Source organism: Mya arenaria, chromosome 8, assembly GCF_026914265.1.
Source record: "Mya arenaria isolate MELC-2E11 chromosome 8, ASM2691426v1".
Classification (NCBI taxonomy): Eukaryota; Metazoa; Mollusca; class Bivalvia; order Myida; family Myidae; genus Mya; species Mya arenaria.
Window position 1 is genome coordinate 37,617,118 of NC_069129.1, and position 288,358 is coordinate 37,905,475.

At 35.4% G+C, this 288,358-nt stretch overlaps 3 protein-coding genes and 1 long non-coding RNA gene across 10 annotated transcripts; 3 read left to right on the forward strand and 1 right to left on the reverse strand.

Moving 5' to 3' along the window:
• Positions 1-38,289: 38,289 nt before the first annotated feature.
• On the forward strand, positions 38,290-143,141 carry LOC128242268 (nucleolar protein 9-like). 3 transcript variants are annotated; one of them, XR_008262568.1, is made up of 12 exons: positions 38,290-38,476; positions 49,913-50,377; positions 52,471-52,578; positions 53,446-53,587; positions 97,147-97,336; positions 97,599-97,727; positions 98,937-99,047; positions 99,244-99,477; positions 125,348-125,627; positions 125,834-125,854; positions 134,537-134,615; positions 142,116-143,141. XR_008262568.1 is itself a non-coding variant. In XM_052959360.1 (11 exons), exons 1-10 carry the CDS (start codon positions 38,332-38,334, stop codon positions 125,848-125,850), a joined length of 1,821 nt encoding a protein of 606 aa, XP_052815320.1. In that variant the 5' UTR covers positions 38,290-38,331; the 3' UTR covers positions 125,851-125,854; positions 142,116-143,141. The 3 variants fall into 3 exon arrangements, 2 of the variants coding, with proteins under 2 accessions (XP_052815320.1, XP_052815319.1); XM_052959360.1 differs by lacking the exon at positions 134,537-134,615; XM_052959359.1 differs by lacking the exons at positions 125,834-125,854; positions 134,537-134,615.
• Positions 143,142-145,667: 2,526 nt separating this feature from the next.
• On the forward strand, positions 145,668-148,876 carry LOC128244168 (uncharacterized). The gene is made up of 4 exons (XM_052962185.1): positions 145,668-145,703; positions 146,762-146,834; positions 147,505-147,629; positions 147,756-148,876. Exons 1-4 carry the CDS (start codon positions 145,668-145,670, stop codon positions 147,873-147,875), a joined length of 354 nt encoding a protein of 117 aa, XP_052818145.1. The 3' UTR covers positions 147,876-148,876.
• A 49,095-nt stretch (positions 148,877-197,971) lies between these two features.
• LOC128243005 (uncharacterized) lies at positions 197,972-204,837 on the reverse strand. Its single transcript, XR_008262750.1, has 2 exons — positions 204,772-204,837; positions 197,972-200,407 (listed from the first exon to the last, which is right to left on the reverse strand). It is a non-coding gene; the product is annotated as an uncharacterized LOC128243005 (long non-coding RNA).
• LOC128242999 (probable leucine--tRNA ligase, mitochondrial) lies at positions 204,819-284,087 on the forward strand. 5 transcript variants are annotated; one of them, XM_052960470.1, is made up of 24 exons: positions 204,819-204,922; positions 211,935-212,043; positions 220,298-220,396; positions 220,585-220,713; positions 221,020-221,111; positions 221,447-221,597; positions 222,885-223,028; positions 226,321-226,434; positions 229,620-229,739; positions 231,156-231,177; positions 231,415-231,516; positions 235,795-235,895; positions 236,082-236,135; positions 238,155-238,265; positions 238,569-238,678; positions 239,102-239,268; positions 246,666-246,839; positions 252,928-253,019; positions 254,209-254,299; positions 254,763-254,911; positions 256,347-256,424; positions 256,770-256,910; positions 262,937-263,005; positions 283,999-284,087. In XM_052960470.1, exons 2-24 carry the CDS (start codon positions 211,939-211,941, stop codon positions 284,023-284,025), a joined length of 2,442 nt encoding a protein of 813 aa, XP_052816430.1. In that variant the 5' UTR covers positions 204,819-204,922; positions 211,935-211,938; the 3' UTR covers positions 284,026-284,087. The 5 variants fall into 5 exon arrangements, with proteins under 5 accessions (XP_052816430.1, XP_052816427.1, XP_052816431.1 ...); XM_052960467.1 differs by lacking the exon at positions 283,999-284,087 and adding an exon at positions 269,416-277,132; XM_052960471.1 differs by lacking the exon at positions 283,999-284,087 and adding an exon at positions 269,504-269,657.
• Positions 284,088-288,358: the final 4,271 nt, after the last annotated feature.

A 288,358-nucleotide genomic window follows, 5' to 3' on the forward strand; every position in this document is an offset into this window, starting at 1 on the left:
CTGCTGCTGCTGCTGCTGCTGCTGCTGCTGCTGCTGCTGCTGCTGCGGCCCCGCTAAGAAATAAGCGTACATCTGAAAATGAAATTTAAAATGGGTTTCATTTGAATTATCATTATTGTACTAAAAGAGAAGTACTACAATAATAGAAGATATACATAAGTCATTTTAAGGTTACTATAGAAATAGATAGAATCGATACCACCGATAATCGGAACTAGCAATAAAAAATTTCTTTGCTTCAATTTTCAGCGATTATGCTTTATTAAAATAAGATGATGCAAGGAAGCTGTATTTTTTATTTGCTGTAACAATTATACTAAGAAAAACATATTTTAATGTTAAAAAGAATTTTTAAAGTTCTCGAAAAATCGAAGCTTATCTGATAATTGTCGTACAGTTGACAGTGTCATTAATAGGTACACCCAAAGTCCCAGACATGACCCTGTAAGCGTCGTTACCCGATGGTTTACAATATCTTGTAAGGATTGCTATTAAAATCACAAAATTTTATAAATCCCGCAAGGTCACTGCTTCATTGGCTTCCGACCAGGACCCGTATCCATAATCATACCCAAGTAAAACAAAAATCCTACGTAAGGCTTTAATTACAAATAATTCTTATTCCTATTTCTTACTTATTCTTTCTTATCTATTCACTTAAAATAAACGTACTAAGTCTAAAAATTGAGTTATTGAAAACATAGAGATTATTGGTAAAATTTTAGCTTTATATAACAAATTTTATTTCCGTCCTTCGACAAGCACGTGTTTATGGTTTTGAAGAAACTTTGATGTAAAAAAAATATGTAATGGGCGGGGTTTGAACCCGCGACCTGTGGATCCGAAGTCCGCCTCCCGTCCTGTCCTCTTAGACTCGACCATGAAGCTGTACCGGATGGTCATTTTAGACGTTATTCTGAATCAAAAGATCAAGTTTTCACAACATTATACAGACATTTCATTAATATTGATGGTCCATAAACTCAATGGATTATATTGGAACGTACAAATATTTGGTGTGTTGAAAGATCAAGAGAATCCCAGATTATAACAGGGGTGAGAAAACAGATACTATAGTAAATAGGGTAAGTTTTGGCAAAAATAAAGTTATTTTCGCAATAACATTTTTGACAAAAATATAATTAGTTTTAGGCGAAAGAAGTTATTTTCGAGTAAATAAGATTTTGATAAAAATCTGAAAATAGGGTTAATTTTGGCGAAAATAAAGTCTATGAAATTGATATACTATCTATGTCGATAATGAATTACTCAAACACACATACACAATGTTAACACGAATATATCCAAGAACATAATACACATACATACACTAATCACAAGTTTTTTTTAGGGAAATAATACTATAATCAAAGATAATAAACTAAACATTATAACATACGTTATCTATCAACTTAAAAAATACTTTTGGACAGTTGGGGGGGGGGGGGGAGCTTATTTACCCTCGCCATCGGGTTATACCCATTCGGCTAGCACGCTTCGTTTTACAGTATTTCTACAGATTTAATAACATTTATAACATCTCTTCTTTAATCGTAGCGTGGGTGCTTTGGACTGTATATATATATATATTTACTTAAAAAAGGATTCTCACCCCGGAGGAACGGTAAATTGATAATATACAACGGCTGGTGAATTATTAAAACAACATTTAAACAAACTCCCCGAATATTTTTTTATAGATGCAAAACTTTTTATTTTACCTTATTAAGTTACTATTTTTGATAATGGATTGTATCCAGACGCCTGACATATAAAATTGTTGTATGTACTGTTTAAATCTTTGTATTTTGTGTGAGTCTCAGTAAATATGTTTTATATTACTTGTTTATGGCCAAAGGTGTTGCCGATATATATATATATATATATATATATATATATATATATATATATATATATATATATATATATATATATATATATATAATCCTACACAGTATGTACAAATCTCTGGTTAAAATTCAATATTTAAATAATGTCTTAAGAATCTATCACATACGCATTAAAATCGAACAATTCAAATACATAATAGAAATTATACTATATTTTTTTTATACAAGCCTACATTTTAAAAAGATGTCTTAATTTTAAAATTCTTTACAATAGTAAGTGTTTATATACAACGTATCCTTAGCATTATAACAACAGCGATATTCAATAAAAATAAATTATTAAAGAAAAGTATGTTATACATGTATATATAAGTGTCCAACTTGTTTTTTGGACTAGTATCGCTGTGTAACCAGGCAAACCAGGATGGAGAATATAACCATTCCCAGTTTAAGACTCCATCCTATGGTGTTACAATATGTGAAAGCGTTGCCAAGGATTGATTAAATTATGAAATAAAATAGAGATTGGTTGATCCTCCAGGGTGTATTTAAAATATCGCTATTAATATTAAAACCGTTTCCAGATGATAGTTTAATACTGGCTTTACTAACTATAAGAAAGAAAACGATCCTTTTCAGGGCCACTGTTAAAATGTTATATAATAATTTAAAATGTTATATTACATTATTTACTTAAAAAAGGATTCTCACCCCGGAGGAACAGTAAACTGATAATATACAACGGCTGGTGAATTATTAAAACAACATTTAAACAAACTCCCCGAATATTTTTTTATAGATGCAAAACTTTTTATTTTACCTTATTAAGTTACTATTTTTGATAATGGATTGTATCCAGACGCCTGACATATAAAATTGTTGTATGTACTGTTTAAATCTTTGTATTTTGTGTGAGTCTCAGTAAATATGTTTTATATTACTTGTTTATGGCCAAAGGTGTTGCCGATATTGCCAATAAAACTTGAAAACTTGAAACTGTTAAATTTACTCAAACTTACAAAAGCATTATTGTTTCGAAACATTAATACACCTGTCATATGTTTTATGTAGACCATTTGGATCAAGAATATTTTAATATTTTGGATTAAAAATTGTCATTTACGACGACAAAAGTAAGTATATTTTCCTATTTTTATCAATATCTTATTTGCGCGAAAACAACTTTATTTTCGCCAAAAACTAACTATATTTTCGCCAAAACTAACCCTATTTTCAGTTTTTTATCAAAATCTTATTTTCGCTAAATTAACTTTATTTTATCCAAAAACGAACTATATTTTTGGCAAAAAAGTTATTTTCGCCAAAATTTACCAGATTTTCAGATTTTTATCAAAATCTTATTTTCGCCAAAATAACTTTATTTTCGCCAAAACTAACTCTATTTTCAGATTTTTTTCAAAACCTTATTTTCGCGAAAATAACTTTATTTCATCCAAAAACGAACTACAAATAGGGCACTCGTATGTCTTTAGGCTACCATCACCCGTATGAAATTTGGGAGCCGCTATTTCCGTATGCCATTTTATTTCCCTGTTCCTGGGCTGCCGTCACCCATATCCTTTCGAATACCGCCATTGTACATCGACGTGCTACCGTAACCGCCTAATGCAGACCAAATTTTCAAGGGTGCTAGTTACTGCTACTGTTTTACTGTAGGAATACTGTAGACGACTGAAACGTACCGAAATAGTAGGTATGTCCAGTTCCACAGAAATTACAGAAATGAGCAAAACTGCGCAGTGGTATTATTGTGAGATTTGTTTTACGGACTGTGTGTTACTTCGATAAGGTAGACATTTCATAATTGAATTAAACTAAAATCAGTCACTTAAGTGCACTTTGGTAGCGTTCTTGAATCTAGTTTGCAAAACTACGTAGCGGTATTTCCGGTATAAACATTATACATAATCAAATATTTACACCTCAACTTCCATTCCTTAAATGAACGTCATTTCGGCAATTGCGTTCATCAATCGATGAACGCAACATCTTCGGATATGTTCGGATCGCAATTCATTGCATAACAATATACATGAAAAATATTTATCTTGTTATTGTTTGTATTGTGTCAGAAGGTCCCGTAAAACATAAATGAACATTTTAGAAAGTGTTAGTTTTTTAAATTTTAAATGTGTAGTTGCCATAACTGTTTGAATTTTACGTTTAAAAGTGATTTCAAGTGGTTGATCTTTTCCCGCGACATTGTGACGTCATTTAAAAAATGCTTCCGGTTAGAGTCGGGTCGTTCTATTTACAGAATGGGTAGAAATAGGTTACTGAAAGGTTTTTTAAAAATGAAATTAAGTTTTTTTTTAACAATTCTTGAATGAAATAATGAACTATTGGTGTAAATATAAGTAATGAATTGCGGGCTTGATGTCATTATCGGGGTATGAACGCAATTGGGCTGGTCAAAGTGTGTGGAGTCCGAAGCCCGCAATTAATTCCTTAACACATCACAATCCATTTCAAAGGCGACGTTGCCTTTGAAGGTCATTTAACGCAAGTAACTCTCCCTTTAATTGTTGAAATATTAGCTATAACATTCTTATTAACCCCACCAGTACATCTATTAACCGATCGCTATAAAGTTATCATGGAAACCATAGTAACTGCAAATATATCAACAGAACATCCATTACCAAATAGCTGTCACAGTTGCCATGAAAAAAAAACTGCAATAGAAAAATAAACCAACCGGATAAATATCACAAGGTCGCTATCAAGGTTACATTGGAACCACAGTGACCCCTGTTATGGAAGTTGTATGGGTAAGCAACATGACTTAATACAACATTCATCAATACATATCTGTCGATGAAGCAATGATCAAATGTCACGGTCCCCATTCAAGAATCGTTGGTGCTCCTAACAAGCCCACAAGAAGGATTTAATTTTTTTTGTGTATCATGGGGTATCACAGAAATTACCAGGTGTACTTAAGTCGAAAGATAGAAGTAGGGTTGACTCAAACAGTTGTAGAGAACTGAAGAGAAAACATCACAGGAAGAAATCATGTTGTATTTGCCGACAAGTTTAAAACATCAGCTCCCCTGGCGCTTGGAAAAATCTACACATTCGTGTCACGCATTTAACCGGAAGGAAATATTCGTCAATCGCAAAATCAGTCCACGAAAAGAGATGGCAAAGTTAGGATGTTCAGCAGAGGGAAACACATGGCATGAAATATTACGGAAGGGAAGGGGATGCAAGAGGGCGGGAAAACATATGACAGGTTGTGTAAAAAGGGGCAACGGGGCGGGGTAAAATTAGGGCAGAGCGGGCCGCCTGTCCATTCCGCATTAACTAAAAAACTAAGTTAGATCCACTGCATGAGAAAAATATAAACATATGTGCAACCTGATTGCATGTTTGAATCCTATAACCTAAATAGCCGACAGGACAAGATTTTGAGCGAAGAAGTAAATACAAAAGGAAAGTGGGAAAAGGCATGCATCGAATTCCGCAAGTTATTTTTTAATTAAAAAAGAATATAGGTGTTGTAAACAGTCATGACCATCTCAACATTTACAGTGTACAAAGCGCTCGTGTGTGGACCTAATTTGTGTGGTTTGCCGTGGACATCTCTCTTATAATTCATCATGTATAAAGCGTCAACCCTCTGGCTACTTATAAACTGTTGAGAGAATGGTAATACCTTTTTTACAGTATATTACAAACATGATGTAGAATCTTAAATCGTAACCATAATAACGTTAAAATAACATATTGATCGTTGCATGTACTACCTAAATGAAATATGAACACCATCTTTTAAAATCAATTAGCTGTTTCATGTTTTATGTTTCTGTTTTTTAGGTTGCAGAACAACTTATCGGCGGGAATAGCACACGTATAAGAAAATCCAAACAAACAATCGCCATTTCTGAACTTGACCTCTTTGGCAATGTGCAGTGCAGAGTCTGCTTGCACAAGTATTGTTCTAATGTTTATAAAATAAATCTCAAATGAAATAGTTATTTTATTTAAGGGAATGTTTTATTTCGTATCATGACATTACCTATAGAAAAGGCCGAATGGAGGTCAAGTCCAACAAGACTATGGCTCCAGAAACACAGAGGAACGTAAAAAACAAGTATGTTAAACATTTTCAATAATGTATGTTTTTTATATTATTGCATTTTACGACCCTTAAATCGAAGCAATGAACGGCATTTTAAGTTCATGAAAATGCATACATTAAATTATTCCTCCTGTTTAATGACACATCTTGAATTTCAGAGTCTAGTACAAGAAAGCGCCGTTTAGATTAATCAGGTATTAAAATAAATTTTCAATAAAGTATTGATGAAATCATTAAAATGTTGTTCAGGTGTCTTGTTCCTTAAGGGACGGATAATGTTTGCTTCAATGTTTTTATAGTTTCCCGTGACATATCTTGCGATATTATTTGCCATATAATAGGTACAGTCAAATACTTTGATTTATGTTTTGGTCTATGTTTTTCTTTTATATAATTATGTACATGTGCTCTTTGTAAATATAGAGAATATTATTAACATTATTGGTTATCGTCATGTTTGATTCTATACCTGTATCCCCCAAGTTCCTATGATGTAAATAAATTAATGAAATTCAATCCATGATCTATACATTTTATAACCTTGATGTATGAATGAATTGTGAATCCGTATTTGGATTTTAGTCCTTTAAGTATACATTTATATGGGAAATGAATGAGCATGTGTGTAAAATATCATGATAGAGGATTGTTATCTTAAATTTCTGTCTGATTTATTTGATAAAAAACATATTGTTTTGTAATCGCTCTATGCATGTGTTAATAATAAAAGAAACAAAAATATGTATAATATAATGAAAACTACAGGGACAAGCCAATTAGTTGAACATTAAAAAATAAGCCCTGTCAACGACCCAAACAACAATGAACTAGAGACACAAACATATTTACACCAATTCTTCAATCATAAGTTTCACTTTTTGTTTTGTTACTGAATTTTACATGGCATGACACGTGCCTGAAAAACTGTGATTATGAGATGTATGCATTAAAATTAAGCACGGCTAAAATAGCGTATTTATACATACATGGTTTAGCCACACATGACATTCCAGAGCGTGGTTATGTGGATTTCTTCAATTTACTCAGATTCAAGCACACACATGTATAAATTGATTGAAAAAAAAAAACATTTCCCAACGTTGCCTTACAAACATCTTCTGAAGCATTGTACTTTTGAAATATTTTGGGAAACCTTTTTCTACTACAAAATTCCTGTTTTAGAAATATCAAATACTAGCCGTAGCGTATTTATGAGGAAAACAACAGACATTAATATCGAGTTACTACAAAAGTTAAAACTGCCATAGTGTATCTATGAACGCACACCTGGTATAATTTCAAGATTGAAAATAACATTAAACGTCTCTGGCAATTCTGAAATACATATACATAAAATGTTTGTACTAGAACTACCAGAGTGTATAAATACATAATATTATCCTTTATGTACTTAACTATGGAAACGTCCAGGTGCCAAAGTGAAAAATATTTTCCAGTATACTATCTCCTAATTAGGAGATACTAACTCATAATTATGACTTACAAAGTCCTAATTATGAGATACTATCTCATAATTAGGAGATACTAACTCATAACTATGACTTACAAACTGCTAATTAGGAGATACTTAGGACTTACTATCTCCTAATTAGGAGATACTAACTCATAATTAGGACTTGCTAAGTGCTAATTACGAGATATTAACTCGCGATTATTACAGTTTTGGAAGAAAACGCATGTATACATACTTTGAAATAGGAAACCATTTTAGGCTGCTAGGCCGCCAGGCCGCTAACTTCACGCCGCTAGATAGTATCTCGTAATTAGGACTTAGTAAGTCATAATTATGAGTTAGTTTCTCCTAATTATGACTAAGTAAGTCGTAATTAGGAGATAGTATCTCCTAATTATGAGAAATTATCTCGTAATTAGGACTTAATAAGTCATAATTATGAGTTAGTATCTCCTAATTAGGAGATAGTATACTGGAAAATATTTTTCACTTTGGCACCTGGACGCTTCCATACTTAACAAATTGTTAAAAGAAGCAATTTCTATCTACAAAACTCGCCTATAGTGGTTTTATAAACATTAAAAAGTAGCCAATACCGAAGATGAAAATTATCACAGGATTACCATTGCGCTGTTTTGCATGTGCGTTTACCTACTGATGATGATCTTTAATTACTTCAACACACGTCTACGGTTATTGCTACATTTGTTCAATATTCATCATACCCGTAGTGTATTAATGAGAGTTTTGTATTTTTCCGAAGTCAACCAGAGCGTAGTTATGCCGATATGTCATATTTATTTATAAGTGAATATTTAATTGCCTTTTCATAATAAAACCAATAAAATGCATTTTAATTTATTAATATGTCTATAAATGTAAATAAACATTACCTAATTAGGGATAATGCATATGTCACTAATTCGTGAAATGCAAACTTGATTAATAAGGGTGTTATATTATTTAATTTTATGCACTATATAATGTTTGTAATTAATTTCTTTAATTGTGTTAGAAATTTGTACTGTTTCTAAATTGATAAACATTTTACCTAATTGCTAACATATTTTAATTAGGAGATTTAAGTCTCTGCTTTTAGCAAAACATGTACAGGATTATAAAAATAAGCGGTATTCCCACGCTGTACGATGGCGGTAATCAGAAGCCGATAATTTGAGTACGGCTTTCACTGCTGCGGTTCAAACCAACCATTCGACGCCTATACATGTAAGCCACCTTAAAAGGGGCTGTACTCCGTATGATGAAATAGCGAAAAAAAAATTTTGTCGAAAACTGACATAAACTTGGTATACATGTGTACAATGCATAGAAACTTACTAACTGAAGTACCACATAGTTTACCATTAATTTATTTTTCGCAGTTTTTTCGTATTTTTTTCATTAAAAAAGAATACTAGGTATGTCTACCTAGTAGAACTCATTCCTTATGCGTGGTTGGCTAGTCGTTGTAATCACGTGATATTACCAAGTTAGGTATATAGCTTAAATATTCCAACCGCCTTAGGTAAACCTACATAGCACAGTGGATACGACGCTTGTTTGTAATTATGGCGACACCGGTTTGAACCCGGTTTCCGACTCATTTTTTTTTTACATTTTGGTATTTTTTTACAATTATGATTTCAAAGAGTAAACCATTTTATAAAAAAAAAATGTCCTGAGATTCGTTACAGAAAAATAACTTTTTTGGTGCTAATATGGTGTACAGTCCCTTTGATACAAAGAAAATAATTTTAGTGCAAATATAAACAACACATTTACAGTCAGAAGACAAATTATAAGAATGGAACAAATTAGACTTAATAGCAGGATGCAAGTACTCTTATCACCCAAACACCACATGATGATCCATTAGATTAATTGTCATGTGACACGGTCTGCCTACTAGTTGTGACCCTAGTAAACACTTAATAGGGACATACTAGGACAGAACTGAACACATAGTGACCTCCGGCTACTGCATGCGTGTCGCCATAATAGACACACAAAACTAAACACTAAATAGGGACTACGTTCTTGGTCAGAACTAAATACAAAGTGACCTCCGGTTACTGCTTGTCGCCCTAGCAGTCACATAATTGGGACATAAAGAATATATAGTGACCTCCGCATACTAGGGTTGTTGCCCTAGTTGACACACAAAAAGGACTTAATAGGCTAGAGCTGAATATATAGAAACATCCGCCTACTGGTTGTCGCCCGAGTTTACACATAATAGGGACATATACTAGGCCTGAACTGAAAAAAGTGGACACATAATAGGGACACATATATACTAGGTCAGAGCTGGATACATAGTGACCTCCGCCTACTGGTCGTCGCCCTAGTAGACACATCATAGCGACATGATGTCGCAACCGTCTACTTGTTGTAATAGCGACATACTGGGCGTCTTTGGGCGCTTCGTTCTTCTTGTTCTTCTGTGTCCGATCCTAGATACAATCGCCCTAACGACACGAACAAGGTCCAAGAACATTGTTCTCGGGTCAAAATTCCACAATACCGGGAGGACCGAGAACTACACGAGAACAAAATGGCGGAAAGTAAAGTTAAGAACGATGCGTGTATGATTTACAGCGAACAACTCTACTACCGGTTCCCGGTGTTAGGGCGTTTTACTCGAGTTTCACGTTCCGAATCGACTCGATTCTATCCTGGAAACAAGCGCCCAAAGACGCCCACTAAGTCAGAACTGAACACAAAGTGACCTCCGGCTACTTGTTGTCGCCCGATTAGACACATTTATTATTTATAGGGACATGAAAGGTCAGAGCTGACTTTATATTGGACTCTGCTGCGTACTGGTTTTGGGTTTATGGGGAGGCTAATAGGGACGTACTATACCTGAGCTGAACATGACCACCGCCTACTGTTTGTTGTCATGGGGCGCACTTTTACTCGACCTAGGTTAAGAATATTGCTTTACGAAGAAACTATACTAATGTTTACAAAACAGCGAAAAACTAATTAGTTTTTTTTTTCTAACGCCCATCGCGCATTTATAATTATATATATGCATCTTCATACGTTCCGGACCCTCTTCCCCGGAGTTTCCGGAGAATAAACATGTTCAATGTGCATTCGGAACTCCTTCTTGGCCAAAAGTGGCCGACATTTTTATACTTTATGAATAGTACAAATAAATCAACATTGTTAAGATTATCTTTGTTCTGTAAAAAAATAATGTTTTTGTTAAGATAGTATTTTATGCCGGTGTTCAATTCAATTCAATTCAATTCATTTTATTCAAGTATCAAAATACACAAAATGTACAAAAACAAACAAACATAGTATAGAAGTTGCAACATACGATTTACACATTTATCATGTCTAACAGATGGTATAAATAGGCTGTTAACTTCAATATTGTATTATCAGTTTCAGTAGACATTAAAGAGTAGAAATCATTTAAACTATTACCAGATGAGTACCAATTAAAAAGATATTGTCTACGAATAATATCGAATTTAGGACATTGAAAGAATGCATGATATTCACAATCAATAACTGTCAAATGTTGATTCAGACAATATATACAAAGTCTCTCATCTTGTGGAGAATTTATATATCTTCCAAGTTCAATATTCAGTTTATGGTTGGAGCAGCGAAACCTAGCAATCTTATATTTTAATGGAATTTCCAGATGTAGGTACCTTTCTGTATTTAATAATGTTTTGTAATGTTTATAATGATGACACCTTGAGGACTCACTAATGTCGTTATGCCAGTTTTGGACGAAACAGTCAATCAACCGTTGTCTAAAAGTATATATGAAAAGATAAATAGATCTATATTTCCTACATCTTGAGAAATCCAAACATATCCTAAACCGTACGTGAATAACAAAGATTTAATATTGGATGCCCAACAATTTCGCCCGGCGTCATCTAACGATTTTAACATTTTGTAGCAGTGTTTAGGATATCTATGATTAGACATAGTTAATAACTTACACCAGTATTTAATGCAGTTAACAAAATAAGTAACACATAGAGGTAGACGTCCACATTCGCCCAGAGTTATACATGTATTTGTAGTTCTTTTAACATACAAATGTCTCTTGCAGAATTTATTTTGAACTGTCTCTATGGTATCAATATATTTATATCATAGCACAAAATAGGCTTAACCATGCTATCAAAAAGTATAAATAATTCCTTTGTTGGGAAAGCTCCGAAGTGTTTCTCATAGCTATATATTGCCTTTTGTGCTCGTGCAGATAATTTATCATGTGCTGCACTCCACGATAATTGGGGAGTAAGTAGTGACCCCATGTATTTGTAGAAGATAAAGTATTTATTTGGGTACCATTAAAAATCCTTCATCGTAGTTTCTTAGGGGTCCACCATTTCTGAAAACGATTATTTCAGTTTTGTCTAAATTGACTTCCATGCCAGTATTTGCACAAAATTGCTCAATAACATTTAACTGTTGTTGTAATTTGTTCGCTGTTTCTGCACAGCTAGCTACATCATCGGCGAACATCAGACATATAATATCATTGTAATAAATATTTCGGAACCACATCTCTCTCGTAACATCGTCGATAGATCGTCAATAAACAATGCAAAAATGGTCGGGCTTGACTTATCCCCTTGTCTCGTCCCTATATTACATTTAAAGAATTCGGCAATAGTTGTTCGGGCGTTATTATTAGATTGCGCGTCAGAGACCTCATTTGGTACTTTAACGCAAGAGTACAATGTGTTATACAGTTGCTTTAAAACATATAAAAACTTCCCGTTGGTACCCTTTTTTGTAACGACTGGAACAAAATCTGGTGATTTATTTTATGAAACGCCTTACGAAAGTCGACATATAAACAATAAAACCTACCCCCCTTTTTATATATATTTTTGAACCATTGCTTGGAGACACAATACATTATCGATGGCTGAATAACCAGATTGGAATCCGTATTGTGATTCATCTATTTTGTTATTATTTTCAGCCCATTCGTATAAACGTTTATTTATGATACCTGAAAAAATCTTATACATAGTATTGGTAAGTGAAATACCACGATAATTTCCAGGAACGTGTGTGGGTCCCGCTTTATGTATAGGACATATTATACTTTGACCCCATGAAATTGGGAAATCCCTTGATTGAAATATTCTATTGAACAAAGTCAATAAGTAAGGCGCAATACTATCGATAGTACCTTTATAAAATTCGGATGGAATTCCGTCTATTCCGCAGCTTTTGTCATTAACTAACTTGCGGATCGCGTTTTCAATTTCAGAGTGTGTAATAGGCTCATTTATAGAAGCATCCTATTTCGCGTCTCATAGTAAAAGGCGGTTATTTTATCAATCGCCGCGTTAATATCGTGATTTATAAGATATGTTATTAAACGCCTATTTTCATTAAACAGCGTGTTAATACTGTTGCGGAAAGAGTCACTATGCCTATCGTTCCATTTATATTTCTTCACGTTAGATAAAACTATATTTGAATTAATACAGTCACCATTAGTATTTGCTGCTAAATATTCAATATTAAATTTACATTTAATCGGGAAATGATCAGACTCGTGTCGATCAAGTACTTTAAAGACAACTGATTTCTCAAATAGCTCCGACGACGCGATCATGTAATCTACAACACTAGCACCATCATTAGATACACAAGTAAAGTGGCCTTCATTGTCACCTGCCAAGCTGCCATTTAAATATGCGCGTATTCCTTGTTTACATGATATAATTTTATAATCATAATAATATGTCTCATTATCCATCTTTGAACTTTAAAAAAAATAATCTTGTATATTCCAATTAACCCATTATCGTTATCATTATTATTTTGTTTTAAACATGTTTAAATGTTAATATCGTTTATTGTATTGCATTGTTTTGTCGAATGCTCGAAATGAGCCTTGATCAATAAAATTTCAACTTTTAACTCAACTTTCCTGGGTTACATGCCCTTACCATTTTATTACTCTTGTTGTGCAGAGTACCAGTGTGTGTATACCACGTGATAAATTGCTTCATAAATGCTACGTCGGAAGGCAATATTTTGCTTCGAAAGAATACTTTAAACAAAGATAACTTCAGTATTTCTTCATCATTTTAAATTAAACTTGGCACAGTCTACGCTGCTTACAGAGCCCCGCATACGGTCTTTTTACAGAGTTTGATTGAGAGTTTAGTTTCTTAAAACACTTCGACAAACCTTTTCACAATTCGGCCGTCTGACGGAGCACAGTCAAAACATTATTTTGGAAACAGATTTTGTCGTAGTGTTTGATGAAACTAACCACCCTATCAAATTTCGGTACGAAGGCTGTGCTCTTTTAGCGGCATAGACTGTCCTTTGTTTTAGACTAGTCCCCTAGTTGGAATAATTCTAAAGTAATATCATCATCAATTGCAGAACAATGCTTTCAATATTTTCTACGTTGCATGTATAAAACTTTACACTTTAATTGAAAATGAAACCTTAAATTATAATAGCCCTGCTCATCATTTTGAAAATTTTGATTTTAAATACCAACTCAATCGTATCTCCGGCAAGCTTCAAGATAGATACAGGCCGATGTGTTCCGATTGATACCAGCTCCCATCCCCATAGATGGTTATACGGTACTATTACAAAATCTTTTATGTTTCTAAACCTCCTACGCAGTAAGCTCCCTTGGCGACAGCAAAAAGGCGAGTTTTGACAAATTAACATTGAGCTTAATTGTTTGTTTTGAAAATAGCATTCGATAGAATGAACTCCAGATAATTCCCTCTTAATGTATAGTATTTTTATCCCCGTTCTATTTACTCATAAGAGTAAAATGTGATACATATATACAATATAAAAAGCAAGGAATTCACATAACATGCCGGTACAAATAAAAGGTGAATTCCATGCTTTTGAAATCAATGTATTAGACCATTGACTCTATTTTTTCCGAAGAAACGTGTGTATATTTTTGGTATAAATTAGTTTGTACCGGAGGATTAGCTTGGAAAAAAAAGAATATCTTGAGTGCAGTAGATTCTATATCAATGATTGTTGCCTTTTTATGTTAAAATAGGATAATTATTAAAGCAATAGCGTTGGTACAGTTAATTCATTTTAATTAGACTCAATGTTTTTTTACTTCAATTAAATGGTATTTTTAAATATCTTTAAAACACGAATAAAATGATGTTATAAACAATCAAGTTTCAAGTTTCAAGTTTTATTCATCAAGGTATATAATATACATGTGACATAACAAAACAATGAAACACATTAATTAACATCAAATAAAACAGTGAACAAACATGTCAAACACAAAACAAGAAACTTTATTAAACAACATCAGTGAAAATATGAAGTAATAAGACACAATGTAGTGGTATTGTAATTATCAATAGATCTTTGGTTAATCGGTGTATGGAGAGTGAGTCATCTGGATTTCAGTAAGATGATTTTATAGAACATAGGTCTATTGTTAAAGTTCATAAATTCATCTAATTTAAAAGAGTTTGGGTGACGAATGTAATAAGGAACAAAAAGTTGTTTACGTATGATTGAAAAATGGTTACATTCAAGTAAGTAGTGAAATTCATCACCAATAACATTCTTAGTACATAACTGACATAATCTTTGGTTTTTCTCAATGTTCAAATGCCTGCCTTTTTCAAATGGCAAAGAATGGTTTGTGGTCCTAAACTTACAAAGTATTTTACAAAGGTTACAAGGTAACAAGTCAAGATAATCTTCAAAACAATGATTACTTTTAAACATTCTATATACAAGACATTTGGAAGAGCTATCAACATTACTAGTCCAGTTTTGTAAGATTTGTCATACAGTCTACTTTTAACAATTGACTTAAAATTAACAGGGCTAATGACTGTTTGACTTCTAAAATAATCAGACAAACCAAGTTCGTCTAAGGTATCGTTAACGAAAGATAACCATGGAGAAAAAATAACATTACTAGTATGTAGTTTTAGCACCGTATTATATAATAACTTATATATTTTACAATCTTTTTCGTTCACTATCTTGCTCCAATAACATAAAACTCTCGATTTAATTTGTAAAGCTATGGGTTTTACACCAAGTTCACCATACATCATGCAGTTAGGGGTGGAAGCCTTGAGATTGAATATTAATTTGCAATATTTCAGCTGAAACTGTTGAATTATTTTGATATTTTCAAAACTCCATACTTCGCAAGAGTATAACAAAATTGGAGCAATCATAGAATCAAACAAATGTAACTGAACTGAAATGGGAAGATTGAGTTTTCGGGACTTTTGAATAAGTAAGAACATAGCTCTTCTAGCTTGTTCAACTAATCTTTTCTTAGCTTTACAAAAACTACCATTATAATTAAAAAGTATTCCCAGATAAGAGAATTCCTCAACACACTGTAGTATTTTAATGTTATAGAAGAATACTACATTATTTTTAACTTTTGATTTACTAAACAGAACAACTTTTGTTTTATCCTCATTGAATCCCATAACGTACAGTAATCAAACATAGCATTTAAAGCATTTTGTAAGTCATGATTGCTTTCAGCAAATAATACCGTGTCATCTGCATATAACAATATAAAAATTCTAAGATAAACTTCAACATCATCATCACTAAGGCATTCAAAAGTGACCTTAGACATAGTGGCCAATCCTTCAAACTTTGTAGACATAAATTAGGATAAATCATTCAAAAATATAGAGAACAAAATTGGAGACAAATTCTCACCCTGACGTACTCCAGTATGACTACTAAAAAAGTTAGACAATGTATTATTCACCTGAACACATGATTTTGCCTTGGCATACATATTACGAATGATTCTAATACATTTCCCATCACTATTATGTGCAAGGAGTTTTTGCCACAAATGAATGCGATTCACAGAATCGAAGGCCTTTCTATAGTCAACAAAAGCACAGTATAATTGTTTTCCCTGTACCTAGGTAAAGGTCAATAAGTAATTTTAATGAGAAGATATGATCTACTGTGCTATACTTTTTACGAAACCCAGCTTGTTCTTCACAAAGTAAATTATGACTTTCTAAATAACAATTTAATCTTTCATTTATAATATTTGTACATAACTTGCAAAAACAACTTAAAATAGTAATACCTCTATAGTTATTTGGATCTTTAACATCTCCCTTATTCTTATATATAGGTTATAGAACTCCGCGGCTCCAGACATCGGGAAAAATACCAGAATCGAAAATAACATTAAAAAGTTGACAAATAAATGATAATAGATAAAATGTCATCTCTGTCTGCATGTTTTATAAACTCATTCAGAACATCAAACAAAGAATGGCATTTGTTATTTTTCAATAGTCTAACAACTTTTTTAATTCAATGCTTATTACAGCATTTAAAAACTCATTGCTATATTCAACTGAAGTATCATCAATGTCTTGGGATGCAACATCATTACCATCAACAACAGTCTGGTTCAATTTGATAAAATGTTCATAAAATACCTGGCTAGAAATCTTTGAAACGGTATCTTTCCTATCACCAGAATACTTGTTTAGCAAATTCGAGAATGCTTTAGGATCATAAGAGCGTCGCAGAATTTTGTTTTATTCCCTTCAATATATAGAAACCACTTCAGGGAAAATGGGTAGGTATATAGGACTTTATTATATGCCTATCAAATTCCTTTTCCATATCCAACAGTGAAAATACAGCACGCCGTATTGTAAAATCCGTATCATGATACTGTCGTTTTCTGATTCCGTATAATGCGAGTACCGTGTGTAATCTCGGAACAACTTTCGCAAAAAAAGCGTGACCAAAAAAACTGGTAAAACCTGTCAACTTTTAAATACATTAAATTATCTAGCTTTACTCACGCTCCAGAAGCATTTAAATATTCAGGGACATGGTTCTCATGTTAATCAAAGAACCATGTTGATAAGCACGAAGCAAAGAACACTTCCAATTTATCTAGACAGCTACTTCAGTGAACTACAGTTGTTAGCCATTTCGAAGTTCGTATATTGTTGCATTATCCATGCATAAATTATCATACATATGAGGAGCTCGCCAATACAAAGAAGAATGCGAATTCGCGTCATCGATAAAAATAGCGATTGACTCGCGAACTTGCCTCAATTCTGCATATTATGACCGTCAAAAAATCCCACGAATATTACTTTGTTAAAAATGGCCCCGTTACGTCTACAGGAAATGACGATTAGTGTATACTCGTAAAATAATTCCGTTTTTGTTGTTGTTGTTTTTTGTGTGCTGTGACATTTAATAATTGTTTTCGTGTTAGCAATTTGTTAATTTTGCTAAAACACAAGCTATTTTATACTTATTTTGTTCAATAAGGCCACACCAAATTAATGTTTCGTTCCTCGGATTTTTGCCCAAAAAATGGAGCGAGCGAGCGAAAAACAAATAAAAATACAATTTTGTCAGTTTTCATAAACCTGGAGCGAGCCAAAAAAATGATAATCAATATAAATATGTAAGATTTATCAATAAAATGCCCTTAAACCCATTTGAATGTAATCTTGAACTGAACCTCTAATGGGCATTGGGAAAATGTCCAAATACATACTATTAATTCATCCGTTTTTAGTACACACATTATATGAATAAACCCAATTTCTAATATAAATAAAACATATTTTAAGTATGACGATCAATCATTATAAAAAATAACGCTGCTTCTAGGAAAAAGTTTAAAACTACTTCTAAAAATCTTACGGAATCTCTTTAACATCTAAGGCATGTGAAATGAAAAGTACAAGGGTGTGTTTAGAGTACTTTTATGGCAAGTGAGATGTTTTTATAACCGCGGATAGTGCGTTAAAGAAAAAAGAAATGAAGATGATAAACTTAGGTTAGGCTAACCTAATTTTTGGTCTATCCGGACCAGTGTTAGTATCGCTGTTTTTGAGTACTATTTGTTCAAAGGTGTTGTTTTGTCAGAATGTGGTCAAAAATGACTTTGATACATCAATTTGGACCTAAAAAATAACCAAGGTTCTTTTGAGTTAAGCTTCCTTCTACAGCATCGACGACATAAGATTAAATTCTGATCACTTGTACTATGACTTGAATCAAATAATACTTTATTAAGTCATTGTTCATCATTCCGATTTCCATCCAAAAAGAATCACTAAAAACGCAATATTATAGCTACCAGTATCAGATACACTTGTTTGATTGCATTATTATTGATTCAATTAATGATCCTTTTGTGCATGAGACGATGAATAATAATTTTCAGCATTGTACACAATACACATTTACTGTAAAAAAAAAAAAGGATTAAATTTCCAAAATTCGAGCCACGGTGTTATACCAATCGTAACAACTCGGCCATCTTCGGCAAGCTTCGAGATAGACCTCGTAAGGATAGTAGTAAGGATATACGAAAGTGCGATGCGGCTGCCGGCGATTAACACCGTTTTCAATCCGCGTAAAGAAGGCCCATTGTAACAACAAGGAAATGGATTGTGTTAAATTAAATGTGCTTGTTTAAGAGATAATATTTGTTGTAACCTCAAAAAATGTTCGTTTTATGAATATTTAGATGTTTTCTTATAGTTGAAGCACTCTATTTCTTCTAGAAAAATCGTGAGCACACAGAAAATGTACTTGACAGTCATTGAAATGATCATACGGTTCATGGCATGCATGAATCATTACATCGGATTAAATGCATGCATGGACTAAATGTCAACATTTTCTCAACAGTTATAGGAATACTCTATGAAATGTAAGTTTTAAGTCATACTTTGCCGTGTTATTTTTCACACCATACCTTGCCATTAAAACAACATTACTATTCTGTAAAATCATTGATTGCATTGTGCAGACTTTTGTGGATTGTGGTAGGATGGGTGTGAGCTTGGCACCCAGTCAGCTTTACCAGCTGAAATCTATGCATGCTTTTACTTCAGCATTATTGGGTTTGGACTGCAGATTTTTTTGTGTAAACAGTTCTGTGGGGTTGAGGTGGGGCGGTGACTATCCACGCAGTAAGCTCAATTGTTAGAGTACCAATACAACGTTCATGTGGATATGCACCAGACAATTGTAGCCACGGCCTCCCTAGGTCTGGGGAATAGTGGGGACTTTGACTTTCAGTACAGCCAACCCCGGCTAAAATCCCCACCCTGCGCGGACGATCCAATGGCAAAATCCCTGCCAAAGGCCCCCACACCACAGGGACTCTAGGTAAACAGTGTTCGAATTTAACTTTGAGGAGCACTCGCAAAATTTTGCGAGTGCTTTTTGAGGCAACTCGCAAAATGAAAAATCAACTTGCACTTTTATTATTTGCTTTATTCCCTTATGATATTGTGTAATTTAATTAGAAATTTACACCTAAGACATATTATGAATATTAAAACGTATAAATCTTGAGTCACTCAACTACTAGAACTTGTTGATGGCTTATTCATCTTGGGGGGGGGGGGGGGTACGGAAAGACTCATCAGATGATGGCCGCTTTTTGATAACAAAGCTGTCCAATAATTTGACATTGTTCACTTTGTATATTCACCCTCGCCATCGGGTAATACCCATTCGGCAAGCACGCTACAGATGTCATTAAGTATTATAAGTATTAAAAACAATAACATTTTAAATTCAAAATAAATAAAAGCAACAGTAAATGTTGCAAGGATGCTTTAGACCATGAAATATATCGATCGACGAAGTCTATTCACTTTGACAGTTGGGCGGAAATATATTCAAAGGTTGATGGGGTTTACATAAAGTGCGCGAAAGCGCTAAATTTAGCCAATGATTGAGCTAGGTGATTACATCATTTGTATTCGCTTTGAATTATGCACGCCTCGGAGCATCCCGGAAAGATTCGAGATGAAACTCTGCCTTTTCGGGATTTGTTCTATTTTTGAAAACCAACTAGAGCTTGACTCCGTACTGTCTTCTTTATACTGGTAGTGTAGACATGACACGCAGAATTTTGTGCGCTTGAATAAAAGTCACTCGCAATTTGCAAATGTCGCTCGCATTTTGCGAGTATGCGAGTTTAAATTCGAACCCTGGGGTAAGGTCCATTCCCCTCTATATTTTAAGAGAAGATAAAACCACCGCATTCAACCAGCACTGCAGGGCCACCTGATAGGTAATCAAAGCGCTGCAAAACTGTCGGTGATGTAACTGACGCAAGCAAACACTACCGCAAAGTTCTTTCAAATGAAACGTGATCAAATGATTTTATACAAATGATGAACACTCTTTTTAAGGTAGATGAAGAAGGATAAATGTAATTATAATAAGCACAAATATATTGGCCCTACTAAATCATGTATCCAATGGCCTACAAGGTTCTTAATTCAAGTTTCCTTAGTCTTAACCGCTTTAAATTAGTTAAATGCATATTCATTATGTTAAAATTGCTTCAATTTATGACGTCGCTTTTAACAGTTTCAGTAAGCAATTACATTCCTTCATTTCATTAGGGTCTGTTGAAGCCAATGTCTCTAAAATGCAAATACAATACAAACTATACCCAAGATTCAAGGGACAAAATAAAAATATAACTTTAAAATGATGCTCTTTCAAGCCTAAAAATGCCTCCCAGAACTTCTATCAACAGAGTCCACATATCTACAAAATTTGTGCTCGAGTTACTTTCTTTGATATAAAAGTGAAAACAAATCTGCATGGTGCTGTGGCATCATACCATGAAAAATACAATATCTTTAAAATTTGTTTCTAGTTTGTTTTTATTATAAAAGTGTTAATAAATCTGCATGGTGCTGAAGAAAAAAAACTAATGTCTTAAATTTCAAACTTGCAGCATTAATTAGCGCCATGTTGTCAAGAATGTCTGGACAATTGAATGAAATATGCATGGACCGAAATGACAGCTGGTTTTTCAGTGACAAAAGATGCCTTAGAGGCAGTTTTAAGATTATGCTATTCAATATATGAGGGTAGTTGGTGAAGTTTTCAATCATATTCAGATGATGGCTGATATTTGCTGATAAACATGTATCCTCTTAGCAGCAGGGAATAAGTAAATGACATAGTTTTAATGACCAATATTGGAGTTGTGACCTTGACCTCCAAATCCAAAGGGGTCATCTGCTGGTCACCCCAAACATAAATTTCAAGTTTGAAGGCCATGGGTGCAGACTTTGTCGAGTTGTCACACAGGCAAGCTTTTTGCGTTCAATGTCTCTGTGACAAATAAATAGGGCTCACCTACTGGTCAGGCCAAACCCCAAAGTCAAGTTGTTGAAGGACCATGGGTGCAGGCTTTGTCCAGTCATTATTAGTACAACCTTTAAGCATTCAAGGTCACTGTGACCTTGTCTTTTGACCCAATGATCCCTTAAATCGATAGGATCATCTAATAGTCAGGCTTAGCCTTCATGTTGAGTTTCAGGGCCATAGGTGCAGGCATTGTCAACTTATCAGTCAGACATGCTTTGACACCTTCCTGTTCAAGGTCACTGTGACCTTTGACCATATTACCCCTAAAATCAAAAGGCGTCATCTACTGGTCAAACCAAACTTTCATGTCAAGTTTGACAATAGGTCTAGGAATTGTAGAGTTATCACCCGGAAAAGCTTTGGTCTACTGTCAGACAGATGGACGTAGCAGCCAACATGTGCAAAGCAATATACTCTTCTTCTTTGAAGGGGGCATAATAAATTGAAATTTATTAAATATTTTTGTTTTTTATGTTAATTAACTTACACTACATACAACAAGTTCCATTTTGATATTTTCGAATGCTCATTTATACATGTACATGGGTTTTGATATGACTATGAACATGAAACTACATAGTGATGTTCCCTCCTATCAATTCTAAATTTAAATAACCATGAGGAAAAAAACATGTTTTCACTGCACCATGAATAAATATGTCAAACAAAATAAATGTCAAGTTATTCAAGATTAATTTAACACTGTTCTTTTGATGATTTCTGTGCATTCCTGACTGCAGGTTTTTCCCATTTTTCCACACAGTTATTTCATATTGGCCTTACAAGGTCAGATCTTGAGTTGGGTCTTCATTGCCGGACACTGTCTCTTTATTTCCACAGAAAACACACTGGTGCAAGTTTCACTGCACAACAACTGCAAAAAAAGTTATATTATATTCTCACTGAACTCTGCATCAATATTCAATTATATTTTATTGGATTTAGGAAATGTCTTTGTTTTAAAGGGTTCATATAAATTAATGGACTTTTTTCAATTTAATCCATAATCATGCTGGATTCTTTGACATTGATGGTTAAAACAAAGAAGGCATATGATTTGTGTACAGATTAAACATTATTAATTATAAATATGTTCTTTAATAAATAGGCAAGTGGCAACAATTTCCCCAGTTTTTTTAATTAATCAATTGCATTTCTTTTGCTTTGATCATTTAAGTCAAATGAGTTAGACATGATAACGCATTAAAATAAGAAATATATTTTTGGGCATCAAATTATAGTGTGTGACATATTCCATTTAATAACATAAAAGTTCCTTCAAATTTTGAAAAGTGGGACTAGATCTAACTATGACAACAAGTGAATGTAAATGTTATTTATACAATTAATGTGCCTTCAATCTAGAAATAAATTTCTTCTCAACATATGCTAAATTATAAAAAATATATAAACCAAGATTTTGATTATGACATACCTGCATAGTAAGTGGTCTCCATAACTGCTCAGAAATGCTCCCTATGACAAACTAAGTGCTGGTGTATGGCTGCGGAATAGTGCTGCTCCAACCAATAGCGCAATTCTTCCTACAGGTGGACCAGCTCCTCAATATGGTTTCTGTCATGGCAATGATAACAGTATGTAACATGCCCTTTTCTACTTTCCAGAGAATGAATCTTCCAATCTCAATTACAAATCTAAGAACAAATTTATACATATGCAAGTGTAATGTTGTTAAAAACAAACCATTTAGGTGCCACAAAACTATAAGATTTTAGGTGAGAATTGAGCCAAATCAAAACATTTAGTCATTTAAAGCTGCACTCTCACAGATTTACTGTTTTTACAACCTTTGTATTTTTATGCCCCCACAAAGTGGCGGCATATAGGGTTGCCCTTGTCCGTACGTACGTCTGTCCGTACGTACGTACGTACGTACGTCCCGAAGATTGTTTCCGATCTAATTCTTGAAAACCGTTTGTCCAATCCTCACCAAACTTTAAACACATGTTTGTGACCATAATATCTTGATCAAGTTCGATAGTCATGGAAATCGCTTTAGTCATTTAGGAGTTACGGCCCTTTTTTGCCAAAAATACTTCAAAAATATATGTTTCCAATCTAATTCTTGTCTGTCTTAGAATGACCTATTTTATGCGTAAATATCTGCAAACCAGTGATATAAGACTACTGACAAAATATTAGATTGCAGACTTCCATATTTCAGGTCGTAAACTAAGGTTTTATGGCTTAAAGCGTTACTAACGATTTAAGAAAAATGCATAAAACATTTTGAACTTAAATATAAACATTTTTTGACTAATTTATTGTCAGCAATCTTATATGAATGGTTAACATGCATTTTCACATAAATTGGCCCATTCCAAGACAAAAAAGAAATAAAGTAGTCAAAACGTTCAATCTGTGAGAGTGCTGCACTCTCAGTCACAGATTGAATATTTTGACAACTTCTTTTACTTTTTGGCTTGAAATAAGCTAATGAAAAGCAGTATGAAAACTGATGATATAAGACTGCTGACAAAAGATATGATCATGTTTTTTATATTTACATTTGTAACTTATTGTTTTATGGTTAAAAGCATTACTAACGCTTTACTAATAATGAGATTTTTGGCATATAACATCATCTTTTGACCGTATTAAAATAAGAAATCAGCGTTCCAATATCTTCAGTTGTCTTTTTTGACTGAATTAATATAAGAAAGCAGCGATCTACTTTTTCAGAAATTCGCATAAAATAATTCATTACAAGATCAAGAAATAAAAAAAGAGTAAGTAAAACAGACAATCTGTGAGAGTGCAGCTTAAACATTTAATGTGATATGCAGTATCAGCCAAGTGCAGACCTATTCACATCCTGGCTACACAACCAGTACATTCATCAGCTTTACTGATTCGAGCCAGGCACATTTATATTGGTAGACTAGCATTTTACCAATCTGTACTGGCCAGTAAAGTTCTCATTTAAAAATTAGGATTCAAAATGTATATACCTTAGTTCATTTTTTTTTGCCAACTCTGTTTCAACTGAACTTCCTTAATGAATGAGAAGTTTAAAAAAATAATTACAATATCTCAGCAAATACCTGCATTTATGTGTTTCTTGTGCAATCTGTCAGCTTTGGTAGGCTCAGGTTACATTTTGTCCATCTCAATACTAATAATCTTCTAGTCTGATGTATTGCCATCTGATTTTTAAGTCAGGTCAGGCAGCCATTTCAGCTTTGTTCCAGTTGATTGTATCAGATGATGTTAACAATACTAGCCTTGTATCCAGGCACTTCTCAATCTGAAAGTTTGCAAAAGAACATGGCCTGTAATATTTAATAAAAAAATCATAATCGTCAACCCCTGGATGATGGGTTCTAAAGTAAACCTGTGAGAAAAGATGCTACTGGTATGGTGCTTGAACCCACGACCATGTGAACACTTCCATGGAGATCTGTCAAACTGAGCTAACCGGGTTACTGATTTTTAGGCAGTTCCCAGCTTGGCTCTACAATTGACAGGTGCATTATACATTATAAAGAAAATAAATCAAACACTTGAAGCACTAGTCCAAATAATAGTAACTTGACTGATCATTTTACAAATTTTGAAATGGCATATCCTTCACATACATTTTTTTGTACCAAAAGTGAGTAGCTATTCCGATTGGGATTCTGGTCAGATAATTATCTAAAATATGAGTTATGTACACAAAAAATAAAATGCGACGAATTATTATGAGTTTGATGAGTGTTTTCCTTCATTTCATACTGTCAAAACATAATGATATAAACTGTTATACATGAAGATCACCTGCAAGGCTGCGGTGCATAGATTTACAACAATCGGAGCCTTTTGGCCATGGCCAAGTTGTTAAAATTATATATACAAAAGGTGACTGGTCTATCTCGAAGTTTACCTGAGATAGTCCAGTTGTTATGCTAGGTAAAATGGTTGTGTTTAAATGCATTAAATGCTTTGCAAAGGGTTATAACTAAAATACGAATATAAACTTTTAATATCTATATCAAACATATAATACTTATCTAACTACGATTTCAATATATTTCAACCCCCCCCCCCCATCTGTTTTGCCCAAACCCGATTAGACGTAAGGGATTGTAAGAATCCCATATAACACGTCTATTTTTTTAGACTATTGAAGCACATATGTTCTTTTTTGATGGTTGAGACGTTTCAGGTTAAACAACAATTAGAAATGCGAAATAATTTTAGTGAATAATCAACTCTGAATTGAAAGTAACATGAAGATGTTGTAGTGAAGGATTTGCCATATTTATATAATGTATAAATATGTATATTTAATTTTTTTGGAATCGTAAAAAGAGTCTGTCAATGTACAAATATTTAGACTAAGAGATGTAGATCAGCTAGATGTACCTTCCAGTCCAAATAATTGTATGTTGACAGATTTTTTTAACGATTTTTGATACAACAAATCCTTCGCATACAAATTGTTTTGTACGACAAGTGGGTAGTTATTCCGATCGGGATTCTGGGGTTAAAGCATATTGCGGGGTCCTACTAAACACTGCAAAGCCTAGCAAAGCCTAGCAAAGTCAAACAAAGCCTAGCAAAGTCAGTTGTATTTGTATTTATTTGTATTTATTTTTATGAGTTTTATTTAGTTGGAAAAATGTATAATTTATTGCAAATATTGTGTTAAATATGTAAAATTACATTACTTCAAGATTGTAAAGTCCAGCAAAACCTAGCAAAGCCTAGCAAAGCCTATGAAAACCTAGCAAAGTCTGTTTTATTGTTATTTATTTGTATTTATTTTTATGAGTTTTATATATCTAGTTGGAAAAATGTATAATTTATTGCAAATATTGTGTTAAATTTGTAAAATTACATTACTTCAAGATTGAAAAATCCAGCGAAACCTAGCAAAGCCTATGAAAACCTAGCAAAGTCAAGCAAAGTCTGTTTTATTGTTATTTATTTGTATGAGTTTTATATATTTAGTTGGAAAAATGTATAATTTATTGCAAATATTGTGTTAAATTTGTAAAATTACATTACTGCAAGATTGAAAAATCCAGCGAAACCTACCAAAGCCTAGCAAAGCCTATGAAAACCTAGCAAAGTCAAGCAAAGTCTGTTTTATTGTTATTTATTTGTATGAGTTTTATATATTTAGTTGGAAAAATGTATAATTTATTGCAAATATTGTGTTAAATTTGTAAAATTACATTACTGCAAGATTGAAAAATCCAGCGAAACCTACCAAAGCCTAGCAAAGCCTATGAAAACCTAGCAAAGTCAAGCAAAGTCTGTTTTATTGTTATTTATTTGTATGAGTTTTATATATTTAGTTGGAAAAATGTATAATTTATTGCAAATATTGTGTTAAATTTGTAAAATTACATTACTGCAAGATTGAAAAATCCAGCGAAACCTACCAAAGCCTATGAAAACCTAGCAAAGTCAAGCAGAGTCTGTTTTATTGTTATTTATTTGTATTTATTTTATATATTCAGTTGGAAAAATGTATAATTTATTGCAAATATTGTGTTAAATTTGTAAAATTACATTACTTCAAGATTGAAAAATCCAGCGAAACCTAGCAAAGCCTATGAAAACCTAGCAAAGTCAAGCAAAGGCTCATATATCCTGATTTTGTCATATGTTTTATAACAGTAAACATTTCTTACTATCTAGTATCTGTTTATAATAACGACTAATATTCTTCATTTGTATCATCTCACATACATCCCGATTTTGTAATAGTTATGTTAAATTGAATCCTTCTGCGTATTAATGTACCCATTAGCAAGCGTATGAATCAAGAAATGATGTGTTGTATTATTTTTCTCATTCTTTCAGTATTATCGAGTATCTGTTTACAATAACGACTAATTTTCTTGTTTTTAATTCTAACATTGAACATTTCTTTCTATAAGTGTCCATTTGTATCATCTCACATACATCCCGATTTTGTAATAGTTATGTTAAATTGAATTCTTACTATATTTGTATTATTTTTCTCATTCTTACATTGCTGTATCTTGAGTATCTGTTTATAATAACGAATAATATTTTTATTATTATAACAATGCACATTTATCTACTTTATCTACAAGTATTTCCTAATTGTTTTTGTTTTTTTGTAAATGCACACGTATGAAAAAAACTAAATAAATTTTATGTATCATTTTTTGGCTTTCTCATTACTACCAAGTATCGGTTTGCTGGTCTGCAAATTTATTGCACTGTCATAAATGAAAATATCTGAATACACAGAAGTTGTTTACTATCAACGGTTGGAGATTAAAACACCTGGCAATTATCATTAATCATACATCACTTGAAAGAGGTTGTCACTAGGATTAATTTTATTACCCCATGTCGGTTCCATCCAGTGGTGAATTTCCTAATTCCCCCCCCCCCCAAACGCCCTTGAAAAGGCCGTTACATTTACCTTGTTTGTAATACTTAGTTATAATAGAGCGTCTACACTCCTCTATAAAATAATCCTTTTTTTTGTTTTTTAATCATTTAAAGAACTTCAGCGTCGACAATTCCTAATTACCAAACAGTGCGAAATTCTTACATTTACATTGTTTATAGCTATTAAATGTGAGAAATTCCTCAGTAATTGCAATACATATGTTCCATAACAATGTTTATAAAGACAATATATGCGGCAATTAAATATCTACACTCCTCTATAAAAAAATACATTTCTGTTTTACGGGTGATGTTCATATATATTCTGGGGTGCGGGGTGATACAGGAATCCAGTGGATTTCACGTGAAATCCACTCAAAACGTTAAATCCACTCAGAACTCAGTTATTTTAATTAATTATTTATTTTTTCGTATACATATTAGAAAGTGCCTCATGAAGGGTTTATATTTCAAATTTTATTGAAATTGGTCAAAAAATAAAGAAGTTAGAGCAATTTTTCAATTTTTTCCAAAAATAGATCGGAAATCGAGGCGAAATCACCCCGCACCGTATATTCTGCACAAGTATGTCATGTAAACAGTCGTGTGGAGGAACTAAACAATCTATCTATCTATCTACCTTAATATATGCAATATCGGGCTTCTTATTTCTTAGGTTAAACATCTAGATAAAGATTAACTCCAAAGTGTACATTAAGGAAGTGTACTTTAAGGTAGTTAGAATTGCAGTATTATTGTTGTTAACAATCCATAATTGTTTAAATACATCAATCACTATATTTCTTAAAGCACAATTTGAAATGTTTGGGTTCAGCCCAATTATTACGCTTATCGAGAATGCCTGACATATATAACATATAACATAATTAAATACATGTGGGCGTACAAAAATTTATTAAATTTCAATTTAAATTTCACGCTTTGCGCGCTGTAATTGTTACCATATCCCCAACGTTCACAACCATATAGTAGGTGACATATATGGAACTCGGTACCTTACGGAAACACAAATAATACGATTTTTTTCAGGTGTCAAATGGCTTCAGGTGACTTCAATATGGTTAATTATTCAACAAAGACATCCTTTTGTATTTGAATATTACTTCTGAGTGTTAATATATTGACTTTGTTCAGAATAAATCTGAATTTGCTAGGCTTTGCTAGACCTTGCTCGACGTAACTTGAATTTGATATTGTAGCATGCAAGTATGCCAATTTTCGTTCCAATAAGGTCAATTATTCATTAAAGACATCCTTTTGTATTTGAATATTATTTCTGAGTGTTAATATATTGACTTTGTTCAGAATAAATCTGAATTTGCTAGGCTTTGCTAGACCTTGCTCGACGTAACTTGAATTTGATATTGTAGCATGCAAGTATGCCAATTTTCGTTCCAATAAGGTCAATTATTCAACAAAGACATCCTTTTGTATTTGAATATTACTTCTGAGTGTTAATATATTGACTTTGTTCAGAATAAATCTAAATTTGCTAGGCTTTGCTAGACCTTGCTCGACGTAACTTGAATTTGATATTGTATCATGCAAGTATGCCAATTTTCGTTCCAATAAGGTCAATTATTCATTAAAGACATCCTTTTGTATTTGAATATTATTTCTGAGTGTTAATATATTGACTTTGTTCAGAATAAATCTGAATTTGCTAGGCTTTGCTAGACCTTGCTCGACGTAACTTGAATTTGATATTGTAGCATGCAAGTATGCCAATTTTCGTTCCAATAAGGTCAATTATTCAACAAAGACATCCTTTTGTATTTGAATATTACTTCTGAGTGTTAATATATTGACTTTGTTCAGAATAAATCTAAATTTGCTAGGCTTTGCTAGACCTTGCTCGACGTAACTTGAATTTGATATTGTATCATGCAAGTATGCCAATTTTCGTTCCAATAAGGTCAATTATTCATTAAAGACATCCTTTTGTATTTGAATATTATTTCTGAGTGTTAATATATTGACTTTGTTCAGAATAAATCTGAATTTGCTAGGCTTTGCTAGACCTTGCTCGACGTAACTTAAATTTGATATTGTAGCATGCAAGTATGCCAATTTTCGTTCCAATAAGGTCAATTATTCAACAAAGACATCCTTTTGTATTTGAATATTACTTCTGAGTGTTAATATATTGACTTTGTTCAGAATAAATCTGAATTTGCTAGGCTTTGCTAGACCTTGCTCGACGTAACTTGAATTTGATATTGTAGCATGCAAGTATGCCAAATTTTCGTTCCAATAAGGTCAATTATTCAACAAAGACATCCTTCTGTATTTTGTATTAGAATATTACTTCTGAGTGTTAATATATTGACTTTGTTCATAATAAATCGGACTTTGTTCAGAATATATCTGACTTTGCTAGACTTTGCTTCGGCTCGACCGTGCTCGACGTAGCTTGAGTTAGATATTGTAGCATGCATGTATGCATATTTTTTGTTCCCATAAGAACAATTATCCAACAAAGACATCTAACATTTAAATCTTACTTATGAGTGTTAATTCATTGACTAGGTTCAAAATATCTCTGACTTTGCTAGGCTTTGCTTGACTTTGCTTGACTTTGCTAGACGTATCTTTGATTAGAAATTGTATCGTGAAAGTATACGGCATTTTATTTCTCATAAAGTCATTTATTCAACAAAGACATCTTTTTGTATTTTAATATTACTTATGCGTGTTAAGTCATTGACTTCGTACAAAATAAAACTGACTTTGCTTCAATTTACTCGACTTTGCTTGACTCAGATATTGTATCATGCAGATATCATGCAAATATGCCTTATTCTCGTTCACAATAAGTCATTAATTCGACAAAGTCATCTTTTCGGGATTAAATAACGATTATAAGTCCTACTAAACTTACTTTGTTAAAAAAAACATGACTTTGCTTGACTTTGCTAGGCTTTGCTTGACTTTGCTAGGCTTTGCAGTGTTTAGTAGGACCGCATATTGCGTCTATAACATTTCATAAAAACAAGAAATATTACCAGATAATGTTATTTTATATAAATTCCGTAACCAAAAATTAATATCCAGCAAATAATTATGAGTTTGATGTTTTTTTCTTCATTTCATTCTGTCAAAACATAACAATATACATTCGGAACTCCTCGGCCATTTTTTCAAAAACAACCTCGGATGTATGCCGGTACATCTGTTGAAGTAGTCCGTATTTTTTTTAATAAAAGCATTAATTAAATGTAGTGTTTAAGAGTTGTATTCATTGCTCTCAGTTTAAATTGATTGCCAGTGAAGTGTATTATTGCAAACATAATTACGACTCCCAAGAGTTAAGTCATAAATTTTAACTACTAAATAAGATTACTACGCGATCTATTTGCAGCGGACTTAAACGTACCACTTTTTAAGTATGTAAACCGTCCATATACATCCGAGGTTGTTTTTGAAAAAATGGCCGAGGAGTTGTTTTTGAAAAAATGGCCGAGGAGTTCCGAATGAACAATATATACATGAAGGGCACCTGCAAGGCTGCAGTTCACAATTTTACAACAATCGGAACATTTCGGCCATCAATTGTAACAACTCGCCATCTTCTGTAAGCTTCGAGATAGTCAATTCCTGTTGGATACTGGCCAAGGTGTTCCCATTGTTCGGCCATGGCCGAGTTGTTATGATTGTATTATCTCGAAGCTTGTCGAAGGTGGCCGAGTTATTACGATTGGGTCAAGTTGTTCTGCTTGGCATAATTGTTGTCTGTGTCAGTCAACTTTACTTTCAATGGAAAAGAAAAAACTGTGTTTTAATGCATTGAATGCTTTTTTTTGCAAAATAGCTTTGCACTTCCATGGTAAAATACGAGTATAAATCTTTATTATCTATTTCAACCATAAAAAGTTCGATCCGGGAAGTTGGCAGTTACTTGCGGAGAACAGGTAAGTACGGGTACAGAATCCAGGAATATCGTTTAGGTTAACTGCCCATCGTTACATGACTGAAATACTGTTGAAAACGGTGTTATATAAGTTCCACATTTCTGTATTTGATTTATATGTTGTGATTTCTAAAAGTGACGAGTCTTCATTAGCAGGATATGTAGCCTGCGATTTTGTTTATGCATCATGAATGATTATTTATATGTGAAGTTTATACAAGCATTATAAAGGAGGAAATGGATATTGAATAACAAATCTTGTTCCGTTCCGTTCCGCTAAATATCATTATCCTAGGGGATATTTATACTTTGCGGAACGAAACGGAATCACAATTTATAGAGTTGAAGACATGGTTTGTACACAGTGCTGACTGTAATAGTGATACATGTATTTCAGCTTTATTAGTGCATGCACATTCAAATTATATGTTTTTAAATTGAATTTGTTTACGATAATTATAGAAGTTTCCAACCCGCCCGCTTAGATCAATAAGTAGGAGCGTCGGTGTCTAAGTTCAATCTTGGGCGGGCAATGTTCTCCGTGCCGATTTGATAAGACATTTAGTCTGACATCATTTGTCCTCCACCTCTGATTCATGTAGGGAAGTTGGCAGCTACAAATCTTGTTCCGTTCCGTTCCGCTAAATATCATTATCTTAGGGGATATTTATACTTTGCGGAACGAAACGGAATCACAATTTATAAAGTTGAAGACATGGTTTGTACACAATGCCGACTGTAATAGTGATATTTCAACTTTATTAGTGCATGTAATATCAATTTATATATGGCAAGCATGTTTTCAAATTTAATTTGTTTACGATGATTATTAATATTTTTTAGAATTTTATATAATACAAAATGAGTGTACTGGATATGACGGCCATTCGATACATATTAAAGAGGTCCTGATATCGCCAAAAAATATTTAGATTGTCTACTCATTTTTTTTCATTCGTCAGTTTATATGAATAATAAATATTAAATTACTGCAACAAGTGCAAAACATTTAAATATATAAATTTTATGGCGATAGGATTTCCTATATTGACTAAGTCAAGAACATAGTTTTTTAAAACAGCTAGGTTGCATGTAATAAATTCGTGTACCTGTAATATACCAGGATGAAAAAATTCCATTGACAAGAAAAAATAAATCTTGTTCCGTTCCGTTCCATAGAATATCATTATTTTATGGGATATTTATACTTTGCGGAACGAAACGGAACAACTGTTTGCAGTCCCGAAGATTTTAATATCCATTTAGAAGTGGGTTTTCAGATGGTTCAGTTCGAAAAAGCCCTTGATCGACTGTTCGCTAGGCAGTTTCAATATATCATTATTATTATTTAATATATTTACATATTAGTAAAAAAATGCTGTGCCCCGTGTGGTGCCTCAATGTTTGTTCCGTTCCGTTTCGTTCCGTTCCGCAAAGTATAAATAGCAAGTACTTGACGCCCCGCATTCACGTAAGTAGTGCTGTTGCTACGCAGGTGGTGTGAATTAATATATTCATGTTCAATATGTCGTGTCAGGCGACTAGTCGCGTTTCTGAAATGCCGCTCTCTTGCAGCCGACAGTCTAAAAACACGGCCCATTTCCCCTGGTTAACCCCAGTATTCCCCCGGACCTGGGGGGGGGGGGATTACAATTGACTGGTGCACTAAGTTGACAGATCTTGTCTTAAAATTGTATTTGTTCAAGGCAGATCATGCTTCACTTTACCTCCTAGGCTGTGGATAAAACCCACTCATTAGAAGTTTCCTTACACATTATACTTGTCTAAATCTATAATTATTAGTCTCAATATCTTTGAGTAAATTGTCATTTTTATTAAAAACAACAACACCAAAAGAATAACTGATAAGATACTCAACTGATTTATTTTTTGTAAATAAAAGCCTTAAACAAATATTTAGCCAGGTTACTAAGCCTTTCAGCAATGTATACCAGACTTTTTTCAATAATACTGAATCTATTTTGAATAATTAGCCTTTAGATCACTCTTCACCAAATGACTCTTTTATGTCCAACTCCATAAAATGCAAACAAGAATAATTACAGTTTGGATCAACATGTCTCTTAATTTTATTTTTAATATTAGTCAAGTAATAACAGAGCCATGTGTATGCAATCCAATGTAAAACTAATGATAAATTAGGTTTTGCTCCCATTTTTACTTTCATTTCTGTGCCAAGCCCTTTTATGTGCATTGAGTCTTTTGGGAGACTTCACAATATTTCTGGCGCTTAATCCCCATATATGGCTTTAAGTTGCCATACAAATTTAAGTCTTCATTACAAAATATACTGTATGTCTCCACTTTAACCATAAACACACAATGAGAGGACTATTTAAAGCATTACCATGTGTCAGAATTATAGATCTTTCTTTACATTTTATTTGTCTAATTGTATTACCGGTCTCTTTAGCAATATCCTTGTGCCTCTTTGAGTACTTGGCTTGACAGTTTGGTTTTTAATACATTGTTTTGAATGTTTTATTTGTACACAACAATGATGATGATGATGATGATGATGATGACACTATGCTATGCCAAAACCTCAACACATTTTCTTCAAACAAAAAAGGACAGTCATTCAGAATAACTTTTATTACATCATTTGTGAAAATAAACTCATACAATCAACGAAATAAACATGCATCTGTAAAATCACAAGTCATGTTATGTGTTCGTTAAATTCAACTTAATAAAGAAAATAAATATTGGTTGCAGTAAGCAATGCGCATCACTTCTAATAAACATTCCAACAGACTGAAAAATAAATCAACACAAATGGAAAAACTGTTTACAAGTCAGCTAGTATCTTATTTTATGCCTTATCAGATTGCTATGCAAGCTGGAAGCTTACAAAATCACTCTTAAGTCTGTTGCCTAAAAAGAAACAAGTATGGACATCCTTTTCCTGAGGTCAAGAGAAAGTATCTTGGAGGTCTTGAACTCACAACCTTGCATTTGGGGCTTATCCTCTAGACCACTTTCACATTTTCACATTTTAAAGAGCCCAGTTTACAATATGGCATTTGCAAGGATGTGCTCTATTAACAGATTTTCTGAAGTCTTAAAAATTGAACTGAACAAAACAGTTCTCCTTTATTTGGTCTGCCGATGCCATCTGTTTCTGTTTTTGTAGTTATCTTCCCTCCATAATATAGGAAAACCACTTAAAGCGTATATAAATCCTTTACCATTTTACCCTTTTAGAATATATGTTCGGATTTACTTAATAATCACGGACCAACAGATGACTTTTATCTTCAGCTTCACATCAGTATGTAAGTCATCAAATATTTGAGATGACAAGATGTTCCACTGAACGCTTTGTTTCCATCTTGCACTCATTTTTCCAAGGAAGACGTTGCAGTTGTGTTAAGTTGATTGCCATGCATTGCAGGTCAATCCTCATACAATGGCATTTTTGATTACATTCGGATTCCAGTGCCTGAAATAGAAAACAGAAAATACAACAATAATAGGAATTATATTTTCAGATCAATTATTTTAAAAGCTTGTACAACAACAGAAAAGTATTCACAAAACATTAAGTGCAACACCAATTTAAAGCTGCATCCTCACAGTTTTACTGTTCTAACACCTTTTTTATTTTTATCTTTAAACGAGCCAGTTGGCAATTATTGTGCAAATGTATGGAAACCAGTGATATTAGACTGCTGACATAATATCAGATCACAGTCTTTCATATACAAGTTTGAAAAGTTAGTAAAATTCCTCCCAACTAGTCATATAAGGTCACACATAATAGAACAGATTTCAATTGTTTGGAATATATTTTTTTGCTATTGCTTTAAGCCATATAATTAAGTATATGTGTACATTTAATTTAATTTAATTACTCCTTTGGGCTTTTGAAGAATGACCAAGAAGAACTGTCAATCTGTGAGAGAGCAGCTTTTAGCTCTGGACTGCTGGTTAATTAAAAAATATGAAATGAAATTGTTATCATGTTTAAATTCATCTACAATGTTGATATTTTAATACTGTCAATCCTTGTTGGTTGATTGTACAAACATGCAGGTACTTTTGGGCTAAAACCAATAGGATACTTGACTGTTAAATTATTGTCCGAATTTCGAAAATAGCACATCCATTACCTCATCTGCCTTTTTCATTAGAACAAGCCGGGAATCAGAGTCAGCTGCACCCCTGGTACCATACTCTTCTCTGACAATAAGATTAAAATTTAAATGTCTGCATTTCATTGGCACAGTAAAAATGTCAGCATTTTTCAACGTTTCTGCATCACCACCACTGGTGGATATCAAAGAATTTAGTCTTGAAAGAAATGTGTGCTGGTTTATGCGTTCAAACTCATTTTGTTAAACCAATAGAATGAAGATCTAATTTATTTAGAGAACTATATTAGTGAACAGGGCTGAGGTATTCAATTGTGCCATTACATTAAGTTGTTTGCTACCAACACTCACGGACATATAAACCATACATCCTTGGTTAAAAGAATGTAAATTTTAATTATAAAAAAATAAAGTTAATGATATGAAATGTATGAGATAAATACACTGAGAAAGAAAGTCTAATTATTGTATTTTAATAAAATATAAAAATAGTTTTAAAAGAGCCCTAATGAGAAACTAATTGGAAATGTCATTAATTCTTAGTGGGTGGGGTAAAGTCTTCTTTCATTTGACAGATTCTAATTTAGCAAATAACAATTTTGAAGTTCCAGTGATCAGTGGCAAAAATTAAGAAAACAAATACTCTATTTTTTTTTTTAATAACAAATAAGTCTGAATCTGACTTTACTTAGATCGATAATAGGTTAGAGTCAAATAAGTGGTAAAAGTTCGCTCCTCATTCTGTCTTTGGACTAACATATCTCTTGGTTGTTTGAACATCTTCTTGGTCGGCCATGATGGACTATTTTCTTACGACCCGTATTATATTCCATTCGGAACTCCTCGGCCATTTTTTTCAAAAACAACCTAGGTTGTTTTTGAAAAAATGGCCGAGGAGTTCCGAATGATTATATCCGAGATCTTGATACTAGCCGAGGAGTTCCGATTGGGAGAAGGATTGTTATTGGTCCCAGATAGTTAGTCTGGTTCCCTGCGTACTGATATTTCATACAGTAACGATAGTGTAAGGGGAAGGAACTCCAGACTACCAGATAGTACGTACACAGGGACATCATTAAGGAAATGAACAAAAAAAAACCCGTCATACTACATAGTTTTTTTTGTTCACTTTTTCGAATAATATTAAAATAAGTATTACAATGTTTTAGAATAAAAATAAGAGCATTGCTATATGTTTTATTTATTTATTGGCCAAAGATAGGTTTGAACCAAAAATCAGTCTAAGGCTAACTAATATGGATGAAGGAAAAAAAGCAAACACGTAGATTGAATGAAAAGGGGCATTATTCGAAATGCCATAAAAGAGTTATAAACTACATGTATTATATACGTGTTATGTAGTTTTTACCAAGAGATCATATCTGGGTGGATACAACCGCCCAATCCTAAATTATATAATGCGTCAGAATAAGGGCGAACATTAACCAAATAGTTTTGGTCTGGGTATGTGTTTTTGTGAATTTCGTGATTAAACATATAATTGATCTTCACTCTCATCAACTGAGATAATTTGACAAATAGAGATCAAATTCAGAGCGACATATCATTTTCAGTATTACCAAAATCTCTGAAAACTAAGACATATATATGGTGTATTAGTCTAAAATAAAAGACGTGTTATACGGGATTCTTTGAAGGATTTGCCATATCAAAAATCGTAACAAAATCCGTCAACGTACAATTATTTGGACTAATGGTGTATATGCCACACAATTGAATATATTGATAATACGGTTTGAAAGTGACAATGTGTCGCATGAATATACACAAACAAAGTGAAAGCCATTTGTTTTCACAAACGCGTTTAGGTTTCTTACTATACATAAATCACATATAAATGTACATGTATTTAATACTAACTTAATTATGTCTATTACAATTATATTCATATATTTTAATGTGTTTTTTCATCATTTGCCTTTCGTTATATTTCAAAGATACATAAAATATGAAACATTTTAAGTTGGCTGTTTATATTACTTTGCAAAATAGTTTTAACGATATCACTTGACAGGTATAACAAAAAAAATCATAAAATTTGCCTATTAAACCAGCGATCGCTTTCCGATATTCATACCTCCAAAAGGCAATAAATACCGGCCTGTGATACCTGGCTTTATCATCTGACAATAACCCTAGTAGCCCGGTACCAACATATAAGGCATCGGAAAGTGATACCGGGTACCGGGCGATACTGCGTACCGGATTCCGGGTTTTAGCACCATCCCACAAATCATTTCCGGTAAAAACACATGCGAATTACTGTTATTTTAATTTTCTCAATTATGAGTTCCAGTCATAAACGTAAAGGTTATAATCCTATAAGATATGACACATTGAATTACTACAAAAGAATCAAAGATATTCTAGATGATGACAGTTCCAAAGAAGTTGACCGTGAGTTGTTTAACTTTATCAAACTCGAAGCACAAGAAGCACAGTGGTTAGATTTTTTAAAATAAGATGTTATTATAGCAAATATAGGCACTAAATGTGTTATTTGTTCATAATTCCATCCACAAAATTATTATTATTTATACAATAGAAAAAATACGTACCCAGGCCTTTTATAATGGTACCCACGAGTCAGACCATCGGACCTATTTCCCTAGCAAAATATTAACATATCCTGGATGTACCGATTACCGGTATATTAAGAAAATATCCAATAAAATTTTGGCCAGGTTTATACGCAAGCTTCTCTAAATTTCACTCATATTTAAAAAAAATCATGTTGCCATCAGTAACAGTAAGCTTTGCATACAGTTTAATTAGCTACAATAATGAGCGATCAGGGATACTTTTTTTATTATTTTGACATTTCATGTGTATCCCTGTAACGCTACAACTCTCTACCATTTAACACTGGGCGAAAGAATATATAGTAATATTGTGCATCGATGTTGAATAATAATGATATAATTGTTGGAAATGTACCTGAAAGTGATCTTAACTGGTTTGGATTTGTCGTTAGAGTTGTTATTTTCACATAAATGTACTCTGGGTCACGAAATGAGCGTAGCAGTCCACCATTTTTTATACATGTTGATTTTTATCGAATAAATTTGTACCCATCCGTCAATGATTGTTAACCCTGTGCGCAGTCACAGTTATCCTCGCTTTTCTATGTATTGTGCAGAGCAACGCAACAGTGTTCAAAAATGGTGATACCTAATCATCATCATCATCATCATCATCATCATCATCACGAACATCATCATCATCAACTTCTCCCAACTTGACCCATCAAACAAGTTAGCGTTCAGCGCATTGAAATGGTTGCATTTTAATAGTGTTATTTAACCGAGCCTATTAACGACCAAAATATTCGAAATCCTCTACCCCGTTTCATACATTTACAGATTAATGGATACAATCGATGCATGTAAGTGCATTATGGTATCTGAACATGTTTTTTCGGCATAATGACATAAATAAATGTGTGTTTGATAGTAGGCAATGATATTTTCGTAGAAATTTGAATTTATAACAAAGATAATTTAAAAATTGTGGCCGCGAGGATCCTCTGCGCAAGGCCCGTTTGCTACTTTTTGCTGGGATGGTGGACGTCACCAGTCTGCCATAGTCTAAAAATCGTCAAAAGACTGGTTGACGGCCATTTAGGTGGACTAACAGTATAACCCTTTAGCACATAGACAAGTGGCCAGATTACACCTCCCAGTCAATAGCCATCTTACTGATAAGCAGTCCTTATCTGCATAGGTACTTTTCTGGATATTTGAAAATGAGAAAATGAATACAGCAGTATGACCTTAAAATCAATGTTACTCCAAATAATTGTGTCCAAATCTTTTTTATGTGAATTCTTTTTTTATAGATAATTAAATCATCTAATAAATGGTGTCAATGATGAAATATTAAATTATTTTATTTCAGCTGTGAATGTATTTTCAAGATGGATTTGTAACATTTCTTTGAAATGTCATAATTGCATTAAATCAAAGGTAATAAAATGCTGGGATCGATCTAATTTTTATTACCCCTATCATAAAAAAGACCCATCTGGATTAAAAAGCGGACAATTTATGTTCTTGTGTATTAGTACACAGAAATATGTCAGGAATATCCGGTGTCATCCAGCTGAGAGATCCAGTCCAAGGTGTCTGTTTAACTTTATTACCCCCTCATAAAATTGTTTACAAAAAAAGAAAGCCGATAAATGATTTTCCGGTATGAATAAAAAGATCTAGATCAAACAAAACGCTTGCACATGACCTATTTTACAGCCAAAACTATGATGGACATTATATAAGCTTCACAGAAAATTTACCCATCATTTTCTCATTTACTAATTGTTTCTTTTGTTTGTAAACAAAATATTACCTTTAAGTGAATATAATCTCAATTGATTTTAATGGTAAACTGAACTGACGTAATATATTTAATGATTTACGCATCAATGAATTTGGGGGAAATTCCATACAGTACTTAGCTCGTGGTCTAATTACGTCACAATGGGATATCACACCTGCGATTGGGAGTATAAACACCTTCTCAATTTAGCAGACGATATTTTCAAGGGAAAATCAATACACAAAAGGTTAAACTTTAATTTTATAAACATCCGGGATATTGTTTACAAAAAGAAAGATGCAAAATTGAAATATTGAAATGACCCTATTGAAATATGCGGGCCATGCGTTTACATCCAGTAATGGATACGGTCGGCCAAATGCGTATACATCTGGTAATGAGCTATGTCGGCCTATCTCGTATACATGCGCTAAAGGGTTAATAAGGGATTCCGAATCAGGGGTAGTTCCAAATCAGTTGTTTAAATTTACCTGAAAATATCTGAGAATAACCTGCATATGAAGATTTTTCTTACATATATATTGTGTTTGACGCTTTGTTATTGCTTACAACAATTTTAGAACGTGTACACATCAAAACTACCTTTGTGTACATGTTTACAAATATCGCACATGGAACAATTTTACTGACGCACCGGTAATGGAAATGCGCTGGATGAAACAACATCAAATAAATAGGTAAATAAGTGGTAAATACTTGTTATTTTGGGTTTTAACATAAGATGGATATTTACTTTAACAGATGCTAGCACCCCACAAAAATATATTGAGAATAAATATTGATTTTACATTGAAATTGAAAGTGGGTTATTGCGGGAATTCCGGGTCACATGTTGGGGGCTGTCTCAAAGTCTAGTGCATTGTATATTGTACAGTAAATAACGTTCTGGTAAACAATTCTGCATTCTTGTGTAAATATATTTGTTGAAAACTCAACTTTCTACATAAAATCACTTTTTAGTTGCAAGTAAAATTCATAGTGAGTGGTTTAAAGCTGCACTCTCACATGTATACCATTTTTACAACTTTTTTTTTTTATCTCAGAGAGAGCAAATTTTTGCATAAATATCTGCAAACCAATGATAAGATTGCTGACAAAAAGTCAGATTGTAGACTATTATATTTCCGTTCGAAAATTTATGTTTTATGGCTTAAACCCTTACTTAATAAGGTTAACGGTTTAAGAAAAATGCATAAAACATCATTTTTTAACTTAAATATAAAAATCTGTGATCTGATTTTTTGTCAGCAGTCTTATATCACTAATTTCCAGGGTTTTTCGGAAAAATTGGCTCGTTCCAAGACAAAAAATAAGAAATAAGAAAAGTTGTCAAAACGTTCAATCTGTGAGAGTGCAGCATTAAGAAGTTTGAACCAAAAATACTTGTCTGAAAATTAAATGATAGAAATCATGGCCTGAAGTTTACAGAACATTACTAAGCCATTGGTTCAGTATATAAATTTATGTTATAGTAAACTTGTTCATTAAATTTTAAATGTTGCTAGATCTTATACTTAATAGTAGAAGCAACTGATGGCCATGAGGTTGTGGGTTTGCAGGGGCAAACCTCGAAATTCGAAGTTAAGAGGGGTAGAACTTGTGGTTGCAAATTTGTAGCTCATGTTAGTTAGAAATCATCAGTGAGTATCTTCTAAGTTATTTAGTGTTTTCTTTTTACTTAATTTCTTAAAAACTTAGATGAGTTTAATCACCACATACAAGTACATTTACATACAATTCATTGACACAGTATGAAGTGTTTTACTAAAAGGGTGTTTTATTTCCAATTTTATGGTGAGAGGAACTGTGAATGCTGAAACATGTGGTGATCCAGTACCAAGTACATGTCAATGGCCAGAGCAAAATGAAGTTACATGGTGATGGTGTGGTGCTTCAATGTCAATACACTATCCAGCCAATGGCATCATGCTTTGATGAAACTGTTAAGAATTTGGAAGATACTGTTGCTGAAATGACATCTGGGAGTGCAATGAACCTCGTGATCAGAAATATAAACAGTTAGATTTACTTTGTATTGAAAATGTATCATATAATGGGACAATTATACTTTTAGCTTTTCTTTTTTGAATTTTAAGAAAACAGTCGAGGAATTGTGATACCCTTGGCATTTCAGATAAGATAACGTTTAAGATATTCAATTAAGGATTAAAATTCGACATGTTGCATTTAACGGGGTATGGTATGCAATGGGGCTGCTCAAAATGGGTGGAGTCCGAAGGACTCCACCAACATTTTGAACTGCGCCATTGCTTACCATACCCCGATAAAATGCAACATGTCGAATTTTAATACTTATATTTACATTCATTTAAATCTACATTTCTGCTAAAATAAATTGATTATTCAAGAGCATTTTCTCTTTTCTTTCTCTCGTTGTTCTCAACGGTGGGTAAATTAGAACAGCTATCGTAACCTAATTGTATACGACAATAAATGCACAGATAAAATAGTTCCTTATTTATATGTTTATTTTCTATCTTTTCAAGGTCAAGAATATTATGAATACGTATTTTTGCATACAATGTGTGTTTTCGGTCCGTTATCGTGGTGTATTAAAACGCAAAAACCCTGGCGTTTTCGGTAGAAAACGGTCATTATTCAGTAAATTCACGTGCCGTTAATGCCCGGTTTTTTGTTTTACATATGCGCTTTCAGGGCCCGCATCATAACAATGAAGGCTGAGCGACCTGGTTTCTGACCGAAAGTTGGTCAACGATGCAAACTTTTGCACAAAAACATATTTTAGAATATATAATGTAGCTGCATACAAATACCAAAACAAGAAATAAACCACAAAAGTCATATAACTTACATATTTTCTGCTGAGTTGTCTTTTCCTGGCAAGCTGATGTGTTTACCAAATAGTTTTTTCTGCAGTTGTTTTGACTATTAAAAGCACTAAATTATGTCTAAAACGACTAACTCCTCCGAACTTTTAGTTATTTCTGTCGATTTTATTCAGAACATACGACTTATATGGACATGATTCCACTATGTCTTATGCAATGAACAAAGAAATTTCAAATATTTTTTTATCTGATGCTGAAGATGCTGTACATTTTATCAAGAACATGTTTACAAAATTTTCAGGCTTAAATTAGTTATCAAAACAAATAATGGTTAAAGTAGGACTGCATAGGTAATTAATTGATTACCCAATAGGTATTGTGTGTAAATAATCCCAGTAATCCAGTCACTTTTCGAAAAACAACACTTTCAAAACGAATGAACACTGCAAAAAATGGCGTCGAAACAAAATGCAGCTGCCGAGTTATGTTGCGGCCCGAATCGAGCTTAATGGTCATAATCTTAAAACAGCAACAAATCGGCTGTCATTTCGGTCCATGCATATTTCATTCAATTGTCCATATAATCCTGACAACATGGCGCTCAGGGGGGGGGGGCATAATGTTTGACAAACATCTCTTGTTTAATATTCCAATAAATGTCGAAAACAATAGTTCTTATGAAGGAGTTTAATTTGAAAGAAATGAGCATAAAACACAGTAAATCTGTTAGAATTCACCAATCATTATTTTTGCGCTTTCTGTTATTAAATACACGGTTACAATCTTGCTATCAGTTTCAAATGTGTGGAAAACACCTCAGTGCTGTCTTTCATTTCAAAAACATCAATAGAACAAACTATTACAATGGTATGGTTGTTTGTTCGCACTTGACCACGTGTTTTTAATACTTAGCTAAGGGTGTTGACATTTTGAGAACATTCACGCATACCATAACATTTATATCATTGCTGTTTACGATACATCATCAGACGACGACGAAGGCGAATTTGAGGACTTAGAGAAAAGCGTCACCAGGATGACAGAATAAAACAGTTGTTTATTACCTGTGCTATTATTTGTGCTACAATTACTTTTCGTGCGCAGTGTCTAATGTATAAATTTACATGAAATAAACAAAAAACAAACATAAATTAGTGTTTTTTTTACCTGTTTCCTCACCATTTTTTGTCTGCGTCCTATTTATGCTAGCATCCTATACATAGTTTAATACGGTAATTCTTTTGAGCATGATTAATGTGCAGACAAAAAACTATAACAGGGTTCACATAGACTTGAAAACCACTTGAATTTTAGGCTGCTGGATGAAAAGTCCTTAAATTTGAAAAAATAACTCCTTAAATCTACTTGAATTTTATCTTGCCTTGCAAACTGCTTGGAAAGTGCTGTATTTTCAGAAGTAGTCCTGAATTTCCTTGTTTCTTTAAAAACCTTATTAAAAGGACAGCTAAATGTTTGACACTGATTGTTAATATGTCACAAATATGTGTTATTTAGGTAGCTTGCTTTTTATGATAGTCTCCGAAAATGGGTGTTAATATTTGTTATTTTAGATAACCCTTGAAAATCAAATAAAGGCCCTTGAAATCTCCTTGAAAACTCATTGATTTTTTTGGCAAGTGTGGCTGTATGAACCCTGTATAAGCACATATTTGTGTTTTAGGGCCTCTTGTGTGTCATCATCATATTCATTTGAATGGGAGCTGGAAGCTCTCAGTATTTTTGACATGACCATCCACTCTAATTTTTGTCACGACTGTTTGACATTTTCTATACTGCCTACCAAGATTTATGTCCCTGGTCCCTCACATTGAACTGTGTGCATGGGCTGTTTTATGATTTTTTGGTAGGAGAAAATACAGTGGTTTTGAATTGACCATGAGCTGAAATTCCATTTTATATCAATTGCTGAAGAAAGCTTGGGCCCAAGGTCCTCAAACTAGGAAGGCTGGTTGGTCATGACCAGTAAATGAACAATATTGATTTTGAGGTCAGTGGGTCAAAGGTCAAAGTCATGGTGACCTTGACACGAAAATCTGTTTATTATTATTAACTGATGAACGCTGGTGACTACAGACCTCAAACTTGGTAAGCAGGTTGGCAGGTATAAGAATTTTCTATGGATCAGTGGATTTAGGTTTGCAAGGGCCATTTTTTAGATTTATGCAAATCCGAGGATTTTGGGGTGTAAGTGGCTTATGTAAAGAGCTAGCTTTGGATTACTGTTGAAGGGGATGGGATCAAAGTCAAGGTCAATATTACTTAAGAAAAAGAAAAATGGTTTCCACCCATGTAAGAGCTTAAGTAAGAATTGAATTGGATAGTGATGAAAGTTGGTGTGTAATTAGCTTATGTGAAGAGCAAGCTTTTGATTGTGTTTGAAGGGGTCGGGGTCAAGATCTATATAACTGTTACTAAAGATAGAAAAATGGTTTCTGCCTAATTACCTAGGTAAGAATTGATGGATAGGGATGAAATTTGGTGTTTGAAGCTTAGGCCAAATAAAAAAATAGGTCTGTTTCAGGTTACCTGACTGACCCTATTTTTTCCCGCCGACCCTAACCTATTTTTTCCTTGATAAAAATGTGATTTGGGTACGAAAAGCATTTGTTACGAAATGTATGTACGTAAAGTTGACAATATTAGAGTTGGATTTCAAAATGTATTTACCGTACTTCACCTTAGAGTTCGGACACCTTAAAATAATTAATTTTTCGCTCTCCGAATTCATAGAAAATAACCATTTTTACATTTTATCTACATGTATGGTAAACCTGCCTTTTTTCTTCATGTCTGCATTTTACCACTTATTAATTTATCCGTAGTTATCAATGGTTATTATGCATATAAGTCTAACTCCTTTATCAAGTTAATTAAAATCCAATTCAACACCATTTTATACATGCATTGAAATGAATAAACACCTTTATCGGCTTCAGATCAAACAGTCACATTGTGTGACGTCACATAACTCTCAGTTATACCCACAAGGATCTCATGGAGAACATGGATATTGTTATGCAGGATTAATGTGTCTGGGTGGTGTTTTCGATTGTAACTTAAGTATTGAATTTCTAACTTTAATTCATCACATTAAATAGTTACCTGTATTACTGTACGATTATTGCTTCATAAAGTTTTACAAACATGTCATGTCTGTGTTTTCTTAATCTCTTGATTGCCCTTGTTGTTTCTTTAATCTTCCATTAAATATATCACACATCCTTTTCAACAGGCAATAAATCGTTTAGGATGGGTAGTAACTAATGTAGTGATGTATATGGTTAGGTAATCTAGCCAGGCATTGTAACGATAAAGATCAATAATTTTTGTTTGTGAGATTTAGTAACTGTAAAAGTTACAATCGATGTCCTTTGGGTGTACGAAAATTAGGTACCTAAAATAAATTATTTTTATGCCCCCACAAAGTGGCGGCATATAGGGTTGCCCTTGTCCGTACGTACGTCTGTCTGTCTGTCTGTCTGTACGTACGTACGTCCCGAAGATTGTTTCCGATCTAATTCTTGAAAACCGTTTGTCCAATCCTCACCAAACTTTAAACACATGTTTGTGACCATAATATCTTGATCAAGTTCGATAGTCATGGAAATCGCTTTAGTCATTTAGGAGTTACGGCCCTTTTTTGCCAAAAATACTTCAAAAATATATGTTTCCAATCTAATTCTTGAAAAGTATGTGTCCAATCCTCACCAAACTTTACATACATGATTGTGACCATAATATCTTGATCAAGTTCGATAGCCATGGAAATCGCTTTTGTCATTTAGGAGTTACGGCCCTTTATTTGCAAAAAAAGACTTGAAAAATACGTCCCGAAGATTGTTTCCGATCTAATTCTTGAAAACTGTTTGTCCAATCCTCACCAAACTTTTAACACATGTTTGTGACCATAATACCTTGATCAATTTCGATAGCCATGGAAATCGCTTTAATCATTTAGGAGTTAGGGCCCTTTATTGAAAATAATAATGGATGTCCAAATTTTTAGATTGTCCGAACTCTAAGAGGAATTACGGGTAGTTTGTGCTTGTGTGGCAGGTATATTTCAATTTTTGAACTATATTTTCTTGTCAGATACAAATGTGTCAGATACTGACTTTCGGATTGATAATGTCAGACTTAAGTGTGCAATTTCGGCAATAAAACCTGCATGTAACCTTGTTCTTCAAACCTGAACCCCCAGGTCCTCTTGACAGCATTGAGGTTTCCTTGGCTGATGGCTTATATGGTAAATTTGCCGTCCCACTCTTCATGTAATTATGTTACAGGGAGGTTTGCATTCTAAAGAGGGTGATTGAAAGCAAAAGGGTGCATAAAGAAAAGTAAAACCGTTCCTGGAAAGTCTTAAATAATAGCAGAGTGGTGTACCATAACTTGGTTGAAATCCAACCATCATTGTCAAAGTATTTAACCAGAAAAATAAGAATGTTTCCTTTGAAGCATGGAACATGTTTAAAAACTACTGATAAACCTGAAAATTGATGACTTTTTTTTGTTACTTTCTGAGTCAACAGTTACTGAAATCAATATATATAAAAAAAATATAAAAAAAATATTCCGACCTACATACCCTATTTTTTTGGCAGTGTTACCTGAAACACACCTATTTTTTAGCTCTACTGGCCAAAGGCCAGAAGAGCTTATGCGATGGTAATGTGTACGTAGTATGTGCATCCGTGCGTCAGTGCGGTCGTGCGTCCGTGCGTCTGTAACAATTGCTTGTGAACACGATACAGTCTTCAGTTTTGATTGTATCTCGATGAAACTTGTACAGTATATAGATATCCATTAGAGCTCGGTTCCTTTCGAAAACCAGCCAGATCCGTCCATAAATGCCTAGATTATAGGCCATGAAAGTTCATGCGTCCATGCAGTCGTGTGTCTGTAAACAATTGGTTGTGAACACGATACAGTCTTCAGTTTTGATTGTATCTCAATGAAACTTGTACAGTATATAGATATCCATTAGAGCTCGGTTCCTTTCGAAAACCAGCCAGATCCGTCCATAAATGCCTAGATTATAGGCCATGAAAGTTTTAAAGAAATGCTTTCTATTTTTAGCCAGGTCTGCATGAGCGAATTCTATTTTTAGCCAAGTTTACATGTACATGTAAATTCAGGTCTAGAGTTAAGGGAGACAATTTGCAAGTCTAGGATTTTAAGAGACAATTTGCTTTTTGCTTCTGCAGCTGATTTTGTGAATTACTCTGCCTTGTTCTTGTTGAAAGCCCAAAGGCCATTTTTTAGCTTTAAGTTCTGTAGTTTGCACATTCATCTTAACAAAATTGGTTGTGAATGTATAAGTTATGCACCTGGTGTCATTACTGGCCACACCCAGGGTTCACAGGTTTGGTAAACATAAATCTGGAAAGGTTTGAAAATCTTTTTGTGTGTTGGTGCATCCATCTCAGCACAATTGATTGTGAATGTTTGTTCAAATTGATCAATGTTGTCCTAGGATGCCCTTGACTTTGACCTTTTGACCAACTTTTTTTAACTTCTAAAACTACAGAAATTTTTACTATGAGTACAGTTTTGAAAGCATTTTTTTTTTGTCAGATGACTTTTACTTGGCACATATTAAAATAGTTCATGCAACTAATCTGCTTACAATACTTTCTGGGCTCAGATGTTGAACGTGCTACGTTTTCTGGTAACCCAAACACAAAACATAAAGTATATGTCTGTTGCCTTTTGCCCATACATACATGCTCTGGATTGATATGACCACAAAAGCCATGCCAGTAGAGCATAGGCCCTTTTGGGCCTCTTGTTTATTTGGTCTTATTTAAAGAGAAAGCTTTTGATTGTTTTTAAAGGGGGGGAGGTCAAGGTCACTGTTACTAGAAATAGAAAAATTGTTTCAGCCCAATAATTTCAGTAAAAATTGATAGATAGTAATGAAAGTTGGTGTGTAGGTAGCTTTTGTAAAGAGCTAGCTCGGGATTCCTTTATAGGGCGGTAGGGTCAAGGTAAAGGTCACAGGGTTTCTAAAAATAGATAATGGTTTTCGCCCAAAGACTTAAATTAGAATTGATGGAAACTAAACACATAAGATACTAAACTAGAGTATTTTGCTGTTACATCTAGTAAAGATAAAGGCTGGTACTAACTCGTACCATTAATTGGATATAATTTCTGATAGCCCATATAGGTTTTGACCTTTTTTTGTTTCATTGAGGCGTTTCTAGTTTTTACTTCTCTCTATAACTTTGTTTTTGAGGTATTGATTTCAACTGTTAAAAGAAAAATTATTTTGTGTTTGGTATTTTTTGAATTATTGCCTTATTTTGTTTGTGGTATTTTTTAAACTATAACCCTTTTATTATTTTTATACTGATTATTTTACTTTTCTTCATATAATGTTTTCTACCCTGCCACTTGGTGGTTATGGGGGCTATATGGTCAGGTAACCATACATAATTTTTATTTTGGCCAGATTTATTTTATTTTTGCTCTACATACTTAATCTTTCAAAATTTACAAGGTGTTTTCGATAAAAATAACTATATACATAAATAACTTGCATTTCCAGAATTCTGACACAAATGTTTAGAGCTGACAGAGAAGCTTAGACAAGGTTCAGGCATGATATATTTTTGAAACTTACCAGTAGTTTTATGTTTATCCATATCTAATTTTGTTTCAGGTCATGTGATTGACAATGTGTTCAGCCAGTTGACAGGAGAAGCACTGGACGTGTGCAGAAACCCTGAAACAAGTGCAATCATTGAAAGTCTTCTTGTTTTTGCTTCATGCTCCAACATAAGGTCTCTTGTTGATGTATTTTCAACAGACTGGATGAGTATTTGCAAAGACAGATGTGCTAGTCATGTTGTTCAAAAAATTCTGTTAGTAACTCCTAAATTGGTTAGTGACAAAATTAAAAAATTGGATGATGAGAAATGTGAAGATGGTTCTGATGAACTGCAGTTGATTAATAAGTTATTACATCTGTGTGGGGAAGTTCTGAGTAATGTAGAGGACAGTTTGAGAGATGTCCATGTTTCCCATGTGTTAAGAGCATTGCTACAGTTTCTCGGGGGAACATATGTAGGAGAGAAAGTTTTGAAAAGCAGACAGTCCAGAGATTATGGAAAGAAATATAACAAAGGTGATAACAGATGTCTGAAATCATTTGATAAGAAAAACATTAAAATTTTGTCTACCATCCTTTTTAGCTTGACTATTCGCAGAATAAGGAGGCTTTAATACTCACTCCAGCTTCGATGTTCGTGTCCGGTTCAAGTTTAAGGGCAAGTTGGCCTTTTCACTTAAAGCTCCAATACCCTTCATTCAATCGACTTAATACTTGACACATTTGTTGAGGACCATCACACAATGAGGTTACATAACTACATGTTATCCTCAATACAAATGATGGCCCCTGAATGACTTTGGAACTTAGTTTAAAGTTTTAGGGCAAGTTTGGAATTTTACTAATAACTTCTATACCCTTCATTCAATTTACTTAATACTTTACACAATTATTGACGACCATTTTCAAATTAGGTAACATAACTCGATATTAACCCTAAATACAGATTATATGGCTCTTGATTGATTTTTGTGTCGCCTGACTAGGCAACATATAGGGGTTACTTTTGTCGGTGGCGTCCTCGTCCCGTTTTTCACTTGTCCCGGGCATATCTCGTAAACTATTAGTGGTATCAACTTATAAATTCATATGTAGATAGATCTAATTGAGGACAAGTGCAGTGCACAAGAACTGTTACTCTTGCTTCCATATTTTTAGAGTTATTGACCTTTGCTTATTTTCATGCTTAAAGTTTTGTTTGGGCATATCTTGTAGAATATAAGAGTTATCAACTTGAAACTTTATATGTAGATAGATCTCATGGAGGGTAAGTGCAGTGCACAATAGCAGTAACTCTTGCTTAATTAGCTTTAGAGTGATTGCACTTGTTAATATTCATGGTTAAAGTTTTGTCCGGGGCATATCTTGAAGAATGTAAGAGGTATCAACTTGAAACTTCATAACTAGATAGATCTCATTAAGGGCAAGTGCAGTGCACAAAAACTGTAACTCTTGCATCTATATGTTTTGAGTTATTGCCCTTTGTTAATTTTCAAGCCATGTCAATAATGTCATTGATTTCAGTATTTATTGTGCTCATTTTTGCTTATTTAACCAATTGCTTGCTCCTGGCTTAACGTTGTTACCTTCAGTTCAAATGCCACCTTCACTTGAAAGTTAAATGGCATCATCATTGTCTATAAATAAATAAAATGCCAATCTAACAGCTATAATGTCGACAGTAAATAATTCGTCAGGCAACACATCTGGCTCGCGGAGTTCTAGTTTCTTACTTGTTTTTATTGCTTTTGACAGGCACATTTTTATATTTTAACAGGTTTTTACAAAGGGAAACCTGGTTATTAGAGTAATGTGCATTCTCGTTCCAGGGGTCTGACGCCAAACTAACTTATATGGTATCAAATATTTTAAGTTAGGTTTGATATAAAGTGACCAAACTTGGTATGTAGGAAGATTTTACGGAAACCTTTCATGGGATTGCATTTATTGCCCCTAGTATCATGGTCAAGGTCAAGGTCACTCTTGCTTAAAATAGAAAAATGGTTAGTAGTGAATAATTAAAGTTAGGTTTGACATATTGTGACCAAACTTGGTGTATAGGAAGAGTTTATGGAGCCCTTGTATGGGATTGCGCTTTGGGCCCAATATGGTCATGGTCACTGCTACTAAAAATTGATAACTGTTTGGTACTGAATAACTTAAGTTAGGGTTGACATATAATGTGACCAAACTTGGTATGTACGAAGAGTTTATGGAGGACTTCCATGGGATTGTGTTTGGGGCCCATAGGGTCATGGTCACTGTTACTACAATAGAAAAAGAATTGAAACTTGATTTCACAACAAAGGCTGAAGTTCTTCTGTCAATCATTAAAATCTTGTTTTTTTTGCATTGAGGGGTTTCTTGTTTGCATTTATTTTTAGACACATATTACATTCATATTACCTTTATTTCTAAGACAAAGCAGCCTATAGTCGAGCACGCTGTCCTACGCTAGCTCTTGTTTTGAAAAGTAATTAAACTGATGATGTTCCTTTCATTAAAAGCATTTGAAAAAGGTATGCCATGCATGAATTTAATGGGTAACCAAAAATGAATGGTCTCTCTAGTTCAAAGTTTAATTTTTATCCTTTTTGTCTTTTTTCCAGATGCACAAAAGGTAGATATCGCCTTTCTTGATTTTGATGTGCCTGTTGTATTTAAGAAGCAGCTGAAGTCCATGTACAAAACTTTGTTTAAATTGGAAAATTTTGGTGGTAAATATTGTTTTTTTTATCTTAATCACATGATTTAAGATTGAAGTTATGTGAGGCTATTGCAAATATATTTACATATTCACCTTAGCTCGTGTTGCAATCAAACCAAAAGCTTGTAAACATGTAAATAAGTTTTTTTGAAGCTACAGCAATAAAATTTGGACCATGTGTATAGTTTTAAAAACAAATATCAACGTTGTCCTTGGATGACCTACGTTCTTATTTTGAAAGCTACAGCAGTAAAGTTAGGACCATGTGTACAGTTTTGAAAACAAATATATCTAAATTGTCCTTGGATGACCTACACTGTGACCTTTTGACCTACTTTATCATTTTTGAAGCTCCAGCAATGAACTTTGGACCATGTGTACAGTTTTGAAATCAATTATCAATAATGTGCTTGGATGACCTTAACCACTACAACATTATGACAATACTCCATTGGAGCAATGTAGGGCTAAAGCACATAAATTTGCATATTCGCTTAGCTCTTGTTGCAGTCATACCAACAGGTTGTGAACATGTAAATTAGTTATTACAATCTTGAATTATTTTATTTTTTAATTGTTTAGCACTCAAAATACTTAAGTTATGCATATATATTTAGCTGTCAGTGTGAAAAAGTAGTAGAATATTATCATTATAACAGTTAGTTCTGTTTAAATGTATTTATATGAGTGCTTTTATGATAATTGGATTGTGCAATGTCAATTTTAGAGTTAATATACATTTTTGAGGTCACTTCCATCTGCAGAGGCCTGCAAAGTAGTTTACAGCCTGAATCAGTCAATAATTCAGAGAAAGTTTGCACAAGCAATTTGGATAAATGTTTTAAAAGCACTTTCACACAATATTTGTACATTTCAGTTTACATAACAGACAGCAAAGCTAGTCCAGTTCTTCAAACCCTACTGCTAGTTTTACACAAGTCTGACACTGAACTATGTCAGAAGGCCATCCAGAAGGTCATCAAGAGGTCAAGGATTAAAGATGACTCAGACAATGTCAAGTTAGTATATTTCAAATGTGCTTGCCTTTTCAAAGCATCCCCCAGAGCCTGTTATTATGCAATGGTAATGTGTACGTCGTATGTGCTTCAGTGCGTGCGTCAGTGCGTCTGTAAACAATTGCTTGTAAACACGATACAGTCTTCAGTTTTGATTGTATCTGATGAAACTTGTACAGTATTTAGATATCCATCAGAGCTTGGTTCCTTTCCAAAACCAGATCCACCTATATATGCCTAGATTATGGGCCTTGAAAGTATTAAAAAAATGCTATTTTTAGCTAAGTCTTATTTTAGCCTACATGAGGGAAGTTTATTTTTAGCCAAGTTTACATGTAGTGTTAAGTCTAGGATTAAACGGAGACAACTTGCTTTTTGGTTCCGAGGTTGATTTTGTTCTTGTTGAAAGGCCAAAGGCCATTTTAAGCTCTATTGGCCCAAGTGTCTGTCGTTCATACATTCATCTAAACACAATTGGTTGTGAATGTTTGTTTCAATTATGCCCCTGGGGTCATTACTGGCCACGCCCCTGGGGTTCACAGGTTTGGTATACTTAAATTGGGAATGTTTGAAAATATTTTCGTCTGAACCAGCTATGCAGACACTTGCTATTTTGAATAAGGCATAATTTAGTGGTCCGCTACCATGGTTGTTCAAATTATGCCCCTGGGGTCAAAACAGGCACTGCCCAGGGGGTCACAAGTTTCCTAGAGACTTATATAAGAAATATTTTCAAAATCTTCTTGTTTCAAACCACAAGGCTCATACTTTTGATATTTGTTGTGGAGCATCATATGAATACCGTCTAGCAAAACAGTTGAAATTATGCCCTTGGGCCAAAGCTGGCCCCACCTCTTTTGACGTACTTTTTTAGCTTGACTATTCGAAGAATAAGGAGAGCTATACTCACCCAAGCGTCCGCGTCATCGTCACACCTTGGTTAAGGTTTTGCATGTAAGCACCTTTAAGTCATTATTCAGTAAATACATCATGTATTGTATAGAAACTTTAGACATGTATTTCCAACTATCTTATCTACTAAATTAATGAAGTAAGATAACACTTATTTGAATTTAATGCAAATAATTGGCCTTTATTATATGACTTAGAAATTCTGGTTGAGGTTTTGCATGTAAGCACACATAGGTTGATATTTCAGCAACTACTTGATGTATTGCATTAAGACTTTATACAATGTTATTCAACCATCCAACCTACTTAATTAATCAAGTAATATAACTCTAGTTTGCATTTAATGCAAATAATGACCTTTTATTATTTGACGTAGAAATTCTGGTTAAGGCTTTGCATGTATGCACACATAGGTTAATATCTCAGCAACTACTTGATGTATTGCATTGAGACTTTATGCAATGGTACTCAACCATCAAACTTACTAAATTAACCAAGTTACCGTATTATACTATACATAGTATGCACTTTTTTACCCCAGATTATTGTTTTCTAAAAATTGCCTGCGTCCTTTCTATGCTATTAGGATTTTATCAGTTTTTCACAAGTCCATTTTAGGCCGAAAATGTCGGACCGGAGACGAACACGGTAATGGTAAGTACCGATACTGTGTCCACCGAAGAGAACAACTGACCAAGGTAAAATCACGCAAGTTAGCACACCGAGAAATATATTGAATGTTTACTTTAAAATGAATTATTGAGAAATAAATTGAAAACAAACACGAGTGTTTACTTTTTTACGAAAGTTACGCTACTCACAAAAACTCGATGTGAGTCAGCACTTTAACTGGATTGAGTTATAACGGCAACGGAAAATCGGGAAAGGAGGTAAATATCAATTAATCGTTGTTCATGATTTTAATGTTTCAATATTTTACAAAACATTTTGTTGCATGTTACTGTTTTAAAATATTAATAAAAGAATGTGCATAACGCAAAGTAGCATTATTGTCACTATCAAATATGCGAAGGTGTGAAAAGCACCCGCTGTCTGTCATTAGAAAAACATCAATAGAAAGAACCGTATGGTTGTTTGTTCGCACTTTACCATGTGTTTTAATACTTATCTGAGGGCAGGGTTTCCGCCAGGCCTTTATAGCCTGCGTGCCTTCCGCTGGCAAGGCTAATTACAGACAAGCGTTAATTATGCCGACATGCTTTAATCCGTGCAGCGACAAGCCTTATCAAAACAATCATCATTTTCGACAATACACAGTTTGCTGCGATTGCAACGGTTGACTGTCAGTCAGAAGGCGTGTCGGGACTATGACGTCATTTGTATCAATCTTATTACACGGCGGGGAATCCACGTGACCAAATGGTAGGTTTCAGTGCAAGATGGCGTCACCAAAACGCTCAACTCAAGCCGAAATTTTTTAGGAAAATCGCATAAAACACTTAAAGTTTTGTTTAAACAAAACAGGCACATGCATTTGGGAACGAATATTTTAATGATTTTAAAAGATATGAGCACGAAAAGAAAATGATAGGTTGCAGCTCCGATTTTTGAAGAGATTTACCCGTGCCAAATAAAAACGAAGCTTCATAAAAAGCGCAGTGCTGTGCTTTACTCAAAAGCTTTGCAAAAGCTGCGTTTTTTTCATGAAAGGTTCGTTTTTAGTAAAAAAGCTTCGCTAAACCTTCGTCTTTTGAAAAAATAGCTTCGTCTTTTGTTTAAGCCATATTTTCCTTAAACAAAAGCTTCATCTTTAACATATAAGCTTCGTCTTATGCATAAAAAGCTTCGTCTTTGGAGATGGCCATTTATTGGAAAAGACGAAGCTTTTCAACCAAAGACGAAGCTTTAAAAGAGAAGACGAAGCTAATTTTTTTGGATCTTTTGCTTTGTAGGTGCACTTTTTTTGCGTTTTAAGTGTATTATATAAATAATAAGTGCTTTTTCTTAGCTGAAGAATTTTTTCTTTTAAAAAATTCTGCATTTCATCTCAATTATAATAATTCATGTTCAAGTTAAGAATTTCTTTTATCAGCAGTAATTTAATTGTTTTAGTTTATCCATGTGTAAATCTACAATAACATAAAAAAAAAAAAAATTCAGTCATTCATCAAATTCATACATTCTATTCCTGATTGAATGAAGTATTCAATCACTTGATGAATGAATGAAATATGGAAAAAAAAGGGTTGAATCCAAAAATAAAATAATACATAGATGAATGAATGATTGATTGATTGATTGCACAAATTAATGAATGATGAATGAATGATAATGAATGTGAATGTTTGATTGATTTACTGATGTATTGATTGATTAACTGGTGGGTTGATTGATTGGTTGGTTGATTGATTACTGATTGAATGAATGAACGAATGAACGAACTAACGAACGAAAGAACGTACGAATGAATGAATGAAAATTTGAATAACTAATTAAATGAAGGAATGAATAAATAAATTAGTAAATGAATTATCAATTAATGATTCTAAATAAAATAAAAATATATAAAGGATATTTTTAATAAATCAGTGCAATAAATCATAATTTTATAATATTATGCAAAATAATACACTTACAAAATAAACAGTTATTAATTGCATTCAACTGAATATTCACAGAATTCATATTAATTCAATTTCTATACATGTTATCATCATAGATCTTAATGCTCTGTTCATAAGCCATTCCCATGATAAGCCATATTTGTACAACAACCAATCAGAATCTCAGAACCAAATTTGAAATAGGGGCGGCCATTTTGTTGGGATTTCAGCAAGAAGGGTTGGATGTTTTTAAAGGAATTAATGAATTTACACAAATAACAACCAAAGATGATTAAAGGGATAAATTAATGATATTAAATTTATGATATAACTATCATAAGATCAGATGAACATGGACTATGATTTGGAATGACAATCCAATCATTTGATGTTTTGTAAAAGATGACATGCAATACTGGTGAGTTCTTATAATATTCTGATCTTATACTTATTTTAGTTGTTTATTAATTACTTAATAACCTCAGTGACTATTTTCTTAAACATGTTGGACTTATATTTCAAAATGATATCCAGCTCATAAAAATATAATGAAATCTATAAGTCTAAGATATAGTTTTAAAACTCATTGATTTCTTGTTTTTACTCTTGGATTAACAGAATATCTATCAAAATTTGCAGAATGTTTTTCCATTTAATGTACATCTGATAAGAATCAGTGTTGTTTTACAAGGGGTAATAAAACTGCCATCTGCCAGATGGCCTACCAGATATTGAAAATTGGATTGATCAATTATGTCAAGTATTAATTAACAATCTGGTAGTTCACACTGTGTAATAAACAGAGCTGTTAGGAACCTAACATTTTACTATGTAGTTGACAGTTTAAAAAAATAGTTTACAATATAGGTATCATACTGAAAGGTATGCCTCTACACCAACTAATGGTGTAAATAATTAGAAGATCTAAACAAAAATAAACAATATTAAGTATAAATATTGATTTCAAACATTTAGAATATGCTTCCATGTGGTTAAATAGAGACTATAGTATCAGTGAAAAAGAATTGATATTTAACAATTTCACATTTTAATACAGCAATAAAAGGTCATAATGTTTTGTTTTTATTCTTTATTGGGGAAGTTTATACACAGGTATCAATGGGATATTTATTCATATCATGTGGGAACTAGTGATAAACTTGGCATGGATGTATATATGATATATATTTTATTAATTTTTTTTTTTACACCAGTCTGAGGCTTTTTATCCCCTATAGTATTAGAGGGTTGGAGGAAAAAAAGCAGCTTTGAGAAGAGCTGCGTTTTTTTGCCACAAAAAGCGCAGCTTTTGCGAAGCTTTCTGCAGTATTGGCCAAAAAAGCGTAGCTTTTGCGAAGAGCTTTTTGCGAAGCTTTCTGCTGTATTGGCCCAAAAAGCACCGGTATTTGCAAAAGCTGCGCTTTTTGCTTGAAATAGCGAAGCTTTGTGCGGTATTGGCCTGAAAAAGCGCAGCTTTTGCGAATAGCTGCACTTTTTCAAGCCAATACCGCACAAAGCTTCGCAAAAGCTTCGCTTTTTCAAGCAAAAAGTGCAGCTTTTGCAAATAGCTGCGCTTTTTGGCCAATTCCGCACAAAGCTCCACAAAAGCTTCGCTATTTCAATCAAAAAGCGCAGCTATTTGCAAAAGCTGTGCTTTTTGGCCAATACCGCACAAAGCTTCGCTATTTCAAGCAAAAAGCGCAGCTTTTGCGAATAGCTGCGCTTTTTGGCCAATACCGCACAAAGCTTCGCTATTTCAAGCAAAAAGCACAGCTTTTGCGAATAGCTGCGCTTTTTGGCCAATACCGCACAAAGCTTTGCTATTTCAAACAAAAAAACAGCTATTGCGAACAAATAAACCCAGCTTTTGCGAAGAGCTGCGCTTTTATGTCCAAAAAGCTGCGCTTTTAACAAATTGAAAGCTTCGCTAAAGCTTCGTTTTTTGGCCAATACCGCATCGTTTTGCGGCGCTTTTAGCATTGTTTTGCGGCGCTTTTAGCATCGTTTTGCGATGCTTTAGCGAAGCTTTTTTGGCACTAAGGTTGCAGTTCCATCTTTAGGTTGCCGTCTGGACTGAAGATTCTTTGAATTAGTTTTAGTGTTCAAGCCAAACTAAGGTTCTCATAAAAGTCAACTGATATTTTTCAATACCACTGTTCTTTTTATATAGTTATAACATAATTTAAAATGATAGAATTATTACCGTATTTTCTCGACTATAAGGCGATTCGCTTATAAGACGGCCCCCTAACTTTGCCCATGAAATCTGGTGCTTTTTGTTTCGACTCGCTTATAAGACGGGGTCAATTTTTAAGCAAATCTAAAATGCTAAAATTCTTCCTAATGTGTAAAAATGTTCAAGCTCAACGGACAATTATCGACTTTCGCGGTAACTGTTTTTGTTTTACTCAAAGAAAATGGCGGTCAACTGCGAGCTCTCTATTTGGAGGTAGGTTAAAAATGAGTACATGGTTACGCGTTTAAGTTTGCAGGTCGTTACTTATCGGAATTGTAATAATTAATCAATAACAACATATGTTTGTTTTAGTTTATTTTTTTTTAAAGACACCAATGAAGTTCTTCGGCAAAATAAATGGCTTCAATAACATAACTGTGAAAAGCCGAGGCATGAATAGGTGTTTGTTTAGCAATAATGCTTTAGGCAATATTGTCCCTTGATTGGCGACGAACATAAAGGATTCATATTCGCATTGTCATTTGTTTGCTTAATCAAATTGACAGTTAGATACCTACATCATATTAAGATTCCAATTTATTGATTTGATATATCTGTCAATCTAATTATACTGACACGCTCCATGAGAAAAAATGCAGATATAACGGTACACTGTGTGACGTCAGAGCACGCGCGGTGAAGAGATTTCGTGTTGTTGTTTACTTAAGTAAATTGCCCCATACTTGTATTAGCAGACGATATACTGGATAGACGAATACCCTATGTAAAATTTTACTGATTTTGACTTGAATCTTTTTTTAATATTTTATCGACTCGCTTATAAGACGGGTCCCCTACTTTTGGGGTAAAAATCGGGGCCCAATTTCCCCGTCTTATAGTCCAGAAAATACGGTAATTTAAAATGATAAAATTATTAAAATTCACATCGAGACTACTGTTTTTCTACATTGGATTTTTCTGCTTACACATTGTAAGGTTACCATCATTAAAGATTTGTTTTCTGTGATAAATTGATGTTTAACATGTTTATAGTTGAATTGTTAAATCATTATCTGTGATAAAATCTGCTCATCAATGCGTGTCAATCGATGTTTTCCAATTTTCGATACATCATATGGAATGTATTTTTGTCTTTTAGACCAAAGACACGAATAAGAAAGTCTTTCCCTTCAGAAACCTAAACGAAATGAATGCAGGATATCAAAACAGCCAACCCAAACAAATGGCAGCGATACAACAAAACAAAAGAAGTGTTCAGTGAGCATTCGTTTGGTCACAAGGAAAGGTCAAGACTGGCCTCACGCAGAAAGAAAGTGACAGTACCCACAGACAGAAATGCAATACAAAGGGAAACTTGAGGTGTACGTTGGGAAAAGGCTACACGAAATTTGTCGAAACAGCTTCCAACGAAGATCATCGAAAAAGACTCATGTGTAATTCTCATAACAAAAAATACGACAAATATATCCAACTTTTACTGTAAATATCATAATAAAAAGTTTATTAAACCAAGAAATGACAATTCTCCTTATGGTGATGCCGTTCTTAGATTTGATATTTAACCCTTTAGCACATAGACAAGTGGCCAGATTACACCTCCCAGTCAATAGCCATCTTACTGATAAGCAGTCCTTATCTGCATAGGTACTTTTCTGGATATTTGTAAATGAGAAAATGAATACAGCAGTATGACCTTAAAATCAATGTTACTCCAAATAATTGTGTCCAAATCTTTTTTATGTGAATTCATTTTTTACAGATAATTAAATTATCTAATAAATGGTGTCAATGATGAAATATTAAATTATTTTATTTCAGCTGTGAATGTATTTTCAAGATGGATTTGTAACATTTCTTTGAAATGTCATAATTGCATTAAATCAAAGGGTAATAAAATGCTGGGATCGATCTAATTTTTATTACCCCTATCATAAAAAAGACCCATCTGGATTAAAAAGCCGACAATTTATGTTCTTGTGTATTAATACACAGAAATATGTCAGGAATATCCGATGTCATCCAGCTGAGAGATCCAGTCCAAGGTGTCTGTTTAACTTTATTACCCCCTCATAAAATTGTTTACAAAAAAAAAAGCCGATAAATGATTTTCCGGTATGAATAAAAAGATCTAGATCAAACAAAACGCTTGCACATGACCTATTTTACAGCCAAAACTATGATGGACATTATATAAGCTTCACAGAAAATTTACCCATCATTTTCTCATTTACTTATTGTTTCTTTTGTTTGTAAACAAAATATTACCTTTAAATAAATATAATCTCAATTGATTTTAATGGTAAACTGAACTGACGTAATATATTTAATGATTTACGCATGAATGAATTTGGGGGAAATTCCATACAGTACTTAGCTCGTGGTCTTATTACGTCACAATGGGATATCACACCTGCGATTGGGAGTATAAACACCTTCTCAATTTAGCAGACGATATTTTCAAGGGAAAATCAATACACAAAAGGTTAAACTTTAATTTTATAAACATCCGGGATATTGTTTACAAAAAGAAAGATGCAATATTGAAATGACCCTATTGAAATATGCGGGCCATGCGTTTACATCCAGTAATGGATACGGTCGGCCAAATGCGTATACATCTGGTAATGAGCTATGTCGGCCTATCTCGTATACATGCGCTAAAGGGTTAAGCTTTAATATATATAATTTATATATATATATATATATATATATATATATATATATATATATATATATACCGTATTATATCATGCATAGGACGCACTTTTTTACCCCCAATTCTCGTCTTAAAAATTGCCTGCGTCCTTTCTATGCTATTAGAATTTCATCTGTTTTTTTCCAAGTCCATTTCAGGTCGAAAATATCGGACCGGGGAAGAACGCGGTAATAGTAAGTATCTGTACTGCGTCACCGAAGAGAACAACTAACATAGGTAAAATCACGCAAGTTAACACACGCAGAAATATATTGAATGTTTACTTTAAAATGATTTATTGAGAAATAAATTGAAAAAAAACACGAGTGTTTACTTTTTCATAAAACTCACAAAAACTCGATGTGAGTGCACTTTAACTGGATTGAGTTATAACGGCAACGGAAATCGGGAAAGGAGGTAAATATCAATTAATCGTTGTTCATGATTTTAATGTTTCGATATTTTACACAACATTTTGTTGTATGTTACTGTTTTAAAAAATTGATAAATGAATGTGCATAACGCAAAGTAGCATTATTGTCACTATCAAATCTTTTCAAATGTGCGAAGGGTGTGAAAAACACCCGCTGTCTGTTATTAGAAAAACATCAATAGAACAAACTATTGTGATGGTAATACCTTATGGTTGTTTGTTCGCACTTTACCCGATGTGCCTTCCGCTGTCAAGGCTAATTACTGACACTTAATTATGCCGACATGCTTCAATCCGCACAGCGACAAGCCTTATCAAAACAATCATCAGTTTTGACAATACACAGTTTTGTTGCGATTGCAACGGTTGCAACGGTTGACTGTCATTCAGAAGGCATGTGGAGACTATTGCAACGGTTGCAACGGTTTGACTGTCAGTCGGGACTATTAAGGCATTTGTATAAGTCTTATAATATGCGTAAATGTTCTCAAAATTTCAAGACATATATCATTGTTGTGTACGCTAAATTACCAAAATACGACAATAATTATCGAAATACACAAGACAGTTACCAAAATATGCCTTATATACAATTTTTTGTTTGTTTTTACTTCAATATATATGTTATAAATACTTGACCAACCTCAATTTTCGGCTCCGATTTTGACATTTTTTCGCTGCGTCCTATCTTATATATTAAGGGTTTTTACCCGTTTTCTCAACTATTTTTTTGCCTGCGTCCTATCTATGCTAGCGTCCTATACATGATATAATACGGTATGTGTGTGTTATAATATTAATCAATCAACATAATACATTTTGTGTTAATTGTTGAAAAATGCAGATTGGTGCATGTCAAAAGCAACTTCCTATATGAGCTTGTATATTAAGTGTCCATTTACGTTTCAACTTTAAATCGCTCTTTACATATTACATGTAATACATATTTGGTCACCAGTTCATGTAAGCAGAATTCATGGAAGGCGATGTTTGTCATTTTTAGTTAAGTATAACCTTTAACTTACGTTTGAACAAAATCAACAAATTAAACTTGACTGGTTTTCAATGTCAACATGCATTTTATTTGTAAAAATATTGTTTAATCGCATGATGATGTGGTTTGAACCTAGCTAATGCTTCATGGTTCAAGTTTTATCCATAATACTTCACATAAAAATATATTGGCAGTAAATAATTAAAAATGTTTAACATTCTGATATTATATACACGTGGAATTATTCATTAATCCTATATATATCTTTAATTCATAAAAAATAAAAACAGTTTGTTACATTTCAAGACCTCCATGCATGCGTGTATAAAATATTGGTGATACAATCACATTACATAATTTGCAGTCCAGACGGCAACCTTTATATGGAACTGCAACCTATCTCTTCAAAAATCTGAGCTGCAACCTATCATTTTCTTTTCGTGCTCATATCTTTTAAAATCATTTAAATATTCGTTCCCAAATGCATGTGCCTGTTTTGTTTAAACAAAACTTAAGTGTTTTATGCAATTTTCCTAAATAATTACCTCATTTTCCGCTAAATCCAAGCTAAAATGATAAACGGGACTGTAACCTACCAGTCAGATTTCGTACATTTTGGAAACATTGCAGAAGTGTTCTCAATAACGGTTAAAGTTTCAAGGAAAACATGGATATGCTAATACACACTAGGTAGGTGGGCATATGATAGGCAATGTTAAAAATTAAAGAAATTATTATATGTATAACCTTGATTTTCGGCTCGAGTCGAGCGTTTTGGTGACGCCATCTTGCACTGAAACCTACCATTTGGTCACGTGGATTCCCCGCTCTGTATAATATGCGTGAATGGGTGTTGACATTTTGAGAACATTCACACATATTATAAGACTTATATCATTGTTGTGTACGATACACCGACAGAAGACGACGAAGGCGAATTAGAGAAAAGCGTCACCAGGTTAATAGAATAAAACTGTATTATTACCTATGCTACTGTTATTTTTCTTGCGTATCTAATGTATAAATTTACTTGAAATGAACAACGAAGTACGTATCAGTTTGCTATAAAATTCAATATCGCATATTGACCTTTGCCATTTTCACGATCCCAAAAAATTAATCGTCAAAACAAATATGGTGGACACTGGACTTACCATTACGCTAAATTACCGAAATATGACGATAATTATCGAAATACACAAGACAGTTATCGAAATATGCCTTGTATACAATTTTTTGTTTGTTTTTACTTCAATATATGTTATAAATACTTTGCTTTACCAACCTCAATTTTTCGACTCTGGTTTTGGCATATAGTAAGGGTTTTTACCTGTTTTTTCAACATTTTTTTTGCATGCTTCCTATTAATGCTACTGTCCTATACATAGAATAATACGGTAGATAACTCTTGTTTGCATTTAATGCAAAATAATTACCCTTTATTATTTGACTTAAAAAATCTGATTAAGGTTTTGCATGTAACCACATTTCAGTCAATATCACAGCAAATACATCATGTATTGCATAGAAACTTTAGATATGTATTCCCAACTATCTAACCTACTAAATTAATGAAGTTAGATAACAGTTTTTTTAATTAAATGCAAATAATGGGCCTTTATTATATGACTTAGAAATTCTGGTTAAGGTTTTGCATGAAGCACACATAGTTTAATATCTCAGCAACTACTTGATGTATTGCATTTAAGAGTTTATACAATGATACTCAACCATCCAATCTACTTAAATAACCAAGTAAGATAACTTAGTTTGCATTAATTTCAAGTTATGGCACTTTTTTATTCGGCATACAAATTCGAATACAACATGTATTGCATTGAAACTTTATACACAAGCTCCCAACCATTCAACCTTCTTAATTCATCAGGAAATATAACTCTATTTTGCATATTATATCATTTTTGCCCCTTTATTATTTGACTTAAAAATTCTGGTTAAGGCTTTGCATGTAAGCACACAGGTTAATATCTCTGCAACTACTTCATGTATTGCATTGAGACTTTATACAATGGTACTCAACCACCCAACGTACTTGAATAACCAAGTTTATTAACTGTATTTTGCAAATAATGGCCCTTTATTATTGGACTTAAAATTCTGGTTTAGGTTTTGCATGTAACCACATTTATGTTGATATCAAATACATCATGTATTGCATTGAAATCTAATCTAATTTTACAGTGGTCCATGTTTTGCTAAAACTTTTCATCCTCACACTGAAAAGCGGCGTAATGGTCGAGCGCGCTGTCTCTGTGACAGCTCTTGTTATTTTTTAAAGCTACAGCAATCAAATTTGGACCATGTGTACAGTTTTGCAAATCAGCATCAATGTTGTCCTCGGATGTCCTTGACTTTGACCTTTTGACTTTTTTAAAGCTACAGAAATGAAATTTTGACCATGAGTACAGTTTTGAAAGCAATTATTATTTTTTCCTTAGATGACCTTTACTTGGCACATATTAAGATAGTTCATGCAACTAATCTGCTTACAACACTTTCTGTCCTCAGATGTTGAATGTGCAACGTTTTCAGCTAACCCAAACACAAAATGTGAACTATATGTTTGTTGCCTATTACCCATACATACATGCTCTGGATTGAAAATGACCACAAGAGCCATGCCAGTAGAGCATAGGCCCTCATGGGCCTCTTGTATTAGGTATACAGCCTGATGTACTGGTCGTTTAATGAGATTGTTCAAACTATGTTTCAAAGTTGAAAAATGGCCCCACCTCAGGGTTCCAGGTTTAGTCCTTCTGGGGTTGAAATTCATACTCTCATGAGTACCAGATTTCAGTCAAAGTAGTTTGTTAAACATACCTGCAATAATTTACAAAATATTTTCATGATAATTCAAGTAAGAATGTTTTAAAGTTTGCGTCTATTAACAGTAAATACACTTTCAATACACTGATATAAAAGGGAAAAACTCTGTGAATTAGTTCTCTTTATGGCCTCATTGAATATACAGTGAAACAGCGATCGTTCAAACAGGAGGTCATTCGAGAACTGGTGATCAGTCGAGGTTTAGTCCCATTTTCATATAAATTATACTGACAATGGATCGAAACCTATATAAGTTGAGGACTCGACCACCATTGCCGGTCCCTAATACACAATTCATGTGGAAAACCTTCTGATTTCTTCGAGGTCATAATTTCACACCCAAAAGCGTGTTCCTAAATAAACAAGCAAATGTCAGGTGTTAAAAGTTTCTCAAGTTGTAAAAATTGCAATGACAGATCCGGAATTTCGATAAGGTGTGAAAAACTGAGTATCACTGTTTACTTATGCCCTCTTAATTACTTGATAGGGGCATTTGAGAAAATAATTGTGAGAAGTTAATGATGAAAATTGAATTGTGAGAAATGTAAATGAATAATAAACCATAACGGTCCAACATCAGAAACTCTGAAATGAAATATATTGATATTTCCTCTGCATAGCTAAGTAATATTGTGCAAGTTGACCTTATCAAGCATCAAATTATGCGGCAACCACCAACTTTCATAGCAAGCATCAACATCCTTAATAATCACTGACTTGTTGGTCATTTTAATCAGATCAGCGATAGGTGGCCATATTGGCCCTCTTGTTATCCCCCCCCTTAAAAAGCGAGGGGATATAGTAATGGTAGGCGCGATTCCGTGTGTGTGTGTGTGTGTGTGTGTGTGCGCGTGCGTGCGTGCGTGCGTGCGTGCGTCCGTCCGGCCCACATTCATTTCTTTGCATCTCCTCTTACATTTCTCATGCGATTTCTACCAAACTTTCACAGATTGATGATTATAAAGTGAAGCAGCGCATATTGTCGGGCTTTCCCGATGCGACTATTTTTGAAAGAGTTATTGCCCTTTGCTTATTTTACATTTAAAATTGGTTTCTTCGCAACTCTTCTTACGTTTTTCATGTGATTTCTACCAAACTTTCACAGATTGATTATCATTAAGTGAAGCAGCGCATATTGTCGGGCTTTCCTGATTTGACCATTTTGAAAGAGTTATTGCCCTTTGCTTATTTTACATTTAAAATTGGTTTCTTCGCAACTGCTCTTATGTTTTTCATGCGATTTCTACCAAACTTTCACAGATTGATGATCATAAAGTGAAGCAGCGCATATTGTCCGGCTTTCCTGATTTGACCATTTTTGAAAGAGTTATTGCCCTTTGCTTATTTTACATTTAAAATTGGTTTCTTTGCAACTCCTCTTACGTTTTTCATGCGATTTCTACCAAACTTTCACAGATTGATTATCATAAAGTGAAGTAGCGCATATTGTCCAGCTTTCCCGATTCCACTTTTTTTGAAAGAGTTATTGCCCTCTGCTCATTTTACATTTAAATTGGTTTCTTCGCAACTGCTCTTAAGTTTTTCATGTGATTTCTACCAAACTTTCACAGATTGATGATCATAAAGTGAAGCAGTGCATGTTGTCGGGCTTTCCTGATTTGACCATTTTGAAAGAGTTATTGCCCTTTGCTTATTTCACATTTAAAATTTGGTTTCTTTGCAGTTTCTCTTACGTTTTTTCATGCGATTTCCTCCAAACTCTCGCAGATTGATTATCATAAAGTGAAGCATCACATATTGTCAGGCTTTCCCGATTCGACTATTTTTGAAAGAGTTATTGCCCTTTGCTTATTTTAAATTTAAAATTGGTTTCTTCGCAACTGCTCTTTTGTTTTTTTTCATGCGATTTCTACCAAACTTTCACAGATTGATGATCATAAAGTGAAGCAGCGCATATTGTCGGGCTTTCCTGATTCGACTATTTTTGAAAGAGTTATTGCCTCTGCTCATTTTACATTTAAATTGGTTTCTTCGCAACTGCTCTTACCTTTTTCATGTGATTTCTACCAAACTTTCACAGATTGATTATCATTAAGTGAAGCAGCGCATATTGTCGGGCTTTCCTGATTTGACCATTTTGAAAGAGTTATTGCCCTTTGCTTTTTTTACATTTAAAATTTGGTTTCTTCGCAACTCCTTTTACGTTTTTCATGTGATTTCTTCAAAACTCTCGCAGATTGATAATCATAAAGTGAACCAGAGCATATTGTCGGGCTTTCCCGATTTGACTATTTTTGAAAGAGTTATTTTGAAAGAGTTATTGCCCTTTGCTTATTTTACATTTAAAATTGGTTTCTTTGCAACTGCTCTTACATTTTTTCATGCGATTTCTACCAAACTTTCACAGATTGATGATCATAAAGTGAAGCAGCGCATATTGTTGGGCTTTCCTGATTTGACCATTTTTGAAAGAGTTATTGCCCTTTGCTTATTTCACATTTTAAATTGGTTTCTTCGCAACTCCTCTTACATTTTTCATGCGATTTCTACCAAACTTTCACAGATTGATGACTCTTTAGTGAAGCAGTGCATATTGTCTGGCTTTCGCGATTCGGCCATTTTTGAAAGAGTTATTGCCCTTCTTTTTACATGTAAAATTGGTTTCTTCGCAACTCCTCTTACATTTTTCATGCAATTTCTACCAAACTTTCACAGATTGATGATCATAAAGTGAAGCAGCGCATATTGTCGGGCTTTCCTGATTTGACCATTTTTGAAAGAGTTATTGCCCTATGCTTATTATGCCCCCGAAGGTGGGCATATTAAAATCGCACCGTCCGTCAATCTGTCCGTCCGTCCGTCCGTCCGGCTCTGTAACTTTCCCTTGTATGGACAGATTTTAAAATAACTTGCCACATGTGTTCCACATACCAAGACGACGTGTGGCGTGCAGACTCGTGTCCCTACCTCAAAGGTCAAGGTCACACTCAGTGTTTATTCACAATGGAGTGCTGCATATAAGGACATAGAGTATAGGTTGTCGTGTCCGGGCTGTAACTTTCTCTTGTATGGACAGATTTTAAAATGACTTGCCTCATGTGTTCCACATACCGAGACGACGTGTCGCGTGCAAGACCTGTGTCCCTACCTCAAAGGTCAAGGTCACACTTGGTGTTTATTCACAATGGAGTGCTGCATATAAGGACATAGAGTATAGGTTGTCGGGTCCGGGCTGTAACTTTCCCTTGTATGGACAGTTTTAAAATAACTTGCCACATGTGTTCCACATACCAAGACGACGTGTCGCGTGCAAGACCCGTGTCCCTACCTCAAAGGTCAAGGTCACACTTAGTGTTTATTCACAATGGAGTGCTGCATATAAGGACATAGAGTATAGGTTGTCGTGTCCGGGCTTTAACTTTCTCTTGTATGGACAGATTTTAAAATAACTTGCCACATGTGTTCCACATACCAAGACGACGTGTCGCGTGCAAGACCTGTGTCCCTGCCTCAAAGGTCAAGGTCACACATAGTGTTTATTCACAATGGAGTGCTGCATATAAGGACATAGAGTATAGGTTGTCGTGTCCGGACTGTAACTTTCCCTTGTATGGACAGATTTTAAAATAACTTGCCACATGTGTTCCACATACCAAGACGACGTGTTGCTTGCAAGACCCGTGTCCCTACCTCAAAGGTCAAGGTCACACTTGGTGTTTATTCACAATGGAGTGCTGCATATAAGGACATAGAGTATAGGTTGTTGTGTCAGGGCTGTTACTTTCCCTTGTATGGACAGATTTTAAAATCACTTGCTACATGTGTTCCACATACCAAGACGTGTCGTGTGCAAGACCCATGTCCCTACCTCTAAGGTGAAAGATACACTAAGTGTTTATTCACAAGGGAATTCTGAATATAAGGACATAACAGTGTAGGTTGTCAAGTATGGCTGGTATTTTTTTATGTTCAGAGGCAATTTAAAATAACTTGCCATATGTATTTGACAGGTAAAGGCAAGATCAACTTTTCATGTACTGACCTTGTTCATAGGTCAATGTCATATTCGGGGGCATTCGTCACATAATGTGACAGCTCTTGTTTTAAATTTAAAATTGGTTTCTTCGCAACTCCTCTTACATTTATGACTATAAAGTGAAGCAGCGCATATTGTCAGGCTTTTGCAATTTGACCTTTTTTGAAAGAGTTATTGCCCTTTCTGAATTTTACGCATTTTTTATGTTCCTGAGAAACTATCCTTACCATTGATTGGATTTTGTTACATAAAATGTTCCATGGGGCGGGGGATATAGCTGTCTGTGACCGCTCTTGTTTCAACTTAAAATTAAACTTTAAAGTGACACTCAAAATCAATACATACACATGTATAACAATCTTTTGACTGATAAACCTTTAACTACTTACTAATAATGCATTTATTGAAAATATTAATTACTGAAAACAAGATTGTAACTGTGTATTTAATAGCAGAAAGCGCAAATATATTTAATGATTGATGAAAGATTTACTGTGTCACAAGGTAGAAATAATGTGTTTTATGCTCATTTCTTTCCAATTAATCTCGGTATTCTTCATAAGAACCATTGTTTTCGACATTTATTTATCCTTTTTGGAATATTAAAACAATATTATCAATTGTGGTAAATTTTATCTGGGGGTAAGAGTGAATCTTTAAGATTTTGTCTTTTTTGTACAGAAGGATTCTTCACACTCACTCACATATTTTAAAGGGCTGATTACTCCAATTCTGATGTGACTTCTCAGAGTTACATGCATGTTTATAACCCAGCTTCACAAAGTGAAGTGGGGGCAATATAGGAATCACACGCGTGGTCTCATCCAATCTATCCCGCTTTTGTACAGTCATATCTTTCTCATTCATCGTTGAATTCATCGTATATTTGGCAATGGTGACCACCATAGCATGAGAATGTGTCTTGCACAAGACTTGTGTCCCTACCCATCAAGGTCACAGCAACCTTTTGTACTTTAACTATGTGTCTGATGGTCTATCCCGTTTTTAGCTGGATTATTCAAAGAATATCGTCCCATTGGTGCAAAAAGGTACCAAGCGACATTTTCATACTTTCGAGTAAATTGAGTTTAAAGGTTTGGCGGTTCCTAAAAAATCAGAAAACGATTTTGCGACTTTGAATCTTTTACCACTTATCTCAAATGGTTTATTTAAATTGTTCCTTGAATTGCAAATCAATACAATGGATAATTAACGTTAATTAGTTAATTTTGTATCATGGTACCTTCTTGCATAAGGTGATTAGGTAAAACAAATAATGTGAAAAGGAGCCATATGGCAATTAGTACCTTGTTGCATAAACCTCAGTTGGAATAATCCGATAAATCTGCATGCTTTAAGGGGCCTTATGTCATATGGTACCTTATTGCTTTATATTTTAGGCATAAATGTCAAACACAAAACATAAGAAATGTTCATTGATCTTTAATACTGCAACATTTGGTACAATATGTCAAATATAAGTGATTTTAATATGTATATTATTATAGTATAGTAAACGTTATAATAATTTATTTATGGTGCAAAAATTTGAACAATATTACAAAGAACAAGGCTATGTATCATGATTTTTAATTCCAGTTCAGTGTAAATGTACTAACGTTTATCATAATTATTACACATGTAAACAGTTTTGCATTGCACACTGATTATATGTATGCACAAGATAGTGTTCACTGTTTTCCGCACAGAAATTATACATGATTTTACTACAAAAGGAAAGCATTTTCCAGTATAAAAAAATGAATCTGTTCATTTTGAAATACTATGTTTGTTATGCTGACATTAATTGAGAGGTGATGAAACGATCTCCTTTGTGCAAAGGCCAACATTTCGGTCTACCTTGTTATAGTTGGTATACCTATTTCTAGTAATGAGTCCATTTCAAACGAATAGTTCACAAATGTATTTTTGGGAGGATTTTCTTACCTAATAAATTTAACATGTAGCCACTTTCTGCGCATACAAGTGGTTGACACTTTTAAGTTTGGACAGTATTTTTTCACAAATTTGTTGTACTCTACCATATGGTTGTATTTGATTGAAACCACAACATACAGGTTTGTTTGAGTTGTGGTAATTGTAGGTGTGAACAGAAAGGATGACGTTACATACTGGTTTCTGTTTTGTCAGAGATGTACACAATCTCTTGCACATAACCTTTTTAACAAACTTACAAAGTGTTTTTATGAGACATGTAGCTACCTCGGAGGAGCCTCGTTTGCACTGGGTCTTGTTCCAAAGGTGACACAATACTTGTTTATTTCACAACGAATAAATGGTCAAATGGTCACATAGTTTTATACAGTAGTTTAGCTCACTGACATATGAAAAGAGAGTTGTAAGGCCTAAGCACTGCCTTGTGAGTCCAACGTTTCAACGTAAACACTACTGAAAGCTTTTGCTCTCTCTCTCTCTTTGACCTTCTCCGTCTCATCTATTTCATGTACTTTATTTAACTGAAGTTCTTCGTATTCAGGGTTTCCGCCAGGAATTTCATAAGGCATGTCGGAAGGGGAGGGTTTGGTTGGGGTGTCTCCTCCCGACATCAATTTTTTTTATATTTTCGTATCCAAAATGGTGCAATTTCCTGCATTTTAAACAAGTTTACAGTTATGTTCCCATGATTTAGAATTACCAACTAAAGTCCGATTAACATTAAAATTATTTGTAAAAAGGTTTAATGGTTTCTCTTCCTTGATTATTGGTATTTCTCAAGTTTTCCGACAATAAAATATCGACTCATGTTTCGTTTAGTGCGGGTATTATTTATGTTGACACCGTTGACGTCACAGCAAAACGTGTAAAGCACGCTGCATGCTGGAACACAAAAGAGCCCGGAGCAAAAAATAATCAAAGGTTAATAATAAGCAACACAAAATATAACTTTTAAACTAAAGACGGGAACGCGACTCAATTAATTACGACGACATAGCATAACCCTTATTAATAACACAGATATCTTAACACGGTTCTCAATTATAATTTAGTAATTGGTTAACAAACGGACTCGGGATTAAGAAACAAAATAAAACGACACATGATTTATGTTTCCGAAATCAATTAACACTTATTGTTTACTTTGCGTTCATAGATGATTATAGGGATGAAGGTCGCAATTACGACAGTGGTGTTTTTCACACATTCCCATTCTTATAAAGAATAGGAGGAGTTTGGTTAATTGGCACTGTTGAACCTCACCGACACGCCTTCATGCTGTCGTCGATCCTGAATGGCTGATACAAATGTCGTAATAGTCCCGACACGCCTTCTGGCTGTCAGTCAACCGTTGCAACCGTTGCAATCGCAACAAAATCGTGTAGTGTCAAAACTGATGATTGTTTTGATAAGGATTGTCGCTACGCGGATTAAAGCATGTCGGCATAATTCACGCGTGTCGGTAATTGGCCTTGCCAGCGGAAGGCACGTCGGGCCCGACAAGCCATAAAGGGCTGGCGGAAACCCTGGTATTCTTTGGTCAAGTTTTAATTAGTACTACCATCTGCATGCTACCTTCTATATAATTCACACACGAAACATTGGTCCTGTTTTGGCTTGTAGAAACAAAGATTGTAAGATTGTTCTTAACATTTTGATTTCACTGGTGAACTGCGGTATCCTATGGGCTTGTTTGAACAGAATGTTCACTGGTTTGCAATATAATGTTACACTGGTTTTTGGACTAGGGCACTTGTGGCTAGTTCATAGCCGTAATCGCGATGTCTGCATTTTCAAGCCGAATCTGGGGGTTCACTGACGTAATGTACTCCTACGCTGTATTTTGATTGGATTGCCGTTAGCAAATTTGAATAATCAAAGTAGTACCAGAACTGATTACAATGAAAACATCCAATAAAAATAGTTCTCCTAACAAGACAAGCTAATTGTATGTTCTTTTAATGAAGCACAAGAAATGGGTACGTAGCGAGTGAGTTAATCGGGTTAACTACATGAATGTTCTTGCATACGGTCAGATTAAATGCAATAAGAATATGAACATATTGGAAAAGTACGCATCAACATTTTCCGTTCAAAGCTCTTGATTGATAGACTGGTAGCCGCTTTCTCTTTTATCCGAAAAGAGACCAGTATCAGCTAACCACGGTGCCCGTCGCGCATTTGAAATGTCTTGTGGGTACGTAAAACAAATCAAGCTTGCGGTCTAAGTAGTAAACAACCAAGATATTTGTTTTTGTTTTTTAAAAAAAGTATTGTTATCCTTTGTATAGAATGTTGGTATTAATTTATTAACAAGGCTGTTCTTTTTTTCGACATAATTTGCATGTTGCCGTGACATTTTCTTTTTAAATACAAAGTTTATTTTTTAACTAATCATTGCACTTTTTTAAATACAGCATGATTTTTGGTATTGATTGTTAAAATACTATTAATGTAAAATAAAAAAACCATATGCCGCGTACCTGTATAACGTTATAACTTGTGTTCTTGAGGAAAAGTAAATTCGGGTACCAGTCTACTGTATTGACTCATTCACTCTGATCAGAGCGGTCGAATGATTCACACATGTACATGTTATCACTACTTCCGGATGCTGATGATGTGAATTTTATACGTGTTATATTGAAGAAATTTATCAATAAAGTCGCCATTGAATGATTACCACCATCAAACGGATTTATTGTCATCTTACCGTGGATAGCATGTTTAATTTGACACGTAGAATTTCAAGCAATACAAGTTCGTTTGATAAAATCATGTGATTTCAATTTTGCAAAATGGAGATAAAAAAATATCAAATATGCGCATACTTATTTATAAAGTTTCATTTTAAATGAAGCCAAATGTATGAATATGTGCATAGCATCTGGCTTATGAATATGATGAGTGTTTACCTATGTGCATAGAAATGTCATAGAGCCATTCGCAGTGTAAGTACATTTTGTTCAATGACATTGTGTGATAAACCATCGCCATTTGCCTGCTCACTTTTGATTTCTACTCTTATTATGCACCAGTCAATTGTTACCACCCCCTCGGGGTATACTAGGGAAAAGGGCAGTGTTTTCACCTTTCAGCGGTGTCCTCGCAGTGCCTGATGATTGCAGTGGTTTTGTCTTCCCGCAAAATATAGCGGGGAATTACCCTTACCTAAGATCCTTGGGGTGTGAGGTTATTTGGCAGGGATTTTACCACCAGTTCGTTCCTGCAGGGTAGGGTAGGGATTTTATAGGGGATTGGTTGGACTGAAAGTCAAAGTATTCCCCAGACCTGGAGGGGGGGGGGGGGGTGCGTGGTTACATTTGACTGGTGCATAAAGTTCTTTTTCTGAAGACGCTTTGAGCTCACTTTTTGTTTCCTCGCCAAGAATGAAAATCAGTAATCACCCAATGTTGTGGCATAGTGAAGTAATGAAGATTTAACCTAACAACAGTCTTTCTCAAATGCTGTCCAGGCTTTTTTATGCTTAAGAATAACTTACCTGGAGATGTCGGACCAGAAATCGTCTTGGCATGAGATTGGATTACTATGGATCAGCATGCACCAGTCAATTGTAACCAGGGCCCCCACATCCGGGGGTGCACTGGGGAAATGGGCCGTGTTTTTACATTTCAGGTGGCCCCGCAGTATCGGGTCTTCGTGGAAAATACAGTGCGGATGTGGCTTAACCTAATGTCCCTTGGGTGCTGGGGGGGGGGGGATTTGGTGGGGACTTTGCCATCAGATCATCCCTGCAGGGCGGGGATTTTAGCTTGGGTTGGCTGGACCGAAAGTAAAAGTCCCCGCTATTCCCTGGACCGGGGGGGTGGGAGTGCATGGTTACAATTAATTGACTGATGCATAAGCTTACGTATACATACAGATTCAGTGTTTTGGTGCGCAGTTGACAAATTAACTAATTACTTATTAGAAGTTAAGAATATATATTTATTTATATAAGTTATACTTTGCAATCTAAATCATAGATTTGAAAAAGGTAACCTGTATCAATAAATGCAATTATACATAAATAACTGTGCAAATCTTTATGAATCATCCAAATATGAGTACCTTGCAAGGTCTATGTTATTTTTATACGCCCATCTTACGATGGCCGTATTATGGGAACACCCATGGCGGGCGGGCGGCGGGCGGACGGGCGGCTCCACAATGTTGTCCGCTCTCTAACTTGAACATTTCTCATCCAATTTCCACCAAACTTCATGAAAGTGTTTGTTGGTGAAATATCTAGGTCAAGTTCGATAACCAGCCAAATCGCTCTAGGCACTCCAGAGTTATGGCCCCCTGAATTTGTCAAAATTGGGCGGGCGGCGGGCGGGCGGGGGGCTCCACAATGTTGTCCGCTCTCTAACTTGAACATTTCTCATCCAATTTCCACCAAACTTCATGAAAGTGTTTGTTGGTGAAATATCTAGGTCAAGTTCGATAACCAGCCAAATCGCTTTAGGCACTCTAGAGTTATGGCCCCCTGAATTTGTCAAAATTGGCCATTTTAGCTTTGTCCGCTCTCTAACTTGATCATTTCTCATCCAATTTCCACCAAACGTCATGAAAGTGTTTGTTGGTGAAATATCTCGGTCAAGTTCAATAACCAGCCAAATCGCTTTAGGCACTCCAGAGTTATGGCCCCCTGAATTTGTCAAAATTGTCCATTTTAGCTTTGTCCGCTCTCTAACTTGAACATTTCTCTTCCAATTTCCACCAAACTTCATGAAAGTGTTTGTTGGTGAAATATCTAGGTCAAGTTCGATAACCAGCCTAATCGCTTTAGGCACTCCAGAGTTATGGCCCCCTGAATTTATCAAAATTGGCCATTTTAGCTTTGACTACTCTCAAACTTGAACAGTTTTTATCCGAATTTCACTAAACTTGCTACTATAAATGTTTGTTGGTATATATTCTTGGCAAAGTTCTATAACCAGCCAGGCTCTTCAGGATTATGGCCCTTGAATTGGTCAAAATTTGCCATTTTTGCTTTGTCCACTGTCTAATTTGAACAGTTATCATCTGATCTTCACCAAACTTGCTGAAAATATTTGTTGGTAAAATAAATCGGTCAAGTATGATAATCAGCCAAATGCCCCGAAGCACTTCAGGATTACTGCCCTTACCATTTAAGCTTTGTCTACTCTCTAACTTGAGAAATTATTGATGGGCGTATTTTGTGAGTGTCACTCTTGTTTAAAAATTATACTAAGGGAGCTTTCAAGATTAGCTTTCCAATTGCATACACAATGCAGTTTGAAACCTTGATAATTCAAACAGATCTTGCTTGCAGACCATTACTTTTAAATATTTGATAAGTCACAGACATTATAAGGTACATTTTAAATGGGCTGTACTCAGTTAACCCTTTAGCACATAGACAAGTGGCCAGATTACACCTCCCAGTCAATAGCCATCTTACTGATAAGCAGTCCTTATCTGTATAGGTACTTTTCAGGATATTCGAAAATGAGCAAATGAATACAGCAGTATGACCTTAAAATCAATATTACTCCAAATAATTGTTTCCAAATATTTTTTATGTGAATACATTTTTTATACGTAATTAATTTATCTAATAAATGGTGTCTATGATGAAATATAAAATTCATTTATTTCATCTGTGAATGCATTTCCAAGATAGAATTGTAACATTTCTTTGAAATGTCATAAGTGCATTAAATCAAAGGGTAATAATATGCTGGGATCGATCTAAATTTTATTACCCCTATCATAAAAAAGACACATCTGGATTAAAAAGCCGACAATTGATGTTCTTGTGTATAATACACAGTAATGTGGCAGGAATATCCGGTGTCATCCAGCTGAGAGATCCAGTCCAGAGTGTCTGTTTAACTTTATTACCCCCTCATAAAATTCTTTACAAAAAGAAAGCTGATAAATGTTTTCCAAGTAATGAATAAAAAGATCTAAATCATCAAACGCTTGCACAAATGTTGTTTACTTGACCTATTTTACGACTGGATCCATGCTGGCCATCGATCAGCTCAGCAGAAAATTTACTCATCATTTTCTCAGCTACTTATTGTTTCTATTGTTTGTAACACAAAATATTATCTACAAATAATTATTATCTTTATTGATTTCTATGGTAAATTAAACTGACATAATAATTTCATTGATTTAGGCATTCAATGTTTTGGGGGAAATTCCATACTGTACAGTACTGCCATTCCTCGAGGTTTTATTACGTCACAGTAGGATCTCACACCTGTGATTGGCAGTATAAATAATGACCTTCAAGTTTTAGCAGACGACAACATTATCTTAATAATTTAAACAACCAAATAGATGTTATTTGTTTACAGGAAACGCATTATACAGAAAAGGACAAAACGTTTAAACTAAGGGGTTATCAACAACCTATTAACAAAATTAGGAAGTCTGATAAATGTAGTAAAGGAGGCGGAGTATGCATTTATGTAAGATTGGGTCTCCCCTTTACAGAGAACATAATTACTTACAAATCAGACATAGAAGTCTGCTCTGTCCAGATATACGGTAAAAAAGACCACATCACAATATATAACCTATATGTTCCTAAAACTAAATTTAATAACATAAATACAAATAAACAAATATTTAAAAACTTAGGACACAACACCTTAATTGTAGGAGACTTTAACTTAAAGCACATATGCTGGAACCCCGCAGGAGACTTCCGGTATGACGGCGAGGCCGATGACTTGCTCACATTCATAAATGACAATATTATAAATTTCTTAAATGATGGACAAATAACGAGAGTATCCGAAAAACAAAACGAAGCAGACAGCGCTATTGACTTGTCACTCATCTCATCACATCTTCACTCCTCTAGTGAATTCTATATAATAAATAACACTTTTGGTAGTGACCATCTACCATTACTAACGCCAATTAAATACTCAACAAATAAAACAACAGTAAATATTACAAAAAAATGGAAAACAGAAAAAGCCTCAACTGAATCATGGAATAAATTTCAACAACTTTGTCATACCGAACTAAAATATGATATAACTGAAAATGATATTCAACAGAACTTCAATCATTTTTATGAGAAACTAACGAAAATTCTCGATAAAACCATACCGAAATCCAAATCTAAAAATAAAAAAGTTAAAAAAAAATAGTGCCATGGTGGAACAGTACATGTGACAATGTTATAAGATTAAGAGAAAAAAGTAGGAAATTTATAAAAAAGACCCAACTAATCTATTAAACATGAAAACTGGCAATTGGCCAGGCTAAAAGCAAAAGAAACAATACAACATGCAAAAAAGCAAGGATGGCAAAATTTCTGCTCCAAAATAACTCGCAAAACAAACTCTAAAGAACTTTGGGACTTTGTAAGAAAAGTAAAAGGAACTCCATTGCCCGATGAACCACCATTTAAAATAGGCGACAAGGTAATACATGACCCAAAAGATAAGGCAGACATCTTAGTGAAACATTACGAAAAAATCAGTAGCGACAAAGAATGTACTCAACACTTCATTGATATAAAAAATAGGACGAATAATATTATAAATGAGGTAATCAAAGCAGAACCCCTAAGGGAAGATATTGAGTATAATGCAGATTTTAGTATGATTGAACTCAACAGGGCACTTGCTAATTGTAAAAGTGGCGCACCTGGGGAAGATGGGATACATTATGAAATTCTAAAAAGACTACCAACACCGGCAAAACAAACCCTTCTATGCCTCTTTAACCAATCCTGGAAATCAGGTTCAACACCAGAGTCATGGAGTGAGGCCGTAATCATCCCTATCCTGAAACCAAATAAACCTAAATATGATCCCGCATCATACCGGCCAATCTCACTTACATCAACTTTCACTAAATTAATGCAAAAAATGATTAAACCTAGGTAATTTTACTTTCTTGAAACAAACAAACTGATATCAAAATTTCAATCAGGTTGCAGAGCCAATTATTCGTGTGAAGATAATCTAGTCAGACTAGAACATGACTGTAAAAGAGCACAACTTGACAACAAATACCTAGTAGCAGTATTTTTGGACCTAAGCTCAGCATTTGATAAACTATGGGGCCAAGGAGCTCTAACATACCTACATAAAATAGGAATAAGAGGAAAAATGCTCACTTGGATAAATGCATTCATCAAATCAAGGAAAATAAAAGTATTACTAAAAGGGGAGTACTCAGAAACCATAGAAACAGTTAATGGCTGTCCACAGGGCAGTGTCTTATCACCAATCATTTTCTCACTTTTCATGAATACATTGAGAGACACAATTGAAAAAAGCAACTCAGAAATCCAAAACCCTGCCTACCAAAGTGAACTATCTCAGTTTGTAGATGATGGGGCAATATGGACAGTTTCTAAAAAACCTGAAATAGCAGTTAAAAATATCCAACATACTCTTAATAACATTGAGATATGGAGTGAAAACCTAGGATTTAAAATAAACCGGGTAAAACGCAGGTACTTTGAGTACACAAACAGAGAGTAAAACCTCCAGAATGCGCTCCAAGCTTCCCACAGCTAAAACTATGTAATCAAACATTAACATATAAAGAAAAAGCTACATTCTTAGGACTAACATTCGATAAATACCTAAAATGGGACTTCCACATAAACTCACTTATTGCCCGGTGTGAAAAGGACCTTAACCTCCTTAGAACTATCAAAGGAAAGGAATGGGGGACAGACAAAAAGTGTCTTTATACAATCTATCAATCACTTCTCCAATCAAAACTAAACTATGGAAGTATAGTTTATAACTCTGCTACAGATGACAAATTAAAAAAACTACAAATCATACAAAATAAAGCTTTAAGGATAGTAACAGGGGCTTATCGAAGTACACGTACAATAGCACTGCAAGCAGAATGTGGTGAACTCCCTCTGAACTACCAAAGAGAAATAAATATGTTAAAATATTGGGTTAGATCCTCACGTCAAGGAAATGACCTACCAATCAATAACAAATATAGAATTGACCCTATCTTTGAACACAAAGCCAACAAACTAAAACACTTTAAAATGCCATACAGCCAGATAGTACAACCACTAGTGGAGGCATGCTCTCTCACAAAGGACAAAATAGCCCAACCTCATTTCTTAAACCTAATCAATAAACGAGAACTCAATATAGACTTATCCTTAACAAAAGTTATAGACAAGAAAGAGGACCCTAACATTAACCGTCAAATAGTAAATAATCATATAAATAGCAAATACAACTCATGGCAGGTTTTCACGGATGGAAGCAAGAGGTACGGATAATATGCCCCCCCAGACATTAGCCCCTAGGACCATAGCCCTCCCGGAAGATACCCCCCCCCCCCCCCCCCCCCCCGTCTTAGTGAAAAAACGGACGATATCCCCCCCAATATTAAAATGCATATTATAACCAGTTTATTTAAGCAAATTTGCAAAACAATGATTTTTATTATAAAATGAAACAACCCAAAGGCATAAATCAATGAAAAAATCAGTATTTATATAAAAGTTAATCATCTACTGTTTTATTTGTTATTTCTTAGTTTCCTAAATTTGTATGATATTCTCAAACCTCAATGACTCGAAATTGTGAGGACTATTTTTACAAGTCAAAATCGAACTTGTAACACTAATTTCCACAACATTGGCCACCCTTCATTGTACCCTTCAACACTACAATTCTGTTTGATGGTAATAGGGACATTTGCAAACAGTGTGGACCCAGATCAGGTGGCTCATACATGATCTGTCTTATCAGGGTAGTATTGCTTATTGTTCGCTGAACACTTGATTCACAAGTCTGTATAGAGAACCAGAAAAGGACCACTAAATGGCATTTTTTTATGTTTTATGAGTTTTATGAATATGCAAATTTAAAAGAGTGTATATAATATGTAAAGTCATTTATATATATGCAGGGGGGCTATTGTCTGGGGGCGCTATTGTCTGGGAGGGCTATCATCCGGGGGGGATATGGTCCTAGGGGCTAATGTCTGAGGGGGCAATCATCCGGGGGGGGGGGGGGGGATATCATCCTACACTCGGAAGCAAAGACCCTACTCTCCATCTGGCCGGGGCCGGGGTAGTAGGCTTTTCTCAAGATAACAACCCTCTTTTTGATTGTGGGCTAAAATTCGACTTTAGGCTATCTATCTACTCTTGTGAACTTGCGGCAATAGACTTAGCACTTAAAATGCTCCTCCAGCAAGTAGAAGCAAACAATATACACAACACTGTAACAATATTATCAGACTCATTAAGTGCCCTCATGTCAATGAAAGCATGCTTTTCCAGGTCACGGCCAGAAATTTTGCAGCAAATACTTAATACTACTACAGTGCTTCATAATCTAGGGGTGTCAATTACATTTGTCTGGATTCCTAGTCACATAGGCATCTTAGGAAATGAAATTGCTGATAAAATTGCAAAACAAGCATCAAGGCAAGGTTCACGAACAAACATCAAATTAAGGGTCCCCGAAGCATACAGCTGGATAAAGAAACTAACAAAAAACAAATTTGTAAGAGACTTTGAAGTATATAAACTTGAGCACAATTTTGAATATGGGGAAATTAACACCACAATCAAAACATACAGTACAAATACACTTCAAGATAAAGTCTTTACACGATTACGATTAGGAACGAGCATGCTCGCTGCTGAAAACTATGCAAATACTGACTGTTGTAAACAATGCGGTGACAAAGAAACATTTCACCATATTTTCTTCAAATGCCCATCAGCCCATCATATAAGGAACAACGGGAACACTTCAAAACGGAACTTCTAAAACTAAATATGCCAGTAATTGATAGGTATCCCCCCCCCCCCCCCCCCCCCGCATCTGATATTACAGAGAAGGTAAGAGGTGCAGTATTTGCATACCTGTCTGAAATCGAATACCTAAACAAGATTTAATACCACATAAAATATGATATGTTAGGAACAGGGTTCTGAGCAAGTTCATAACACTAGTAAATCAACAAATTCACACAAAATATAACAATTTCAAATGATTTGCCCAGTACAGACACGCGAAATTTGCAGCTATAATCAAGTAATACACTTTAAATAAACCAGCACGACCATTGTATACGCCGAGAACCACTTGCTTTGGGCCCTTTTTCGAAAGGGTGGCAATACAATGACTGCTTTAACTATAAATATATTTCTGAGGAGGTTCATAAAACTAATTAAACTAAAATTAAAAGAGCAAAAAAGGCACGATCATTGTATACGCCGAGAACCACTTATTTGGGCCCTTATCCAAAGGGTGGTAATACAATGACTGCTTTAAATATAAATATATTTCTGAGTAGCATCACAACACTAACCATACTAAATTCAAAAGAGCAAAAAAGGCACGATCATTGTATACGCCGAGAACCACTAGCTGGACCCTTATCAAAGGGTGGTAATACAATGACTGCTTTAAATATAAATATATTTCTGATTAGGTTCATAACACTAATCAAACTAAATTTAAAAAAGCAAAAAAGGCACGATCATTGTATACGCCGAGAACCACTGAATTGGGCCCTAATCAAAGGGTGGTAATACAATGACTGCCTTATCTGAGAAGGTTCACAACACAAATCAAACTAAAATTAAAAAATAAAATAACAAAAAACAGAAATAAACTAAAGGAAAAAGAAAAACAGGCACGAGTAATGAATTCAATGTAAACTTAAAATAACGAGCACGATCATTGTATACGCCGAGAACCACTATCTGGACCCTTTACAAAAGGGTGGTAATACAATGACTGCTCTCTGAATACAAATAAATAAAAAAAAAAAACAACCTCACAATATAAAATAGTAAAAAACATTTATAATTAAAATAAAAAAGAAGGGAAAAAGGCACGATCAAAGACTTCAAAGTTAACCTAAAATAACGAGCACGATCATTGTATACGCCGAGAACCACTATCTGGACCCTTTGCAAAAGGGTGGTAATACGATGATTGCTCTCTGAATATAAATAAATTAAAACCTTAGTTTATATGTATATGTGTATTTTACTGTTTGAAAATATACGAAAAGGACGCCATGGACTTCTGCATGATATCAAGAACGATATAATGATCGACTTTCCAACATTACCGAGCCGGAAAACAAACACTCCATCTCCGGAGTTATGAAATGAACGCGTATAATATGGATTTCCATTACTTATAATAGTAATTATTTTAAAGATGTATAATCTACGTTGTGGTGACGAAACATTTCTCTTCTTTTCTTCTTTCGTTTTCACATGAAAGGATGTGGTATTACAGAGTATGATGTAACACATAGACCTTACTAGAAACCTTTAAATGCAAGTCACCACAACGCCAAACGAAACCAAATTAATTTGCGCCCGGAATAGTAAAAAAAAACCAGTATCGAAAAAATATCAAAATTATAAAAGCTCAAGGACCTATCAATTGTTCTAAATAAAACTCGTACACAACCGTAGTACCAGTAGAAGTCCAGGATGATACATGTTATATGCTATGCAAGGTGATGGTGTTGTTTTAATAACGCTTCTGGTCTAGATACATTGTATGAAAGTATGCATACGGAAATAGAGCATTACTGGACCAGAGGCTACATATGTATATAGATGTCTTGATAATCCAGTATGAATGATCACTGTTAGAAAATTGTTCGGTCAAGAGAGAAAAAACAATATCGGTATAAACTGTATAGAGACATTTTGTGTTAACAATTCTACCGATTTAAACTGTTCCATCCATAGCACTATTAGAAGTCCATGATGATATTACATGCTATGCTTGGTGATGGTGTTGTAATATAACGCTTCTGGTCCAGGTTCATTGATAGGAAAAACAGTTTTTGATCCTAGCCCTAGTCCATTCATTCACTTAAAGATATTTAAGTTTTGAAAGTACCTTTTGTTACGACCCATTGATAAAAAAGAGAATGCACTGGACCAGGAGCTACATACCTGGGTATAGAAAGTATACTATGTATTTTTATCCCGCACATACATATTAAAATGGAAACAAATCGGGCGCGGGCCAATTTAAAAAAAACAATAAAAAAAATAAATAAATAAAAAAAAACCTTAATATTATTATTATTTTAATTCAGGGCTTTTTCTGGCCATTTTGGGAAAAAGACCCTAGACATTTTGGGAAATTTTGCGTCGTGAAAATGCCAAAATTGGGAAAATTTACAGTAAAAAGAAAAGGCTGTCTGGTCTCCTGCGAATTAGGAAATGATTTAATATTAGTTTATTTTCTCTTTAAAAAACCCCCAAAAATATAAATCCTTGGGGTGTAAATATCTATTGCAATAAATCATGACAGATAATATTTCATACTGATCTCTGAATGTAATGAAAATCAATGATTTCCGAGTTCAATTATCAAAAAAACTTTACATCACATAATTTATGAGGATGTTGAAAATGAACAAGTACAAGTAAAAAGACTTTCTAAAAAAAAAAAAAAAAAAAAATTTTTTTTTTTTTTTTTTTTGATTGGGATTTTTTTCTGAAAATTGGGAAAAATATCTTATATTTTGCTTTGGGAATGGGTCCGATAGTCGGACCCGTGGGTACTATAGAAAAAGCCTTGTAATTGTTTGTTTAAAAAAAAATAAACCATAGTAACCCTCTCTGTATATATACATGAACACTTAAAAAACATGTAGGGAAAACAAGTAATGTCAACGCATTCTCTGGTCTTGAAGAAGTTTCAATAATTAAATAGTGTGGCATAAGTTGGGCATCGACAAAAAAATCCAACTTTTTTGGTGCCATTCTGGTGTACAGTCCCTTTAATAAACAACAGGTGAAGCCAATGCTGTATTAAATTTGAGACAGACAAAAAGAAGACAGTACAAAGTTCAACAAGTGTGACCAATTTGAGAATACCCGGTACCTTACGTAATTTATAAATATTCATGGGATTCAGACAATTTAAATGCTAGAAATCACAAAAAAAAACATTCCCTCGAATTATTCCTGTCATAGTTTAAACTCATAATCAAATTTCAATGCACAGCATTTGAAATAATTTTAAACAGATGAAAAACTGTTATTTTTAAAAAGCACAATACATTGTTTATCTTTTATGTGACCTAAAATTAATATAAAAAATTATTCAGATCATAATTTAGAGACTTTTCTTGCACTTAAATGTGAACAAGTATGCTTGGGATTGAACACTAAGAAAAACAAATTTCAATTAGATTAAATGAAGCACAAAATATACAAAAATTGAAACTTTTTAGACTTTCAAAACTTTAACATTTATACTAAATACGGTTACATAAAATGATGAATACATTTGTAGGATTTGATATCCCACTAAATGTAACCATCGGCTTCGTTCATTCTAAACTTTTTCTCAGTGATAAGGAATAAATTTTATTCACTGCAGTTGTTTTCTAACTTTATGAAAATAAGAACAATGGAAACAATGCATTTACTGTTGATCAGTGCAGATTGTGGGAGGTCATCATACATGTGATAACGTCCCGGAGGTCCGGGATTGTCCCGGAAATCGTATCTATGTCACGGAGTCACGGAGGGTGCATGTTTGTCCCGGAAAGTCATAAAAAAAAAAACGAAAAAAATTTTCTCGGAATCGATTATCTTCATTTTACCAATGTAAGTCAGCTATTTTGCCTGTCCGGGACACTGGTCGTAAAACACAGGACATGTTGACACTAATCCGTTAATTGGTACGTGTGTCGTCGAGGTCATCGTCAATCACCCGATAATTGATCAATTGGCCTATTGTTGTGCTTAACGAGTGGGGGAGGGTTCTTGTATACAAATTCATTATTTTCATATGGATTTGTTTGGTCTTATGAATGATATTCTTTTCAAATTTCAAAGTCGATACGTCGTTATACTTTAAACAACTTACGCGTCCATAAGGAATTTTAGTGTTTTGACCTTTTTTCCAGACTATCGTGTGTATTTTTACGCCGAAATAAAACTGACGATATGGGGTTTACAGGTGGTTATATAGAGTGCTTTAATCACGTGACCATGGTAAGTCACGTGATAGCTTTATACAGCCGATTGTTGACACTCCCTCTATCAAAATTATATGCATCTCAAAACGGAAAAAAGCTCATCGACTGGAAAATCTTCTTTATCGTCTGGAAAATATTGTGTGTCATAAATTGCAAACGTTTTAAATGTGATGAAAAAATAAATATTTTGTAACGCATGTTTTCAAAAGCGCGGGAAAACAGGTGCCCGTATAGTTGTTTATTTCCTGTTTTGATGAAACCGAAAGTAGACTGCATATCCTCCTGGTTAGCACTTCATTTAAAGCCTGGGAAAATATCTGGTGGTTTTATTTTTTCAAGAAAATGCAGAAAAAAACAACCATGTCAAGTAAAAAATACGTCTTGGCAGTCAAAATAGGTACGTTTTCCCGACGTTAAAAACGACTAAAATAGCCCCAGATATGCTATAGAATGCACCACAGACGTTCCCCATTTAAAAAAAATTCCGGGGGGGCATGCCCCCGGACCCCCCTAGTGTGCGTTGACATTACGACGAGTGTCCCGGAATCGACCCAAGAAATTATCACATGTATGGAGGTCATGGTTGATTTCACTAAACCACCAATAAGTCCTGCCAAAATTGGATTCTAATTGGTCAGTCAGGTGTTTTTGGTAGGCATGATTAGTATGAATCTTAATTTTAACCATCATTTATGAATGTTTACCAAATCATTGAATATTGAAATAACAAGCGAAATGTTAGTTTGAATGATGAAAGCCATGAAATATGTGAAGTATTCAAATCGAGACCGTTTTCCAGCTTGTGTAAGTATCGAGAAAATTATTAAGTAAACTTATTTATTGTTTATCTGGAAAATGTTGAAATCTCATGTTTAGGCTTGATTGCTATGTTATTGCAATATGTTTTATTCATTGCAATATTAATGTAAAACATTTTTATGTTGACTTTAGTTTGTAGATAAAAACTAATGGTATTGGTGATATGAGAATGATCTCGTAAGTCTTTAAAATCCCTTTTGGTATTGTGAGGATTTTGCTCCAGTCTTGATCAGTTTAGCTTTTGAAGATTTTCAAAGTAACTGCAAAACAAGTCCAGCTGCCTAGAAAGACTATGTCAAACCCTGACCAGATAAAATTTCTAGTGTTTTCAAATTACCACCTTGGCAATGGTTTTATCATAACATAGGATATATATGCTAGTGGTTTTAAAGAAAATGCTAGTGTTTTTGTATTCGGAATGATATATCATAAGTGGCACTAAATTGAACATAATTTATAGTTCTCATTGATAAAACACATAGCCCCAAGTACATGTTGATCTAAGATTTAAGGCTTGGATGGAGTCAGGTCAAGAAAATTGCATGTAACATTGTCAAAACATTGTACTTTCCAACGCAAAAACTGTTTGTTTATTCAAGTATATAATGCAATCCCCACACCAAGGAAATGCAGTATTGCTTAACCAGCTCAATTGACATCATGAGCTGGACATTAAATTGCTGCAATTAAAGGCACATCTAGATATCAGAATTATTATGCCCCCCTTCGAAGAAGAGGGGTATATTGCTTTGCACAGGCATGTCGGTATGTCGGTCGGTCGGTCGGTCCGTCGGTAGACCAAAGCTTGTCCGAGTGATAACTCAACAATTCCTGGACGTATGGTAATCAAACTTCACATGAAGGTTGGGCCTGACCAGTAGATGATCCCTATTGATTTTGGGGGTCATTGGGTCAAAGGTCAAGGTCACAGTGACCTTTAATGGTAAAATAATTTAAAGTTTGTCCGAGTGATAACTCAACAATGCCTGCACCCATGGCCCTCAAACTTGACATGGAGGTCGGGCCTGACCAGTAGATGACCCCTATTGTTTTTGGGGGTCATCAGGCCAAAGGTCAAGGTCACAGTGACCTTGAATGGTAAAAGGTTGTCCGAGTGATAATGTGACAATGCCTGCACCCATGGCCCTCAAACTTGACTTGGAGATTGGGCCTGACCAGTAGCTGACCCCTATTGTTTTTTTGGCTCAATGGGTCAAAGGTCAAGGTCACAGTGACCTTGAATGGTAAAAGGTTGTTCGAGTGATAACTCAACAATGCCTGCACCCATGGCCCTTAAACTTGACTTGGAGGTTGGGCCTGACCAGTAGATGACCCCTATTGTTTTTGGGGGTCATTGGGCGAAAGGTCAAGGTCACAGTGACCTTTAATGGTAAAAGGTTGTCCAATTGATAACTCAACAATGCCTGCACCCATGGCCCTCAAACTTGACATGGAGGTTGGGCCTGACCAGTAGATGACCCCTATTGATTTTAGGGGTCAAAGGTCAAGGTCACAGTGACCTTGAAAACAAACTTGACAATTCTTGGACCTATGGTCATCGAACTTGACATGAAGGTTGGGCCTGCCCAGTAGATGACCCCTATTGACTTTGGGGGTCATCAGGCCAAGGTCAATGTCACAGTAACCTTTAACGCAAAAAAAGTTAACAAATCTTCCCCCACTGATATCTCAACAATGCCTGAACCTATGATCATTAAAGTTGACATGGATGTTAAGCCTGACCAGTAGATCACCCTTATTGATTTTAGGATTCATAGAGCCAAAGGTCAAGGTCACAGTGATCTTGAATGGTAAAAGGTTGTCCGAGTGATAACTCAACAATGCCTGAAACCATGGCCTTCAAACTTGACTTGGAGTTGCATCTGACTTGTAGATGACCCCTTATGATTTAAGGGGTCATCGGGTCAAAGGTCAAGGTCACAGTGACCTTGATCGAAAAAAACTTGTCTTGTGATAACTTGACAATGCCTGCACCCATGGCCCTCAAACTTGACATTTAGGTTTCTGGTGACCAGCTGATGACTCTGGATTTTGAGTTCATAGAGTCAAAGGTCATGACGGTCATAACACACTTTATCCTCACACTTTAATGGTCATAATCTTAAAACAGCAACAAATCAGCTGTCATTTCGGTCCATGCATATTTCATTCAATTGTCCATATAATCCTGACAACATGGCGCTCAGGGGGGGCATAATGTTTGACAAACATCTCTTGTTCAAACTCTGATTTAGCAACCTTATTATAGTTTAATATATGAACTACTTTTGCGAAATGAAAGCTTTTTTAGATTTACAAGGACGGGTAAAAGTATTTGTAGTAAAGTAAATGTACTGCAACAGCTGATACATGTTGCCTAGGAATCTTACAAATTCTACGCACTCCAAATGTTACAGTTCTATTCAATTCGGAGTGCCTGAAATGAAAGCTTCTTGATTTTACATTCAACATCTTTCTGTATGGCCAATGACCAGGAGAATCATGAACCTACAACCATTTGCAACTATTGAGATAGGGAGCTATCAGGACAGAGACAGAGGACAGTACAAGAATGGCCTACTGTTGCATTTATTGATGTCTTTTACAAATATTATCCAAAGTATGGCCCTGTGGTTTAAAGCTCCCCTGAAAGAGGTGACAGGTTTTCTATATAGGATATAATTGCATCATTGAAAATCTTCTCTGAAACTGCAAATAACAAACCTTTGATATAAAATGATTTAATCAAATTAAACAAGTATGTGTACTTTGGTTAACATACGCCAACCACGTAAATTAATTTGTTTAGGTCTGATTTAATGACATTGAGATTTTCAAAAGAACTATGACTATCTGATTAAACACTTTAGCCCCCCCCCCCACCCCTCTACCCACACTTAAAATTTCCTTTGCAGCTTGCAAGCAGTTTTAGTCTAAAGTTTAAGCTAGCCCATTAAACAGTGACCCCTTGTGATGTGAGCCGATTTGTTTAATGCTTAGAACATGGTTATCAACATTCCCCTAAATGAAGCCGTAGTCCATCAGTGCTTTCAGCACTTTGATTACTTCTTTCTGATACATCATTAGTTATAAATTCATTTTATCTTTCTTTTGGTGCTCTGAAAAAGCAGTTTCCATCTCCACGGACGTTAGCTCGCTTATGTTCATTGCTGACAAGAAAGTTATCCAGTCGTGATGTGTGACTGTCGTACAATTGTTGGATTGTATGTAACGTTATACTTATACTCTTTGCTCTTTCCAAGTGACTCTAATTGTTAATTTTATTGTTTGTTTGCATCTCTTATTTTGTGAGAGTGTTATACTGTTCATTAGTTTTTGATGGACATCTCTCTGTGTTCTTTCCTGCTTCTTTTATTCGAGTCTTCATTTGTTAGATCTTGATATGTTTCGGAATTTTCTTCCATGAATTTTCTCGCTAAAACCTCTGTTTTCCGTTTATTGTTTCCTAATACAGTCTCATTTCCTGTATCAGTGGAAGTTAATTGATCCTTGCTTGGTTTGTAAGTTTCATCCAGATCAATGTCATTGTAACCTTCACTTAGATCTATTCATTTTAATTTGAGGGGTTACATCAGTCCTTCACACTTTTGTATATCTGTTAATGAAAATTCATCTTCAGAATTGGAACTCTGAATAGCAGGCTCGTCATGAATAGTTCTGTTTGATGCTATAGTATCTCCACATATTGAATTTTGTGTAATTTCACTTTAATCAGCTATTTGGCGTCGCAAAGTAGATGTCCTCATCTTACCATGTAATCTTACTGAAACATAATTTTGTTATAACTACCTTACTAAATTTATAAAACATATTTAGATGTATATTACGCTAAATACACATTCCATAATACATATCGCAATGCCAAATTAAAACGGATAAATCCAAAATACCATTACTTTACAGACTAATAATACATTCAGTTATATTCAACGCACCCCAAATAAAGTTATAAGCATTATTACTTAATTTTGTTTTGTAGGTGACAGAAAACAATACTTACATTTGTTATGGTATCCATATCTCCCTTCTTAATCTTCTGTCCTTATGAACAAATTACACTTCTCGAATGTGAAGTCAACAACATCTGGTGTTTTTTATCCCACAAAAAGTGACAATAACTTACTGGACACTTGTTACCTGATATCACAGTTATCAGTGTTAATTAGTAGAAAATTGTGTATTGCTATCAGTACATAAAGGAACCATATAAACATCTATTATATATTGTAAAATGTTAACATTTTAGTCACAGTAATTTATGCAAAAAAGAACCATATGCCACTTGGTCACTTATTGCACACTTTGTAAACTTATTTAGTTAAAATCATTTTATGCAAGAAGGTACCACAAGTCATATGGCTCCCTTTTACATCCCAATATGTATCTAATGCTTTAGAATCATCTCATGCAATAAGATACCACATGCCATAAGGCTCCTTTTTGCATAAAAAATATATATAATGTGTTAAAATATTTCAATGCAGAAAGGTACCATGTGTCTTATAGCACCTTCTTGCATACACCAGATGGCATATTGTACCTTTTTCCACCAATCAAAAGCACCAATTTCACTTGGTACCAAACTGCACGAACTCATATCTCAGTCAATATTCAATATTCAGGGGAGATCTTTTTAGACAAGGTAGAAAAAAGTTATTTCAAAAAAAAAATAGCGAAAAGTCAATTTTGGTCAAAATGTTGTTTGGTACCTTTTTGCACCAATGGGACGATATGGAGAGCTATACTACTCACCCAAGCGTTGGCGTCACACCTTGGTTAAGGTTTTGCATGCAAGCACACATAGGTTGATATCTCAGCAACTACTTGAGGTATTGCATTGAGACATTATACAGTGGTACTCAACCATCCAACCTACTTAATTAACCAAGTTAGAAAACTCTAATTTGCATTTAATGCAAATTATAGGCCTTTATTATGCGACTTTGAAATTCTGGTTAAGGTTTTGCGTGCAAGCACACATAGGTTAATATCTCAGCAACTACTTGAGGTATTGCATTGAGACTTGATACAATGGTACTCAACCATCCAACCTACTGAATTACCCAAATTAGATAACTCTTGTTTGCATTTAATGCAAATAATTGCCCTTTATTATTCGACTTAGAAATTCTGGTTAAGGTTTTGCGTGCAAGCACACATAGGTTAATATCTCAGCAACTTCTTGAGGTATTGCATTGAGACTTGATACAATGGTACTCAACCATCCAATCTGCTTAATTAATCAAGTTAGATAACTCTTGTTTGCATTTAATGCAAATAATAGGCCTTTATTATTTGACTTAGAAATTCTGGTTAAGGTTTTGTGTGCAAGCACACATAGTTTAATATCTCAGCAACTTCTTGAGATATTGCATTGAGACTTGATACAATGGTACTCAACCTTCCAACCTACCGAATTAACCAAGTTAGATAACTTTTGTTTGCATTTAATTCAAATAATTGCTCTTTATTATTCAACTTAAAAATCTGGTTAAGGTTTTGCGTGCAAGCACACATAGGTAAATATCTCACTACAGCAACTACTTGAGGTATTGCATTGAGACTCGATACAGTGGTACTCAACCATCCAACCTACTTCATTAACCAAGTAAAATAACTCTAGTTTGCATTTAATGTAAATAATTGCCCTTTATTATTCGACTAAGAAATTCTGGTTAAGGTTTTGTGTGTAAGCACACATAGGTTTATATCTCAACAGCTACTTGAGAAATTGCATTAAGATTTTGAACAATGGTACTCAACCATCCATGAGACTTAATACAACTTAATTGAATAACCAACTTAGATAACTGTATTTTGCAAATAATGGTCCTTTATTATTAGACTTAAAAATTCTGGTTAAAATGTTCCATGTAACCACATTTATGTTAATATCTCAGCACATCACTTTATACAACTTTTAAAATTGAATAACCAAGTTAGATAACTGTATTTTGCAAATAATGGTCCTTTATTATTAGACTTAAAAATTCTGGTTAAAATGTTCCATGTAACCACATTTATGTTAATATCTCAGCACATCATGTATTGCATTGAAATCTAATCTAACAGTGATCCTTGCATGTTTCGCCAAAACTTTTCAATCCTTACACTGAAAAGTGGCGGAATAATCGAGCGCGTTGTCTCTGTGACAGCTCTTGTTTGTCTGGTCAATATCTTTCTCATTCACGATTTGAAGTTAGTATATGACTGTCATTGCAAGCAGGACCTGTCCCATCATTTAGCATGAGGATGTGTTGTGCACAAGACTCATGTCCCTACCTTCAAGGTCAAGGTCACAGAAACCTTTCTGGACTTGCTCTATAATCCTAACTAATAATAATTTGTGTTTGGTCCATGTCTTTGTCATACACCATCAGATTTTAAAATTATTTGGCAGAAGTGACCACATTAGTATGAGGATGTGTCCCGACCTTCCAGGTCAAGGTCAGAGCAAACTTTTTAACTTATGTTTTGCTATGTAAACCTTACTGATGATAGTTTGTATCTGGTCCATATTTTTGTGATAAAAGGTTATATTTTAAAATTATTTGGCATTCGGACACTTGTGCGTGCAGTGGTTTTAATCATATTTCTATGAGATAGCTCTAGTGTTTTTTATTCCCCACCGAATTGTCCGTCCGTTCGGTACCATATCTTGGTAGGCATTGATCAGAAAATGTTCAAACATGGTCAGAATGTTCCCCTGGATCAAATCTCGACCACTTGTAAAAGTGGGTCACATGGGGTCAAAAACTAGGTCACTAGGTCAAATCTTAGAAAAAAACTTTGGAACATACTAGAGGCATTATACATGGTCAAATATTCATGAAACTTAATCAGAATGTTTTTCTGAATGAACTCTTGGTCTTAAATTAAACTGGGTCACATATGATCTAAAATTAGGTTTCTAGGTCAAATCTTAGAAAAATCTTGTCTGGAACCATATCATGGTAATTATTGGTCAAGTTATGTTTCAAAATTGGTCATGATGTATCCCTTGATGAAATATGGACCACTTATAAAAGTGGGTCACATGGGGTCAAAAACTAGGTCAGTAGGTCAAATCTTAGAAAAATCTTTGGAACATACTAGAGGCATTATACATGGTCAAATATTCATGAAACTTAATCAGAATGTTTTACTCGATGAACTCTTGGTCCTAAATAAAACTGGGTCACATATTATTTAAAATTAGGTCACTAGGTCAAATCTTAGAAAAATCTTGTCGAGGACCATATCATGGTAATGATTGGTCAAGTTATGTTCAAATTTGGTCATGATAAACCCCTTGATGAAATATGGACCACTTAAAAAAGTGGGTCACATGAGCTCAAAAACTAGGTCACTAGGTCTAACCTTAGAAAAATCTTTGGAACATACTACAGGCATTATACATGGTCAAATATTCATAAAACTTAATCAGAATGTTTTCCTTGATGAAATCTTGGACTTATTTAAAAGTGGGTCACATATGATCGAAAATAAGATCACTAGGTCAAATCTTAGAATTTTTTTTGTCTAATTGAAATGATTGGTTGGATTATGTTCAAACTTGGTTTTGATGTACCCCTTGATGAAATATGGACCGCTTGTAAAGTGGGTCACATTGGGTCAAAAACTCGGTCACTAGGTCAAATCTTAGAAAAATCTTTGAAACACATTAGAGGCATTATGTATGGTCTAATATTCATGAAACTTGATCAGAATGTTTTCCTTGATGAACTCTTAGACATGTTTTCAACTGGGTCAAATGTGATAAAAAAAATAGGTCACAAGGTCAAATCTTTCAAAGATCTTGTCTAAACTATTTTATGGTGGTGCTTGGTCAGATTGTGTTAAAACATGGTCAGAATGGGTTAAATAGGTTAAATTTCGACTGTGTTATAAAAGTGGGTCATATGGGTCAAAAACAAGGTCAATAGGTCAAATCAAAATAAAAGATTGGGAACACACTAGAGGCAATCTAATATTGATGAAACTTAATAAAACTGGTTTCCTTGATTGTTGTTGAATAGTTTAAAACTGGGTCACATTGGGTCGGAAACCAGGTCAGTAGGTGAAATCTTTGAAAAATTGTGTCCCAAACCAAACATTGGTATTGAATAGTCAGTACCAGACAGCCTTGGAGATACACTAGACCTTCTTATTAGCCAAATTCAAAATCCACACAGTCAACAACCCCCTACCATACACTGACAACCACTTGGTAGCAGTGAAACTCGATGAGCTTGAAAATAACACACAGTGAACATGATCAACAGGTACCTTAAAATGTCATTTTCCACTATTTACTGTTATCACTTTAGACAGATCTGAACTTTGAAATCATTCAAATTCATAGAAACTATTACAAATGTTACTCTATATACAAAACTTTTATTTCAAATTAATTCCAAACAAACTCAAACTTATATCCAACGTTCATAACAGTCCATTTCTCTGCAGCCATATTACATGTTAATATAGGAGTATTCCCCCTACTTTTCATTTCCAAACCATGAACCTTGCCTAATGGGGGGGGGGGGGGGGGGGGGGGGAGGGGGAATATCAACTCATCGAAATTGCTTGTTTTCAAACACATGTCACTGAACCAAAGCATGGTTTTTATCATATCAAGACTCTGGGCTACTTGACACATAATAGGTTTTTAAGCTGAAAGGTTTCTTTAAAAAAAAAATCCCTGAATATGCTTGATCTACTTGAACATTTTTTGTTCACATTTTCACCGCATTCTTCCCCGGATTTGGTTCAATTGATAAAAGAACAACATAAACCTGGTTTAATGGCACTGGGTAAATGCCAAAGACATAGAACATAAAATCACAAACAAGGAACTTGGAAGAACAGCACAAAACTCCATAAACAGCACAGTGCATACATACTATATATAAAAAACTAGGTATGTTTATCAAGGATTGTTAGGTACCGCCTTGCAACGGTCGTTCGTTTTACTTTTAAAAAGCTTTTTATTCTAACCTTCTTTTATGTTTATTACACAAGTCGAACTTTCCTCCTATCTATTGTGTCCTATCTATCTATTCTGTGTATTTTCGTGCAGATCAGTCCATTCATTGCAGAGTATATAGGAAAATTATTTGGTGGTCTCTAGCCTCAAAATTATATGTTCTTTATGTTTGTATTTCAGCGTGCCCCCTGTTGCTGCAGACAATGTTGGTTCCTACCTGGTGGAGCAAGTTATTTTCCTTGCCAGTGGGGAGCTCTTCACTGAGCTATTTTCCAAACTCTTCAAAGGGAGGCTACTCCAGTTTGCCGCACACCCCTCTGCTAACTTTGTACTTCAGAAGCTGGTGAAGACATGCAGAGATAAATCTGTAGTAGGTTTATAGCTCCTATAGGAAATATTGGAAACTTGTCTAGTTTAAAGGCTTGTTTTAGTATTGAATACATACATGTGTGTCACCTTTCTCACAAAGTATTTGGTCAAGAAAAAAACTTTTTACTGTGGTACATTGCTTCCTTGCTACATCACATCATAAAACTTTTAGACATTTACAAGTAGATGTCCTCATCTTCAGGCATTTGTGTTAGAGCAAATGGGCAATTGAATTATTTTAATTTTGTCTTTTACTTGTAAAGTTCCGTAGCATGATAGAAGAGCTAGGTGAGGGAATGGGTGCGGTGTTTGCCTCCAGGAACTACGGTGTGCTGGTGGCCCTGGTTGAGACATCTCATAGACTCTCCTGCAAGCAGGACCAGCTCGTCAAGGTGGGCTTTCTCAATGTCAGATCTATTAGGTCGCTAGGTTATATGTTCCAAAAACCTTTTAGAAATTCTTTTATGCCTCCTTACTGAAATTGAAACTTTATCCTGGAGGGAGGCGGGGTATTTTAGAATCACTTGGCACGTGTTCGGTACATAAAGAAGACATGTTGCATGCAAGACCCATGTCCCCTACCGCAACATCAAGGTCGCACCTACAGTTTTATCTCTCTGGAATGGGTTTCCATGTTTCCGAGACGTATTTTAAAATCACTTGTCACATGTGTTCAGTACATGAAGATGACATGTCATGAGACCAAAAGGTCGAGGTCACACTAAGAGTTTAACTATAATTGGTGACCTTGGACAAAAAAAGCTTGTCTGATTGATAATTAGAGTATACTTGGTCCTAGGTCTCTGTGGCCTAGTGGTTAAGGTGTCCGCCTATGGAGCGGGAGGTCATGTGTTCGATCCCTGGCCATGTCATACCGAAAGACGTTAAAAGTTGGTACAAGTAGCTCCCTTGCCTGGCGCTCGGCTTTTCAAGGGTAGTGTTTGGAAAAGAGGTGTACTCAGTACACCTTGTATCGGTGCTTTACATCAAGAACCAAGGGGTTTCTTCAAAAAAGAGCTAGGGTATCGCACCCGGACTTCTTTGAATCCCACCACTGTCGCTTCCGCATGCTGTCCTTCAGCAAAAACCAATCATCACCAAACTCGGACAGATGTATGGGCAGAGTATCTTTGCGACGTGGCCCCAGTCCCTTCAGAGTTCTAACCCTTGAATTACTTAATTACTCAAATTTTATGTTGTCTCAGAAAGGTTGGATTACCAACCATATTGCCCCATTCACTTTTGATATATGGGCCTTTAATTGTTTAGATAACACAAAGTTTAAAAAAAAAATCATTATTTTGACGGGCGCATTTGTGACAGTTTGCTACTCTTGTAATACAATGTATTTGGAAACATTGTACATTATTGAAGACTATGTAGCTTTGTTTAGCCTTCAGTGTATCTTGTCTAGGTTACATTTGTCTGGTTGAATTTTAGCAGCAAAATTATGTCTTTAACAAGAGTACCAATATCCTCAGTACATGTATAAAAACTATCAGAGCATCCTGTCTGGTTAAATATTCTTTAACAGCAAATCAAGGTGTATAGAAAACAAATGATGAAGACTATCAGGAAGATAACATGCTTCATTTCTGCAGATGTTGATGGAGGGCCTGCAATGCTGGGAGCCAGAAGAACGGCGGGCCAAGTTTGCTACACTGCTGGCAGCTTTCCAGACATATGATGTGTTTTACAAGGCCAAGGCTAAGGTACTGAATTGCCACAATTCGTTGATTTATTTAAAAATGGATTGGCTTTGAAGTTTAATACTGGGAAATATTATGCTAATATTGAAATTCAATTTAATGACTAGTCAAAAACAAGGTTACAATGCCATAATTATGTTCACAAAATCTATAGGACTCCTTAGATTTCTACCTGATGTTTTGTTAAACAATTGTTCAGGATACCACAACCAGTCCCACCCTTCAGAAAGTGAACTATCACGGTTCCTTGCTACTCCAGCAACTGATCAACTTCTCCAACACTAAACTGCTGGAAACCAGTCTGGTCAGTCTGGAACCAGCAGAGGTCCTCATAATGTCATGTGACCCATGTGGAAGTCATGTGATCGAGGGTGCATTCAAGAGTGTCTCAATTAAGGACAAAACCAAAGAGACATTGATTGGGAAACTAAGGGTAAGTGTCCTAGTGGTAATTTTTTTAAGTATAATGATTGTGTTGATATGATTTTGTATATGATATCTCTGCTATCTGTATTACAACATTTTTTTATTTATTTAAATTCAAATTTGAATTGTAATATTTACACCTCAACTTCCATTTCTTAAATGAACTGCCTTTCGGCTATTGGGGTTATCATCTGATGAACACAACATGTTCTGATATGTTCGGATCGCGAATCATCGCATAACAATATACATAAAAATGTGTTTATCTTGTTAGTGTTTGTATTGTGTCAGCAGGCCCCGAAAAATTTAAATCAATATTTTAGAAAGTGATAATTTATGGAATGTTAAATGTATTGTCGTCATTGATGTTTCAATTTTACGTTTAAAAGTGATTAAAAGTAGTTGTCCTTTCCCCCACTTATTGTGACGTCATTTGATAAACTGTTTCCCATTTCGGTCAGGTCGTTCTATTAACAGAATGAGTGATAAAGAACTACTGTAAAGTTTTCTGAAATGAAATGAAGTATTTTTTTTAACAATTCTTGAACAAAATAATTATGCCCCCACAAAGTGGCGGCATATAGGGTTGCCCTTGTCCGTACGTACGTCTGTCTGTCTGTACGTACGTAAGTCCCGAAGATTGTTTCCGATCTAATTCTTGAAAACCGTTTGTCCAATCCTCACCAAACTTTAAACACATGTTTGTGACCATAATATCTTGATCAAGTTCGATAGTCATGGAAATCGCTTTAGTCATTTAGGAGTTACGGCCCTTTTTTGCCAAAAATACTTCAAAAATATATGTTTCCAATCTAATTCTTGAAAAGTATGTGTCCAATCCTCACCAAACTTTACATACATGATTGTGACCATAATATCTTGATCAAGTTCGATAGCCATGGAAATCGCTTTTGTCATTTAGGAGTTACGGCCCTTTATTTGCAAAAAAAGACTTGAAAAATACGTCCCGAAGATTGTTTCCGATCTAATTCTTGAAAACTGTTTGTCCAATCCTCACCAAACTTTTAACACATGTTTGTGACCATAATACCTTGATCAAGTTCGATAGCCATGGAAATCGCTTTAATCATTTAGGAGTTAGGGCCCTTTATTTCCCAACAATACTTAAAAAATATCTTATCCGATCTAATTTTTGAAAAGGATTTGCCCTTGTGCAGATTAACCTGAATAATCATTATGGCTTATTTTCTGTGACAAAAAATCGAAGTGGGGGCATCCGTGTCCTATGGACACATTTCTAGTTGAACTACTGGTGTAATTCTAAGGAATGAATTATGGGGTTCAGGGCTTCTAAATAACGGCAATTTGCCGGTCTGGACCGATTTTGACCAACCCAGACTGATTTCAGTTTCAAAAAGTGGCAAAAAAATTGGTCTAAAATTTTCTCATTTTTAGCCAGTAGAACTTATGCGATTGTTATGTGTACGTAGTATGTGCGTCCGTGCGTCTGTAAATAATTTCTTGTTAACATGATACAGTCTTCATGTATCTCGATGAAACTTGTACAGTAGTTAGATATCCATTAGAGCACGGTTCCTTTCGAAAACCAGCCAGATCCGCCCATTCATGCCTAGATTATTGGCCTTGAAAGTATAAAAAATTAGTGCGTCTGTGAAGAATTGCTTGTGAACACGATACAGTCTTCAGTTTTGCTTGTATCTCGATGAAACTTGTACAGTATCTAGATATCCATTAGAGCTCAGTTCCGTTTGAAAACTAGCCAGATCCGCCCATGCATGCCTAGATTATGGGCCTTGATAGTATAAAAAAATGCTATTGTGTAAACAATTGCTTGTGAACTCAATACAGTGTTCAGTTTTGATTGTATCTCGATGAAACTTGTACAGTATTTAGATATCCATTAGAGCTCAGATCCTTTCGAAAACCAGCCAGATCCGCCCATGCATGCCTAGATTATGGGCCTTGAAAGTATAAAAAAGTATGTGCGTCTGTAAACAATTGCTTGTGAACATGATACAGTCTTCAGTTTTGATTGTATCTCGATGAAACTTTTACAGTATATAGGTATCCATTAAAGCTAGGTTCCTTTTGAAAACCAGTCAGATCCGCCAATGCATGCCTAGATTATGGGTCTTGAAAGTATAAAAAAAAAATGCTATTTTTAGCTAAGTCCATTTTTTTGCCAAGTCTACATGAGTGAAGTCTATTTTTAGCCAAGTTTACATGTAAAGTCACAAATGCTTGAAAATGTTCGTTCAAATTATGCCCCTGGGGTAATAACTGGCCACGCCCAGGGTTCACAGGTTTGGTATACTTAAATTGGGAAATGTTAAAAACGTTTTTGTCTGAAACAGGTATGCAGATCCTTAATATTTTGAAAAAGGCTTTTTTTAGTGGTCCACTACCATGGTTGTTCAAATTATTACCCTTGGGTCAAAACTGGCACTGCCACGGGGGTCACAAGTTTCCTAGAGTTTTATTTAAGAAATATTTTTAAAATCTTCTTGTTTCAAACCACAAGGCCCATTTATATCTTTGATATTTGTTGTGGAGCATCATATGATGACCGTCTAGCAAAACATTTGAAATTATTCCCCTTGGGCAAAACCTGGCCCCACCTTTTTTTACTTCCTTTTCAATTAATCCCCCGCCACGGAGTGGGGAGGGGATTATAGGAATACACTTCGTCCATCTGTCGGTGTCCGTCCCTCCTTCTGTCCCTCTGGCTGTAACATTTCGTGTCCGGGCTATAACTTACTTATGCATTGATGGGTTACCATATTACTTGGTACAAATGTTGTCCTCATTGAGACGATGTGCAGTGACCTTGAACGGGTCCATACCTCAAAGGTCAAGGACACAAGGGACATTTAAAGGTCAGAGTACACATGTTCATGTCCGTGCTATAACTTATTTATGCATATATGTATTACCAAATTAATTGGTAGAAATGTTGTACTCATTGAGACGATGTGCTGTGACCTTGACCCAGGTCCGTACCTCAAAGGTCAAGGTCACATGAGACATTTAAAGGTCAGAGTTCACATGCTCGTGTCCGCGCTACTACTTAATTATGCATTGAGGGATTACTCTATTACTTGGTACAAATGTTGTCCTCATTGAGACGATGTGCAGTGACCTTGACCCGGGTCCATACCTCAAAGGTCAAGGTCACACGAGACATTTAAAGGTCAGAGTACACATGCTCGTGTCGGTGCTATAACTTAATTATGCATTGATGGATTACCATATTACTTGGTTCAAATGTTGTCCTCATTAAGAGGATGTGCAGTGACCTTGACCCGGGTCCATACCTCAAAGGTCAAGGTCACACGAGACATTTAAAGGTCAGAGTACACATGCTCGTGTCCGCGCTATAACTTATGCATTGATGGATTACCATATTACTTGGTACAAATGTTGTCCTCATTGAGACAATGTGCAGTTACCTTGACCCAGGTCCATACCTCAATGGTCAAGGACATTTAAAGGTCATAGTTCACATGCTTGTGTCTTGGCTTTTGCATTTAGCAGTGAAGGCATGTCAATTCTTACTGGATTTATTGACCTTATACATTTCATGTACTTTTAGCAACAATAACTGCACTGATCCAAGAACTGGAACCAATTGCAATTTGTGCCAGTAATCCATCATTAAGTTTTGGGTTCATATTATGACAATGCTAAATAGAGGATAAGATATCAATATCCATTGAAAGTGTTAAACAAGTTGCACAGATTGATACTGAAGGCACTCGACCAAGCATTATCATTATGTGCAACAAGCTTAATATTTGAAAAAATGGACAATGAACAATGGACATAACTGTGATAATATATTTATAACATGTGTTTTCTTTTCGAAAGCAGTAAAACAATGTTTTGACGTCACCACAATATATATTTATCACTTTATCGAAAAAACTTAAGGCTTGCCATTTCATCGATGTTATAAATCAAGGACTCATTTTCCTTCCTATTTTTAGCCAAAGTAACCTTGACATTGATCTTACCTACACTACACACAATATGAAAAACTTTAACAAATATCCAACAATATTTTATAATATGTTCAAATATCCAAGAATATTTAGGTTACCGATCAAACAACTTGTATTTCCTATATTCCCACTCTTGACCAGTGGTTGTGTACAATTTTGGTCAGATTCAACATACCAGTCTGGTTGTGAGAAAAACTAAATACACTAAAAAACAAAGGCGGGGGATAAAGCCGTCCTTTGGACTGCCTTGTTTTTAAAGCTACAGCAATGAAATTTTGACACATGTGCACAGTTTTGCAAACGAGCATCAATGTTGTCCTCAGTTTTGAAGGCAAATATTTTTTACCCTTTGATTACCTTTACTTGGCACATATTAAAATAGTTCCTGCAACTTATCTGCTTACAACACTTCCTGTCCTCAGATGTTGAACATGCAGCATTTTTTAGCTAACCCAAACACAAAAAGTGAACTATATATTTGTTGCCTATTACTCATATGTACATGCTCTGAATTGAAAATGACCACAAGAGCCGTGCCAGTAGAGCATAGGCCCTCTTGAGCCTCTTGTTTTATAAGTTTGGTCCAAAACAACTTAGTCAGTAAAAACTATAGAAATTGTAATACACAAACATTCTTGAGTCATTCACACATTCAAAATTACCCCCAATAAAAGTGTCCTAGTTAACATCAGACCAATGCGACCAGCTGCTTTTTCCGCTACGCTCAACACTAGATATCTGTTAATTAGCATACCCTTGCAAATTAATTAACCTAGTCCTATAGTAGAGATTTACAACTACGTCATTGCTTTCTGCTATGTGTACCACATGATACACAATTTCCAGGAAGGAATTACAAAGAAATGTAAACAATGGCTACTTCTGATAAGGTTTTTGCAGTAACATTTACTGAAAATGATCTTTCTGGTGCTGAAGTTTCTCTCAGAATTCAGTTGTTGAGATAAGTAATGGACACAGTGCTGCTGAGGTTTAACTTCATCTGGGAAAAGACCAGATCTAATTAACAGGTAAGCAATTTATGCAATCCATGTATATATGAGCAAGAATTTTCTGTCCAGCACATTTTTGTTTCATCACAAATGGCTTGGTGTCCAATATTTATGAGTTATTCAAGATGTCATTTTTGCATATCTTATGTTCTATTTATGAAATACGGCACATAAGCTTTAAAATAATGAAAGGACAATATAAAAACACCACATGGAAAGTAAATACAGCCATTTAGAAATTTCACTTTGTTTGTGATGTAACAAGGACAATATGACAGAAAGATGGCACTATCTGCTTTTATGTGTTGATGTCAAGTTTTTCTGTATTATCTAAACATTACTGGCACTTAAACGTTCAAAATCCACTTTAATACGATTACCATTGACATGAACAAGTGTTCATTTTCACTATAAACTTTCGGTGATGTAACTGGACTCAAAAGTCTACATTAAATAAGATGATATTTGGATAAGAAAGGCATAAACATGAAAATAACATGCCTGTCTATACCATTTCAATAAAATATACAAATTTTGAGAGATATAATTACAGTTATTCTGCTTTATTCTTTCAAAAACAACACCTTTAACTTTCCAAGGGATGTAACACTGGACACCAAACGATCATACACCATGACACTTGTGAAGCGAAATTACATATGTGTTCACATTTTGTCGGACTACAATTTACTTTACATAGAGGAATAAAGTGGAATTCATATGAAAGTAAAAACATAGGCTATTACAAGTTTATTGAATATGAAATTTTACAAAACTTGGAAGAGCTTAACTGTAAACATGATTGAAATACTTTATTTTAACGTTCATCGGTGTATGAACTACATGCGGGTGGAGTCCGAAGGACTTCACTGACACTTTGAACCGATTACCCTGATGGACATTAAAAATACTAACATAACATTTATATTTGGATATTCTGTTTTCTAAAAGAATTAAATAAAGCCTTAAAATGAAGCATAAGCCCATCAATGTCGGAGGGTCAGTTAAAAAATGTAACTGCGACGTTGCATGCATATGTGAGTAACTTTGTGTCATCCTTGATCAAACAATTCGAAAATTATCTTGAATATTCATAAATTGAATGAACTAAACCTGACGCTATCTTAAAATGACTGTCGTCATACTGTAAAGAACCTGTGATCATTAAAATGGTGTTTTTATGCCCCCGAAGGTGGGCATATTAAAATCGCACCGTCCATCCGTCTGTTAATTCGTCCGTTCGTCCGTCCGTCCGGCTCTGTAACTTTCTCTTGTATGGACAGATTTTAAAATAACTTGCCACATGTGTTCCACATACCAAGACGACGTGTCCCGTGCAAGACCCATGTCCCTACCTCAAAGGTCAAGGTCACACTTAGTGTTTATTAACAATGGAGTGCTGCGTATAAGGACAGAGAGTATAGGTTGTCGTGTCCGGGCTGTAACTTTCCCTTGTATGGACAGATTTTAAAATAACTTGCTACATGTGTTCCACATACCAAGATGACGTGTCGCGTGCAAGACCTGTGTCCCTACCTCAAAGGTCAAGGTCACACTTAGTGTTTATTCACCATGGAGTGCTGCATATAAGGACATAGATATGGACATAGAGTATAGGTTGTCGTGTCCGGGCTGTAACTTTCCCTTGTATGGACAGATTTAAAATAACTTGCCACATGTGTTCCACATACCAAGACGACGTGTCGTTTGCAAGACCCGTGTCCCTACCTCAAAGGTCAAGGTCACACTTAGTGTTTATTCACAATGGAGTGCTGCATATAAGGACATAGAGTATAGGTTGTCGTGTCCAGGCTGTAACTTTCCCTTGTAAGGACAGATATTAAAATAACTTGCCAAATGTGTTCCACATACCAAGACGACGTGTCGCGTGCAAGACCCGTGTCCCTACCTCAAAGGTCAAGATCACACTTAGTGTTTATTCACAATGGAGTGCTGCATATAAGGACATAGAGTATAGGTTGTCGTGTCTGGGCTGTAACTTTCCCTTGTATGGACAGATTTTAAAATAACTTGCCACATGTGTTCCACATACCAAGACGACGTGTCCCGTGCAAGACCCGTGTCCCTACATCAAAGGTCAAGGTCACACTTAGTGTTTATTCACAATGGAGTGCTGCATATAAGGACATAGAGTATAGGTTGTCGTGTCCGGGCTGTTACTTTCCCTTGTATGGACAGATTTTAAAATCACTTGCTACATGTGTTCCACATACCAAGACGACGTGTCGTGTGCAAGACCCATGTCCCTACCTCTAAGGTGAAAGATACACTAAGTGTTTATTCACAAGGGAATTCTGAATATAAGGACATAACAGTGTAGGTTGTCAAGTATGGGTGGTATTTTTTTATGTTCAGAGGCAATTTAAAATAACTTGCCTTATGCATTTGACAGGTAAAGGCAAGATCAACCTTTCATGTACTGACCTTGTTCATAGGTCAATGTCACATTCCGGGGCATTCGTCACATACTGTGACAGCTCTTGTTTTAAATAATGTTCAGTTAATGATGTCCTGGATACAAGGTATGGGTCTTTAACAAATCTTGATGAAACACAGACTGTTTTCCAGTTCTTGTATCACTGAAGAAGTACATCTGAAAAAATAAATAAAAAAATCCTTACTGCCTGCCTGTCTTAAGACAAACAATGTCCCAGGGTTATTTCAACAGATTGTACATTTTAGATTGGTGGCAGAATCATGGACCAAATGATGTTATAGAATGAACTTACTTTGTGAGAATGCAATCTTAATAATTTAAAATTAGATCCAGAACATGCAATACATGTCTTTATCTTCTTATAAACAACATTCTAAAAACAGTACCTGTCAATTTATAAAGAAGCCTGCTTCCACACATAATGATGTCAGGAAGAACACTTGTCCTGACATCCATGGCCACTGGAATCTAGAATAGAATCGGTGTCCAACATTCAGCATCAATAATATTTTCTGAAAATTCACAATTTCAACAAATCAGCAGAAATTTGTAGATATTACATTAACTTGGGTGTTATGCACCAGTCAATTGTAAGCACGGCCCCTCCAGGCCTGGGGAAAAGCGGGGACTTTGACTTTCGGTCAAGCAAACCTCGGGTAAAATCCCCGCTCTGATGGTCAAATCCCCGCCAAATGCCCCCACCCCTAGGGAGCCTTGGTAAGGCCCATTCCCCGCTATATTTTGCTTGAAGCCAAAACCACCGCATTTCCATGAAAGGTAAAAACACGTCCCATTTTCCCGGCTATCCACGGTATACCCCCGGACCTGGGGGGCCGTGGTTACAATTGACTGGTGCATTATGTGTTACATATTAAGCCTACAAGTTTTAAAAGCCATGCCTATAATTATTTTTTTAAGACTGTTTTGTTCTAAGATGTAACACTAACTAAAAAGTTCTTCGACTGAAGTAACGATCTTAGTGTCAATGTTATGTTACAAATGAAACAGTAAACTACTTGTTCAGATAGATTTAGAAATTATTTTAAATGCTTATAACTGTAATGCTTCTAAAAGTTATTGCACATGAATGGGTATGAATTAAATGGGAATGCACACACACAGATGTTTTCTTGTTTATTAAACCAGATGTAATGAAGACAACTAAATTTGCATCTTTATTTACCGTCAATTTTAAGTCATTTCCGTCAACGTTACATCTTTTAGCAATGATTTTTTATTAACATTTCTGTTGTTTTCATTTCAAGTGATAATATTAAGTGTTTATTTAATCAATTGTATTTAGCAACAGCTGAAGTCTCGAAGCACCTCGATTTATGACGCTGATGTCATATGTAAATAGAATAACAACACCGGGAATACCCCATTTGCGCGCACCTGCGAAATCAAAGCCTTTTCAGTGAAAGTTCAGTTAAGTAACATTTTGACGGAAAACGCGCCTGCCGATTTCGGGATAAAAATAAGGATACACTTTTGTTGAAAAAACCCACAACAAATGCGTTTCCTGTTTATAACAAGACCTACAGTGTTCGACACTAACGGGGTCCCGGGATCCCGAGGACACCAATTTTTCGGGAGGGACACCTAAATTCAAAGTCTGGTATTCCGTCGGGACACTTAAATTTCTGACCGATAAACGCTAAATATCAATAAATATGTAGCATTTCATAATTTATTACCTAAATTCGGGTCCCCCTAAATTTCTTGACAGTGCATGTCACAATGATATTATAATTATTATTATCGGACCAAAGCGAAAGTATAGCTGCCTTTTGACTATAGTTACGTCATGAATCTATAAATAAACTGGGCGCATGTGGGTTAACGCTTCCGTTTTGTTGTTTACATTTTCAACAAGGTCAAAGGTAACAGAGATTTATTATCGGTTTTATACTTACGTGGAATTGTTTTGCTTATGTGTCAGAACCGCTCAAAAAAGATGCCATCACTGGTGATACCTTTATGATACGACCTTCGAGTATTTACAATAATATTTATGGCACAAAAGACTGGCATCATGCATTCAGCATTCTTTGTTAATTGCCATTTAACTTATCAGTATTCTTTGTTAATTTTAAAGGCGTATATTTTAATGCTATGATCAAATCAGAATAGAAATAAACTTTGCTAAGTTTTATTCATATATCTACAGTCAATTTATAAAATGTTACGACTTTATGGCGCGAAAATTAACATACACAATTTTTGGTCGTCTGCTCTTCCAGTATGCACTATACCTGTTGGGCAGTCTGATTGATTTATCAGCAGCTCTACTTAATATTGGCTTCAGTTTTCACAAGCCAGATGTAATATTCCTACTTTTTCTCAAATGAAAAGCACCGACATCTGACAACACCCTGAACCATGAAGTATTTTATGCGTATTTTCTGAAAATCTTAAAATAGTAACAAAATCAAGTTTTTGTATACATAGTTTCCATCTTTGTTTTTGACTGAAAACAAAAGGGACTTAGACACTCTACCGCTTTGAACCCAAACTACCAACTTAGAGACCCAAATATACCTAACTGCCATTGCCAGAGCGTCATATGTATGACATTCAGTGCTACTAAACTTGTCATTACATGCTGCTGAAAACATGTATAATATGGTGTATACTTGAAATACAAATTGAAAAGTAAAAGACACTGTATTTGTATATTGAATATAATATTAAACAGGCTCAACAATATAAATATGTAAAAAGTGGAAGGGACTCCTAATTTCAGGAAGGGACACCTGATTTCAAATGTTGGTGTCCTTCGGGATCCCTTGGAAAAATGGTTAGTGTCGACCCCTGACCTATGTTTTGATATTATTTCAATAAAATTAACCTCTACGCTCAACTGCTTGGTAACTTTGTCTGGGAAAGACGTAACCAAAATTGACACGAAATGTGACGTCATTAATTTGTGCTTGAATTTTTTTATTTTTTTATTAAAGACGACCAAATAATTATTTCTAGACACCTTTGTAATGTAGAATGGACCATCTCAGATTAGTTTCTTGCTCCTGTTTGATATATTTTGAATACATGCGTTTTTTGTTGCTGGAAAAAAAAGGCCTTCATGAAAAAGTGCCTGGCAATTGTCCACAAAAATCGGACATGTTCTTCGTTTTAAATATTAATCAAATTCAAGGAAATAAATGAAAAACTTGAGACTGTCTCCCACATAAATGATCTTTTTAACCATGCATATAAATAATATTTGATAAAACAAATGGTAGGAGAAATTCGGTTTGTTTGGGATGTAACAGGAATGTGCTGGACAGTGAATTCTTGCTCATATGTTTACATTTAAGAAAACGTATAATATTGTGATAATATGGTATACTGTAGGTTTAACATAAAAGATTTAGTCTAACAGATGCATTGGGATTCTTTAATATATTGTTACATTGTTTCCAGCCCAGAATTAAGGTCAACATGCATATGAAATGGATATATATCAGTTGGTCAGAAACAGGAACACTTTCTCTGCATCACTGTCTACAGCTGATCTTGCCTGTGTGTCCAAATGTGTATTTGTGAATAGATGATATCTACCCAGATACTAAATATAAAAAATAGGTTTCGATGTTTTAGGATTAAGAAGTTCATTGCATTTATTTTTTCAGATGCAGTGCCTGTATTAAAGCTTGGAAAGACAAGGTCATTATAGTGCCAATTGATGATTGATTATTCCAGTTGAACTTTAAATGATACAATGAAAAACAGTCTACAGTCCACAATGTCATTATTTATACAGAAAAGTGTGTAACATGCACACATAATACAAATAAATATGTATACATCAATGTTTTGTCAATACAGATATTAAAATATAACACTAAATATATTCTTATGTTTCGTTATAGTGTAATTATTTAATTCAATATGTCTCTGAATGCTGGTTAAATCAAAGCGCTGAAAGCGCTGCAAGACTGTCGGTGATGTAACTGACGCAAGCAAACACTACCGCAAAGTTCTTTCAAATGAAACGTGATCAAATGATTTTATACAAATGATGAACACTCTTTAAGGAAGATGAAGAAGGATAAATGTGATTATAATAAGCACAAATATATTGGCCCTACTTAATCATGTATCCAATGGCCTACAAGGTTCTTAATTCAAGTTTCCTAAGTTTTAACCGCTTTAAATTAGTTAAATGCATATTCCTTATGTTAAAATTGCTTCAATTTATGACGTCGCTTTTAACAGTTTCAGTAAGCAATTACATTCCTTCATTTCATTAGGGTCTGTTGAAGCCAATGTCTTTAAAATGCAAATACAATACAAACTATACCCAAGATTCAAGGGACAAAATAAAAATATAACTTTGACAATGATGCTCTTTCAAGCCTAAAAATGCCTCCCAGAATTTCTATCAACAGAGTCCACATATCTACAAAAATAATTTTGTGCTTGAGTTACTTTCTTTGATATAAAAGTGAAAAAAAAATCTGCATGGTGCTGTGGCATCATACCATGAAAAAAAACAATATCTTTAAAATATGTTTCTAGTTTGTTTTTATTATAAAAGTGTAAATAAATCTGCATGGTGCTGAAGAAAAAAAACTAATGTCTTAAATTTTAAACCTGCAGCATTAATTAGCGCCATGCTGTCAAGAATGTCTGGACAATTGAATGAAATATGCATGGACCGAAATGACAGCTGGTTTTTCATTGACAAAAGATGCCTTAGAGGCAGTTTTAAGATTATGCTATTCAAAGTATGAGGGTAGTTGGTAAAGTTTTCAATCATATTCAGATGATGGCTGATATTTGCTGATAAACATGTATCCTCTTAGCAGCAGGGAATAAGTAAATGACATAGTTTTAATGACCAATATTGGAGTTGTGACCTTGACCTCCAAATTCAAAGGGGTCATCTGCTGGTCACCCCAAACCTAAATTTCAAGTTTGAAGGCCATGGGTGCAGACTTTGTCGAGTTGTCACACAGGCAAGCTTTTTGCGTTCAATGTCTCTGTGACAAATAAATAGGGCTCACCTACTGGTCAGGCCAAACCCCAAAGTCAAGTTGTTGAAGGGCCATGGGTGCAGGCTTTGTCCAGTCATTATTAGTACAACCTTTAAGCATTCAAGGTCACTGTGACCTTGTCTTTTGACCCAATGACCCCTTAAATAAATAGGACCATCTAATAGTCAGGCTAAGCCTCCATGTTGAGTTTCAGAGCCATAGGTGCAGGCATTGTCAACTTATCAGTCAGACATTCTTTGACACCTTCCTGTTCAAGGTCACTGTGACCTTTGACCATATTACCCCTAAAATCAAAAGGCGTCATCTACTGGTTAAACCAAACTTTCATGTCAAGTTTGACAATAGGTCTAGGAATTGTAGAGTTATCAACCAGGAAAAGCTTTGGTCTACTGTCAGACAGACGGACGTAGCAGCCAACATGTGCAAAGCAATATACTCCTCTTCTTTGAAGGGGGCATAATAAATTGAAATTTATTAAATATTTTTGTTTATTATGTTAATTAACTTACACTACATACAACAAGTTCCATTGTGATATTTTCGAATGCTCATTTATACATGTACATGAGTTTTGATCTGACTATGAACATGAAACTACATAATGATGTTCCCTCCAATCAATTCTAAATTTAAATAACCATGAGGAAAAAAAAACATGTTTTCACTGCACCATGAATAAATATGTCAAACAAAATAAATGTCAAGTTATTCAAGATTAATTTAACACTGTTCTTTTGATGATTTCCGTGCATTCCTGACTGCAGGTTTTTCCCATTTTTCCACACAGTTATTTCATATTGGCCTTACAAGGTCAGATCTTGAGTTGGGTCTTCATTGCCGGACACTGTCTCTTTATTTCCACAGAAAACACACTGGTGCAAGTTTCACTGCAACAACTGCAAAAAAAGTTATATTATATTCTAACTGAACTCTGCATCAATATTCAATTATATTTTATTGGATTTAGGAAATGTCTTTGTTTTAAAGGGTTCATATAAATTAATGCATTTTTTTTCAATTTAATCCATTATCATGCTGGACTCTTTGACATTGATGGTTAAAACAAAGAAGGCATATGATTTGTGTACAGATTAAACATTATTAATTATAAATATGTTCTTTAATAAATAGACAAGTGGCAACAATTTCCCCAGTTAAAAAGTTTACATTTGCATATCTGCAGATTAATCAATTGCATTTCTTTTGCTTTGATCATTAAAGTCAAATGAGTTAGACATGATAACGCATTAAAATAAGAAATATATTTTTGGGCATCAAATTATAGTGTGTGCCTTCAATCTAGAAATAAATTTCTTCTCAACATATGCTAAATTATAAAAAAAATATATAAACCAAGATTTTGATTATGACATACCTGCATAGTTAGTGGTCTCCATAACTGCTCAGAAATGCTCCCTACGACAAACAAAGTGCTGGTGTATGGCTTGGGAATAGTGCTGCTCCAACCAATAGCACAATTCTTCCTACAGGCGGACCAGCTCCTGAATATGGTTTCTGTCATGGCAATGATAACAGTATGTAACAGCCCTTTTCTACTTTCCAGAGAATGAATCTTCCAATCTAAATTACAAATTTAAGAACAAATTTATACATATGCAAGTGTAATGTTGTTAAAAACAAACCATTTAGGTGCAACAAAACTATAAGATTTTAGGTGAGAATTGAGCCAAATCAAAACATTTAGTCATTTAAAGCTGCACTCTCACAGATTAACTGTTTTTACAACTTTTGTATTTTTTGTCTTGGAATGATCTATTTTTTTGCGTAAATATCTGCAAACCAGTGATATAAGACTACTGACAAAATATTAGATTGCAGACTTCCATATTTCAGGTCGAAATCTAAGGTTTTATGGCTTAAAGCGTTACTAACGATTTAAGAAAAATGCATAAAACATATTGAACTTAAATATAAACATTTTCTGACTAATTTATTGTCAGCAATCTTATATGAATGGTTAACATGCATTTTCACATAAATTGGCCCATTCCAAGACAAAAAATAAATAAAGTAGTCAAAATGTTCAATCTGTGAGAGTGCTGCACTCTCAGTCACAGATTGAATGTTTTGACAACTTTAAAACAAGAAATCAGCGTTCCAATATTTTCACTTGTCTTTTTTGACTGAATTAATATAAGAAAGCAGCGATCTACTTTTTCCAGTTGTCTGTTATGACCAGTGTTCAGAAATTCGCATAAAATAATTCATTACAAGATCAAGAAATAAAAAAAAGAGTTAGTAAAACAGTCAATCTGTGAGAGTGCAGCTTAAACATTTAAAGTGATATGCATTATCAGCCAAGTGCAGACCTTTTCACATCCTGGCTACACAACCAGTACATTCATCAGCTTTACTGATTCGAACCAGGCACATTTATATTGGTAGACTAGCATTTTACCAATCTGTGCTAAGTGGCGGCATATAGGGTTGCCCTTGTCCGTACGTACGTACGTACGTACGTCCCGAAGATTGTTTCCGATCTAATTCTTGAAAACCGTTTGTCCAATCCTCACCAAACTTTAAACACATGTTTGTGACCATAATATCTTGATCAAGTTCGATAGTCATGGAAATCGCTTTAGTCATTTAGGAGTTACGGCCCTTTTTTGCCAAAAATTCCCGAAGAATGTTTCCGATCTAATTCTTGAAAACCGTTTGTCCAATCCTCACCAAACTTTAAACACATGTTTGTGACCATAATATCTTGATCAAGTTCGATAGTCATGGAAATCGCTTTAGTCATTTAGGAGTTACGGCCCTTTTTTGCCAAAAATACTTCAAAAATATATGTTTCCAATCTAATTCTTGAAAAGTATGTGTCCAATCCTCACCAAACTTTACATACATGATTGTGACCATAATATCTTGATCAAGTTCGATAGCCATGGAAATCGCTTTTGTCATTTAGGAGTTACGGCCCTTTATTTGCAAAAAAAGACTTGAAAAATACGTCCCGAAGATTGTTTCCGATCTAATTCTTGAAAACTGTTTGTCCAATCCTCACCAAACTTTTAACACATGTTTGTGACCATAATATCTTGATCAAGTTCGATAGCCATGGAAATCGCCTTAATCATTTAGGAGTTAGGGCCCTCAGATTATCCTGAATAATCATTATGGCTTATTTTCTGTGACAAAAAATCGAAGTGGGGGCATCCGTGTCCTATGGACACATTTCTAGTTTGCCAACTCTGTTTCAACTGAACTTCCTAAATGAATGAGAAGTTTAAAAAAATAATTACAATATCTCAGCAAATACCTGCATTTATGTGTTTCTTGTGCAATCTGTCAGCTTTGGTAGGCTCATGTTTCATTTTGTCCATCTCAATACTAATAATCTTCTAGTCTGATGTATTGCCATCCGATTTTTAAGTCAGGTCAGGCAGCCATTTCAGCTTTGTTCCAGTTGATTGTATCAGATGATGTTAACAATACTAGCCTTGTATCCAGGCACTTCTCAATCTGAAAGTTTACAAAAGAACATGGCCTGTAATATTTAATAAAAAAATTATAATCGTCAACCCCTGGATGATGGGTTCTAAAGTAAACCTGTGAGAAAAGATGCTACTGGTATGGTGCTTGAACCCACGACCATGTGAACACTTGCATGGAGATATGTCAAACTGAGCTAACTGGGTAACTGATTTTTAGGCAGTTCCCAGCTTGGCTCTACAATTGACAGGTGCATTATACATTATAAAGAAAATAAATCAAACACTTGAAGCACTAGTCCAAATAATAGTAACTTGACTGATCTTTTTACAAATTTTGAAATGGCATATCCTTTACATACATTTTTTTTTGTACCAAAAGTGGGTAGCTATTCCGATTGGGATTCCGGTCAGATAATTATCTAAAATATGAGTTATGTACACAAAAAATAAAATGCGACGAATTATTATGAGTTTGATGAGTGTTTTCCTTCATTTCATACTGTCAAAACATAATGATATAAACTGTTATACATGAAGAGCACCTGCAAGGCTGCGGTACATAGATTTACAACAATCGGAGCCTTTTGGCCATGGTCAAGTTGTGACTGGTCTATCTCGAAGTTAACCTGAGATGGTTCAGTTATGCTAGGTAAAATGGTTGTGTTTAAATGCATTAAATGCTTGTTTTGTGAAAAAAAATATTTGCACTTACATGGTTATAACTAAAATACGAATATAAACCTTTAATATCTATTTCAAACATATAATACTTATCTAACTACGATTTCAATATCTTTCAACCCCCCCCCCCCCCCACCTGTTTTGCACAAACCCGATTAGACGTAAGGGATTGTAAGAATCCCATATAACATATTTTTTTAGACTATTGAAGCACATATGTTCTTTTTTGATGGTTGAGACGTTTCAGGTTAAACAACAATTAAAAATGCAAAATAATTTTAGTGAATAATCAACTCTGAATTGAAAGTAACATGAAGATGTTGTAATGAAGGATTTGCCATATTTATATAATGTAAATATATGTTTATTTTTATTTTTTTTTTAATCGTAAAAAGAGTCCGTCAATGTACAAATATTTAGACTAAGAGATGTGGATCAGCTAGATGTACCTTCTAGTCCAAATAATTGTACGTTGACAGATTTTTTTAACGATTTTTGACACAACAAATCCTTCACGTACAAATTGTTTTGTACGACAAGTGGGTAGTAATTCCGATCGGGATTCCGGGGTTAAAGCATATTGCGTTTATAACATTTTATTTTATATAAATTCCGTAACCAAAAAGTAATATCCAGCAAATAAATATGAGTTTGATGGTTTTTTCTTCATTTCATTCTGTCAAAACATATACAATATATACATGAAGGGCACCTGCAAGGCTGCAGTTCACAATTTTACAACAATCGGAACATTTCGGCCATCAATTGTAACAACTCGCTATCTTCTGTAAGCTTCGAGATAGTCAATTCCTGTTGGATACTGGCCTAGGTGTTCCCATTGTTCGGCCATGGCCGAGTTGTTACGATTGTATTATCTCGAAGCTTGTCGAAGGTGGCCGAGTTATTACAATTGGGTCAAGTTGTTCCGCTTGGCATAATTGTTGTCTGTGTCAGTCAACTTTCCTTTCAATGGAAAGGTAAAAATTGTGTTTTAATGCATTAAATGCTTTTTTTTGCAAAATAGCTTTGCACTTCCATGGTAAAATATGAATATAAACCTTAGTTATCTATTTCAACCATAAAATACTTCATTTAATACAATTTCAATATTTTCCAAACACTCCCGCTTTTTGCACAAACCCGTTTAGACTTTAGGGATTGGAAGAATCCCGTATAACACGTCTATTATTTCAGACTAATGTACATGCACCTTCGTGTCCGAAATCGATCACTTCCTGGCAGCTCATTTCTGGATTGTCTCCATCTAAATTTAACATTTTTAGACGCATACATTGATGCCATTTTTTTTTTGATTGATGTTGAAGCAATAACACTAAATACAGGTCGGTTATTTTGTAGAGGAATGTGTTCGAAGTAACATTCAATTTCATTTCCGCATAATCGCCGCCATATTGTGTATGACTTTAAAAACTACACTCTATAGTACAGAATAACAATAGGCATAACGTTGAAACACTGTGATAGTTATAATCCAAATAACTTACTCAAACAAATACAATAGTTCGATTGCTGCTGAAAATAAATCATTTGAAACATAAAAGCTATTTAACAAAATATTACATGATATGAACTCTTTAACCGCGTATGATTTATTTCTTAATAGCTTTCATTCATAAAATATGTTCTTTGCCGGGGTTTGCCGGGTCAGTCTTGAATGCCAGGATATGTGTGACGTCACACGGGGTGCAAACATGTGGTGTAGCTTACTATTGGTTGTAGGGTAAAATGACTTCGTATTTAAATGCTATACTTTCATTATTTTTCATTACTTTGTTCAATAAAACTCACCAAATTGCAAGTACTACTATACTAAGAGTAACACGCAATGTTTGTCATAAAAAAAGGCAATAACACGTTAAATACACATAAGCAAGTACTTGACGCCCGCATTCATGTAAGTAGTTCTGTTGCTACGCAGGTGGTGTGTATTAATATATTCATGTTCAATATGTCGTGTCAGGCGACTAGTCGCGTTTCTGAAATACCGCTCTCTAAAGACTGTCGGCTTGCAGCCGACAGTCTAAAAATGGTAAAAAATGTGCAATTTCACTCGAGTAATGATTTGGTACTTGAGTACTCGGACGTTGGATCGAGTACTCGGGTACTCGTTGCCATCCCTAATAATTATATATCTCTCTCTTTATCTATCAGATACAGTGCTCCAGCTAGGCTTAATAGCACAGTGGGGCACCTCTGCCCTTTTCCAGCACCCTGCTTGCTGCCTTTTTACTACACCCAGCAATGCTCTTTTGTTTGTCAATTTTCAGAAAAAAGTAGTTAGAACAACTACACAATGAACATTGGCCCATGCAAGTGCCCTATAAAGGCTTAATCAATGTGCATCAGAAGTGCCGTTTTTCTAACCTAGTACCCTGCCCTTTTCAAATACTGGCTGGAGCACTGATCAGATATGTATATACACCTGATTGAAATTAGATAACTATGCAAGCACTTGAAAGACAACACCATAACTACTAAGATATCATCATTAAATACACTTGGATTAATGACAAACATGAGTAAGAATGTTCACAAGTAATGGTCTTCCTTTATTATCATGTATATGCATACAAACATAAAGCACATTTCCTGCAAGACTTGATCAAGCTGAATATTGTGTGTCTCTTTATAGGCGAGTTGAACAATTGATTTGTCATACTGCAAGAGAGCCTTTGAAACTTCAATTTATTCTTTGATACAATTGTAGCTCTTAGTGTTTAAGGCCTTTCTGTTTCGGGAATATTTATCAACCTGCCGTAAAATCTTCAATAAATTGTAATCACCTTCAATAGTTCTAGTAAAATTGTTTCTTATTTAATACCACTATAGTATGTAATATCAATAAAGTGCTCAAGGTGAGCTATTGTGATCGCCCTGTGTCCATCGTAGTCGTCCATCGTCAACAATGTGACTGTTAACACTCTAGAGGTCACAATTTGGGCACAATCTTAATGAAACTTGGTCAGAATGTTACCCTCAATAAAATCTTGGACAAGTTCGATATTTGGTCATCTGGCCCCAATTTCTCGAAACTTCTTAAGCTTAACAGGCTTAAGTCGCTTATTTCAAATCATAGGGAAAGCTTGTTAGCACTCTAGAGGTCACATTTATGACTGTATGTTCATGAAACTTAGTCAGAATGTTTATATTGATTAGCTCTAGGCCAAGTAGAATCTGGGTCATGTGCGGTCAAAAACTAGGTCACGAGGTCAAATTTAAGGAAAAGCTTGTTAACACTCTAAAGGTCACATTTAAAACTGTATCTTCATGAAAGTTGGTCAGAATGTTTATATTAACCCATTTCATTCTGAGACCCAGTTAGATATGATACCTTGAATATCTGGGCATTTTCCAATAACTGATAAGCCATCTGGCAGTTTATGACCCATGTGTTGTATAAACACTGATAAAATCTTTATTACTGGTAAAATACCCAATAAAGTATACATTTTTAGAAAGGAAATAAAAATCTGCACAGGTTTATGTAAATTTTATTTGCAAGTTATTTTAAATAATGAAGTAATTGGAAGTTGAACATGTTACAATGGATGAAAAAAAAAAAAAAAAAAAAATATTTCAAAGCAAAATATCACACATAATTACAACATAAAAGGCACATGTATGAATGAGGAAAATATTTTAAATTCATTTATCTTCATTATGCAGAAAAAATTATGAAAATATTTAAAATACAACAAAAGTTATGACAATTTATATCAACTGTGTTGGATTTTTTTTTTCTTCTGAATTTGACAAAAAAAAATAATAAAATATTGGGGTAAAATTTAGTCAATTGAATGTATTTAATTGTCTATGAACATAGTATTTTTCATGATTTATGCAAAGTAAAGTTAGATCATCTCAAAAATATTTTAAAAGAAATTAAAAAAGGAAAACTTAGAAAATTATAAACTGTTTTAGACTTTTATAGAAATAAACCAATATGTACAAACATTTCTATAAAACACTAACTAAATCAGTTCTCCACATGAATATTTACAGCACTATTACACACGCTGAACATGTCTCGCCACACAGTCCTTACACACAGGCACATTACATGTTGAGCATCCGCTCTGTGTAGCTCGCACGCTGACACCGACGGCTGCCCTTGAGCAACATTCCATGCAGGACTTTTTCTTTTCAAACAGTTTTGATTTTATTTCATGTTGTTCCCGTGGAACAGGTGGCAAGTTTTCAATGTTCGTCAATGGGGCTGCACGAGAAGCCTTATAATTTCCTATCAAGTCCTCGGCAAGGTCTTCCACGAAATCCTGGAACTGAGGCCATTCCTGCTGAATGACCTCAGGATTGCTATCATGTGCAATGATGTAGGCGTTATGTGCAGCAGACATCTGCATGTGGTGAAACAGACGCCACCACCACTTCCGTGATCGATGGTTGGGCATGTAGTATCCCACCATCTGATCAAACAGATCCACCCCTTTCATGTGTCGCTGGTAGTCCTCGATGGCCTTTGGAACCCGCACACGCTGCTGTTGTGGATTCCCCGATCTTCGATTGACGGTCCCAACAGCATCTGGATCATGGAATGAAGAGAGCACCATCACTGGCTTAATGTCCTGCCAGCAGCAAGCCATAACATCATCCTTCTGGGCCACTTTGAACTCGTGCTTGGGAAGTTTGACATTCTTGGGGAGGAGTTGTGGAGGCAGACCTTTCTGATTTGAACGTACCGTCCCACATGCATAAATTCCAACATTCAATAGTGAAGTAAACAAGTCGGGACTTGAGTAGAAGTTGTCCATGAAAACACGTACATTAGAAAACCTAAGATGGTTTGTGAGTTCATGAACTACTCTGTGGGAGAGCCCTTTCCCCTGCACTCCTTCTTCTCTGCCTGTGTATATCTGGAATCTGTGGAGGTAGCCAGTGGTACTCTCTGCCAGGGCCCAAAGTTTAATTCCCCCACTTGATTGGCTTTGACGGAAGGTACTGGCGAAACCCCAAACGTCCCTTGAACTTGACCATACTCTCATCAACTGTCACATTTCCATAGGGTGTGTATGCATTCATGAATTTGTCGTTGAGGTAGGTCATCATAGGTCTTATCTTTCGCAGTTTGTCAGGAGTTTCTTGTGGTTGCTGGTTGTCCGTCAGGTGAAGGTAGCGCCAGATGAGTTTGAAGCGATCCCTCGGCATGATGCTGTTGAAAGAGGTTGTAAACATCCTCTTGCTGGTTCACCAGTAGTCATTCCTTGCTGGCAGCCTGAGGATGCCCATTACAAATGTCAAGCCAACAAATGCCTTCATGGTGGGTCTGTCAACTGGAGTCCACTTTGGTGCAAACCTGGATGGGGGATTTTCAGCTCGCTGTTGGTCAGCGTAGCGGTTAGTTTCCTCAACCAATAAGTCCCAGAAATCTTGGCCCCATAACAAGTCAAAGTAGTGTGCTGGCCTGGCTTCCTCAGGGTGAAGTTCTGCTGGACCACCACGCTTAGTATACCCGTTGGGCAACCTTGGGCTGAACATCTCCATCACCCAATCATTTTGAAACCCCTCGAAATCATCCTGGTAGTCTTGATCGTCATCAAAAAACCTCAACCAAATGTCATCATTCAATGTTTCGTTGTTGTTATGATCTCTATCGACGTCTTCCAGGTTTGTACCTAACAAGTTCACATCATCTGCATCACTATCAACTTCTATGTCACTACCATCACTCAAGTCTAAAGTCCTATTCATTTCCACCCGCAAATCGCAACGAAATCGTAAAAAAACAGCTTTAATTTAAGTCAATTTCTAATTTTTTCGATCACTTCCGCATTATAATTTTCTGCGCATCTTGCTGCGCATAACTTCCGCTAATACCGGAATACGTTTAAACCGGAAACAATTAATCGAAAGTGAAAGTAAATGAACTTGAAGTTGAGTACGTCAAAAACTACGCCTTTTGGTGTATCCCGAATGTAAAGGGTAACTACACCAAAAGGTGTATCCCGAATGAAATGGGTTAATAATCTCTAAGTAAAGTTTGAATCCCGGTCATGTGTGGTCATAAACTAGGTCATTAGGTCAAATCATAGGAAAAGCTTGTTAGCACTTTTGAGGTCACATTTATGACTGTATGTTCATGAAACTAGTCAGAATGTTTATATTGATTAGCTCTAGGCCAAGTTCGAATCTGGGTCATGTGCAGTCAAAAACTAGGTCACCAGGTCAAACAATAGGAAAAGCATGTTAACACTCTAGGCCACATTTATGACCATATGTTCATGGAACTTGATCAGAATGTTATTCATAATGATCTTTAGGTAGAGTTTGAAACTGGGTAATCAGAGGTCTAAAACCAGGCCACTAGGTCAAATCATAGAAAAACTTTGTAAACACTGTAGAGGTTGCATTCTCTCTTTGATCACCATCAAACTATGCCTCTCGTTGCACTTTCCATTGCCCTGAAAAACACTTATTCCCTCCCCCTGTCACAATTGCCCTCGCCCTGAAAACACTTATTTCACACTTGAATTGGATCAGGTGAGCGATACAGGGCCTTCAGGGCCCTCTTGTTAAAGTTTAGGTTCTGGATGATCCTCAGAAGGCCCTCTTCTTTAACAAAATGTTTACTGCATTTGTATGTCCACTTTTTAGACTACTACTTCTTTTCATGTCATTAAAACCCATTTTTTTGTGTATATGCACTCTATTTTTAGCAGAATGACGTCGAAACCATAAAAATAGGTTAGCTGTTTTGCAGTCCGAGTATGAGTTCTTGCTTGTTCGGCTATTTCCGCGCTGAATTTCTGTATCCCAGCGTGTGTTTTTTTGCAGAATATAACTATTTTTAGAATGCTATATTTATCAGATCATAATAAATGTGGGTTAAAATAATGGAGGCTCTGGTAGGAAGGTAACATGTTGATATTCACTCTGAGTTTAGCCCAAGATGTTTCAGAAATTATTACCGACTGCAAGTGTCCCATCGCCTGCCATTTTTTTATTATAACCTGGTGTGACCCTGAAGCACGCATATTTGTAATGGTGTGTATTTTTGATATTACTTTTATGAGATAAGAAACAAAAATGTTTGTCTGAATGTCAATATAGTTGTATATCAGGTTTCGCGTTGCTTATGCTTCAAATACTATGATTTGCCTGCTATACAATAACAAAATACTATTCATTCTATGACTGTTACGCGTATACTTTTCTAATAAGAGGTTTTCATATATTTGCCTAAAAGCTTCGTTCCGGTGTATTCTTGGCATAGTTTGAGACATCAGGCTTTCAGTTTATATTAGCACACATGCCCTGATACGACAGTGAGTTATGCATACGTTTGGCCAAGCAAAGAAGTCGGATTAAACCTGTAAAACATCCAAATAGTGCGAAGCATTCATAACAGCACTAGTACTATTTCTACACAGATACTTACATAAAACGTAAATAACATTAACTTTTCAATAAAACTTAAAAAAGCACAATCATATTCTCATTCTTAGAACAGACAATTTCCGATGATCTAAAAATAGTTTCTACATACATTAACTGACTGATATTCTAAAAATAGTTTCTACATACATTGACTGACCACATGTTTGTCCTCAACGCGGGAAAACGACCGTCTGATTAACTCTGCATTTTGAAAGAAATTATTGCTAAAGTTGTTCGAAAAAATAAAATTATTTTCCTTTAACAACTAAAATGTGTATGTTTTTTAAACTTGCCTATCATATGATATCGAATAAAAGCACAGAAAACCCTTTAGAAGCGATTGAAAGGGGCATGCATTGTAACCTTAAATACATGGGGATGGGGGATTACAATGATTGAAGTGACTTTCACATAAACGAAATGACACCAGACGCCATAAAATAGATATAGATATGTTTGTTTCCTCGCCCACTGTGGGCACAAGCGCTCTTGGCCCTCGGCACATTTTTCAGTTTTATGTATGTGCCCTTCACTCATTCCCATTGTTCAAATAAAATTTGCAACACTCCATATTTGCCCGCAGATAGTCTTTTAGTGCATTCGCGCTTTGATTAATTTAGCAATTGTGAAATCCTCTTGACTATGCGCACATATTAACCTTTTGCACTTAAATTTTATTATACCCCCACAAACGAAGTTTGAGGGGGTATATAGGAGTGAGCTTGTCGGTCGGTAGGTCTGTCGGTTTTCATGGTTTCCGGACAAAAACTCATGAAAGGCTAGACAGATTTGAAAAAATTTTGGTACACAGGTGTAACATCAGAAGATACAGGTCAAGTTCGATATTGGGGCTGGTGGGGCCAAGGTCAAGGTCACTGTTACTAAAAATAGAAAAATGGTTTCCAGACGATAACTCATGAAAGGCTAGACAGATTTGAACAATTTTTGGTACACAGGTGTAACATCAGAAGATACAGGTCAAGTTCGATATTGGGGCTGGTGGGGCCAAGGTCAAGGTCACTGTTACTAAAAATAGAAAAACGATTTCCGGACGATAACTCATGAAAGGCTAGTTTTTCTTGTCAGCAGTGTAACTTCTAAATTACTCAACAGATTTAAATAAAACAATACATGCATGATAAAAGAAGATGCAGTGTGCAGTAACCTTGGAGTTATGGCCTCTTTTCAAAGGAATGGTTTGCCATTCCTGTGTCCAGGCGGCATTTGGGGGTATTCGTCACTCCTGTGACAGCTCTAGTTTATTTTAGGTAAAGGGAAAGGTATGAAAAAAAAAATTCATTTTGTGTTATAAAAGAATGTTGTTTTCTAAGAGAAATAAAAGTCCATTCCCAATCCAGTGCAAATCTATGTTAAACAGAGGCCAGGTCATACAAAGTTTGTACTACCTGTTACAGTTGCTATGGACTTTGCTTATCATTAAATCTATTTTTAACATATTGGCTGATTAATTTAATACACAGTTATGTAAAATTTGTTGTTGATATCAAACTTATAGCTAGAACCCCAATCATAAATCTATATATATATATATATTTCTTGTAGAAATGCCGCAGAACTCAATGAGGGGTGATTTTTTTTCGGTGGGGGGGGGGGGTCCGATCTTTTAGAAGCCCTGGTGGGGTTGATGTCATTTTCGGGGATTTGAACGCATTAAGGCCGGTTCAAGTATGCATGGAGTCCTTCGGACACTCACTTTAACCAGCCCAAATGCGTTCATACCCCGATAATGACATCAATCCCGCAATTCATTCCTTAAATTTATCCATTTTTGTAAAAAAGCATAATGAGTAGTTTTCGGTTTTCTGTACTCAGCATCAGCTATATTAAAAACTTGGTCTATATCGTTTTTCCAGGGTTCCTTGGTACTAGTGGCCTGTCACAAGAATGGCAGTCGAGCAATTGAATCCATCTGGAAAAATGTCAATCTGAAACAGCGTTCTGCCATTGCCATGGAGCTTAGCCAGCATTCTGATAGACTGAAGTCAGACATGTTTGGACGCCATATTGAGCGGAACTTTGCACTCCACCACTTCAAAACCAGGAACAGTGAATGGTCTATGCTTCAGAAAAGTGATAACAAGAGAAGGGCCATGTTTAATGACGTCCTTGCCCTTGGAACAGAAAATGGAAGCGGTGAGAACCCGAACAAGCTCTAATTTAATTGCATTCTTTAAATACTTTAAACAAAAGATAGAAATTGTCCCATTTCAATTTTTATGAGTCTTGAAAATGGAAGATTTGTTTAAAAAAGTTGATTCACTCACAACCTGACAACTAGATTTTTATCAAAGCTTTTGGTACACACCTTGAAAACATATGTCTTGATATATTTTTTTTAGCTCACCTGTCACAGTGACAAGGTAAGCTTTTGTGATCACAATTTGTCCGTCGTCCGTCTGTAAACTTTTACTTTAAACGACATCTCCTCATAAACCGCTTAGCCAATTTCATCCAAACTTCACAGGAATGTTCCTTGGGTGGTCCCCTTTGAATATTGTTCAAAGAATTGAATTCCATGCAGAACTCTGGTTGCCATGGCAACGGAAAGGAAAAACTTTAAAAATCTTCTTCTCCAAAACCACAAGGCCTAGAGCCTTAATATTTGGTATATAGCATCATCTAGTGGTCCTCTACCAAAAGTGTTAAAACTATCCCCCTGGAGTCAAAAATGGCCCCGCCCCGGGGGTCACTTGTTTTACATAGACTTATATAGGGAAAACTTTAAAAATCTTCTTCTCAAAAACCACAAGGCCTAGAACCTTGAAAATTGGTACGTGTCATCATCTAGTGGTCCTCTACAAAATTTGTTCAAATTAATCTTGTGGTCAAAAATGGCCCGCCCCAGGGGTCACTAGTTTTATTACATAGTGTTATATAGTAAATCTTTAAAAATCTTCTTCTCCGAAACTGTAAGGCCCAGGGCTTAGATATTTGGTATACAGCATCATCTAGTGGACCTCTACCAGATTTGTTCAAATTATTGCCACAGGGTCAAAATTGACCCCGCCTGTCACATAGTGACAAGGTGAGCTTTTGTGATCACAATTTGTCCGGCGTCCGTCCGTCCGTAAACTTTTACTTTAAACGACATCTCCTCATAAACCGCTTAGCCAATTTCAACCAAACTTCACAGGAATGTTCCTTGGGTGGTCCCCTTTGAAAATTGTTCAAAGAATTGAATTCCATGCAGAACTCTGGTTGCCATGGCAATGGAAAGGAAAAACTTTAGAAATCTTCTTCTCCCAAACCACAAGGCTTAGGCCGTTGATATATGGTAGGTAGGATCACCAAATGGTCCTCTACCAAGATTGTTCAAATTATGGCCCTTGGGTCAAAATTGGACCCGCCCCGGGGGGTCATGGGTTTTCTCTATATGTTTATAGTGAAAACTTAAAAAATCTTCTCCTCTGAACTTACTTGGACTAGAGCTTAGATATTTGTCATGATTCATCGTCTAGTGGACCTTTACAAAGTTTGTTCAAATTATGGCCCTGGGGTCAAAATTGGCCCCGCCCCGGGGGGTCATGGGTATGCTCTATATGTTTATAGTTAAAACTTCAAAAATCTTCTCCTCTGAACTTCCTTGGCCTAGAGCTTAGATATTTGGCATGATTCATCGTCTAGTGGACCTTTACAAAGATTGTTCAAATTATGGCCTTGGGGTCAAAATTGGCCCCGCCCCGGGGGGTCATGGGTTTTCTCTATATGTTAATAGTGAAAAAAAATCAAAAATCTTCTCCTTTGAACTTACTTGGACTAGAGCTTAGATATTTGGCATGATTCATCGTCTAGTGGACCTCTACAAATATTGTTCAAATTATGGCCTTGGGGTCAAAATTGGCCCCGCCCCGGGGGGTCATGGGTATACTTGATATGTTTATAGTTAAAACTTCAAAAATCTTGTCCTCTTAACTTCTTTGGACTAGAGCTTAGATATTTGGCATGATTCATCGTCTAGTGGCCCTCTACAAAGATTGTTCAAATTATGGCCTTGGGGTCAAAATTGGCCCCGCCCCGGGGGGTCATGGGTATTCTCTATATGTTTATAGTTAAAACTTAAAAAATCTTCTCCTTTGAACTTACTTGGACTAGAGCTTAGATATTTGGCATGATTCATCGTCAAGTGGACCTCTACAAAGATTGTTCAAATTATGGCCTTGGGGTCAAAATTGGCCCCGCCCCGGGGGGTCATGGGTATACTTGATATGTTTATAGTTAAAACTTCAAAAATCTTCTCCTCTTAACTTACTTGGACTAGAGCTTAGATATTTGGCATGATTCATCGTCTAGTGGACCTCTACAAAGATTGTCCAAATTATGGCCCTGTGGTCAAAATTGGCCCCGCCCCTGGGTGGTCATGGGTTTTCTCTATATGTTTATATTAAAAAAAATCAAAAATCTCCTCTGAACTTACGTTGCTTAGAGCTTAGATATTTGGCTTGATTCATCGTCTAGTGGACCTCTACAAAGATTGTTCAAATTATGGCCTTGGGGTCAAAATTGGCCCCGCCCCCTTGGGGGGTTAGGGTATTATCTATATGTTTATAGTTAAAACTTCAAAAATCTTCTCCTCTGAACTTACTTGGACTAGAGCTTAGATATTTGGCATGATTCATCGTCTAGTGGACCTCTACAAAGTTTGTTCAAATTATGGCCCTGGGGTCAAAATTGGCCACACCCCGGGGCTGATGGGTTTTCTCTATATGTGTTATAGTGAAAACTTAAAAAATCTTCTCCGAACTCACAAAGACAAGTAACATCTTAATTTAAACTGGATAACATATTACGTACACATACCAATTTTCAATATGGGCCACATACAACAATTAATAACAAATATACATATATAGATACACACGTAAAATCAAGTAGTGACAAGAGCTTAGATATTTGGCATGATATATCATCTAGTTGACTTGTACCAATATTGTTCAATCTTTGGCCCTGGGGTCAAAAAATGGCCCCACCTGGGCGGTCATGGGTTTCCTTATATATGTATATGATGAAAACTTATAAAATCTTCTTCTCCGAAACCAAAAGGCGAAGGCCTTAGATATTTGGTATGAAGCATTGTTTATCGGACCACTATTAAGATTGTTCAAACTTTAGCCCTGGGGTCAAAATTGGCCACGCCCCGTGTTCATAGGCTTAGGTTTTCAATATTTTTATATAGTCTTATATAATAAAACTTTAAAAATCCTCTTCTCCAAAATATAAGACCTAGAGCTTTCATGTTTGGTATATAGTGTTACGTAGTGGACCTACACCAAAGGTATTCAAATTATTGTCCCGGGGTCAAATTGGCCTTGCTCAGGGGTCATTTGTTTTTACATTGTCTTGTCACTTAAACATCTTTTCCTCTGAAAGTAAAGGTCAGAATGACTCCATACTTGATATGTAGCATCCTTACATGGTCCTCTCTTAACTTTGTTCAAATGGTTTTGTTTGGCCCCTTTTAGGGGTCACCAGAGCAAAAAATAGAAAAACCTTTAAACAACTTGATCTTATTAACTGCTTGATGGATCTTCAAGTCTGAAGCATCCTAGCATGGGCCTCTGTCAGGTCTTTTCAAATAATTTTGTTTGGCCCCTTTTAAGGGCCACCAGAGCTAAAATTAGTAAAAAAAAACTTAACATTTTCTGCGCACGAACCCCTTGATAGATCTTCAGCAAATTTGGTTTGAAGTGTCCTTGCATGGACCTCTCTTAATCCTTTCCCGCATGATTGTGCCAAATTGCCCCTTTATCTATTCCTGCATGATTGTTCCAAATTGTCCCTTTATCGATTACCGCATGATTGTTCCAAAATGTCCCTCTATCGATTCCCGCATGATTGTTCCAAAATGTGCCATGCTTATTTACGGTCATTTATTTACATATCTGTTGCTTATTTTTTCGCAACAAATGCATTTATGTGTAATATAAACATCGATAATTATATAAATAATGAAAAAAGATGATGTTACTATTCAAGATTTTCGGAAAATTGCGACTAAAAGAGACAGAGGTCAAACACGCCTTAAAAGTTCACAGCGCATGCTTGACGCGTGCTTGTCTCGTTTTTTTAATGGAAAATCCCCATACACGTCACTAGCTATTTAAAACTACCAATAATTAATATCAAATAAATATATCCTATTGATCACGCGCTAATGACGTCACCTATCATGGTTTAGAAATGTGTCAAAATGGCTGATTTACGATGTAGTAAACAAGAGTCTGGCTTGAATAAACACATGTCATTTGTCACTTCTGTTTCCAAAAATGGAATGTTAATCTGGTAATAAAAATGTCCCCTTACGTCTGTTAATCAAAGTTAGTATTTTGTTGTGAATACACGGATAATAATAAAATTATATGTGATATGACCCAGTTTGACAGCTGTTAAAACACGTGTTCTCTCGATCTCGATAAATACACAAGAATGTTGTCGTAATTATCCATCCATTTCGGACCGTGATTTATTGCCTTGTGTTGACAGATTTTAATTATAATATTATTACGGAATCACTAAATTTAATTTAAATAGCGATTCTGACTATTAAAAATTCGAGTTGTTCGGCTTGTTGAGGGCAATATCTAGTACGTTCCCAAAGTTTTTAAAACTGTGCCAGTAATAGACCCAGCCTTTTATTTTGATATTTGCAATTATTTTATTCAATTCATTTCAAAACAACGGACATGCAAATTTTATTTATGAGAACAATGAATCTGAAATAACATTTGTAGTTTGCCCAATTAAATTGTGTTTATTTTTTAACAATGCATGATTTCTGTGATTTGAATATTTGTTTATTGTCAAAACCTTTTTAGATTAAACTATGATCACTAGATTCGAAATTTAATACACTACAAATACTATATTCATTATTTGAATTTCTAACATTATTTTAATCAAAAGAAATACTACAAAATATTTAAGTTGTTATGCATAGGTGTCAATGGAAATATAGTATATAATATGAAATCAATTGAAACATCTTCAATTTTTCACAGGAGTTGTGTTTCTCTATAAATATTCAACCAAATAATTTAGACAACAGAATAAAAATTATACCACTGGATTGGAAATTCATTTACCTACAAACTTTATATTGAACTATAATTGATTAAACCAAAAGAAATGCTAGAAAAATAAGATAGAAATGCATAGGGGGCAATTTTTCAATATTCTCCAATAACCTCCTATGCAGTAGGGGTACTTATAGGGGCTTATTATCTATTGGCTACTGGTTATCAATGGACTGATAAGCCATGCAGTGGCAGGCCTAATATGGCTGATTTGACATGAGGGAAAGGGTTAAATTTGTTCACATAATTTTGTTTGGCCCGGTTGCCATGGCAACCTAAAGGAAAATGTCAACAATTGGTTATAATCATCTTCTTCTCCTAAAACGCTTTGACAATTTTGATGAAACTTCATAGGAATGATCCTTGGTTGGTGCTTTTTCAAAATTGTTCAAAGAAATTAATTCCATGTAGAACACTGGTTGACATGGCAACCTAAAGGAAAAGTGTCAACAATTGGTTACAATCATCTTCTTCTCCTAAACCGCTTGGACAATTTTGATGAAACTTCATAGGAATGATCCTTGGTTGGTGCTTTTTCAAAATTGTTCAAAAAATTAATTCCATGCAGAACCCATGGCAACCTGAAGGAAAATATAGGCTGTCGTGTCCGCGCTGTGACTTACTCTTATATGGACAGATTTTAAAATGACTTGCCATATGTTTTCGACATACCAAGACAACGTGTCGTGTGCAAGACCCATGTCCCTACCTCTAATGTGAAAGATACACTAAGTGTTTATTCACAATGGAATGCTGAATATGAGGACATAAAGAGTGTTGGCTGTCATTTAGTATGATTGGTTTTTTTTCTATGCTCAGAGGCAATTTAATATAACTTGCAATATGTATTTGACACATAAAGCAAGATCAACTTTTTATGTACTTGTTCATTGATCAATGTCACATTGGGGGGCATTTGTCACATACTTTGACAGCTCTTGTTCAATATTCTTTGAGAAACGAGCTATATTAATAACAAAGGTTAAACTCTTTTACTCAGGTGAGCGATTTAGGGCCCTCATGGCCCTCTTGTTACATTGTCTTGTCACTTAAACATCTTTTCCTCTGAAAGTAAAGGTCAGAATGACTCCATACTTGATATGTAGCATCCTTACATGGTCCTCTCTCAACTTTGTTCAAATGGTTTTGTTTGGCCCCTTTTAGGGGTCACCAGAGCAAAAAATAGAAAAACCTTTAAACAACTTGATCTTATTAACTGCTTGATGGATCTTCAAGTCTGAAGCATCCTAGCATGGGCCTCTGTCAGGTCTTTTCAAATAATTTTGTTTGGCCCCTTTTAAGGGCCACCAGAGCTAAAATTAGTAAAAAAAACTTAACATTTTCTTCGCACGAACCCCTTGATAGATCTTCAGCAAATTTGGTTTGAAGTGTCCTTGCATGGACCTCTCTTAAATTTGTTCACATAATTTTGTTTGGCCCCTTTTAGCTAAAAATAGAGTAGAAAATGATTATTCTCGTGAACCTCTTGATGGATATTTACCAAATTTGGTCTGAAGCACCCTTGCATAGACTTCTCTCAAATGTATTAAAACAATTTTGTTTGGTCTCTTTTATTTTCATATTTCTTATAATATGCATGAATGTTCTCAAAATGTCAAGACTTATATCATTGTTGTGTACGCTAAATTACTGAAATACGACGATAATTATCGAAATACACAAGACAGTTATCGAATTATGCCTTATATACAATTTTTTGTTTGATTTTTACTTCAATATAATTTATGTTGTAAATACTAGTGTTGGGAATCGGTTGCAATTTTACTATCGATGATCGGTTCCACTCAAGTAACCGATTATCGATAGTACAATCGGTTTTTAAAATACTAGATAGTACCTGAGTTGTAGTTTTATATTCATGTAGAGTATTAAACTCTTATTCATTATATGCATATACCTTATGTCTATGATTGAAGTTATTAAGTGTTGTTGTATAAAAAATAGTTCATTTCCTTGCTCATTGTGGCTTTCATCAGCCATTTTGTTAAAGATAACATCTTAACACTTACTAAAAATATTTTTTTCGATAATCGATTATAACTAAATACTATCGATTGTCGCCGATTTCAGACCCAACCAATCGATTTTCGATTATAATCGATCATCGGAACATCACTAGTAAATACTTTACCAACCTCAATTTTTCGGCTCCGATTATTACATTTTTCCGCTGCGTCCTATCTTATATATTAAGGGTTTTTAACCCATTTTTTCAACTATTTTTTTGCCTGTGTCCTATCTATGCTAGCGTCCTATACATGATATAATACGGTACCTTTCAGCCAAGTCAAAAAAAAGAAAACAACATATGCTGCAAATTTGTTTTTCCATCATTTCCATTCTTTGAATGAATAATCCAGGAATTTGTTCTTTGCAAATCACTGATACTCTTTTTTTCATGTCTTGAATTTCACAATTTATTGTTAACACAATGCTCTAGTATCAAGAAGAACAACAAACTGTTCCTAAAATAATCTAAAACCTTAGTACAGTGCTCCAGCGAGCCCCTTTTTTGAGGGCGGTTACCTCTAAGTTGGAGGTCACACTTAGTGTTTATTCACAATGGTATGTTGCATATAAGTACATGGAGGTTAGGCTGTCGTAACCGGGCGGTAACTTTCTCTTGAATGGACAGATTTTAAAATGACTAGCCACATATTTTCGACATACCAAGACGACATGTCGTGTGCAAGACCCATGTCCCTACCTCTAAGGTGAAAGATACACTAAGTGTTTATTCACAATGGAATGCTGAATATGAGGACATAAGAGTGTAGGCTGTCAAGTATGGGTGGTATTTCAGAGGCAATTTATAATAACTTGCAATAACAATTTGACACGTAAAGGCAAGATCAACTTTTCATGTACTTGTTCATAGGTCAATGACACATTCGGGGGCATTCGTCTCATACTGTGACAGCTCTTGTTCAATATTCTTTGAGAAACAAGCTATATTGATAACAAAGGTTAAACTCTTTTACTCAGGTGAGCAATTTAGGGCCATCATGGCCCTCTTGTTTACTTTTGGTATAAAATACATTACGGTATGAATACAGATTCGTTTCTTATTACCTACATGAGTAATGTGCAGTAAAAATTCTGTTTAAACTTTTGATTCCCCCACTCGGGTTTGGATTTAGGAGGTGGAGGGCATATAGAGATGCCTTTGTCCATGTGTGCGTCTGTCCATAAGTATTAAGTGAACTTGTATCCTACAAAACTATTTACCTCGAGTCCTCAAACCTTAGGGGAATGTTGTTGAGCTCCTCGGGTTTTGTTTACCACTGCACTTAGTAAAACCAGAGTTATGGCCATTGAATTAGCAATAATTGGCATTATTGGATTTTTGTCGCTTAAAACTGCAATAATATTTCATCTTAAGTCATATAACCTTGGGGTAATGATATTCAGGAGATCAAGTTGTGCACCTAGGGTTTTGTTTCCTGCTGCACAAGTACCACAAGTACAATTGAGCTATAGAACTTCAGTGAACTTGTTAAATATTACCTTTTGGGATGTATTCTATAAAGAGAATGCGGTATCTAAACCCAACCAGAATTCCTGTCATTTTATGTCACGCTGTTATTTCTTTTGTATACATTTTACAGACAAATGCAGGGTTAGACACTAACATTTTTCACAAGGTAGTCCCTCGGACTACTGGATCTAAAATCCAGGTAGTCCAGCAAAAATTCTGATAGTCCAAAAAAAATGCAAGCCTGCAACGGATTCCTTCAGTGTTTTGTTAGACTTCTCCTTAAAAACATTGTCAGTATAACCCTTTGATTGATCATGTTTCTTATCTGTCTCAATCTTAAAATTTCCACATTCTTCAAAACAATGTTTGGCCTTCAATTTTAAAACCTTTAAAAGTCTAAAATCCATGCTAAAATACCCCAGAATAAAAATCTAAAAACCATGCTAAAATACCCCATAATCTGTCACTTTCAGGAAAATGGTGCAATAAATCAATTGACACCTCGACCGAGATCGTTGCTAAGTTACAGCACAAATGACAGACATCCTACTGGTCAGCACTATTTGATAATTGATATTGGCATTCTACTATTCAGTAGTCTTTGTAAATCTATTAAAATGACATACAATTATGCTTTAAAAATATAATGAAATTTATTCCCAAAATGTTATTAATTAATTAGGAGTAAGATAAGAATTGTTATTGGCCCTAACTTCAATGTATAAAATGTTACGACATTTTGGCGCGAAAATTAACGCACACAATTTCTGCCGTCGTCTGCACTTACACTGAATAAGACATTTATGAGCAGTATGATTATTTTTTAAGCTGCTCTTCTAAAAGCCAGTTAAAATATTTCACAAGCCATACATAATTCCTTCTGTCTGCTTCATCAAAATACCGACATTTGACAATACTCTAAACGATAAATAAATAACCATGACGTATTTTCAGAAAATCTAAAAATAGTAACAACCATCAAGTTTTTGCTAACATCGTATCTATCATTGTTTCTGACTGAAAATGCAAGAGATTTAGAAATTCTACCTCATTTTAAACCCAAATCTACCTGGTTGACACTGGCAGACTTTCACGTGTCTGACGATTAAAACACACCATACAGTGCAAAATGGTTTTTCCCTTTCGAAATAAAGACATTCTACAGACTGGTTTAAATATTGATCGAAAGGCTGTACGAATTGCACGCGAAACTCCCTGAACAGTCCCGGTTGTCTGGAAAATGCTCGGCCATCTTCGGCAAACTTTAGAATGAGTATTTACCAGTGATACTCGGCTTTTTTAAAATTTTAACAACCCATTTTACGCAAGTTTAAACGTTATAAATATTTTATGCTCAATTACCTAATGTCATATATACTTTTTCTAGTAGTCCAACGGACTATTGAATTAAAATTTCTTGTAGTCCGAGCACAAAACTGGTAGTCTCGGACTACCGGACTACCATTAGTGTCGAACCCTGCAAATATTATCAGGTAAATGAAGTTAAATGTTGTTCACAAACACATTTTCAAAACAAACAAAAAAACGCTAAACAGATAGATGTATTAATAAATAAATGTTTAATAAATCTGATTTTAAACATCATGTCTTTTTTTAGCCAAGTCTACATGAGTGAAGTCTATTTTTAGCAAAGTCAAGTCTAGGATAAAAGGGAAACAACTTGCTTTTTGGTTGTGCAGTTGGTTTTGTGTATTACTCTCCCTTGTTCATGTTCAAAGGCCAATGGCCATTTTTAGCACTTAAATGGCCAAACTCTCTGTCGTTCGCACATCCATCTAAACACAATTGCTTGTGAATGTTTGTTCAAATTATACCCCTGGGGTCATTACATTGTCTGAAACAGCTATGCAGACCATTGCTATTTTGAATAAGGCTTAATTTAGTGGTCCGCTAACTTGGTTGTTCAAATTATGCCGCTGGGGTCAAAACTGGCACTGCCACGGGGGGGGGGGGGGGGGGGGGGGGTCACAAGTTTCCTAGAGACTTATTTAAGAAATATTTTCAAAATCTTCTTGTTTCAAAACACAAGGCACATACCTTTGATTTTTGTTGTGGATCATCATATGATGCTCGTCTAGCAAAACTGCTGAAATTATGCCCCTTGGGCAAAAGCTGGCCCCACCCCTTTTGACCTACTTTTTATGCCCTCGAAGGTGGGCATATAAAAATTGCACCGTCCGTCTGTCGGAACATCCGTCCGTCCATGTGTCTGGCTCAATAGCTCGTGTCCGGGCTGTAACTTTCCCTTGTATTGACAGATTTTAAAATAACTTGCCACATGTGTTCCACATACCAAGACGACATGTCGCATGCAAGACCCATGTCCCTACCTCTAAGGTCAAGGTCACACTTAGGTGTTTATTCACAATGGAATGCTGCATATAAGGACATAGAGTATAGGTTGTCGTGTCCGAGCTGTAGCTTTCTCTTGTATGGACATATTTTAAAATAACTTGCCACATGTGTCTGACATACCAAGACGACATGTCACGTGCAAGACCCGTGTCCCTACCTCTAAGTTCAAGGTCACACTTAGTGTTTATTCACAATGGAATGCTGGTTATAAGGACATAACAGGGGTAGGTTGTCAAGTATGGGTGGTATTTTTTTATGTTCAGAGGCAATTTAAAATAACTTGCCATATGTATTTGCATGGTTGAAAGTTTTTAGTATTGATACTGAATTCAGTATTTTGGAAAATATTTATCCTATATAATGTATTGTAAAAATGGCATTTCCCTATGTAAACACCCTATTTTCAGTATTTTGGAAAATTCAAACTTTCACCCATGTATTTGACACGTAAAGGCAAGATAAACTTTTCATGTACTGACGTTGTTGGTAGGTCAATGTAGCATTCGGGGGCATTCGTCACATACTGTGACAGCTCTTGTTTATTTTTATAGCTACAGCAATCCAATTTGGACCATGTGTACAGTTGCAAATCAGCATCAATGTTGTCCTCGGATGTCCTTGACTTTGACCAACTTTTTTATTTTTAAAGCTACAGAAATGAAATTTTGACCATGAGTACAGTTTTGAAAGCAATTTTTTTTTCCTCAGATGACCTTTACTTGGCACATACCAGTAGAGCATAGGCCCTCATGGGCCTCTTGTATTGGAGTGTCATTGTCAGTTGACACTGGTTGACTTTGTTCTTGGGGTTACATAGTAAACATCAAAAAATAAATAACAAAATATCAACATTAAAGTTATGGAAGCCAGCACTAAGTAGAACCAGAGTTATAGCCATTGATATAGCAAAAAATGGCTTATTTTGACTTGTTGAACTTGACTTGCTCATAACTTCAAAATTATTAGTCATACATCTTTCAGGAAGGTACTTGGTGTTGTTATGTTGTGGAACTTATAATTTTGGTGCACATTTTTGAAGAATGGACAAAATAATGGCCCTTACTTTTGTGACAAATGTGGCAAGTGGGGGCACATTTCTAGTTTGCATTTTATTAGCTCACTAGAGCACGAAGTCAGTCAGTCCATCCGTCCGTCAGTCAGTCGACAATTGCTTAAAAAACATCCCCTCTGAAACTACCTGGCCAAATTCAGTGAAACTTCACACGAAGCTTCCTTGGGTGTCCCTCTTCAAAAATACAACAAGGGGTCATGCTTTATTAACATAACAACAACAACAAAATGGCTGACTTCCTGTTTTGCTTTAAGAAACATCTCCTCTGAAACTACCAGTCCAAATTCAATGAAACTTTACAGGAAGCTTCCTTGGGTGACCGTCTACAAAAATACAACAAGGGGTCGCGATTGATCAACAACAACAATCTGGTGTTAAAATCTTGATAGTTGTGTAAAGTTTACTCTTGATGCAACGGCAGCAAGTCTTGCTCTTTGGTCTCCTTTTCTGTTGAACAGTGCATTGTCTATTTTAAGTTTTTCTATTTTTAGTAACAAGGGATTATATGTTATATTGTTTAATTCTTCAAATTAGTCACTTTTAAGGTAATACAGTAAAACTGCGGTCGTTCGAACAAGCGGTCGTTCGAGAACCGGCGTTTCCTCAAGATCGGAGCTTGGTCCCGAACTTTTTTCCTTCTATTTTCATATAAAATATACCTACGCTGCCTCGAAACCTAATTATGTCGAGGAGTCAAGCAATATTCACGGTCCCAAGAACACAAATCATGCACAAAACCTTATGGCTCCCTCGAGGTCATAATTTCACACTTTTTCCCGAACGCTTGTTCCAATATAAACAAACAATTGATAGGTATTAAAATTTTCGCCAGTTGTAAAAATTGCAATGGCAGTTGAAAGGCAATTGATAAGGTGTGAAAAACCGTTTTACACTGTTAACACATGACCGATATTAGTTGATATGGGCATTTGAGAAGATAATTATGAGAAGTTAATGACGAGAAGTTAATTGTGGAAATGCAAATGAGTAATAGAACAGAACAAAATTTATTACACGTAAACTAGACAGTTTTTTGTGTTTCATATACATATTAAATATATTACAATTACAATTAAGTAATAAAAATGTTAATAAACACTACCATATCGCTCCAACATCGGAATCTCTGAAAAGAATTCTTATTTGTCACTTTGCTTTTCAATATGGCCATTTGATTTATTGATTTACATGTATTGATATTTCTTTTACATTTTATATTATATAACACATAATCGGTGTTTTAGTGAACAGATTACTTTGTTCTTGAAATATATTTCATAACAGACTGGAGAATTGAAAATTAGGTCGTTGGAAACATCGGTTCCCTCGAGGTTTAGGCTCGGTCCCTGGCGACCTCGAGCGATAGCAGTTTTACTGTAATTGTTTTTTTCATAGGTTTATATGTTAGGAAATATTATATCTCTTTATTTTCTAGAAGAATTTCATTTTTACTCAACGATAAAATGATAAATTAAATGATCAGACTTTTCCATTGAACTACAAGTCATGTAGACCATTGTAATTGTACAATCTTATATTTTACGTGGTTAGTGAATACACCTTATTAGCAGGCAAACAAGACTGTAACTTACACCCATTGATAGGAAGCAATGCTGTGTTGGATTAAAATTTAGACAATGTTACAATAGGCTCTTCATAAGTATTTGTTTCCAATCCTCACAATTTAAAGTTGTTATATATATATTTTATTGGATGGTGCGCTGTCCGTCGTTCCTGTGTCTTACAAAATTGCTTGTGAAAATCAAATTATGCCTCTGGGGTCACAACTTCCTATGCCATGAGGTTTTCTGTGGACTTATCAAAAATCTTCTTGTCTGACACCGCTAGGCCGAGACCTTTAATAATTTGTTACGACAATCATATAGTGGTTCTCTACCAAGATTGTGAAAATTACGCCCTTGGGTCAAATCTTGTGGTTGGATGACCTTGACTGTGACTGCCTTTAACTTTCTTATTTATGAAGATACAGCAATGAAATTATGATCTTGTGTAAAGTTTTGAAAACAAATATCAATATTGTCTTCGGATGACCTTGACTGTGACTTTTACCCACTTCCTGTTTTTTAGCTCTACTGGCCAAAGGCCAGAAGAGCTTATGCGATGGTAATGTGTACGTAGTATGTGCATCCGTGCGTTCGTGGGTCTGTAAACAATTGCTTGTGAACACGATACAGTCTTCAGTTTTGATTGTATCTCGATGAAACTTGTACAGTATCTAAATATCCATTAGAGCTTGGTTCCTTTCGAAAACCAGCCAGCTCCGCCCATGCATGCCTAGATTATGGCCCTTGATAGTATAAAAAAATGTTATTGCGTAAACAATTGGTTGTGAACATGATACAGTCTTCAGTTTTGATTGTATCTCGATGAAACTTGTACAGTATTTAGATATCCATTAGAGCTCGGTTCCTTTCGAAAACCAGCCAGCTCCGCCCATGCATGCCTAGATTATGGGCCTTGATAGTATAAAAAAATGCTATTGTGTAAACACTAGCTTGTGAACACAATACAGTCTTCAGTTTTGATTGTATCTCGATGAAACTTGTACAATATTTAGATATCCATTAGAGCTCGGTTCCTTTTGAAAACCAGCCAGATCTGCCCATGCATGCCTAGATTATGGGCTTTGAAAGTATTAAAAAATCAGTTTGTCTGTAAACAATTGCTTGTGAACATGATACATTCTTCAGTTTTGATTGTATCTCGATGAAACTTGTACAGTATTTAGATATCCATTAGAACTTGGTTCCTTTTGAAAACCAGCCAGATCCGCCCATGCATGCCTGGATTATGGGTCTTGAAAGTATAAAAAATGCTATTTTAAGCTAAGTCTATTTTAAGCCAAGTCTACATGAGCGAAGTTTATTTTTAGCCAAGTTTACATGTAAAGTCACAATTGCTTGTGAAGGTTTGTTCAAATTATGCCCCTGGGGTCATTACTACCCCCCCCCCCCCCCCCCCCCCCCCCCCTACCACCACCACCACGGAGATTGTTCTGCAAGGGACCAGTGCAGCAAATGCAAACGACCTCGGCGACGTTGGTGGAGGCCCAGGGAAGAATTCCCTTTTCTTTGTAAGGGACGGAAACCCCCCCCCCCCACGCTTAAATGGGGGAAATGTTAAAAACCTTTCCGTCTGGAACCACTATGCAAATCCTTGCTATTTTGATCAAGGCTTTATTTAATGGTCCACTACCATGGTTGTTTATGCCCCTTGGGTCAAAACTGTCCCTGCCCTGGGTGTCACTATTTTCTTAGAGACTTGTTGTGGAGCATCATATGATGCAATTGAAAACATTTGAAATAATGCCCCTTGGGCAAAAGGTGGCCTCACCCCTTTTGACTTACTTATTCATTTTTAAAGCTACAGTAATGAAATTTTGACCATGTGAACAGTTTTGCAAACAAGCATTAATGTTGTCTTCGGATGACCTTGACTTTGACCGACTTTTTATTTTTAAAGCTACAGAAATGAAATTTTGACGATGGGTACAGTTTTGAAAGCAAATATTTTTTACCCTCAGATTACCTTTACTTGGCACATATTAAAATAGTTCATGCAACTAATCTGCTTACAACACTTCCTGTCCTCAGATGTTGAACGTGCAGCGTTTTCAGCTAACCCAAACACTAAAAGTGAACTATATATTTGTTGCCATGCCCAGTAGAGCATAGGCCCTTTTGGGCCTCTTGTTTAAAGGTGCAGCAATAATATTTTGACCATGTGTTCAGTTTGGAAAACAAATATCAGTGCTGTGCATTACCTTTATTGTACTTTTTTGACATCTTATTATACCCCCACAAACGAAGTTTGAGGGGGTATATAGGAGTGAGCTTGTCAGTCGGTCGGTCGGTCGGTCGGTCAGTCGGTCTGTCAGTTTTCATGGTTTTCAGATGATAACTCATGAAAGGTTAGACAGATTTGAAAAATTTTTGGTACACAGGTGTAACATCAGAAGATACAGGTCAAGTTCGATATTGGGGCTGGTGGGGCCAAGGTCAAGGTCACTGTTACTAAAAATAGAAAAACGGTTTCCGGACAATAACTCATGAAAGGCTTGACAGATTTGAACAATTTTTGGTACACAGGTGTAACATCAGAAGATACAGGTCAAGTTCGATATTGGGGCTGGTGGGGCCAAGGTCAATTTCACTGTTACTAAAAATAGAAAAACGGTTTCCAGACGATAACTCATGAAAGGCTAGTTTTTCTTGTCAGCAGTGTAACTTCTAAATTACTCAACAGATTTAAATAAAGCAATACATGCATGATAAAAGAAGATGCAGTAACCTTGGAGTTATGGCCTCTTTTCAAAGGAATGGTTTGCCATTCCTGTGTCCAGGCGGCATTTGGGGATACCGTCACTCCTGTGACAGCTCTAGTTTTTGAAGCTACTGTTTTGAAATTTGGATCATATGTACAGCTTTGAGAACAAATATCAAGCTATATTGATTACAAAGGTTAAACGCTTTTATTCAGGTGAGCGATTTAGGGCCATTATGGTCCTCTTGTTTGTATTTTCTAGTTACAATTATAGTACTAGTATATATATATATATATATATATATATATATCCTTTTCAGGGGCACCAGTTTCAAAGAAAAAGAAGAAAATGAAGAAAAAAATGAAGCCAATAACTGTTGCATCATAGTTTTTGTGTCGCCTGAAAAGACGACATATAGGGGTTACTTTCGTCGGCGGCAGCGTTGGTGGCGGCTTCATTATTCATGCTTAAAGTTTTGTCTGGGGCATATCTTGTAGAATATAAGAGTTATCAACTTGAAACTTCATATGTAGATAGATCTCATGGAGGGCAAGTGCAGTGCACAATAACAGTAACTCTTGCTTTCTTAGTTTTAAAGTTATTGCCCTTCGTTAATTTTTATGCTTAAAGTTTTGTCCGGAGCATATCTTGAAGAATATAAGAGGTATCAACTTGAAACTTCATAGCTAGATAGATCTCATTGAGGGCAAGTGCAGTGCACAAGAACCGTTACTCTTGCTGCCATATTTTTAGAGTTATTGCCCTTTGTTAATTTTCTTGCTTAGGTTTTGTCCGTGGCATATCTCGTAAATTATAGGAGGTATCAACTTGAAACTTATTCCGTAGGTATATCTGATTGAGGGAAAGTGCAGTGCACAAAAACCGTAACTCTTGCATCTATATGTTTAGAGTTATTGCCCTTTGTTAATTTTCAAGCTTAAATTTTGTCTGTTGGTGAACTGGAGTCTTACTTCAGCCATCATAAACTGGTCTGGATAGCAGTTTAGACAGAAGCAAGACAGAGATGCTCATTTCACACCTGAAAACATATTAATCCATTATCTTCAAATTATTTCTCAATGTCATTGACTTCAGTATTTATTGTGCTCATTTTTGCTTATATAACCAATTGCTTGCCCCTGGCTTAACGTTGTTACCTTCAGTTCAAATGCCACCTACACTTGAAAGTTAAATGGCAACATCATTGTCTATGAATGAATAAAATGCCAATCTAACAGCTATAATGTCAACAGTAAATAATTCGTCAGGCGACACATCCGACTGGCAGAGTTCTAGTTAACAGATATTTGTTATTATAATTATGAGAAAATAAAGTTTAATGAATTCCTATATTCTTTACTAGTTATACACCTGACAAACGAAGTTTGAAGGGGGCTATATTGGAATCACCCTGTGGTTGGTCGGTCGGATGGTCGGTCGGTTGGTCCGTTGCAATTTACCTTGTCCGGAGCATAACTTAAAAACTACTGGATGGAAATGGATTAAACTTCATACAATGATAGAGCATAATGAGAGGAAGTGCAGTGTACAATAACCATAACTCTATTCTTGCTTATTACTGAGTTATTGCCCTTTGTTACCTTTGTCCAGAGTATAACTTGAAAAGTACTGGATGGAATTCATTGGAACTTCATACAATGGTAAAGCACAATGAGAGGAAGTGCAATGTTCAAGAACCATAACTCTACTTTAGCTAATCACTAAATTATTGCCCTTTGTTGTTTTTTTGCTGTCAAATATTTTTGCAGACATTAACTTGCAAACTACTAGATGGAATTTATTAAAACTTAATACAATGGTAAAGCACAATGAGAGGAAGTGCAGTGCCCTTTGTTACTTTTTCTTTTCCAGAGATAATGAGAGGGAGTGCAGTGTACAGGAACTGCAATTCTATTTAAGCTAATTACAGAGTTACTGCCCTTTGTTACTTTTTCTTGTCCGGAGCATAACTTGTAAACTATTGGATGGAATTTAATAAAACTTCATACAGTGATAGATCATAATGAGAGGAAGTGCAGTGTACAGGAACTGCAATTCTATTTCAGCCAATTACAGAGTTACTGCCCTTTGTTACTTTGTCTTGTCCGGAGCATGACTTGAAAACTATTGGATGGAATGTAATAAAACTTCATACAGTGATTGATCATAATGAGAGGGAGTGCAGTGTACAGGAACCGCAATTCTATTTTAGCTAATTACAGAGTAACTGACCTTTGTTACTTTTCTTGTCCGGAGCATGACTTGTAAACTATTGGATGGAATTTAATAAAACTTCATACAGTGATAGATCATAATGAGAGGAAGTGCAGTGTACAGGAACTGCAATTCTATTTCAGCCAATTACAGAGTTACTGTCCTTTGTTACTTTTTCTTGTCCGGAGCATAACTTAAAAACTATTGGATGGAATTTAATAAAACTTCATACAGTGATTGATCATAATGAGAGGGAGTGTAGTGTACAGGAACCGCAATTCTATTTCAGCTAATTACAGAGTTATTGCCCTTTGTTACTTTTCTCTTGTCCTGAACATAACCTGAAAACTACCGGATAGAATGTAATAAAACTTTATACAATGGTACAGCACAATGAGAAGGAGTTCAGTGTACATGAATCATTACACTATTTTAGCAAATTACAAAGTTATTGCCTTTTTCTGTGTTTTTTTTGTAAAACTTTTGTCCGTACAGTAACTTGAAAACTACTAGATGGAATTTCATAAAACTTCATACAATGATAAATCATAATGAGAGGCGGCGTTCGGGGGTATTAATCACCTTCATTGATAGCTCTAGTTTAAATGGTTAAATCTTTGGCTGCCTTATGGGTAAGTCATCAAAATTACCATATAGAAATTGTATGGCCTGTGATTTGGTCATCCATTTGAGTATTATATTACATAATAAAGCAGCATACAATAGATTGTACGTTTGCCATGATGAGGCTGTGTGGTGGACCCAAGACCCAGATACCAAATTGATTCTATGTTCAGGTTCAATTTTCAAAACCTACCAGGCAGAAAGATAAAAAACCTTGTGAAATCATACCACTTGGTATGTGGATAGAGGGCCATAGGGCGATTATGCACATCATTTTGTCAGACCAAATAAAGCACTCACAAATTTGTCCCATGTTTTTCTGTAAACTGTTGGGCTATGAAATCGGGATCGGGCATCAGAAATCTCGAAGTCTCTAGCCCCATTAGCTACCAGGGTAGATTGGCTAAGTTAGGATACTGGTATTCAAATGAATAATACATAAATGTATAGCAAGGCCCATAACTCTGCCTGTTATATTTGTTTAATTTTGCCTCTTGATTGGCTTGACTTGATTAATAGTATTATTTGATTTAAGCTCGACTTAGGAGAGCTATTCTTCTCGCCTTGGCGCCATCATCTCACATTACAGTTGTGTGTACATGTTACTATCATTGCGATAACCACTTAATGTACACTCGACCAATTTTTAACACATCATTTTTTAAATCTGCATATAGAAATTGGACTGTCGGATCATCCATCCCTCCCTTGCTAATGCTAGGCCCAGGGACTTTTTTAACTTAGCAGGCAGGTTGGTTATCACAAGAGATGAACCCTATTGATATTGAGGTCAAAGGTCAAGGTCTTTCAGACCTTTAGCTGAAAATCTGTTTCTGATCAATAACTGAAGATTACTGGAGCCCAGATTCTTAAACCTTGGTTACAAAGGCAGTTTGGGTATGACCAGAAGATAAACCCTTTTGATTTATACTACCGTGACGGTCATAGTGACATTCCATTTCTGATCAATAACTCAATAACACTAGGGCCCGGTGATTTTAAATTTGGTAGATAGGTTGGTCATGACCAGTAGATGAAGCCCATTAATTTCAAGACCAGTGGGTCAAAGGTACATCTTCAATAGTGCCCAACAATCTCATAAGTACAACAGACTTGAGTTTACATCCACTCCAACTTTACGAACTGCCAGGAATGGTTGTCATGATAACTATACTCTAGTCCATCTGAATGTATCAGCCCAAATACTTATGGCTATCTGTCCAATAAGGCCTTTCGGGGGCATTTTTCACATTTCTGGGCAGTTATATTTGCTGGGACCGAGGACTTATTTTCAGAAAAGCCATGACATACATGACTTGATCCCGTTTTTGGACCAGTAAATGCTTAATGCAGGGACCGTCACAACTGAGACCTCGGTATACATAAACAGTTCATCTTCACATTACACAATTGTAAAATACACACACACATTTAATAAATACATACATAATTACATTATAATGCTTTTTAAATGATTTTTTGTAGTATTTAAGCTTTTTTATAAAAAAAATTGTTACCCACATATCAGGGGTACAGGGTGATACAGGAATCCAGTGATTTCAAAATGTGAAATCCACTCAGAACTCATTTATTTAAATTAATAATTATTATCTTTTGTTTACATATTGGAAAGTGTCTCATGAAGGGTTTATATTTCAAATTTTATTGAAATTGGTCAAAAAATGAAGAAGTTGGAGCAATTTTTCAGTTGTTTTCGAAAATAGATTGGAAATCCGGAGTCGGGTCAAAAAGGCCCCGTACTAGAAAGGCCCGGTCTAGAAAGGCCTGGTCCAGAAAGGCCTACTTTTAAATCAAAGGAAACACCTGTATTGTGTTTGAGGGTGTTGTACTTTGATATTTTTCTTTAATGAGGTGATAATTCTCGTTTCACATTATCAGTTGCGGTGTGTCTTTAATATTTCACGGTAAAAATAGTAGTGTTAGGCAGAAGAAGTGTGAAACAGATATACCGTATTCATTCTATGTATGTGTGAGATCTTTAATAATATACTCAAAATAGAGTAAATAGAGTTCAAATGTATAAATTAAAGAACTATGTTCCAGATGTTTTTATTAGTCCAACATATGTCTTTGGTAATGAGTTTTCCGTGATTGTTGTGTTCTAAGGAAGTAAGGCCGCGACAGCATGCTGTGGAATGTGATTCCTGCCATCGCTGGCAACACCGCATTTGCGGAACAGGTAAGACTTTGAGATAATACATATTGTAAAACCGGATGGACAATTGATGAGGATTTTATTTTTTAAGTAAGCTAAGTAGTTGTATATTGGAAGTAAGAATATTGCAGTAAAAAACTTGATATAAAAGCTTTAACGGTATACGTCATTTATAAATTGCCAATATATGTATAGCTGAACAGGTATATTGCGTTCAATTTTATTTTTTAAGTAAGCTAAGTACTTGTATATTGGAGGTAAGAATATTGCAGTAAAAGGCTTAATATAAAAGCTTTAACAGTATACGTCGTTTATAAATTGCCAATATATGTATAACTGAACAGGTATATTGCGTTGCCCAATGTATTTTTGAACCATGTAAAAAATCACTATTCACTTCAATGTAGATATATCATGAAAAGACGCAGGTATAATGTAGAGAAATATTACGAAGTCCTGTTTTTGGGATTGTTTATTGGGTGTTTATTTTAAGTCTCTGTGACATGTATGCCATAGGGTCCATGGACACGCATTTCACACATTTCAGTAAAGGTGTTAATATTTGACTGTAAGGTATATGGTCAACTTGGAGATAAGTGGTAAGTAATACACGAAACAACATGTTTTAGAAAATAGAAATTTTGATAATGTATTTTAATCTCGTGTTTTCAATTCACAAACATGTTTTATTCAGGAATTTCCCTTGCTACGTTTCGGGAGGCAACAAAGAATGAGGCGGGGTTGACGTTTGTGTGCCGTCCGTGTCTGCAGCTATCCACTACAGTTGAAGATGCCGACATGCCGACGCTAGAACGGACGGTGAGTTAAATATTTAGCGAAAGAACCAAAATAAAATACATAGATTTTTATATATAGGAATAAATGGTGAATAATATAGAAATCTAATCTAATAAGAAATGCAGCAAAAATGATATTTCGTTGCAGATGCCAGTGGAAGAGAGAACTCCGACGACGATTCCGAGATGCCTTCTCTTAAACCCAGCGTGTTACCAGACGACTCAGCGTACGCGTACGACACTGATTATATCCATAATTGATTTTTAGCTCACCTGTCACTTTGTGACAAGGTGAGCTTTTGTGATCGCCTTTTGTCCGGCGTCCGTCGTGCGTCGTGGGTAGTGCGTCGTCCGTCAACAATTTACTTAAAAGACATCTCCTCCTTAACCGCTGGGCCAATATTAATAAAACTTCATAGGGATGTTCCTTGAGTGGTCTTCTATCAAAGTTGATCAAAGAATTCAATTCCATGCAGAACTCTGGTTGCTATGGCAACCAAAAGGAAAAACTTTAAAAATCTTCTTCTCCCTAACCACAAGGCTTAGGCCGTTGATATATGGTAGGTAGGATCACCAAATGGTCCTCTACCAAGATTGTTCAAATTATGGCCCTTGGGTCAAAATTGGCCCCGCCCCGGGGGGTCATGGGTTTTCTCTATATGTTTATAGTGAAAACTTAAAAAATCTTCTCCTCTGAACTTACTTGGCCTAGAGCTTAGATATTTGTAATGATTCATCGTCTAGTGGACCTCTACAAAGTTTGTTCAAATTATGGCCCTGGGCTCAAAATTGGCCCCGCCCCGGGGGGGTCATGGGTATGCTCTATATGTTTATAGTTAAAACTTCAAAAATCTTCTCCTCTGAACTTACTTGGACTAGAGCTTAGATATTTGGCATGATTCATCGTCTAGTTGACCTTTACAAAGATTGTTCAAATTATGGCCTTGGGGTCAAAATTGGCTCCGCCCTGGGGGGGTCATGGGTTTTCTCTATATGTTTGTAGTGAAAACTTCAAAAATCTTCTCCTTTGAACTTACTTGAACTAGAGCTTAGATATTTGGCATGATTCATCGTCTAGTGGACCTCTACAAAGACTGTTCAAATTATGGCCTTGGGGTCAAAATTGGCCCCGCCCCGGGGGGTCTTGGGTATACTTGATATGTTTATAGTTAAAACTTCAAAAATCTTCTCCTCTTAACTTACTTGGACTAGAGCTTAGATATTTGGCATGATTCATCGTCTAGTGGACCTCTACAAAGATTGTTCAAATTATGCCCTTGGGGTCAAAATTGGCCCCGCCCCGGGGGGTCATGGGTATTCTCTATATGTTTATAGTGAAAACTTCAAAAATCTTCTCCTTTGAACTTACTTGGACTAGAGCTTAGATATTTGGCATGATTCATCGTCAAGTGGACCTCTACAAAGATTGTTCAAATTATGGCCTTGGGGTCAAAATTGGCCCCGCCCCGGGGGGTCATGGGTATACTTGATATGTTTATAGTTAAAACTTCAAAAATCTTCTCCTCTTAACTTACTTGGACTAGAGCTTAGATATTTGGCATGATTCATCGTCTAGTGGACCTCTACAAAGATTGTTCAAATTATGGCCCTGTGGTCAAAATTGGCCCCGCCCCTGGGTGGTCATGGGTTTTCTCTATATGTTTATATTAAAAAAAATCAAAAATCTCTTCTGAACTTACGTTGCTTCGAGCTTAGATATTTGGCTTGATTCATCGTCTAGTGGACCTCTACAAAGATTGTTCAAATTATGGCCTTGGGGTCAAAATTGGCCCCGCCCAGGGGGGTTAGGGTATTCTCTATATGTTTATAGTTAAAACTTCAAAAATCTTCTCCTCTGAACTTACTTGGACTAGAGCTTAGATATTTGGCATGATTCATCGTCTAGTGGACCTCTACAAAGTTTGTTCAAATTATGGCCCTGGGGTCAAAATTGGCCACACCCCGGGGCTGATGGGTTTTCTCTATATGTGTTATAGTGAAAACTTAAAAAATCTTCTCCGAACTCAGAAAGACAAGTAACGTCTTAATTTAAACTGGATAACATATTTAGTACACATACCAATTTTCAATATGGGCCACATACAACAATTAATAACAAATATACATATATAGATACACACGTAAAATCAAGTAGTGACAAGAGCGTAGATATTTGGCATGATATATCATCTAGTTGACTTGTACCAATATTGTTCAATCTTTGGCCCTGGGGTCAAAAAATGGCCCCACCCGGGCGGTCATGGGTTTCCTTATATATGTATATGATGAAAACTTATAAAATCTTCTTCTCCGAAACCAAAAGGCGAAGGCCTTAAATATTTGGTATGAAGCATTGTTTATCGGACCACTATTAAGATTGTTCAAACTTTAGCCCTGGGGTCAAAATTGGCCACGCCCCGTGTTCATAGGCTTAGGTTTTCAATATTTTTATATAGTCTTATATAATAAAACTTTAAAAATCCTCTTCTCCAAAATTTAAGACCTAGAGCTTTCATATTTGGTATATAGTGTTACCTAGTGGATCTACACCAAAGGTATTCAAATTATTGTCCCGGGGTCAAATTGGCCTTGCTCAGGGGTCATTTGTTTTTACATTGTCTTGTCACTTAAACATCTTTTCCTCTGAAAGTAAAGGTCAGAATGACTCCATACTTGATATGTAGCATCCTTACATGGTCCTCTCTCAACTTTGTTCAAATGGTTTTGTTTGGCCCCTTTTAGGGGTCACCAGAGCAAAAAATAGAAAAACCTTTAAACAACTTGATCTTATTAACTGCTTGATGGATCTTCAAGTCTGAAGCATCCTAGCATGGGCCTCTGTCAGGTCTTTTCAAATAATTTTGTTGGCCCCTTTTAAGGGCTACCAGAGCTAAAATTAGTAAAAAAAACTTAACATTTTCTTCGCATGAACCCCTTGATAGATCTTCAGCAAATTTGGTTTGAAGTGTCCTTGCATGGACCTCTCTTAAATTTGTTCACATAATTTTGTTTGGCCCGGTTGCCATGGCAACCTAAAGGAAAATGTCAACAATTGGTTATAATCATCTTCTTCTCCTAAACCGCTTTGACAATTTTGATGAAACTTCATAGGAATGATCCTTGGTTGGTGCTTTTTCAAAATTGTTCAAAGAAATTAATTCCATGTAGAACTCTGGTTGACATGGCAACCTAGAGGAAAAGTGTCAACAATTGGTTACAATCATCTTCTTCTCCTAAACCGCTTGGACAATTTTGATGAAACTTCATAGGAATGATCCTTGGTTGGTGCTTTTTCAAAATTGTTCAAAAAAATTAATTCCATGCAGAACTCTGGTTGCCATGGCAACCTGAAGGAAAATATAGGCTGTCGTGTCCGCGCTGTGACTTACTCTTATATGGACAGATTTTAAAATGACTTGCCATATGTTTTCGACATACTAAGACAACGTGTCGTGTGCAAGACCCATGTCCCTACCTCTAAGGTGAAAGATACACTAAGTGTTTATTCACAATGGAATGCTGAATATGAGGACATAAAGAGTGTTGGCTGTCATTTAGTTTGATTGTTTTTTTTTCTATGCTCAGAGGCAATTTAATATAACTTGCAATATGTATTTGACACATAAAGGCAAGATCAACTTTTTATGTACTTGTTTATAGATCAATGTCACATTGGCGGGCATTTGTCACATACTTTGACAGCTCTTGTTCAATATTCTTTGAGAAACAAGCTATATTAATAACAAAGGTTAAACTCTTTTACTCAGGTGAGCGATTTAGGGCCATCATGGCCCTCTTGTTATTTTTTTGTATACTTAATAGAAAGTGCCTCATAAAGGGTTAATATTTCAAATTTTATTGAAATTGGTCAATAAATGAAGAAGAAAGAGCAATTTTTCGAAAATAGATCGGAAATCGAGGTGAAATCCAAATTTCGAAAAGTGAAATCTAATCTGAACTCATTTATTTTAATTAATTATTTTTCTTTTTTTGTATACATACACGGACCTATAAACCGGTCCGTGATGCATATTAGAAAGTACACATGAAGGGTTTATATTTCAAATTTTATTGAAATTTGTCAAAAAAATAAGAAGTTTTTCGAAAAATGATCGGAATTCGAAGTGAAATCCACTTTTTGAGACATGAAATCCACTCATAACTCATTTAAATTTAACAAATATTTCTTTTTGTTGAACAAATAAATGAAAAGGCTTCATAATAGGTTTACGGTATATTTCAAATTTTATTCAAATTGATTCAAAAATAAGAAAGTTGTAGACATATTTTGTAAAAAGATCGGAATTCGAAGGGAAATCCAGTTTTCGAGAAGTGAAATCCACTTTTGAGACGTGAAATCCAACCATAACTCAACCATTTTTATTAAAAGATAAAATGTATTGTTTGCATATTGGAAAGTGCCTCATGAAGGGTTTATATTTTAAGTTTTATTGAAATTTGTGAAAAAAATAAAGCAGTTCGAGCAATATTTCGAAAATTGATCGGAATTCGAAGTGAAATCCACTTTTTGAGACATGAAATCCATTCATGACTCATTTATTTTAAACAAATATTTCTTTTTGTTGAACAAATAATTGAAAAGGCATCATAATAGGTTTACGGTATATTTCAAATTTTATTCGAATTGATCCAAAAATAAGAAAGTTGTAGACATATGTTGTAAAAAGATCGGAAATTGAAGTGAAATCCACTTTTTGAGACTTGAAATCCACTCCTTACTCATTTATTTTTAAGAAATATTTATTTTTGTTGATAAAATAACCTAAAAGTCTTCATAATAGGTTTATATTTCAAATTTTATTTAAATTGATCCAAAAATAAGAAAGTTGCTGACATATTTTGAAAAAAGATCGGAAATCGAAGTGCAATCCAGATTTCGAGAAGTGAAATCCACTTTTTGAGACGTGAAATCCACACATAACTCGTTCATTTTTAACAAATATTTCTTTTTGTTGGACACATATTTGAAAAAAAGCTTGATAATCGAATATATTTTGAATTTTATTAACATTGGTCAAAAAATAAGAAAGTTGTAGAATATTTTGAAAAAGAGACCGGATATTGGAAGTGAAATCCACTTTTAGAGAAGTGAAATTCTCTCATAACTAATTTATTTTTAACTACTAAATATTTTTGGAACATATAATGAAATAGGCTTCATAATAGGAATATATTTGAAATTTATCAAAAAATAAGAAAGTTTTATACAGAAATATTTTGAAAATTGATCGGAAATTGGAATCGGAATGAGAAGTGAATTCCACGCATAAATCATTTATTTTGTAACAAATATTTCTTTAATTAAACATTAAATTGAATATGCATCATTATCGGCTTATATTTCAAATTTTATTGAAATTGATAAAAAAGTAAGAAATTAGATATACTTTTTTATTCTTGGGCGTCTATTAGGCTGTAAATATAATTTCAACAAATTAGAACTAAAACATGTAAATCCTTATTTCTTATTATATATAAATATCAGCAAAAGTTGAATAAATTTATATTTTCAATTTAACGGATAACATAAGATTGATTTATATCATTTAATGTTTATAGAAAATGCCATACGGTAACTATTAATTTGTCAATATATTAAATGCATTTCACACCCCCAATAAATTGTCCTGTAACTAAACATCATCACTCGATAATCATGTCTACAAGGTTCTGACTAATAATAAGCCGCGATAGTAATAGCTGATAACGTTAACGTACAAACGATTCTACTTCATTAATATCCAATACATACTTGATTGTATTTATTTTATTATACTTGATTGTATCTATTTTATTATACTAAGAAGATTTCCTTCTCCAAAATTGGATTTCACTTCTCAAAAAGTAGATTTCACTTCGATTTCCGATTGTTTTCAAAATATTTTTTCAACTTTCTTATTTTTTTTACCAATTTCAATAAAATTTGAAATATAAACCTATTATGAGGCCTTTTGCATTTTTATGTTCAATGAGAAAAATATTTGTTACAAAATAAATGTGTTATTAGTGGATTTCAAAATATTTGTTACAAAATAAATGTGTTATGATTAAATTTGAAATATAAATCAATTATGACGCCTTTTCAATTATATGTTTAACAAAGAAAATATTTGTAAAAATTAAACGAGTAATGAGTGGATTTCACGTCTCAAAAAGTGGATTTCACTTGTCAAAATTCGGATTTCACCTCGATTTCCGATCTATTTTCGAAAAATTGCTCTTACTTCTTCATTTTTTGACCAATTTCAATAAAATTTGAAATATTAACCCCTTATGAGGCACTTTCTAATAAGTATACAGAAAAGAAAAAAAAATGAATTAGATTAAATGAGTTATGAGTGGATTTCACTTCTCTAAAAGTGGATTTCACTTCCAATATCCGGTCTTTTTTTCGAAAAATTGCTCTTACTTCTTATTTTTTTTACCAATTTAAATAAAATTTGAAATATAATCCCCTTATGTGACACTTTCTAATATGTTTTTATGCGACAGTTCGGGTGCACGGCATTGTGCGCCTCACACCCGCAACACGACATTGCGTGTGTCTGCCACATAACGTTACTCCGACAAAAAGGAACGTGCAGCGACATGTTGTTTTCACGTTTTATTCCAGTAACAAATAACAGAGTATTATGAATAGTTTAACTTAAATATAGAAGTCTAATTATTAGCTCGTTCAATTAAATTGAGTCACTTAGAATGTTCACACAGTTTAAGATGCACACAAAGTATTAAGCACAAAGTTTTACACATAGAGACATAGAGTATTGTGTCTTTCACAGAGTTACACAAAGTTGTTGCCTTATTGATTACTAAATCATCACTATTTCAATGAAAACATGTATGTGTTTATATACTCCTTAAACGTGATACAGAGTTTGATAAAATATGACAGGTGATGAATGTGATTATCAAAAAATGAAAATATTTGTCTTCAAGCAAAATAATGACATAATAATGTCAATTACTGAAAGATCATTAAATGATTATTTGGACCCTGTCTCAAACTTAGAGATGTAAGAAGTGATAATTATTACTTATGTGTCCTAAATGAAATATCTCAGTATTTGAGGAAATGCCATTAATATCTAATTATGATCTCCTGCATAATTACAATTATTTTTTTATGTGTTAAAAATCGAACATTTAGTAGGCTGAAAATGAGCGGCATAATATGTTTACAAAAAAGGAAAACATATCAATTAGAATAAATGAATAACGAGTGGATTTCACTTCTCGAAAACTGGATTTCACCTCGATTTCCGATCTATTTTCGAAAAATTGCTCTTACTTCTGTTTTGACCAATTTCAATAAAATTTGAAATATTAACCCTTCATGAGGCACTTTCCAATATTTTTACAATAAAAAATAATTATTAATTAAAATAAATGAGTTCTGAGTGGATTTCACGTTTTGAGTGGATTTCACGTGAAATCCACTGGATTCCTGTATCACCCCCACCGCGTATCAGTGTGTGCATGATGGTTGATCTGAAAGTGATAAAGTTCCATAGATTATTTAACACAGAAACTAAGTAAATTGCAAAAAGCAATAGAATGAGACACAACATAAAAAGGTAATATAAAAACAAATCGTCTTGTTTTTGTTGACAATTCATGACTTAACCATTAGGCCACTGTTTTTTATTGTTCATTTAACAAACCTGTTGCTCCAAAAAACTGGAAATCCAAAACTTTTTTATTCCTTCCGCACCGAATTTTGCCAGTCAAACGTTTAGGAAAGAAAGACAACCTTCCACATAAACTTTTCATCATTTCTAAAGCCAGTCGTCTAGAAGTCATCTGATCATGAGCGCTGATTTTTGTATCCAGACGTTTGAACAACAACGCTAGAAGAAACATGGTTGACTGTTTACAGTTAAGCTAGTTCTTGGACAGCAAAACAGTAAATTCATTTATTAAAATAAATGAAAATGATACTGCCTCCGATATTATTAACACAAGCATTTCCTCAAATACACTTGTAAAGAAAGTATGTGGATATCGAACGGCTGGAAATGCAAGTAAACATAAAGGGAGATCGTCATACCAAATGGCATGACGGGCCCACTGTTGATATAATTAGTGGTCAAATTCATTGTCATAGAGGTTCTGTCAAAACAGAGGAAGAAAACGTGCCACCTACAAAGACTGTCAATGCATTTGATATAATGATATCTACGGCAAAGAAATTTGATTGGGTACCTCCTGAAAAGTATGTATTCTGGCAGTGTTTTACTCTGACAAAATGTTTTTATTTGGGCCGGTGCCACGGACCTATTATAGGTCCGTGTTTGTGCCATACCAAAAAACTCGGCACATCATAAGTTCAAAATAGTTTTTCCTTTTGTCTGCTGGGTAAACCTGGGAAGAAAAGTGTGCCCTAGTCTGTGATTCGAACCCATTCGAACACCAGGATTCAGACGGACTTTTGGTTTGGTCTGAAATGGTGTTTGGTCATTTTGAGCAATTGAGGTAACTTGTGTTAAGATTGTGAACAGTGAAAAGATTGTGAACAGTACCTAGTCAGTATGAATCCGGGTCAACTCGGCCCAATTACCTTTTCGGCCTGGACCAAATCGGCCCAGTTACCATTTCGGTCTGGTCCATTTCGGCCTACTTTTTGTATTGTTATTATTATACTCGTATTCGTTTGTGATATGTATATTAGACGACAGTAATGTTGTTTGTTTGAAGACAGACCAATCCTGCGGGGAAAGAACGCTGTTGTTCAGCCACTGGCGCGTAGCGTAGTCAACGATCGAGTTGCTCTGTACATCGCAGCTGATGTTGCTTTTGCTCTCAGTGCATCCACTGCTCGGGCGATGTGGACCACAGGTAGAAACTGGAGGGCTAGTAGCATCCTGACGAAGTTGTGTTCGAACACCAATTTTCCTTACGTTGGCTAGCTTCTGCAAGCCCCACATATTGGACATGACGCCACACGGCCGAGCGTTCAACACAATCAAAAAATGATTAAACGTTAAATTAAAAATGGATACATAAGAAGCTAACCTCATCTCTAGTAACCTGCATGTACCCTATGTCATCGCCTGCGTGTTCCTGCATGTCGATGTTGTAGGCCGCCTCGTCCTGCATGTAGGCCGCCTCGTCGGCAGTGGTAGACACGGCCGTTTCGTCAGGGACCTGAAATAGCATATCGTGCAATATTGTAATTGTATAAATAATGCAATTAAATTTAAACTATCGTTAACATTTATTGATAACTTGCCTTATTGCACCGGCGTACTATAGAACTCCTACACTACTAACAAAACGTATTCAAAACTTCTTACCTGTTCCGCAAGTTCTGTGTTGCCATCGCTGGCACCAGTCACAATCCACAGCCTGCTGACGTTGTCTAACTTCATTCGAACATACAATACACGGATACATGATGACAATTAACCATACGTTCATGTAAAATATATATATATAAATATCATTGCCTTTTTGAAACACCTTATATATTTCTCCACTTTTTTACTCATTTCCCTTTTTGATTCAATATCTTTTCAATATTAAAAAGTGTGTTACAAACCGTTCAGTAATTAGGTAAAATAATTAGCTTTAATTAGTTTAAAAACATCATTAACATCCTTTGAATATTTCAATTGTCAAAGGTGTTGTCGGCGTTCATTTAAACACTCTCACACTTGCACGGCTCTAAATAATTGCGCCAACTTAGGTGTGAACAACTTAATACCATAGACATGCTTTCCTTTCAAAAGTAGGCCGAAAAGGACTAGGCAGATTTGGACCAGGCCGAAAAGGTAATTGGGCCGAGTTGACCCGACACCATCAGTATAAACTATCATGTGATAATATAAATAAAACTTAATAATAGTGATCAATGTAGAACTACTGTTAAGATTTAATGATGTGAACACCATTCAGGCAGTAATTGTTCAGTGAATTGTTGGAAGAAAACTATTGTTTAATATAGCACTGGTGGTGATTCAACCCTGTTTGGTTGTTTAAAGCATTATTTTTTTAATAAGTAGCTTAGGCCACTGTTTTTTATTGTTTGTTTAACAAATCCTCCGCTAAAGAAAACACGATTTCAGAAAAATAAATAAAATGGAAATCCCTTTTTTCTTCTCTCCGCTCCGAATTTTAAACCCGTTTTTTATTGTTTGTTTAACAAATCCTCCGCTAAAGAAAACACGATTTCAGAAAAATAAATAAAATGGAAATCCCTTTTTTCTTCTCTCCGCTCCGAATTTTAAACCCGTCGATTAAAACAAAACGTCGGGGAAAGAAAGTCACTTTCCAAATAAAATCGTAAGCGCTGATTTTTGTATTCAGGCGTTTGATTGGACAACAACGCTCGAAGAAACATGGCGGAATGGTTAAAGTTGAGCTATTTGTTGAACAGCAAACAGTAAATTAATTTGTTAAAAAAATGAAAATGATACTGTATCCGATATCATTAACACAAGCATTCTCTCTAATACACTCGTAAAGAATGTATGTGTATATTGAACGGCTGGAAATGCAAGTAAACATTAAGGAAGATCGTCAGTATACCAAATGACATGCCAGGCTCTGTGTTGATACAACTCGGGAGTCAAATTCATTGTCAGACTCAGTATTACAGATAAGGTAAATATGCAATTAAAATCATAGAAAAAACAATTGTTTTAAAAATCGATGAGTTGCAAAACGCATAAGAAAGGGCATAATACGCAATTAATTTGAAAGGACGCATAATGAATTCAAAATGAAAGTTGGAAATTCATTTTGTCTAATTTGCCGAAGTTGATTAGAGTAAGTCAGTTAGAAATAAATAATGGTTTCCGTAATTGGCCGATCATTTTCCGGAAGCAAGCCAGATATAATCTCGGGGTTTGCCTCAAGACGCTTTCCGTTGATATAAGAGTAAATACGATGGTATACGATTATAGACGGATGCAGGCGGAAAGTCGCATGTTATTTTCAACTTTTCTGGCAAAGATGTCAACAAGGAAAATAGGTCGAAAAAAAGATACTACCAACCCAGTCAAACTTGCTACCAACCCAGTCAAACTTGCTTACCAACCCAGTCAAACTTGCTACCAACCCAGTCAAACTTGCTTACTTCTTATCTCAACCCGACATCATCATCGGAAATAGTTGGTGAACAATTAAAAACAATATTGAAGGATTCTGTGGTCTCATGCGATGCTAAAGGAATTGGATGATCAATAATCGACCAGCTTCTTAGCGACATGGCATGACTATGGCGAGTCGAAAGCTAAAACACACGTGGGTATGTTAAATATGGCAAATACGCCAAACAGTCGATTTCTTTACAAATAATTTAAATCATTATGCTATCATTTGGAATTGTACTAAACAAACTTATTAATTTGTTTCTGTTAATTTGTAGTGATTTTCTGATATTTAAGCTGCACTCACACAGATTGACCAAATAATTTTCTTGCAATGAGCTTATTTTCGTGTAAACGTCCGGAAACTATTGGAATTTGACTCTTTCTATATATTTTTTAATCACAAATATATAGGAGTAATATGTTGTTAAAAGATGGGATATGACAGCCCTGCAGGTTCACAATATTTATTGATATACCAGTTAACTTTTTTTTTTAAACCATTTTTGCACCTTTTTTCAAACTGAACTTGGTATCATTCGTAAGAACCATTGTTTTTCGATATTTGTTCATTCTTTTTGGTATTTACAATTGTATTTATTGTGTTAAGTCTTATTTAGTGTTCACTATTATTGCCATAATGATATTTTAATGCCATAGCTACTCTAGTCAATATTATTGTCATAATGATATATACTTTGTATATGTCATGCAAGTTGTGCGATGGGGTGATAGAGATTTGAAATACTCATTGTGACGAGTAATACTCAATCACATTGGAAAACTGTAACTCTGTAAATTGTCATTGAGATTCTTTCAAAAACAAAGGAAGAAAACATGCCACCTAAAAGGACCGTCAGTTTATTTGATATATATAATGATGTCTTAAGACGAAGAAATTTGTTTGGGTACCTCCTGAAAAGTATTATTTAGGCAGTTTTTGAGTTTTGACTTATGTTTTTATTTGTGCCCGAGTGTCACGGACCTATTATATTCTGTGTTTGTGCCATACCAAAGAAAACGCTGCTCATAATGCATCCAAAATAGTTTATACTTTCTTTTCTGTGTATAAACCTAGGAAGAAAAGTGCCCTGGTTCGGGATTCGAACCCACAACCACCAGAACACTAGCATCGCCATCTTATAGCATGATTCAGAGTCATGGTTTGGTCTGAAATGGTGTTTGCAAGTTGTGTTGTGATTGTGAACAGTGTTATGATTGCGAACAGTATCTAGTCAGTATATTAACAGTCATGTGACAATTCAAATGAAACTTAAATGTTTAATATTAAACTAATGTTAAGATTGTGAACAGTACCTAGTCAGAATTAACTATCATGTGATCATTTAAATAAAACTTACTAAAGTGATCAATATCGAACTGATGTTAAACTTTAATGATGTGAACACCGTTCAGGCAGTAATTGTTCAGTGATTGGAAGAAAAGCTTTTTTAAATATAGCACTGGTGGTAAGATTCCATCCCTCTTTTGTGTTTAAAGTATTAAATTTCTAATAAGTAGCTTATTAACTAATGTTTCATTTCCTACCAAAAAATAAATTTTAAACAAGATTTTGAAATTTTATTTTTTATTTTATGTCCTCCTACGAACATATTCAATCATGGTGGTTCGTTTAACAAACAATAAAAAATAAAAGGCCTTATTAACTACTGTTTCATTTCCTACCAAAAAATAAAACAAGATTTTGAATCTTGTTTTTATTTTTTTTTATTTGCTCTTTCTACGAACATGTTCAAAAGCTTTTAAACAAAGTATTGCATGTTCAAGAAGTAGTGATTTATTAGCAGTTTTCATTAGAGAAACAAACTTCTCAAACCTAGGATGTTCTGAATAGTATCTTGGTATATAATTTCTATGAACAGCAGCATACACTGGACATAATGGTACTCGCCTTCTTGATCGTTTAGGTTACAAAAGGTACACTTCCTCTCATTTCCTACAATATTATTATGTCTCTCAACTTCAATACTTAATCTATTGGACCATAGTCGTAGTTTTGCAAGTACTTGTCTGTACTTATTGTTATCTGAATTATAAAAATACCTTGAAACTTTGTATGTAAATCAAACTATTATTTGCTTTTGTTTATGTTTATTTATGGGCTAATTAAAAAAAATATGGCTAGTTTGAGTATTTCCTAAATAAAATGAATAATATACACATTATCATTTCTTCTATCCCAAAGCTTGTACTTCTGTGTCATCTAAAAGTATGGATGTTTTACTGAATTAACTTGAGTGGAAAAAAAGTTATGCACAAAAAACAGGCCAAAATTGTCCGGAGTGTAACAAAAAAACGTGACACTTTACAAAAAGCACTCAATTTAAAGCATTATTGTAACCAACTTTGGCGAATGACAATATAATAACTTTATTAACCAAAAAAAACCCACATATGTTGACCTGAAGGTGATATAAAAATTTAAGCAATATTCTAATATTTATGCCCCCCTTCGAAGAAGAGGGGTATATTGCTTTGCACAGGCATGTCGGTATGTCGGTCGGTCGGTCCGTCGGTAGACCAAAGCTTGTCCGAGTGATAACTCAACAATTCCTGGACGTATGGTCATCAAACTTGACATGAAGGTTGGGCCTGACCAGTAGATGACCCCTATTGTTTTGGGGGGTCATTGGGCTAAAGGTCAAGGTCACAGTGACCTTTAATGGTAAAATGTTATCCGAATGATAACTCAACAATGCCTGCACCCATGGCCCTCATAATTGAATTATAGGTTGGGCCTGACCAGTAGATGACCCCTATTGTATTTGGGGGTCATCAGGCCAAAGGTCAAGGTCACAGTGACCTTGAATGGTAAAAGGTTGTCCATGTGATAACTCGACAATGCCTGCACCCATGGCCCTCAAACTTGACTTGGAGGTTGGGCTTGACCAGTAGCTGACCCCTATTGTTTTTGGGGCTCATCAGGTCAAAGGTAAGGGTCACAGTGACCTTGAATTGTAAAAGATTGTCCGAGTGATAACTCGACAATGCCTCCACCCATGGCCCTCATAATTGAATTGGAGGTTGGGCCTGACCAGTAGATGACCAAATTGTATTTGGGGGTCATCAGGCCAAAGGTCAAGGTCACAGTGACCTTGAATGGTAAAAGGTTGTCCATGTGATAACTCGACAATGCCTGCACCCATGGCCCTCAAACTTGACTTGGAGGTTGGGCTTGACCAGTAGCTGACCCCTATTGTTTTTTGGGCTCATCGGGTCAAAGGTCAAGGTCACAGTGACCTTGAATGGTAAAAGGTTGTTCGAGTGATAACTCCACAATGCCTGCACCCATGGCCCTCAAACTTGACTTGGGGGTTGGGCCTGACCAGTAAATGGCCCCTATTTAATAAAGGGGTCATTGGGTCAAAGGTCAAGGTCACAGTGACTTTGAACGATAAAAGTTTGTCCGAATGATAACTCAACAATGCCTGCACCTATGGCCCTCAAACTTGACTTGGAGGTTGGGCCTGACCAGTAGATGACCCCTATTGATTTTAGGGGTCAAGGTCACAGTAACCTTGAAAGCAAACTTGACAATTCCAGGACCTATTGTCATCAAACTTGACATGAAGGTAGGGCCTGACCAGTAGATGACCCCTCTTGACTTTGGGTCATCAGACCAAGGTCAAGGTCACAGTAACCTTTAACACAAAAAAGTAAACAATTCTTCTCCCAGTGATATCTCAACAATTCCTGAACCTATGATCATCAAACTTGACATGGAAGTTGGGCCTGACCAGGAGATGACACTTATTGATTTTAGGAGTCATTGGGTCAAAGGTCAAGTTCACAGTGACCTTGAATGCGAAAATGTTTCAAGTGATAATTCGACAATGCCTGCACCCATGGCCCTCAAACTTGACTTGGTGTTGTATCTGACCTGTAGATGACCCCTTATGATTTTAGGGGTCATCGGGTCAAAGGTCAAGGTTACAGTGACCTTGAACGAAAAAAGCTTGTCTGTGTGATAACTTATCAATGCCTGCACCCATAGCCCTCAAACTTGACATTTAGATTTTTGGTGACCAGCTGATGACTCCTATGGATTTTAAGGTCATACAGTCAAAGGTCATGGTCATAACACACTATATCCTCAAACTTTGAATGGTCATAATCTTAAAACTGCCTCAACGGCATCCAATGTCAGTGACAAATCAGCTGTCATTTCGGTCCATGCATATTTCATTCAATTGTCTATATAATCCTGACAACATGGCGCTCAGGAGGGGCATAATGTTTTACAAACATCTCTTGTTATGCATGAAATAATACTGATACTGATAATGTGTGTTTGAATTTTTGCCACATTTTTTTTTCTTAAAAAAGCTGTTTTTAAAGTATAGCTCGGATGAATTATCATATTACTTACAATTTATTTATTTAAAGTTCATGATAATATATCATTATTACATGGGTACAATATTTTTTGTGTGTTATTACTCTTGCTGTTGTTTAGCTTTCCAGAGAGAAGCGGACCTAAAAATGTCAGGAGTGTAACATTTGATATAAAATGAAACACAGTGTGTGGGAACAATTAAAAAATGTACTAATTAGGGTGTTTCCTGGAAGTCTATGTCATGGAGCGATAATAAGAAATGATCGTGAGTGAAGATAGTGATCGGTTACTGAGCATGTAGATGATACGTGCCCGTCAGGAGTGTAACATTTTTTCGTGAATTTTTGGCATAATATTATATCATCATTTTCAGAAGTATTGCAGTATATTTGTACATATGTTAAGATTTCAATTGAGAAGTGAAGGATACATTTTGTCAATATGATGTAAATAAGGTAGGTTTAAACCATTGATGCCTATAAATGTTACCAAAAATGTTTGAATTTTAAGCAACTTAATTACTATGCAACTAAAAGAAAAATCATACAGTGACAGACAATCAACAAATGGTATTTTTTTTGCTACAAGGAGGCAAACTGATGACCCTGTTCTATAATTGAAATCAATTTAAACTATGTGGCTTTAATTTCCAGCATGACTGTTGACATGTCCTTTAATGTTACACTCCTGACCAAATATTGGTTATGAGTGTGAATACTAATTTTTAGCTCTAATGGCCAAAGGCCAGAAGAGCTTATGTTATGGTAATGTGTACGTAGTATGTGCATCCGTGCGTCCGTGTGTCTGTAAACAATTGCTTGTGAACCCGATACATTAGAGCTCGGTTCCTTTCGAAAACCAGCCAGATCCGCCCATGCATGCCTAGATTATGGCCCTTGATAGTATAAAAATGTTATTGTGTAAACAATTGGTTGTGAACACGATAAAGTCTTCAGTTTTGATTGTATCTCGATGAAACTTGTACAGTATCTAGATATCCATTAGAGCTCGGTTCCTTTCGAAAACCAGCCAGCTCCACCCATGCATGCCTAGATTATGGCCCTTGATATTATAAAAAAATGCTATTGTGTAAACACTAGCTTGTGAACACGATACAGTCTTCAGTTTTGATTGTATCTCGATGAAACTTGTACAGTATTTAGATATCCATTAGAGCTCGGTTCCTTTTGAAATACAGCCAGATCCGACCATGCATGCCTAGATTATGGGCCTTGGAAGTATTTAAAAATCAGTTCGTCTGTAAACAATTGCTTGTGAACATGATACAGTCTTCAGTTTTGATTGTATCTCGATGAAACTTGTACAGTATTTAGATATCCATTAGAACTCGGTTCCTTTTGAAAACCAGCTAGATTTGCTCATGCATGCCTGAATTATGGGTCTTGTAAGTATAACAAGAGCCGTCGTAAGACAGCGCGCTCGACTTCGCCACTTTGACTTAGTTAGAAGTGAATACAATAACAATGTAATATTACCAAGTTTGGTCTATTTATGTCAAACCTAACTTAAATTATTCAATACATAAGGTGACTTTGATGCTGCCCTCCCACCACCCGAAAAAAATGACGCAAGTCATTCAAATAACTTGATTTCCCATTATGAAAATGTGGTAAAGAATATACAAATATGCCTTTCAAAGAAATTAAAATAAAATTAAAAAAAAAAAAAATAATAAAAAAATTCAATGGCCAAATAGTGTTCCTCCTTGTTTTCCCTTGGTAAAAAACTGGTTAAGAATGTAAAAATGTGCCTGTCAAAAGAAATCAAAAAAAAAAAAAATATTCAAGGGACATAATTTGTATTAATGGTTATTTTGAATTTTATTAAGTGCAATGAATGAAAGGTATAGAAGTTTTTTTTATTAAAATCCCAACTTGCCCTTAACTTTTACTTGCCTAAAACTTTAACCTAAGTCAATCAGGGGCCATAACTTGTATTAAGGATATGGAGTTATGTAACCTCATTGGGTGATGGTCCTGAACAATTGTGTGAAGTATTAAGTCAATTGAATGAAGGGTATAGAAGTTATTAATAAATATCCCAACCTGCCCTAAAACTTTAACCTAAGTCCAATAGTCAGTCAAGGGCCATACATTGTATAAAAGATAATATGGGGTTATCCTCATTATGTGATGGCTCTGAATAACTGTGTGAAGTATTAAGTCAATTGAATGAATGGTATTGGAGTTTTAAGTGAAAATCCCAACCTACCCTAAAACTTTAACCTAAGTCAATCAGGGGCCATAACTTGTATTAAGGATAATATGGAGTTATGTAACCTCATTGTGTGATGGTCCTGAACAACTGTGTGAAGTATTAAGTCAATTGAACAAAGGGTATAGAAGTTATTTATAAATATCCCAACCTGCCCTTAAACTTTAACCTGAGTTTCATAGTCAATCAGGGGCCATAATCTGTGTAAAGAATAATATGGAGTTATCTAACATCATCATGTGATGGCCCTGAACAACTGTGTGAAGTATGAACTCAATTGAATGAAAGGTATTGGACTTACAAGTGAAAATCCCAACTTACCCTAAAACTTTAACCGGACGCCGACGCTGGGGCGAGTAATATAGCCCACATATTCTTCGAATAGTCAAAAGCTAAAAAATGCTATTTTAAGCTAAGTCTATTTTAAGCCAAGACTACATGAGCGAAGTCTATTTTTAGCCAAGTGTACATGTAAATTCGCACTTGCTTGTGAAGGTTTGTTCAAATTATGCCCCTGGGATCATTACTGCCCCCCCCCCCCCCCCCCGATATTGTCCCGCAAGTGGTTGTTCAAATTATGCCCCTTGGGTCATAACTGGCACACTGCCTTGGGTGTCACAATTTTCGTAGAGACTTATTTAAGAAATATTTTCAAAATCTTCTTGTTTCAAACCACAAGGCCCATACCTTTGATATTTGTTGTGGAGCATCATATGATGCAATTTAAAACATTTGAAATAATGCCCCTTGGGCAAAAGCTGGCCCCACCCCTTTTGACCTACTTATTAATTTTTAAAGCTACAGTAATGAAATTTTGACCATGTGAACAGTTTTTCAAACAAGCATTAATGTTACCCTCGGATGTCCTTGACTTTGACCTTTGACCGACTTTTTGTGTCGTCTGAAAAGACGACATATAGGGGTTACTTTTGTCGGCGGCGGTGGCGTCGGCGGCGTCCGCGTCCCATTTTGCGCTTGCCCGGGGTATATCTCCTAATCTATTAGTGGTATCAACTTGAAATTTGATATGTAGATAGATCTAATTGAGGGCAAGTGCAGTGCACAAGAACTGTTACTCTGGCTTGCATATTTTTAGAGTTATTGCCCTTTGTTATTTTTCATGCTTAAAGTTTTGTCCGGGGCATATCTTGTAGAATATAAGAGTTATCATCTTGAGACTTCATATGTAGATAGATCTCATGGAGGGCAAGTGCAGTGCACAATAACAGTAACTCTTGCTTTCTTAGTTTAAAGTTATTGCCCTTTGTTAATTTTCATGCTTAAAGTTTTGTCCGGGGCATATCTTGAAGAATATAAGAGGTATCAACTTGAAACTTCATAGCTAGATAGATCTCATTGAGGGCAAGTGCAGTGCACAAGAACCGTAACTCTTGCTGCCATATTTTAAGAGTTATTGCCCTTTGTTAGTTTTGTCCGTGGCATATCTTGAAGAATATAAGAGGTATCAACTTGAAACTTCATAGCTAGATAGATCTCATTGAGGGCAAGTGCAGTGCACAAGAACCGTTACTCTTGCTGCCATATTTTTAGAGTTATTGCCCTTTGTTAATTTTTTTGCTTAGGTTTTGTCCGTGGCATATCTCGTAAACTATAGGAGGTATCAACCTGAAACTTATTCCGTAGGTATATCTGATTGAGGGAAAGTGCAGTGCACAAAAACCGTAACTCGTGCATCTATATGTTTAGAGTTATTGCCCTTTGTTAATTTTTATGCTTAAAGTTTTGTCCGGGGCATATCTTGAAGAATATAAGAGTTATCAACTTGAAACTTAATAGATAGATAGATCTTATTGAAGGGGATCGCAGTTGAAAGTTAAATGGCAACATCATTGTCTATAAATGAATAAAATGCCAATCTAACAGCTATAATGTCAACAGTAAATAATTCGTCAGGCGACACATCCGACTTGCGGAGTTCTAGTTAATTTTCAAGGCTACAGAAATGAAATTTTGACGATGAGTACAGTTTTAAAAGCAAACAATTCTAACCCTCAGATTACCTTTACTTGGCACATATTAAAATAGTTCATGCAACTAATCTGCTTACAACACTTTCTGTCATCAGATGTTGAACGTGCAGCGTTTTCAGCTAACCAAAACCCTAAAAGTGAACTATATATTTGTTGCCTATTACTCAAACGTAAATGCCCTGGATTGAAAATGACCACAAGAGCCATGCCAGTAGAACATAGGCCCTTTTGGGCCTCTTGTTTACAGATGAAATACATTAGGAAATAGGGACAAATTAATTGTAAGCCTTCCAGGTATCAAAGGGGCACAAAGAAACAAGAAAAGTTTAAATACAAGGAAGAAAGTCACTAGAACTACATCAGAGGAAAGAATTAAGAAATGCAGAGAAAATCTTTAAAATGACATCAAAATTAGTTTTAAAAAATTAAAAGAAGTAAGAAAATACAGGAAACACGAGAAGTAAGCAAAAATCATAAAAATAGCTGAGTTATGAAGAATCTTTTAGAAAACCCCAGAACTTGGTCCAAAACAATAAAGCTTTTATTGAATAAGGCAACTGCTAACAGACGATCAAAGTTGGTTGACAAAGATGACCATGAAGTTGTGGAGGAAACCCTTGAAGTAAGCAAAGTAAGCCGTCCAAAAGTATGAGAACAAAAATATCAAAAGTAAGTTGGCATCTGCAAACAAGAAAAATAGTCAGGTCAGAAGAAAGTCATGTCTAATTAGATACACGAAGAGGAAAGATACTCAATTCAAATTACACTGTCAAAACCAAAAGCATATAAAGCAGTTTGGGAAGATAAGCTGTACAGTTTTTTTCTTGAAAGCAATTCCAGAATCATGCCAAACAAAAATGACACCTTGCATATAAATGGAAGTCATGTACCAGTACCTCAACACCAATTGCTAAGTTCAAAACTGAAGTCTAGAACAGCAGATAAATGAATCGAAAAAGGCAGTCCAGGCAAATTTACTGACCATAGAGAGCTGTCTGATATATCAGTATGATAAAGTCCTTTTGACACTATACCTGGGACTGTGAGAATTGGGGTGCGGACTATATTAATAATCTGTATGAGCCATTTCTTTCAATTTGTACCAGATCATTTTGTGGCTGATAGTTTGACAGTATGCAGAAAGAAGTCTCCACAGTGACACAGAGGTGACATCACTTTATTGATATTGTGGCCACAACTTAGTAACTTGAGGGCACAACATAGTAACTTGTGGCCATGACTTATTAAATCGTGGCCACAACATAGTTATTAATAGTAGTTACTTAGTTGTGGTCACAAGTAACTAAATTGTTGCCACGTTTTAATAAGTTGCGGTCTCAATTAAGTTACTAAGTTGTGGCCTCAAGTTACTAAGTTGGTGACACAATATATATATATATATATATATATATATATATATATATATATATATATATATATATATATATATATATATATATATAGATATATATATATATATATATCAAGTGTCACGTCAGTGCCACTGTATTAGTGTAAATCTCTTTACGTAGCAAAGGTAAAATATATATTATTTATCATATATGATAGGACAGATATTTTATGTACATGTTGTAAAATATTACTTTCTAATGAACATGCCTTAAAAGTGGATGATTGCTCAGATATTTAGATCAGATTTTTGCAGTGAGCTACCTTCAATGGGGTGTACACCTGATCAAATGCAGATGATATATCATGGCGATCCCAAGAATGATATACTAAGAAAACCATCACTGCCAACACTTATGTTTGGTCTTGGGATAAAATTGAAATTCGATACGTAGTAACTTGATCTTGAAATATTTTGTCAGGAGTGTAACAATTGGGAACAGTTGTATTTAGTTACTAACACTGAATACCATTAGTTAAATGAAATAAAAGTGTTACTGTTGTAGCGCTTAGCTGTTATTTCAATTAAGTTTTGCAATTTTTTTACAAGTTGAGCAATAAACGTAGACTTTTTATATGGTTTTGAAAAACCTTTCTCAGATTATGTAAAATCCCAATTTGTCAATGCTAAATTTGTTTTATAATTTTTGACTGGCTATCAATTGCTTTGTAATTGCATTTCCTTTGATCTATACTGAGAAATTTTAAGTGAAATCTATTTAATGGTTGTAATCTACATTTGTCTGGAGTGTAACAATTTCTTACAAAAATATTGTTCCTGTTTTTATTTTTCTTCCGTGAAGTGAAATCATAATGCCTCCTATGATGTTTTTGTTAATGTTACTTGTTATTGTTTAAATTCTATGAACATGTATTTTTTTTAATTTAATTGCACAATTTGAATAGAAAATAAAAAATACATTGAACATCACATTTCATTGGTAAAAAAAGTACAATTATTTTTTCTTCAGAAAATTGGAGCGACTGAGTAAACTCAACATTCTATTTATGTATGCTGACATATTAGAGCTACTAAAACAATAATTGGGAGACATGTTAACACAGGTTATTTCAAGAAAAAATGACATTGAAGGTGTTCATGAATTGTGTGTTTTGATTCCATGTTTAGTAAAATAAAAGTTTGATAAAAATGTTAATATGAGTTGTTTTCTCCATTCAAAACCTATTTTGTAGACTACGAAGATCAAAACTAGGCATACAATACAACCTAGCTTGTATATAATTATGATTTAAATTTACACCATTTTTCAACTTTTCTAACCATTTTTTTAAATAGCCTTTATTTCGATCTTTTTTTTCAAGAACATTAATGAAAAAGATGCATTTAAGAAATAATTAAGTTTTTATAATGTATGACCAATGAAATAATAAAATAAGAGCTGTGACTTGGTTAGATAATTACTAAATATGCTTTATGAATACAAGCCATGGGTAATTCAGATATTTTTAAGTTATTTGTATCATACGAGACATTGAATTAAGATGGGAAATGACTAGATATTTCGTTAGATGTTTCGTGAATACCAGTCCTGTTTTATAAGCTTTATTAGTTTTATTCGTTCCTCGGATTTTCTCCAAAAAAAAAAAATAGGAGCGAGTGAAATAAACAATAACGGTAAAGTTGGAAGGTAGTTGGTAGTTGGTAGTTGGGGATTCGAATAATCAACTACTTACCAGTTGCCAGTTGGGTATTCAAATATTCAACTACCTGCTAGTTGCCAGTTGGGGATTCGACAAACACTGTTTTAATTCACTTTTATTCGTATATTCGCCAGTCGGATATTCGACCATTTCCAGTTGATTATTCGCGAATGTTCAACTGCAAACCAGTCAGTAGTTGGGGTTCAGATTATGTCTATATGTATGGTTTTAAAGGTCACATGTGGGAAAATTAATCGCAAAATGTTTCTTTATGCATGTACACATATGTATCTTTGCGACAAACACTGTATAAAATTACCTTTTCTCGTATATTTGCCAGTCGGATATTCGTCCATTTCCAGTCGATTATTCGCGAATGTTCAACGACAAACCAGTCAGTCGTTAGGGATTCAGATTATGTCTATATGTATGGTTTTAAAGGTCACATATGGGAAAATTAATCGCCAAATGTTTCTTTATGCATGAACACATATGTATCTTTGCGACAAACACTGTTTTAATTTACTTTTATTCGTATATTCGCCAGTCGGATATTTGACCATTTCCAGTCGATTATTCGCGAATGTTCAACTGCAAACCAGTCAGTAGTTGGGGATTCAGATTATGTCTATATGTATGGTTTTATAGGTCACATATGGGAAAATTAATCGCCAAATGTTTCTTTATGCATGTATACATATGTTTCTTTGCGACAAAAACACTGTTTTAATTTACTTTTATTCGTATTTTCGCCAGTCGGATATTCGACCATTTCCAGTCGATTATTCGCGAATGTTCAACTGCAAACCAGTCAGTAGTTGGGGATTCAGATTATGTCTATATGTATGGTTTTAAAGGTCACATATTGGAAAATTAATCGCCAAATGTTTCTTTATGCATGAACACATATGTATCTTTGCGACAAACACTGTTTTAATTTACTTTTATTCGTATATTCGCCAGTCGGATATTTGACCATTTCCAGTCGATTATTCGCGAATGTTCAACTGCAAACCAGTCAGTAGTTGGGGATTCAGATTATGTCTATATGTATGGTTTTATAGGTCACAAATGGGAAAATTAATCGCCAAATGTTTCTTTATGCATGTACACATATGTATCTTTGCGACAAAAACACTGTTTTAATTTACTTTTATTCGTATTTTCGCCAGTCGGATATTCGTTCATTTCCAGTCGATTAGTCGCGAATATTCAACTGCTAACTTGTCAGTAGTTGGGAATTCAGATTATGTCTATATATATATATATATATATATATATATATATATATATATATATATATATATACTTAAACTCGCCAACTTATTGGGACTATAATCCTATCCATATTTATTGGGACCTACTAGATATAATAGTGATACAGGCGTCACTGTCCTATATACAGTATAGATTGACTGTTGGAATGCTATGTATATCAATATACATCAGAAAATCTTGAGACATAGGTACCTTTTTAGTGTCACCAACTTCTTGGGTCAGACCCATCATTTTACTGGGGCTTTAGACCCAATATGTTATATATAATATATAAAATGCATTAAGCTATTGGGTCGAATCGGTATGATTCCACGCTTATCTTTGACACTAGGGCTGAATGAATTTAAAATTTCAAAATGTATGGATTTAGATATAACATGTCTTACTTCTAGTAGACATGATGATCAGATCTGTTAACAAAATTGGATCAGGAACCAATTTCCAAATTGGCCCACCAAGAGGCTTAAGTCGTTTCCTGAAAGTGGGGACAGTTGGAGGCAATCAAAAACTGACAGCAAGACATTAGTTTTTTTTAACTGAATATTGTAAAAAGAACTTCTGGATATAAAGAAGTATGAACAATCAACCCTGTAACCAATTTGATATGTAAATAGTTTGGACCCCGTCGAGACAGCATCTGTAGTTGTTTCATCAGGATCCTATTTATTTGCTTTGAAGGTTTATATCACTTTGAAATATAAATAGGTAATTTTGCCTCCGACTTCTAGATAAAATAGAATGTTTGACAATATTGACAATATTGTCAGAAAAGAGCATCAAAATATTTTAGTGATAGTTCTATTATCAATTTTAATTATTACATAATGATTGTCCAATTTGTAGGGCTGTGGATCGCCGGTCAAGTGGCGATCATATTCGATCCACGAGTCAGAGATGACGATTCACAGATCGAACCACGAATCATCAGCATTAATTAACGACCACATAAACACCTTACGAAAATCATTTTCTTTAAATTTGTGTTGTAAAATAATATCTATTTTGATATTTGTGTTATAGCTTTCATCATCTGTTCATCGAAATTCAGTTTGAAAACTAGATGGGTGTTGTTTTCGAGCATAGCGTCGAAAACAGATGTCTCCCCTAGCATATGTTTGACCTAAAGAATGGGAGACAACTTTGTCATGAAGTAAATTAGAGTAATGGTTCCTGTACAAAGCAATCCCTCTCATTGAACTTTATCATTCTATGAAGTTTTATCAAATTACATCCAATACTTTTCATGGTATGCTCCAAATAAGAAAAAGTAGCAAAGGGAAATAACTGTGTAATTAGGTAAAGTAGAGTTATGGCCCCTGCATAATGCATTTCCTCTCATTGAGCTTTACCATTCTATGAAGTTTTATAAAATTCCATCCAGTAATTGTCATAGTATGCTCTGGACAAAGTTTACACTATTTAACTATTGAACAAGGGGAGATAACTCTGCAACAAATTGGCTTAGAGTTATAACTCTTGCAGGATGCACAACTTTACATCGTCATCTATGTTGCAAGTTTCAATCAATTCCTTAAAGTAGTTTCTCAGTTATGCTCTGGACAAAGTACACTATAAAAATATTGAAAAAGGGGAGATAACTCTGCAACAAAATGGCCTAGAGTTATAACTCTTGCAAGGTGCACAACTTCACATCGCCGTCTATCTATGTTCCAAGTTTCAATCAATTCCTTCAAGTAGTTTCCGAGTTCTGCTCCGGACAAAAAATTCCCAGAAGAATAAGAAGAAGAACTAGATAAGAAAAAGTAACAAAGGGACATAACTCTGTGATTATGTAATTAAGAGTTATGGCCCCTGAATAATGCATTTCCTCTCATTGAGCTTTACAATTGTATGAAGTTTTATAAAATTCCATCCAGTAGTTGTCATAGTATGCTCTGGACAAAGTTTACACTATTTAACTATTGAACAAGGGGAGATAACTTTGCAACAAAGTGGCCTAGAGTTATAACTCTTGCAGGATGCACAACTGCAGATCGCCATCTATTTATATTCCAAGTTTCCATCAATTCCTTCAAGTAGCTTCTGAGTTCTGCTCTGGACAAAGTACACCATTAAAAAATTGAAAAAGGGGAGATAACTCTGCAAAAAAATGGTCTAGAGTTATAACTCTTGCAAGGGGCACAACTTCACATCGCCATCTAGCTATGTTCCAAGTTTCAATCAATTCCTTCAAGTAGTTTCCGAGTTCTGCCTCGGACAAAAAAATTCCCAGAAGACTAAGAATAATAAGAATAAGAATAAGAATAACTACAAATACAATATGTCTCCCCCTTTCAGAGAAGGGGAGACATAATAATAACAACACAGCAATGGAAAGATAGCAAATACTAGCAATACCCTTATGACTGTTCTTACTCAGTAGTTTCTTTCTCCTAGTGAATAGCTCACATACGAATCATTTAAGTCAAACGTTAATGCTGGCAAATTATTTATTTTACAAAGCGTGTGTGTATCAGTCCTGTCAACCAATAAGCCCGATTTATTTATTTATTATTTTATATCCATAAAATTATAATTAATTTCTTGTTCATTGTCATTCTGATTTAAGATTTAATTTCAAAACATGTTTTTGTGTTTTGAAAATTCATACAAGAATATCATCGAATCTTATATAATGACAAAGGTTCGTTGCTACCTATAGATTGATTCTTTACTTTCTGTTCAGAAATGAACAGTTTAAAATGGCAAGATAATGAACAAAAACGTTATACTTTGTATAACTTATATAATGTGCAAAAGATTGCGATCCACCGATCTCGGCAATGACGAATATCCGTACACGATTTTTAGGCCTGATTCACGGATATCCGAGTACTCGGATACTCGTAACAGCTCTACCAATTTGGATGATTGGGTTAATCAGTGCAGATAATTCGAATTATGTATACTTTTTATCATGTTTTATACGTTAATAATTGTTACTGTATTGGATAGGGTTAGTATTAATGAAGCTCGTTGTGTTAATAAATCGCTAAACAATAAACATAACTTTTTGTCATTATTATCAACACCTAACCTTAATACGTGTACCACAGTATTTAACCTTTTAATCAATGATGCCATTAAAAGCTTTAACAAACTAAGAAAATCCAGCGTTTTCAAACATTTTGTGGCCATTATACATGTATTTGAGCGTTGCAAATACCTACAGATGGAAACTTTGTGAGACACCGCCAGCTGTGAGAGTCCCAGCATCCAAACTATTTTGCATAAGAATTGACACATCCCATAATTCAATCAGTAATACCAAACCGGAACCGGAAGAGTTGTCAATTTAATCAAGTTCACTACTGTAACCATTATTTACCAGCAAACATTAACGAAACATTAACTCAATGTTAAGGAAATTTCGAAGTCCCTCTGTAACAGTCCCTAGGTCTTGAATGGACCGCTATTCTTGCACACAGTTTGGAGGTCTTAAGAACCTGTGTAAATTACATCGAATGATATCGAGGGATTACTGCCAGAAGGAGCTATGTGCTTCTGGCAGCAACCCCTCGATATACCGGTATAGTGGTATATCATAACAGCGGTAGTAACATTTGCTAGTATAATCGTGAACTTGCAGTTAGAATGAGGTAAAATATGAAAGAACCATTTTAAAAAAATAATTCGGTAATCACTTAACCTATTCATTAGTGATTGTAATCAGCCCCCAAAAAGTTCGTCGATTAATCAGTGGTCAAAGTTGACGATTAATCGACTAAAGTCAACTAAAAGATACAGTATTGTTATCCCCCGACACAAAAGTTGGGGGTATATAGGAGGATATAGAGAACTTATAGAAAAATACTTTCTTTCAATTAAAAACTAGTGATAAAAGTGCAGTATTTTTTCGAAGGCAAAGACGCATGCCTTCTACAGTACTAATGAAGCATTTTCGGGTTTGGGCAAATTTCGTCAACGAATATTTGCGGCCGTCATCGTCAAGTCAGAGGGCTACTCGTCAACGATTCGTTGACTTTCTGATTAATCAGTACATCACTACTATTCATGCCTGAATTAATAGTGGGATTTATCAATTTATTCCACGGAACAGTCTATTTTGATACAATAAGGACAAACTTTCCAAAGTGTTAAGATTTTTGATTTTTTTGGAAATTTCAGGTTGAGCAAACATAGTCCGCTTATCTGGGTCTACACCATTTGCCTATGTCTACTTTTGTCGACTTTAGGCATAAGTGCGTTAAAACAAAAGTGCAGATAGTTCCTTGAGCATTAGCCTTAAAATGGACTTTTCCATGCGATCTATAAAGACAAATTCAGTCTGAGATTTTGGGGGATTTTTTTGAGAAAAAAATATGAATAAATCTAATTTTTTTACAAAAAGTGAAACCCTGATCAGAGAGCTCCATCAGGAGCCCTCTGATCTGGTTTACACGTTTTTGCAAAGGACGCTGAAACTCGTCGCTAGGGCTGAATGGGCTAAGCGAGCACGTGTCACACTGACCGTCTACGCAGTTTCATTTTTTTTCAGGACACTAAACATTTTAATGGCTTAGCTCTACAATAAGCTGAAAAGCACAGGACTGCAGATCTAAAACGGCTGAAAAATGACGTTGTGTGGGAAAAGGACCTTATGGAGGGACACAATGTGCAAGATTTGACCAGACGCCTCGTTCTGCCCGGCGGCTGATCAAAGCCTGCACTTTTTGTCACATAGGACTGTATAGTCTAGTAGAAAAACATTTTATCACTCTGTGTGCAGTATAAACTATAAATATCAACATAAACGTGTGAAAGCAGCTGCTTTATGACGTACGTCATGGTTTGTTCCGCAATAAGGTCCTTTTCGCAGATGACGTCAAATGTTTTTGTCGCTATATTAAGAGGCTGCGGCCACACATAATTTTGCTTACGATAGTTTAACCCTGAACCCGCCGATAAAATTATCGTCTGCTTAATCCAAACTGCTTCAATCTAGGAAATTGTGGAAATATGTCTTGGTATCTGTGAAGTTGCATAGGGGCATTTTCAATGCATCTAAAAACAAGAAAAATGTGTTTGTGAAACACGAATGCCCCCCAGGCGGCACTTTTGTAAAAAAACTCAAAATTTCAAAGGAGCATAACTCCATCAAAATTGCAAACAGAGTTACAAACCTTGCACAGCTGGAAAGCTCGTCACAAGGAAGACACATGCCAAGTATTAAAGCTCTATGATCAATGGTTGAAAAGTTATAGCCAAGGTTAAGTTTTCGGTTAAAGGGGCATAACTCCTTAAATATTGCAGACAGAGTTACAAATCTTGCACAGCTGGAAAGCTCTTGTCACAAGGAAGACACATGCCAAGTATGAAAGCTCTATGACCAATGGTTGAAAAGTTATAGCCAAGGTTAAGTTTTCGTGACACAGACAGACAAACAGACAGACAGGGCAAAACCTATATGCCCCCGAATCACAGATTCTGGGGGCATAAAAAGAGGTGGCGCCCACGTTTACAGGCCGTGTGACTATGATTGGAATTTTAAAAGTCTTCTTACGTGAGCTAGCCCCTTGAAGTACGTAAGTTCGGCCACCTAAGCTATAGCTAGTTTGTTTATTTGCACATGCTCGTAAGCCATGTCACCCTGAAATAATTGACCTAAACATGGAACAAAATATCAATTATTTGTCTAAATAGATCTAATAGTGAAGAAAAAAAAGCTTCCGGTCGAGATATTATCAATAGAAAACATTATGAGCAAGTTTGGCGACACAAGGTTCTAAATTCTGGCCTATAAAGTGGTTATTAGGTTATTAGCAAATTGTTGACCACGCTCGTTCACAAAAGCTCACCCCGAGCTGTGCTCAGGTGAGCTAAAAAAATAAAATCGAGAAACGCATTATGGACGGATTTTCCGGGGCAAAAAGTAGGTCAAGGTCAATGTCACATGAAAGGGACTATCCAATGAAGCAACTGTCCAAATATGGAAGCAATCCATTGAAGGATAAAATAATTATAGCACTTTTACCAAAAGGTGGTCCTGTGCGGACGCCCGCCCGCCCGGACATCACTATTTTAATAGACGATTTTTTTCGTTGAAAAATCAGTCCAAAAATGTTTGCATGGGTCCTACTTTTTAAAGTCATCAGATGTGCGTTTCCTTCAGCTAGACTCTCAAAGTAAGAGGAAGTCAGAGGTAGATTTTAATCTTGCTTAAAAAGAAACGATCTAGCTTTTAGCAAAATGACCTTGCTTGCCTACGAAAGATTATTCCCCAACCTTTCCAAACCTAGGTGCTAGTTTTAAGCGGTCTGTAAACCTAGGTAGGGACTGGATTTCCTAGCCTCAAGAAACACACCTCCAAGTTAATAATACATAAAATTCAAATGATTTGGGAATAAATCAGACAAAGCTAAAATTTCATTTTAACTTTTATTCTTAAAGAACTCTTTTATGAACTAGAAAACGTGTCCATAGGACACAGATGCCCCCACTAGTGCTTTGTCAAAAATGCAGATTTTTCACTAAATCAAGGCCCATAACTCCGTAAAAATACATTTTAGCTGGCTAAAAATACTCCGGTGCACAAATTGACACCCTAAATAATACATCCATGCAGTTTTAAGTCACTACTACAAACGCTTTTAGAGTTATGGACGACACAAACTAAAAATGCCGCTTTTTCACTAAATCAAGGCCCATAACTCCGTAAATATAAATTTTGGCCGGATAAATACCCAGGTGCACAAGTTCATACCCTGAATAATACATCCATGAAATTTCAAGTCTGTACTACAAATACTTTTAGAGTTACGGATGACACAAACTAAAAATGCCGTTTTTTCACTAAATCAAGGCCCAAAACTCCGTAAATATAAATTTTGGCCGGATGAAAATACCCAGGTGCACAAGTTCACACCCTGAGTAATACATCCATGAAGTTCAAGTCTGCACTACAAACGCTTTTAGAGTTACAGATGACACAAACTAAAAATGCCATTTTTTCACAAAATCAAGGCCCATAACTCCGTAAATATCAATTTTGGCCGGATGAAAATACCCAGGTGCGCAAGTTCCCACCCAGAGTATTACATCCATGAAGTTTCAAGTCTGAACTACTAACGGTTTTTGAGATACACGCGACACAAACTTTTCGGAACGTACAGACAGACGGAATGACAGACAGACAGACAGACAGACGGACGGACAAAGGCAAATCTATATGCCCCCCCCCCCTTTTTTAAGAGAGGGGGCATAAAAATACATGTTGTACCATTTATACAACAAAAAGTAACAAAGAGCAAAGCTCGCCTAGAGCTAACTGTTTGAAATAAGTACATCCCCTCCATGTCTAGGTTTTTTGCCCTGGAGTTAGGCCGGACAAAGCTAATTTTGCCTACTTTAACACATCAAGGGGAGATAACTCTGGTCAGGGTCATGTGACCCGTACCAAATTCACAGAGGCGAAAGTTTACAACATGGCCATTAATTTCTGAAAGTTTGATAAAGATTTGTTGAATAATAACAAAGAAGAATCCCGGACAGGGCTTATTTTGCCTACTTTAACACATCAAGGGGAGATAACTATGGTCTGTAGTGGACATGGTGTTTATTATATTAACATATGATAATAAATATCATGTCCACTACACTGCTCTGTTTGCAACATAAAATATTGTAGTCTGGATATTGTTCTACAAATTACAAGTATAATTCACAAACTATGAAAATGATCTAATAATATATGCATAGTAGGCAGAGTTTTTTTTACATGAACATTAAACAGTTAAAGGGTTAAAATTTGGATAAAACATATTTTCATCATCTTTAATTATGAAGTATCTATATTCAGCCTTCCATTGCATCTTCATTTCAAATATAAGCTCCCTACAGCAAATATTTCAACTATCAATCAGATTTAAACTAAAAATGACTCAGTTCAAATCCTGTGAAATTTGACTAAAATTATCAATTGTTTGAAACAGTATCTATGCAGAATCTATGTTCAGCATACAGGGCACTTCCATTTCAAATATGTGACGTCGTCTGAGAAAATGGGACCAATTGCGGAAAACATGGTGACATTATATATCAGCTGTTTTCACACATGTGTCGTTATTTTTTAGTTTAATCTTCACACACAGAGAGAGAAAATGTTTTCTCTACACGTCTATGGGTGACAAAAAGTGCAGACTTTGATCAGACGTCGCGCAGAATGAGCGGCGTCTGATCTAAGTTTGCATTTTTTGTCCCGCAATTGGTCCCATTTTTTCAAACGACGTCACATATAAGCTTCCTAGGGCAAATATTATTTCATGGAGCAACAGTGCATTACAACACTAACCCCAAAACCTTAACAGATTTCAGCCAAAAAGAATAAGTCCTATAGGCTATTACAGGTGTAATTATGAATAAAATTTAAAACTTAATTTCAATTAAGAAATGAACGCCTTCTCGCGTCTGTTCTCGGGTATATGAATACAACAGGTCGCGTGCAGAGTTCGTAAACCCCGAAGGGGTTTACATTAACTATGCATGCGACCTGTTGTATTCATATACCCGTTGAAATGTAGCGAGTAGGCGTTCATTTCTTATATTTATATTATCATTTATATTATTTCTAATTATATCAAAAGAATAATAGTCGATTTATTGGATGCCTCGAGCGATCACAGTAGCTCATCCTGAGCTTTGCTCAGGTGAGCTAAAACGCGTGACATGAAAAGTGTGACGGACAGACAGATGGACGGACAGACGGCTGGACAGACGGACTAAGACAGACGCCAGAGAAGTGATCGTTTAGTGTCACCTTCTGCCTACAGCAGGTGACACAAAAACCCTAGAACCATCAGTACTTCTGCCCCAGCTCCTGACACAACAAGGTTTTGTTATTATGGGCTATTACTCAATAATCGTCTTGAAGAGACAATTCAAAACTATAAGTCCCGTGCATGGAGGTCAACTCTCGTCTATTATTTCCCAAGACCATAAACATAATTCTGACAACAAAGCATCACAGAGTTATGGCTCTTGGTCAGATTAAAGCCCTTGTGATTGTAAACAGCTGTGTGAAGTTTCATTGCAGTAGCTTCAAGAACAAAGAAGTTATAGCCAAGGTTAAAGTTTTTCATGCCTACACCAACCATGACAATGACGACAACAACGACAATGCCAACTCCTATATACCCCTTCTCGAACTTGGTTTCTGGGGGTATAAAAATAAGCATCAACTACAGACCATGATCATCTATAACACCACATAAGGTAGTCCTTAGCTGAATGCGTTTCAATTAATGGTACTGACTAGATTAAAGATCACGGTGGCGATGACCTATTGATCGAGTTATTCAAGTTACGGTATTGAGCAGAAATGTTTGAGTGCACAGGCATTCTATATATCAGATAACTGTGACATTGACATTGATTTGGTCCCTAATTAAGTGTTGCCTTGGTGCCCGATAACATAACCTTCAAATTAAAGATAGCTACTGGTAGTATTTGAGATTGGTGACCCAACAATGTATTATACATTTTTTTATATATTCCATGAGAACTCTGAATAATTGTTGGGTCATAAAACAATTGACCCAACAATGTAATATATATATAACTTGCAAAACTCCAAGAATTGTTGGGTCATAATTTTTTAATCCATGGTTGCCCTAAGCTGAATAGTATTAAAGTTATTGAGCGGACAAGAATGGCTAACAGACAAAAAGACAATGTATTATACATTTTTTTATATATTCCATGAGAACTCTGAATAATTGTTGGGTCATAAAAAAATTAACCCAACAATGTAATATATATATAACTTGCAAAACCCTAAGAATTGTTGGGTCATAAATTTTTAATCCATGGTTGCCCTAAGCTGAATAGTATTAAAGTTATTGAGCGGACAAGAATGGCTGACAGACAAACAGACAGAGGGATGGACAAGCGGAAGATGCGCCATAACAAAATACAACCAAAGTTTCTTTGGGCATATAAAAAGAAATGATTAACAAGAGCTGTCACAGTCACATGACACATGCCCCAAAAGGACTGGGTCTAGCATGAAGGCACTTTTTCACAATTGTGCATGCAATAGGGGTTGGGAGTGCCCATTTACGCACTAATGTCAAAGGTGAAGGTTTGTGATTTTTTAAGATTTAACTTACTGACCTACTTTATGACCTGGCCCCACCCTTGATTGAACTTGATCAAGATATTATCAAGAAATAATCCTGAGCTAGTTTCAGGAAGATTGGGTAAAAAATGTGGCCCTTAAAGCCTAAATAGGATTTTTCAAAGATTTGACCTACTGACCTACTTTTTGACCTGGCCCAACCCATGGTCAAACTCGATTGAGATATCATCAAACAAATATTCTGACTGAATTTCAGGAAGATTGGGCAAAAAATGGGGCTCCTACAGGGTAAACAGGATTTTTCGAAGATTTGACCTACTGACCTATTTTTTGACCTTGCCCCATCCATGACTGAACTCGATCAAGACATCATCAAGAAAAACATCCTGAGCAAGTTTTTGGCCCGAGGTCTGACCAAAACTGTCACTTTTGTTTTGGCTTAAAGGGATTCAAAAGAGTTCCTATCCAATTTTGTCTACTATATATGATCATTTTCATCAGGTTTTGCAAAAAAATTAATGACCCAACAGTTCTTAGGGTTTTGTAAGTAGTATATATTACATTGTTGTGTCAATTCCATTTGGTTAGCACTGCCTGATACTTCACTAGTCTTGGTCTGAGATTAAACTGTCTCACTAGTCTTGGCCTGTGAGTAAACTGTCTCAATGGTCATGGTCTCTATGGGAACAGGACTTGTATGAAAACAATTTATGACCCAACAGGTATTCATGTATAATATGTTGTTGGATCACTGATCTCCATTACAGCTTGTAGCTTTCTTAGCTCTAAAGGTAACCTTAAGGGGCATCTAGGCAACATTGTTGGTTAATTCGGAACCATATTAACTGCCACTTTTGTTTTGGCTTAAAGGGACTCTTTTTGGGCCCCTAGCCAATTTTGTCTACTATATATCATCACTTTCACCAGGTTTTGCGAGAAAATTTATGACCCAACAATTCTAAGGGTTTTGCAAGTAATATATATAACATTGTTGGGTCAACTGTTTCCATCTGGTCAGCACTGCACTGCCTGCTGCCTCATTAGTCCAGGTCTAAGATTAAAATGTCCCACCAGTCCTGGTTTGAGAGTTAATTGTCTTACAAGCCTTGGTCTGAAGTTCAAACTACATTGTTTAGTGAACAGGGGTGCCAGGGGGCAAAGCCCCCGAAAGCTCCTGGGTTTAAATGGAAATCAAGACTCAAAATGCAATCTCCTGCTACCTTTTGAACTGTCAAGTGTTATGTATTCAGTTCACAGTTGGGACTTTTCAATCAAATGAATGAAATAACCATTTTGGTAGAAGCTGATAATGATTATCAGCTTCTGTTCGAACGTTTTCTCCATTCACACAAGACTATTCCAAAGTCTTAACACTTTACTCCTAGGCCTGCAACAATACAGGTACTTCTCGGTTCGGTTCAGTTTCGATTATTACCCTCTCGGTTATCGATTATTCGGTTCGGAAATAGGGAACACAAGATAATTATAGAAACACTTTAAAACAACTCATTTACTTGCCAATATTCATCTAATAAGACTAATATATACATCTGTCAACTGTATCAACTATCAAGTTATGCTGCAAGCCTTCTTGAAGAAGCCGAAATGCTTCCAAAGTGCCGATTTTAAAGCAGCCAGTGGATCGCACAATTCAGACATTTTTACCTAACAACGGTAGGCAGAATATTATCGGCAAGCTGATTGGTCCAAATAAGCGGTATAGTCTAATGGGCCGTCATGGCCGTAAATTGACGCACCGAACCGAAATTTTGCGGCGCCAAACCGAAAATCGAACCGAGAAAAAAGAATCGAAAATAACCGAACTTCGGTGAACCGTTGCAGTCCTATTTACTTCATACATTAATTTTAGATCATCACTTCATTTTCTATAAATTTGTATTGTTTACAAATTTATAGAAAATGAAGTTAAAAAAAAAGAGGACAAAATGAACTTGAAAAAAATGATGGTCTGAATACCTTTAAAAATATCATGGGAAATGGAGCATTTTGCTCTATAGGAGCACATACTCTAATTTCATTTAAATTTTCAACCACTTTAAGTTTTAAAGGTTTCAATAGGTGCACTGTGCTTGTGTGGAGGAAGGGTGAAGTCTGAGCATGCAAGAATAAGAGACCTGGTCCAAATTTCATAAACAATATCCGACTCAAGCTTATGTGAAAACTGTATTTGAGCTGAGAAAAAAACATAATTTGTTTTTGACACTTGCCCACTAATTCTTAATGTGTTTTAGAAACATATTGAGAATGAGTGGGCAAGTGTCCAAAACATTTATTTTATTTTTTTTGGACACTTGCCCAAAATCCGGAATTCTGGAATTTTGTCACCCCTGAGTGAAACAAGCAGAGCAGACCCAGATCTTTAGGAGCTGCCTGATCTGGGTCTACTCTGTTTGCAAGGGCGTGAAAACACGTGATAAACAGGTAAATGGTTGAGAAAGGTGCTAATGAAATTTTCACATGATGTCACATCGTCACCTTAAGTCCACAAAAATGTTACTCCTTCAAAAATGCGAGGGCGTTACATCTTTGTGGAATTATAAATGCGACAGCATGTTGTTATAAAATAGGCACAAGTGGCTAAAACTGCTTCTGGATAAGAGTGGGTGTATCCTTGAAATGTTCTCGAGATATTTTTATCCAGTTTTGAAATACTTTAAAATATGATTTAATAAAATGGAAAGCTTTCGTAACACTGACACGATACTACCAGGAAACACGCTGATTAAACCCGGAAGTGGTACTGTGGCCGTATCTGCGATGCCCATATATTAGACATTCCCCCTGTTCTAGGAATCCAAACATCCGGTTGCGATTCTAATAAGTGGTCAAACATAGGAATAGATTGAGAAATGGATATTTTAGAACATGCAATACACACCTTATCTTAAGCTCTGATTAATTATACACAATTGCTAGTCAGGACTCGTCAGGATTTGTCAGTGCTTTACAAACATCTTTCACAACCAGACAGCAGTGTTTGGAAAATTTAAACACATACACACTTGTTGACAGTTGTTAGATAATACTTAGTGACGACAAACTTGCTTTGCCTATGTGTTATTTTTGGTTGTCTTCGTCTGCTTTCGGATTATACACTGACGAGCAATGAAAACGCAACAAAGAATATATGCTTCAATATCTTTTGAATGCAAACATATACACATCTCTTAAGGTCGTCATTTCATCTAGCAAAGTGTTAAGATTTAATGCCTGCAGAAAAAGAATATTTAAACAAGGCATTGCCTGAGAGACGGGTGTGCAAGATGTGGTACCCAGAGCAACACAGTTACCACGCCTGTGTCAAGCTGACTGTAACTTCAATACGATGGCTACGGCGCAACACGACAATTTGCAAAGCCGATGACAACTTCCACCGTAGTCCCTAAGTCTTCTTGACACAGTTTCCAATGTTTTGGTTTACCACCGTGTCCTGACCAAGTCTTCTGTCGTCGATTGGGCTGCAAGGAATCGATTACGTTAACGTTGGTAGACATTCTGTCTTGACGGCGTTGCACGCTGTGTACCTTGTCATGGACAGTCTGAAACGGAGCCCGTGACGTTATACCGTTCAATTTGAAGACTGACTTTTCGATTGTTTTATCGTGTCATTGCCTATTTCTTAGAGATTTGCTATTTCAGGTGATTTTCATAAAGTAAATCAACGCACACGTGCAATAAAAGTAAAAACGAATTTTAAAAACGTCGCTAAGAAAGCGTGCGCGTCGCGGACGTTGAATACGCCAGAAGTCCGGCCGTAGTCAGTCATGGTTGATTTCAGAAAACAAAACCCATTTCAGGGAGTAGCATAGGTAACTAATATGAAATATGTCTTGGTCTGTTGTCTACGAAAATGCACGTTTTGTAGTTACACTCAAAAATACTTGTTGCATTTTCATTGCTCGTCAGTGTACCCACTCCCCTATTGTATGTTGATTGTTAACTCATATCAGAATGTCAACCAGCTTGGATCCGAATGGGACGTCCAATTACTCGGCGTCTCATTTGGATTCAAGTTGTATGCTTATGAAGTGATACGATGATGTACGGGAAAGAAATAAAAAAATAAACCATTATTTAGCATTTAAGAAACAGATTTTTAGGGAAGGAGCATTAAACTTCATAGAAAGTAATATTTAGAAAGTTTTCTTGCACTAGAATGCCTGATTTTTTTTCCTGGGATCTATACTGGCTGACATAGGAGTTATTCTATGAATTAAATTATTTTGAGTTACATGTTAATGTTCACATCTACCCAATAACTGATAGAGACACATTCTAACGCATCTAGAGAATGTAGAATGTGATATTTAAAAACACGATGAAACATGGAAACTTTGCTCCTAAGGAGCAAATTCTCCATTTTACATCATATTTTCAAAGCTATTCACAAGCAAAAAAAAAAAATTGAATTATTTATAGAAAATGATGTCATCATCTATATAATAGTACATCAACTAAACGGTTAAGGTGTTATATTGCTACGTTAAGGTTTGTTGTTACTGTGTATGGAAAAAAATAAGTATAACATATACCAATAACGATAGCTTTTCCACTTTATTGTGATGTCCCAATATATTGCAATATTGGGTCAAAATATATAATATAATATACAAATATACACGAAACACGGTGCGTGTATATTTGGCGACCCAACAGTGAAATTGCGACCCAATAAATGTGTTTAGGAATACAGGTTGCAATCACGTATTTGACCCTGCAGATACATTTAAAACAAACAATTATGTTGGGTCCTTATATGTTGGGTCTTTGACCCAATATTGAGGTATGCCCCAATAAATACACCGTGGACCCAATAATTCGGGTGTAAATATAAACAGGGCCCCAATATTTTAGAGGTTTTAAAACTATATATATATATATATATATATATATATATATATATATATATGGTTTTAAAGGTCACATATGGAAAAAATAATCGCCAATATTTCTTTATGCATGTACACATATGTATCTTTGCGAAAACACTGTTTTAATTCACTTGTATTCGTATATTCGCCAGTCGGATATTCGACCATTTCCAGTCGATTATTCGCGAATGTTCAACTGCAAACCAGTCAGTAGTTGGGGATTCAGATTATGTTTATATATTTGGTTTTAAAGGTCACATATAGGAAAATTAATCGCCAAATGTTTCTTTATGCATCTACCATATATACACATAATCTGAATCCCCAACTACTGACTGGTAAGCAGTTGAATATTCGCGAATAATCGACTGGAAATGGTCGAATGTCCGACTATCAAATATACGAGAAAGAGTGATTTTATACATTGTTTGTCGCAAAGATACATATGTGTACATGCATAAAGAAACATTTGGCGATTAATTTTCCCACATGTGACCTTTAAAACCATACATACAGAAAACATCTGAATCCCCAACTACTGACTGGTTTGCAGGTGAACATTCGCGAATAATCGACTGGAAATGGACGCATAACCGACTGGCGAATATACGAATAAAAGTAAATTAAAACAGTGTTTTTGTCGCAAAGAAACATATGTGTACATGCATAAAGAAGCATTTGGCGATTAATTTTCCCATATGTGACCTTTAAAACCATATATATAGACATAATCTGAATCCCCAACTACTGACTGGTTTGCAGTTGAACATTCGCGAATAATCGACTGGAAATGGTCGAATATCCGACTGGCGAATATACCAATAAAAGTGAATTAAAACAGTGTTTATCGAATCCCAAACTGGCAACTAGCAGGTAGTTGAATATTCGAATCCCCAACTGGCAACTGGTAAGTAGTTGATTATTCGAATCCCCAACTACCAACTACCTTCCAACTTTACCGTCATACCAATTAGAGACCTTTCACCAAATAATGGATGCTACCGTTACGAGCATTGATTTCTTAATAGGCGTATTTTAACTATTTTTGCAATGATTATCACAATTGATTGGTTGATAGTTTAAATCAAGAATAATTTTATTATTATGAATATTAAGGAGGTAAACAACAATAATACAGGGTCGTGCTAAACTGCTGACCGATTAGCTGACCATATAGGAATAGAAGAGATTTGCTGACGAATTGCTGACCATACAAACAAAGAAGGATTTTTGTTTTTTAAGTTTTTCTGTTTGTTTTTAGTGTTTTAAATGTTTAAAGGGAATTTATTAATGCTTTCGGAGGTGTTCAATTCACATTTCCATTTATTTTCACTTTTAGATTGTTTTGGTGTTTTTTATCGGAGTTGACTCAGTGAATAGACTTTTACGGCTAATTGATTCCCGTTAACTGTTCTTTCGTGCGGGTGTTATCGCCGGTGTTTTCGGATCATTTAGTTGTTCGCTTTTTAAAATTGAATCTGGTACTGGATTAATGATGATATCAACATCTCCCTGTCTTCCCTTTTTCGTTCCACACTTTCTACTACCTTTTTGTCTAATATTTCGCCGTAATTTAGTTAGATTAAATACTTTTTTATCCTCGGGTATTTCCATACCGATTGACATCATATTTGATCCCGTTAGCTTGGTGAACCACAAATGCCCCCATTAGAGGTGCTAAAATGATGTTGTTATCTTCAATAACTTTTATTGCAAGAGAATTTTGATTGTTACTTTTCCGAGGTAATGGCATCGGTGCTTTATCATTTTCTTCTTCTGTTCCTGATTTAGTTTAGTTTCTGGTGAATTTTCCGATCTTACTTTTTCAAGAATTCCTTTAGGAGCATCTTTAACGGTAGTTGCTTGTTTTATTTCGGATATGACTGACGGCTTTGTACGTTTAAACGGCCTAGCATTTCGTACTCTATTTCCATGTGGCAAGGACTGATAGGCACTTGAATTACCGTAATAAATTATGAGCGTTTTGCAGTTGTAATCAGAGTTTAAAAATTTAAAGACATGTTTTTGAAAGTCATTACTACAAATCTTCTGATTCTTGATCTTAAAGAAATGTCGTTCAAGTGTTTTACCAGATAATTTGTATTCTTTACGACCATTATGTTTCCAAGTATACCCATCAGCCTTCCAATCTTGTTTTTTTTGGATTCGTCACCTGAATCCAAAACATATATACATTACCTTCCTTCGGTTTGTATGGCGGGATAGTTGTTATACTATCCGGTAGATCGGACTCAAGAATACAAGAAGCTTCCCCATAAGACAATACCCGCTCAGTAGTAGAAAACACAGGAGCATTACAACCACCCCCCTCTAGTTTTAACGACATATTGGATTTGGATACATGAACACGATGACAAATACATACATCAGAACAAATACAAGCATGCGAACTAATAGGCACATCCAAGCTTGGAATGTCTTCACTACCACACTTATGCACACGCGAACTAGGAATATTTCCACTGGCAGACTTGCACATACCCGAACTAATAGACACATCAGAACTAGAAATATCCCCACTGCAAGACACACGCGCACTTTCAGATACATCCGAACTTAGAACGTATTTCCTTTCACATTCAATTAAATAAACACTGTTGAGCGATGAACGACCGGTCTTCTTCCCTGACGAGAGCTGACTGTTGACAATCTTTACCGGTGAAGAGTGGCGGTTGACCTTCTTTACAGGCGAGGACCTTCCGCTGTACTTCTTTCCAGATCTTGTGCGTCCGTCTACTTTCGTCCGCGTGGTTGGAGATCTATTAGGAAGTGGTGCTGAAGGCAGGTCCCTGCCAACCTCGTAAGCGGACCGTTCCTGGAGTGCTTTAAGTATGAACGCCTCTCGTGTGTTGCTCTTCGTAGTAGCCTTGCATGTCGAAGAACGAACTCTACTCCGACGCGACTTGCGGACAGTAGACCATACGTGATGAATCGCCGGTAGGCCCGCTGCCTTTGGTGGTAGATCACTGCCGGATGTGGTCTCCGCTGAGCAAATACCCGATGGTAGGCCCGCTGCCTTTGGTGGTAGATCACGGCCGGATGTGGTCTCCGCTGAGCAAATACCCGATGGTAGGCCCGCTGCCTTTGGTGGTAGATCACTGCTCGTCGGCATTATATCAGTGGCAGAAATCGCAGTCTCAATGTTGTTATAATAGTTGTATTATAATTTGAAAAAGAAAAAAAACCTTATAAGACAAGATCATTTGTTCATTTCTATAATAAAACCTCTAGGTCACTCAGATCTGATAGACAGCAGACAGCAATTAAGATTAAGATCAAAACACAGAAGTTGTTTACTATACACGGATGGGGGAGGTCACTTTCAGATGCTTTAAACTAGGTCTTTAAACGCTTTACTGTGGCACTAAGGTTTTCGTCTGTGTCAGTTTCTTTGGTATATTCTGGCGAAGCAGCTTGTAGTCCTGCGTCTTTATCTAATTCGTTGCTTTCAGCATTTATTTTAATTGTCACATACCCGTGAACCTACGTACTGATTGAATTTTCATTATTTCGCCCTCCGCGACTCACTGCAATGTTTCTTACGTTCACGTGAAATTAATTTTTCATGCTTTTGTTCACATGGTATTTCGATGGATACACTTTTCTGGGCTCAAGATCGTTCCTGAAGAGAAAAAGTCTTTGACTTCAAATTATCATACACATCACACACATCTGTAAAGTTATGATACCTAACTAAGATGTAGATCGAAGAATATGTTTTTCGCCACATACTGGACGCATACATTCTTCAAAATTTAAAGAAAAAGACCACTTACCAGGCAAAAGTTGGTACCTGAATCGGTACGTTTCATTCTAAATCTGCCGTTTTGTTTGCCATGAAACATTTTTCTCACTTAATGTTTGCATGAAAATAAATTACGTCCTCCCCCTTGTTTTCTCTGCTCGCCTGCTGCGCTTCCCTACGGCAAGGGGAGGCCGCATCATTCAGAAAAAAGGAAACACTTTGTTTGATTAAATCATTGACCCTCTTTACTGTGCCGATAAACATGGTTTTGCTTCAGTTGTTCGACATCAAGGTTTATCCCTGAAGTATCCACTTTAACATATGTGCATTTATATGCATTTAATCAAGTTTGATAATGAAAAAAGACAAAATGGCAACGTTTACTTCAATGAACGTATGTTTACGTTACATTCAATTGTTTTAAGGGTTTTTATTGAACACAATTAAGGTAAACTAGGTGCACTTCAAACCTATATACCGACGACGCATAAACTCCATATTTGTAAAAAATATACCAGACAAGCTTATGAAGAACATGCAACATGTTGTTGGAATCATGAAGTTTCCTGATAGATAGATTGAGTGACATACTAAGCAGTATGATGGTGACATTTAGTTGTCATATTTATGTATTGCTCAACGTCAAGGTACTATAGTGACAGGCCGGGTCGAACTCGTATGGATGAAGGGAAAACGTAACACAAGCTTTGAATGAAAAAAGGGCATTTATTAATGCCATAAAAGTGTTTTTACGAAATACCGTAAAATAAAACAAAGTGTCAATAGCATGTGTATAATAACATTTCCCGAAATACATATCTGGGTGGAAAAACCGCCATAAAAGTGTTTTTACGAAATATCGTAAAATAAAACATAAGTGTCAATAGCATGTGCCTGACAAAACTGGTGAAGAGAAACAAAAAACTAACAATACATATGGTAAGAAAATATGGAGAAAAACATGGGGTTAAACGATGTGTTCACAATTAAATGTGACATGAAAAACAGTTAGACGGAAGGTGGTGGGGATGGTGGTTTTGTATTATTGGCGCCGCACTGAAGTGCGCGCCTATTATGGAATGGGAATTTATTTTAGTTAGTGGTAGGAGCGGTTTTTAAGTTGGTTGACAGTTGGGTTTTACTATTATTTTATAATGATTAAAAAATGCAAATGGGTGGCGATTACATGAGTGTTAAAAATGCTTTTTATGGTTGAATAGATAGTCTTCAATTTATCTTCAAAACATTATTTCGGAAGAACGACAAATAAGTTTAATAACTGTTCCCGATTCGTTTACGTTTTCCGATTGGTTACATGAAATATCTGAAATATCATGTGCCGGAAATGTAAAATGTGTGGACCGGTAATTATGTGAATAGGAATAATTATGTTTTATGTTCTTTTGTTATGTTTACTGAATTGATAAACCATGAGGTTATCTTTTTTCTTTAATCTAATCGATATTGGAATTAAATGTTCACCTTACTTAATTTGTTAATGTGTTGAAGGTGACATTAGTAAAATTTTATTACGATTGTCCCCGAGTTGTAACACATACCGGATGTTGCTATTTTTAGAACCAGAAGGTATTTCCCCGCTATTCATAGGTCAATAATGGAATTTCTACATCGTAGTAGTTGGAAACTCGGGTGATGATTTTATCATGAATATACGTTTAAAATAAGTAAACACTAAAAGTGCACACTGACAGTTGATTACGATATACACCTAACAATTTGAGTCATTACAGTAAAACATGGATTATAAGTGAATTATACGCGTAAGAGAAGATTTTCTGTCGAAGAAACGAATGTCAACAATCGGCATGGAACTGGGATATTAGTATCAAAGGGCTATGTATGTAAGTATCTTTGAGTAGTTTTGTACGTTGATGTGTTCAAAAATGTTTGTTTTTTAATTTATCTTTGGAATTCTTAAATCATTTTTATTTGCTAAATGTTAAGACAGCGTGTTAATATTTTTACATACATGTACTATAATTATATATTATTATAAATATACATGTTACATCTACTTATGCACCAGTCAATTGTAACCACGCCCCCCCCCCCCCCCCCAGGTCAGGGGAATAGCGGGGACTTTGACTTTCGGTCCAGCCAACCCCAGGTAAAATCCTCGTCCTGCAAGGACGAACTGATGGTCAAATCCCTGCCATATGCCCCCCCCCCCACACACACACCAGGGAGCCTAGGTAAGGCATATTCCCCGCTATATTTTGCTCGAAGACAAAACCACCGCATTCACCCGGCACTGCAGGGCCACCTGAAAGGTAAAAACACAGCCCGTTTCCCCGGCTATCCCCGGCATAACCCCGGACCTGGGGGGCCATGGTTACAATTGACTGGTGCATTATGTACATGTTTCATATTTTTAAATTTACTTATGCACATTATTTATGTATATGATATGAGTATGTAATCTTTTATTTGATTGTTTTATCTTAGAAAAATATTAGACTTAGAATTTTGTTTAAAAATGATGTGTTTTGGTATGTAACCTATTTTTAACATACCATAATACATGAACATACCCATTATTTGTTTACAAACTGCATATTTTCAAAATAAACCTGTAAGAAAAGATGTACATGGTTTCGGACTGGAAGCCACGACAGCTTTGACACTAGCGACATTCATTTGCTTGGTGTAGGTCTCGTTAAAACCCTGTACTGTTGTGAATCATTATCAACCATATGCACAACAACTACACATTTGTGCTTATCAACTTACTCTTGGCTAAAACGGATATTAGTGAAGAAAGTATAATTGATACATGTGCATTTGTCTTTCACAGTTGTAGTTTCTGCCGGTTGATAATCAGAAGTCTAATTTCTTTCTGGTAGGAAAATGACTGAATATTACTAAGTCAACAAATTGGGGTTATGAAGAATTCCAGCCTGCATTAAATACTATATGTTGGATCATTGAGACAGATTTGACATCCATGTCATCCACAAGGCAGTCACATCTGATAGAGATGATGTGAGTATTTCATATAAAACATATTTGAGTTGGTGTTTGTTGTTTTATAAACTCACTGTATTCAATAATCAAGTGGTGGTGGTGGTGGTGGTGGTGGTGATGATGATGATGATGATGATGATGATGATGATGATGATGAATTTTATTGATAAATTTAGTAATTTTCTTTATATATTATCTACATGTATGTATGAGCTTGTTGTTGTTGTTTTTTAAATGTCGAGAAATATTAAACTCTTTATATTTTATTTTGTATATATATGGCAGTATTATTATCTATACTAATAAGTTAGAAAGGCTTTTAAAGTACATTTTTTTCCTTTACAGCACTAAACATTCTAGATGGGTAAAGAACCTGAAGGGGCATAAAAACCAAATCAGCATTGACTCAGCATTGAGTAATTATCATCTATGCACACACTACAAGTACAAACGCATGGGAACAGACCAAACTTAAAAGTTGAAGAGTGAAGACTTATTGTGAAAAATTCTTAATGTAAGAATACCATTGACAAAATAAAACAAATAGACATCGATTACCTACAGAGACTGTTTACATGTTATAATATTAAAAAGACAAATTAGTTGAGAACTTTCACTCTGACATTTTTGGAGGGGCATTACCGCCTACATGTACATAGTGTTCTTGTTTCTTTACATATTTTAATTTGAAAGTACATTCATTGTTTTTGTTAGTATCATACGTAAAATTAATTTATTTGAATGATTACATTTTATGAATAAGTCCAATAAAGCTTTATCAATTTTTACAAGAAAAGGGTTGATTTTTAAGCATTTTATTAGCTATAAAAATGTATGGTTACATTACATTATGTATATTTTCTTCGAAATTGAACTGTAAACTCTCATAAATTGTCTTTTAAATTGTTCATTAGACATCATAGAAAATATTTAAAATGATTTCAGCAGGTTGTCTTATTATTAATTATTTTTTATGAATTTATAAAACTGCTTTATATTTTCAAACATCGATATACTGCTCTGTTCAGAAGACTCACAAGATCAATCAAAATGATTTTTTTGCATGTGTATAGATAATGCTGTTCGGTTGAATTTATGTTTTCTGTTAACTGAAGTTTATTTCACCAAAAACTGTTGTGTTTATTTCATAAGCTCTGATAATGTGAAACAAGAATCAAATATAGACAAAATATTTACTTGTCGCTCTTTGTAGCCCTTGGAGTTTGGGGTTGCCAGTGCTCCAGCTAAGCATGAATAGCGTTGGGTGTAATGAAACTTAAATAACTTTTTTAATTCACGGTAAAATATCTTCAAAATTTGGATAAAAGTCCCATAGTTTACCTTGATAATAACTATGTTGTCGGTGAAAGCTTTTATTAAAGTGTGTATTACTTAAATACCTTAATTCAGTTTAAATAATTATGGCCTTTAATGATTTTTGTTTTCATATAGATTTCCTGTTATATTGAGCTTTGTCAATTTTGTTGTTGTTTTGTATTATGTACAATTACTACTTGTATTTCCTAACTTAAATTTTTTGTCTCATTTGTCATATTGAATTGGTACATATTTCATATAAAGTGAAAAAAACACACACTATTTTTAAAGATGCACTCTTACTCCCAAACAAGACTTATCACAATTAATATTATTGTTTTGATTTTTCAAAATTGGTTGATAGATGTCAACAACAATGTTTCTAATGAAGGATTTTGAGTTCAATTTGCTAATAAGAATGAACATAAAACATGGTATTTCTGCCTTGTGATACTATAGAAGACCACAGTAAATCTTTTAGCAATCACCAATCATTTAATATTTGTAATGCTTTCTGCTATTATAAACCGGGTTACAAGCTTGTTATAAATCAGTAAACAATATTTCAGTAAATGCATTATTTAGTAAGTAGTTATTGTTTAATCAGTCAATTTGATGTGTGTTATAAATACGATTATATGCAGGGCTTCCATAAAAGGAAGTTTGGAAGTATATTACTCCTTAGAAATGGGTTAAAACTTTCAAAATTGACTTCTAGGAAGTACAAAAACTTCCATAATTTTGAAGAAAACCACCAAAGTAGAAAGCTTGGAAGTTCAAAATATTCAAACCTTGTGTCAATATTACTTTTATGGTCACAATTTCAATCAGTCTTAAGATAAAATGATTTCTATAATATAAGTCTTTGAATTTGGCAAGTTAAAGTTACAAATTACTTGATTTTTAACATTCTAATTGAAAATTGGTGGAAAAAGATATTGTATTCGGGAGATTTTAACTGCCACATTTCAGTGTAAAACTTCCAAAATTGATGGACAGGAAGTTTATACTTCCAGTTTCAAATTCTTAATGGAAGCCCTGTTATATGTATTGATTTCAAATAAGAGTTTCACTTTAAAGATGCTCATTTAAAGATAATGAACAAACACACAGAAACTAGACACATTTGATACTAATTGTATGAATGATTATTGTTTAGGTGACCTCTGATTTGTTTTGGAGATATTCATAAATGGGTGTTATTCTTTGTTGTCTTCAGTTTCTTATACATTAAAGGATTTTTATAATTGCTTATCTGGTATATAATAATTTAATGCAAATGAAAACACACTTTAAAGTAGACACATTTGATATTAATTATATAAATGATTATTGTTTACATGTACTCTGATTTGTTATGAAGATATTCATAAAAGGGTGTTCTTCATGTTATTATACATTTTGGACTTGATTTAGTATTGCTTTTCTGGTATATATTAATTTAATGCACAAAGAAATTATTTTAAGTGTTCAGTATCACTTTCACACATTGTTTACTATTATTTTGTGCATATTTGGCCTATTTATGCTTATATGTGCATTGTTGTATTTCAAAACCTTTGTGAAAAATAGAAACAGTATTATTTCTTTCATGCATAGTCTGATACATATTCAGTTTGTTTGCATTATTTTTATCATATTTGAAAAAATTACCATTGTCCTATAAGACACATGCTATTTTTGTGTTAATATCACTATGCAATAAAAACATCCATTTTCAACTCTTCTTTATCATGTAAATGGAGAAGTTAACTTTATAACTCCATTGACCAGTTTTTTATGCAATTTGTCAAATTTCATACATTTTAGTATTATTAAACAGCTAAAAACAAGGCATGTTATGTTATAAATGCATTTCATCTAGTAAACAATGTTCTCTTTTTATATAACAGTTCAATAATTATGTTCTATTTATGTTTGTAATTTTCTAACGAAATGATAATGTTTATTAAAGTACTACAAAAATTGTTATTTCATGTCACTTATGAATTCCTCATATAATCAGGAAACTTATTCTTCCCTTCAAGTTGTCATTCCAGCATGGTGACTTTGCCCCCTCCCCCTAAATGATTAGAACTGCAGTGTACAAGAACAATAACTCTATTTCAGGGAATTGCAAGAATTATTCCCTTTGTTCCTTTTCCTGTTTGTAGCATAACAAGAAAACTACTTTTTGGAATTTCATTAAACATCATTCAATGGTAAAGCACAACAAGAGAAAGTGCAGTGCACAATGACTATAGCTGTATTTCAGCTAATTACAGAATTATTGCCCTTTGCCTTGTTTTCTTGACCAGAGCAATTACTTTCAAAATACTCATGGTATTGAAATAAAACTTGGTATATGGATAGGTGGCAATGACAAAAAGTACAGTGCACAAGCAACCTAATTCTGTCGTGTTCATTAATGTACCACACCCCTAATGAAATGTTCAACTTGAAACTCTTCAAATTCAATGCTTTAGCCTATGTTGTTAAGCAGAATACTACAAATATTTTGAGAATTTCATGGATGCGGTTCAATGCACCATATTATGCTTGTTGGCCTTGACATTCCTTGTTTTTCAACATATAACAAATGCATAAACTATTAAACGGCGCCCTTTGATGCTTTGCATCAATGGTCTTTCTTGTATGAAAACTAAAATAAAATGCTGATGCTTTCGCCCACGCTAAAAATATATCAGTAATGGCTACAACGTATCGCGATTGGCTGTTCAGAGCCACATGAGATAAAACTCAAAGGTGATTGGCTGAGGCAATAATTTATGCAGGATGCTGACATGGTTAAATACCACTAAATTAATGTTTGAACAATTCCATAAATAATTTTATGTTTGCATAAAATTTCATTTATGTATTGCTCAACGTCAAGGTACTAAGTGACAGGCCGGGTCGAACTCGTATGGATGAAGGGAAAACGTAACACAAGCTTTGAATGAAAATAGGGCATTTATTAATGCCATAAAAGTGTTTTTACGAAATATCGTAAAATAAAACCTAAGTGTCAATAGCATGTGTATAATAACATTTCCCGAAATACATATCTGGGTGGAAAAACCGCCACAAGGAGAATCCTCGGCCGCCACCCAGAGAGACCGGACTGAGATTACTACGAGTTCAACCCAGGTCATGTATGCAAACGGACAAGGAAAGGCAGAAAAAGTTGAAATGATTAATGGTAAAACACTGGAAAACGAACAGACACAATGTGCTTACTGCATATTCAAATACATGATGTGGTCGAGAACATGAGAAAAATATAAAAACAAACAACAGAAATGCAATCCGACTGCGGCCATAAACCGTCAGTAATTGTATAGTATTATCCCAAATGAACATTTATAAGTGAAAGCATAAAGATGCGGCACTACCATCTAAATAAATAAAAAGAATAGATACAGTGATTGCGGCCTAGAACAACAAGGTGAAAACAAAGACATGAAAATAAAAACTGCGGCCTTTAACCGTCAGAGATTGTACAAAAAATTTGGCAAGAATGACCATTTGGCCATAGAGGCTGTTTGAGATCAAAGGTAAAAGGTTACATGGCACTTAATAAAAACTGTGGCCTTCAACCGTCAGACTATAAACACAAAAACAAAAAACAAAAACGCAATACTTTAAAGCAAAATTGAACCGTCAGACTATAAACACAAAAACAAAAAGCAAAAAAGCAATACTTTAAAGCAAAATAATTACAGCAATTAAGTACACCACAGTTGTGGTAAAACATTTAGCACAGGTTTACCGCGGCCTTAAACTGTCGGTTAAACCAGTGTAATTCATAGAATTATATCAGTAAACATACAGGTACATAAAAAAATCCACCGCGGCCTTAAACCGTCGGTAAAACCACTGTATCTTTAGAACTACAACAATGAACAACATATAAAAATGAGCACCGCGGCCTTAAACCGTCAGGTTAACCAGTGTATCTTTAGAACTACAACAATGAACAACATATAAAAATGAGCACAGCGGCCTTAAACCGTCGGTGAAATGGTTCTAATGTTTATACAGCAAATAACAGCAGGAAAATAGAAATTGAAAAACCACCGCGGCCTTAAACCGTCGGTAAGACTGCGTTTATGCAAAGTGTAGTGTTAACCGATGGTAATGGCATTCAATATGCTGGCCATGGGATACTTAAGGGTGATGAGTAGATCTGTTATATAGAACCGTCAGAACTAGTGGTAAAGACGGATATGAAATAAAGGGATGATCTGCTGCCTTTAACCGACAGATCAAAACCGTGTAAGTAGGAATGTAAGCATGAGGGGAGGGTTTCAACATGTGAGAGTTGACGTGTATTATAAGGAAGCAGCTGAATGCCGCTGACCAGGTTATTGGATATGGGAAATAGTGATGTTGTTTGTGCATGTATAGCTGAAAATGAAACAGGTGGTAACCTGTATACCAGAAAAGGGGGGGGAAAAAAGAGCATTGAAAAGTGCGGTTTGAGGAAATAGGGTAAGAGGCCCTGAACTAAGCACCATGTAGTGTGCACCTAAAACATGGGGGGATTTATGTTTGAAAAATTGGTTATACTGTGTCATGGTAATTTGACGGTGTCTCGTTTGCTTGAGAACTTGCAGTGGTAGGCTGCGTGGGACCCTCTGCAGAAACCACAGATGTGAGGGTGCGGGCATTTGGCATTGCGACAAAGCGTTCTTTTGTTGAAATTCCAGCAGGTCTTGTCATGGAACCTATGGATACGGTGGCTGTGCGAGCTATGAGAAGATGTATGGAGGGGAGGTGAAAATGGAGTGGGTTGTTGATGGAAAGATGTACACGCCCTAAGCCAAAACTCAGTATGCAATCTATCCCAGGGGAGGGGGACGGACTCTCGTAACCTTCTGAAATGGATGTCGTAATGGTAAAAAGCAAGACCAGGACAGCGAGCTGCAATGTCCCGGACGATTTCGGCGTACTTCATAAGCTGTGCAGCTTCATGGGGAAATTTGGTTGTATACACTGCTGTGAATTTGATAAAAGCTGATGTCCAGGACTCTATGGTTATGATTTTCTGGGTGCGGGTGGAGGGTCGAAGTGTAAAGTTCGAGTGTTGATCGAGTTGAAATGAGAATTGGGGATCGCAGGTAGACGAAGGGAAAGAGGATAGTAGAGAAGAGAAGTCGATGAATTTATTTCTCCAAATATATTTGCAGATTGACCTCTTGATTTGGTTGAGGATGGGTGTAGTAATTGGCTCAGTGTATTGAATGCCATTAAATGTCAGCTTGCTTAAGTGTGATAGGGACTGGCGTGTTGAAAATCATTAGTTATGGAATCATCAGAATCATAAGCACTGTCGATCTGCAAATGGCGCGGGAGAGGTTGACTCAATGTCAGGCGATGTTGAGAGTGTGAGACAACTGGAATGTTCTGTAGACCATGAAGAGGTTGACCACAGCGTGGAAGCGTAGCACCGGGAGAGGGTTGTAGACAAGGGACTTGAGGAGGGCAAATTGTTTGTTTGTCGCCAGCTGGAATAGAACCATGTAACCTGGTTGTGGTCTCAGGAAGTGCAGGTCCCGGTGGGAAGACTGGTGACAGCGAAATGCTGTGGCCAGCATTGCAGGTGGTAGTGGCATGGGTAACAGTCCGTGTGTATTGGGGCTGTGCAATCATGTGAACAGAAGGCTGTTTCCTCTGTTTGTATCTATGGCAAGAAGATTCCGAAGGTGCCTGTCTTTGATTGTCAGCAGGTGTCATCTGAAAGGAACAGGAAAGTTAAATATTGAGAAAGGGATACCACCAAAGAGGGTTCCCAAATTTAATTATAATAAAGTGTTGGGATTCATAAACTAATGATGAACCCAGACATTGGTAAAAGGTAAAGAAGTCTGAAATCATAACCAAGGGCGTAAATTGACTGTCATTAGTGCGAGTCATATTTGAATAGTTGAGAAACACTTGAAGGGTGTAATGTATAACCTGAACCATGTACCCCAAGTACATTTTGTTTGATTTTTTGAATAGCAAGGTGAGTAAATAAAGCCAAGCTGTGAGCACTGGTAATACCCATGGCGTGTTAATGAAACCAAAGAAAAAATATGCTACAACTTAACTTAGCCGAGTCGTAATTAAGAATAAAGGTCATATCAAATGGTGTGTATAACTAAATCAACGATGGAACAGAGCTCGATTACTTAATCATGCCATAAATCATGAAGTGCATATAGTGTAAACCTAATTATGGCAAAGGATAGATCCGGGCGTGTTAACTAATGCAGTCTTGTAGTAAACATAGTAGACTTAGGACTCGTGAGGTAACAAAGACATGATAAATGCGAAGAAAATATGCGTTTACAAAGGCAAATCGTTAGTACAGTAGTACACATGGTGTAGAAATAAATCAAATTCAATGATAGAAACGGCAAAGCTAACCAGTTAATAATGTAGTACACAAGGTGTGCAAACTAAAATATGCCATTTTTGCATGCATGCTAAGTAATGGGACATGGCGTGTATACTAAGCCAAGCCGTAAATAATACACATGGTGTGATAACTAAACCATGGTAAGCAATTGGACAAGGCGTGTAATCTAAGCCAAGCCGTAAATAATACACATGGTGTGATAACTAAACCATGGTACGTAAGCAATTGGACAAGGGGTGTAAACTAAGCCAAGCCGTAAATAATACACATGGTGTGATAACTAAACCATGGTAAGCAATTGGACAAGGCGTGTAAACTAAGCCAAGCCGTAAATAATACACATGGTGTGATAACTAAACCATGGTAAGCAATGTGACAAGGCGTGTAAACTAAGCCAAGCCGTAAATAATACACATGGTGTGATAACTAAACCATGGTAAGTAATAAGACATGGCGTGTAAACTAAGCCAAGCCGTAAATAACACACATGGTGTGATAACTAAACCATGGTGAGCAATGGGACATGGCGTGTAAACTAAGCCAAGCCGTAAATAATACACATGGTGTAATAACTAAACCATGATGAGCAATGGGACATGGCGTGTAAACTAAGCCAAGCCGTAAATAATACACATGGTGTGATAACTAAACCATGGTGAGTAATGGGACATGGCGTGTAAACTAAGCCAAGCCGTAAATAATACACATGGTGTGATAACTAAACCATGGTAAGTAATGGGACATGGCGTGTAAGCAAAGCCAAGCCATAAATAATACACACGGTGTGATAACTAAACCATGGTGAGTAATGGGACATGGCGTGTAAACTAAGCCAAGCCGTAAATAACACACATGGTGTGATAACTAAACCATGGTGAGCAATGGGACATGGCGTGTAAACTAAGCCAAGCCGTAAATAATACACATGGTGTAATAACTAAACCATGATGAGCAATGGGACATGGCGTGTAAACTAAGCCAAGCCGTAAATAATACACATGGTGTGATAACTAAACCATGGTGAGTAATGGGACATGGCGTGTAAACTAAGCCAAGCCGTAAATAATACACATGGTGTGATAACTAAACCATGGTAAGTAATGGGACATGGCGTGTAAGCAAAGCCAAGCCATAAATAATACACACGGTGTGATAACTAAACCATGGTAAGTAATGGGACATGGCGTGTAAACTAAGTCAAGCCGTAAATAATACACACGGTGTGATAACTAAACCATGGTACCAAAAGAAAAATGTGGCGTGTAAACTAAGCCACACAAAAATTATGATAATATTAGAAGCACAGAACGTGCTTGAATATGGAAAAAACTAAATATCTTTTCAAGTAAAATCGAATGGACCCAGGGCAGCGACCACAGCAGCATGGGGATGCTGGCGAAGCGAAGAGAGCATGTGACGGAAAGGTGGCAATCGTCCAAAACGAAATAGTAGAATGCATCAACTGAACGTGTCGTGAATCCTTTATGTAGAATGACTGGAGACACGCGCATGTTATAGTCCAATGTCAAACAATAAGTCCAAATCAGAAATATGCTGAGCAACGTATTCTTGGTTAACATGGGTTAATGACCAGCACGAGAATAATAAGGGCTGAAATCATACACCGTGTTCATATTATCCATTGTTTGAGCTAAGCACCAGGAAAACTCCAAGCATAGCTTGTAAGGAGGCCCATATGAGTCCATATTGGGTATCAAATCACATTGTGACAATAATGACAGAAGAATTCTTGAAGACCTGTAGATGTAGTATCTAAATTGCTACACAGTGCGCTGCCATCTTGAGTTACGTGATCCCGTAAACAGCCGATTTGGTTTGTTACCTTTTCCGCACAAAACTTCGCTATAAAACAGGGTCGCCACCCTGACAGGTTTAGTCCAAACCGTAAAGTATAGCAAACAGCTATAAATGACATAAGTAAATAACCGTGAAAGGTACAAACGTTTCATGTATTATATGAAAACTAAAATAAAATGCCGAGGCTTTCGCCCACGCTAAATATATATCAGTAATGGCTACAACGTATCGCGATTGGCTGTTCAGAGCCACATGAGATAAAACTCAAAGGTGATTGGCTGAGGCAATAATTTATGCAGGATGCTGACATGGTTAAATACCACTAAATTAATGTTTGAACAATTTCATAAATAATTTTATGTTTGCATAAAATTTCATATATGTGTCTTTTTATTGCTGTAAAACATAACCGATGCTCATACCTACTGGCTAAGTAAACTAATATTGCAAAACGGGTTTAATTGGGCCCATGGCAAGAAGGAGGGAGATCGGCAATTGTTCCCCCGAAAACTGCTTTTCGTTATAACCTATTAGTTTTTGCTTTTCGTCATAACAAAATAAAAACATTTAATATTTCTATATAGTAAGTGCCTCATTTGTAGATATGGATATATCCTGGGGATAGAATATGCATTCCGATACCTCCGTTTTAAGGCAAACATGGTGAATATATATATATAAACATTTTTTTTTGACCAGAAACGTAATTTGCTTCTCGCTGTACATAACAAACAATATTTTGTACATTATCAGCATTTGCCCACGATTTTTGAAAAAAAAAACCAACTAAAAATTGCTCAACATATCTCTCGATCAGTAACCGAGTATAGTGTACATTTTTCCGCTTAGCCTCCGCTAGGTTTTATAAAAATTGATATGAAAATAACAAACTTACAGCGATAATCATTTCCGAATCGAGCGGTAATTTGCTTCACGTTAAAACAAAATGTGACGTCACAGACCACGTGGTATGTCCACATATTGTGGGTCACCGTTACATTCGGAGCTCCTCGGCCATTTTATCGAAAACAACCTCGGATGTATGCAGGTACATAAGGTGAAGTAGTTCGTAAAATTTTGAATTATATCATTAATTAAATGTAGTGTTTTAGAGTTGTATTTATTGATCTAAGTTCAAGTTGATTGCCATTGAATTGAATTATTGCAAACATAATAATGAATTCCATGAGTTAAGTCACAAAGTTTAACTGCTAAATAAAATTACTACGCGATCTACTTGCAGCGGACTTAAACGTACCACTTTTTGAGTATGTAAACCGTCCAAATACATCCGAGGTTGTTTTTTTTTAAAAAATGGCCGAGGAGTTCCGAATGCTTAATTAAATACCCTAACATCACGTGATCAAAATGGAATGGTCCATTTTAAGAAATCCTATCAGCCTTGGAATAATTTTTTAACTTTTTGGTAATTGTGAAGGAGGACCATAGGGGTATGGCATTACAACACACCCTGCCCCTGTGATCAGTTCATTATATAAAACTTATGTAACAGAGTACGTACGTAGGGGTGTCTAGTTTATCAAACTTACGAAAAAGTAGAAAACTATTAAGAATACAACTTATTCGTATTAATTAATAATTTACTAGCTAAATTTAGACATTTAATACTAAAACCATAACATTAGTATTAAATACACAAAATCATCATAAAGAAGTCATACAGTACTGTAGCGATAAAGCGAAAAACAAATACTCCATAAAATTCACTATTTAAACAGAAATTATTATTTTCCGGGCTCCGGATTACATTATTCCATGAACATTACACTTTCAAAAGGAGAACAAAATGAAATATATATTTTCGAATAAATTATATTAACCACAATCCGTTGGCTTAAGCAATAAGTTATTTCAATACCTTGGGCCCGGGAATTCTATTAATACGAGACCTGGAAATAGTATCTGATTGTCTTCTGTAACGGAGCAGACAACAGTTCGACGGTTATTTTTGTTTTTGTCAAGGCCGATAATTGTGTGTAGAGTTGAACTTTGACGTCAACAGTAATTTGGTAAAAGCAATTTCACTGAGCAGTTGTCTTTCTCCGATGTCATTAATTAAGTATTTACCTGTAAAGAATAGCGAAATTGTGTTGGTCTTTATTTTTGCAGTTTTGCAATGTATTTTCGCGACCCTATTTAGCAGGCAATTGTATATACCTGTAGAATCTTGTAGGGTTCGGTTTTAAGGCCACTCAAGTCATTTTTAACCCTCTTTTTCTATAGTTAAGGTGCGACAGAAATTTATTTTGCAGTATTATAGATATTACAAGTAGAGTGAATTGGTACATGGTAGTCCACCTAAATGGCCGTAAACGAGTCTTTTGACAATTTTACTATGGCAGACTCGCAAAGTCCACCATCCCAGCAAAAAGTAGCAAGCTGTCCTTGCACAGAGAATCCTCACGGCCACAACTTTTAAATTATCTCCGTTATAAATTCAAATTTATATGAAAATATCATTGCCTACTATTAAACACATATTTATTTATGTCATGATGCCAAAAAAACATGTTCAGATACCATAAAGCACTTTTATCCATTAATCTGTAAATCTTGGACAAATCTGACAGGTTGTGTAAATGTATGAGGATTTGAAATATTTTTGTTGTTAATACGTTCGGTTAAATAACACTATTTTAAATGCAACCATTTCACTGCGCTGAACGCTAACGTGTTTGTTGGGTCGAGTTGGGAGAACATAGCTTATTCGCCTATGCATTACATTTTTGATGAAATATGTATTTGAATGTATCAATAAAGGTGTATAAAGGGATTTAATGAGTGAGTACATTTATAATTAACCTTCCACCGTGATACTGCGCATTTAGGGCTCCAACATTGTTTTCTACATACTACGTAAGTCAATACATATTTACAAATTATTTAAAAATAACTTTTCTTTAATTTAAAGTTTTTTTTGTAACGATATATGGAAAAATCTGGCGGTGACTTACCGGGAGTCTAGACAGTGATTTTGTGTGTCTATTTGTTTACTACTACAAGCTAGTGAAATATTTCATAAAGTAATTAACACATACGCAGATTGTTTATAAATTTATGTATGCCTTATACAAGATAATATGTATAACTATGCACATAAAACAATAACAGCACAGTCATTCCTTGAATGATACATAGAGACAGTACAAAACATAAAACTGTACAGATATAATGACTTGACTACAAGAGAGGATTGTGCATTTCCGTCATTGTATTGTTATTTATATCAAATATGTAGTCACATGCCAACAAGCAGAATCTTTTTTGGAATTTGGAATCCAGTAACAGGTCCCTCCACTGGTTTCGTATCAATGCCACCGGTGTGACAAATATTATCGAAACATCGACCCTTGCAATATATGGAATGTATCACTATTCTAGTACAAATACAAAGTAATATAGTTTTTAATACTCTTTTCGTTCTATATTTTACTATTACTTTAAAATGACTCAAAATGCAAATGTATTTACAATTTCATTAAGAATGTGCGTCTATTATCAAATTAATTCAAAGGAACTATTAAAATTTTATTAACTACCTTTCACATTTAACTGTTTGTCAGTCGATATGCAACTCTTAATACCCCAACTGTGCAGCTGTTGTTGTTGATCTTTCATCAAGCTGATGAGGGGAGACACAACAACAGAAACATGAGGCAATTCAAAACTCTCCTACAAAAAACAATGCTCATCAACATCACCATTAGCAGCAGAGCAGCAGAAGCAGCAGCATATGTTACTACTTTACTATGTCTAGTATTATACAATATATTCAAACTTAATATAAGAAATAGATAACACGTTATGTGAAACATATCAGATTATTAAATATGATTATGTGCAAATACGCAGTAAAAACTAATGACTTCAAAGAGAATACGCATGTTCTCTTTAAGATGGTGAGTAGTTTTATGTCAATTTGTTATTAATTAATTTATTAATAATAATAATAATAATAATAATGTACATATATATATGTAATGATAAACTGCTGGTCTTTGAGCAATGTAGCACATAGATTTTCCATATCCAGTTGGCAGCAAAGCAGTCACATCTCTGTTTTCCAACAATGCTGAAAAAATATTTACTTAAAGTTCGTCCTTAAGTTCAAAGTCAAACTTTTCCTTTACGAATTGTACAATATTTTAACAGTATCAGCCATCGCAATGATAATGAAATAACAAGTTGTCCACGAAAGGGCCCGGGATGATCAAAGCGGGAGCCGCGACCGGTTTCCATGGTAAATGGCCGAGTGATACCGAGTGATCAAAGAAGCAGCCGCTAAAAAAATGAACACTGGAGAGTATTCCGTCACATGCCAAAATTGTTTGATGCTGATACCTGCACCATTTTTTTTCATCTTGGTGATCACATTGAACGTTATTTATTTTTTTCATGTTCCTTTAAGATTTCTTAGAATCGGAATAATGCAAGAAATATATTGAATGGATTATAATTAAAAAATGCAGTGTGCTAGGTGTTCAAAGGTATTTTTTACAAAAGAACACCATTGGTGACGATCTGGTGATGACATTGAAGATGATTTTGATATCAGTTTGACTCCATCCACATCCAAACCACTTCAGTATTTCTGTGACATGATATATGTGATATGCATTATTTTTTTGTATGTACGTTTTTATTGAGAGTTATCTTATAACTTTTAAACCTCTGTCAACTTATTCTTATAGTTGGAGTATATATGGACTTGTTAAAAAGAAAGAGATCAGATAGCATGCAAAGTTTTCTTGTATATCGTTCTATTGTCGATGCTACTGCAGCTGCTGCTGCATGATGATGATGATGATGATGATTACATGATGATGATTATGACGGTGATGATGGTGATTACATGATGATTATTATGAGGATAACGATGGCTTTAATGTGAGAATAATATTTAATATTTATCCTCTGAAATTAATTTAATTTTCTATTTAACATTATACAATGGACAAATAAGGTATCACCCTTATTTTGAACACAGGTTGCGTTTCTCTGCTCAGTACATAAAATAGTGAGGATAACTGTGACTGCACAGTTGAGGGTTAACTATCATTGACGGATGGGTACAAATTTATTCGTAAAAAATCAACATGTATACAAAATGGTGGACTGCAACGATCATTTCGTGACCCAGAGTTTTTTTATGTGAATATAACGACTCTAATGACAAATTTAATCAAGTTAAGATCACTGTCAGGTACATTTGTAACAAATATATCATTATTATTCAACATCGTTGCATAATATTACTATTTGGGATGGCAACGAGTTACCGAGTACTCGATCGAACTTCCGAGTACTTGAGTACCAAATCACTACTCGAGTACTCGGAAAAAAAAAAAAATCTATAAAAATCACCAAATACACGATTTACAGACAAAATATCAGATCTGGTTAGTTGCCAAGAGGACAATTTACGGTCCCTCTAATCCCCGCTGTGTACACAATTGACCTCAATCAATTAGTTGACAGTTGTTGTGATAGTTGCAAACTGTAAAAAAGGACCCCTATTTCAAATTAGCACTGATGTAAATTAGCGAAGTTTTGATATCGTTACTTTCACCTACACAATTCTATTGTATACCAATTAGAGACCTTCCACTAAACAATGGACACTTACGAGCGAAAAAGTATCGACTGTTACGAGAATTTATTTCTTAATGGGCGTATTTGAACTATTTTTGCAATGATTATCACAATTGATTGGTTGATATTTTAAATCAAGAATTATGAATATTAATGAGGTAAACAACAATTACACAGTACGAAAAACTATCATTTAAAAAATAATAATTGTAGAGTAAGCATCTCAACAACAGTTACTGAACTTCGTTCACTATTTTTTATGTATGCTATTAATTTTCGTTCATTGTAATTCTGATTGTTGTTCATTTCTGCAGTGCATACTTGTATAAATTGAAACGAGTAAGACAAATTAAAAGCCTGAAACAACATTTGTTTTCTTTTTATATCATTTTTTGTTAAAATAGTAAAAATACGTAATGAAAGTTTACTTTAAAGGTGAAAATGACCAATAATACGACAAACGCACAATATACGTCATTAACGATACATGTATACACAATCTTGTCTTTGCGAACACATATTCAATTTTTCCGAGTACCCGAGTACTCGGACGATAGTTCGAGGATTAATTTTACAACTCGTTGCCATCCCTAATTACTATATATTCTTTCGCCCGGTGTTAAATGGTGGAGAGTTGTAGCGTTACAGGGATACACATAAAATGTCAAAATAATAAAACAAGTATCCCTGATCGCTCATTATTGTAGCTAGTATACATGGAAGTATGGTTTGGTCCCCAGGTGTCCATCTCTTAGCTTGATCACTAAAATATGGTCCTTTGATATTTTAACTGTTTATAAATTACCAAAAAAATATTTAAATTGATAAGATGACGTATATTAGAGTATAACTTAAAAAAACAACATCATTATAAACAAATATATATTGGATAAATACATGTCTTACTCAACAATTTCACAATGGTAGGGATGATGTTTTTTAACGTGTTTAAGGGGGGAAATATTCGTAGTTATTGAGCCTCTACATTGTTTCGGAATTGGCGTTTTCAGTGTTTAGTCTGCGCATTTCATCTGATTATGTTAGAATTGTATCAAGAACTGGCATAAAAGTTACACTTCTCTTGTAGCTTTGTCTTTTAACTTTCAGGCAGTGAAAAAATTATAGCATTTAGTCAATTATTTTAGGAAATATTTGACATTGTTAAAGGCAACTGTGGTTTTGGTTTTTTTTGGACACGGGAACCTTGTCTATTTTATATATATAATGATGTTTTTTTCAAGTTATACACTTAGAAATTTATTGAAATGCCATTTTATCAATTTCAATAATTTTTTGTTAATTTTTAAACAATATCAAAGGACTGAAGGGCCATATTTTAGTGATCAAACTACATGTATGTGGCGGACACCTGTGGTTAACACCTTAACAGCACATGTGTCAGTCTAAAAAATCATTGTTTTTTCTGTGAAAACCAATCAAACAAGATCTTGGAAGTTCTTTTCATAGTGTGTTATATATTCACACGATTTGGGATGACCCTGGGTTCTAAAAATGTACAGAATGAACCAGAAAGCATTTTCTTAAATACCTAGATCATTCACTTAAAAGTTATCCAGTTTCTTCATTCTGTTTAACATTAAAGATAACTTTTTTCATACCTTTTTTCTATTCTATTCATAGAAAAATTAAATCCAGGCAAAAAATTCTCTAACATGATAAAAAGTGTTCACATACATACATTTTCAGTAATCATAATGCCCAACAATCTCATTTAAAACTACAACTGACTTTAGTTTACAACCACTCCATTAACAGTGACTTATCATCTTCTGTTCATACCTTGCTCTTTAAAAATGGTACATTTTGAAGCGATAAATATTCCCAAAGTGCATTGGCAGGTCGTCATGAAAATGTGTTGTCTACTAAATGCTATCTGCCCATATAAGCCCAAATGCCAAATGCCAACAAGGTCTTTTGGGGGCATTTGTCACATTCCTGTGATAGTTCTTTTTCTAGCATAATCCATACTTTTTTATTTTAACTCATTTATGTTTCTTGAAGAGAACATGCAAGCCATGGAGACATGGCAGGGTTGTCAATAAGTTTTTGTTGAACCGACTGAAACAGAAAAGTAGGCGGCCAGCTAGGGGGATCGCCAGCTAGGGGGATCCATGGCATGCCCCCCCCCCCCATCCCCCCCCCACCCCCGGAAATTTTCGAAATTCAGCGCTTCATTTCCTGCATTCTGGGGCATTTTGGGAGTATTTAATTAACCCTTTACTTCATAGATACACAAGTTTACTTATCTATCCATAGCTTCATAGATAAGCAGATCAACGCTTTATCGATAGCTTCATGGATACGTAATTCTACGTACTCGTAATGTAGGGTCATTTTATTTTCATATCTGTTGCTTGTTTATTTGCTTTATATTCATTTCCATGAAGTATAAACATCGATAAATACAACGCACTAAAAAAAACACAACACTATGTTACTATTTTAAGAATTTTGGAAAATCGCGAAATAAGGTCATTGGTATCAAAGATGCGTAAAACATTGACGGCGCAGGTTTGTGGGCATTCCTGTCTCGTGTTCCTCGTGGAAATTTACACAATGCTGCAAGTTATAATTAACTACCAATAATACAACTATATTTGATTGATCACGCGCCTCGGCCTGACGTCACAGACAGGTCATGGTTCAGAATTGGTCAAAATGTCGGCAATGTTGGATAAACAAAAAATCGTCGACTGCGTCTACAAATACGCCGAATCGTAAGATAATAATTCAGATTATCGGGAAATTTTAGACCAGTCAAGGCGATGCTCTAAATATCGAAAAGAGACGTTATAGGCGAAAAGGGCCGTTTTAAGCGGTAAGGAACATTTATTACCACAAAAACTTGCGAATTTTTTTCTTCCAATTTTCTTATTGACAACCCTGCATGGTCTGTGTTTTATTGACAACCCTGCATGGTCTGTGTTTTCTGTCTGAAGTTGCCTGTCAATCGATGATAGTTAAATAAACATATTACAAAACATACATGTATTGACATTGTTGTTGTTTTTGATAATGCGCATTGGCTTTGAATGCAGTCCATAGTTTTTTAATGCCCCTTAGGAGGGCATAATCAAATCGCACCATCCGTCAGTCTAGTTTTTCGTGTCAGGACTGTAACTTTGTCATGCAGGGAGGGATTTTAAAATTTCTTGGCACACATGTTCTGTACATAAAGTCAATGTGTTGTGTGCAAGACCCACATCCCTACCTCAAATGTCAAAGTCACAGGTTTATCATTGTATGGAATATGTGTTCAATACATTAAGGTAAAGTGTCGAATGTATGGCCCAAGACCCTACCTCAAAGTTCAAGGCCACACTTTATTATGGATTATTTTTTAATGAATATGTGAAAGATACAATTGTATTTGTTTTAACATTTGTGAATATCAGCTTGTCTCAACAGGGAGATGTTGGGGCAACTAACTGTGACATGGAATGCGCTGAAACATTGCAGAATCTTTCTGCAGCAACTACGAGGTCTAGCTTCCCTGTATGAACAAAATGGAAAATGGGTATGAGCAAGTGGAAACAGATAACTGAGGAAGAGAAATATTCGTTATATTAATGGAAATATATTTGTACCCAGATGATTTCTCTTTCACTGGTTGGAGTTAGTTATTGAAATTCTCATTACAAAAATACTCTATACAAACTTAATAAACTTCTTTAATTTTGTTTTTGTTTTTATGTTTGAAGAAATAAGTCTAAGGTCATAGGTTCGGTTTTGTTTTCTGCATCAGCATTCAAACTCTTTTCCTTTGGCCATATTTCCAAAACTGATAAAGACGCTCAAATAAAACTGGGTACACTGTGTATTAAGGCTCCCACGTTTTCAGATTTTACAGATTTTTGTAAATGGGACATAAAAACAAAACAATGCCTTTTATTAAACGTCATAGTAAATAAATACTGCCTGTATACACATACATGTATACAGTAGGTATCTACATGTTTCATTGTACAATTTGTACGGATGCATAAACTAGTATTTTCGTCTGTTTTAATACCCGGTAGTCAGTATCCAAATTGGACATTCTGTTTACCTGTATATCATAAATCTTAGCGCAAAGTAATTCATTTTTATTATTTGCGGATCGTTCATTCATATTTATGCCATTTTGTGATGTCATGAATTTCTACTTTTATCGGGGGGTTCTCTCAAGGGGATAAATGTAAAACAATACTTAAAATATCTATTTAAAAATTTGTGTTAATTATTTAACTTCATGAACAAATAGCCCAGCAGATTAAGTCAATATTAAGAAAAATTGTTCAGTTTGTTATACAAGCATCAAATTTTGCATCTAGGTACTCCTAATGGGTTACTTGTTTGGAAAAACGTGTTAGCCATCTTTTTTTCAAAATGGCGGCCATTTTCAAGATGGCCATTAATCGTGTTTGAAAGAAATTATTTTCAATACAAAAGTTGACTTAGTAGTTCTATCTTAAAGGGACTGTACACCAGATTGGCTCCAAAAAAAGTTTTTTCTATAAAAATTTCAGCACAATTATTTAATAAAGTGTTTTAATCTTTGATATCATAATTGTAAAAAAAAAAAAAAATGTAAAAAAAAAATCAAGTCAGACCGGGTTTGAACCGGGGTAGCCAAAATTGCAGTTCAGTGTTGTACCCACTGTGTTACGAAGGCTTACCCTTAACAGTTTGAATATTTCAGCTATATACCTAACTTGGTAATATCACGTGATAACATCTACTAGCCAATCACGCATAAGGAATGAATTCTACTAAGTAGACATACCTAGTAATCTTTTTTAATGGAAAAAAACTGCGAAAAATAAATTAATTGTAAACTATTTGGTACTTCAGTTAGTCAGTTTCAATGCATTGTACACATCGATACCAAGTTAATGTCAGTTTTCAACAATTTTCTTCTTTTTTTTTGCTATTTCATCATACGGAGTACAGCCCCTTTATTGGTTTTTGGTCAAATAATACATTTTTTTAATGGAGAAACCAAATATATCATATTTAACCTGTTTTGAAGCTTACGGGAGAAAGAGAGTGAGTGACAAAGCACGACCGACCAGGGCACAATGGTGACACCACTGCCGTGAAAATCAGCATGTGGTTTAGTGTTAGCTAATTATTCTCTTTAGCTTAGTTAAGTGTCCCAGATGCTATATAATAATCTCCATACACACTAACCTATAGTCTTGTTAAAAATTCATGACCAGTAAGATAATAATAATTATGACAATGAAAACTACAGGGACAGTAGTCGAACATTAAAAAATAAACCCTTTTATAGGGGCACAAGGCAAGCGCCCAAACGACAATAGACACAAACGTATTAATATTGCATACACACATACAAATACCAAAAATAACTTGCACCACATTCACAAAATAAACAATAGCATGCCCTCATCAAAATTGATTTACCGTCAAATGATGAGATTACTTCAATGAATGGTCATTGAATCAAAAGTTCACTGGAACTCGAGTCTACTGGGGGCTTAAACTTGTTAGCATAGCCATAACCTCACCGTTACCCCTTCATGTATGAAAAATTACTTAATAAAAACATTTAAACCTCATCAGAGCGCGCATCACCTTGAAAACAATAATTATAGAATAACGCAAAAATAACATATAAACTGATAAATTTATTTCAAGTACTCAACGACCGGATACCAACATCACCTATAAAATGCAGGAATCAAGCACTGCTAGCTCTTTACAGATACTATTATATAAAGTTATTCAAAGACAACTATCAGACAAAGCTCACCTAAACAGGTTTAAAATTATGTCTTCATTGAGTCTTGTAATGAAAGTATCATTGTACAAACAAGAAAGAAAACACAATCTTTGCATTAGCAAAACAGATACAGTGGCAATAGCCTGAACATAATAAAGGTGAAGTCAAGTTTTTAATTACTAGTATGTCTTGGGTCTGCATATTGAATTGGCGGCATTTTAGTCCACTGGAACCCTCATTCAAAACATTGGATGGACAGGAGCCATCGATGGGACAGGGACTGCTTCCTGGGTGACAGCAGAATGCTTTCTTTCTGCTTTAAGTGCCACTAGGGGACCTCAGAATGCTTTCTTTCTGCTTCAAGTGCTACTAGGGGACATCAGAATGCTTTCTTTCTGCTTCAAGTGCCACTAGGGGACAGCAGAATGCTTTCTTTCTGCTTCAAGTGCCACTAGGACTCGACAAATGCATCAGGTTATAATTAGCACTCTTTTCAAGCCACTTGAAGAAGCCTACAGGCTGTACAATGGCAGTGAGTGTTCATAGGTCAATGAACAATACACTGGATCTGCTAAGTATCATTTACTGGTGTAAATGACGCAAAACTGATGGTCCACTATTTCAATTTAGAAATCTAGTGTTTACAATGGAATAAATAATCTTGTCCCTGGTCTGATCATTTTTGTCCACAGAATTTACTTTATGCCGTCAATCGTTGGGCGAGTAGATACCACTGTCCTTTGCAAACAAGAATGTGAACTATGCACAATGGCTCCCCATACATCTCTTCATACACATGATGCTTGAGCATACACATTCTCAGCTAGCTGCAGAATTTCAAAACGTAATCCTGTTGTTCACAAATCTAAGCGTAAATGTTTAGCGTTAGCTATTAATCAAGCTTATGAGAAAGCGAGGGCTGTTATCAAAGGTGATGGTGGTGCCATTGGTGCGAATGAAGACCCATCTGCACTACGGCGATGGATTGATGCTGGACCTGAAGTCAGCCACTTGGTTGCTCAGTATGAATTGGAATTTGAAGCCAAGGATGCAAACGAAAATACCAGATAATACGAACAGCAAGAACACGCACACACACAAAGGCTTTCTTTGATAAATTACAGAGGTTGAAAACTAAAATGAATGATATGGACAATTCATTTACTGGGCAGAATGAGGATATTTTTACACTTGATGGCCCATCTTAGTGCTGCTGAAATGGTTGCTTCTCATTATGATCACGGTAAAACCTGCTTCAATAAGTTCCTGAAATAGATGGATACAGAGGAGAGTTCATTTCATCAGCCAAACAAGAAGAAAATGATAAAAAAAAGCCAGAGCCCAAAGCGATTCAAAGGGTGAAATCTTAATAAGGATGACTGTAACTGTTTTCTACACTTTTCACATTCTGCCTACAGAATGTGACCGGTTGTTTTTTTCAGCATGATAATCAGTTTTTTTCTGCTACACTGACTGAACATGGAAATCTCCATAGCTGTCAGAAATCGGAAACAGTGCCAATTCTGGGGACTCACTTAACTCCTCCCAGTTCTGCACTAGAAGCTGGCGTCATGATTTTCGACGAATTGACTTTAATGAATTCATTGTGTTCAAGGATATCGAAGCGGTTTGAAGAGTATGCAGCACAAGAAGTAGGGAATAGATATCTTGTTTGACGTATACAGGTCCTTTACTTTAAATCTGAAACAAAAACAATGCTAGGCAAAGGTGCTAGACGCAGAGTGACTGACGAAGGGAAATTCCCACAATTTTGCAATGAGACTGAGCTATTTTACTTTCTGGCGACTAAATTTGTGAAGATGTGTCCAAATAATAGTTAACTGCTATAGTCACTCAAGAAGATGATGTTGTCTGCAATCAGTCAATAAGTCGTAAATGACTCGCACATGAATCTTCTTGCATGCAAAGCACACAGCAGCAAACAGTTACAAAATCATAATGGTTAAAGCCAGCGACACAGATGATCTAGTCAGTGCAGTAAATGTTCTTCAAAATCTACAGCTTCTTGATGTAGAAAAGCTGCGGGTCGCTTTTGGTCAAGGATAACACTGGAGGTCTCATACATGATATAAAAGTGGCAATTGGCCCAGAAAATCTATGAGCCTTCTATTTTTTCCATGTTTTTACTAAATCTGATGTCGTATCTGCATTCTGCTGAAAAGGGAAAAAAGTGCATGACCCCTTTTATAAAACTGACGAACAATTGAGGAAAAGGATCATAATATTCTTGAGAGGTTTGTACTCACTATAGTGTGATAGTTCTTGTGCAACTGGTAGTATTGATGAAGCAAGACTGACATTGTTTGCTAAAAACAAAGGTCATATGAATCAATTCCTCCATTTAATTCTTGGTATGCTAGTTGGTCATGACTAGTTGATGAACCCTGTTGATTTTGAGATCAGTAGGTTAAAGGTCAAGGTCACCATGACCTTGAGTTGAAGAAACGGTTTCCGCTCAATAACTAAAGAACGCTTGCACCCAGGAACTTCATACTTGGTGTGCTAGTTGGTCATGACTAGTAGATGAACCCTATTGATTTTGAGATCATTAAGGTCAAAGGTTAAGGTTGCCGTGACTTTAGAGTGATGAAACGGTTTCCGCTCAAGAACTAAAGATCCTTTGGGTCAAGGAACTCTCTTGGTACGCTAGTTGTTCATGACTTTTAGATGACCCCTATTGATTTTGAGATCAAAAGGTCAAAGGTCAAGGTTACCTTCAGGTAAAAAAAACCGATATGTTGGCGGTGACCTTAAGCTTAAAAATGGTTTCTGCTCAATAACTTAAGAACGCTTGTACCCAGGAACTTAATTATTGGTATGCTGGTTGTTCATGACTAGTTGATAAACCCTGTTGATTTTGAGATCAGTAGGTTAAAGGTCAAGGTCGCCATGACCTTGAGTTGAAGAAACGGTTTCCGCTCAATAACTAAAGAACGCTTGCAGCCAGGAACTTCATACTTGGTGTCCTAGTTGGTCATGACTAGTAGATGAACCCTATTGATTTTAAGATCATTAAGGTCAAAGGTCAAGGTCGCCTTGACCTTAAGGTGAAGAAACGGTTTCTGCTCAATAACTAAATAAACACTTGCACCCAGGAACTTCATACTTGGTATGCAAGTTGGTCATGACTAGTAGATGACTCCTATTATTTTTGTGATCAGTCTGTCAGTCAGTCAGTCGGTCAGTCTGTTCGTCACACTTCGTTTCCGCTCAATAAATAAAGAACGCTTGCACCCAGGAACTTTATACTTGGTATGCTAGTTGGTCATGACTAGTAGATAACCCCTATTGATTTTGAGATCAGTAGGTCAAAGGTCAAGGTCGCAGTAGATATTCACTATTTAATATGGATGAATAAACCAAACATCACTGTTTTTGTTTATCTCCAGTCCAAAATTACAAATTTCATGTCCATCATTTATTTTTTCTCAGATACCACCACACAATAGGGGAGACAAGCGCTTTTTCAAAAAAGCAATCTTTAGTTCAACATGTTAAGTGTGCTGCATACTAAGCAGGTTGCATATAGGGCCAATCAACTATATGTCAAATGGAAATCGAAAGCCCTGCTGACAGGGGCTTGAATGAGCACGTTGATATGTGGCAAATCTTTTGGAAAGCTTCCACCAATAGCTCAGAGTTGACAACAGTTGGAAATATGGCTGCACAACTGAATGTTGTTGCAGGTGTAAGTGTTATTGATTAAGACTCCCTTGTGCAGCGCTAAGACAATACAATTGTGCAGGCTAGAATGTATTCAAAGACAGGATTAGTTACTTAATAAGAGAGAGAAAATAAAAGAGAAAAAAAAACTTTTTATTTTAATAAAACTCATAAAAATACAAAAAAAATACAGTTACCAGGGAAATCAATATTTTATTTCTTGTAAATATGCATACAAAGAATATGTATAATTTCTGATTAAAACCCTATTAGTCTGGTCATGCATGTCAAGTTAAACAATAAAAACAGTTATGATTACCTAAAATGGTGGCCATCTTGAAAAAAATAGTGGCAATTTTGAATTTTTCATAGCTATCGGGATTTTCCAAATACGTAGACCCAAAAGAGTCTCAATTTTGGTGCTTGTACCACAATGCGAGCATTTTTTTCACTAATCTGCCGGGCTGAAAGCAAATTACCGTAAATCAGTATGTTATAAGAAGGAATTATAAGTGACTGTTTATAAATTAAAAAACAACAACAACGGTTTATTGTTTAAGATATTTGTGGACGTGCTTTGAATGATTCGTCATTGTTCCTCTATTTCTCCCCGAATATTAAGACAATTCCCTTCTGCATAAGTTGCCCTTAACCTTCATACGACCATCTTTTTCAAATTTAGTGAAATGTTGCCACACATCAGACAGTTTGCCTGACAAATCTGACATCTCTAACTACACACGACATGGAAAATACTGGGAATATTTTTGCATGCTTTTTAATCACATGACTGTTTAGGTTAATAGGTCTTCAATTTCGTAAACCGTTTACGGCCGATACACGACACAACTCCGTTTACAAATGTAAACGTAGGAGCCTTACTGTGTATATCCGACGTGAAATAAATTTCTCTCATTTGACTGATAATCAACAACAGGCGAGTATTGGCCATTGCCTTGGGTTGCTGTTGTGTTGAAAGCTTTTTAGCTCACCTTAGTCGTAGGCTGAGGGTGAGCTTTTAGGATCGATGATTGTCCGTCGTCTGTCGTCCGTCCCCACTTAGTTTGTTAACACTCTAGGGTTCACATTTTTGCCTCAATTGTCACGAAACTTGGTCAGGATGTTTGTCCCAGTAATTACTCGGACGAGTTTGAATATGGGTCATCTGGTGTCAAAAACTAGGTCACAGCGCCCAAATATGGAAATACCTTGTTATTACTCGCGAGGTAACATTTTCAGCCCAAATATCCTGGAAATTTGTCAGAAAGGTTGTTTTGATGATTTCTAGCTCAAGTTCGAATATGGGTCATCTAGGGTTAAAAACTAGGTCACCAAGCCCAAATATGGAAATACCTTGTTAACACTCTAGAGGTAACATTTTCAGTCCAAATATCCTGGAAATTTGTCAGAAAGGTTGTTTCAATGATTTCTAGCTCAAGTTCGAATATGGGTCATCTGGGGTCAAAAACTAGGTCACAGAACCCAAATATTGAAATACCTTGTTAACACTCTTGAGGTAACATTTACAGCCGAAATATGCTGGTAATTTGTCAGAAAAGTTGTTTTGATGATTTCTAGCTCAAGTTTGAATATGGGTCATCTGGGGTCAAAAACTAGGTCACAGAGCCCAAATATGGAAGTACCTTGTTAACACTCAGAGGTAATATTTTCAGCCCAAATATCCTGGAAATTTGTCAGAAAGGTTGTTTTGATGATTTCTAGCTCAAGTTCGAATATGGGTCATCTAGGGTTAAAAACTAGGTCACCAAGCCCAAATATGGAAATACCTTGTTAACACTATAGAGGTAACATTTTCAGTCCAAATATCCTGGAAATTTGTCAGAAAGGTTGTTTCAATGATTTCTAGCTCAAGTTCGAATATGGGTCATCTGGGGTCAAAAACTAGGTCACAGAACCCAAATATTGAAATACCTTGTTAACACTCTTGAGGTAACATTTACAGCCGAAATATGCTGGTAATTTGTCAGAAAAGTTGTTTTGATGATTTCTAGCTCAAGTTTGAATATGGGTCATCTGGGGTCAAAAACTAGGTCACAGAGCCCAAATATGGAAGTACCTTGTTAACACTCAGAGGTAATATTTTCAGCCCAAATATCCTGGAAATTTGTCAGAAAGGTAGTTTCGATTATTTCTAGCTCAAGTTTGAATATGGGACATCTGGGGTCAAAAACTAGGTCACAGAGCCCAAATATGGAAATACCTTGTTAACACTCTCGAGGTAACAATTTCATACATCAGAGAAGCCAAATCCCTGTTATTGCCCTTTAATTATCAATAAGTCTATAGCACAAAGTTTTACTGAGGTGAGCGATATAGGGCCATCTTGTTATGTTTTCAGGTTCCCCAGTTAAAAAACAACACTATGCTAGATATAGAGAATGCATGGAAGACCCAGCTACAACAATATGACAGAAGTGAGCAGAGCAGGTTGAAAAATGTATGGAGGATGTTTTTAAATTCAAAAAGTGTGTGTCATAATATATATTCTGTTCCATATAACATTTGAATAATAAAAAAAAAAAATTGGTATGTACATCATTGAAGAAAAAAGTTTTAATGAAGTTATCCAGAAATTTCCACTTGCCTGTTAAATGTTGACTACCTATTATATCATTCTGTTTCCAGAATGGCAATGAGAAGTTTTATGTGTTGTCAATGTTCCCATACCCGAGTGGGAAGTTGCACATGGGTCATGTTAGAGTGTATACTATCAGTGACATGATGGCACGATACCATCGAATGCTTGGACATCAGGTATTGGCATTGGTCACTTTCACTGAATTAAGAAATTTGATCTAAACGCACAAACGTTTAAATTACCTTTTGCCAATGAAACTCATGACAAACTCTGATAATTTTGTAACATTCAATTTTTGAGTACGGCAAGTCTTGCTTATATTTGACTTATGGAAGTTTTCAGCTTGAAGGCATATATGCTATATGTAGGCCATAGTTGATGTAGCACAAAAGAGCATAAAGTTGATGGTCATTGAAAAAATACTCATTATCTATTAAAAACACTGGCAATTGAGGTAGTAATTATGTCACATTGTTTTGAAGGTTGTACATCCAATGGGTTTTGATGCCTTTGGACTGCCAGCTGAAAATGCTGCCATTGAAAGAAATCTGCATCCCAAAGAATGGACTTACAGGTGAAAGAAGTCTTTCCATAACTATGTTTGTTTCTGATATTCATAGCATTGATTTTACACTAAAAGTAATTTGATTTTACACTTGAATCTTGATGTCGTTGGTTTTGAGTCTGGAGATATTCTAAAAAGTAGGATTTTGATAGTGATAATTGCTACTGTGGAATATGAACTAAGATTATAGTTTCCCATCCCTTATCTTGAGCCCCTTCAACTGCATGCATTTAACTGACATCCCTTCTCAGGGGATAGGGTTATTTGCAGAATGTCTAAATCTGCTGTGAAATTTTGTCTAAACCCACCACTCATATTTGTTAAATGTTTGTTTTTGTTTCCAGCAACATTTCAGTGATGAAGAGACAGCTGGGTAACCTGTGTTGTAACTTTGACTGGGATCGGGAGGTGACAACATGTGACCCGGGCTACTACAGGTGGACACAGTACATCTTCCTGCGCATGTATGAGGCTGGGCTTGTCTATCAGAGACAGGTATATGCAGCATACATAACATTGTTAAATATTACTAAACCCTCCCTAATTTTATCAGCGCCGTAGCCACACTGAGGCACACCGAGGCAGCTGCCTCAGTTAATATTTGGAGAGCAAATAAATAAAATTAATAAAAATAACTCATACAATGAAAACTAATAAGTTTGACCTCTGAATTCGTGAAACGACTACAATGTTACATTTAATTATGAAAAAATGCCGTAGCAACAGACACTGAGCCAAACCGAGGCACCTTCTTTGCTCTCATTTAGCACAGCCGGGACTCTGTACACTCTATCAAACACTACAGCAATGCCTTTTTACTCGCGCATTGAGGGCATGCTCTATGTACAGAATGGCACTCCGTATTATTCAATTTATTCCAAATGAATTTCAAATATTTTATATTTATGACAGCCTAGACAATATATACAAATTTTATCAACAAATTATTGCATGTTCCATTTTAGACATGCTTAAATCTCGGCTACATGTATCAAATATATATAAACATTTAATGAAATTTAATGGAATGAAAAGCTCCGATTGCTAAGTGTAGAGCACACATGTTTAACACACATGTAACGTGTGTTATAAAATAAGCAAACACAGACATGTCCACATGGACATAATTTAAGTTATTATAAAACTTTCAGCAGGGGGAATTCCTCTCAGAGGGAGATGGTAAAAAGTCCAAAAGTCGAGAACGTTAATAATAACTTCTTTATGAACTGGATAAGCGCATATGATGAAAATCTTTCCAAATCAAATATTGCGCAGTTTTTACATCGCTGCAGCAAATTACAATGGGACATAATCCTAACAATTGTCGAGGAAGAGTGTTTGATGGTGCATCAACAGTGAGTGGCCAAGTAATTGGTGTTCAGGCTTGGATAACTGACTTCGATCTTTATGCTAAATTTGTCATGCCTTATAGAATCATTGTTTAAATCAAGTAGTAGTCTCATCATGCCCTCAGGTTCCATCAATTTGCAATTTTATGAACACATTTCAACAAAATAGGAGGGAGCATGCACCCGGACCCCTCTGCACTGCCTCAGTTTAAATGTGCCTCTGGCTACGGCACTGTTTATATTGTCTTTCCCTTTTGAAATATACTTTAAGGTCATACAGTTTAACCTATTTAATTTGTTTGCACAAGAAACTTTGTTTCACAAAGAGTGAATTAAGTTGTACATGCAACCAAGTCTCATTTTCACTCAGTTTGGCAGAATTAAACATATGACACCAAAAAATATATGACTGCAAGACCAACTTACTTTGCAGGCTAGTGTAAACTGGGACCCTGTAGATGAGACGGTGCTGGCAGATGAGCAGATCGATGATGAGGGTCAGGCCTGGAGGTCCGGAGCTTTAGCGGAGAGGAGGTACCTCAAACAGTGGTACATACAAACAACTGCGTACGCTAAGGTAGCTACAATGTAGAAATGAGTTACAGGAAGCTTTGTGGGGTCAATATAGAAAGTAGGTACTTTAGTAGTTTATACAGACATCAGCACAAGTGTGGTATCTAGAAATGATTATGTAAGTGGATGATTTGTTTTTGTGTAAAGGAGATACCATATACAGTGGAACATACAGATGACTGCATTTGCCAAGGTATCTGGAAAAGTGGGAAGGGGGATTTTTATGCGGCCTTTCATAGACTGGGATGTATTCAGGGCGCCACACTAACTTTTTCATCAGTTGACCCGCAGGATCACCTACCAACAAAGATTGGTGACCCGTAAAAACACAGGGTGTAAATGGCTCTGAACAGCTTAATCACAGGTCTTTTTTGTATCGTTTTAAGGCTGTAAAGGTTTACGAGTGGACAGACGGTTGAACCGAAACAGTCATGTGATTAAAAAAGCACAAAAATATTCCGAATATTCTCCGTGTAGCTAGTGATGACGAATTTGTCAGGCAAGTGGTCTGAAGTGTGGCAACATTTCACTTCATTTGAAAAAGATAGTTGTACAAAGGTTAAGTGCAACTTCTGTGGATTGGATTGTCATATTTGGGGGGAAGTACAGGGACAATGATGAATCATTTGAAGCAAAATAGCTTTATCAACAAGTCTACAAGTATTTGTTAATATAAATCGTCACTTATTATTCTGTCTTATAACATGTTGATTATTTGTTTTGTTCCTGAAGTGAAATAGTAAACATGAATCTCTAAATAAATATTTCACTATTAATTCTGTCTTATAACATGTTGATTATTTGTTTGGTTCCTGAAGTGAAATGGTAAACATGAATGTCTAAATAATAGGGATGCAAACGAATGTCAAAAGTGATATTCTAATATTTGACAATTCTTTTGATCGAATATTCGATTACCAAAATGAATATTTAAGAAATGTAGTAAACTACTATTGTTATTTGCTACAGTTATAGCCGGGGCCTTTGCCATAGCTGGTAAACGTGACGGACGCTGCTCCCAAAATGAGCCACTGAAATTCCCAATTTACAGAAAATAAATCCAACAAAAAGACAAATATTCTGAACAAACAAAAACCCAAATTAAGTTCAATTCAGCGGCATTCATATAAGTAAAAAAGGTTGAATGTCGTAATCACCAACGGAGGGTCTTTCCTTAGGAAGAGCAGCCTCGTTCTGGGATTGATCTCTACTAAATATAGCTATGGAAAAAAAAAAACCTACTCGGGAATTAATTCAATAATGAACCAAAAATAACCCTGAATTTTGACTCATTTATTGTCCAACAATATCCTAAAACGCTATTCTATACAATTACAGTACAGAGCACGAACGTTATATTGCAACATGGAGAACAGTTTAGAGCACACAACTAGAACATGTCATTCATATCATTTACGGCGATTTGTGCTTTATTGCACAGCTTGTACAACCAACTATCACCAAACTTTGTGTCCTAAGAATATGATGGAGCTATTTTTTGCAATAATATATTTAATAATCCCCACCACGGAGTGAGGAGGGAATTATAGGAATGCACTACGTCGGTCCATCAGTCTGTCTGTCTCTCTTTCCGTAACATTTTGTGTCTGCTCTATAACTTCCTAATGCATTTATGGATTACAATATTGCTTGGTACAAATGTTTTCCTCATTGAGACAATGTTCTGTGACCTTGACCCGAGTCCATACCACAAAGGTCAAGGTCACAAAAGACATTTAAAGGTCTGAGTACGCATGCTCCTGTCCGGGCCATAACTTACTAATGCATTGATTGATTACCATATAACTTGGTACAAATGTTGTCCTTATTGAGACAATGTGCAGTGACCTTAACCTGGGTCCATACATCAAAGGTCAAGGTCACAGGAGACATTAAATGGTCAGAGTTCAAGTGCTAATGTTGGCGCTATAACTCGCTTACCGTATGCATTGACAATATTGCTTGGTACAAATGTCAACCTCATTGAAAAGATGTGCAGTGAAGGTCACATGAGACATTTTAAGGTCAAAGCACACATGCTGGTGTCCGTGCTTATTTACTTATGCATTGATGGATTACCATATGGCTTGGTACAGATGTTGTCTTCATTGAAAAGTGTGCAGTGACCTTGACCTGAGTCAAAAATTCAAAGATCAAGGTCACACAAGACATTTCAGAGAAAAACAATATGTTCTAAAAAACAGAGGCAAGGATATAGCTGTCCTTTTTATTAAGAGTTTACACGTACTTATTGGTCAGTGGTCCAGTACAATAAAAGTATTGAATGATTTTTAGCTCTACTGGCCAAAGGCCAGAAGAGCTTATGCAATGGTAATGTGTACGTAGTATGTGCATCCGTGGGGTCGTGCGTCCGTGCGGTCGTGCGTTCGTGCGTCTGTAAACAATTGGTTGTGAACACGATACAGTCTTCAGTTTTGACTGTATCTCGATGAAACTCGTACAGTATCTAGATATCCATTAGAGCTCGGTTCCTTTCGAAAACCAGCCAGATCCGCCCATAAATGCCTAGATTATGGGCCATGAAAGTTTTAAAGAAATGCTTTCTATTTTTAGCCAGGTCTGCATGAGCGAATTCTGTTTTTAGCCAAGTTTACATGTACATGTAAATTCAAGTCTAGAGTTAAGGGAGACATTTTGCAAGTCTAGGATTTTGAGAGACAATTTACTTTTTGCTTCTGCAGTTGATTTTGTGAATTACTCTGCCTTGTTCTTGTTGAAAGCCCAAAGGCCATTTTTTAGCTTTAAGTTCTGTAGTTTGCGCATTCATCTTAACAAAATTGGTTGTGAATGTTTAAGTTATGCACCTGGTGTCATTACTGGCCACACCCAGGGTTCACAGGTTTGGTAAACCTAAATCTGGAAAGGTTTGAAAATCTTTTTGTGTGTTTGTGCATCCATCTCAGCACAATTGATTGTGAATGTTTGTTCAAATTGATCAATGTTGTCCTAGGATGCCCTTGACTTTGACCTTTTGACCAACTTTTTTTAACTTTTAAAACTACAGAAATTTTTGCTTTGAGTACAGTTTTGAAAGCATTTTTTTTTGTCAGATGACTTTTACTTGGCACATATTAAAATAGTTCATGCAACTAATCTGCTTACAATACTTTCTGGGCTCAGATGTTGAACGTGCTACGTTTTCAGGTAACCCAAACACCAAACATAAACTATATGTCTGTTGCCTTTTACCCATACATACATGCTGTAGATTGATATGACCACAAAAGCCATGCCAGTAGAGCATAGGCCCTTTTGGGCCTCTTGTTTAATTTCAGTCCCTGCTAGATGGCCTTGACACAGTGAGTTCGGAGCTGTGGAAGGACGTCATAGAGCTTCAGAGAAACTGGATAGGCCAGTGTACAGGCTGTAGGCTTGACTTCAAACTCAAGGTACTATAAGATAGTTACAAGTTGGTTTTACAATGATATCTGCACAAGTTAAAGCTTTACTTATTTAACACTTATTGTCGTCACTTAATTGTTGTCGTCGTTTAGGTCTATTACATGGAAACTATCAAAGCTATCACTTTGAAACTTGGAGAACTTGTTCATCTAATACCCTTCTTCACATTACGTAAAGATGCTGAGTCTCACCTATTTTTTTAGTAAAATTTGATGGATTTTGGTTGATTTTGAGAATTGGACATAAGGCTAAATAAAAAAATAGGGTAGGTAGGTCGGAATATTTTTATTTTTTTTTCTTATATTTTTTTATATATCGATTTCAGTAACTGTTGTCTCAGACTGTACTAAAAATAATAGTCATCAATCTTCAGGTTTATCAGCAGTTTTTAAACATGTTCCATGCTTCAAAGGAAACAATCTTTATTTGTCTGGATAAATACTTTGACAATGATGGTTAGATTTCAACTAAGTTATGGTACACCACTGTTTTATTATTAAAGACTTTCCAGGAATGGTTTTACTTTTCTTTATGCACCCTTTTGCTTTCAATCACCCGCTGTAGTATGCTAACCTGCCTGTTACATACTTACATGGAGAGTGGGACAGCAAATTTACCATATAAGCCATCAGCCAAGGAAACCTCAATGCTGTCAAGAGGACCTGGGGGGTCAGGTTTGAAGAACAAGTAACATGCAGGTTTTATTGCCAAAATTGCACACTTAAGTCTGACATATCAATCCGAAAGTCAGTATCTGACACATTTGTATCTGACAAGAAAATAAAGTTCAAGAATTGAAATATACCTGTCACACAAGCACAAACTACCCGTAATTCACATTAGAGTTTGGACACTCTAATAATTAGGACACCCATTATTAATTTCAAAAATAATTTATTTTGCGTAGTGACTACCTAATTTTCGGACACCCAAAGGACATCGATTATGACTTTTACAGTTATTAAGTCTCACAGACAAAGATTATTGATTTTTATCCTTAGAATGTATTTGCCTGGCTAGATTACCTAACCGTATACATCACTTTGACAAGTTAATTAGTTACTACTCATCCTAAACAATTTATTGCCTGTTGAAAAGGAAGTATGATATATATAATGGAGGATTAAAGAAACAACAAGAGCAATCAAGGGATTAAGAAAACACAGACATAACATGTTCGTAAAACTATCCGCCAATAAACTTACGGTAAATACAATCAGAAATCCAACTCTAATATTTTCAACTCTCGTATATAGTTCGTAACACATGCTTTTCGTACCCAAATCACATTTTTTTCAGTGAAAAATAAGTTAGGGTCGGCGGGAAAAAATAGGGTCGGTCGGGTAACCTGAAACGGACCTATTTTTTTATTTGGCCTAAATTCTTTGTTGGATTGATTTTTCACAGACAATAAATGGATAATGCACTTCAATTTATCAAACAGGTTTTTGAGTCACACATTTGGAAGGGTAGGGGAGGGTGGGGAATATTTTAGTACTTTTGGACTTACTTAATTGTTAGCTAGTCTGGTTTTTTTTAGTTTTGTGCTTGGGTCACTTACATGCAAACTTTCACTTTCAAACTTTGGAATACCTGTTCACAATCAAATGTGTGTAAAAGGATAAAATAAGATGAGCGTTCAGCACCAGCAGGTGGTGCTCTTGTTAATCATACAATGATTGTGAAACAAGAAATAACTTTTTTCTTTTTAATGATGTTTTATATGAAAGGTGTTGTTTTTTTTTTACTGTGGGGGAAACCCAAGTGTCATGCTTTATAATAACCAATCATGCATACAGGGAGGGAATGGGACCGGCCGTGCCTTTGAAGGAATTGTTATCCCCGCCGAATCGAAGATTTCGGGATGGGTATTGTTTTGGCATTGTCCGTCCGTCATTCCGTCCGTCCGTCTGTCTGTCCGTCTGGTACCATATCTTGGTAGGCATTGATCAGAAAATGTTCAAACTTGGTCAGAATTTTCCCCTTGATCAAATCTCGACCACGTTTTAAAGTGGGTCACTTGGGGTCAAAAACTAGGTCACTAGGTCAAATCTTAGAAAAATCTTTGGAACATACTAGAGGCATTTTACATGGTCAAATATTCACGAAATTTATTCAGAATGTTTTCCTTGATACACTCTTGGTTGTTATTAAAACTGGGTCACATATGATCGAAAATTAGGTCACTAGGTCAAATCTTAGAAAAAATATTGTCCAGAACCATATCATGGTAATGATTGGTCAAGTTATGTTCAAAATTGGTCATGATGTACCCCATGATGAAATATAGACCACTTAAAAAAGTGGGTCACATGGGGTCAAAAACTAGGTCAGTAGGTCAAATCTTAGAAAAATCTTTGGAACATACTAGAGGCATTATACATTGTCAAATAATCATAAAACTTAATCAGAATGTTTTCACTGATGAAATCTTGGACTTATTTGAAACTGGGTCACATATGATCAAAAATTAGGTCACAAGGTCAAATCTTTCAAAAATCTTGTCTAAACTATTTTATGGTGGTGATTGGTCTGATTAACTTCAAACATGGTCAGCTGTTCTTTTGGTTTAATTTTGGCTGTGTTATATGGGTCAAAAACTAGGTCACTAGGTCATATCTTACAGAAATCTTGGGAACACTCCTGAGGCAATACATCTGCTTTAACTTCCATGAAACTTAATCAGAATGTCTCAATGAAATCTTGGAAATAGTTTGAAACTAGTAGGTCATGTGGGGTCAAAAATGAGGTCACTGGGTCAAATTTTAAACACACCTCGTGGACACTCTAGAGGCTATATTTTTGCAATATATCTGGACCAATCTTCATGAAACTTGATCAGAATGTTTGCCTTGATGAAACCTTAGATTAGTTTGGAACTGGGTAACATGGAGTCATAAACTAGGTTTCTTGGTCAATTCTTAATGTTACATTATATACAGTATTTTTTTTTATTTCAAACAGTTGTAATCAAACTCAAACAATGAGGTGCAGTAATCTGGTCTATGATATCAGTCATGAAAATTGTTCTTCAAATGCTTCCTTGCTATAAAACAGCAAAACATTGGAACTAAGGTGAGTTGCTCTAGTTGTAACCAGTGTCTGCATTTTACTCAAGGAGTTGCAGGTTGTTTTTACTCATGTCCTCTAGGTTATGCCTTTCTTGCTTCAGGGTGGAGATGCGGAAGATGTTTTGTCCATTTTCACAGAAACCCCCGAAGCTGTCTACGGCATTTCCCATATCGTTCTTCCTACCAGCCATAGATACAACCAGTTACAGTACTATAAACATGTAAGTGTGGGTCTTAAATCTGTGTGAGTCTTAAGTCTTTAATCTTAAATTTATATGAGCTTTTAGCATTGTTTGTCTGTTTTTATGTTGATATTTATGCCCCCTTTTGAAAAAAGTGGGGTATATTGTTTTGCACATGTCGGTCGGTCGGTCGGTCTGTCTGTCTGTCGGTCGGTCGGTCGGAATACCAAATGGTTTCCGATCAATAACTTGAGAACGCTTTGACCGAGGGACCTCATACTTGGTATGTGTATTGGTCATCACCAGCAGATGAACCCTATTGATTTTGAGGTCAGTGGGTCAAAGGTCAAGGTCAGTGTGACCTTTACATGAAAAACGGTTTCCGATCAATAACTTGAGAACGCTTTGACCCAGGAACCTCATACTTGGTAGGTGTATTGGTCATGACCAGCAGATGAACCCTATTGATTTTGAGGTCAGTGGGTCAAAGGTCAAGGTCAGTGTGACCTTAACATGAAAAACGGTTTCCGATCAATAACTTGAGAACGCTTTGACCCAGGGACCTCATACTAGGTAGGCTTATTGGTCATGACCAGCAGATGAACCCTATTGATTTTGAGGTCAGTGGGTCAAAGGTCAAGGTCAGTGTGACCTTTACATGAAAAACGGTTTCCGATCAATAACTTGAGAACGCTTTGACCCAGGAACCTCATACTTGGTAGGTGTATTGGTCATGACCAGCAGATGAACCCTATTGATTTTGAGGTCAAAGGTCAAGGTCAGTGTGACCTTAACATGAAAAACGGTTTCCGATCAATAACTTGAGAACGCTTTGACCCAGGGACCTCATACTAGGTAGGCTTATTGGTCATGACCAGCAGATGAACCCTATTGATTTTGAGGTCAGTGGGTCAAAGGTCAAGGTCAGTGTGACTGTAAGCTGAAAAAAGGTTTTCTGATTGTCCATATTTTATTTTCTTATATAGTAGACAGTAGAAATTTATATGTCACTAAATGCATGAGTTGAAGTATCAGTTTTCAGTGAACATCTAGTTTAATTATGCCCCCCTTCGAAGCAGAGGGGTTATATAATTGCTTTGCACATGTCGGTCGGTCTGTTGGAAGACCAAAGCTTGTCCGAGTGATAACTCAACAATTCCCGGACCTATGGTCATCAAACTTGACATGAAGATTAGGTATGACCAGTAGATGACCTGCCTCATATGCATCCAATGACAAATCAGCTGTCATTTCAGTCCATGCATATTTCATTCAATTGTCCAAATATTTCTGGCAACTTGGCGCTCAGGGGGCATAATGTTTGACAAACATCTCTTGTTTAATATGTTATACATAGAATTGTTGATTTTAGGGAAAATTACAAGATTGGAAAAAGAAACTGTACAATACCATTTGGAAGGTATGAAAATACATTTATCTGTTGTATTCTTTCAGACTGGTGAAAGCTGCTGTAAATGTAAGCATTTTGTGTTTATTGATTATCAAATGCTAATGCAGCATTAAAGTACATTCAATGCACATTGATTTCACTAACACCACAGTTATAATATACATTGTCATTGGACATCGGACATATGACACATGAGTTAAGGGCAAAACCTTAATAAGTAAGTAATAAGTAGTAGTACATTGAATACCGTTTGGGTACATGTAAGTAGTCATATATGTATGTCTTTTTTTATATCAAACACAGACCAGGAACTGACCATACAAGCCATCCACCCAATGACTGGGCACTGTCTTCCTATTCTGGTTGCCATGGAAACTGAAGGAGAGAAGGAGAAACCCAGACTTGGTAATCGTTGGGACATGTCAATGATGACCTAATGTGTATATTAAATGTATCAGATATAAGCCCATAAAGAAATAAAAACTAGCTATGGTACACTTTTAGCTCATCAGTTTCTTTTAAGAAAATGTATTGTTATGAGCCTTTGTATCATCATCATGCACCATGTGTGACACTTGCCAAATGTAAACAATCATTGAAGATATTAGCATGAAACCTTATATATGTGTAGCAAGCTTAAATATTTGTTACATAATGCCACATCATCGAAAGGATCTCTTTAAACTGAAAATTCTAGTATAGGCATCGTTGTACGACTTTTGGATGAACAAGCCTGAATTCTTACACTAGAAATTGGCGACTGCTTTATAAAAATCTAAAACTTGAGCAAGCCTGGAAAGCATTTTACCAATGCATGTCTTGTGGGCTTGTGCTGATTAGGACCTCTTCAAATAGACCTTGTATCTCAAATCTACCTTCTCAGGATACGTGTATGTTCCCAATGTGAATGTTAGAACGAAGAACGGATATATTGTTTTTTTAGCTCGACTATTCAAAGAATAAGGAGAGCTATACTACTCACCCAATTGTGGGCGTCATACCTTGGTTAAGGTTTTGCATGTAAGCACACATAGGTTAATATCTCAGTAAATGCATCATTTATTCAAACTTTGGATGTATTTCCAACTATCTGACCTACTAAATTAATGAAATAACAGTTAAATAACACTTATTTGAATATAATGAAAATAATAAAAATTATTTACTAATTGAAATACTTTCATTTATAAAGACAGAATAAATTGTTTTCTGTATTTATGTACGATTTCTCAGAAATACTCCCTAGATACGGGTAAACTCACATGGTTGCCCGGAAATCAATATGTGGAACGCTCCGGGCATCCGATAACTTGACCACATGACTAGCCCAGCACGTTCTTTTCTGTCTTAAGCCTTTGAAGGAGCAACACGTGGAAAAAATACCAGAAAATTTTAGCTGAAAGTTTAGGTGAAAGTTTAATTTGTGAAAATGCCAGGATGGGGGAGATGTGTTAAGAGGAGGAAGACAAGACAAGCGGAAACGGGCCTGAAGAAGAGCTAAGCAACCCGCTGGAAGATGTGTACAAAGGTAATGAAAATGTTTTTGACTGCCAAGAGAATCTCTAAAGATCAAATGTGTTAAACGCAAATCAATGTTGAAACATTGGGTGTGGTGTGGTAGCAGGGAATTCCCCCGAACTTGTAGCAGCGTCCTCCAGCGCATGCACTGACTTGATTAGAAATCAGATCAGGAGGGGAGAATTTGTAAATTTGGCTTTGCTAATGAATGGTGCATTGAGCTTTCTGATTTCTGTTTGGGAAAAATGGACTGTCTCTTTTATAATAAACATGTCCATCTACACCCAGGCCAATCCATCTAAAGTGTCTGAACTATTACAAAACATCTGTACGATAAGACGCAGGACGCCAGGGCAGGTTGGCGTGGCGCAGCTACAATGAATGGTTTAGGCTACAACAGGCGTTCAAACCCTCATCATGGGCACATATTAACACAGACTTGTGGTGGGGATGTATGTTAATGCCGGCCACGCCTGCCCTTGGCCCAAGGGGAACCGTGCCAAGAAGAATGGCAAGAGTATGTCCTAACTGTAGGTTTCGGCACATTTGCTCTTCCTGCGGCCAAGGTCACTCGGCATTGGTTTGCACATTATCTAACCATGTACCAACCGCGCATCCAGTCAATGACGTAACCGTGTTTCCACCAATGAAAATATTTAACACATTTACTTGCAAAATGCACCATCTGACATCAGCGTTTTCCAGCGCTGTTCAAGTCTGGGTAGATATACTACCGTAAATGACTGGTTATAAGACGATAGGGGTAATAAGACGCAGGCCAAAAAATCTGTAAAAAACTTGAGAAAAAACTTTTAATCTATGTTTTGGGTTTTAGGACGCATAGAAAAAAGGTTAAAATCGTCTGGCAATATCGGCCACCATGTTTGACAGTGACAAAATTTTTGTTTTTCATGAAAATGGCGATGGTTATTTTTAAAACCATTCAATACTAATACAAAGCAAAATATTCTTTCTGACAGTGTACCTTAAACGATAACCTGTCAAGAATGAAAAGTTTTATAAAGCAAAAACCTTATATTGAACATGTTTGTTCTCAAATGTCAACACCTACAGGAAAAGTATAAAGAATGTGGCAACGTGCGAAAAAACAAGACTTTTTTCGCAGCAGTTTGTACTATAGGTATGTTAAACTGCTTAAAGGCAGTGCAAGTTTTTCACACCTTATCATACCACTGAAATATTTCGACAGTGCACAGCTATGCTTCTTTATTTGCATGTTTAATTATTGTTTTATACAAAAAAATATTGAATAATTTTATTCGTACAATAATGACACTTTAAAATAATAAACGTTTTACAATACATCATATCCCAATCTTCAACTGCCATTTTTACCCGTATTAACTCTATCGAGATGACGCGAGTGACATCCCTTTCTACATAAATATAAACAAACTAGTTTTTTCACCATTTATTTCTCTGTAGTTCTGGCTTCCATAACTTAAAATCTTAAGTTAACTTAACCTCCCAAAATGTAATTGATAATGTGTACGCTGAAGTTCTTTAGCTAATTTCTCTGTAGAACCAATTTCGGCCTGAAATCGACCTCAGAAAAAAATGTCAAAAGCTTGTTACTGGTTGTAAAACGCAGGCATTTTTTTTACATCGAAATCTGAGGGAAAAAAGTGTCTCTTATAACCAGTTATTTATGATAAATAGATTCCAGAAACAAAAAAAGAAAGATTTAATTGCGATAATATAAGTGTCATCCACATACTAAACTCATTTTCTTCCAAGTCAGATAAATGATGGATGTTCTTCAGGTTTTGCCACCAGCTCAATATTCTTTTGAGGGCTTGTCACATACCCCGTTCACAGAGACAGTACATCACTCGTATCAACATCAGTAAGCAAGCCATGTGTAACCAGGGGCCAGGGTTCCAGCTGACACCGCGCACCACATGACAGGGCTTTAGAAACAACCATACTAAGATAGCGCAGTGTGTCACCAAACCGGGCTTCAAAAACAACCATACTAAGATAGTGCAGTGTGTCACCAAACCGGGCTTCAAAAACAACCATACTAAGATAGCGCAGTGTGTCACCAAACCGGGCTTCAAAAACAACCATACTAAGATAGCGCAGTGTGTCACCAAACCGGGCTTCAAAAACAACCATACTAAGATAGTGCAGTGTGTCACCAAACCGGGCTTCAAAAACAACCATACTAAGATAGCGCAGTGTGTCACCAAACAGGGCTTCAAAAACAACCATACTAAGATAGTGCAGTGTGTCACCAAACTAACTGCTTACCAATGACCATAAGGAGCGTATGGCAAGGCCTTTTGTTGGAACAATGCAGACATTACGGCTGTTTTAACGCTCTAAACTATGTACATGTACCTTGTTGTCTGTCATGTATATAAATGTACGCTTGCATGCAGGTGCCAGTGCTCTGGTTCACTGGCCAGTCATGTGTCAAGCTTGTTTTTGTGTCAGTCTACAGACTTGCATGTGGCAGAAAATTACGTGGTGTTTTCTGCCCATTCAAAACATGTGTCAAATCAGGGACGTCTGTAAGTTTTACTGTACACGTATGCACGGCGAAAAATTGTTCACTATTGATACACATAACTTGTTCAACTAGCACCGGGATTATAAGTCACTATCCACATGACCATTACGCCACTCTGATTATCTCTTTATTATATATATATTGACATGCTATCAACACTCACATTGCTGGTGTTGTTTCATTTTGTTACATAATAAACAATAAGTTGTTATATGGTTTGTCTGATTTATCCAAATACATTTAATAATGGGCCTTTATTATTTAACTTAGAAATTCTGGTTAAGGTTTTGCATGTAAGCACACATAGGTTAATATCTCAGCAACTACTTGATGTATTGCATTGAGACTTAATGCAATGGTACTCAACCATCCATCCTACTCAATTAACCAAGTTAAATCACTCTAGATTGCATTTAATAAAAAATAATTGCCGTTTATTATTTGACTTAGAAATTCTGGTTAAGGTAACCACATTTAAGTCAATAACTCAGCAAATACGAGCTCGTACATCATTTATTTCATTGAAGTCTAACAGTGATCCTTGCACTGAAAAGTGGCAGAATAGTCGAGCGCGCTGTCTCTGTGACAGCTCTTGTTCTGAATAAATCTGTTACTGTATTACTTCACAGGTGTCCCATCATGGTCAGAAACTGACAGAGAGGTAGCTGACTCATTTGAGTTTTCATGGTGGCACATTTGCTCTGATGACAAAATGGTCAACTCACAACAGGTTGGTTGACAGTAATGATTCAATTAGAGATGCATGTATTACAATTAATGTTTATAGATAAGAAAAGCTTTGTAACCTGTGCATGTATGTACTATGTTGCTCTCAGAATGAATTAAGTTGTTAATGTAAATTCTATTTTTGTACAATACTAGTGAAATGTATTGATAGTTTGCTGTGGTTTTTCAGTTTGATGGATTGACAAGACAGGAGACTAGAGAAGCTGTGATGGCCTTGGCCAGGGTATATAGTGAGATGATAAAAAGGATAGAGCCTGATAAATTTTTGGCATTTTGTGTGTATGACTGTTCTTGAAGAATTATGTCTCCCCAATTTCACGTGAAATATGATATGTTGGCGGTGACCATACATGTGATAATTTCTTGGGTCGATTCCGGGACACCCATCGTAATGTCAACGCACACTAGGGGGGTCCGGGGGCATGCCCCCCCGGAAATTTTTTTAAATGGGGAACGTCTGTGGTGCATTCTATAGCATATCTGGGGCTATTTTAGTCGTTTTTAACGTCGGGAAAATGTACCTATTTTGACTGCCAAGACGTATTTTTTACTTGACATGGTTGGGTTTTTTTTCTGCATTTTCTTGAAAAAATAAAACCACCAGATATTTTCCCAGGCTTTAAATGAAGTGCTAACCAGGAGGATATGCAGTCTACTTTCGGTTTCATCAAAACAGGAAATAAACAACTATACGGGCACCTGTTTTCCCGCGCTTTTGAGAACATGCGTTACAAAATATTTATTTTTTCATCACATTTAAAACGTTTGCAATTTATGACACACAATATTTTTCAGACGATAAAGAAGATTTTCCAGTCGATGAGCTTTTTTCCGTTTGGAGATGCATATAATTTTGATAGAGACGTGTCAACAATCGGCTGTATAAAGCGATCACGTGACTTACCATGGTCACGTGATTAAAGCACTCTATATAATCACCTGTAAACCCCATATCGTCAGTTTTATTTCGGCGTAAAAATACACACGATAGTTCGGAAAAAAGGTCAAAACACTAAAATTCCTTATGGACGCATAAGTTGTTAAAAGTATAACGACGTATCGACTTTGAAATTTGAAAGGAATATGGGATGTTTTCCGTGTTTTAATTTTGTTTTTTTTTACTCATTTTGTCACTTTCTTTGAACTTACCTTCATGCTCGTTTGTTGGTAAAATGTGTGAAAAATATCAATTCATCAATTAAAAGCTATCATTCATAAGACCAAACAAATCCATATGAAAACAATGAATTTGTATACAAGAACCCTCCCCCACTCGTTAAGCACAACAATAGGCCGATAGATCAATTATCGGGTGATTGACGATGACCTCGACGACACACGTACCAATTAACGGATTAGTGTCAACATGTCCTGTGTTTTACGACCAGTGTCCCGGACAGGCAAAATAGCTGACTTACATTGGTAAAATTAAGATAATCTATTCCGATTCCGAGATTTTTTTTTTTTTCGTTTTTTTTTATGACTTTCCGGGACAAACATGCACCCTCCGTGACTCCGTGACAGAGATACGATCTCCGGGACAATCCCGGACGTCCGGGACGTTATCACATGTATGGCGGTGACCTAAAGCTGAAAAATGGTTTATACTCAATAACTAAAAAATGCTTGCACCCACGAATTTCATACTTGGTATGCTAGTAGTCATGAGTAGTAGATGACCCCTATTGATTTTGAGATCAGTAGGTTTAAGGTCAAGGTCGCAGTGACTAAGCTCAATAATGGTTTCTGCTTAATGGCTGAAGAACGCTTGCACCCAGGAACTTCATACTTGGTATGCCAGTTGGTCTTTACTAGTAGATGACCTCTTTTGATTTTAAGATCAGTAGGTCAAAGGTCAAGGCTACGGTGACCTTGAGGTAAAAACAGTTTCCGCTCAATAACTAAAGGACGCTTGGAGCTGGGAACTTCATACTTGATATGCAAGTTGGTCATGATTAGTAGATGACCCATATTGATATTGATATCACTGATTTTTTTGCAGTAGAAGTTCACTATTGAATATGGGTGAATAGGCCAAACTTCAAGGTCACTGTTGGTTCCTCTACAGTCCAAAAGTGCAAATTTCATGTCCATCATTGATTAATTCTCAGCAATGACCACACAATTGGGCAGACAAGTGCTTTTTCAAAAAAGCAATATCTAGTTTCATTTAGCTACAGCAATACTGACTTTGCTTGGGAAAAATTATTCTTTGTAAACAAATGTTTATGTATCATCTCAGGAGGGTGGGTTTGGTGGGCACCCAGTGAGCTCCCATCTGCGAGACTGGCTCATATCCAGACAGCGATACTGGGGGACACCCATACCCATCATTCACTGTCCTGAATGTAAGGTGAGAGATATTTGTATGTATACTGGAATAATAATGATTCAGAGAACAAAAATTATTTTGTACATGATTTGTATTATACTGCCCCTATGATAAGGTTTCACTACTCCCTTTTAAAGGGATTCAGTCACGTTTTATTAAGCCAGACATTGTTTTTTTTATTTCATGTAAAATGTTTCGAAATGCATTTTTAAATGATAAAACAACATTAAAAGTTCCAATGTGAGCTCTGTTAATAATTTACTAAAAATATGATAGAAAATGTTCCATTTTGTTAAAAAGCGGTAAAAAAATCCTGTTCTTCAGGCTGTCCCAGTACCATATGAAGACCTGCCTGTAGAACTCCCTGAGTCAACCACAACTGGTCACAATGCTCTAAAGAAGAACACAGACTGGCTCAATGTCACCTGTCCCAAGTAGGTCACCTGCAATATAACCAAAAAAAACTTGACACAAGAGGGTCATTCAGTTCTGCCTGATCACTTGTCAGAGGTTGTTTGTCAGAGATGGTCAAAGTTAATCTATTGGATGATTCATCCACGTCCCATTATTGACAAAATATAATAAGTTTATTGGTTGATTGAACAGCTGAATGATAGCCAGCTTGGTGTTCATTGTTTTAATGGTGTTGAAATAATTCACATTTACAAGGTATGTCAAAAATGTTGTTATTTGTTCTTTGAAATAGAATGAAAAGGAATTGTTGTATATTTTGAAGGTAGCTTGTCTTTCAAGCAAGTACATATTGGCTGATATTTGAAATTGATGATGTAAAAATACATGTTTACATGTTTAAATCAAAAGATGTCACGAGTAATACAAGATTGTCCTCACTTAAGATGTGGTGGCCCAGCTAAGAGAGAGACAGACACCATGGACACCTTTGTTGACTCCTCCTGGTACTTCCTGCGTTACCTTAACAAAAGTAACCTTGACCTCCCCATTTCCAAGGAGAGGGCTGATGCCTATATGCCAGTTGACCTCTACATTGGGGGAAAGGAACATGGTAAGGGTAGAGAACGATTATCGATAGTTTTAATTCTTCAGCTGCTGTTGGGTTATTTTTTAAGTACAAGTTAATCAGACAGTTGTAACGTTCTGATATTTGAGAATATTGTAAGGATAGGCCTCCGACTATATTGATATTTAGACTGGTTTAGGCAATCTTATCAACTTAATGTTGTGAGGTGACCCCTTAACTCACTTAACTTAGGCTACTTGTAAAAAGGTGTACCATATTACCGTACATGACTGGGTATTAGACGCCCTTTTTTCCCTCAGATTTCGATGCAAAAAAATGCCTGCGTATAATACCCAGTAACAATTTTTTAAACTTTTTTTCTGAGGTCGATTTCAAGCCTAGAGTTTGTTTAGATTTATGCAGAAAGCGATGTTACTCGCGTCATATCAATTAAGTATATATGAGTTAAAACAGCAGTTGAAGATCGGGATATGGTACTGTATATCGTAAGACGTTTATAATTTAAACAAAAATGTTTTTCAATTAAAGTTATTCAATGTTATTTTGAATAATAAATTAAATTGAACAATAATTAAACTTGCATATATAAAAAAGCAAAGTTGGGCACTCGCAAAATATTTTTTGTCAGTTGTACAAGAAGGTGTGAAAAACTCGACTGCTTTTAACCTGTTTATCAATGGTCATTAACTTATTTATAACGCCTATAAGTGTAAATCCTTCATCAAGTTAATTAAAACACCATTTTATACATGCATTGAATTGAATAAACACATTCTATCGGCTTTATATCAAAGAGTCACACTGTGTGACGTCACATAACTTACAGTTATACCCACGAGGATCTCGTGGAGAGCATGGACATTGCTATGCAGGATTAATGTATAACTGTACGATTATTGCTTCTTACAGTCTATAAGTGTGGTACAAGTTTGAAAGTTTATTTGCAGATCGTTTTACAAACATGTCATGTTTATGTTTTCTTAATCCCTTGATTGCCCTTGTTGTTTCTTTAATCCTCCAATAAATATATCGCACTTCCTTTTCAACAGGCAATAAATCGTTTAGGATGGGGTAGTAACTAATTAACTTGTCACAGTGGTGTATACGGTTAGGTAATCTAGCCAGGCATTGTAAAGATAAAAATCTTCGTCGGTGAAACTTGGTAACTGTGAAAGTTGTGATTGATGTTCTTTGGGTGTCTGAAAATTAGGTACGCAAAATGAATTATTTTGGAAAATAATTATGGGTGTCCGATTATTTAGAGTGTCCAAACTGGTGAATTACGGTACTTTATTCTTTTTTGGCGGTGTTGACATTTTGAGAACAAACCCGTACAATATAAGGTTTTTGCATAACTTAACTTTTCATTCTCAACAGTTTATCATTGTATGGTTTTAAAGATAACCGTCGCCATTTTCACGAAAAAAATTTTTTTGTCACTGTCAACAAACATGGTGGCCGAAAATGCAAGACGATTTGATATCTTTTCTATGCGTCTTTTAACCAAAAACATAGATTAAAAGTTTTTTTCTTGGATTTTTCACAGATATTTTTCCCTGCGTCTAATACCCCCTATCGTCTTATACCCAGTCATTTACGGTATACTGTGTATAGGACGCTAGCTTAGATAGGACGCAGACCAAAAAATAAGTGAAAAATCGGGTAAAAAACCTTAATACCATAGATAGGAACCGTGAAATCAGCAGCCACCATATTTATTATATCAAGTTTTATTGAATCGTGAAAATGGCAAAGGTTATTTAATAGTACAGCACATATACATAAATAAAAAATGACACTAATTACAATCCCATTGTCACTCCATATTTCCAAATTGTAAAGGCAACAGTTGTATATTGTATGTAAATAATATCAACATGTCAACACCTTCGGTTAAGTATTACAAACAGTGGTATAATGTGATGAACAACACTGCCATCGCAACAGTTTGTACTTTGTATGTTACTATAGCAAGACAGATGAAGTTGTTCACACCTTTACACATTGACAGTGCACAATGACTCCACTTCACAATACCCATGTTTATTATCTTTTTAATACAGAAACATACTGCGTAAAATCCATCTACAATATTGGAACTTCAAAAAAAATGAACTACGTTTATTATTTCACCTGCTTATGCTAATCCTACCTGATTTTTCCACCGGCAACATAATTAAATTCATCAATTGATGCGAGTTACGTCCCTTTAAAGTTTTAGATATAAACAAACTCTTTTTTTTCCATTTATTTTTCTATTAAGGAAAATTTGACCAGAATTGCACTCCGAAAAAATGTCAGATCCTAAATCTATAGATAGGACTCGGGCATTTTTTAAAATTGAAATTCGGGTTTAAAAAAAGTGCATCCTATGCACAGTATAATATGGTATTATTGTGTTTAATTTTGTATTTATTTATATATTTAGCTCGACTATTCGAAGAATAGGTGGGCTATACTACTCGCCCCAGCGTCGGCGTCCGGTTAAAGTTTTAGGGCAAGTTGGAATTTTCACTTATAAGTCCAATACCCTAAATTCAATTGACTTAATACTTCACACAGTTGTTCAGGGCCATCACATGGTGAGGTTAGATAACTCCATATTATTCTTTACACAGATTATGGCCCCTGATTGACTATGGAACATAGGTTAAAGTTTTAGGGCAAGTTGGAATATTTATTGATAACTTCCAGGGTTTCCGGCAGGATTTTCATAAGGCATGTTGGAAGGGGAGGGTTTTGGAGGGGTGTCCCCTCCCGACGTCAATTTTTTTTTAATTTTCGTATCCAAAATGGTGCAATTTCCTGCATTTTAAACAAGTTTACAGTTATGTTCCTATGATTAAGAATTACCAACTCAAGTCCGATTAACATTAAAAATATTTGTGAAAAAGTTTAATGGTTTCTCTTCATTAATTATTGGTATTTCTCAAGTTTTCCGACAATACAATATCGACGATATCGATCGACTCGTATTTCGTTTAGTGCGGGTATTATTTATATTGACACCGTTGACGTCACAGCAAAACGTGTAAAGCACGCTGCATGCTGGAACACAAAAGAGCACGGAGCAAAGCGACTGCTCGTGGGTGTATTCGTATTTAAAGCTGCTACAGCTAATATTTTTAAAGCCGGGTCGGCTAAATAATAACTTAAAGGGAATGTTATGTGCATTTTCAGATGTATTTATCTTTTTTTCTAAATAAATTAAAAGAACAATAAAATAATCAATGTTTAATAATAAGCAACACAAAATATAACTTTACACTTTTAAACTAAAGACGGGAACGCGACTCAATTACATACGACGACATAGCATAACCCTTGGTTATAATAACACAGATAATGATCTTCACACGGTTCTCAATAATAATTTAATAATTGGTTAACAAACGGACTCGGGATTAAGAAACAAAATAAAACGACACATGATTAATGTTACCGAACTCAATTATGTTACCGAACTCAATTAAGACATATTGTTTACTTTGCATTCATAGATGATTATAGTGATGAAGGTCGCAATTACGACAGTGGTGTTTTTCACACATTCCCATTTTGATAAAGAATAAGAGGAGTTTGGTTAATTGGACCGTCGATCCTCACCGACACGCCTTCATGCTGTAGTCGATCCTGAATGGCTGATACAAATGCCGTATTAGTCCCGACACGCCTTCTGGCTGTCAGTCAACCGTTGCAACCGTTGCACCATTGCAATCGCAACAAAATTGTGTATTGTCAGAACTGATGATTGATTTGATAAGGGTTGTCGCTAAGCGGATTAAAGCATGTCGGTAATAAGCCTTGCCAGCGGAAGGCACGTCGGGCCCAAGAAGCCATAAAGGGCTGGCGGAAACCCTGACTTCTATATCCTTTGTTCAATTGACTTAATACTTCACACAGTTGTTCAGTACCATCACACAATGAGGTTACATAAGTCAATATTATTCTTTACACAGATTATGGCCCCTGATTGACTATGGAACTTAGGTTAAAGTTTTAGGGCAAGTTGGAATATTTATTAATAACTTCTATATCCTTTGTTCAATTGACTTAATACTTCACACAGTTGTTCAGTACCATCACACAATGAGGTTACATAAGTCAATATTATTCTTTACACAGATTATGGCCCCTGATTGACTATGGAACTTAGGTTAAAGTTTTAGGGCAAGTTGGAATATTTATTGATAACTTCTATATCCTTTGTTCAATTGACTTAATACTTCACACAGTTGTTCAGGACCATCACACAATGAGGTTACATAACTCCATATTATCCTAAATACAAGTTATGGCCCCTGATTGACTTAGGTTAAAGTTTAAGGGCAGGTTAAAGTTTTAAGGCAAGTTGGGATTTTCACTTAAAACTCCAATACCATTCATTCAATTGACTTAATACTTCACACAGATGTTCAGAGCCATCACATAATGAGGTTAGATAACTCCATATTATCTTTTATACAAATTATGGCCCCTGATTAACTATGGAACTTAGGTTAAAGTTTTAGGGCAGGTTGGGATATTGTTTAATAACTTCTATACCCTTTATTCAATTGACTTAATACTTCACACAATTGTTCAGGACCATCACCCTATGAGGTTACATAACTCTATATTCTTAATACAAGTTATGGCCCCTGATTGACATAGGTTGAAGTTTTAGGCAAGTAAAAGTTCAGGGCAAGTAGGGATTTTAATAAAAAAACCTTCTATACCGTAATTAAATGCACTTAATAAAATTCAAAATTATTTACGACCATCTTACAACAAGAAACATATCTCTGTTGTAACCCTAAATACAAATTATGGCCCTTGATTTTTTTTTGATTTTTTTAAAAATTCTTTTGAAAGGCATATTTGTTTATTCTTAACCACATTTTCATAATGGGAAATCAAGTTATTTTAATGACTTGCATCATTGTTTGGGCGGGCTGGTGGGAGGGCAGCATCAAAGTCACCTTATGTATCGGATAATTTTAGTTAGGTTTGACATAAAGTGACCAAACTTGGTAATATTACATCGTTATTGTATTCTAAGTCAAAGCTGCGTAGTCGAGCGCACTGTCTTACGACGGCTCTTGTTGTTTGGGCTGTAACTTGAAATGTTATATAAAGTGATCATCAGCTGACCAATATTTAAAAAAAACATTGTACATTTAAACACCGTTAATACCAACACTGTTTATCAGAAATTATTGCTATTTCAAATTTATTTTTTGGTCCCGATTTTATTTCTTTGTTGAATTCAAATTTTGAACAATAATTTGATATCTTTATTTTAAAATCATTGCTATTTTGAAGCCAAAATAAGGGTCCCGATTCGATATTTCACACCTATTTATCAATCATTATGCCCCCCTTCGAAGAAGAGGGGTATATTGCTTTGCACAGGCATGTCTGTATGCTGGTCGGTCCGTCGGTCGGTCGGTCGGTCCGTCCGTCGGTAGACCAAAGCTTGTCCGAGTAATAACTCAACAATTCCTGGACATATGGTCATTAAACTTCACATGAAGGTTGGGCCGGACCAGTAGATGACCCCTATTGATTTTAGGGCTCATCGGGCCAAAGGTCAAGGTCACAGTGACCTTGAATGGTAAAAGGTTGTCCGAGTGATAACTCGACAATGCCTGCACCCATGGCCCTCAAACTTGACTTGGAGGTTGGGCCTGACCAGTAGCTGACCCCTATTGTTTTTGGGGCTCATGGGGTCAAAGGTCTAGGTCACAGTGACCTTGAATGGTAAAAGGTTGTCCGAGTGATAACTCGACAATGCCTTCACCCATGGCCCTCAAACTTGACTTGGAGGTTGGCCCTGACCTGTAGCTGACCCCTATTGTTTTTGGGGCTCATCGGGTCAAAGGTCAAGTTCACAGTGACCTTGAATGGTAAAAGGTTGTCCGAGTGATAACTCAACAATGCCTGCACCCATGGCCCTCATACTTGAATTGGAGGTTGGGCCTGACCATTAGATGACCCTATTGTATTTGGGTGTCAATGGGCCATAGGTCAAGGTCACAGTGACCTTGAATGGTAAAAGGTTGTCCATGTGATAACTCGACAATGCCTGCACCCATGGCCCTCAAACTTGACTTGGAGGTTGGGCTTGACCAGTAGCTGACCCCTTTTGTTTTTGGGGCTCATCGGGTCAAAGGTCAAGGTCACAGTGACCCTGAATGGTAAAAGGTTATCCAAGTGATAACTCAACAATGCCTGCACCCATGGCCCTCAAACTTGACTTGCAAGTTGGGCCTGACCAGTAGATGACCCCTATTGTATTTGAGTGTCATCGGGCCATAGGTCAAGGTCACAGTGACCTTGAATTGTAAAAGGTTGTCCATGTGATAACTCGACAATGCCTGCACCCATGGCCCTCAAACTTGACTTGGAGGTTGGGCTTGACCAGTATCTGACCCCTATTGTTTTTGGGGCTCATCGGGTCAAAGGTCAAGGTCACAGTGACCTTGAATGGTAAAAGGTTGTCCAAGTGATAACTCGACAATGCCTGCACCCATGGCCCTCATACTTGACTTGCAGGTTGGGCCTGGGTATGGTAGCACATGCACATCAGTGCGTATGGAACAAACATTGTTGTTAAATAAGGAATAATTGATTTTGGGTGGTGTAGTTTGTAAAGAATGGCTGGTTTACACAATCTGAATTGTGGCTGATCCGTAGTCTAGTGGTAACACATTGGACCGTCAATCCAAGGGCTGCAGGTTCGATACCTGCCACAAAACTAAAAAATTACTAAACTTGAGGGATGGAAAATCCTGTGTGAAAGTGCTATACTCTAGTGCGCTTTACAAAACCAGGGTAGCTCTAACCAGTGTTTCATTCTGCGCACTATGCTCCAAAAACCTAAAATGATTGACAATCTTATCAGAGCCTTCACCAAATGGGCCTTGCCCGAGAGCGAATTTAAATAAGCTGACACACCTACCCATCTGAATTGAATATAATTTGAAATGTCTATCTCATCCGCTGCCAAAGAATCCAGAGAAGGGCTCGGTTACCATCCAGGGAGGATATCTGGATCAGTGCATTTAAACATGTTTAATATAAACTGTGCTATTATAAGAATGCATGAATGTGATGTCATTTTGTTTTACAGGCATAATGTTGTTTAATAAAAACTAAATTACAATTTGTTTGTCGTTTATTTAACAATAATTCAATATACATATATTCTGAACAATCACTCAAACAAAATAAAACATGTTAGAAACATGTAGCAGACAATGCAATCTTCACAATTTCAATTGACAAAAAACTTCACCAACAATTTACGAATGCTGTCATTTTCTTATAATTTTATAAAGATTGTTAATCCGAAATATCGTTTAGTGGAAGTTTTTATCTTGGTCCCGACAAGTTCAGATTAACGGTGTTTAAATGTCATTGCATTAATTGTTTAACAGCGTATCTGCACCTGTACTATGCGAGATTTTTCAACCACTTCTTATGTGATATTGGCCTGACGTCGCATCGTGAGCCGTTTGTTAACCTGCTCACTCAGGGGATGATTCGGGGAGAGAGCTACAAGGTGGCACGAACAGGCGTCTACCTGCCACCAGACAAGGTTGAGAAAACAGGTCAGAAATATTGCTGCTTAGAATAAAATAGTATGTAAATGGTTTTACATTCATTTTTTATACGCCCATCTTACGATGGCCGTATTATGGGAACACCCATGGCGGGCGGGCGGCGGGCGGGCGGCTCCACAATGTTGTCCGCTCTTTAACTTGAACATTTCTCGTCCAATTTCCACCAAACTTCATGGAAGTGTTTGATGGTGAAATATCTAGGTCAAGTTCGATAACCAGCCAAATCGCTTTAGGCACTCCAGAGTTATGGCCCCCTGAATTTGTCAAAATTGGCCATTTTAGCTTTGTCCGCTCTCTAACTTGGATCATTTCTCATCCAATTTCCACCAAACGTCATGAAAGTGTTTGTTGGTGAAATATCTCGGTCAAGTTCAATAACCAGCCAAATCGCTTTAGGCACTCCAGAGTTATGGCCCCCTGAATTTGTCAAAATTGTCCATTTTAGCTTTGTCCGCTCTCTAACTTGAACATTTCTCATTCAATTTCCACCAAATTTCATGAAAGTGTTTGTTGGTGAAATATCTAGGTCAAGTTCGATAACCAGCCAAATCGCTTTAGGCACTCCAGAGTTATGGCCCCCTGAATTTGATCAAAATTGATCATTTCTCATCCAATTACCACCAAACGTCATGAAAGTGTTTGTTGGTGAAATATCTCGGTCAAGTTCAATAACCAGCCAAATCGCTTTAGGCACTCCAGAGTTATGGCCCCCTGAATTTGTCAAAATTGTCCATTTTAGCTTTGTCCGCTCTCTAACTTGAACATTTCTCATCCAATTTCCACCAAACTTCATGAAAGTGTTTGTTGGTGAAATATCTAGGTCAAGTTCGATAACCAGCCTAATCGCTTTAGGCACTCCAGAGTTATGGCCCCCTGAATTTATCAAAATTGGCCATTTTAGCTTTGTCTACTCTCAAACTTGAACAGTTTTTATCTGAATTTCACCAAACTTGCTACTATAAATGTTTGTTGGTATATATTCTTGGCAAAGTTCTATAACCAGCCAGGCTCTTCAGGATTATGGCCCTTGAATTGGTCAAAATTGCCATTTTTGCTTTGTCCACTGTCTAATTTGAACAGTTATCATCTGATCTTCACCAAACTTGCTGAAAATATTTGTTGGTAAAATAAATCGGTCAAGTATGATAATCAGCCAAATGCCCCGAAGCACTTCAGGATTACTGCCCTTGCCATTTAAGCTTTGTCTACTCTCTAACTTGAACAATTCTCATCTGACCTTCACCAAACTTGCTGAAAATGTTTGTAGCTATAAAATCTTTACCAAGAATGTTTGCCGGTATAAATGCTTTGCCAAGTACACACTGATTGTCTCTTGGGTACGATTAAGGATGAATCATCTCTTGGAGACGATTCTTACATGAATGTTGTTTTTCAAATCCCGAACACGTTGATCGTCTTTGGGCATGATTTGGGATTAATCGTCTATATCTATAGACACGATTTTCAGGAGCCTTTTCTGTCTTAGAATCCAAGAAATTATTGATGGGCGTATTTTGTGAGTGTCACTCTTGTTGTAGAATATGGTTGAATGGAATCATTTGTTTTTGCCAATTAAGGACATGGTATTTTAGTTGCTATTTTAATTTCAAGTCACTAGTTATTTTTACAGCTAATGTCAATCATAACCAATTTGTTATGTCTCACTTTTTTAAACTTCCAGAATTCATGATAATCAAATCCTTTATTATTCCACAATTTTTTTAATTAGTATCAATTTCAATTTTAAAACCTGTTCAAATCATTGACAAATGACAGAACAGAACAGAACATAATATGTATTAGACTTATGCATAACAAGCTTATCATCATAATAACTCGTACATACAAAAAAAAACATATACCATATATACAGCCATAATCTGTATATGACATATGACAATTTTAACACATAGCATATTATACTGTAAATTACTGGGTATAAGAAGATAGGGCTATAAGACGCAGGTAAAAAAATCTGTGAAAAATCCGAGATTTTTTTTTTAATCTATGTTTTGGGTTAAAGGAGGCATGTCAAAACCGTCTACCGCGATCAGCCACCATGTTCGTTGACAGTGACAAAAAAATTCTTTTTCGTGAAAATGGCGATGGTTATTTTTAATACTATACAATACTAATACAAATCAAAATATGTTTCATTGTTTATTCGTTTCATGTTATAAAAAACATAAATTATTTAAAATTTGTAGCTGGATGGCACTAAAAAGTACCTTTTAATTTGTAAGATTACTTTCTGACAGTAAATCATAAACGATAACCTGTCGAGAATGAAAAGTTAAGTAATGCAAAAACTTTATATTGTACGGGTTTGTTCTCAAAATGTCGACACCTAGGGAAAAGAATAAAGAACGCGGCAAGGTGCGAAAAAAACGACCAATATCGCAACAGTTTGTAGTATTGGTATGTTAAACAGCTTTAAAGGCAATGCGAGTTTTTCACACCTTATCGTACAACTTACAAAAAATATTTTTACAGTGCACGGCTTTGCTTCTTTATATGCATGTTTAATTATTGTTATATTCAAAATAATATTGAATAATTCTAATAATTTTAATCGTTCATTATTTTTTTTAAATTATAAACTTCCTTCGATATTCCGTGTCCTGACTTCAACTGCTGTTTTAACCCGTACATACTCGATCAATATGACGCGAGTAACATCCCTTTCTACATAAATCTAAACAAACGCTCGGCCTGAAATTGACCTCAGAAAAAAAGTTCAAAAGCTTGTTACTGGTAATGAGACGCAGGCATTTTTTTACATCGAAATCTGAGGGAAAAAAATGTCTAATACCCAGTCATTTACGGTACTATAAATATATTTGATTTTATTGTTACTGGGATTTAAATCCCAATTTGGATTGCTTAGATTTCAAAGCAGTGCAGTGCAGATCTACAAAAATCCATGTTTACTGCTTGATAGTACTTGGCAGTTCTTATTTTACTTTTTTTCTGTGTTGCTATGCATAATTTGTACTAAAACTCTCACCTCTTAGCAAATTGCGATATAGAACAACAATACTGAGTATACAGTTGCCTGTAATATTGCACACAAAAAGTATCATAAATGTGGAGGGTCACTGCAGCTGCCCTCATTATATACATGACCAATGCAATGACATTACACTCTACCCAATCACCAAGCGGTGAATACACCAGTGCTAGCAGCGCTTTAATTACAGCGGTATATAAGAGCTTATGCGATGGTAATGTGTACGTAGTATGTGCATCCGTGCGTCTGTAAACAATTGCTTGTGAACACGATACAGTCTTCAGTTTTGATTGTATCTCGATGAAACTTGTACAGTATCTAGATATCCATTAGAGCAGGGTTCCTTTCAAAAACCAGCCAGATCCACCCATGCATGCCTAGATTATGGCCCTTGATAGTATAAAAAAATGCTATTGTGTAAACAATTGGTTGTGAATACGATACAGTCTTCAGTTTTGATTGTATCTTAATGAAACTTGTACAGTATCTAGATATCCATTAGAGCTCGGTTCCTTTCAAAAACCGGCCAGATCCGCCCATGAATGCCTAGATTATGGGCCATGAAAGTTTTAAAGAAATGCTTTCTATTTTTAGCCAGGTCTGCATGAGCGAATTCTGTTTTTAGCCAAGTTTACATGTACATGTAAGTTCAAGTCTAGAGTTAAGGGAGACAATTTGCAAGTCTAGGATTTTGAGAGACAATTTGCTTTTTGCTTCTGCAGTTGATTTTGTGAATTACTCTGCCTTGTTCTTGTTGAAAGCCCAAAGGCCATTTTTTAGCTTTAAGTTCTGTAGTTTGCGCATATATCTTAACAAAATTGATTGTGAATGTTTAAGTTATGCACCTGGTGTCATTACTGGCCACACCCAGGGTTCACAGGTTTGGTAAACATAAATCTGGAAAGGTTTGAAAATCTTTTTGTGTGTTCGTGCATCCATCTCAGCACAATTGATTGTGAATGTTTGTTCAAATTGATCAATGTTGTCCTAGGATGCCCTTGACTTTGACCTTTTGAAAACTATTAAAACTACAAAAAAAATTGCTATGAGTACAGTTTTGAAAGCATTTTTTTTTGTCAGATGACTTTTACTTGGCACATATTAAAATAGTTCATGCAACTAATCTGCTTACAATACTTTCTGGTCTCAGATGTTGAACGTGCTACGTTTTCAGGTAACCCAAACACAAAACATAAACTATATGTCTGTTGCCTTTTACCCATACATACATGCTCTGGATTGAGATGACCACAAAAGCCATGCCAGTAGAGCATAGGCCCTTTTTGGCCTCTTGTTTAGAATGTAGTATGTATAATCATGTATTTTCTAGAGGTGCAACGATTCGCTCCGATGCATCGAAAAAACAGTTTTAAACTAGCCGATTTGATACGGAAACCCAAAAAATTGCTTTGATGGGGGCACATTTCGGGCTCCACTGAGGGATTAATACAAAAGGAACATATAAAATTATTTTGATGAGTCCGGCAGCTCGACCTATCTCATGCAGCATTTGAAAAGGAAACACTCTATCAATGTGTTCAAAATTAAAGTCTGTCAAATCGTCAAATTCGACATGTACAAAAAACCACCACACATTTATAACAGAAACTGTTTATAAAATTTAAATAAATAACAAAATCATGTCATGTTTTTCATGGTAGATTTTATCAACAGAAAGTTTCCGTCATAAATGTGTGATGTTTTTTTCTTTTTCTTATTAAACTTGAGACATAAAGTTTCGTTATTTGAAATTTGTTCTTGATGAAACACTGTCCTTAAGTTTTTGTGTTGTCTGACTAGGCGAAATATAGGGGTTACTTTTGTCAGCGGAGGCGGCGGTTGAGGTCGCGTCCCGTTTTCACTTGTCCTGGGCATATCTCATAAACTATTAGTGATATAAACTTGAAATTTCATTTGTAGATAGATCTCATAGAGGGCAAATGCAGTGTATAACAACTGTTACTCTTGCTTCCATATTTTCAGAGTAATTGCCCTTTGTTAATTTTCATGCTTAAAGTTTTGTCCAGGGCATATCTTAAAGAATATATGTAGTATCAACTTGAAACTTCATAGCTAGATAGATGTCATTGAGGGCAAGTGCAGTACACAAAAACCGTAACTCTTGCTTCCATTTTTTTAGAGTTATTGCCATTGTTGGCGTCCGTGTCCTGTTTTCACTTGTCCGGGGCATATCTCTTTAACTATTAGTGGTATCATCTTGAAACTTCATATGTAGATAGATTTCATTGAGGGCAAGTGCAGTGCACAAGACCTGTTACTCTTGTTTCCATACTTTCAGAGTTATTGCCCTTTGTTAATTTTCATGATTAAAGTTTTGTCTGGGGCATATCTTGTAGAATATAAGAGATATCAACTTGAAACTTCATATGTAGATAGATCTCATGGAGGGCAAGTGCAGTGCACAATAAAAGTAACACTTGCTTTTTTAGTTTTAGAGTAATTGCACTTTGTTAATTTCATGCTTAACTATTTGTCCGAGGCATATCTTGAAGAATATAAGAGGTATCAACTTAAAACTTCATAGATAGATAGATCTCATTGAGGGCAAATGCATTGCATAAGAACCATCATTTTGTCAGGGGCATATATCGTAAACTATAAGAGGTATCAACCTGAAACTTAATAGGTAGATAGATCTCATTGAGGGAAAGTGCAGTGCAAAAGAACCGTTACTCGTTCTTCGATATTTGTATTGACCTTTGTTAATTTTCGTTGTTAATTTTTGTCCAGCTTAACGTTGTTACCTTCACTTGAAAGTTAAATGGCAACATCATTGTCTATAAATTAATAAAATGCCAATCTAACAGCTATAATGTCGACAGTAAATAATTTGTCAGGCGACACATCTGACTCGCGGAGTTCGAGTTCATAATTACAACACACATAACAACCTTAAAAACCTTTAAATATACAACTTAATATTAAATGCAGCAATAAGTAAGATATGAATCGAATCAAATTGAGCTTTAAGTGAATCATTGCAGCTCTAGTATTAAACCATTTTTTTTCTTCACATTTTGTTAACATGCCTTCAATTAATGGCAGGTATTCAGTACACAGAGAAAGGCACAGGAGAGAAAGTGGTTGTCAAGTTTGAGAAAATGTCCAAGTCCAAACATAATGGAGTTGACCCAGAGGTATGATAAATCCCTTTGCAATTCATTACACAGCGGTATTTAGGATTCTTCCTTAAACGTTGTCATTAGTTTTTACGGGGAGGTTGGGGGTTGGGGGGGGGGCGTGTGTTGAACCAGGCCCTTTTGCAGTTCCAGGCCAGCGCTGGTGTGGAGTGTAAGTGGGTGGGACCCCTAAAGCTCTGGTGTTTGAATCATTTTAAGAGCCTTAGATTGCATTTAAACATATATTTGCTAGTTCTTTTGAGACTAAATTTCTCACCTAGAGCATACATGCCATATTTCTGGAGACCATTCCAGGGGATTTGTTCAGATGACCCCTATTGTTTTTGGGGGTCATCAGGCCAAAGGTAGAATTCACAGTGACCTTGAATGGTAAAAGGTTGTCCGAGTGATAACTTGACAATGCCTGCACCCATGGCTCTCCAACTTGACTTGGTGTTGTGTCTAATCTGTAGAGGACCCCTACTGTTTTTTGGGGTCATCGGGTCAAAGGTCAAGGTCACAGTGACCTTGAACGAAAAAATATTGTCTGTGTGATAACTTGTCAATGCCTGCATCCATGGCCCTCAAACTTGACATTTAGATTTTTTGTGACCAGCTGATGACTCCTATGGATTTTGAGGTCAAAGGTCATGGTCATAACACACTCTTTCCTCACACTTAATGGTCATAATCTTAAAACGGCCTCAATGGCATCCAATGTCAGTGACAAACCAGCTGTCATTTCGGTCCATGCAAATTTCATTCAATTGTCCATATAATCCTGACAACATGGCGCTTGGGGGGGGGGGGGGGGGCCCTAATCTTTGACAAACATCTCTTGTTTGAATTATGTCATTTTTTTATTCGATATTCTAGTTAAGGTAAGGTGTATGTAAGCATGCAAAAGTCAATATCTCAACTACTACTGGATGTTTTGCATTGAAACTTCCTACAAGGGCTCCCAGCCATCCAACCTACGTAACTAATCAAGTCAGGTAATTATCTTTCATGTGATGCAAATGATGGCTCTTTTTTATTCAACTAAGGAATTCTGGTTAAAAGCAGTGAAATAGTTGAGTGCGCTGTCTCTGTGACAGCTCTTGTTTGTTTGTTTCCTGTTTCCTGTTCAGAAAAACAACATCACACAAACTATAGAATGAAGTGTATTATTTTATATTACTTTAGATGTTTGTTTATTCATTAACAGGAGCTGTTTACCCAGTATGGTGCTGATATGACGAGGCTATGCATACTTTCAAACGTAGCGCCCAAGTCAGACAGGAACTGGAACAATGAAGGTCACATTGAATTGTTTCAGTGGAGGATTTAGAGTTTTTCAGACAATGAAGCTTGTTTTGAAATGTTATTGTGTTCTTATGGCAATAGAAATTTATTGAAATGTCATTTTATCAATTCAAAATTTTTTTGGTTAATTTTTAAACAATATCAAAGGACTGAAGGGCCATATTTTAGTGATCAAGCTATGTGACACCTGTGCTTTTAACCCTTTTTGTAGCACCCTGCCCCTTTTAAAACATGGCATAAACCTTTTGACCTTTACTAGAAAAATTAACAATATATGACACATAAACATAATAATTCTAAATATTCTCCAGAAAGAGGTGCTGGATAGATGTAGTGAAAGTTTTTTCATTTTTTGTATGTGTTATAATTCTATAAATTGAAAATGTTTTAACAGATAAATAAAAAAGTTTGATAAAAATATTAAGGTTATTGTTTGGTATACTTTATGTTAAACAGTGTACATTGGAGTGCAAAAATGGCTTCACAGAGTGTGGACCCTGGTGGGAGTTCTTGTTGAACCAGTTGCCAAGCAACCAGTGTCACATGACCTTGTCAGCCAATGGGATAAGAAAATCAAAGAATTCAGGAACAAGTACCTCTTGGAGGTTAGTGTTTGCAGTATTTCAAATAAATTGTTTAACCTAACCCTGACTTGTTATTTATGTTAATCTGATTTAATATGTCAGTATATTTTCAGATAAGATTTTGAACAGCAATTAATATTAAATGAATTTCTCAATCTTGTGATAATCTGTCATATACTTTTTGATAACAGGGTGCCTTTTAACAGGTCCGTCTTTAAGTTGCAGACCTCATGAATTTTTAGGTTTTTAAGTCTGATGCACAAGTTGGCACTATTTTTTAGCTCTACTGGCCAAAGGCCAGAAGAGCTTATGCGATGGTAATGTGTACGTAGTATGTGCATCCGTGCGTCCGTGCGTCTGTAAACAATTGCTTGTGAACACGATACAGTCTTCAGTTTTGATTGTATCTCGATGAAACTTGTACAGTATCTAGATATCCATTAGAGCTCGGTTCCTTTCGAAAACCAGCCAGATCCGCCCATGCATGCCTAGATTATGGCTCTTGATAGTATAAAAAAATGCTATTGTGTAAACAATTGGTTGTGAACACGATACAGTCTTCAGTTTTGATTATATCTCGATGAAACTTGTACAGTATCTAGATATCCATTAGAGCTTGGTTCCTTTCGAAAACCAGCAAGATCCGCCCATGAATGCCTAGATTATGGGCCATGAAAGTTTTAAAGAAATGCTTTCTATTTTTAGCCAGGTCTGCATGAGCGAATTCTATTTTTAGCCAAGTTTACATGTATATGTTAATTCAAGTCTAGAGTTAAGGGAGACAATTTGCAAGTCTAGGATTTTGAGAGACAATTTGCTTTTTGCTTCTGCAGTTGATTTTGTGAATTACTCTGCCTTGTTCTTGTTGAAAGCCCAAAGGCCATTTTTTAGCTTTAAGTTCTGTAGTTTGCGCATATATCTTAACAAAATTGATTGTGAATGTTTAAGTTATGCACCTGGTGTCATTACTGGCCACACCCAGGGTTCACAGGTTTGGTAAACATAAATCTGGAAAGGTTTGAAAATCTTTTTGTGTGTTCGTGCATCCATCTCAGCACAATTGATTGTGAATGTTTGTTCAAATTGATCAATGTTGTCCTAGGATGCCCTTGACTTTGACCTTTTGACCAACTTTTTTTAACTTTTAAAACTACAGAAAATTTTACTATGAGTACAGTTTTGAAAGCATTTTTTTTTTGTCAGATGACTTTTACTTGGCACATATTAAAATAGTTCATGCAACTAATCTGCTTACAATACTTTCTGGGCTCAGATGTTGAACGTGCTACGTTTTCAGGTAACCCAAACACAAAACATAAACTATATGTCTGTTGCCTTTTACCCATACATACATGCTCTGGATTGAGATGACCACAAAAGCCATGCCAGTAGAGCATAGGCCCTTTTGGGCCTCTTGTTTGATATTTACAAACACTGCATTTAGTTATTGTTTCAGATTCGTTACCACTTAGACTGGACATTCCTGTTCAACACAGCTATTTCAAGAATGCAAGAGCTCACAACAGATTTAAAGGTATGTACTAGAACAACTTTGTATTAAATTCTTGCTTACTTTGTTTTCCTTTCACCTTCTTTATAATTACATAGTCAGTTTGATAAAGGGATAAATGGTTTGATGGCAAATAAGTTGATATTGACATTAGAAGATCCTTGTAAAATATGTACATCAATTGTGTCTAATGCATAATATATTAAAGTGTGACAGTTTATGCAAATCCCATCTTTGTAGCTATTTAAAAATTGCCTTCTATGCTTTTTGGAAAAACAATGCTCTTGCTACAAATTACCATGGCAGCTCCTATGTTCTCCATGAAGTGTTGGACTGCACTGATAAAGATTAAAATGTTAACCTTTGTAGAAGGTTCCTGATGATGTGGCAGTAATAAGTGAAGAGTACAAACGGGCGGTGCGTGACTTAGTGATAATGATTACACCCGCAGCTCCAATGATCTCCATGGAATGTTGGGCAGCACTGCAGCACACAGGGATTGCTGAGAAGGTAGTAATTGTTACACTTGACATAGTAATTGCCACATCTTATTGGTCTGTCAGATTTAAACTACATTCATGATTATCATGCTTAAAGTAGACTTGAACTGATATTTGACATTTAATTATTACATAACGATATAAAAGATTGATAATTTTCAAGTTTGATACAAGATTTTATTGAGATTAAATCATTTTCATAAGCTGGCAGTTTTGTTACAAATTACCCCCATGTTCCGCATTTTCCCAATTACTCGACTGACTTGCTTCCCATGGCGTTGCTATACATGCGTAGTTGCTTCCCTTGGTACTGCCTCTCGGTTTCAATAAACACTGTGTCCGTGACAATTCAGTAAAAAAAACATGGACTTTCAGAGGTTTCCAGTCCACTTACATGGTTCACCAAAATAACGAGCAAAACGATTCTGACTAATCTTTCGAAGTATTCCAATGACACTTGTAATTTGAATGTTAACAAAAGGAAGTGGAACAAATAATATGTTCAACCTGGGACTAATAACAAATCCTACACCCAGGTTCAACCAAGTCAAACACTGAAACTGAAAGTTTGAAACAGTTTCAAACTGACGATAAATCCTGTGGTCCTGAACCAGCTGAAGTCTGAATCTGTGAATAAATCAGTGTACCAGTGCCAGTATAACATGCAGGGGTGGTTCTAGAGTTTCAATTGGGGCTAGGTGTGTTACCCTAAGACTTAGGCCAAGACTTACGCTTAGTACCCCTACCACAAATAGGCAACAGCTAAGTCCTCCTAGACAACAGCTTTGTCTAATCCACTCCTTTGAGCAGATGTGATGTGGGTGTTGGAATTGCCTGCCATCAAATATTTATGTACTTAATTTTTTATAAATAATCTCATGATATAAATTGGCATAACAATTGGCACTACAGTAGTGCCACACAAAAGAATTGCAATGTCAAGCAAAAGGATGGCATAGCCAAGCATATGGCAGTGCAAATGAATTTAGTGGCAGTCATTTGAATGACAAAAAAAATGTTGAATTATGCTAACAACAAAAGTGGTTTAAAAAACCAAGGTTTTATCGATGGAGTTCAATCAAAGTATTTAAGAAAAGGCTGTCTCTAACCTTAGGCTTGACAAAAGAGTAATATCCCTTATATGTAAATCAGCCATGGAAAAGATGATTTGCTAGGCAAAAGTTCTCGATGTCAACCAAATTTTAAATCAAGGTTTGCTAGATAAAACCTGCACAAAATGTAAATCTATTGTGAAATTCGCAGACAAGCGCATATGTTGATCATTCTAAAGATGAGAGAACTTCATGCTGGTTTTGACCAAAGCCAATTTATTCTCTAGATAGGAAATTGGTGATAATTACTACAAACATATGAACATGACCAGTATGCCATGAATTTACTATGCACTGGCAGTTCCAAACCAGTGCATTTGTAGTCTATGGGATGCTTCGTCACAATCTGCCATCCACGTCACAATCTGCCATTCACAGAATCTGACAGAGTTATACAAATTAACTAGATAATTAAGGTACTTTGGTAAGTGTGATATCATCTCAAATTATAGTTATGTTGTTGCATGTGCAGGGGCATATTAATGCTTTCTTTGAAGTAATTTAAAATATTAAAACTGAAATAACCATTTTTATAATTTCAGTTGTCCATTTAAGTTTCAAAATCTACGTACCTAAATAAATAAAAGCTAAATAGCAGTCAGTGCTTTGCAAGATATTAAGCGATGCCTGCATTTGTATACATGTAACTTCTTAGAATATTTGAAGTCATTTGGAAAGATTTGGAAAACTTGCAAATATTTTGAGTCTAAACAACAAAGTGGTCAAGACATGTTAATTTTACATAATGATAATTTTCTTCTAATAATTATTTTAGCGCATATCTATATAATTTCTTGAAAAAAAAACATTATTCACATTACTAATAAATTTGATTAAAGTATGTATTCATGAGCATTTTATGATGTTGACTTAAATTGAAATTGATTCATCATGAAGATGAATCAATCAAATACTACAAACCTTGACTGACCATGCAATGCAAGATAAAATTATACACAATAAACAATATAACTGAAACTTGTTTTTACACTAAAAATGTTGAAAAAGACACTGATAATTGCAAGATATTGCTTGTAATTGATTTTCATTACTCTTATATGTTTCAAATTTGATTCAGTGTTAAACCATATATTTTAAATCCTATAAAATTATAGTTTAAGGATGAAAAGAGCAGTAAAATAAAACAAAACAGCAAATGCTGAAAACAGAATATTTCACCAATAAAATCATAAACAAAACAACATACAGTCAGTTATTACATGTACATCAAATTTGACATGAATTTTTATTCATTACAATATAAAATGCATGTAAACAAGCATTTTATTTATTTTTTTATTTTTCCATTGTTTTTAATGATCAGGACAATTAAGAAATTGAAAATTTTAATAAAAAATATTGCAACAGAAATTAAATTGTATTCCTCTTTTCAATAAAAAAAGATAAATGTCAAAATTTGGGAGTGGCAAAATACATACATTGTCCATTTCACTCTTTGTAATCAATGCATTTATAGCAGCTGTGTGGTTTTTGTTCACAAAATAACTTGTATAAATATAAACATAAATTTTCAAGTGGAGGTTATTTTAAATAATACAGAAAAACACTTTTCAGTCAGCTGTACAACAAAAATTAAGAATGATAAGAAGTTTGTCTTAAAGAATTAAAATTTTAGGTATTATTGATTTGTCACAATTTTGATAGAGAATTGCACTAGCAGATCCAGTGTGGGGTTTGATTGGTAGATCCAAAAATTTGACCATGCTACGGGCAAAGATAAGAGAAGTACCCGTATGGAACTCCTTTTTAATGGTCATCACATTGTAATTACCTCCCATGTTGAAGACTGTTATCTGTAGCATCATGGAAACCTTGTCCTGTGGCAATATTTAGAATGCTAATTAATTATTTCTCGCTTCAAATGTCACCATAAAACATTTCTGACGCACCTTTCAAGAAATAATGCTTCACTCTCCTCAGAACTATTTAATGACTGATTTGACAATTAACAAAATCTGAATCACTGCGCGCATATCCATGACAACCAATACATTTTTTTACTTAATTTTGTTTAGCTGAGGTGGGAGAAAAAACATCTACCATAGCCGCTCATGTAAGATAGGTTTATCCAGACCCTCGCGCAGGGTGTTTTGCAGAAATTTGGTAAACATGGAAGATACTTTTTTCAAAAAGAGTCCTAAAATATGCCCAAAATGCACCATTTCGAACTGGAAATTGTTAAAATTCAAACCCCACTGCCAACACTTTTAACCAAATACATTTCAGTTCTGAGGGAGGAGCGCAAGTTAAAAAGTCTTTGCCCTTAAGGGTAGTTATTGTTCTTTTTTTAGGTTCATAGATTAAAATAATTATTATTCACTTTATTCCTTAGAGGAATTTTCATTTTTACTTAATGATAAATTTAATAATCAGACTTTTCCATTGAACTTCATGAAGATTATTCTAAGCTACAATCTTATCTTCTGTGTAGATAGTGAATAAGGCTTAATGTCTTTTAAAAAAAATTGATTTTGATCATGTGATGGAAGATGATGTTGACCTAGCTAGGAAGAAGCAATGATATTAGTGGAAGGTGCTGAATGTGTTCTGATATTTGATTTTTAGAGCTTAAGGCAGTTTATTGATTTTATTGGATGGTGCACTGTTTGTTGTTTGTGTATCTATACTAAAAGTTATATCAGTGTGCAAGCAATTTGACATAGTTTTGTCAGTGTGCAGGCAATTGGACGAAGTCCTGTGTGTGTGCAGCAAATTGAACAAAGTCCTGTCAGTGTGCAGGCAACTGAAAAAAATCCTGTCAGTGTGCAGGTATCTGTTCCAAGTGCTGTCAGTGTGCAGTCAATTATCAAGTCCTGTCAGTGTGCAGGCAACTGAACAAAATCCTGTCAGTGTGCAGGTATGAGAATCAAATTCTGTCAGTGTGCAGTCAATTATCAAGTCTTGTCAGTGTGCAGGCAACTGAATGAAATCCTGTCAGTGTGCAGTCAATCACCAAGTCCTTTTAGTGTGCAGGAAACCGTTACAAGTCCTGTCAGTGTGCAGGCAACTGTGACAAGTCCTGTCAGTGATTATCCAGGCAACATGTTTGGTCAGTATGTTTTTTCAATATTCTTTGAGAAAAAAATATCAAGCTTTATTGATTACAAAGGTTAAACTCTTTTACTCAGGTGAGCGATTTAGGGCCATTATTGCCCTCTTGTTTGTTTTTATTTGTTATATCATTTTTATGGATCACTCCCTTTTAAGCAGATCCTAAAAGTGATGATGTCATGTAATTATGGGGCCTAAAGTCCCCCAACTCTAGATTAATGATTTGTATTCAGATTTATTCTACAACATACTTAAAATAAATAGGCAAAATAAGTGAGTATCGCTGAAATGAAAACTAACCGTTTTTGTATTTAAAATGTCGACTGACAGTTTTTAAAATCTCGAAGTCTCTTTTTGGCCAAAATAAATTGCTAGATTTTCATCAATTTTTAAATGGGGGTATTTTATTGTTTATTTATAGATGAACTTTTTAACATTAGATATGTTATAAACATGAGTTTCTAGATGAACCACCATCAAGATCATAACAATTCCCCTTTTTTACAAGTGAATGTTATACATCAAAGAATAAACTCAGTTCCTAGACATTACTGGGCTGATATGCAAATACATACTGGTACACTAGATCAACATTTTTATTTGAGTCAATATTTCTAAGGGGCGGTGAAAAAAAGCTGAAAAAAAGCGCGTCAGGCTATGAAAATCCAGCAATGAATTGATAGTTGCCTTATTGTTGTAGTGTACATTGTATTAGGGTAAGCAGCGGCCTGGTTAGCTCAGTTAATTAGAGTTACATGCTAGCTTTTGAGTGTTGTTTGGCAAGAGTCGAGCGGCCTTCATCCCAGGTTAGTTTTGATGTTAAATGCAAGGGTGTATTGATCAGTCTTTGAATAGTCTTTGAATAAAAAGGGCGAAGGGTGAAGTTTGTGGGTAATTCCTAACAAACATGAGGAAATGGTTAGAGTGCTGTAATAGTGATTTAGTGATAAGGCATACTTTTCCTCACAGATTTACTGATATTGTGGAGGTCATTCTTTAATTCAATAATTATCAAATTAACTCACCTTTTATCACTCACAATTTTTTCTTCCTAAGTAGAGTGCAACACAGCATTCCATTAAAAATGACTTAAAACAGCCAAACAGAAAGCAATATTATGGAATGCTGGTTGTTCCAAATTCCTTTGTTTCAACCTGTCCATGTCCTCCCAAGTATTACAATTGAATGGCACTGCAATTTTTGTTTGGTAAATCAATCCTATTCAACCAGCTGCTCCAACATACGAGCACGAGCACGGTTGTAAAATTTCAAGATCTCTTTATTTCATTTTCACTACATTATTTTGTGCCACTGACTGTCTGTCATTGACGGTTTCTGAAAGTTGTGTTGCCAAGGCCTCCATTTTACATGACTTATTTTCATTCAAGGGAAGTAACACATTTATAATTATCGCAAGGAAACAGGCTGATTTTATACAAAACAATTCGTATCGTCATTAAAACAACCTCGTAGATTTCATATATCAATATGTTGGCGATAACAGAAACCCAGAAATATCTAACATTTTCCAGGAAATTAAAGCAATGCATTGTGATAAATGGTGCGATTGCACTGTGGTATTTGCTGGGCATGCTCACTTAAAACAAAGGGAGACAACAAAGTGTCCACTCATTTCAAGGGCATTAATTCATCTAGACACCATAGAATGGGCAGAACAGAGGCGGGATTTTGTGGTAACGGTAGAAACAAAATTTACACTTCATATACGGTAATAAACTTGAACACGTTGAGTGGAGACAGGTGATAAAATTAAGAAATATAAATTATGGTTTAGTTCACCTTTAAGCGAAATAGAATATAATTATGTACATACAGTATACAACATTTTCAGGATGTACTAGTGCTGGAGGAAAAATGGCCAGAGGTGGATGAGGATGCTGTCTACTGGCTTAATGTCCAGGTCAGGCTTGCAGTTGTTTTTAGCTCACCTGTCACGTAGTGACAAGGTGAGCTTTTGTGATCACTCTTCGTCCGTCCGTCCGTCCGTCCGTCCGTCCGTCCGTCCGTCCGTCCGTCCGTCCGTCCGTCCGTTCACAATTGCTTGTGAACACAATAGAGGTCACAATTTTGACCTAATCTTTATGAAACTTGGTCAGACTGATCATCTCTATAAAATCTAGGTCAAGTTCGATATTGGGTCATCTGGGGTCAAAAACTAGGTCACTAGGTCAATTAGTAGAAAAACCTTGTGAACACAATAGAGGTCACAATTTTAGCCTAATCTCAATGCAACTTGGTCAGAATGGTCATCTCTATAAAATCTAGGTCAAGTTCGATATTGGGTCATCCGCGTTCAATAATTAGGTCACTAGGTCAATTAGTAGAAAAACCTTGTGAACACAATAGAGGTCACAATTTTAGCCTAATCTCAATTCAACTTGGTCAGAATGATCATCTCTATAAAATGTAGGTCAAGTTCGATATTGGGTCATCCGCGGTCAACAACTAGGTCACTAGGTCAATTAATACAAAAACCTTGTGAACACAATAGAGGTCACAATTTTAGCCTAATCTCAATGCAACTTGGTCAGAATAATCATCTCTATAAAATCTAGGTCAAGTTCGATATTGGGTCATCCACAGTCAATAACTAGGTCACTAGGTCAATTATTAGAAAAACCTTGTGAACACAACAGAGGTCACAATTTTGACCTAATCTTTATGAAACTTGGTCAGACTGATCATCTCTATAAAATCTAGGTCAAGTTCGATATTGGGTCATCTGGGGTCAAAAACTAGGTCAGTAGGTCAATTTGTAGAAATACCTTGTGAACACATTAGAGGTCACAATTTTAGCCTAATCTCAATGCAACTTGGTCAGAATGATCATCTCTATAAAATCTAGGTCAAGTTCGATATTGGGTCATCCGCGGTCAATAACTAGGTCACTAGGTCAATTAGTAGAAAAACCTTGTGAACACAATAGAGGTCACAATTTTAGCCTAATCTCAATGCAAATTGGTCAGAATGATCATCGCTGTAAAATGTAGGTCAAGTTTGATATTGGGTCATTCACGGTCAATAACTAGGTCACTAGGTCAATTAGTACAAAAACCTTGTGAACACAATAGAGGTCACAATTTTAGCCTAATCTCAATGCAACTTGGTCAGAATGATCATCTCTATAAAATCTAGGTCAAGTTCGATATTGGGTCATCCGCGGTCAATAACTAGGTCACTAGGTCAATTAGTACAAAAACCTTGTGAACACAATAGAGGTCACAATTTTAGGCTAATCTTAATGCAACTTGGTCAGAATGATCATCTCTATAAAATCTGGGTCAAGTTCGATATTGGGTCATACGCAGTCAATAACTAGGTCACTAGGTCAATTATTAGAAAAACCTTGTGAACAAAATAGAGGTCACAATTTTAGCCTTATCTTAATGAAACTTGGTCAGAATGATCATCTTAACATAAGCTAGGTCAAGTTCCATATTGGGTCAACCCAGGTCAAAAACTAGGTCACTAGGTCAATTAGTAGAAAAACCTTGTGAACACAATAGAGGTCACAATTTTAGGCTTAACTCAATTCAACTTGGTCAGAATGATCATCTCTAGAAAAATATAGGTCAAGTTCGCTATTGGGTCATTCGCGGTCAATAACTAGGTCACTAGGTCAATTAGTATAAAAACCTTGTGAACACAATAGAGGTCACAACTTAAGCCTAATCTAAATGTAACTTGGTCAGAATGATCATCTCTATAAAATCTAGGTCAAGATCGATATTGGGTCATTTACCGTCAATAACTAGGTCAATAGGTCAATTAGTAGAAAAACCTTGTGAACACAATAGAGGTCACAATTTTAGCCTAATGTTAATGCAACTTAGTCAGAATGATCATCTCTATAAAATCTGGGTCATGTTCGATATTGGGTCATCCGCAGTCAATAACTAGGTCACTAGGTCAGATAGTAGAAAAACCTTATGAACACAATAGAGGTCACAATTTTAGCCTAATCTTTATGAAACTTGGTCAGACTGATCATCTTTATAAAATCTAGGTCAAGTTCCACATTGGGTCATCCGCGGTCAATAACTAGGTCACTAGGTCAGATAGTAAAAAAACCTTGTGAACACAATAGAGGTCACAATTTTAGCCTAATCTTAATGAAACTTGGTCAGAATGATCATCTTAACATAAGCTAGGTCAAGTTCCATATTGGGTCAACCCAGGTCAAAAACTAGGTCACTAGGTAAATTAGTAGAAAAACCTTGTGAACACAATAGAGGTCACAATTTTAGGCTTATCTCAATTCAACTTGGTCAGAATGATCATCTCTAGAACAATATAGATCAAGTTCGATATTGGGTCATTCGCGGTCAATAACTAGGTCACTAGGTCAATTAGTAGAAAAACCTTGTGAACACAATAGAGGTCACAATTTTAGGCTTATCTCAATTCAACTTGGTCAGAATGATCATCTCTAGAACAATATAGGTCAAGTTCGATATTGGGTCATTCGCGGTCAATAACTAGGTCACTAGGTCAATTAGTAGAAAAACCTTGTGAACACAACAGAGGTCACAACTTAAGCCTAATCTTAATGTTACTTGGTCAGAATGATCATCTCTATAAAATCTAGGTCAAGTTCGATATTGGGTCAATTACCATCAATAACTAGGTCACTAGGTCAATTAGTAGAAAAACCTTGTGAACACAATAGAGGTCACAATTTTAGCCTAATGTTAATGCAACTTGGTCAGAATGATCATCTCTATAAAATCTGGGTCATGTTCGATATTGGGTCATCCGCGGTCAATAACTAGGTCACTAGGTCAGATATTAGAAAAACCTTATGAACACAATAGAGGTCACAATTTTAGCCTAATCTTAATGCAACTTGGTCAGAATGATCATTTCTATAACATCTAGGTCAAGTTCGACATTGGTCCATCCGCAGTCAATAACTAGGTCACTAGGTCAATTAGTAAAAAAACCTTGTGAACACAATAGAGATCACAATTTTAGCCTAATCTTAATGAAACTTGGACAGAATGATCATCTTAACATATGCTAGGTCAGGTTCGATATTGGGTCAACCCGGGTCAAAAACTAGGTCACTAGGTCAATTAGTAGGGGCCATACTTTTCATTGGATCTTTATGATAATAGGTCAGAATGTTCACTTTATTTAGCAAAGCTACAGGTGAGCGATACAGGGCCATCATGGCCCTCTTGTTATCTTTTTTATCAGTGATTATCTTGTGGGTTTGCATTGCAGTCGATATAAACAATACTAAACTTTAAATTTTCCTGATTCACTGAGATTGCTGTAAAATTTTAAAAACAACTCTCTAACTTCTATATGCCATGCAATTTCAAGTATAATGTAAATCTGTCCAAGGAAAGTGTGTGTGATGCTTGTTTTCCAATCCTATGTTGTTTTTTGCATGTATTGCATGTATGTTGTGTTGATTGTAATGATGTGAAACTATTTCTCAAAAAAATATGTTTAAACTGAATTGTCATACAAATCATCATCATTTTAATCATATTGCTCAGAGGCATTAAAAATTAAATGCAAAGATTGAAGATTTTCGTGATAGTTATGAAATGATTGCCCATTGTTTTCCGTCCTCAACATTTCAACATTTCCCTTCAAACAACTTCTCCTACTAAAGCACTGATCCAATTTCAAGTAATGTTCCTTGGGCGGTCCTCTTCAGTATGCCTTCAATAAAAATTGTTCCCTGCTGAACTCTGGTTGCCATGGCAACCTAAAGGAAAAACTTTAAAAAAATTCTTCTCAGAAACCACTGGCCTAATTAATCAACATAATTTCACAGAAATGCTTCTTAGGTGACCCTGTATCAAATTCCTTTTGTAAAAAGCATGGTTGTGAGATGACAGGGCTTCTTTTTACTATAATTATGTCTGTATGGAAAACTCCCTAAACCAATTTAAACATAATTTCACAGAAATGTTCCTTAGATTACACTCTATCAGATTTCTCCACCCCTTCATGAGTCGTAAAAAGACATTGCCGAGGGGGGGGGGGGGGGGGGGGGCGCTACTTTTCATTATATGTCTAAATGGAAAACTTTGAAAATCTTCTCTTCAGAAGTTATTGACCCGATTTCAAAATAATTTCACAGATATGTTTCTAAGGTGACCCTCTGTCAAATTCCTTCACCCTGTGTTGATTCATAAAAAACATGGTTGCCACTATATGTCTATATGGAAAACTTTGAAAATCTTCTCTTCAAAAACCATTGACCTGATTTCAAAATATATTCATAGAAATGTTGCTCAAGTTACCATTACTTCAAATTCTTTCACCACTTAGTGATTCATTATAAAAAATGGGCAAGTTTTCACTTAATGTCTGTATGTAAAACTTTGAAAAACTTCTCTTCAGAAACCATTTTCCTGCTTTTAAATTTTGTTCACAGAAATATTCCTAATGTTACACTTATATCAAAATTAATATTTTTTATTTTTTATTTTTTAAAATCATTAAAGCTATCAGCATAAACTTCATGAACTTATTCACAGTAACAATGTGCTCTTGACATATTATAAAACTGCAACTTAAATATTGTAAGAGTCATGGCCCTTTGTTACTTTTTAAACAAATATGTATTTTTCATGTTATAGCATGCTCTTTTAAAAAAGGGAAGTATGATAGTTTCACATACAGTGTATGGGTGGGAGGTGTCCAGTATGTTGTTTGATCAATAACTTTACAACCCTTAGTCCAAATCATGTGAGCGATTTAGGGCCATCTTGGCCCTATTGTTTCGATTTTCTTGAAATACTTTATAATAAAGTACCAATGTTAATATGTGTTAATTAGGGTGATTATATTTTGATCAGGAATGAAACCCTTTACATTGATGAGTGCTGACATCACCTAGCCTTAGCTTGAATAAGAAAAAGGAGACCTAAATACTGCTCACCCTGGCCACACACCTTTGTTAACGTTTTGCATGTAAGCACATTTAAGGCAATATCTCAGCAAATACTTTTTATTGAATTGAAACTTTAATCAAGTGGTCTCAATCATAACAACTACTTAATTAATCAAGTTAGATAACTCTATCAGGCATATAATGCAAATTATGGTCTTCATTATTTGATTTAGAAACACTGGTTAAGGTTTTGCATGTAAGCATAAATAAGTCAAAATCTCAGCAATTACTCCATGTTATGTATTTAAATTTTATACAGGGGTTCTCAACCATCCGCCTTACTTATTTTATCAAGTAAGATAACTCCATTATGTATATAATGCAAATTATGGCCCTTTTTTATTTGACTTCTGGTTAAGGTTTTTCATGTTAGCCAATATTGCAGCAACTACAACAAGTATTGCATTGAATCCTCATTCATGGGTTCTCGATCATTACATCTACTTAATTTATCAAGTTGAATAACACTATTTTACATATAATTAAAATATTGCCCTTTATTATTTGACTTAAAAATTATGGTTAAGGTTTTGCATGTAAGTGTGCATAAGTCAACGTCTCAGCAGTATATTCAGTGAACATCAAAATCTGAGAGTTTTAATTTTCATTGCGTTGCCCAGCCGGAACATCCATCAAAAGCAATACATGTTTATGCATTACAACTAACATCACTTGATTTTTGGTGACAAAATAGACTTTTAAACAAATGTCAGCCTTATGAACTTTTTTCTTTATTCTAATATTTGAAAATAAGTAATCTTATTGAGAAAACTATGATAACTCTTGCATAATTATACACAAATTAAAATCCTTGAATAAATTGCATTTTTCCATCATGTGTGTATTTCACAAATTGCTGATAGTTTTGGATTGAAATTTTACTAAATTCTTCTCAGGCATCATTCTAATCCAATTTTACAGTGGTCCATGCATGTTTCACAAAAATTTTGCAATCCTTAAACACAAAAGTGGCGGAATAGAAGAGGGCGCTGTCTCTGTGACAGCTCTTGTTAATCAAGGAATGTATATTTGATTTGAAATTTGCATGTTACAATTCCCTTTTACATGTCATTGTTTTTCTATGTAAAAAAGTCAAGGCATTTTGTTTGCCTAGGCATTGTGGTCAGTATGTCTTGTCAAAACTTTGCCCTATAAAAACAAAAGTTCAAAATATTCAAATGAAACTTACAATACAACATGTATATGATGGACCAGTCGCATAACTGTGGCTTTGATAATTATCAACTTATGCCTCTTTTTAATCGGAAACAAAACAGACAAGTGTTTGCATCAGCTTGCATTGCCCTTGTTTTGGATCTTTTCTAAAAGTTGGAACATAAGTTTTTGTGACATTATCGTATGAGTGGTGTAAATTTATTTCCAATATGTTTCAGGTAAACAAGAGGCATACCATTGGTAAGCTGCCTCTCAGCCATAAAGCATTTAGGGCATTGAGTGAACAAAATGTGATATATATTTTAGGGCATGAAGACTTCTTTCTGAACACAGTAAAAAACAATGAGATTGTACATACACAGTTGGTGGTGAAGCCAAACTTAAGTGCTCAAGTGAATTTAAGTATTCCCAGCCTGGAGTTTGAGTTGGAAAACAAAACGAAGGGTAAGAAGAAGGGAGGGAAAAAAGGCAAACAGCAACATCAGGACAGCGAATCTGCAGATGTCAAGCAATACAGATAAAGTGTTTGTCTTTGTCTTCAATTTAGTGTTATTCGTTTTTTTAGCTAACGTGTTTAGTGTCTGGTGTCTGTCATCCAGCGTCAACTATTACTTATAGACATCATTCTCTTCCTAAACCGCCTTGACAATTTTGATGAATTTTAATTAGGGATGGAAACCGGATACCAAATCGGTATCCGGATATTCGTATCAAGTATTCGAATACTATCCGGATACTCGTTTCAAATTGGTTTCATAATAAGTAAATTTCCTATTATATGTCACCCACCTTCTGTTATCTGACATAATTGTCCACTTAATTTATAATTTGTCATATGGCACTTTCACGTTTTCATTCATTCTTTCTCAGTCTTAATAATTTATAATGTTATAATCAAAGCTAAACAACTCATTTTACGTCATAAAACTCATGATGAAGACCACATAAACACCTCGCGAATTTGATAGTCACTTCGGCCGAGGTGGTTGCTTGGTTACTGCCACGTGCTTTCGAGTTTGTTATTTATCAGCAGGTTTCATGTTAAATGACGCTTTGATTATTTGATAGTCGATTGTAATTTTATTTCATTACATTGTTTGATTTTATGCAATAACTACAATTTCTGCGGTGTTTTGTAATGAAGGATATACTTGCGGAAAAGATAAGAAGACAAAATGTTTTTGTATTTATTGTTCAGATAGCATTAATTTCTTCATGAATATTCATCAAAAATACGATCGGTCATTAACAGCTTTGATTGCACGACCCTTATCTTGAGACAACCAGCTGGGTTCAAGATAACACCTAGAGGTCAAAGATCATATGACTATAATATGACTATAATTATTGTCCGTCTATATCTCTTGAACTGCTTTAAGGATTTATAAATAACTTGCCACAAATGTTAAAGATATACAGACAATGTGCAGAGCCCATGTTACAAATATCTTGGTTCAAGGTCAAGATCACACGATGACCTCAAAGGTCATCTGACTATATTTTGTGACTGCTACATATCTCTTGAACAGTTCATAATGTAGGAGATAATCTGTTTTGATAAAAAAAAACACGTCTAGTTTCCTGTTGTTTAAACTCAGTTAATTTGTAGCTTTACAATGTACTGGTAAAATGACCACTTCATTAAAATAAAATATATAATTAATATAAAATAATAATATAAAATAAAATTTCTAATTCTAGTTACAATAGTAAAACAATAACATTATGAAAACATTGTCGGCTTATCTTGTGATTGGACGATCAATCCGTTTAATATCAACTAGTGCCAATTAGTATCAATTAAGCACATCTGAGATCATAAAACAACACTTGTTATTGTAAACAAGGTCATAGAACTTCACAGGGTGCTGCACAAGGACACAATATCACGCCTTGTGCAAACACCCAATTAGCAGACGATTTGTGACACATACCCGCTTCGCGACAGACACTGTTGATCACCTGAAATATTTCATCTGAAAAGTTTTATAACAATTGCTATTTCTCTGCTAAGCTATTTCATTGAAATTTTAATTCTTAACAAATATTTGAATACCCATTTTGGTATCCGAATACATACGTGATATCCGGATATCCGGATACTCGGATATTCGCTTCCATCCCTAATTTTAATGAAACTTCAGAGGGATGTTGCTTCGGTGGTGCACTTTCAGAATTGTTTTCAGAAATGAGTTCCATGCAGAACTCGGTTTGCCATGGCAACCAAAAGAAATTTTTTAAAAAAAAAACATCTTGACGAAAACCATGAGGCCTAGAGCTTAGAGATTTGGTATGTAACATTGTCTAGTGCTTGTTAACCAAGTTTGTTAAAAATTTGCCCCTGGGGTCAACACTGGCCCAGCCCCGGGGATCACAATCTTTTCCCCGTACTTATATAGTGAAATGTTTGAAAATATTCTTGCCTGAAGCTATAGACCCTTTAAATGTGTATCACCATGTACTGTAGTGGTCCTCTATCAAGTTCGTTCACATCTTGGCCTGGGGGTTACAAGTTACCTATAAACTTATATAAGAAACACATTTTGTTAAAATCTAATAGTGATGAAAAGTTAACTCTTGAAGCAAAGGCTTCCTATATTGTCTCCGTTGCTCTTGGAGTTTACTTTTGAATTAATGTTTATTTTTAGAAACAAGATAATAGACTTTATACTTCATGAATTCTTCAAAATAGTCACTTCTAAGGTAATTAATGTTCTTTTTATAGGCTTATAGGTCTAAGTACTTATTATATTTCTTTATTTTGTAGATGTACATTTTTTTACTCAATAATGAATTTAATAATCCCATTTTTCTATTGAATAGACCATTGTACTAAATTTTACACTCCCCTATATTGTTCACATAGTAATAGTAATAGATCTTATATAAACATGAATTATGTCTCCCCCTCTCTGGGGGAGACATATTGTTTTTGCCCTGTCCGTCAGTCCGGTAGTCCGTCACTCCGTCCGTACGTCACACTTCGTTTCCGATCGATAACTGGAAAACCGCATGACCTAGGATCACCAAACTTGGTAGGGAGGTTGGTCGTGAGGTGTAGAGGATCCCTATTGTTTTTGGGGTCACTAGGTCAAAGGTCAAGGTCGCGGCGACCCCCAATATAAAAAACATTTCTGCTCAAAATCTTGAGAACGGTTTGACCTAGGTTCACCAAACTTGGTAGGGAGGTTGGTCATGAGGTGTAGAAGATCCCTATTGTTTTTGGGGTCACTAGGTCAAAGGTCAAGGTCGCGGCGACCCCAATGTAAAAAACATTTCCGCTCAATATCTTGAGAATGGTTTGACCTAGGTTCACCAAACTTGGTAGGGAGGTTGATCATGAGGTTTAGAAAACTCCTATATTTTGGGGGGTCACAAGGTCAAAGGTCAACGTCGCTGTGACCTCTAATGTAAAAAAATATTTCCGTGCAATATCAGGAGAATGCTTTGATCTAGGTTCACCAAACTTTGAAGTGAGGTTGGTCATGATGTCTAGATGATCCCAATTGTTTTGGGGGTAACAAGGTCAATAGTCAAGGTCGTGGTGACCTTCCATGTAAAAATCATTTGCGTGTAATATCTTTATGTCTCCCCCATTCATGGGGAGACATATTGTTTTTGCCCTGTCCGTCAGTCAGTCCATCAGTCTGTCAGTCAGTACGTCACACTTCGTTTCCGCCCAATAACTATAGAACTCTTAGACCCAGGAACTTCATACTTGGTATGCTAGTTGGTCATGACTAGTAGATGACCCCTATTGAATTTGGGGTCACTAGGTCAAAGATCAGGGTCAACGTGACCTTGAGGTGAAGAAACGGTTTCCACTCAATAACTAAAGATCCTTTGGGTCCAGGAACTTCATACTTGGTATGCTAGTTGTTCATGACTATTAGATGACTCCTATTGATTTTGAGATCAAAAGGTCAAAGGTCAAGGTTACCTTGAGGTAAAAAATGTTATGTTGGCAGTGACCTTAAGCTTAAAAATGGTTTCTGCTCAATAACTAAAGAAAGCTTGTACCCAGGAACTTCATAGTTGTTCATGACTAGTAGATGACTCCTATTGATTTTGAGATCAGTAGGTCAATGGTCAAGGTCACCGTGACCTTGAGGTGAAGAAACTGTTTCCGCTCAATAACTAGAGAACGCTTGCAACCAGGAATTTCATACTTGGTATGCTAGTTGGTCATGACTAGAAGATGACCCATATTGATTTTGAGATCACTAGGTCAAAGGTCAAGGTTGCCATGACCTTGAAGTGAAGAAAAAGTTTCCGCTCAATAACTAAAGATCCTTTGGTTTCAGGAACTTCATACTTGGTAAGCTAGTTGTTCATGACTAGAAGATGACCCCTATTGATTTTCAGATCAAAAGGTCAAAGGTCAAGGTTACCTTCAGGTAAAAAATGATACGTTGGCGGTGACCTTAAGCTTAAAAATGGTTTCTGCTCAATAACTTAAGAACGCTTGTACCCAGGAACTTCATTCTTGGTACGCTAGTCGGTCATGACTAGTAGATGACCCCTATTGATTTTGAGATCAGTAGGTCAAAGGTCAAGGTTGCCATGACCTTGAGTTGAAGAAATGGTTACCGCTCAGTAACTAAAGAACACTTGCACCCAAGAACTTAATACTTGGTATGCAAGTTGGTTATGTAGATGATCCCTATTGATGTTGTGATCAGTAGGTAAAAGGTCATGGTCACGATGACTGTGAGCTGAAAAATGGTTTCCGATCAATAATTGAATAACGCTTGCGCCCAGGAACTTCATACAATGCAAACTTCGTTTACATTTTCCATGATTAATCAACAACACTTTCTTCTCTTCACTATTTAATATAATCGAATAAACCAAACTTTACTGTTGGTTTGTCTCCAGTCCAAAGTTACAAATTTCATGTCCATCATTTATTTTTTCTCAGCTACGACCACACAATAGGGGAGACAAGCGCTTTTTCAAAAAAGCAATCTCTAGTTTTATACATGTATTATCAAGGAAAACTATGCTGTGTATGTTGGAGGTAGAGTAAATCTGATGTCTTGGTTCTTATTTATTTTGAATAGCTGGAAGGCTTTTAAATTTAAAAAAAAGAAGATGTTGATTCATTATAAATTGAATTTATTGTTCTTGTTTTTCATACAATTATAGACAATTATTTTTAATACTTCAATCAATTAATAAATAGTTGAGATGGTGTTATAATTAAACTTTGAAAATCTTCAAGTCTGACAGTGTGCAGGTCAAAAGTTGTACGATTATATTTTGTGTCCGCTCCAAATCTCTTGAACTGGTTTTGAAATAACTCGCCACAAATATTCACCATATTGAGACGATGTGCAAAGCGCATGTTTCAACTAGTTCAGGTCAAGGTCACACTTAGAGATCAAAGGTCATATAACTATATTTTGTGTCTGCTCCATATTTCTTGAACCGCTTGAAGGATTTTAAAATGACTTTGCACAAATGTTCACCATATTGAGATGATGTGCAGAAGGCATGTGACAACCAGCTGGGTTCAAGATAACACCTAGAGGTCAAAGATCATATGACTATAATATGACTATATTTATTGTCCGTCTATATCTCTTGAACTGCTTTAAGGATTTATAAATAACTTGCCACAAATGTTAAAGATATACAGACAATGTGCAGAGCCCATGTTACAAATATCTTGGTTCAAGGTCAAGGTCACACGATGACCTCAAAGGTCATCTGACTATATTTTGTGACTGCTACATATCTCTTGAACAGTTCATAATGTAGGAGATAATCTGTTTTGATAAAAAAACACGTCTAGTTTCCTGTTGTTTAAACTCAGTAATTTGTAGCTTTACAATGTACTGGTAAAATGACCACTTCATTAAAATAAAATATATAATTAATATAAAATAAAATTTCTAATTCTAGTTACAATAGTAAAACAATAACATTATGAAAACATTGTCGGCTTACAAATATATCTATTTTAAGTGATGTCAAGTTGAACCTCTGCAAACAATACCAAATAATTGTGATGTAAAATCAATTCTTGTTCTGAGAAGCCATTCCTCTGCAGAGAATACCAAAGAATAAGGAGAGCTATTCTACTCACTCGAGCATTGGCGGCTGTGAGCATCACACCTTGGTCAAGGTTTTGCATGTAGGCACCTATAAGTCATTATCTCAGCAAATTCATCATGTATTGCATTTTGACATGTATGTCTACCTAACTCTTCAACCTTCTTAATTAAGAAAGATTAAACTATTTTGAATGTAATGCAAATTATGGAACTTTATTATTTGACTTAGAAATTCTGGGTATGTAAGCACACAGGTAAATATCTCAGCAACTACTTAATGTATTACATTGAAACTTTAGACATGTGTTTCCAACTATCCAACCTATTTAATTAATAAAGTTAGATAACTCGATAATGCATATAATGCTCTTTATTATTCAACATAGAAATTCTGATTAAGGGTTTTCATGTTAGCACACATAGATTAATATCTCAGCAACTGCTTAATGTATTGCATTGATAGAGATTTTATACAATGGTATTTAACCATCCAACCTACTTAAATAACCAACTCATGATAATTAATTAATATAATGCAGATAATGGTCTTTTTATTTTTTGATTTAGAATTTCTAGTTACGTTATTGCATGTAACAACATTTAAGTCAATATCTCAGCAAATACATCATGTATCGCATTTAAACATTATGATGAAAATTTGCCACTTTTTTGTTCAACTAAGAAATTCTGGTTAAGGTTTTGCATGTACGGTAATCTAATTTTACAGTTATCCATGCATATTTCACCAAAAATTTGCATGGCTTAATCTTTAAAGTGACATAAAAGTCGAGCGCGCTGTCTCTGTGACAGTTCTTGTTTTCTATCCACTTTCCCTTTTTTGTGTCAACAAATTGTAAAAGTGCTGAAATATCTGAAAAATTTGGGGAAATTTGACAACTGTGTGATAAGCATTGAAAAAAAACCCATAAAGGGCTTACACCACAAGGAAGCACTGTTGAAGTGGCTAGTTTGAACAGGAGAACCGTAAATGGCAGAAATTCTGAAAATGCGTGCGGTGCATGGAAAGTGGAAACAGCCTAGTAGAAAAGAGGGGTTGTGGGTAGCATCTTTATGGTTATTTTGAATTTCTTAACGTCATAAAATCATACGTATACTAATTATTTTACATGTCCAATGTCTACTATCCTAAGTACAGGCAGTATATGTCCAAACAATGAGCATTTTAAATTATGTATATTATTGCTAGTGCATAAGTTTTACAGATCTCGGGCTTTAACACAGATTTTATTGAAAACCAAGTAAAGAAAAATGACAACACTGGAAAACATAAGAAAACCAGAGAAAATATAATTGAATAGTTAAACTCTTCAAACTTAAGTGACGCGTAGAGATTAAAACACCCCAATAAATTACAATTTACATGGCACTGGAACATAAAACCTAATATCCATTGTAGACTCGACTACTTTTTATGCCCCCAAAGGTGGGCATATTAAAATCGCACCGTCCGTCCGGCTCTGTAACTTTCCCTTGTATGGACAGATTTTAAAATAACTTGCCAATGTGTTCCACATACCAAGACGATGTGTCGCGTGCAAGACTCGTGTCCCTACCTCAAAGGTCAAGGCCACATTTAGTGTTTATTCACAATTGAGTGCTGCATATAAGGACATAGAGTATAGGTTGTCGTGTCCGGGCTGTAACTTTCTCTTGTATGGACAGATTTTAAAATAACTTGCCACATGTGTTACACATACCAAGACGACGTGTCGCGTGCAAGACCCGTGTCCCTACCTTAAAGGTCAAGGTCACACTTAGTGTTTATTCACAATGGAGTGCTGCATATAAGGACATAAAGTATAGGTTGTCGTGTCCGGGCTGTAACTTTCTCTTGTATGGACAGATTTTAAAACAACCTGCCACATGTGTTCCACATACCAAGACGACGTGTCGCGTGCAAGACCCGTGTCCCTACCTCAAAGGTCAAGGTCACACTTTGTGTTTATTCACAATGGAGTGCTGCATATAAGGACATAGAATATAGGTTGTCGTGTCCGGGCTGTAACTTTCCCTTGCATGGACAGATTTTAAAATAACTTGCCACACATGTGTTCCACATACCAAGACGACGTGTCGCGTGCAAGACCCGTGTCCCAACCTCAAATGGCAAGGTCACACTTAGTGTTTATTTACAATGGAGTGCTGCATATAAGGACATAGAGTATAGGTTGTGTCCGGGCTGTAACTTTCCCTTGTATGGACAGATTTTAAAATAACTTGCCACATGTCGAGGGGTGAATGCGAAAAGGTTCTAACTGACATAAAATAAAGAAGCAGATAGAACCTTTTCGCTTTCACCCCTCGATGTGTTCCACATACCAAGACGACGTGTCGCGTGCAAAACCCGTGTCCCTACCTCAAAGGTCAAAGTCACACTTAGTGTTTATTCACAATGGAGTGCTGCATATAAGGACATAGAGTATAGGTTGTTATGTCCGGGCTGTTACTTTCTCTTGTATGGACAGATTTTAAAATCACTTGCTACATGTGTTCCACATACCAAGACGACGTGTCGTGTGCAAGACCCATGTCCCTACCTCTAAGGTGAAAGATACTATAAGTTTTTATTCACAAGGGAATTCTGAATTAAAGGACATATCAGTGTATGTTGTCAAGTATGGGTGGTATTTTTTATGTTCAGAGGCAATTTAAAATAACTTGCCATATGTATTTGACACGTAACGGCAAGATCAACTTTTCATGTACTGACCTTGTTCATAGGTCAATGTCACATTCGGGGGCATTCGTCACATACTGTGACAGCTTTTGTTAATTTCAGAAAACTTATTAAATATTAAGAATATGGTCTTTTTGTATGTCTTTATTTAGATCAACAATGAACGCAGTAGTAAAATACATAAATGAGATATACTCAGATATTTACCAAATGATGTTTTGTTCCGACAATAAGCATAATTAATATTGGAAACAAGACAAAATAATAATTGACGGTCAGTACATTTATGAACAATAAATAAATGTAGTCAAAATAGAAACATAATAACAGAGTGTCAATGATTACTAACAGTAACAATATGCCAGAAATATGCTAGTTAATATTTAAATACCAGTGTCAATAAACAATAATCATGTAAAATTAAATAATTCCATTTAACAGACGACATTTACCTAGGCAATATAAATCAAAGCAGTGCTGAATGCGGCAATGCCTTGATTTTATCGATGGTTTGGCGACTAAAAGCCAAAATAATGTCTTGAAACTAAAAACCTGGAAATGCAACAGTAGAATTTCAAATTTAATTACTTCATATTTACTTCATCTAAAACAATGCGTAAAATTTAATGGTAAGAAATCTACATTTCAAAATGTTAGGTTGTGTTCTGCAAGGATCCATTCTAGGTCTCTTTTGGATACATATCAATGACATGAATATTTCTCTGGGCAAATCCTGCATTGACCTCTTTGCTGATGATTCCACTTTGAATGCATCTGGACATATTGTGACCGCAATTCAACAATATTTGCAGAAATATTTGGATACAGTTGCTTCTTGGTGCTTAAACAACAATATGTTAATCCATCCTGGTAAATCTAAATGCATGGTGATTTCTAGTTGTTAAAAAAATCGAAACAAATCACTACATTATTGTTGGTAATGAATAGACAACGCTTGAACAAGTCTCTAGCCATATGGTTCTCGATGTTACTTTTGATGATAAACTAAAGCTCAAATTAACATAGTAGAAGGTGAGATTTAAACATTAAAAGAGCTGTAGAGTGTGTGATTAAAAGTTACTTAAACTTAAAGTGTGAATACAAGAAAACGACTCTGGACCTCTTATTGAACAGGGTTGTTTTCAACCCTGTTCAGTGCAGCCACAAACTCGACACTCACAACATAAAATGCCTATTAATAGTAACAAGTGTCGTCTGCCTCTTTACCACCAAAAATATAGTTTGAGAAAGTGCGGACTATATAAATTGCAAGCTATGTTTCCAATAACCGAGCTAGATTTGACAAAGCAAGAAGCAATCATAACACAATATCTATATCATTTAATTTGTTGAACTTAAATAAAGATAATGTTAAAGTAGTATCCCTGGGCCCAAAAATGATAGAACATCTAAACGTAAACAAAGAATTACTATCCACTCAAAGCGCATCTTTCCATCACGTGACACAATGATCTCTTTGATCACAATGATCGCACAGTTTCCCCTCTTAAAACATCATATGATAGCCCACATGGGAATAACAAACGCACACCATTTTGACAGGCACGTACTAAAGTGCTGAAGAGTAAGTGATATAGAAATAGAAGAGAGTTACTGAGCATAAAGACAACGAAGGAAAAAATGTTACATTTAAAACATTAAAACTTTATTTTATATACTTTTTAGTGTTTGTATAGACGGATGTTTGTGTATTTATTTTTGAAAATGGCATTTCATTGAAATGAATTGAGTTATATTTTTTGCTGCTTTGTTGTAAATATGAGCAAATATCACGGATTTAATAACCTTTTTAGGTGTTTCATCTACAATTGTTTGAAATCAATATTTTTAATTTTGATCATTTTAATTAAGAAACTATTTCTCTTTAATCTGTTGTATTTTCGAAGTTGTTTTGTGAATAACAAGGCAAACACCCTTTTTTATATTTTCATTTTCTATTATTAAACCCCACACATTTACAGGTAGGAAGGCTTCGTGGAGTTTTTATGCTGTTTCAATAATTCACCAGCTGTTGCATATTATCTTTTTATCGTCTTCCGGCTGAGAATCCATTTTTTATGTAAATAATGTATATATCTTTTTAAAATACTACTTAAAATGTTAACAATGACCCTGAAAAGGATCGTTTTCAATTTCATAATTAGTATAGTCCGTGTTAAAGCCAACATCTAATTACCAACCGGAAACGGTTTTAGTGTAATATTTTAAATTCACCCTGGATGATCAACCAATTTCTATTTTATTTCTTTGGTTAGGCCACACCAAATTAATGTTTAGTTCCTCGGATTTTTGCCAAAAAAAATTGGAGCGAGCGAGCGAAAAAAAAATAAAAAAAAATTTTGGTCAGTTTTCATAAAAACCGAAGCGAGCGAAGAGCGAAAAATATATTTTTCCTTATATTCAATATAATTAAGAAAGATTGTTCAAAATATTTGCCCTTAAACCCATTTTAATGCCATCTTGAACTGAACCTCTAATGGACATTGGGAAAATGTCGGAATACATATTATTTATTCATCCGTGTTTAGTACAAACATTATATGGATAAATCTAATTTCTTATATAATTAAAACGTACTTTAATATGACGATCATTCATAATAATAAATAACCCTGCTTTTAGTAAAAAATTTGAAACGACTTAAATAAATCTACCTGAATCAGTTTAACATCATATGCAACTGTATTTAGACAAAACTTTTTTGGATTTGTAAAAAATGATCACTTACACAGGCATCATCAAACATCAGACTCCATAAAACATAGACTAAATTTTGTTTTTATTATCATAGGAAATGCAATGGCATGTGCTTATTAAAACCAAAAAGAACAAGGGTATTTTTCAGAGTACTTTTTTGGGTTATTTAGATGTTTTTATGCACCAGCCAATTGTATATGCCCCCCCCCCCTCCCCCCCTAAGTCCGGAAAAGCGGGGACTTTGACTTCCGGTCTCTAAAAACCCGGGTAAAATACCCGACCTGCAGGGACACACTGCTGGTAAACCCTGCCAAATGGCCCCGCAACCCCGAATACCTATGTAAGGCCCATTCCCGACTATTTTCAATATGAAGACAAAACCACATTCACTAGGCACTGCGGGGCCATCTGAAAGGAAAAAAACACAGCCCATTGCCTCTGCTGTCCCCGGTATACCCCTGGAGCAAGGGCGAGGGGTGGGCGGGGCAGTGGTTACAATTGACAAGTGCATTACAATCCCGGATTATGCTTCAAATAAAAACAAAATATAAGGTGATAAACTTAGGCTTACTTATGTTGAGGTATATCCAGACCAGTGTTTATATCGCTATTTGTGAAAAGATTTTTATTCAAAACTGTTGTTTTGTCAGAATTTGATCAAAAATGATCTTCATACATCAATTTGGACCAAACAATGACTCATCTTCCAGTTAAGATGATCTTTCTTCTTCAGCATCGTCGTAACGAGGTAAAATTTTGGTCCCTTGTATTATGACTTGAATAAAATAGTACTAAGTTGATCATTCCGATTTCCATTCAAAACGAGTCACTAATTACGCAATATAATCGCTACGAGTCTCAGATACACATGCTTTAATGCATAATGATTGCTTTAAATAATGATCCTTTAGTGCATGAGACAATCAACAATGATTTCAAGCATGCGCATAACATATTTATTGTCAAAAATAAGATTTAATTTCCAAACTTCAAGCCATATTGTTTATACCGGAAGCCGCCATTTTGATTGAATTTATTGAAACACATGCTAAACCGATCGAGATACAGTATAAAAACATTACGCATCGGTAACTTCCCTTTAAAAAACACGAAAACTAGCGTAGAAAAATTATACCTGATTAGTTTTAGCCTTTTAATAAATTATTACTTGAAAAAAATATGTTTGGCGATCAAAATGGAGGTGCGGGCGCACAAAAAAAATAAAAAAAATTTTTTTACATTTTCAAAAAAATAGGAGCGGTAAATCCGAGGAACGAAATATCAATTTGGTGTGGCCTTAATAAATCCTTGGCAAGCCTAACTCATATTGTAACACCATATGATGGAGTTATGCTGGGATTGGTTACATTCTCCATCCTGGTTTGCCTGCTTACACAGCGACATTAAGTTTATTGTCAATAAAATATTAATTTCTCATTTACCACCATGCTTCAATAAACCTGGGGCAGCCCCTGTGGTGGTTTTACACGGAGACTCTTAGATTCGCTGTGCTACATATCAGCACCTTATTAATACACACATGATCGTGAATCATAATGGTGAAAACCCGTATAAAATCCTGTTCATGCAGCACTATCAGCGCTTTGATATTGAGTATATTTGGACAGGTAATTTTAGAAAATAAAATAATATTGTATTTTATTCGGCCTGAAAATGTGACAGTGTCTGCATTAAATTAAATGTCCAGGGACATCTAGGCCTAAAAAAACCCACTTGGTTCGGGTTATTCAACCTTACCTTCGAAATACTACCAAGTTGTTAAAAAAAGGAAAAATTTAAAGAATAAATAAAGCCTAATAAAACAAACAATAGATGTTTATCAAACATAGTGCCCCCCCCCCCCCCAATGACAGTTATTTTTTGTCATTGACATAAGATGCCTTTGAGGCAGTTTTAAGATTATGACCATTCAAAGTGTGAGGATAGTTGGTAGTTTTTAAACATGTTCAGATGTTGACTGATATTTGCAGATAGACATTTATCCTCTTAGCAGTAGGGAATAAGTAAATATGACGTAATTTTAATGACCAATATGAGTTGTGACCTTGACCTTTGTCTCTATGAACTCAAAATCCATAGGGGTCATCTAATGAACCTAAATGTCAAGTTTGAAGACCATGGGTGCAGGCATTGTAGAGTTATCACACAGATAAGCTTTTGCGTTCAAGGTCTCTGTGACATTGACCTTTAACCCAATGCCCCTAATATCAATAGGGATCATCTACTGGTCAGGCCCAACCTCCAAGTAAAGTTTGAGGGCCATGGGTGCAGGCATTGTCGAGTTACCAACCTTTTCACATTCAAGTCACTGTGACCTTGACATTTGACCCCTTAAATCATTAAGGGTCATCTACTGCTCAGGCCCAGCCTCCATGTAAGGTTTGATGACCATAGGTCCAGACATTGTTGTGTTATCACCTGGAGAAGCTTTGTCAACCTTTTAAAGGTCACTGTGACCTTGACCTTTGACCCCTAAAATCAAAAGGGGTCATCTACTGGTCAGGCCCACCTTCATGTCAAGTTTGATGATCATAGGTCCAGGAATTGTTAATTTTCCGTCAAGGTAACTATCATCTTGACCTTTGAGTCCTAAAATAAATGTGTCATCTCCCGGTCAGGCCAAGTTGAGGTCAAGTTTGAGGGCCATGGGTGCAGGCATTGTCCAGTTATCAGTTCGACAACCTTCTAGCATTCAAGGTCACTGTTAACTTGACCTTTTATCTGATGACCCCTTAAATCAATATGGGTCATCTACTTGTCAGGCCCAACCTTCATTTCAAGTTTCATGACAAAAGGTCCAGGAATTGTTGAGTTATCACTCGGACAAGATTTGGTCTACCGATCGACTGACATGTGCAATGTAATATACCCCTTCTTCTATGAAGGGGGACATAATAATAAACAGATAAAAAAAAACTACCTACCCCACTTGTTTTTTAAAAGGATGTAACCCTAACCAAATCATGTTTTTTTTTAGCCCTAAGAATAACCCGGGAATTGTTCTGATAACTGCCGGGATTGCTTATTGAAACGAGAGGGCCATGATGACCCTAAAACGCTTACCTAAGCAGAGGGCCACAACTCTTGTGATAAAGCATTAATAAAAGTGTGGCCAGATTGTTGTTGTTGTTGTTCAATCGTGACCTCTTGTTGTATTTTTGTAGAAGGTTACCTAAGGAAGCTTCCTGTAAAGTTTCATTGAGTTTGAACTGGTAGTTTTAGAGATGTTTTTTAAAGCAAATCAGGAAGTTGGCCATTTTGTTGTTGTTGTTGATTAACCCTGACTCCTTGTTCTATTTTTATAGGGGAACACCCAAGGAAGCCTCCTGTAAAGTTTCATTGAAGCTGAAGTGGTAGTTTCAGAGGAGATGTTTTTTTAAAGCAAAACAGGAAGTCAGCCATTTTGTTGTTATTGCTGTTGTTGTTATTGTTGGTCAATCGTGACCCCTTGTTGTATTTTTGTAGAGGATCACCCAAGGAAGCTTCCTGTAAAGTTTCATTGAATTAGGACTGGTAGTTTCAGAGGAGATGTTTTTTAAAGCAAAACAGGAAGTCGGCCATTTTGTTGTTGTTGTTGTTGTTGATCAATCGTGACCCCTTGTTGTATTTTTGTAGAGGGTCACCCAAGAAAGCTTCCTTTAAAGTTTCATTGAAGCTGGAGTGGTAGTTTCAGAGGAGATGTTTTTTTAAAGCAAAACAGGAAGTCAGCCATTTTGATATTGTTGCTGTTGTTGTTGGTGGTGATCAATAGTGATCCCTTGTTGGATTTTTGTAAAGGATCACCCAAGGAAGCTTCCTGTAAAGTTTCATTGAATTTGGACTAGTAGTTTCAGAGGAAATGGGTTTTTTTAAAGCAAAACAGGAAGTCGGCCATTTTGTTGTTGTAGTTGATCAAATGTGACCCCTTGTATTTTGTAGAGGGTCACCCAAGGAAGCTTCCTGTAATGTTTCATTGAAGCTGGAGTGGTAGTTTAAGAGGAGATGTTTTTTAAAGCAAAACAGGAAGTCAGCCATTTTGTTGTAGTTGCTGTTGTTGTTGTTGGTGATCAATCGTGACCCCTTGTAAAAGTTGTTGTATTTTTGTAGAGGATCATCCAAGGAAGCTTCCTGCGAAGTTTCATTTAATTTGGCCAGGTAGTTTCAAAGAAGATGTTTTTTAAGCAATTGTCGACTGACGGACGGAAGGACTGACAGACGGACGGACGCCGGACTAAAACCGATCACAATAGCTCACCTTGAGCACTTCATGCTCTGGTGAGCTAAAAAGCCGGGAATGCTCTGGCCGGAACCTTAGCTAGTAACTGTTAGGATTGCCGAGGTCTCAACCTAAGCTAGTAATTGCTGGAATCGCTTATCGCTTATTGAGATAACCTGGGACCACTGTGGTCGGGACCTTAGCTAGTACCTGCTGGGATTGTTTACTGAGATAACCTGGGACCGTTCTAGTATCCGCAGGGATCGCTTATTGAGGAAAGCCGCAACCGCTGCTGCCAGGACCTTACCTAAGTACCTGTCCGGATTGCTTATTCAGAGACAAGAGAAAAACCGGGACTGCTGTGATAGAGACTTTAATGCATAGATTGAGACATGAAACAACTCGTTAATACAGTCTTAATTGGCACATAATGAACAAATAACAACACTGTTTCAAATAACTTCATAGTCAGTCAGGAACAAATACATCTAATAATTGAATATTTATAATCAACTAGTACAATTCCCAGCATGAATAACAGAAAAGTTAATTTTCAATGATTCTGACTGATAATAGCGTCTGCCATTTTACTAGATTCCATTTTATTATTCGTATTAAACAATTTCTCCAGTTTAAGCCATTTAGCATTACTTACAGTTGATTATCCCAGGTTTCTATTCTACAACTTAAGCTTTTTGTTATATTTATCTTTAGCTTCCAATAATTGCAGTACTTGTTATACAACTGATGATGATATTATTGTTTTCTACATGTTCTGTAATTCTACTGTTTAAGACACTAGTAAATTAAATGTCCCGGGACATCTATGAATAAGCTGGGACTTTTAACTTCTATGGCTTATTGAGAAAAGCCGGGAATGCTGTGGCCGGACCTTTTTATGTTATTTGGTATCATTCGGTTTTACAATGTAATAAAAAAAAATGCTTAAAAAACATGATGGCCCTAAATCGCTCACCTGAGTAAAAGTATATTTATCAATATAGCTTGATAATTGTTCTCAAAGCTGACATATGGTCCAAATTTCAAAACTGTAGCTTCAAAAATAAGAAAGTAGGTCAAAAGGTCACATGACAATGTCAATATTGATATTTGTTTTCAAAACTGTACACATGCTCGACATTTCATAACAGAGATTTCAAAAATGAGAAAGTAGGTGTGCTCAGGTGAGCTAAAACACGCTAGATATGAAATAATGAAGCAATACATTAAATACATAGGCCACACCAAACTGATGTTTCGTTCCGCGGAATGATGAATAATGACTCGATTAAGTATTATTTGTTTCATGTCAAAATACAAGTGACCAGAATTTTACCTTATGATGATGATGCTGAAAAAGACAGCTTAACTTAACAGGAACATGGTTCATCGTTTAATCCAAATTGATGTATGAAAGTCATTTTAAAAGCAGTGTTCTTTTTTATTATGAATGATCGTCATACTTAAAATATGTTTTAATTATATTAGAAATTTGGTTCATCCATATAATGTGTGTACTAAAAACGGATGAATAAAAATTAATATTATGTATTCGGATATTAACCCAATGTCCATAAGAGGTTCAGTTCAAGATGGCATTCAAATGGGTTTAAAGGCAATTTTATTGAACGATCTTTCTTATTTATATTGATTATAAGAAAAATATATTTTTCGCTCTTCGCTCGCTTCGGTTTTTAAGAAAACTGACAAAATTGTATTTTTATGTTTATTTATGACGGTAAAGTTGGAAGGTAGTTGGTAGTTGGTAGTTGGGGATTCGAATAATCAACTACTTACCAGTTGCCAGTTGGGTATTCAAATATTCAATTACCTGCTAGTTGCCAGTTGGGGATTCGACAAACTCTGTTTTAATTCACTTTTATTCGTATATTCGCCAGTCGGATATTCGACCATTTCCAGTCGATTATTCGCGAATGTTCAACTGCAAACCAGTCAGTAGTTGGGGATTCAGTTTATGTCTATATGTATGGTTTTAAAGGTCACATATGGGAAAATTAATCCCCAATTTAATGTTTCTTTATGCATGAACACATGTTAACACTGTTTTTATTTACTTTTATTCGTTTATTCGCCAGTCGGATATTCGACCATTTCCAGTCAATTATTCGCGAATGTTCAACTGCAAACCAGTCAGTAGTTGGGGATTCAGTTTATGTCTTTATGTATGGTTTTAAAGGTCATATATGGGAAAATTAATCGCCAAATGTTTATGTATGCATGTACACATATGTTTCTTTGCGACAAACACTGTTTTAATTTACTTTTATTCGTATATTCGCCAGTCGGATATTCGTCCATTTCCAGTCGATTATTCGCGAATGTTCAACTGCAAACCAGTCAGTAGTTGGGGAATTAGATTATGTCTATATGTATGGTTTTAAAGGTCACATGTGGGAAAATTAATCGCAAAATGTTTCTTTATTCATCTACACATATGTATCTTTGCGACAAACACTGTATAAAATTACCTTTTCTCGTATATTTGCCAGTCGGATATTCGACCATTTCCAGTCGATTATTATATAGATATGGATAAAATCACGTCTTGGTGATATTTTCATCACAATTAAACAACTTTGTGAATAAAAGAATGCACGATAATAGAAAAAATCGAATAAGGAATAAGGAACTAGTTCCCTATTCCTTATTCAAACTCGAATAAGGAATAAAAACGTTTTAAGTAGTACATTTTTTTTCCAATAACTATGCAGAAGTGGTCTACATAAAAAGTTTACAGAAATGCATTGTCTATTCAAGAGAGTTTTAGTGCTTAAAGTGCTTTAAAAACGCTCCAAAATCCGAATATGAAACAGAATTTACGAAAAAATACTGAATTTCAAACTGCATCATGTGCTATGTTTTTCACGAAATATCAATTGCACATTGATCTTATCAAATAGTTTGAATAAATGCGTTGTCTTATTGAGCAGGATGGAGTGTTCCAAGTACTTTATAACGCACACTTAGTTGAATAAGGAATAAGGAACTAGTTCCCTATTCCTTATTCAAACTCGAATAAGGAACAGAAACGGTGAATTATCAACTTTTGAAGTAAGACCTATTTTGATCAGATAACTATGCAGAAGTTGTCTACATAAAAAGTTTACAGAAATGCATTGTCTATTTAAGAGAGTTTTAGTATTTAAAGTGCTTTAAAAACGCTCCAAAATCCGAATAAGGAACAGAATTTACGAAAAAATACTGAATTTCAAAGTGCTTCATATGCTATGTTTTTCACAAAATATCAATTGCACATTGATCTTATCAAATAGTCTTATTGAGCAGGATGGAGTGTTCCAATTACTTTATAACGCACACTAAGTCGAATAAGGAATAAGGAACTAGTTCCCTATTCCTTTTTCAACTTCGAATAAGGAACAGAAACGGTGAATTTTCAACTTTTTAATTAAGACATATTTTGATCAAATTACTATGCAGAAGTGGTCTAC

Coding starts and splice junctions, on each gene's coding strand:
- LOC128242268 (XM_052959359.1), top strand. CDS start 38,332: ATGCGAATTACTGTTATTTTAATTTTCTCAATTATGAGTTCCAGTCAT. Junction 99,478..125,347: donor CATTGATTGGGAAACTAAGG/GTAAGTGTCCTA, acceptor TCGTTTTTCCAG/GGTTCCTTGGTACTAGTGGC. Junction 125,628..142,115: donor TGGAACAGAAAATGGAAGCG/GTGAGAACCCGA, acceptor TATCCTTTTCAG/GGGCACCAGTTTCAAAGAAA.
- LOC128242999 (XM_052960467.1), top strand. CDS start 211,939: ATGTTGGGGCAACTAACTGTGACATGGAATGCGCTGAAACATTGCAGA. Junction 226,435..229,619: donor GGCTTGACTTCAAACTCAAG/GTACTATAAGAT, acceptor TTCTTGCTTCAG/GGTGGAGATGCGGAAGATGT. Junction 238,266..238,568: donor TTCACTGTCCTGAATGTAAG/GTGAGAGATATT, acceptor CCTGTTCTTCAG/GCTGTCCCAGTACCATATGA.
- LOC128244168 (XM_052962185.1), top strand. CDS start 145,668: ATGAAGCCCATTAATTTCAAGACCAGTGGGTCAAAG. Junction 145,704..146,761: donor TCAAGACCAGTGGGTCAAAG/GTACATCTTCAA, acceptor TTGTGTTCTAAG/GAAGTAAGGCCGCGACAGCA. Junction 146,835..147,504: donor ACACCGCATTTGCGGAACAG/GTAAGACTTTGA, acceptor TGTTTTATTCAG/GAATTTCCCTTGCTACGTTT.